The sequence below is a fragment of the Molossus molossus genome, unplaced genomic scaffold, assembly GCF_014108415.1.
Source record: "Molossus molossus isolate mMolMol1 unplaced genomic scaffold, mMolMol1.p scaffold_m16_p_4, whole genome shotgun sequence".
Lineage (NCBI taxonomy): Eukaryota > Metazoa > Chordata > Mammalia > Chiroptera > Molossidae > Molossus > Molossus molossus.
In genome coordinates, this window is record NW_023425377.1 from 96,415,892 (window position 1) to 96,676,131 (window position 260,240).

Genomic DNA, 260,240 nt, shown 5'->3' on the forward strand with positions numbered 1-260,240 from the left:
ACAGCTTTGCAGGATAGAGTAATCTTGGTTGTAGGTTCTTGCTTTTCATCACTCTGAATATTTCTTGCCACTCCCTTCTGGCCTGCAAAGTTTCTTTTGAGAAATCAGCTGACAGTCTAATGGGAACTCCCTTGTAGGTAACTAGCTGCCTTTCTCTTGCTGCTTTTAAGATTCTCTCTTTGTCTTGAACCTTTTGCATTTTGATGTGTCTTGGTGTGTGCCTCTTGGGGTTCATCTTGTTTAGGACTTTCTGTGCTTCCTGGATTAGTATGTCTGTTTCCTTCACCAAGTTAGGAAAGTTTTCTGCCATTATTGTTTCAAATAGGTTTTTGATTTCTTGTTCTCTCTCTTCACCTTCTGGTACCCCTAAGATGCAAATGTTGGCATGCTTGAAGTTGTCCCAGAGGCTCCTTACACTATCCTCATTTTTTAAATTCTTTTTTCTTTTTGCTGTTCTGATTAGGTGTTTTTTGCTTCCTTATATTCCAAATCGATGGTTTGCTTCTTGGCTTTACCTAATCTGTGTAAATTATTCTTTATTTTAGTTAGTGTCTCCTTCATTTCTACTGTACATCCTTCATTTCTGACTGGTCCTTTTTTATGCTCTTGAGGCCCTCACTAAGTTCATTGAGGTTCTCACTAAGTTCATTGACCATCCTTATAAGCAGTGTTTTGAACTCTGCATCTGTTGGGTTGCTTATCTCTATTTTGCTTATTCTTTTCCTGGAGTTTTCTTCTGTTCTTTCATTTGAGACCTGTTTCATTGTCTCCTCATTTTGGCTGCCTCCCTGTGTTTGTTTCTGTGTATTTATTACTTAATGAGAGGTATGGGGCTAGCTGAGACCAGACACTACTTATTTGAAAGAATTTAAGAAAACCTGAAGCAGGATCCAAGACAGGCCAATCCTATGGTAAAGCAACTAATAACAGCTTGGGTGGGCCTGAAAGTAGGGTGGGGCAGGGCCTCAGGGAATCACCAGGGTGCAGCAACCAGTGTGAGCCAGGTTGCTGGAGTCCCAGATATGGCTGCTGTTAACCACCCCAGGGAAAGGCTCACCAAAGGAACAAAGGCCTTTGACAGCACATCTGTCCAGGAGAAAGCTGCCTCTCTAGCCCTCACTCCAATGCCAAACAACTCAGTTCTTCCCCTGTATGTCTCTGGTGCCTTTCAAGTTGCCTCCCCCACGCTGGAGCCTGGAGGGTACAAGTCTGAGTAAGTTTGTGCGCAAGCCCTTTAAGAGGATCTGCCTGGGGCTCCAGCTGCCTCAGCCTCCCTCAGTCTCAATTCCTGCTGGTTTTTCCAGCCAGAATTTACAGGGACTTTTCTTCCTGGCACTGAAACCCTGGGGCTGGGTCCCTGGTGTGGGACAGGGACCCCTCAGTACTCAGGGAGGACCTTCCCAGCTTAGGTGCCCCTCCTGATTTTTATCCACCACACATGGTTGTGGGCCCAGTCAGTCGCACCTCCGCCCCTCCTACCAGTCTCAATGTGGCTGCTTCTTTAATTCCATAGTTGTAGGACTTCCATTCAGCTTGATTTCAGGCAGTTTTGAATGATGGTTGTTCTATAGTTTAGTTGTAACTTTGATGTGGTTGTGGGAGGACCTGATACCACATTTACCAACACTGCCATCTTGACCGGAAGTTGGCAAGAGATATTTAAAGTGATGAAAAGCAACAACCTACAACCAAGGTTACTCTATCATTTGGAATCGATGGACATATCAAGAGTTTTCCAGACAAGAAAAAGCTAAAGGAGTTCATCACCACCAAACCAGTATTATATGAAATGTTGAAGGGTCTCCTTGAAGGAGAAGAAGAACAAAAATATGAACAATAGAATGGTAATAAATACGTATCTATCAACAATTGAATCTACAAACAAAATGAGCAAGCAGAACAGAAAAAGACTTATAGATAGAGAACTTTTTGTTGCTTGCCGAATGGGAGGGGGCTGGGGGGATGGGTGACAAAGATGAAGGAATTAAGAAGTATAAATTGTTGTTAGGCTGATGAACCTCAAAGAGAAGGGGAGAGGGTGGGCAAGATAAAATAAACCAAAAAACTTATATGCATATATACATAACCAATGGACACAGACAATAGTATGAGGAAGGCAGGAGTGGGCGGGAGTGGAGAGGAGGGGGTCAATGGGGGAAAAAGGGGAGACATCTGTAATACATTCAACAATAAAGATATGTTTATAAGAATAAATAAATAAAGGTCAGAATACATGTAACAGGGAAAAAATAAAATAAAACAAATACACAAATCAGAGATACAAGAATTCAAAGAAGTCATGACCTAAAAAAAATAATAGAAAATGGGAAATAAGTTAGATAGGCTCAAGAAAGAAGTGGAAGAAAAAAAGATATCATAGAAAAGATAATCAAATTGGAAGTGGCACAAAAAAAAAGCAGACACACTAAAAGCAATATAAGAAACATTAAGCACAATTATACAAAATGGAGTAAAATAAAATGAGCCAAGAGTATAAAACATTAGATAGGGAATGGTGGTTTAGGAAGATAGATAAAAGAGATCCAACATTTCCACAATAAAATTGAACCATTATTAATACATTACGATAGTGATAACAGTTCACTTTAAACATATAATGCCTCGCCCTGGCTGGTTTGGCTCAGCGGTTGGAGTGTTGGCCCACGAACCAGAGTCCCAGGTTCGGTTCCCGCTAAGGACACGTACCTCGGTTGCAGTTTGTCCCCGGCCTTGGTTGGGGTCCTGTGGGTGGCAACCAGTCAATATGTCTCTCTCACATTGATGTTTCTCTTTCTCTCTCTTCCTCCCTCTTTCCCTCCCACTCTATCTGAAGATAAATGCAAAAATGTCCTCGAGTGAGGATAAAAAAATAAACATATAATGCCTCTCATTCTCACAGCCCTGAGATAGGCACTATAATTATCTGCATTTTATAGTTGTAATGAAACAGCGAGATGAAGGTATCTAAGCAACATTACCAAGTAACCTCTATTGTAAAAATTCTGACTAGCTCTGACTTCTCTAGGGAAAAAAAATTAATTGTTAGAAGACAATAAAATAACATACACAAGGTTCTCAAAGAAAGTACACCCAAGAATTTTATATATAGCCAAACTTTATTCATTTAAGCTAAAGGGCAACAAGAACAACAAAATGCTTTGAAATATTTTAAAACCCAGAGATCATAATTTACCTAAATCTTTGTTTAAGAAACTAGTAGAGCCCAGCCAGTGTGGCTAAGTGGTTGAGCATCAACCCATGCACCAAAAGGTCGCTGGTTCAATTCCTAGTCAGGTCACACGCCCAGGTTGTGGACCCGATCCCCAGTGGGGTGCATGCAGGAGGTGGCAAATTGATGTCCTCTCTCATCAGTGTTTCTATTTCTCTCTCCCTCTCCCTTCCTTTCTCTCTCTAAAATCAATGAAGAAGCAAAAAAAATTAAAAAAAAAAAAGAAACTAGTAGAAGATAAATTGCAGCCAAACAAGTAACGAATGGATAAATTACTGCAAAGGAATTGGTACTACATAAATAAAGAATCCTACTTCACGGAAATTCATTTATTGCGGTAGAGTCTGGAACTGATTAACTGCGATAAACAAGGGCTGACTATATTGAGTATTGATTCCACTTAATTAATTATAGGAGTAAGAGAAAAACTATAGTTTTAGTCTATATTGCCAAAACTTGGTCAAAAGATAAAATCTAGAAAAAATTTCAATTCAAAATACAAAGCAATTCTTTCTATAACATGGAGATTGCTCCTGTGTCATAACCTGAGTGTGATAAATTGAATTATTTTTCAGAATATTCAGTTCTCCTCCTATGGGATAATTATATATTCCTGCCCTGTTGAATGTTGAGTCACCTTAGTTTTGACCAATGGAATATAGGCAGAATTGGTGTGTGTCACTTTCAAGCAATATGTAATTTCTTTTATTTGGCTTCTTTTGCCTGGACACACGATTTTTGAGATTTGCTTATGTTGTTAACATATATCACTAGTTCGTTCCTGTTTGTTGCTAATTAGTGTTTCATTGTAGGAGTATACCACAATGTCTGTATCTGTTTTTCTGTTGATGAATATTTGGGTTGTTTCTAGTTTTAGGCTATTATGAATAATGCTGCTTTGGACCTTCTTATGCATTTTTTTGGGGGGGACATGTGTTTTGGGTAAATACTTAGGAGTAGAATTACCAGGTCACAAGATAAATTTATGCTTAATTTTATGAGACACAACCTAACTGTTAGAGGAGGTCATCGAGATGCCAGTTGACCTGTGACCTGGACTTGGGCAATCAAAGGCTCCTTATCTCCTCCCCTGTACTTGGAATGTACATTCCACTCACTATTTCCCACACTAGGAGCCACTTCAAGGACATAGCCTGGAGAGAATATGTGTTGTTGAAACCATCTGGAGTGAATACAGGACTTGGTAAGGCCTCTAGATACCCTTGAAGATCTGGCAGGCACCTGTGGAGACCTATTTATCTTGCAAAAGGAGAAGTTGCCTTGCTTATCAAACCTGCCACCTACCGACCTAACATGGTGGCCTCTGTCTTCTGTCTTTCCCTGACCTCTGTGTATGGGGGACCAGTTTCGAATTTTACCTGGGGAAACCTCAAGGTTGAGAACCAATACTAGCAGATCTCTAAAGTGAGAGTGAACTCCTGTTGTACTACCTCATCACTAATATTTGGTGTTACTGAACTTTTTAATTTTAGCCATTCTAATGGGAATAACATGGGTATTTATTATGCATTTAATTTGCATTTCCCTGATAACTAATGATGTTGAGCACCCCTTTTTGTTAGCCATTTGAATAGCCTCTTTAGTGAGGTGTCTCTTCAAGAACCTTGCTCATTTTCATTGGTCTGTTTAATTTTTTTACTATTGAAGTAAATGAAGTAAATTTCTAATTTTTTTATATTATAGTTATTGTCCTAAGAAATGTTTGCCTTCTTCAAAATCACAAAAATATTCTAGAAGCTTTCATTCTTGTGGAAGAAGCTTTTTTCTCTAGAAACTTTGTAATTTCAGTTTTATGTTAGGTTCATGCTTCATTCAAATTAATTTTGAGTGCAATGTGAGATGAGTGTTGAGGTTTACTTTCCCCCACGTATTCACCCGTTACTTTAGCCCCATTTGTTGAAAAGACTTGTTTTTACCTGTTGAATTGAATTTGACTGAATTAGCAACCTTTTCATAAATCAATTGATTTCTATGTGTCTATTTGTGAACTTTCTATTCTATTCCTTTAATCTATTTTATCTTTTCCCATGTCAGTACTACCCTGTCTTAATTACTGTAGCTGTATAGTAATTCTTGAAATCAGATAGTGAACATATTCTAACTTTGTTTTCTCTTGCAAGACTGTTTTCGCTATTCTAAATTATTTATCTTGCCCTGTCCAGTTTGGCTTAGCAGTTAGAGCAAACAGAAGGGTCACAGGTTCAATTTCTGGTCAAGGACACGTACCTGGGTTGCAGGTTCAATCCCCAGCCCCAGTTAATGTCATGCAGGAGGCAGCCAATCAATGTGTCTCTTTCACATTGATGTTTCTCTCTCCCTCCCTCTCTCCCTTCCAATCTCTCTAAAAATCAATGAGAAAATATCCTTGGATGAGGATTTTTTTTTAATTAAGTTAGACTGGCTGGTGTGGTTCAGTGGTTGAGCATTAACCCATACACCAAGAGGTCGCCAGTTCAATTCCCAGTCAGAGCCAATGCCCAGGTTGGGGGCCCGGTCCCCAGTTGGAGGACATGCCGGAGGCGGCTAATCGATGTTCTCTCTCACTGATGTTTCTATCTCTCTCTCCCTCTCTCTTCCTCTCTCTCTCTCTAATATCAGTAAAAAATAAAATGACATGATCTCTCTCTCTCTCTCTCTCTCTCTCTCTCATTCAAGAGAATTTGTGGTATTTATATGAGATTACCCACAATCACTGTATTGACTAGATTTTCTTATTTTCTGTATATTTGATGTCCTGGCTTCTAGGACCTTGCTGATATGGGAGGAATTGCCCCTCCCAGAGTTAGCCGTTTCTTGGAGATAGTAAGTGATTTTTCTGGAAGCATGTTTTTGATAAGCAAACCAACCAATCTGAGTCCATAGCCCCATCTGCCTCATTTTACCAGGCTCCTGCAGCCTGTGAACACTGTCCTCCTACCCTGTCCTGTTTGTTACTGGACAGCTGGGAACCACCTCCAACAGTCCAGAGATAGTTGCTATGAGATATAGGAAAAGGAATTGATTAGAATTATGTAAGGGTACTGTTGAAGATCCAAATAAAGCAGGAAATCATAGATGCGTAATGGAGTTGATCATTGTGGTTCCACAATATTCTCTACCAACATTCAGAATATCAGGAAAATAAGCCCCTAGTTAATGTACTGCATTCTCTGTTGTGATGTTTTCATCTTTTCTAACCAACCAGACCGTGAGTTCCTTGAGAGTGGAGATGTGAGCACATGTCGAATGCTTTCAGCAACTTGCTCAGTGTCATGTGCAAATGAGTGCTTACACTGTAAATATTAATCAATAGACATTGCTAGTTCTATCCTGTTTCTCTAAGTGCAGACTATAATGGTGTAAAAATATCTAATGTCATGGGAAGTTCATTGTTTCATTCCTATCATCTGAACTGAAATGCCTTTCCTAATTTATTTGTGTATTGTAATCAACACCTTCAGCTCCTAACAAAACAAAATTCATATAACATAAAACCTTAGGCAAATAAAGAGTCAAAAACTATTATTGGCCCTGGCCGGTTTGGCTCAGCAGTTAGAGCATCGGCCTGCAGTCCAGAGAGATCCGGGTTCAGTACCCACTAAGGGCACGTACCTCGGTTGCAGTTTGTCCCCAGCCCTGGTTGGTCGTGCGGGTGGCAACCACTCGATGTGTCCCTTTCACGTCGATGTCTCTCTCTCTCTCTCTCTCTCTCTCTCTCTCTCTCTCTCTCTCTCCCTCTCTTCCTCTCTCTCCCTCCCACTCTATCTGAACCAAGACTGGAAAAATGTCCTCGGGTGAGGAAAAAAAAAAAAACTATCGGAACTTTTTCTCAAATATATAATAACAGTTATCCAGCCTCCTAGTAAATATACCAGTTGAAATGGGGAGCATTCCTGGAGCCCATCACAAAATGAAGAAAGTAAGAGATCCAGACGGATGGATATAAAGACACAAAGACTGAACAAAAAAAACTTAGAAGAGAGCATCAGAGAAGAGTATTAATAAATTGAGGAAAGATAAGACAGGAAGTAGAAATCATCTCTGGTACCTGTTTATTGTGAAAGAGTGGTCTCCAGGCAAAGAGGGGCGGCTTTAGCATGGATTTTTTTTTTTTTTTTTTGTATATGCCCCTAGCAGGAACCGAACCCAGGACTCTCTGGACTGTAGGCCGACGCTCCAACCGCTGAGCCAAACCGGCCAGGGCTAGCATGAATTTTAAAGCCTGGGAATTGAGGACCTTCAGGAGGGTTTGGACCATGAACCATATGACCAAGACTTAAAGCCAACCCAATTAAATGGTAGTGTATCAAATTCATATCGCAAATAAGAATAAGATTTCTGTTCTAATTTAAACTAGACAATAATTTTGCTCATTTAAAATTTGGGAAGAATCACACTGACATATTGTGTGAAGCTTGGATATAAAAGAAGCACTAATAAAGTTCATGAAGAGCATAAACTGAAATTTAACTTCAGAAATGAGCTAGATGTCAAATTTTGAAAATGGTATTTCATTATCAATAATCTCTCTGTACCACTGAATCATCAGAGGTAGTTGTTGAAGGTAACATTGTGTACAGCCTTTGTGTCTCAGCATCCATCTGTTATCGATCATAGGTGCTACTGAAATAACACATAATGAACAGGAAACTTCCGAAAGTCATTTTGACTTAACTCAGACCCATGTCATCTCCAGTCCACATTGTTCTGGGCCTCTTGGGTAACCTGAGTACAAGAGGAAGGTGAAAAATGAAGATATATGAGATCGGGGTATGAAACAGAGGTAACCAGGGGTTACCTCTATTCCAGATCAAGTTATTACAGAAGTTTTAATATATTAAAAAGTCTTTTTAAATGAAATGTTTTACAGAAATAACTACTATTATAGTTTTTAAATGCCATGTTCTTTCTAAACAGTACATGAAGACATTTTGATGGAGAATTGGCTATATCTGAGGAAATTATAAAACACAGAAGTTGAGACCAGTCTTTTAAGGTAGTTGTTCGTAGATCCTCCTCCTCCTCACGTTATCTCTTTTATTTGGCAAGGTTATTTGGCAAACGTTAGAAACTAGTATTGCCGTGGTTTTCAACCCTTGATTTGTATCAAAATTACCTGCAAAACTTTTTTAAAATATTGATGCTAGACCTTTATCCCTAGATATCCTGATTCTGTGGAACACATGTGGAACCATACATGTTTCCATGGGAGATTCTGAGGCACTGGTAGGGATGAAAACTCTTCCTCATTATCACCCTGAACAATCTATAGATACTACACAAAAGCAATGGGCATCCCCATGGTTAATGCAGATATCATTTTATTCCAGGAATGACTCCAACTGCGATGTATATAACAGTAGTAGTGACATTATTTGAAAACTGTTGGGTTAACATGAATCTAACTTTTCAAAATCCTCAGACCTGGTTGATGATATGGTCTCAATGAGAAGATTTGATGGCATACTTTGTATTCACTGAGTCAGGATAGATTGACCACCAACCTTCCCAAAGGTCTCGACAAAAGTGGCACCTTCTAAAGATTTAAGGAATTTACTGACCAAAGAAGACATGAAGAATACGGTTAAGCTCTCCTCCCTCAGACAATGAAATTTGAATTGTACTTATCTCTCTTTTCTGAGTAGAATGTGAATCTTTCCCTGAGAATTGGTGTTTTCTCTTTATAGATGACATACGTAATCTTTTCTAGTTTCTCTTTTTTTTGAAATCCAGGAAACCTAAAACCAAATTTGCTGCTCAGCTTTAATAACTATATGAAGCACCATGACCTGCATGTTTGCAGTCTTTCTTCCCTGTCTTGCATTATTTTGTATTTTCCCTCTTTCAGATTTTATTTAAAGATTTTCCATTTGCCCTGGCTGGTTTGGCTCAGCAGTAGAGCATTGGCCTGAGGACCAAAGAGTCACGGGTTTGATTCCGGTCAAGGGCATGTACCTTGGTTTCGGTTTGTGTCCTGGCCCTGGTAGGGCTCATGCGGGAGGCAGCCAGTTGATGTGTCCCTCTCACATTGATGATGTTTCTCTCTCTCTCTCTCTTTCTTTCCCTCTCTCTCCCTCCCACTCTATCTGAAGATAAAAAGAAAAATATCCTCAGGTGAGGAAAATAAATAAATAAATAAATAAATAAAATTTTCCATTTTATTAAATGAATTAATTTAATTTTTCATTGAGTCAACTCAACATGGAAAGTGTTTGATGATATTGGAATCATTTCTAAATACTGTTACGTGGTTAGCAAAATATTTTAATTCTCAAAGAAATATTGAAAGCCTATCATAATGAGCCTTCCTGAGCCTCTTCAAAACTAAAGCAACATAGAAATAAATTCTACAATTAGAAGGTGTCCGCATCACCTCCAGAGGTAGCCTCAGTTGCGGTTCACACTAAACTCAAATTTCTCCCAATTGGGAACCAGTAGTGATTATCTTACCTGGTTATATGCAGGAAGTGACACTCAGTCACCTAGGTGAACCCAGGGTAAAGCACCAGATGACATTTGTAACTGTAGAAACACTGACTTATGCCAGCTTTCCTATTTTCATTTCCTAGAGTGGCAACTATTGTTTTTATTAAAGGATGTAATGTTTTGACAAATCATTGGCTAGGAAGGAACCTGGTGTACTTTCTAAATAATCATGCTTATATGAAAGCCAATCCAGCTTTCTCCAGAATTTTTTCAAAATCTGTCCAAAGATTTCTCAGACCCTTGTGAATGTTTAATATATATGCCAAAAAAGGCAAAGTTTTTTATTATACTTAAAAGAAAAAATTGTTCTCAAAGGTTTCTAAAAAGAACTCACACTGGAGTCTTTACAAAAAGCTTTTATTATCCTGTTATATCGTGATACTGTTGCCAAAAGATTGATTAGAAAAGGCCAAAGGTTTATTTCTGCTCATTATTACGATAATACAGAAAATGTACACGTAGAGAATTAGTCAGATAACCCCTCCAGAGGCCTAGAAGAGTTCATCACTGCCAATCCAAGACTATATTTTACAAGGTCAAATCCTCTAAATGAGAGGAGTAATATGACCCTGACTGGTTTGGCTCAGCGGTTAGAGCATCGACCCTCGGACCAGAGAGACCTGGGTTCGGTTCCTGCTAAGGGCACATGCCTCAGTTGCACATGCCCCGGCTCTGGTTGGGGTTGTGTGGGTGGCAACCAGTTGATGTGTCTCTCTCACATCAATGTTTCTGTCTCTCTCTCTTTCTCCTTCTCTCCCTCCTGCTCTATCTGAAGATAAATGCAAAAATGTCCTCTGGTAAGGATAAAAAAAAAAAAAGAGAGACCAGAGAGAGGAGTAAAATGTAATTTGCATATTGAAGCTTCATCCTCTCTGGAGGTAGTGTGGTAAATGCAATGTTTACCCTCCGTCTTGAACTTTGTCCTCAGGTACTATATCCTGTTTAGTAAAGGTTCTTGTTGGAACAGATATCTTTTTTTTTTTTAATTTTAAGAATTTATTCACGCAAACTATGATTCTAATTGGACAGTGCAAAACCACAAGTGCTTAGGAGAGTTCCACTGACAGGAGCCAGGGGAAGGGCTTTACAGAGAAAAGGTGGAAGCAAAAATTGGAAATTATTTTTACCCTCAAGCCCACATTCATTAGAACCTGGAAGCATACCCAGCAGCCCCCCTCCTACCCCAAAAGTTGTGGCCCCAGAGGGCCCAGTAACTGGCCTCTCCATAGCCAACAGTCAAGAGGCCCAAAAGCAAACAAAACACTCAGAAATGTTCCTTTTGACATGTAGATAGCTCCCATGGGAATTTAAATCGTGCCTCAGGCTTCAAGCTCACCAGCTCTACTCCAGCCTACCCCTGGCTTCAGCTCCAGGGCTTGCTTGAATCAGCCTGCCCCCAACCCCCACCCCAGCTGTGCGTGGCAGGGTCCTAGTGCCAGCAGCGGCTGTGAAACCAGAGGAGGGAGCTGGGCCTGAGTGCTTCTCCCACGCTGCCCTCCTGGGAGCCCAGCTGATGAAGTATCCCTGCCGGAAATTCTGCAAATCTTCCTCAATGAACACAGTGCCCTTGGCCTTCTTCTCTGCCACGCGCACAATCTGGGTGACAGACTCAGGCATGGTCCTTCTTGCAGAAGTCATCAGCTTTAGGTTCACGCCAAGGTAAGCTTGACACACTTGCTTCTGGACTCGGCCAACCTGGGTCACCTTCCAGTGGCCTTGGGGGGCCTCTGGTGACCCCAGCAGCTCCAGACCCCACCAGCAAGGCCACTGAAAACGTTGCACCTAGCCCCGCTCACGTGCCCCCCAAAAATGAAATCATTGATTGGCTACAGCTTAAAGCCCAGTTGGCTGCATGTGATTGGTTGCCCTTAGGTTTTGTGGGGGCTCTTCTGTTTTTGTTTTTGTTTTTCCCTTAGGTTTTAATTTCATAAACTCGAGGCACTTACAGACTTACATTTTGATTTGTTTATGTAAGGCCTCTCGGCATTAGATCCATATTAATCTAATGAGCCTCCTTGTTTTAATTAATTTAGCAACTAATACCAAAGCCAAATCGAGACCACTTGGATTACACTCTCTGCCGGAAAGACCTATGCATCAGATTTTAAGCTCCCCAAGTTATTTCATTAAGCAATCAAATTTGATGTCCAACTTCACACAAAACCAATTGATGAAATTATTTTTAAGTTATATAATTGGAATTAAGAATCTCATTACAGAATGAGTAAAATAACTCAATCAATAGATCGATGATTTCATTTAGAGATCACTTCCGGGAATGTGTCCTTTTTTTACTAATATCTCCTTGACCTGAAATTAACACAAAACCTTAATTAGTGTCTAAATGATAAAAGTTTAGGCAAATTTTATAAAATAGTTTATATTTATTATAGTCAGGATGTGTTATGAGAAATATTATACTCTCAGTTTTAGAGAGAGATTCAAAGACAAATCATTATTCTAAAATAAAGAAAGGACCACCAACTCAATCTGAAAGACAAACTTTGCTTATAAAATATTTAGGGGGAGGGCCTAAAACATATGATTTGTTCAAAATAAAAACACAGTGAGAAAATTCAAATGATTCTTGACAACTACTTGAATAAAAAAGCAATAATTATGTTTTGTTCAAGAAACCTGGCATTTTAGTGGGGAAAGCAGTGAATAACAAACTTTATCTTTGGGAGAAGTAAACTGGGTTTGCCATTTTCATGTCTGATTCTTCTGAAATCTGACTGATTTCTGAAATCACTTGGTAGATACAGTGTTATAAGTATATACAAAATACCTAAAGATCCAGGGATTAGAAATAACTCTTACTTATACTGTGTGTCAACTTCATTTAGATTTTCAAAAGGAAGAATTGAGGTACAAAAACACGAAGTGACTCATTTAAGGTAACCCGATCAATTTATTTATTTGGAGAGGGAGAAATAAAACCTAAGTTTACTAATTTTGTCTTATAATACTGACATTATGTCAATATGCCAGAATCCCAGTAGGTTACACAATAACCTATTTTTCCATGAATGCATCTCAATTTATACAAATTATAATTCAGGACCCCAGCCAGAATTTCAAATAGCTCCTAAAAGAAGAAAACACTTATACCTCTTTTATAGCTTTGCTCTTTGAGATTTCCAAAAATAATGATGTGATTTAGTCTTTTGACATTGGTGAATGGAAATATTCATCCCTGGTGGAGAAGACTACCACATCCAGTAAACTGAACAAATTTTTCATGTTAATGGCAAGATCAACATGTAGTGTTCCAAAGTCAGCCTTTTGAGCCATCTGCTATGTCTGTCATCAGACCAGTTGCATAAACCAGCACCTGGCCTTTCCAAAAATTGCCTGTTTCCCATCCATGAATCATATTGCTGAACTTAAGTGGTTGGTAACTCTAATCTCCCATCAAAATTGGAGTTTTCTGACACAACAAGGGTGATGAGTGCTGAATAGGAGTGGGTTGTGTAAGGAAAATGGACTACTTATTTTCTTTTGTTTTATTTTTCCTTACATGCCTTCCCCTGTCTATCTCCCTGTCTTTGCCCGTTCCCCTCTCTCCAGTTCCACACCTCTTCTATAGAGAGCCCTTTATCTCTCTCCCTTTGCCTCTGTCTGCTCCAGGTTGGGAATTGTTTTTCTTTTCTTATTAAATTTATTGGGGTGATGTTGGTTAATAAAACTGTATACATTTCACCCTGGCCATTTTGGCTCAGCGGTAGAGCATCGGCCTGCAGTCCAGAGAGACCGGGTTCAGTTCCCACTAAGGGCATGTACCTCGGTTGCAGTTTGTTCCCAGCCCTGGTTGGGTCGTGCGGGTGGCAACCATTCGATGTGTCCCTTTCACGTCGATGTTTTTCTCTCTCTCTCTCCCTCCCCACTCTATCTGAACAAAAAATGGAAAAATGTCCTTGGGTGAGGATAAAAAAAAAGACACTGTATACATTTCATGTGTACAATTCTATAATACATCATTTCTATATTGTATTGTGTGTTCCCCACCCCAAGTCAAGTCTCCTTCTTCACTATACTTCCCCCTTTACCCTCTTCTACTTCTCCTTTCCCTCTAATAATCACCATACCATTGTCTGTGTCTATGAGTTTTGGGTGGGTTTTTTTTTTTTTGCTTATTCTCTTCACCTTTTTCACCCAGTTCTTCAACCCCTCTCCTGTTTGACAGCTATCAGTCTGTTTTTTGTTTCTATGAGTTTGTTTCTATTTTGTTTGATTATTTTGTTCATTAAATTCCACAATCAGTAAAATCATATGGTATTTGTCTTTCTCTGACTGGCTTATTTCACTTATGATATTCTCCAGGTTCATCTATGCTGTAACAGTAGGTAAGATTTCCTTCTTTTTTGTAGCTGTGTAATTCCATTGAGTAAATGTACCACAGCTTTTTTTATTCAGTCATCTACTGATGGGCACTTGGGCGGCTTCCAAATCTTGGCTATTGCCAATAATGTTGCAGTGAACATAGGGTTGTGTATACTCTTTCAAATTAGTGTTTTGTGTTAATGTAGATCAATTCTCAGAAATGGAATCACTGGGTCATAATGCAGTTCCATTTTTTAGATTTTTTGAGGTGTCTCCATTCTGCCTTCCACAGTTGCCACACCAATTTGCATTCCCACCAACAACGCACAAGGGTTCCCTTTTCTCTACAGCCTCACCAACATTTGTTGTTCGTTGCTTTATTGATAGCCATTTTGACAGGTGTGAGATGATATCTTATTGTGGTTTTAATTTGCATTTCTCTAATGATTAGTTACATTGAGCACCTTTTCATATGTCGATTGGCTGTCTGTATGGCCTCTTTTTTTTTTTTTTTTATCCTCATCTGAGGACATTTTTCCATTTTTTGTACAGATAGAGTGGAAGGGAGAGAGAGGAAGAGAGAGAGACAGAGAAACATCGACGTGAAAGGGACACATCGCGTGGCTGCCACCCGCACAACCAACCAGGGCCAGGGACAAACTGCAACCAAGGTACATGCCCTTAGCGGTAACCGAACCCGGGTCTCTCCGGACCGCAGGCCGATGCTCTAACCGCTGAGCCAAACCGGCCAGGGCTGTATGGCCTCTTTTGAGAAGGGTCTCTTTAGGTCCTTTGCCCATTTTTAAAGTGGATTCTTCTTTTAATGTTGAGTTTTATAAATTCTTTATAAATTTTGGATATTAACACCTTATCTGATGTATCATTGGCAAATATGTTCTCCCATTCAGTGGGTTTCTTTTTTTTTTTTTTTTTCAAATTTATCTTTATTGTTGTATGTGTTACAGATGTTCCTCCTTCTTCCCCTGTTGACCCCCTCCTCCCCACTCCGGCCTTTCCCCACACTGTTGTCTGTGTCCATTGGTTATGCATATATGCATATAAGTTCTTTGGTTTATTTCTTCCCATCCCCGACCCCCCTTCCCTTTGAGGTTTGTCAGTCTAACAACCAATTGGTACTTCTTAATCCTTTCACCTTTTTCACCCATTCCCCCAACCCCATCCCATATGGCAACCAACAAAATGTTTTCTGTACCAATGAGAATGTTTCTTTTCTGTTTGTTCATTTTTGTAGATTCAATTGTTGATAGATAATGTATTTATTACCATTTTGTTTGCTCATATTTTTTATCTTCTTTTTCTTCAAGAAGACCCGTCAACATTTCATATAATACTGGTTTGGTGGTGATAAAATCCTTTAGCTTTTTCTTGTCTGGGAAACTCTTTATATGGCCATTGAGTCTAAATGATAGCTTTGCAGGATAGAGTCATCTTGGTTGTAGTTTATTGCTTCTCTTTCTTTTTTCTCTCTCTCTCTTTCTTTCTTTTCTTTCTTTCTTCTTTCTTTCTTCCTTCCTTCCTTTCTTTCTTTCTTTCTTTCTTTCTTTCTTTCTTTCTTTCTTTCTTTCTTTCTTTCCTTCTTTTTATTAATTTATTTTTGTTACAGATGTTTCTCCTTTTTTCCCCATTGATACCCAGTTGATGCTTTTCATCACTCTGAATAGTTCTTGCCACTCCCTTCTGGCCTGCAAAGCTTCTTTTGAAAAATCAGCTGACAGTCTTATGGGAACTCCCTTGTAGGTAACTAACTGCTTTTCTCTTGCTGCTTTTAAGATTCTCTCTCTGTCTTGAATCCTTTGCATTTTGATTATGATGTGTCTTGGTGTGGGCCTCTGGGGGTTCATCTTGTTTGGAACTCTGTGCTTCCTGGACTTGTATATCTGTTTCCTTCACCAAGTTAAGGAAATTTTTTGCCATTATTGTTTCAAATAGCTTTTCGATTTCTCGTTCTCTCTCTTCTCCTTCTGGCACCCCCAAGAAGTGAATGTTGGTATGCTTGAAATTGTCCCAGAGGCTCCTTACACTATTCTCTTTTTTTAAAATTATTATTCTTTTTTCTTTTTGCTGTTCTGATTTGGTGTGTTTTGCTTCCTTATATTCCAAATTGATGGTTTGCTGCTTGGCTTTACCTATTTTACTATAGGTAACTTATTCTTTATTTCAGTTAGTGCTTCCTTCATTTCTGGCTGGTCCTTTTTTTTTTTTTCTTATCTTCATCCGAGGACATCTTTCCATTTTTTGTTTAGATAGAGTGGGAAGGAAAGAGAGGAGGAGAGAGAAAGAGAGAAACATCAACATGAAAGGGACACATTGAGTGGCTGTCACCTGCACGACCCAACCAGGGCCAGGGACAAACTGCAACCAAGGTACATGCCCTTAGCGGGCACCGAACCCGGGTCTCTCAGGACCACAGGCCGATCCTCTAACCTCTGAGCCAAACCAGTCAGGGCCTAACTGGTCCTTTTTTACGCTCTTAAGGCCCTCACTAAGTACGCTGAAGTTCTCACTAAGTTCAGTGAGCATCCTTATAAGCAGTGTTTTGAACTCTGCATCTGTTAGATTGCTTATGTCCATTTTGTTTAGGTCTTTTCCTGGAGTTTTCTTTTGTTCTTTCTTTTGGGACATGTTTGTCTCCTCATTTTGGCTGCCTCCCTGTGTTTGTTTCTATGTATTAGGTAGAGTTGCTATGTCTCTTGGGCTTCCTAGGGTGGCCTATTGTAGTAGGTGTTTGCAGGGTCCAGTGGCACAGCCTCCCTGGTCTCCCAGCTGGGCCTTCCGGATATACCCCTTGTGTGAACTTTACACCCTTTTATTGTAATTGAGTCTTGATTGCTGTTGGCACATTAATGGGAGGGTTTTACTCAGGCTGATCAACTGCAAGGACTGGCTATGCCCACTATCCACTGACCTCTGACTAGCCTTGGATGATCAGTTGTGCAGGGGCCCATCACACAGAGCAAGACTTAGTTCAGCAGGGCTCTGGTACCTACTGAATTTATTCCTTGAGTGTTTCACTTGTGGAGGTGGTTGGGTGGTGGTGCTTCATAGTGTTCTAAAGCTGTCCACTGGGCGTGCTGTCTCTTGGGCAAGATCAGCCACTGCCTGTGTTCTATCCAGGGGCCATCAGGCATAAGCTACAAAATGGTTTTTGGATGGTTGCTCCTTGTGCTGGGCTTGGAGGTGCCCAGACAAAGCCAAAGTTGTGAACCAAGGCTGGTTGCTTCTAGTGCCAGGCCTGGGGCCACTTAACGAGAGGTATGAGGCTCACTGAGACCAGATGCTGCTTGTTTGAGAGAAGCAGAATCCATGACAGAACAATCCTATGGTAAACAGCTTGGGTGGGCCTGAAAGTTGGGTGGTGCAGGGCCTCAGGGCAGAAATAGTGTGAGCCAGGTTGTTGGAGTCCCAGATATGGCTGCTGTCTGCGGGCCTCAGGGGGGAAGGGCTCACCAAAGGAACAAAGAGAGCTGCCTCTCCAGCGCTTGCCCCAATGCCGAACAACTTAGTTCTTCCCCATATGTCTCTGGTGCCTTTCAGGCCGCCTTCCCCATGCTGAAGCTCAGAGGGAGCAAGTCCAAGTAAGTCTGTGCCAGGGTGTTTTAAGAGGAACTGCCTGGGGCTCCCACAGCCTCAGCCTCCCTCAGCCTCAGTTCCTGGTGGTTTTTACAGCCAGAATTAATGGGGACTTCTCTTCCTGGTACTGGAACCCCGAGCTGAGCACCTGTTGTGGGATGGGGACCCCTCACTCCTCAGGGAGGACTTTCCCAGCCAAGGTAGCCTCCTGATTTTTATCCACCACACGTGGGTGTGGGACCAGCCAGTCGCGCCTCTGCCCCTCCTACCAGTCTCCATGCAGCTGCTGCTTTAATTTCATAGTCGTAGGACTTCCATTCAGCTTGATTTCAGGTGGTTTTGAATGATGGTTGTTCTGTAGTTTAGTTGTAATTTTGATGTGGTTGTGGGAGGAGCCAATAATGTGTTTACCTATGCCGCCATCTTGACCGGAAGTCCGGGTTTCCTTTCATTTTAATGATGGTTTCCTTTGCTGTGCAAAAACTTTTTAATTTGATATAGTCTTATTTGTTTTGTTTTGTTTTTTTCTTCTGTTTCCCTTGCCCAAGATATAACAGAAAAAATACTACCACAAGGAATGTCCAAGATTTTACTGCCTATGTTTTCTTCCAGGATTTTTATGGTTTAAGTCTTTAATCCATTTTGAACTATTCTTATTTATTTATTTATTTTTTATCCTCACCTGAGGACATTTTTTCCATTTATCTTCAGATAGAGTGGGAGGGAGAGAGATAGAGAAACATCAATGTGAGCGAGACACATCGAGTGGTTGCCACCCACACGACCCCAACCCGGGCCGGGGACAAACTGTAACCGAGGTACGTGCCCTTAGCGGGAACCAACCAAGGACTCTCTGGTCCACAGGCCAACGCTCTAACCACTGAGCAAAAACAGCCAGGGTCATTTTTTTAACTATTCTTATGTGTGGTGTAAGGTGTTTCAGTTTATTTTTCTTTCTTTTCTTTTTCTGCACCAATTTTTTCAACACCAATTATTTAATAGACTATGTTTACCCCCATTGTATGTTCTTGCCTCTTTTGACAAATATTAATTAACCATAAAGGCATAGGTTTATTTCTGGGCTCTCTATTCTATTTCATTGATATATATGTGGTTTTTTTTTTTTCTAATACCATGCTGTTTTGATTACTATGGCCTTGTAGTATAGTTTAATATCAGGTCACATGATTCCTCCAACTTTGTTCTTCTTTCTCAAAATTGCTGTGGCTATTCAGGGTCTTTTGTGGTTCCATATAAATTTTTGGAATAGTTGTCCTAATTCTATGAAATACACCATTGATATGTTGATAGGAATTGCTTTGAATCTATGGATTTTTTTGGGTAGTATGGACATTTTAATGACATTAATTCTTCCTATGCGTGAACACAGTATATGCTTCCACTTATTTGTATCTTCTTCAATTTCTTTTTTCAGTGTCTTATAAGAGTATAGGTCTTTTACATCCTTGGTTAAATGTATTGCCAGGTGTTTTTTGTTTGTTTTTTGAATCAATTATAAATGGGATTGTTTTCTTAGTTTCCCTTTCTGATAGAGCGTTATTGCTATATAAATATGCAATTGATTTCTGGGTATTTATTTTGTATCCTGCTACTTCACTGAATTCATTTATTGGGAATGGGTTGTTTAGGGAAAATTGACTGTTTATTTTCATGAGAATACTAGCCTCAAACTGGAATTTCTGTAGTAATTTCATGGTTCCCTTTTTATTTACTGCAGAGATATATTTTAAGTCTATTGAAAAGCAAAACCCAATAATATATAAAAAATGGGCAATATATATATATAAAAGATGGGCAAATATGTGCAATTGAAACTCCTGATCATAGATAATTTAGCTGGTATCTGGCATCAAAAAGACTGACATTGCAAGCAAAAATATTTCTATAATTATTAAATGGACAACTCACTGATGGACAACTTTAAAAATGATAAATAAATAAAACCTAGAGAGAAAAACAATATGTCAAAAACAACAGATGGTCAAATAATATAACACATGTGAAATGTTTGGGTAAAAACCAATTTGCTGAGTGGAGTAGAAAAGGCCAAACAAAATACACTAGAGAGCTTTGTAAACAAAACAAGATGTGCATTTTTTTAGAGTGAATCATTTCATTTAATTAAAATGATACCTCACCTATCTTGATTTAAAATAGTTATATGACTGCTTCTGGAAATAATTTTTACAAAAATCAATTTTTCCCCTATGCTCAGTTTTTTAATGAATAATATAAACCCAAAGTATTTTAACTGGTGCAGTTCTCATTGTGACCTTCTGTGATTAGTTTCACATGGGACTCTTATGCAATTACTCAATAAAATGAAGAGATCTTAAACTTCACAATGATTTATGTTTTATCTTTGTTCTCAGATGTGTATGCACACATGTATACACACACACATGCACACATAAACTCTAAAATTCCCCTGGGAATAATAACCAGGTTCATGAGTAAGTTTATGTGTTCTGTGGGACAAAAGTCATGGCAGGTTATAGGATAATTGCACAAGGGAATTGCAGCTGTCCCTTTATTCTTATGCAGCAGAGGTGTTAAAGCAAAAATCACTTCTTCACATCAAACTGGTGTTATATCTTTGAAGTGAACATACTACAAGGACAGTCAACCTAAAACTGAAGTGTTTATAGGAAACATGCCTAAGAATGTGAGGCAGAGTTAAATAAATGTCTAAGAGCAAGCTGGAAAAGGGGATGGAGTTGTTAGAGGCAGCTACTGACAATCTCTGAGGAATGCTGCTGAGATACTTGCTCTCAGACATCAGCTGAGTCCATCATTTCTCAAACGTAACTTAATAGCAAAGGTTATCTTCCTGGTCATGACCATGTGCTGTAAATTTAAACAAACCTAGGTTCAAATTCTGATCAAAGGCCATGTAAGCTCTGTGACTTTGAGCAAGTTGCTTAATGCTCTAAGTCTTTATTTCCTTATCTGAAAAATTGAGATAATATGTTTCCTACAATTACTATTAAACATAAAGACCTTGACTTTGATGTTTGGCACATGGTAAGTGCTCAAGCTTAACCAAAATAATAAACATTAATAATAACCTGATTATTTTTTTTATCCTCACCCAAGGACATTTTTGCATTTATCTTTAGATAGAGTGGGAGGGAGGGGGGGGGAAGAGAGAGAGAGAGAAACATCGATGTGAGAGAGACACATCTACTGGTTGCCACCCTCACGACCCCAACCAGGGCTGGGGACAAACCGCAACCAACGTACGTGCCCTTAGCAGGAACCAAACCCAGGTCTCTCTGGTTTATGGGCTGAGGCTCTAACCGCTGAGCCAAACTGGCCAGGGCAACAGCCTGATATTTTAAAGCATTCTATTTGTTTCTCCCCTGGTTTCCTTTGGTTTTCAAATGACCTGACCACCCAGTTATTTGTAAGTAGGCTGGGAGAGACCCACTGAACTGCAAGCTCACTGGGTAACCTCAGTATGGTTTGAATGTAACCTGAGTTCAGGCAATTAATTATGCAAACATCTCTCTATATTTCTGCAGTGTCTGCAATGTCTCCTGTGTGTCTAGCAATTTGATAAAGTCCTTAGGGAATGACAAAAAGACCTTGCCTAAGAGATTGTTGGCTGATTTCATGGAACAGGCTAAAACAAATGCCATAATCCTACCTAGAAAGGGAGATATAGTGAAAAATAGACATAAATCTACTCCAGGACAAGAGACTACAAAGCAGGACATGATTCAGTTAGGAAAGCTATAAAAAGTTAACTATAGAGCATGATTTAGTGACTGGTTGAATAGCAAAATCGAACTGAAATCAACTTCTAGAGAGAAGTCAGCATCATGGAATGGGTAGCTGTGATGGTTGTGTGGGTCAACTTGACTGGGCCAAGAGATGCCCAGATAACTGGTTAAACATTTCTGGTGTGTCTGTGAGGGTATTTTCTGAAAAGACTAATGTTTGAATTGGTGAACTGAGTAAAGCAGATGGCTCTCCCCAATGTGGATGGGCATCGTCCAATTTTTTGAGGGCATGAAGAGAGCAAAAAGGTAGAGGAAGATTGAATTTACTCCCTGCCTGACTGATTGATTTGGAACATTGGCATGCCTGGTTCTCAGACTGAAATCTATATTATCAGCCTCCTGGGTCTGATGGCAAATCATGTGACTTCTCAGCTTCCAAAATCACTTGAGCCAATACCTTAAGATAGATAGATGAGAGAGAGAGAGAGAGAGAGAGAGAGAGAGAGAGAGAGAGAGAGAGAGATCTCCTGTTGGTTCTGTTTCTCTGAAGAACCCTAACACTGAAGTGTAGTGTATTTCCCTTATACTTTATGTTAAAAGAAGCTCTCTGATTTCTACAGAAGAAGAAATAGGTTTAAATGACTTCCAATCCAATGTAGGAAAGCCATTTAATTACCTGCACCAACATAAGAAAATAAAATATTAACTCTAAAATTTTCTTATAGTCTACCTACCTCCCAAACTAATGAGTCTACCTTGAAAGTGGCCACTAATACATATTTTCTCTTGATCCCTCTGGATATAGTCAGTTAAGTGACTTAAAGAGATTTTGTTTGTTAGCTCTATAACACTACAAGCATAACAATTGCAGTGGAAAAACATAAATGAGATATAGAAAGCCTTTCCAATAAGAAGGACCCAAGCCCAGTAAAGGGAGGTACCTGCAGATCATGAAGAATCTAGCCTGGGGTCTCTCCAAAGCTCAACAAGCCACGTGCTACAGGTCCATTGACCTCCCTGAGACTCTTAACCATGGCATCCACACTTCCATCATTCTAACTTCATCTTGTAAATATCTTCCTATAGAAACCAAAATGCAAACATAGCATAAACTACATTTATAACCTAGTGTCATTTCTTAATAGTCCGCTATTTTCAATAACTAAGTAGGCCGCTTGTTATCCTCTCTTATTCATCTTTATAGATGTTGCCTATAAAGCACATATTTGAAACTTAATGACTAAATTTTGAATTTATTACCTAGAAAGTGTTTGTGTTTTCCTCCTGGCTTCTACAGCATATCACCGTGTGTTCAAAGTACCTAAGGAAATGTGAGGAAGAACATCTCAAAACATCCACAATTTTATCAAGGTAGATAATAGGAAAATATACAAAAGACTTACTCAAAAAGAATGCCAAAATTATAAATTACCAAAGTAGGAAATTTTAGCATGTGCATACATCTTTGGGCACCTGGCTTGACACCCACATGCTAGTGGATGCTGATAGCATAAAAGAGATCTCTAAAGTACTTCAGTGACATATCAATGAATATAGTACAGCAAAGATAATGAGTATATTCTTTTTTTTAACTTATCTTTATTGTTGAATGTATTATAGATGTCTCCCTTTTTCCCCCCTTGACCCCCTCTTCCCCAGTTCCACCCCCTCCTGCCTTCTCCACACTGTTGTCTGTGTCCATTGGTTATGCATATATGCATATCAGTTCTTTGGTTTATCTCATCCTGCCCTCCTTCCCCCCTTCTCTTTGAGGTTCATCAGTCTAACAACAAATTTGTACTTCTTAATCCCTTCATCTTTTTCACTCAACCTCCCTCCCATCTGGCAACCAACAAAAAATGCTCTGTATCTATGAGTCTGTTTCTGTTCTGTTCGCTCATTTTGTTTAAAGATTCAGTTGTTGATAGATATGTATTTATTCCCATTTTATTGTTCATATTTTTGTACTTCTTCTCCTTCAAGAAGACCCTTCAACATTTCATATAATAATGATTTGGTGGTGATGAACTCCTTTAGCTTTTTCTTGTCTGGGAAAATCTTTATATGGCCATTGATTTTAAATGATAGGATAAAGTAATCTTGGCTGTAGGTTCTTGCTTTTCATCACTTTAAATATTTCTTGCCACTCTCTTCTGGCCTGCAAAGTTTCTTTTGAGAAATCAGTTGACAGTCTAATGGGAACTCCCTTGTAGGTAACTAACTCCTTTTCTCTTGCTGCTTTTAATATACTCTCTTTGTCTTGAACCTTTTGCATTTTGATGATGATGTGTCTTGGTGTGGACCTCTTTGGTTTCATCTTGTTTGGGACTCTGTGCTTCCAGGACTTGTATGTCTGTTTCCTTTACCAAGTTAGGGAAGTTTTCTGTCATTATTTTTTCAAATAGGTTTTCCATTTCTTGCCCTCTCTCTTCTCCTTATGGCACTCCCATGATGCAAATGTTGGTATGCTTGAAGTTGTCCCAGCGGTTCCTTATACTATCCTCGTTTTTTTGGATTCCTTTTTTTTTTTTTTTTGATGTTGTGATTGGGTGTTTTTCACTTCCTTATATTCCAATCTGATGGTTTGCTTCTGGGCTTCACCTGCTCTACCATTGATTCCTTGTAAATTATTCTTTATTTCAGTTAATGCATCCTTCATTTCTGACTGGTCCTTTTTTATGCTCTTAAGGCCCTCACTCAGTCCACTGAAGTTCTCACTAAGTTCATTGAGCATCCTTATAAGCAGTATTTTGAGCTCTGCATCTGTTAGATAACTTATCTCCATTTTGTTTAGTTCTTTTCCTGGAGTTTTGTTTTGTTCTTTCTTTTGGGACAGTTTTTTTTTCTCCTCATTTTGGCTGCCTCCCTGTGTTTGTTTCTATGTATTAGGTAGAGTTGCTATGTCTCCTAGGCTTCACAGGGTGGCCTATTATTGTAGGTGTCCTATAGGGGCCAGTGGCACAGCCTCCCTGGTCTCCCAGCTGGGCCTTCCAGATGCACCCCTTGTGTGGACTTTACACCCTTCTGTTGTAATTGAATCTTGATTGCTGTTGGAAAGTCAATGGGAGGGTTTTACTCAGGATGATCAGCTTCAAGGACTGGCTGTATCCACTATCCACTGACCTCTGACTACCTTGGATGATCAGCTGTGTAGGGGCCCACCACACAGAGTAAGACTTACTTCAGCAGGGCTCTGGTACCCACTGAGTCCATTCCTTGAATGTGTCACTTGTGGAGGTGGTTGGGTAATGGTGCTTGCATGTGGTCTGAAGCTGCCCACTGGGTATGCTGGTTCTGGGGCAAGGTCAGCCACTGCCTGTGTTCTACCCAGGGCCACCAGGCATAAGCTACAAAGTGATCTGCAGATGGATGCTTCTTGTTCTGGGCTTGGAGGGGCCCAGGCAAAGCCAAGTTGTGAACCAAGGCTGGCTACTGTTAGGGCCAGGCCTGGGGCCACTTAACGACAGGTATGGGGCTTGCTGTGGCCAGATGCTGCTTGTTTGAGAGAATTTAGGAAAATCTGAAGCAGGAGCCAAAACAAGCCAATCCTATGGTAAAGCCACTAGAAACTGCTTGGGTTGGCCTAAAAGTTGGGTAGGCAGGGCCTTAAGGAATCATCAGGTTGGGGCAAACAGTGTGAGCCAGGTTGCTGGAGGCCTAGATATGGGGGAAGAGCTTACCAAAGAAACAGTGACCTCCATCAACATGTCTGTCAGGAAAAAGCTGCCTCTCCAGACCTTGCCCCAATGTCAAACAACCCAGTTCTTCCCTGTGTGTCTCTAGCACCTTTCAAGCTGCCTCTCCTCTGAGCTGGAGCCCAGAGGGAGTGAGTCCGAGTAGTCTGTGCGCGGGCCCTTTAAGAGGAGCTGCCTGGGGCTCCGACAGCCTCAGCCTCCCTGAGCCTCAGTTCCCGCTAGTTTTACAGCCAGAAGTGATGGAGACTTTTCTTCCTGGCACTGGAACCCTGAGCAGGGCACCTGGTGTGGGACGGGGACCCCTCACTCCTCAGGGAGGACCTTCCCAGCCGAGGTGTCCTCCTGATTTTTATCCGCCACACGTGGGTGTGGGACCAGCCCATCCGCCTCCACCCCTCCTACCAGTCTTGGTGTGGCTTCTTACTTTAATTTCATAGTTGTAGGACTTCCATTCAGCTCAATTTCAGGGGGTTCTGAAGGATGTTTGTTCTGTAGTTTAGTTGCAATTTTGATGTGGTTGTGGGAGGAAGCAAGACCGCGGTTACCTACCTGCCATCTTGACCAGAAGTCAATAATGAGTATTTTCTATGCCTCATTCCTAGCCACTCATTATGTTAGTTTCACTTTTTTCCAATTCCACTGTAATTCAGTGGGATGAAAAGGGTTTATCTTTGCCTTACTCCGTCTCATTATTTATAAATCATTAATTTATCACCTTCCAGTTGCCTTCATTCGAATTTCAAATTAACCATTTTCTCCAAATCATCAGCTGAACTCCAAGAACTATTTTGACCCGCAGGATATCTAACAGCTAATTGAGATTTCTCTTGTTCTCAAAATAAGAGTCATCTCTCCTCTTATGCATTCATTTTTTTCATTCATGTACTCAATTTAGCATCTGTTGACTTCCTACTATCGTAGTCAGTATGTTTGCTTGCTAGTGTCACCATGATAATGTGCCACAGACTGAGCAGCTTAAAAACATAAATTTATGACATTTACTGTCTCATGGTTGTGAAGGCCAGAAGTCCAAAATCCAGGTATCAGCAGGGTTGATTCCTTCTGAGGGCTATGAAGGAAGGATCTGTTCTAGACAGTAAGGAAGGATCTAGTTAGCTTATAGATTACCATCTTTTCCCTAGTTGTCTTCAAGTTGTCTCCTTTCTATGTGTGTCTGTGTCCAAATTTCCCCTGTTTTATAAGTACACCAGTCATATTGGCTTAGGGGCTCACCCTGCTACGGTATGGCCTAATCTTAACTAACCACATCTACAGAGACCCTGTAAACAAACCAAGTTACATTCTGAGGTATTGGGGAACAGGACTTCAACTTATAGATTTGGGTAGGAGAAGAAGGAGACCATTTTACCCATACTATTCAGGTGCAGTTCAAACACATGAGTGAGGAGGAGGGCATCAATGGGGGAGAAAAGGAGGGACATCGGTATTACTTTCAACAATAAAGATACAAAATAAAAATAAAAAAGACTCGCCCTGGCCGGTTTGGCTCAGCGGTTGGAGCATTGGCCTGCGGACCAGAGAGTCCCAGGTTCGGTTCCCGCTAGGGGCACATACCAAAAACAAAACAAAAAACAAAAATAAAAAAGACTCCGTGTAACACTTCCCTCCCCCCAATCTAACCAGAGGCTTCTGCCTCCCACTTTATTGTAAAACCAAGGCTCATTCCATGGCAGTTCCATCAGTTGTCATCTTCTTCACCTCTTTATTATGTATAATTCCTCACATATTCTTTGTCCTTCTATTTTATCTAGAGTGAATCCCTCCCATGTTCTAGATTCCAAACTTCCCCAACTATTAAGGAGTCTGAAAAGTCACATCTTCTCTCTCTAGCATTTTTACCTTGGATCATTTCCCTGTGCTTGTATAAAAAGCAAAGATTTTTTCCACTGTGAAAAGTTCATTTTGCAGGCCCTCTGGATTCACCAGGAACTAGCCGCACTAAGTAGATGCTTCCAAACAGTTTTAATGGTTATCCCATCATTTGTTTCTCAAACAGGGTTAAAATTATTTTGTTTTATCCTCTACCCTCTTAGGTTTATTGCCTGGGGGCCTGTAGATTTAACTAAAAAAAAAGACAGATTAACAGGAGAAAAGGAATATATATTTTATTACTCTTTGACATGCATAGGAGTTCCTAGAAAATAAATGAAATTCAAAGAAGTACTTGGACTTGGGGATTTATATACCGTTTTATCCAAGGAAAGAGGTTCAGGGCTTTGAGTGACAATAAATTGTGGCAAAGTGACAAGGAAATATATGGGATAACTTGTGGAAGATGAGGGTTGTTTTAGTAAGGTTTGCTCATGCAGACGACCTTGTTGCCAGCTCTCCATCTCTGGTGATGAGAGTTGCCCTCCTCTTCCTGGAACAGGAGAAGGGGACACCTTCACAAGGGGAAATTTATGCCCTGCTTTTAGGCAGAAAGCGGGGAGAAAGAGATCTCTTCCCACATCTATTGATTCTTAATTGCCTTCAGCTCAAATAATCCTGATGCCAAAGTAGCATATTTTAGGGTGCCATATTCTGAGCCCCTTCAGTTTTCACGTATTTCATTTTGTAAAAAGTGACTTTATATACTGTGTTGGATTGCTCGTATTTCCCACTCTGAATGAAATACTTTTCACTGAGCACCAGGATATAACCTATATAAAGGGTTATTAGCCCTGGCCAGTTTGGCTCAGTGGTTAGAGTGTCAGCCCACAGACCAGAGAGGCCCGGGTTCGGTTCCCACTAAGGGCACATTACCTCAGTTGCAGTTTATCCCCAGCCCCAGTTGGGGTCATGTGGGTGGCAGCCAGTCAATGTATCTCTCTCACGTCGATGTTTCTCTCTCTCTTTTCCTCCCTTTCTCCCTCCCGCTCTTTCTGAAAATAAATGCAAAAATGTCCTCTGGTGAGGATTAAAAAAAAAATTGTTATTAAGTGACGTGGTCATTATGCTATCACACATTTGTCACACTGTGTATTAAATTTATAGCTGAGGCATTTTCTTTTTTAATCCTCACCCAAAGATATTTTTCCATTTATTCAGATAGAGTGGGAAGAGGAGAGAGAACATCGATTGGTTGCCTCCCGCAGGACCCCAACAAGGATCGGAGACAAACCACAACCGAGGTATGTGCTCTTGACTAGAATTGAATCCACGACTCTTTGGTCCACAGGCTGATGCTCTAACCACCAAGCCAAACTGGCCAGGGCTAGCTGAGGCATTTTCTAATTTTAGAATTCACATGGTGGGTATTTAGAATATGCCTAATTAAGATAATAATTCAAAAGTTTAAAGGTTTACTATAGTATATATCCTAATTTATCAGGCATATTTCCAAGGCTTTTATCTCTATTCAGTTATATTTTGCCTTTGTAGATAGAACCTTTACTATATTTCTACTTGAAGGCTTATTTTCATGAATTAAAAAAAAAATGACTTAATTACTACAAAAGAGTACTGAGAAACTTGGAGGGCCCAGAGAACAGCAAATGATACACATTTATTGCCCTGATAAGTAGATAGCAAAATAAACTTGCAAGTGAGAAATGCTTTTTCAGGCAATGAAAGAGAAAAAAATTCTATTCATGAGTGAAATTCAAGATAATGGGTATTTAATAACTAAGTGAGACATGTATTTTTAGTCAAGAGCTGTTTCTTGGTACATGATTAACCTAATTTGATATTCAGACACTAAAAAAATCAAAATGGGAAAAGAGCTTCCACAGGAATACTAAACACAGCATTCATTCACTGGTTCAACACTAAAAAATATGTATTAAGCCTCTGCTATGTTCCAGACATTGTGCTAAGCACCAGAAACATAATATTGTGTAAGATAGACACAATTATAATTATTCAATAGAACAGGCTAACAGGGAAATTTTAATACAAAGTGAGGTATTGTTACAGGTAGGAGAAGCTTGAGGTAATGTGGAAATACTGTTAGCAAGAGCATGTAACCTCATATATAGGGTTCTTTCCTATCTTTCTAAAGGAACGCTACCTAAAGGATAGAGATTTGTCAGAGCAAATGGAAAGGGAAATGTTTCAGGCAGAAGTAAAGAGAGTCAAACAGACTAGTTAGGAAACTGTTGGAATAATTCGAATGATGACCTCAGCTGAAATAGTGGCAGTAGGGATTATGAAATAGAATGGAAGGTTGGGTTGGTGGAGGGGATCAATGGGGGAAAAGGGGGTGGGGGATATCTGTAATACTTTCAACAGTAAAGATTAATTTTTAAAAATAGAATGAATTTGAGAAATGTTTATAAGATAGATTTGACAGCAATTAATGATTGGTGAGATCTGAGGGAGTGAAGAAATGAAAGGAGTCAGGAGTGACTCTCAAATTCCTAGAGTAAGCAAATAGATGATGGTTCTGCTCATTGAGGCTGGGACCACATGAGAATGAGCAGATTCAGGAGGAAACATGGTGATGTGACTGTCTGTGCTGGTGTTGGGATGTCTATGAGTCTGTCAAGGTGTATCTACTAGGCAAGAAAGGAGCTCAAAAGAGAGCTCAGCTGGAGATACTGATTTAGGATTTATCAGCAAATGAATGGTAATTAAAACTAAGATATATGATGACATTTCCCCAAGACTCTAAAAATAAGTGAATAAAGCCTAGGAGAGCACCTGGAGAATAAGAGAGTCTACCCTATTCAGAAACATTTGCACTTTAAAGAGGTGCAGGCTGGGATAGGGGTTGGATAGAAAATGAGTTCTGTTTCATACATATAAAGTTTGAGGAGACTGAACAATCCAGAAAAGAAACTTGTGGGCAGTCAGAACGGCACCATAGACCCCTGGGATCAGACTGGACCTGGGTACAGCAACCTCAGTACTTGAGTTCTGGCTAGGAAAGAATTCAGAGCTAAGACTTAAACTATAAGAGAATATTTATTTGGAAAATCACAGAGGTAGGAAAAGTAATTCATAGAAGAAACGGGCTTAGGAAACAAGTTATAAAGGTAAAGGAAGGGCTCTTGGAGCTTGAGAGTAGAGAAGGTAACGGTAACACGCCTGAGGGGAGGGGGGGGAGAGAAAGGGAAAGACGCTGGTGTGCTCCTGGGAGCAGAGGGCACACTGGGTCCTCTGTGCTAAGGGTTTTGAGGGTAGAGATTTTAGGGGAGGTCCCAGGGAAGGATCTCAATAGATTACTCAACAGTTTCCCAGGTATCCTTTCAGGGTCAGGGTGTCCACTGATTGATTGGTGGATGCCAGGGGAGGGGTCATTATCCAGTGTAGCTGATCCTGATGTCAGCAGTGGGGTCACTTGTCTGATTTTGCTGCTTTTCTGGGCCTGGAGCTGAAATACAAATGGGGCCTAGATGTTACCGCTGGGGAAGAAAGGTCAGGGGTCCAAACTGCATGACCTCCTATATGCTAGGAGAGGAAAGGTCACCCTGGGGGCAAGGTCCCACCCTACAAGTGTCCTTTGCTAGGCACCTGGGGCTTTCCACCCTGGTGACCTTCTATACCTGGCCCATTGTCCTTGCTCTGCTCATGTCTGTCCAACTGCCCACCACAGAGATAAGAGCTGCATTTTGTAGTTGCTACTGCTATAAAAACTTTGAGTTCTCTTTTACCTGTTTTAGTAACTGATTATTTTTCACTAGAACACAGTTCCTTATATTAAATTTTTTCTTAAAATCACCAATCTGGAGCCCTGGCCGGTTTTGGCTCAGCGGTTAGAGCATCGGCCTACGGTCCAGAGAGACCTGGGTTCGGTTCCCGCTAAGGGCACGTACCTTGGTTGCAGTTTGTCCCCAGCCCTGGTTGGGTCGTGCAGGTGGCAACCACTTGATGTGTCCCTTTCACGTCGATGTTGATCTCTCTCTCTCTCTCTCTCTCTCTCTCTCTCTCTCTCTTCCTCCCACTCTATCTCAACAACAACAACAACAAAAATCACCAATCTGGAAACTTTTCTAACTGAATCCTGACTTATACAAAACATATCAGTTATCTCTTAGTCCTGTCAGAAAATGCATACCTAAATATAATCATGAAGAAACATCAGGCAAGCCCCAGATAAGAGATTTTCTACAAAGTAAGTGACCTGTACTTTTCAAAATTTCAAGGTCAAATAAGGTTTTTTAAAATTACAACTCATTGTAATGTGTGACTCTGTGTTGGCTTCTGTGGTTGGAGAATGGGAAGTAATTGTAAAGAACATTTATGGGGACAATTGAGGAAATTTTGCATATGGACAATGGATTAGATAATATTTTATCAATATTATAGTTCCTAATTTTCATAATTATACTCTGATAATGTAAGAGAATGTCCTTATTTTTAGGAAATACACATGATGTACTTAGTGGTAACATAGAACTTACTCTCAAATAGTTAAAAATAATCGTGTGTGTGTGTGTGCCTACCACAAAATTAGGTTAGAATTAGGTTCTAACAATCATCTTCCTTCTTCAGTATACGTCAAGAAGTAACAAAGGTTAAAATGGAGAATTAACCATAAATATCTTTGCTCTTTATCAGATGCTTTCAAATTGTTATTTAAAAAAAAATAGGTGTAAACTCACTATAAATCTTGTGGCAGGAATAGACATGGTTCCAGGCAGAAACTAGCTGAGCAAAATATTTATAAACTTGATAATATTCTTGAGAAGTTACTAAGAACTTCAGAATGTAATAAAAGTAGTCAATGCAATAAATTAGAAACATTAGTAATATCTTCAGGAAAATAATAATAATCTGCCTAAGGAAGGAAATATAATCATGGTGTATTGTTAGCCAGAGCAAAAGCAGTTACATAGCTGTAACAAAGTAAACAGTATCTGCTGACTTTCAAATTTCCAAATCAATCACTGAATAAAACCTTTAAGAATTAATTATGATTACTAACTAGAATTTATTATATCTTATCAACCTTAACAATTTAAAGTGAAAGTGAAATACCAGAAAATTGATGAAAGGAAGAAAGAAAAGGTGAAGGAAAGTTATATTACTATGTGGGGAATCAAGATTTATTGCTAATAGTATGGAACAATAGTTAAAAATAACTGTATGATTTAAAGGTATCATGAGATTTGTCAGTCTGTTCCCAAAGGTGGGGGGTGAAGGATAAACCAAAGAATTTATATGCACGTATGCTTAACCAACAGACACAGACAACAGTACAGTGAAGGTAGGCGGGGGCGGGAGTAGGGAAGGTATTGTCAAGGGAGGGAAAAGGTAGGACATCTGTAATAAAAAATAATAACAAATTAGGTATCAAAAAAAATAAATGCGTCCAGCCGGTGTGGCTCAGTGGTTGAGCGTTGACTCATGCACCAAGAAGTCGCTGGTTTGATTCCCGGCCAGGACACATGCCCAGGTTGTGGGCCCGTTCCCCGGTTGGGGGCATGCAGGAGGCAGCCAATTGATGTTCTCTTATCTATCTTTCTATCTTACTCTCCCTTTCACTTCCTCTCTCTCTAAAAAATCAATAAAGGAAAAAAAATAATTAATTAAAAAATAAATGCAAGTTGTCAAAAATAAAATAAAAATAAATAAATGTATCATGAAGAACAAAAGTAGAATAATAACTATATTGGCATGAGGTAAAATAAAATGAGTATATTATGTAAGTAAGCTAAATTTTGTTTATTATAGCAGAAAGTCAATAAATCATTGCCTAAAATTAATAAATCAAATAATAATGACATGTCTATATTATATGCAATAAGCTGAAATTACAAGAAGAAACAGAAAAAAAGCAACTTCTTCTGGGGAGGAGGAAGTAGAAAATGCAAAGAGGTGTGACAGAGCTCTTCATCATAAACCCTTAACTACTCTAATTATCAACTCAACTCAACCGTGTACATGAGCAATTTTCAACCTTCTTCATCTCATGACACATGTAAACTAATTACAAAAATTCTGCAGCACGCCAAAAATATATTTTTTGCTGAACTAAACAAAAAATAGGTATATTTTTGATTCATTTCCACTGGATGGCTATTGCTGTTGTCATTTTTTTTTTATTTGACAGTCTAAGGGAAAAGAGGTCAATGTCCCTGACTAAATAGTCAAATATTGCATGTTTTAAAAAGTCTGGTAGCACACTGGTTGAAAATTGCTGATGTACATGTTTTACTTCTTGATAATAATATTTTTAATGTAATAAAGTCTATAAAATTCTACTTCTAACCTACTTTATTTCTAACTCTACTTTTCATCTCTCTCTCTCTCTCTCTCTCTCTCTCTTTCTCTCTCTCTCTCTCCCCTCCCCCAAAAACCTAGCTACAATAAAAATTGACTATCCAACAGAAACTCCTCAGACTCTCTTCCCTTAGATGTACTATGAGGAGCACTGTGTGATGCTGGAGACCATCAAATCCAACTGGAATACCATTTATGTTGCCAGCAGAATTTGTCTGGTTTTCTTACTTGTAACTGCAACCCCAATCCTCAGATTCTGCTAACTTCAGATACAAATTACCTTTTACTTTTTTCTTATCCATTTACTTTTTATTGAATTTGTTAATGCTACAGAGTTCTTGCACTGCCAAACCATGCCTGAGAATTCAAAGAAAGAAACAGTACAATGGACAACCTATCCACCAACATACAGTTCATTAAAACTTGATTCATGTGCATTTTGATACTTTCACAATTTTTTTTAAAAAGTTATAACACGAGTTGGTTTGAAATCTCCTGCAGGTCTGCAGATTTCTAGTGCAGTATGCCATTAAGTAAGCTCCCCATATCTATCTCAGTTCATTCCTCAGTAATATAACCCTCAACAAAAATCTTTTGGACAAATGGCATACTTTTCGAGGAAAATATGTGGCTCAGGGTCCAAGAGATTTGTTAAGATATTTGGTTCCTAAATGAAGTCTTCAGTTTATCCAAAATCCCTTGCTTCTTACTTAATCACTCGACCTCTCCTTGGCTCATCCAAACACATCAGAAGACGGGCATCCTGCCTGCCACCTCAAATAACACCAACATAATTGCTCAGAAATGGTTAGATGGTCCTATCAGGAGATCCTGTAACCCACCAGAAGTCCAATTGCTACACTGACACTTTTATCAAGACTCAACTCCCACAGAAATATACCCCCACATCAGGATCGTTTTACTCCCCCATCTACTTCACTCTTGCCTGTAGCAAGTCTGAAACTCCCATTTGGCAAAGGGATTTGTTGCAGAGAAACCCAGGCTCTGCATCAAGTGGTCACGTAGCACTTTGAAATATTTCTACTGAACCAAAGATGCAAAACTAGGAAATTGCCAGACTATCTCATTAGATGGAAAGAAACTTTTTAGTAATCCTGGATATATTCCTGATGCCCCTTTCAAGGACTAAAAATGACTGGATTGTTTAAGCTGTAATTATTAAAAACAGAAATGCTACATGGCCTGTCCTTCACCCGACTTTCCAAATGAACAACGTAAAGACACACCAGAAGGTTGATAACAGAACCACCGTGGGACAATCATTGCATCTATACAAAATTTAATTACTTGAAAACTTGTCAAAGATGACAAGTTTTAGGTTGGAGCTCTGCCCACATTGCTTTGAATTTGTAAGAACGGGTCAGTGAATCCCTTGTCCTGAGCAGAAACCATACTGTTTCCTCTGCAGTTAACTCTACAATGTAGACCTGATTCAAGGAGACTTTAGCAGCACCTGCAGTAGAGCCCCTTGCATCGACTGCCCTTTACATCAGAGGCTGTTTGGTTATCCTCTAGGGACTGGCAATTTCATGAGACATTTCACACTAATGCATATTTCAGGTCACTTAACCAAACAATATTCTCTGTCAAAAAAAAAAAAAAAAAGGCCTTAATGTGGAACATAGAAAAAGTACTATCCAAATAAATAATTACTAAAAGAAATAAGATCATTCCCTCACACACACCCTTCCCACTTGGTGGACCCAAGTTTTGTTGAGTTTGTGGTTTACCTCATAATACAACTCAAAGCTTAAATTAGAAAGCACAGCCCTGCCCAGAGTATCTGAACACATCAGTTCTTTTGAGAGCTGCATGTAACAGGAAGTCTAATACAGCCGCAATCTACGCAGACAGTATTCCTTAAGGGCACAGGACAGGTTAATTAAGATCACTTAAATCTTCATCTTTTACAGCAGATCGGAACCCAGATGGCTGACTTCCTGCAGATTTCTGATAGGGATACAGTAGAGCCGGTTTCAAGGTCGCATTGCCACTTACTAGCTGTAACCTTCTTATCCAGAAGTTGTGACCCACATGAGTCCACACGAGTGCAGCAAATCTGGGGTGGTCAACCTATGAAGGCTCAGTATCTGAACATAAAAAGATTTGGAAATGTCCCCCTGCTGCAGTTTTTGTGGTTTGTTTTCGGATTTGCAGAGCAATTATTATGATAGACACTGCTGAATCTAGTTCACACATTTATAGCCATGAAAATCCCCCTACATTCAATATACACAAAGAGCAGTTGGAACACTTGAAATTTCCATAATGCAGTAGGGCCAGTCACTTCCATAGAGGGATCTGCATGGGTTGCTGTAGCTTCAGCAGAGATCAGATGATGAATGGCTGTTTGTGGTGGTTAGCTGCGGAATAGTTCCTTTGGAAGGGTTTGCAAAGACCATTCCTTAATTGTAGTCTGTGCGGCTGCTTTTCTGATTTCCAAGCACAGCATGCTGGTTGTCTAGCTGAAGTTTAAGGGCCTGGTTTTTTGAAACCTCATCTCTGCCTCTAGTTTTGTGTCTTGCTACTTCAAAGCTCTTCTCTTTATCTTTTCTGCTTTCTACATGCGTGACTGTGGACTTCAGGGATGGGAACTGTGCATCACTGTATATTTCTGGGGGTCCTTGTGTTTTCCTTATTGTGGTAACCTGGCTCCGGGAGGCCTATACACACCCCTAGTCATTGCCAGTTCTGGGGTTTCTGTAACAATAACTGGGGCAGGAGGAGCTGGTACCATAGCTGTTTTATTCCAGTGACCTGAAGATTTTTCTACACAACTACCATCACCTGTACATTGTTCCCAGTTATCACCTAGATCTCTTCACTGTCATCTACTTCCTCTTCACATACATTTGCATTGCCTGAACTCTAAGGCCACTGTAATCAACCTCTTTTTGCTCACATTCCTTCCACTCAATGTCAGCCTTCATCATGAGTGCCATCAGCTGCTGGCGCCCCTCAGGCTCTGCTGACTTGTTGACTTCCTTCCCACAGAATCTTACACATTCTTTAAGACTCACATCAGATACCAAATCCTCACAATTTCTTCTCTGTGCTCCACAGACCTTTGCATTCTATCCATAATAACAAAGGTCACCATGACTTGTATTACAAATTTATTATGAAGTGATTATTTATGTATATTTTTACACTTCTCTCCATTTCAAATTCCTAGAAGACCAAGGATATATAGTGCTCACTTATTATGTAACATAATAAATGGAATAATTTAATGCAGATAATGCTCATTAGATGAATATTGAACTACATTTCTTTTGGTGAATCAATTTGTACAGATTTTATGCATAGGGCAATTACAGGTTATTTCATATAGGTTTTGCGGGGAGGTTCTTTCATTTTCTTCACAAGTATTTACTGTAGGTTAAATAGTTACTATACTGTGGCTCTTAAAAAATTAAAGATGGATTATAAAATAGTAACATTTAAGGAAGTTAATGAAATGGAACCTGAAAATTTAAGTCTACAAGGAAATGAAAAACATATTTTATGAGATTAAACCTTAACCTTTTGGGCTTTTCTTAGCTTTTTAATACCTAGAGAAAAAAGGGATATACTCATTAATATCAACCTGTACCTCTAGATGTGATCTAATTTTAAAGTATTTGGAAACTAGATAGATTTCCCAGATAACTTTCAAACAGACTGAGGGATATCAAAAGGTTTAATATATGGGTAATTGCAATCGCAGAAGTGGAAAATAGAACAGAAAAAATATTTGACAAAATAATAAACAAATAATTCTCAAATTTGATGGAAGACATAAATTAACAGATTCAAAAAACTCAGAATACCACCTGAGGATAAATTCAAAATAAACACATCTAAGAATACCACAGTTAAACTGCAGAACTCAAAAGTAAAGAGAAAATCTTAAAAGTATCCGGAAAAAAAAACAAAGTCCCACAAATTACATAATTTGACTAATGATTCAATTGACTGTTAACTTCTCATCAGTAATTATGGAAACCAGAATTAATAGGGGAAGGGCATGTAATAGGAATAGAACTGCAGTTGTTTAATGATTATTCACCTTACTAACTAGAGATAAGGAGTTTTTTTACAGACCCTGGGAAACTGGAGGATATGTTGCAAGAAGAAAAAGATAAGCTGTCTCAGAGCCTGGATGGGTCCATTACTCAGAAAAGAAGATACATTTTAAGAGCAGACCAAGGACAGGCAGGATATGCTTTGACTTGGTTGCTGCACTCGGACCCTGACACCCTCTGGGAGTTTGCCTAAGGAATGCTAACTGTTCTCTGGTCTCAGGAATAGGCTGAGTTATTTTTAACATCACAGAAGATTAACTACCTTGTTACTGGACTTCAAGTTCCTGGAGGCAGACACACTAAACTGCAGACCCTGCATTCCCCTTACTCTGCTACATTCCCAACTGCACGTAGCCCTTTCCCCCTCACCCATATTTAATCACCCATCTGACAGGAAGGGTAAGAGAAGAATTTTTAGGATGACCTGCTGGTCTCCCCATACTGCCTGTATTATTGGAATAAACACTCATATGATTCAACCCTGTTTCTGCTTAACTTGGCTCAAGTAGTGACAGACGACCTCGGACCTATTTAGTGTCTGGTATGAAAATGAGTGGGTTTATATCTCCAAATTAATGAAAGAAAGAAAAGAAAAGAAAAAACCCAAAACTCTAACTCCAGTGAAAATATCCTTTAATAAAGGCATGTCCAGATATTTTTTAAGTAGAAGTCATTACCAGCAACTCTACACTAAAACAGAAGTTGAAGGGAATTCTTTAGGCTGAAAAGAAATACCAGATGGAAAATCAAATCTTCAGGATTGAATAAAGAACATCAAAGATGGTAAACATATCTCAATATAATAGATAATTGTTTTATTTTAATGTATTTAAAATAGATATAATTTTAAAGCAAAAACTACAGCACACTTCTATGAGATTTATAGCGTAAGTAGATGTATAATACATAACAATTATAATATAATAGATGACAGGGTAGTAAATGAACTTATACAGTTGTAAAATGTCCCCATTTTACATAAAGTTATACCATATTAACTCTAAGTAGACTGTGAAAGTTAAGGATGTACAGTATAGTATTGTAATCACAAGAGCAACCACTAAAACTAATACAAAATAGTAGACCCACTATATAAATAAAATGGAGTTCCAAAAAAATATATATTCCATTAATCTAATAGGAAGCAAGAAAGGAGAAACAGAGGAACAAAGAAACAAACAAACAAAAACAGGGAGTAAACAAAAAACTAATAGTAAAATGGTAAACGTAAATCTAATCATACCAATAATTGCATTAAATATTATTGGACTAAACTACCTAATTATAAGACATTATCAGATAAATTTTTTTAAAAGATCTAAATTTATTCTACTTTAAGGACATACAGTTTAAATATAAATATGCAAATAGATTAAAATTAAATAATTGGGGAAAATATGCCATTTAAACTGTAAGCATGAGAAGGGTTAGAGTGTATATTAATAACAGATAAAGTAGATGTCAAGACAAAAAATATCAGAGAGAGTGGGACATTACATAATGATAGAAGGATCAGTATATTAGAAATATATAATAATTATAAATGTGTATATACCTAATAACTGAGCTTTTAAATATATGAAGAAGAAATGAAAGTTAATGGATCAATAAGTAATTCCAGAATCATAGTTGGAAATTTTAATACTCCTCTCTCAGCAATTGATAAAAGCGTAATTCAAAATTTTCCGTAAAGAAGACATTATTTGATTTGTTCAAAAGAGCTAACACCTGATTTAGACAATAAAAAGACAGTTATACCAGTGTCGTTGCTAATATCAATCTATAGAACAGTATTTACCAATGATCAATAAATTTGTATAATTGAGTTTGTTTACCCTTATAATATCAATGTATTGGTGTTTTATTACTCACTGATGTTTTATTCTTAAAACAATGAAGAACCATTAAATTTTTTTATTAAGACATAATTAACAAGTAACATTCATTTTAGGTATACAACATAATGTTGATATTTGTATATATTGCAAAATAATTACCACAATAAATTTGGTTCACATCCATCACCATATATAGTTACAAATTTTTTTCTTGTGATAAGAACTTTGAAGATTTACTCTCTTAGCAACTTGCAAATATGCAACACAATATTACTGACTATAGTCATCATACTGTACATAGCATCCCCATGAATTATTTTATATTTTTAATTTTATTTTTGTTACAGATGTTTCTCCTTTTTTACCCCATTGACACCCTCCTCCCCATTCCCCCCGTCCTGTCCCCAGCTTTGTTGTCCATGTCCATTGGTTATGCATATAAGTTCTGTGGTTTTTCTCTTCCCTCCCCCCTCCACTCCCTCTTCTGAGGGTTGTCAGTCTGAACCCTACTTCCATGTTTCTGGGTCTACCTATTCCTCAGATTGTTATGTTCATTATATTCTAGAAATAAGTGAGATCATGTGGTATTTGTCTTTTTCTGCTTGGCTTGTTTCACTTAGGATAATACTTTCCAGGTCCCTCCATGTCATCTCAAAGGCTAAGAGATCTTTCTTTCTTACAGCTGCATAGTACTCCATTGTGTATATGCACCACTGCTTTTTTATCCATTCCTCTACTGATGGACCCTTGGGCTGTTTCCAGATCTTAGCTATTGTAAATAGTGCTGCTACAAACATGGGGATACATATATTCTTTCTGTTTGGTGTTTCAGATTTCTTAGAGTATATTCCTAGAAGTGGGATCACTGGGTCAAATGGAAGTTCAATTTTTAATTTTTTGAGGTCACACCATATTGTTTTCCATAGTGGCTGCACCAGTCTGCATTCCCACCAGCAGTGTACTAGAGTCCCCTTTTCTCCACACTTGTTTGATGATTTGTTGATGGCAGTCATTCTGACAGGTGTGAGGTGGTGATACCTCATTGTTGTGTTAATTTGCATCTCTCTGATGATTAGTGATGTTGAGCATTTCTTCATATGTCTCTTGGCCATTTGTATGTCCTGTTTGGAGAGGTGTCTATTCAGCTCCTCTGCCCATTTTTTAATTGGGTTCTTTGTCTTCCTTTTGTTGAGTTGTATGAGTACTCTATATTAATTTTGGAAATTAGCCCCTTATCTGATGTATCATTGACAATGATGTTCTCCCATACAGTGGGTTGCCTTTCCATTTTGATGGTTGTTTCTTTTGCTGTGCAGACGCTTTTGAGTTTGATGTAGTCCCATGTGTTCATTTTCTCCTTTATTTCTGTTGCCTTAGGTGATGTATCAGTGAAAATTCTGCTGCGTATGAGGTCCGAAATTTTATTGCCTACATTTTCTTCTAGAATTTTTATGGATTCACAGGTCACATTTAAGTCTTTTATCTATTTTGAGTTTATTTTTGTGTATGGTGTAAGTTGATAGTCTAGTTTCTTTTTTTTTTTTTTTGCATGTAGCTGTCCAATTTTCCCAACACCATTTATTAAAAAGGCTTTCTTTACTCCACTGTATGCTCTTGTCACCTTTGTCAAATATTAATTGAGCATATTGCCTTGGGTCCATTTCTGGGTTCTCTATTCTGTTCCACTGGTCTGTATGCCTGATCTTGTGCCAGTACCAGGCTGTTTTGATTACAGTGGCTTTGTAGTATAACCTGATATCTGGTATTGTGATCCCTCCAGCTTTGTTCATCTTTTTCAAGATTGCTGTGGCTATTCGGGGTCTTTTTTGGTTCCATATGAACTTTTGAAGTATTTGTTCTAGTTCTGTGAAATATGTTGTTGGTATTTTGATGAGGAATGCATTGAATCTATAGATTGCTTTGGGTAATATGGACATTTTAATGATGTTAATTCTTCCAATTCATGAACAAGGTATGTGCTTCCACTTTTTTATATCTTCCTCTATTTCTTTCTTCAGTGTCCTGTAGTTTTCTGCAAATAGGTCCTTTACTTCTTTGGTTAAGTTTATTCCTAGGTATCTTAATTTTTTTGCCACGAAGGTAAATGGGATTGTTTTTTCAGTTTCCCTTTCTGTGACTTCATCATTGGTGCATAAGAATGCCATCGATGTTTTGATGTTAATTTTGAATCCTGCTGCTTTGCCCAATTCATTTATAAAGTCTAGTAGATTTTTGATGGAGTCTTTAGGGTTTTCTATATATAATATCATGTCATCTACAAATAATGACAGTTTCACTTCCTCTTTTCCAATTTGGATCCTTTTTATTTTTTCTTTATGTCTGATTGCTGTGGCTAAGACTTCTAGTACATTGTTAAATAAGAGTGGCAAAAGTGGGCATCCCTGTCTTGTTCCTGTTCTTTTTTTTTTTTTTTATCCTCACCTGAGGACATTTTTCTATTTTTTGTTCAGGTAGAGTGGGAGGGAGAGAGAGAGAGAGAAACATCGATATGAAAGGAACACATCGAGTGGCTGCCACCCACACGACCAACCAGGGCCGGGGACAAACTGCAACCGAGGTACATGCCCTTAGCGGGAACCGAACCCGGGTCTCTCCGGACCACAGGCCGACGCTCTAACCGCTGAGCCAAACCAACCAGGGCTTGTTCCTGTTCTTAAGGGAAATGCTTTTAGTTTTGGCCCATTGAGTATGATGTTGACTGTAGGTCTTTCATATATGGCCTTTATTATGTCGAGATATGATCCCTCTATTCCCACATTGCTGAGTGTTTTTATCAGAAATGGGTGCTGGATTTTGTTGAATGCTTTTTCAGCATCTATTGATATGATTATGTGGTTTTTCTTCTTCATTTGGTTTATGTGGTGTATCACATTTATTGATTTGTGGATATTGTATCAGCCTTGGACCCCTGGGATGAATCCCACTTGGTCATGGTGAATAATTTTTTTGATATATTGCTGGATCCGATTTGCTAGTATTTTGTTCAGGATTTTGGCGTCTATGTTCATCAGGGATATTGGCCTGTAGTTTTCTTTCTTTGTAATGTCTTTTTCTGGTTTTGGAGTTATAATTATGCTGGCCTCATAGAACGAGTTTGGAAGTCTTCCTTCTTCTTCAATTTTTTGAAATAGTTTGAGGAGAATGAGTGTTAGTGTTTTTTGAATGTTCGGTAAAACTCTGTGAAGCCATCCGGGCCTGGGCTTTGGTTGCTGGGACAGTCTTGATTACATCTTCAATTTTCTTAGTTGTTATTGGTCTGTTCAAGTTTTCTGTCTCTTCCTGGTCCAGTTTTGGGAGACTGTGTGTTTCTAGAAATTTGTCCATTTCGCTTAGATTGTTGAATTTGTTGCCATGTAATTGTTCATAGTAGCTGTTAACAATCTTTTGTATTTCTGTGGTGTCAGTTGTTACTTCTCCTCTTTCATTTCTGATTTTGTGTATTTGGGTTCTCTCTCTTTGTTTCTTGGTGACTCTAGCTAAGGGTCCATCAATCTTGTTTATCTTTTTGAAAAACCAGCTCTTTGTTTCATTGATCCTTTCAATTGTTTTTTTGGTCTCTATGCCCTTTATTTCTGCTCTGATCTTTACTATTTCCTTCCTTCTACTTGCTCTGGGGTTTTCTTTTTCTTTGCTTTCTAATTCTTTAAGTTGTGAGGTTAGACAGTCAATTAGAAATTTTTCTTGTTTCTTGAGGTAGGCCTGCAGTGCTGTGAACTTCCCTCTCAGAACTGCTTTTGCTGCATCCCATAGATTTTGTGTTGTTGTGTGTTCATTTTCGTTAGTTTTCAGGAAGTTTTTCATTTCTTTTTTGATCTCCATGGTAACCCATTCATTGTTTAATAACATACTATTTAGCCTCCATGTTTTCAAATGTCTTTGCATGTTTTTGTTGCAATTGATTTCTAGTTTCATGCCATTGTGATCTGAGAAGATGCTTGATATGATTTCAGTATTCTTGAACTTGTAGAGACTTCGTTTGTGTCCCATCGTGTGGTCTATCTTTGAGAATGTCCCATGTGCACTTGAGAAGAATGTGAATTCTGTAGTTTTGGGGTGTAATTCTCTGTAGATCTCTATTAAATCCATTTGGTCTAGTGCTTCATTTAGTGTCTCTGTTTCTTTGCTAATGTTTTGTCTAGAGGATCTGTCCAGTGGTGTCAACAGGGTGTTGAAGTCCCCTGCTATCAGTTTCTCCTTTGAAGTCTTCCAGAAGATTTTTAACATATTTTGGTGCTCCTATATTGGGTGCATATATGTTTATCAAGGTTATATCTTCCTGTTGGATAGATCCTTTCAATATTATGTAGTGGCCTTCTTTGTCTCTAGTTATGGCCTTCATTTTGAAATCTATTTTATCAGATATGAGTATTGCTACCCCATTTTTTTTTTTTTCCTTTCCATTTGCTTGGAAGATATTTTTCCATCCCTTCACTTTGAACCTATGTGAGTCTTTTGTTGTGAAGTGGGTCTCTTATAAACAACATATAGATGAGATATGCTTTCTTATCCAGTCAGCTACTCTGTGTCTTTTTATCGGAGCATTCAGTCCATTTACATTTAAGGTGATTATTGACATGTACTTATTTATTTCCATTTTTGTTTAATTTGGTTATATTTTTTTTCTAATTTCTGTTACTAATTACAGCAGTCCTTCTAACATTTTTTGTTGTGCTGGTTTGGTGCTAATGTGCTCCCTTAGCCTTTTTTTGTCTGGGAAGCTCTTTATTTTACCTTCTATTTTGAATGACAGCCTTGCTGGGTAGAGTAGTCTTGGATTCAGATCCTTGTTTTTCATGACTTTGATTACTTCATGCCATTCCCTTCTGGCCTGCAGTGTTTCTGTTGAGAAGTCAGCTGAGAGCCTTATGGGGGTTTCTCTGTAGGTAACCTGTTGCTTATTTCTTGCTGCTTTTAGGATTCTCTCTTTGTCTTTAATTTTTCGCATTTTAATTACTTTGTGTCTTGGTGTGGGCCTGTTTGGGTTCTTCTTACTTGGGACTATCTGTGCTTCTTGAACTTGAATGCCTTCTTCCTTTACCAAATTAGGGAAGTTTTCTGTCACTATTTCTTCAAATATATTCTCTAACCCTTGTTCATTTTCTTCTTCTTCGGCAACTCCTATTATGTGAATGTTATTACGTTTCCAGTTGTCCCACAGTTCTCTTAACCTGTCTTTCTGTTTTTTAATCATTTATTCCTTTTCGTTTTCTGATTGGTTGATTTTTTCTACCCTGTCTTCTAATTCACTGATCTGGTCCTCAGCTTCCTCTACTCTGCTGTTTAGATTTTTCAATGTGTTCTTTATTTCTGATATGTCATTCTTGATTTCTTTTTGGTGGTTTTTAATTTCCAATTTGTTTATTTTCAACATCTCCATGTCCTTACTCATGCTGTTGAGCTTTCTCAAGATCATGGCTCTGAATTCTAGTTCTGTTACCTTGCCTAACTGTTCCACATTTATCTCATCTTTGGTAGAGTTCGCTTGTTCTTTCATTTGGCTTTTGTTTCTGTGTTTCTCCATTTGCCTATCACAGTGGGCTTTGGAGCCTACAAAGTTTTCCCTGTGGGTGTTGGTGTTCTGGTGTTTGTGGCTCCCTCACCTGGGTTTGGATGAGCAAAGAAGGACCCACATTAAACACCAGTGTCAAGTCTTACTTTCCTGGTTAGAGTTGCTAGCCCAAGAAAAGTTCAGTTATCCTCTAGCTTTTTGCCTGAAGGTCATCAATAGAGGTTACTTGAAGAGTTTTGGGTTGTCGGTTGAATGAAAAACTCCCTCAGGTGCTCAGTATAAGGGAATTTCCCGAGGGTGGGGCAGATGCTAGTTGTTGAGACTCAATTTGCATTTCAATGGCCCATAGGGTGGGGTTGGATCTCCAAGGGAGGGGCTGCTGCCTCCCCCCAGAGCCCTGGGAAGGAGCAAGATGGCCACCATCCTGTGTGGCTGCAACTCATCAAAAGCTCTGAGCCCCCTCCAAATCCCCAGTGTCCCCACATAGTTCCAGTCCAGTCTGCCCTCCCTTTGCTAGAGCCCAAGGTGTGTGGCTATTTTAGCGTCTGTCTTGGCTCTGGGCTGTGGAGCCACTTGGGAGTTTAAACCCGAGGGCGCTGCTCAGAGCTGAAGCTGCTGCTGTCCGTGGGCTCTCAGCCCCCCTCTCGCATCTTCACAATCCTACCAGGATCAAGTCAGTGTCCCTGGCTATATGGTCCTCGCAAGATGCTTTTCCGTTGCTTTTTCCCGTCATTTTGTTTGGTTTTTAGTTGTAGTTCCAGTTTGGTCCTGGGAGACGGTCTGTGTAGCTTCCATTCACTCCACCGCCATTTTGGAATCCCGACTTGTTTATTTTATAACTGGAATTTTATACCTTTAGATTCTCTCCACTAATTTCACCCAACCCCTACCCCAACTCTGAAAATCAGCAATCCATTCTTTTTATCTGTGTGCTTGGTTTTAGCATGTGTGGTTGTTATTCTGTTTTCTTTTTAATTTACTATATTGTTGACAGTATTACAGATGTCTTCTATTTTCTCTCTTTTTACCCATTTCTACCCAACTGCCACCCCACCCCAGGCCTTTCCCATACTATTGTCTGTGTCCATGTGTTATGCATATATGCATACATAGTCTTTGGTTAATCTCTTTTTGTCCTCTTCCTCCCAACAACCCCTCCCCCACCCCAGTCCAAGATATGTTATTCTGTTTCATGCATCCTTACCTCTCGACCTATTTTGTTCATCAGTTTATTTTTTTCTTTAGATTCCACTTGTAAGTGAGATTATTTGATATTTGTCTTCCTCTAACTGGTTTATTTCGCTTAGCATAATACTCTCCATGTCCATCCATGCTGTCTCAAAGGGAAAGAGACTTCTTTTTTACAGCTGCATAGTATTCCATTGTGTACAACAGCTTTTTTATTCACTTGTCTACTGATGGACACTTGGGCTGTTTCCATTGTAAATAGCACTGCTATGTATATAGGGGTGCGTATATTCTTTCTTATTGGTGTTTCGGGATTCGCAGGATATATTCCCAGAAGTGGGATCACTGGGTCAGTTGGCTGATCCATTTTTAATTTTTTGAGGAAACTCCATACAGTTTTCCACAGTAGCTGCACCAGTATTCCTTCCCACCAGCAATGTATTGCGGTTCCTTTTTCTCCACATTCACACTAGCACTTGTTTGTTGATTTCTTTTCTTTTTTTTTTTTTTTATTCTCACCCGAGGACATTTTTCCATTTTTTGTTCAGGTAGAGTGGGAGGGAGAGAGAGAAACATCGATGTGAAAAGAACACATCGAGTGGCTGCCACCTGCACGACCAACCAGGGCCGGGGACAAACTGCAACCGAGGTACGTGCCCTTAGCGGGAACCGAACCCGGGTCTCTCCAGACCGCAGGCCGACGCTCTAACCGCTGAGCCAAACCGGCCAGGGCAATTTCTTTTTTTTTATCCTTACCCGAGGACATTTTTGCATTTATCTTCAGATTGAGTGGAAAGGAGAGGGGGGGGGAGAGAGAAAGAGAGAAACATCAGTGTGAGAGAGACACATCGACTGGTCGCCACCCACACGACCCCAAGTGGGGCCTGGGACAAACTGTAACCGAGGTACTTATCCTTAGCGGGAACCGAACCCGGGACTCTCTGGTCTGCAGTCTGACGCTCTAATAATTGAGCCAAACCAGCCAGGGCTGTTTGTTGATTTATTGATAGTAGCCATTCTGAAGGGTGTGAGGGATACCTCACTGTAGTTTTAATTTGCATCTCTGATGATTAGTGATGTGGAGCATTTTTTCATGTGTCTGTATGTCCGTATGTATGTCTTCTTTGGAGAATTGCCTATTCAGGTCCTCTGCCCATTTTTTAATTGGATTTTATTCCTTTTGTTGAGTTGTATGGATACTTTATATATTTTAGAAATTAACCCCTTATCTGATGTATCATTGGCAAATATGTTCTCCCATATAATGGGTTTCCTTTTCATTTTGATGCTGGTTTCTTTTGCTGTGCAGAAGCCTTTTAATTTGATGTAATCCCATTTGTTAATTTTTTCTTTTGTTTCCCTTGCCCTGGATGACGTATCTGTGAAAACACTGCTACTTTAGATGTTTGAGATTTTGTTGCATATGTTTTCTTCTAGGATTTTTATGGTTTGTGAGTTACATTTAAGTCTTTTATCCACTTTGAGTTTATTCTTGAGTATAGTGTAAGCTGGTCATCTAGTTTCATGTTACTTTTTGCAGTTTTCTCAACACTATTGATTGAATAGACTAGCTTCACTCCAATTTATGCTCTTACCTCCTTTGTCAAATACTAATTGGCCATATTGGTGTGGGTTGATTTCTGGGGTCTCTGTTCTGTTCCATTCGTCTATATGCCTATTCTTGTACCAGTACCAAGCTGTTTTGATTACAGTGGCTTTGTAGTATAGTTTGATATCTGGTATTGTGGTCCCAATAATGCTGTTCCTCTTAAGATTGCTGTGGTTGCCCTGGCAGGTTTGGCTCAGTAATTAAAGCATCAGCCCGCAGACCAAAGAGACCCAAGTTTGGTTCCACTAAGGGAACGTACCTCGGTTGCAGTTTGTCCCTGGCCTCAGTTTGGGTTGTGTGGGTGGTGACCAGTTGATATGTCTCTCTGACATCGATGTTTCTCTTTCTCTTCCTACCTCTCTTCCTCCCACTCTATCTGAAGATAAAAAAAATGCAAAGAAAATGTCCTCAGGTGAGGATAAAAAAAAAAAAAAAAAAAGATTTCTGTGGGTAGTTAAAGTCTTTTATGATTCCATATAAATTTTTGGAAAATTTGTTCTAGCTCTGTGAAATATGTCATTGGTATTTTAAAAGGGATTGCATTGAATCTGTAGATTGCTCTGGGTAGTATGGGCATTTTAATGATGTTGATATTTCCAGTTCGTGAACACAATACACACTTCCACTTTTTTGGGTCTTCCTATATTTCCTTTTCCAGTGTCCTATAGTTTTCTGAGTATAGGTCTTTTACCTCCTTGGTTCAGTTTATTCCCACATATCTTATTTTTTGTTGTTTTTGTTGCAATGATAAATGGGTTGTTGTTTTTTTAGTTTCTCTTTTCGAGGTGTTATTTTTGGTGTATAAAAATGCCATTGATTTCCAGGTGTTAATTTTGTATCCTGTTACTTTGTCAAATTTATTTATGTATCTAGCAAATTTTCGGTGGAGTCTTTATTAAGGTGTTCTATGTACAATATCATGTCATCTGCAAATAATGAGTTTCACTTCCTCCTTTCCAGTTTGGATGCCCTTTATTTCTTCTTCTTGTCTAATTGCTGAGGCTAAGACTTCCAGTACTATATTCTGGAAACTGTCCTCCTTTGGTACTTAGCAACCTGTTTGGAGCTTCAAGCTATCCACAGGTTATGTCTGTCTCTACAGAACTTGAATGCAGGAGGGAGAGGTCAAACTGCACTCTAAGGCCAGTTTGTCTGCAGCATGGGGGCCTTTGCCTGCTAGCCAGCTGTCAATCTTCATCATTGCAAAGTCTGTTTCTGCAAGGCCTTTAGGCAGAATAAGGATTATAAAACCTCTGGGTCTCCTGTGTGGGGGAGGTGCTGGTCAGATTTCAGGGAATGTGGTGGGTGAGTTTCTCTGCCCCAGAGCTATTCCTCTGAGAGTGATCTAGAATATATTCCTGCCCTCAACTGTGCAGAGAAATCCACATGCAATCCAGTAGGATCAGCTGGAAATTGGGATTTTCAATCAGCTCTTCTGTGAGGGGAAAGCATCAGTCAGGTTCCTGAGACAGTGGGGAGGATGGTCCTCCCCCCAAGCCAGTCCTTGACATACCCTGGGACTGTTCACACCCATAAGCTTGGCCCCTTACTGCTATCTCCTCTGCAAGGGTCAAGGTGTAGGGGGTGGCAGGTAGGTTTCCTGAGGGCAGGGTGAGCTGTATCCCCTAGGGGAGGACTTTTTTTCTTTACCTGAGCTGTGGCTTCTAGGCGGAGCCAGAATCTCTAAGGACACATGACCACTTCGGTTTGGGCACAACCAGATTCAGGTCACCTGGTGGCTGCTCTTCCATGTCCTTTTCCAGTGCTTCCACCCTAGCCTCTCCTCAGGCACCTCCAGTCCCACTGCCCTCCCTCCACTGAAGCCTAGGGTGAGTGCCTGTAAACAAAAATCCTGTGCTCTGGGTTGAAAAATAAATAGCCCTGGCCAGTTTGGCTCAGCAGTTAGAGCACTGACTCTGGACTAAAGAGTCCTAGGTTCGATTCCGGCCAAGGGCATGTACCTGGGTTGCGGTTCCTCCCTAGCCCTGGTTGGGGTCGTGTGGGAGGCAACCTATTGATGTGTCTCTCCGACATGGATTTTCCTCTCTCTCTCTCTTCCTTCCTTCCTCCCTCCCACTCTATCTGAAAAAAATTTTAAATAAAGAAATAAATATAAACAAACAAACAAACCTGTGGCTTTATCTCCATTTGGCTTGGTCTCCTGTGCAGCCAGAAACCCTACCGCCACGATGCTGGATGTACGTGGGCTGCTGTTTTCAGCTCTGGTGCTCCAGACTGGAGTGGCTAGTCTGGGGTCAGGGCCTCCATCCTCTCAGGGAAAAACTGAAGAGCTGATTGAACCCCCCCCCTCCCCAAGATTCCTTCTCTCTCTCTCTCTCTCTCTCTCTCTGCCCACTGCCCAAGGATGTGGGCCAGACCTCTCTTGATCTCATCCCTCCTACCAGATTCTAGGTGGTTTCTGTCCTTTTTTTTTTTAAATCCTCACCCCAGGATATTTTTTTCATTTATTTTCGGACAGAGTGGGAGGGAGAGAGAGAGAGAGAGAAACATTGATGTGATAGAGACACATGGATTGGTTGCCTCCCTCATGACCCTGATCAGGGCCAGGGACCAAACTGAAACCGAGGTACGTGCCCTTGACCGGAATCGAACCCACAACTTTTTGGTCCACAGGCCGACGCTCTAACTACTGAGCCAAACCAGCCAGGGCTGTCCTTCCTTTTCATGTCTCCTCTTCTGCTGGACCTCAGTTGGTAATTCTTAGTGAATGTTCCCCAATTTAGTTTTATTTCCAGTACCCTTCTTTTTTATGGCTAAATACTATCCCACTATGTAAATATACCATATTTTCTTTATCTGTTCACTCATCAATGGACACTTATGTTGCTTCCACATTTTGGCTATTGTAAATAATGCTTCATTAGACATGAGAGTGAGCACATATCTTTTCAAGTTAGTGTTTTCATTTTCTTCAGATAAATACCCAGAAGTGGAATTAAGGATCATATGGTAGTTGCATGCCTAATTTTTTTGAGAATCTCCATACTGTTTTCCATAGTGGATGCACCAATTTATGTTGCCATGAACAGTGCACAAGGGCTTCTTTGCCAACACTTACTCCTCTCTTCTTGATAGCCATTATAACAGGTGTGAGATAGTATTTCATTGTGGCTTTGATTTGAATTTCCTTGATGATTAGTGATGTTTAACACCTTTTAAGGTACCTGTTGGCCATGTGTATGTCTTCTTTGGAAAAAATGCCTATTCAGATCTTTTGCCCATTTTTTAGTTGGATTGTATGTGTGTGGGGGGGTGCTATTGAGTCATACGAATTCTTTTTTTTTATTTTTTTATCCTCAACCGAGGACATTTTTCCATTTTTTGTTCAGGTAGAGTGGGAGGGAGAGAGAGGAACAGAGAGAGAGAGAGAAACATCGACATGAAAGGGACACATCGAGTGGCTGCCACCCGCACAACCGACCAGGGCCAGGGACAAACTGCAACCAAAGTACGTGCCCTTAGCGGGAACCGAACCCGGGTCTCTCAGGACCGCAGGCCGACACTCTAACTGCTGAGCCAAACCGGCCAGGGCTCATATGAATTCTTTATATATATTTATATACCTTATCAGCTATATGATTTGCAAATATTTTCTCCCGTTTGGTAGGTTACCTTTTTATTTGGTTGATGGTTTTCTTTGCTGTGCAGAAGTTTTTTCATTTGATGTAGTCCCATTTGTTTATTTTGCTTCTGTTGCCTTTTCTTTTTTTGTCAAATCAAAAAAAGTATTACCAAGACCAATGCCAAAGAGCTTACTGTTTATTTTTTTCTTTTAGAAGTTTTATGGTTTCAGGTCTAAAGTTCAAGTCTTTAATTCATTTTGAAAACTCACTTTGTGTATGGTGGTCCTGTTTCATTCTTTTGCTATTTATTGAACAGACTGTCCTTTGTCCATTGCACATTCTTGGTTCCTTTGTAATAAATTAATTGACCACATATGCATGAGTTTATTTCTGGGCTTTCTATTCCGTTCCACTGATTTTTGTGTCTGTTTTAGTGCCAGTATCATACTGTTTTAATTACTATCGCTTTGTAACATAATTTGAAACCAGGAAGCATGATGACTCTAACTTTGTTCTTCTTTCTCAAGATGCCTTTGACTATTTGGGGTCATAACCCCTCAAAGACTTTTAAGCAAGAGAGTGATATGAAAAAATTAACATTTAAGAACAGCCACTTAGGCTGCAATGTAAAAATAGATTGAAGGAGTCAAGACTAAAGGAGGCTGTCATAATAATCCACGCAGTGGATGAGGGTTCTTCCAATAAGGAAGGGGCAACGGGGTAAAGAGAAGTCTATAGATTCAATATGTTGTTAGGACATAAAACGGAAAACTTGGACAAAAGAAGGAGGAATCAGATAACTAATTTCCAGCAATAGGTAGTAGGTGGGTGGTGGTGCTGTTTCCAATGTTTTGCAGAAGAAATGTCAGGTTGACACAAGAGATGATATTCTCATTTCAGGACGTGGTGACTTTTAGGTGCTGTGAGTATAGAAATGTAAATATTAAGCTGGCTGTTGGAAATAAGTCTCTGAAGCTTAGGAGGAAGACAGGGCTTGAAGATATAGTTTTGGAAGGCATCTGCATGTGGAACAAGCTTTTAGCCTTGGAAATAGATGAGGATTATATTACATAAAGAAGAGCCTTGTATAGAATCTTAAGGAGCACCAACCTTCAAAGAAGAGGTAGAGAAAGAGAACTCCTCAAAGGGACTTTGAATAAGCAGCTAGCAAAACAGAGAGATCAGAGTCACGGCTGTCACAGAATCTAAGAGCAAGGTGCAACAAGAGAGAGGGAGGGGTCAGCATAGCCAATGCTATTCAAGGGCTTAGGGGGTTATGGAGGTGAGTGAAAATTGGAGTGGGCTTGCCCTGGCCAGTTTACCTTAGTGGTTAGAGTGTCGGCCTGGGGACCAAAGTATCACGGTTTCTATTCCAGTCAAAGGCACATACCTTGGTTGCCGTTCGATCCCTGGCATTGGTCAGGGTGATGCGGGAGGCAATTAATCTATGTGTCTCTCTCACACTGATCTCTCTCTCTCCATCTTCCTCTCCCTCTCCCTCCTTCCCACTCTATCTGAAAATCAGTGGGAAAATATCCTGGATGAGGATTTTTAAAAAACCAAAAAAACTGCAGTAGGCTGAAGAATGACTTGAAGATGGATGTTTAAAATAACCAGTAAGGATACTCTGGTTTCTCTTCGGACTGCATAAGTCTTTTGCCTTTTTTAAAGTAACAAGTAAGGAGAATTTGAGAGCAGGTTGACTTGGGAAAATAAAAAAATAATTGAGGTACACCAGGTATCCATGTGAGGTTGGAGTCCAGCTCTACATAGTTATGTAATATTCTCCAGTGGCACAGAATAGCAGAGACATAAGCAAATGGTTCAGTTAGACTCTTCCAAGTTTGTGGCTTTTCCTAGAAGGAGGGCGATTAGGACAGATGTTCACCTGGTAAAGATTATCAAGACAGTGTTAACCAAAGAATCTAAATTAAATGAAGAAAAATTCAAGAAGGTTGGCAGGGGAATATCAAGGATATAGATACTTAGTAATTAATAGTCAGAGCAATACCAGCTGCTGTAACAAATACCAATGTTCCAGTGGCTTAATACAACTCACTTCAGTGTTTCTGATTAGGAGAGATAAGAGGTTCTGCCCCAATATTCAGGGACATGCGTTAACAGATGACCCGATATCTTCAACATATGCTTTCCTAGGTCACTTCTGGCCATGATATTCCAGCCAGCAAACTGGAGAAAATGTATTTGATTCCTAACTACCGAGACTTGGAATTACCACACATTACTTAACACACAGGTTCTTGGCAAGAATTAGTGACCCCCACCTAAATGCAGGATCAGCTAAGAAATATAGTACAGTAACTTGGTTGGGCAGCCACTTCCTAGCAAAAACTCTGCATTAAGGAAGAAGAAAGTGAATCTTTTGTACATAGCTAGCTGTCTCAGACACAAGTTTTCTACACACTGGGATTATGTCTGTAAGGTATGGAAGGATTGGTGGGTTGGTCCAAAGAGGGATGTTTGTTTTTAGTCAGAGGTGGAACAATTCTTGGTGATGTCCCCAGTATATCCACGAAGACTACTAAAATGAAGTGGAAAAGAAGGTCAGTGGAGGTGAAAAAGTCAAGAAATTTCTATAAAATGTTATGGGTTGTTCATGTGGACCTGGAAGTCACCCAGGATAATGGCAGTTTAGGGTAGAGAGGAAGACAATTAGCTAGTTGATTAGGCTTTTTTTATTTAATCCTCACCTGAGGATTTTTTTTTTTTTTTTTATTTATCTTCAGACAGAGTGGGAGAAAGGGAGAGAGAGTGAAACATCGATGTGAGAGAGACTCATCGACTGGTTGCCTCCTACACAACCCCTACCAGGGTCAGGGCCAAACCGCAACTGAGGTACATGTCCTTGACCAAAATTGAACCCGCAACTCTTTGGCTGACTCTCTAATGGCTGAGCCAAACCAGCCAGGGCTAGTTGGCTAGTCTTTTATGAAGGGGAGGAAGTAACTGGAAGAATAGTCAATGACAGCAGCATAGAGGGGCAGAAAGAGGGGTGGCTGATAGGATAAGAGAAGGGCAAAGATAAGATTTAATCGGGATGTATTATGATCAGCAAGTGGAACTGAAAAACAAAAAAAAGGTAATATTGCCAATATAGCTTCCAATATCTCCCTGATGTAAATATCTTTCCGGTTGCTGCAAGGGAGCCAGTTTCCATTACCAAGAAGAGAAAGAAAATATTCGTTAAAGAAATAAAAAATTATGACAGCTAGCAATTAGTAATATATTACCCCCATGTTGAAATTGTGGAAATTTAATCCACGGATTTGTTTATTTTTCCTGGATCCTAATCAGCGAAATGTTCAAGATGTGGACACTCAGGCATATTTAATACAAAATTGATACAAATTTACATGAAAAATCTAATTTTCATTGGCACTCATTGTCATAACACATCTTAGACAAGTCACTTTTTTGAGCCTTGGATATGGCATCTATAAAATGTAAATAATTATAACTTACCCACCAAAGTCAGAAAGGTGGCCCAGACATTGCCTTGGGTTTTCTTTCATGACTAAAGTCTATAATTGTACACAATTGCAACTAGGAAAAATGAAAGAAATTTTTCACTTGAGACCCAAACAGTAAAATCTTTAAACCTTAGAACTCTCAACACAGGCTCATCATATATCCATATAGTAAACATAAATAATGCTATTTAAAATAAAATTTTAACTTTATGACTTTCTTGTTAATCCTCAACTGAGGATATTTTTTCATTGCTTTTGTTTTAGAGAGTAGAAAAGAGGGGTGGGGTGGAGAGAGAGGGAGAGAGAGAGAAAAACATTGATATGAGAGAGACACATTGATTGGTTGCCTCCCACATGTGCTCGGACAAGGGCTGGGGATCGAACCTGCAACCCAGATATGTGCCTTTGACCGGGAATCGAATCCATGACCCGATGCTCTAACCACTGATCCACACTGGCCAGGGCAACATTCTGACTTTTGATGGGAAATCCAAACAATCAAAAGGAATATTTTATGTAGAGAGTAACTTTATTCATTATTCATAACAATGATTTTCCTTTTTTTTTCTTTCCTGGAACTCTGTATTCAAATGTAATCTTACAGAGTAAACAAATGAGACCAGAACTGTTCCCTGTGGAAGTGAGAGGTAGAAGCCCAGATTTCATTCCACTTGGGAGGGAAATCAGAGCTCAGCTCCTTCCTCAAGGGGGCTTCTCAGCACAGCTGAAGATGAAATCACAGGTGGAAGGATCACAGGAAAGGATTCTCCCCGGGCAGCCTTTCTTTCAACTGTGCAGTAATTTCCCATTAAGACTTCCCTGAAACCAAAAATCGCTGGTCTGAGTATAGTGAACCCTTAATCAATAGTTCATGAGTGGTCTCACTTTTTTCTACTCATCTCAATGCCAGGCATGTTGATGCTTGATCATATTTTTTCTCAGCATTTTTATTACATTCTGTATTGTATGGCCTTCAATTGCTTTGCCTAATTATATCATGTATAAATCTAATCAGCATTCCTTCACCACCTTCAACCATAAGATATCTAATTTAAGACAAAGACTATATAATTGTTGAATTGATCAGCGTCCAACATCGAGTTCTGAATCAAACATTAATATTTTTGAGGAAGGTATTCAAAACATGAATATGTATATTGAAGGTATTCAAAAATAGAAACACAGATTAAAATATATAGAAATTAAAGGATATGAACATATTTAACTAATCAATGTAAAAGCAATGAGAAAATTAATAACTGTCTTCAGGTAAGGCAAAAATATTATTCACTAATAATGTTTTAAGCCCTGCATTTCCATGAGGGATTTAAGTCAGGAAAGGAGGAGGAAATTTCTTCTTAATGAGAGCTGACTGGACCCCAGTGCTACTCAGTAGTCCAAAATCAGCAAACTCACCCATTTTTCTGAATGGCTTTTCCAAGCATTTTGCACATTTTTCCAAGACTTTCATGCCATTCCACTCTGAAAATATCCACGAAAAAAGTGGAAAGGCATAAATATAGACAATAGGAGTAATATTCAGAGCAGATGTGGCATTGGGAATGAGGAAATAATGATCAATGTGGCAGCTCCTAAGGAAAGGGAAGGATGGTTGATGCTTTGCTTGGTGAATGGTGGAGGCAGAAGTTGGAAAGGTAAGGAAGAAACGGTGATGAATGGAGGATGTGTTACTTCCCTATTGAACAGACTGGATCAAGATGACTTTGGGACATGCAGTAGAAATATCCAGAAGGCAGTCAGATACCCAGAGCTGAAGCTAAGCCAAGGACACAGATTTCAGAGTTCTTAATGTTGCTAACGCCGTAGGTGCATATGTTTGGTTAAAGTTGTCCAGAAACAGCAGGTAAAGGAGGATTCCTCAACTTGGGGTCCATACACCTCTATAAATTCCATGAGTGGTCTTCAGCAGGTTCTTTTAATCCCCTAAAAATATAAGATTTTGTGAGCATGTTCATCTTATCTGGGATCAAGCTCTGTATCTTTCTTTAGATTCTCAAAAAGTCATTACCCAAAAAGGTATTGAACCAGAGGTCTAGACTGAGAAATGACAGTGTCTAGGAAGCATGCTCTGAAAAATATAAGGTTCCTGCACATAAAGAGAATCAGGAGCCAGGATGGAGCTGAGAAGGAGCTGGCAGCAAGAGAGGAGGAGAAACGGAAAGAGGCAGGGCTGGTTCCAAGACAAGGTGGGCTTCAAGCATGAGAGCACCGTCCTGTCATTCAGGGTAAAGCTCTACTGTCAACTCTCAGCTCTCTGACCACCTCGTCAGTGCATGTGCATTGTGTGTCTTCACCACTAACAAGGAAGTTCCCTGTGGACCGGAACCCTGAGCCTGCAGTGCCTGGAATATAAGAAACATAATGTAAATTATTGAGTGATTATTTGACCAAGTAGTACTGGAGACCATGTGCAATGTTTTCAATTTAATTCTTACCTGTCCTTGTTCTAAAACCAGATTAGGTTCAGGTGGTTCATAAACCTTTTTGATTGACTGAATAATGAAACACACAAACAAATATCTTTCCATTTACTTTCTGACAATTCAAATAACGACACAAGCGGAGTGACAACATAGGATCCAGATAAAAAGGAAGAGGAGAAAAATAAAGCAGTTAACTAAATAATCAAGCAACCAAAAGGATTAGCCGCTACAATTTATATTCCTTAGTCAGTTTTCTTTTTAACTAATACAAATAATTTGTATTTATATGATATGTACACCTTTTATTTTATTCTGTAATATGTACTGCAGGATAGGAATAGATGCAGCAGTTGTCAAAAACTGCTGAAAGTCAACCAGATGGGACAATTCTAAAGGTGTTTTATTAACGGAGAGGGAGAGGGAAGGGGGAATCAATGGGGGGAAAAGGAGAAACATCTGTAACAAAAATGAATTAATTTAAAAATAAAATAAAAAGGAAGATTAAAAATAAATAAATAAAGGTGTTTATTATAAGTCAGATGTTGTGGCTACATAATGTCATAGGCATTTAGGCTATAAATGTTTGCTGAGGAAAAATAAAGTCCACTTTCTAGTCAATTTGAGTTACAACAACAAAAAAAGGTCATTAATGTCATTAAGCAACATAAAAAGTAATTTCAACAACTTTAACATGATGCTACACACTCACTGCCAATAAAATATATTAATTCTGAGAATTGTAGAAAGTCACGTTATTGAATTATAGACATGTTTCTGTAGTTTTAATATGTAAGTCATCTTAATATTTTCTGTAAATAAATTATAAAAGACAAGAAGAATCCCATCTTAGACCAATTATTTTACATCCTTTCTCAGATATGCATAATGACACGTGAGCTGCAGGTGTAGCAAGTCCTACATCAATGTGACTGTAAGGAAGGGAATTTGGATGTATTAAACAGTGTAGCTAGAAGATGGTTTCTGCAATCAAATGGCTTGTAAAGAGATGCATTTTTAAAAGATTCATCTTAAATGTACACTGTGGGGAACAGCAGTACTTTCAAAGTGGCTTCGTGGCTTCCATGCCCTCATTCATGTACAGACACATAAGAGAGAAGAAATGAAAAAGAAAATTTGACATTTATGCATAGTCTAATGCTGGTACAGGCATGGGGCCAGCTACATTATCTACAAGGCTTGGTGCAAAATGAAAGTGTGGGGCTCCTTTTTCAAAAAGCAAGGGAAAGGTGCCGTTAAAGGTATGAAAATATAAAGGCTTTTCCTTTCTTCCGTGCTGTCTCTCTCCCTCTCTCCCTCTCCCTCATCTCTCCTTCTCCAGTGTTTTTCATTTGCTATTTATTATTGTTCTAACTAAAGAAAAAATAAAGTTTTAAGTTATAACATGAATTTTGGCATCCATCTTTATATTACACAATGCTGGTTTTAAATGCAAATATAGGTATAGAAACATTTAACTCACATACAAAAATCACCAAAATTACATGATTCATATTTCGTAGCTCAGACATTAATACTTAGCAAAACAGTGAAAATACTGCACAAAGCTAAGTTAACTATTTTTTATTTTACTTATTGTCACAGCACATTCTACCAATACTCTCTACCTTAGTCTTACTGGAAAATAAGGAAGGGTTGAAAAGAAAAGGAATGTGAGTCACCCTATTTTTCACTTTCCTGCTGTGTCATGATTTTCAGGCATGATGGTTAGCTAGTATATGAAAGTAGCAGGAGTAAGAAAGGATGTGCTAGGGCCCCAAGGTCCTTGGTGTTTCTTAGAAGCCTTGGCCACTTTAGAAGCAAGTTTGGTTCAAAAGGTAAGAGGGCCTCTCAGGTTGTCAGGGCCACTCGTCCTCAATCATAGATGTGACACACTTACTTTGTCTTTGTCTTTGTCTATTTATTCTTACCTTTTCAAATTAGACAATTTCAACTTGAATCCAAGTCATACAATTTTTTATAACTGCAAAATTCTGAAACCTTTTTAAACAAGGGTTCATATTCAGATGACAAACACGCCAATAGCAAAATGATTAGAACATTTAAACTGGCTCTTCAACCAAGAATACTTTATTTCCTGTTCTGGTGTTGGTTACACTGGTGTGTTAACTTTGTAAAAATTAATGGAGCTATATGCTTATTATGATTTGTGTGTGTATATAATGTAGGTCATACTATAATACGAATATACTTAAAATTACAGTATCCAAATATTTAAGTTTATATTTCATTTAAAATCTTTATAAGCAACTTCTCAATTTGTACTAGCATATGCAACTCTTAAAAGGGGCAGGATCTTTTGAAAGTACCAGTGGAAATTTCCTCAAGAAGTTTTCTGGTGCACAACATACTCCGACCACTACATACTGTTAGAAATTTTTGTAAAACTTCCTACTGGCAACATAATCTTGGTTGTCAGAAATCTTGACATCTTACCCAGATGATTTTAATGAATGTAATTTTTGGATCTATATCAAGCTTTAAAATCTTTTTTTTTTTTTAATCCTCACCCGAGGACATTTTTTTCCATGTTTTGTTCAGATACAGTTGGAGGGAGAGAGAGAGAGAAACATAGACGTGAAAGAGACAAATCGAGTGGCCACCACCCGCATGACCAACCAGGGCCAGGGACAAACTGCAACCGAGGTAGGCACCCCCAGCGGGAACCGAATCCAGTCTCTCTGGACCGCAGGCCGACGCTCTAACCGCTGAGCCAAACCAGCCAGGGCTCAAGTTTTAAAAGCTTATTATGACAAAGACTAAACTAGCACAGTTCTCCGGTCAGATATTAACAAATATGAAAGATAAAATTCCTTCTCATTTGCCTTATTCTTCCATTAAGTACCATAGAAATCATATTTCAATCAATACATCTGATCTTTTCAAATTAAATTATCTTCTTTTATTTTTTTAATTAATTTATTTATTTTTGTTACAGATGTTTCTCCTTTTCCCCCTACTGATTCCCCCTTCCCCACCCCGTCCCCAGCTTTGTTGTCCATGTCCATTGAAATTATCTTTTAGAGAGCCAAATAAAAGATGTTTTGAAAACATAAACAATTTGGTTTATTTTACATTTTATAATAAATTCTACTTAAATGCAATTCCTTTACCAATTAAATTATGTTACTAGTTGTTCATTTAAAAAAAATCAAAACTAAAATTCCAAGCATTATTCCAATATTTTATGACTTAACATATTAAAAATAAATTTTTTTCATAAAATAAAAAATATATTTGACATACAGAAAATAATAATAAATCAATAAATAGCACAGGTAGATATATTTAAAGTTCAGAATTCAACAAGGAGGAACCTTATACACTAGATATTTAGTAAGTAGTGCTTATGTCATTTACTTCTAACCAAAGATCTGTTCATCTGGTAAATATAGCCTATTTACGCAATCAAAATCAATTTCTGTAGTTCAGTGGTAGAAGCCATACATTAAGTTGGAGGTTCTTTTTTGTTTCTTTCTAAAATATGTTTTTATTGATATTTTAGAAAGAGAGGAAAGAAGAGAGAGTGATAGAAACACTGGTGTGAGAAACATTGATCAGCTGCCTTCTGCACACCCCCTGACCCCACAACCGGGGCATGTGCCCTGACCAGGAATCGAACCAGGACCTCTTAGTCCATGGGATGATGCTCAACCCACTGAGCTACACTGGCCTGGCAACTTGGAGGTTCTTTAAGAACTGTGTGGCCTGGCTGATGTGGCTCAGTGGTTGAGCGTTGACACATGTACCAAGAGGTCACCAGTTCAATTCACAGTCAGGGCACATGCCCAGGTTGTGGACTCGATCCCTGGTGGGGGGCATGTAGGCGGTGGCCATTCAATGTTCTCTCTCACTGAGATTTCTATCTCTCCCTCTTTCTCTAAACTCAATAAAGAATATACATATATATAGAAAAAAGGAACTGTATTTTTTTGAATAGTGTAAATTAATTTATGTAAATTAGTTCAGTAAATATTTCATCAGGATACAATATGACATCTGGCAATATTCCTTACTGCTAACTACTCAATATTCCTAACTATGAAAATTCTACAAGAGACCTTTCCAATTTCATTTGCTTCACCGCACTAAAATGGCAATGTGATCTAAGAACAGATGTTTAACTTAGAACTAAAGATACAACAGGCCCAAGTTTGGCTCCAACAATACAACTTGGCTTTGTGTCTTCCTGGCAAAACTTTCTAAAATCAACGGGCTTTAAATATTCCATTTAAAATACAAGATTTTTTTATTCACACATACACACGCAAAAAAGTAAAACCAGTCTCTTGTATACATGCATATTCTCTCCATTGTTCCCTATGTGACAAATTTAAGAGAACATTTAACATTCTTAAATTTCTTTAAAGGCTCCTAAGACATGTTTCCCCAAAATAAAAAGTTAAATAGTTTTTATTTTAGATCTCTGACTGATCTTCTTTTGGATCACCTTGATTTCTTTTAAGCACCTGGCACAAGGTCCAGTGACAATTTTTAAGTACTTCCAAAAAATCATTTTTTTAGAAATTAAATAATCCTACCTTTTTTTGCAGTCTTCTGCATTAGTCCTGTGATTTGTTTTCTAAACTACCAACTTGAAAAGTCACTGTAAGAGGAAGTCTCGTCGTTTCTGTCTAATGATCAGTACTGCTGGGTATTCTTTAGCAACTTGGCTTTACTCACTCAAAGAAAGAGCAGCACCTATACCTGAGGACAAAAATGCTTCATTATTTCTTCATATGTCCAATGGCACAAGGAAAATCTCACTTATTCTAGACCAGTCGTTCCCAAACTGGAGTGTGTATCACAACCTGGAAGGCTTGTTAACAGTAAATTTCTGAGCTCCGCACCCAGGTTTCTGCTTCAGTAGATGGGGCTGGAGCTTGAGAATTTGTTTTTCTAACCAGTTCCCAGATCCACGCTATGAGAGCCACTGTTAGAGATTGTCCTATAGGTCCAGTAAGAAACAAAAGTTGTTAACAAAAGTTAACTTTTAAATTCCTACTAAAGAAAATTAAAACACTCATACTTCTGACTCTAAAAGTATCTTATCATGACCTCACAGTATTTCTTAAAAGTTAGTAAGTAATAATATTATAATATTCATTTTTCAAATCATCGAAAATATATTTAGCCCGGCTGGTGTGATTCAGTGGTTGAGCATTGATCCATGCACCAAGAGGTCACTGGTTCTATTCCCGGTCAGGACGCATGCCCAGGTTGTGGGCTGATCCCCAGTTGGGGGCATGCAGGAGGCGGCCAATTGATGTTCTCTCTCATCAGTGTTTCTATCTCTCGCTCCCTCTCGCATCCTTTCCCTCTCTAAATTCAATAAAGGGAAAAAAAATCTTAAAAAAAATGTTTAGCATTATTACACTGCATCTATTTTTGCCTCCATATTTGGAAGTTTAAGCACAGCTATTTATTTTATTTTATTTGCTTGTAGATGGTTTTTCAAAAATATACGTCTTTTTTTTCAGAATAGCACAAAACTGAAGACAGTGTATTACCTTTAAAAAAATTACAACTAAATTAAAATTGACTTTATGTATATTTATAGATTTTCTAAAAATTGCAAATCAAACTCTTACTACATATAAAGTTAAATATTTCTAAATCATACATTATGAGTGTTGTTTGCTACCAATTATTTGTATCTCTCATTAAAACTAAGCCATATTTTTTAAAGCTTTCAATTCACTATTATATTATCATTTATGTGATAATGTAAGAAATAGCATTTAATCAATTTACCTTAGCATTCTAAATATATATACTATATTAGAGAATATATAAGGTTAGTCTTCTAATGAACTAGTGTCCACATTAGTTTTCTAAATCTGATCATGTAAATTAATGTCCAAAGGAAATATTTTTCATTCATTAAAGATGTGAAACTTCCAATTATTAAATATGTGTGCTTAAAAATGTATTTATAATTAACTTCAGACCCTATATATTTTTATGTTTATTTGAAGCACTTTAAAAAATTAACAGCATACATTTATTTACTGTTTAGTTCTCTGCTGCACACTGACCAGGGCAGATAAAGAGAATTTTGTGATGACAGGGATAACTTCAGACAAGATTACTTTTCAGGACTTGGGATTGCTTTTCATATTGTGTTATTTAATAATCATGGTCTTGACAACTCTGCTCAGAAACTCATTGTAATGACACTGAGAACACCAATTCTCCCAGCCTTTCAAAAAGATATAAATTACATCATGGTGTGGAGACTTATAAAAGCTAAATTTTAAGTTAACTTATAAAGTTAATTTGGGCAAAATTAACAGAGATAAGTAAATCACTGGAGTTAACTCTACATATCCTAGAGAAAAAGAGAAGTTGAATCCAATAATGACTATTAAGAATATACAAGTAGATAAAGTTTGCTATTAAATGACTAATTTGATGTAATGCCCCCAAATTAATTCTCTCTCTAACCCGACTCTTCATAATCCTTTAATGCATCCCTGTTTCCAGACTTCCTTTTTCCAGAAAATCACTAGGTATCAGGTACCTGAGTCTAAGATATTCCATCACCTGGGCAATAGTCTCAGAGACAAGAGGTCCAGCCCACTAGGTTGGCTCATTTAGGATCCATTTCCAGAGCCTCATCCTCCTCCCACCTGCTCTTTTTTCTCTTTATTGTTAGTGTCCTATAATCTGCTGAGCTTTTGTCACATGCGTGTTTGATAATTGGTGCTTCAGATTTGAATGTTCATGATTTCATTTGGCTTCATTTCATTATTTGCCCGTTTGTGCCATGATTGAAGCTGCACTTTTGCTAGAAGCAACTCTCCACCTCCCCTTGGTTCTGACACTTAAACATGGCCCACAATACTCCACACAGAAAATTTCTACCCCCAATAGCAAATCTGGTAAGATTTTGACCCTTTAAAATATATGACTATTTGATATGTTTCAGATTGACAAGTTGTGGAGAAAACCCAACTTCACATTTCAAAAGGGGAATAGCAACCAATAAACATGACAGGAATGAGAAGTAGCCTAAATCAGTCTTCATTAAGTTTTTTACCCCCAGACCTAATTATGTTTGATTAGTCTCTGGAAGGTATAAGGGCTGAGAAATTCCCTATACCTGTTTCACAAAACGCTGACATGAGCAATAACTAGTAACGTGGGACACAGTTTAGAAATCCCAGAAACTCAGGTTTGGACTCTAAAAGGAGATTGAATGAGAAACGGGAAACACATTTTTGTTTTCACAGCTAGGATTTCTTATTTCAACACCTTTTCATTTCAGTAACACAGCTTGAGCAGTGTTATCTCACCAGAAGGAAAGAAATATGACCAACTTGATCTGTCTTCACATAGCAAAATAACTGCATAATTATATATTGCTTTTTAATATTTGCATTGATTTATGACTATTGCGATGATAGCAGTTACTTTTCATATTCTTCACAAGTTCCCTATACACCAATTTATAAAGCCTGACAATGTTCTCATTTAACTTACATTAGTTAATGATCCATTATTCACCGTCTGTCTTTTCCTTTGCCAGTCTTTCTTTTCCTCAGTCTTCATCCCTGTCCTCTGCCCCATTCTCCTCACCTGGTCTCACTAATTCTGAACATTGCCTAAGCATTTTCAGCCTCAGTCCTATTCCTTTTACGTACACTGGCACAGTAAACTTCCAGGTTGTGATAAACTGTGGACCTGCCCACCGATCCCACCCATTCTCATCTTCTGATAATATATCCTATATGAGCTTCTATTCATAAAGCTAAACACATGATCTAGTCTCAGATCATTATTAGACCCTGTTCCCCAAGCACAATGCTTAGTTCGGGGCCAAGTGTGTTAACTAAAATCAGAGACCTGACCAATAGATCTTTAATTAGACTAGGAGATGTTCTTTTGTTTTGAGGATCATGGACCTGGAAAGAAAAAAAACAGATTTAATAACAGCCGTATGTCAACCATATAGAGAAAGTCTATCTAAACTAATAAAGCAGAGAAGAGAAACAGAAGAGAATGACAGAGAGAGTGAGAGCAAGAGCGAGGGGGAGGGATGGAAAGAGAGAGAGAGAGAGAGAGAGACTTGACCTCATTTAAGTTGGAATTCTGTCATCTGCATCCCAATGGGACGTGGATTGTCATAAGTACGAGATGTAACTTCTGGAATTTCTCCCTTGGAAAAGAGAGCAGTATATTATACCTACCAAGTGATCAGAAAGGGAGATTGAAGTTGTCATTAGAGCTGTTCATCAAAATATTTCTGCTCTTCTCCTTCCAGCCACAAGGCTGGACTGCCCTTTTCTCACCACTTTGAAGTCGAGCCAGTGCGGTGTGAGCAGACGTGATGGGTATCACTCTCAGTAGAATCTTTAAGAACCAGTGTGCAATTTGCCATGTTACCTTTTTCCTGCCTTAATGGTTTTTCAAACTTGACAAAATTAAGTTTGGTAATCTTTAGTTGGCCCCACTGCTGTTAATTAAAATTTAACTTAATTATGAAACAGTTATTTTTGTTTGATCATCAGATCTAAAAACTGCTGAAGGACTAACTTGATATGTTTAATATCCTATTATTGATTTTAAGATAACAAAATGCAACCTGATGGAATCTGAAAGTCACCTGGCTGCACTGATCAATGTTGTGGCTGCTCAGTACTTGGAACGTGGCTTGTCCAAGTTGAGATGCATTACATGTGTACAATACATACCAGATTTCAAAGACAGTGAAGAAAAAAATTAAATCTCTCATTAATAATTTTTTGATTTGGGATATAAGTTAAATAAGATGTAGTATTAAAATTAATTTTACCTGTCTCTTTTTACTTTTTTAATGTGGCCCCTAGAAAACTTTAAATTGTATGTGTGGCTGACATTGTGTTCCTTTTGGACATCCCTATTCTGAAGGCACAGTGTGTTCATGATTAACCATGGTTAAGATTGTGTTCCTTCTGGGAATGGCTTGTGTTTGCAAGCCTTTATAGTTGTACCAGGCCATGATGGCCGACTTAACATCTGTTACACAACAGCCTCACCTCCCTAAGTGTCGGCTCTTTCTCAGCTTCTGTAGCTCATGATCATGAGACGGGTCTTTTTTATTAGTCTTCTCTTGATCGTATCAACTCTTTGCTCAGAAAGGAATATCAACTTTTACATATAAAGTAATCAACCTAATGTCTGACACGCTCCACCAACTGATTACCCATTGCTCTTCACTACCATTTATTTTTCTTTTCTGGCCTAGACTCATCCAGAACTGCTATTTGCACATGCTTATCTTTGGCACTCACTTGTTTTTAAAGTACAGTGTTGTTTCTATTACTTTCCATCAATCCCTGATCTTCTCTACATAGATTTTCTCCCCTAAAATATTCTTCTATAGTTGACCCCTCCCAGTATTCTGTACCAATCTCCTTGAGAGCCTCTCCTGTTTCCTTTACTACATTTTGTTCATGGCATGAATTTGCACTCATTGAGAGATGTCATTAAAATCTATTCTAGCCCTGGCCGGTTTGGCTCAGCGGTTAGAGTGTCGGCCTGTGGTCCAGAGAGATCCAGGTTCGGTTCCCGCTAAGGGCATGTACCTCGGTTGCAGTTTGTCCCCGGCCCTGGTCGGTTGTGTGGGTGGCAGCCACTCGATGTGTCCCTTTCACGTCGATGTTTCTCTCTCTCTCTCTCTTCCTCTCTCTCCCTCCCCCGCTCTACCGGAACAAAAAATGGAAAAATGTCCTCTGGTGAGGAGGATAAAAAAAAAAATCTATTCTAATTACAATGGCTTTGTAATATAATTTCATATCCGATATTGTGATCCCTCCTACTTTGTTCATTTTTTCTCAAGATTGCTGCAGCTATTTGGGATCTTTTTTGCTTCCATATAAATTTTTGGAGTATTTGTTCTAGATCTGTGAAATATGTCATTGTGTTGAATCTATAGATTGCTTTGTGTTAATGTTAATTCTTCTAGTGTCTAGTTGTTTTCTGAGTACAGGTCTTTTACCTCCTTGGTTAAGTTTATCCCTAGGTATCTTAATTTTTTTGTTGCAATGGTAAATTGAATTTTTTTTTTTATCCTCACCCGAGGACACTTTTCCATTTTTTTGTTCAGATAGAGTGGGAGGGAGAGAGAGTGAGAAACATCGACGTGAAAGGGACACATGGATTGGCTGCCACCCGCACAACCCAACCAGGGCTGGGGACAAACTGCAACCAAGGTACACTCCCCCAGCGGGAACTGAACCCCGGTCTCTCCGGACCATAGGCCGACACTCTAACCACTGAGCCAAACCAGCCAGGGCGAATTTTTTTTTTTTTTTAGTTTCTCTTTCTGCAAGTTTATTTTAAGTAATTCATATGCATGCATTCTGTCTCCATACTAATTTATAGATTACTTTGAGGCAGAGTATTATGTTTCATAAAATGACAGAGCTATCATGCATGTGGAAGATCCAGAGCCTGTAAGTGACTAATCAGAGGTGTGTGTGTAATCAGTGGCAGCGCTGAGACAGGAACTCCCCATCATCTACTGGTACTACTAGAAAAAGCCGCTTTTACTTTTCTGACTTATTCTTCCTTCCAGTATGTAGATGTCCCTTGCATAAATCGGGTAATCTCAAGTGAGCCACACAGAGGCGCCAGCAGCAGACTGATAGTGCCCAAAAGGGAGAACACTGGGATTATTAGGCTAGGGCTAAGAGCACTAAATCCCCTACAGAGTTGACCCCATGGAGTGCAGGCGAGTGGGCTGGGTCAGAAGCAAGGCTCCCGGCGCAGCAGGAGAGCTGAAGTGCAGTCCAGACATCTGAGGGAGCTGAAGCCTATGACTGAGCGTGCACTGTGGGTTGTGGGGAAAGAAGGGAGGAAGATGGTTCCTCAGGTAGCACACAGGTTGACAGACATGAAATAGCAAGTTTAGTTCCAGATCCGATTATTGCCTCAATCAACTGACTGTATTACTCCTTTTACAGTAACAGCCTTGATCTAGACAGGTTCTGTTTAGATAGAATGAGCCTGAAACATGAATGTCTTTACTTACAGTAGTTTGAGTAAACTAAGTAAAGCAATGTTAATAATACTAAGCTCTGCACAGTTTGCACTTAACAAATGCAATAAACTGGTTTTATTGTGTAGCATGATTAGATAGGTAGATGATTGATAGATAAATAGATAGATAGATAGATAGATAGATAGATAGATAGATAGATGATAGATAGATGATGATAGATAGATAGATGATAGATAGATGATAGATAGATGATAGATAGATAGATAGATAGATAGATAGATAGATATACAGATGAAGATAGATAGAAGTGAGCTTGTTAACCGTGTCCTTAATTTCACACTGAATTTTCTGTTATGTGTCTATTATATCCCTCAAAGGAACACATGAATTCCCATGGGACTTGGTTGACCATTTTCTGCTAAAATGATATAATAGCTTCTGATAATTTCCACCAAGGGCAAAATTGTTTAGTTTTTGTATATATCTTTTGAAAAATCTGTACTTATTTATTACTGTGTTCCAGTTGCACATTTTGCTTGATATCATCCCCAAGAAGTCATTTCATTTCAGAATTGTTTAATTAATGCTAAACTGAGACAACATCAACTTTTTGTGTGTCTTAGAGATGATGAGTATCTCCAGGGTGCTATCTGACTGACAGCTGTCAATTAGAAATGGATACATAAGATGAATAATTTCACAGCATGCATTTTATCTCTTAATTGCACTGATTCTTAATTAATGAATTGGTTTATTTTATGAATTTCTTTATATCATGAGACTCTCAGGGAGATTTTACCAACTTCTTTCACTGAGATTTTCCCAGGTCTACAATCAAAAACCATTTAATGAAATGTCTATTTTTACTGTTGAAAATGTTGGTGGCAAATAGGTTCAGAAGCATGAACAAAAGCCATTAAGTGTCATTATCTAATTTTAAAATATGATACTGAAGAACGTAGTCATGTTTTTCAGTGGTGGTGGGATGGAAAAACCACAAGATTAGAAACTTTAATCTAGAGAGTGCAATTAGGTTCATAGTACTTGTCTGGCTTGACTCACTAGATAGTTCTGAGAAGTCATTTTCAAATAGAAGGTTTTGTTATTTTTCGGAGAGCTTCAACAAGTTTTAGAAGAGGTTCCAAGATAAGAAAGGGTGTTAATGCCTATTACCCTGAGTCAGCACCGAATCTAGGGTAGGAAGCACCAAGGTGCTCAGCCAAGCAGAGGAGATGCTCTCACAGGTTATCAGATCCAGAGTGCAAGTTTATCACTGAACAGTGTGGGCAGCAAGAAAAGGCTAGGAACATGCACCATCTGTGTGTTTTTAAAACTCTTTCATGCATGTCTTCAAACTGCAGAACAGGAAAATGAGAAAATACTTTTTCATTCAAAGTTCAGGGGAGAAGAGTTCTATTTTAATTTTCTGCTAAAAATCAATACTTCAACATTGTTCAGAGAAGTCTTTCTCGTTACAATGCAGTTGTTCTCAGCAAGGAACAAGTTTGCCCCCCAGGGGACATTTACCAAAATCTGGAGACAATTTTTTTAGTTACAAGTAGGGAGTGCTATTGACATCTAGTGGGTAGAGGCCAGCGATGCTGCTAAATATCCTTCGCTGTAAGGGACGGCGCCTCACACTAAAAACATCCTCTTGCAACTATTTTTGAGTAGGGTGGGTACTAGATTTATTGGGTGATCACTTCACAAGTTATGTAAATGTCTAATAACTATATCGTACATCTGAAATTAATATATGTCATCTGGAATTGAAAAATAAAATTATGTTTTAAGAACCTTCTTGTCCAAAATACTAATGTACCTATTGTGATATGTGGTAGGGATATTCTGTATTCACTCCTGGGTTTTTTCCACCAATACACCTACATAAAACTAATATTCTAGGCTTATTTTATTTGCTAAAAATAAGGAAGAAGTTGTATCCTAAAGAAAACAAATGTTTAAAATTGTTCCTTTAAAGAAATATCTATTTTAGCGTGGCCGGTATGGTTCAGTGGTTGAGCATCAACCCATGCACCAAGAGGTCGCCGGTTCAATTCCTGGTCAGGGCTCATGAACAGGTTGTGGGCCTGATCCCCAAGGGCGCACGCAGGAGGCAGCCAATCAATGTTCTTTCTCATCAATGTTTCTCTCTCTTTCTTCCTCTCTCTCTAAAATCAATAAAGAAAAAAAAATTTTCTTTTAAGAAATATCTATTTAAGCAAAATCTAATATAGTCTTAGTGAAATGAGAAATGATTTTGAAGTTTTGCACTGATAATTTGAGCTAAAAAATACATACATTGCATGTATATATTATTAAAGAGCACTTCCTGGCTACTCGTCCACTAATTATACACACACACAACACACACACACATCTGTGATACAAGCTCAGGCAAAATGTTAAAAACTAACAAAATATCATCAGTATTACTCTGAAAACTCTGTATCAACAGCTTCCTTTATGCCAGACAATTCCCAAAGCTAGTTCCTCAGCTTTACTGCTGAGAAGTTTTCTTAAGCGTCTCCCTTCAGATACTGCCCTTGACACCTCCCAAGTATCCTTCTAGGAAACCATATTTCTAAAATAAACAAAAAGTAACTAACCACTTAAAACAGTTTAAGTATTACTATAAATAAGACACACTTAATGAACACTTGTTATAAACATCAAATGATCATTCAAATCCAGCTGACCCTAAACACTTCTGCCAGAAGAACAGTCATCATGACATAAATCTACTGATAAATGAATAAGAACTTGTGAAGATTCCTATATATCATTTCACTTTTCATGCTATGAATTACTTCCACGTGGGTGGGGGAGGGGGGAACAGAGTTAATATAACCTGTAAGCCACCATTTAGAAAGAGGCTTCTGTTTTAGTCAATGATATAAGGACATGTATTTAAATAGATGCTACATGTCTAGGGGCTAGGAGACATTAAGCTCACAAACAAATTTCTCACAATAAGAATGATGCCATGGCTGGGTTTGCTCAGTGGTTAGAGCATCAGCCCTCGAATCAATGAGTCACAGGTTTGATTCCTGTCAAAGGCACGTGCCTTGGTTGTGGTTTGTCCCTGGCATGGTTGGGATCGTGCAGGAGACAACCGGTTGATGTGTTTCTCTCACATCAATGTTTTTCTCTCTCTCCCCCTCTCCGTCTCTCTCCCTCCCTTCCTTCCACTCTATTTGATGATAAATGGAGAAATATCCTCGGGTAAGGATTAGAAAATAAAAAAAGTACAATGTACCCTAGCCAGGCCGGTGTAGCTTAGTGGTTGAGCATCAACCTATGCATCAAGAGGTCGCCAGTTCAATTCCCGGTCAGGGCACATACCCAGGTTGTGGGTCCGATCCCCAGTGGGGGGGGGGGGGGCATGCAGGAGGCAGCCAATCCATGTTCTCTCTCATCAATGTTTCTATCTCTCTTTCCCTCTCCCTTCCTCTCTATAAAGTCAATAAAGAAAAAAAAGAAAGAAAATACATTCCATTGAAATGCCGTTTGCCTTCTCGTACTCTTTTACCCACTGATAAAAATAAAAATCATCACCCTATGAATGGCTGCCCTTTAGTAATCAATCACCTATTATATGCTAGGGCCTATGCCAGACATTCAGTATGCACCACGCTGATGATCACAGCTGGACAGAGATTTTCCTCCCTAAAGCCAAAGCTCAGCCTAGAGGAAGCAGCGACACACCTCTAAAGTAACAGACTGTGATTCAGACCCAGGAAGGCTTTCCTCACAACCAGCAACAGGTCATGGTCTCCACTGTAGTAAACGTCAAGAGCTCAAGAAAATTTAAGATCTGTTTTTCATTCCTCTGTATTTTATTCAAACCATATCTTATCATTCAAATGCCTAAACTCAGACCATAAAAGATTGATGCAGTTACACTTTCATGCTTGCCTGACAGTTGATTCCACAAAGGCACTTTGCCCTGTTTTCTGTTGTTGTTGTTCTGCTCTCTTCCTAGTCTCAAGTCGTAGAGGCGGAAAAAATCTGTCTTGCAGTTGTGATACATCTCTAGCTCAGTTTCTTTCCAGGAGTGTGACTTTGATCCGCTCCGACATTTGTCCGTGTCCATACACACCCTCGTTTGCAGACGTCGCAGGACATAGAAACAAGATGTTTAGCTTCAAGAAGAGCCTGTGTGTTTCGTCTGAAACTTTTCCTCACTGCTCAGCTTGGTCTGTGTCGGTGTGGGTGTGTGCGGGGTGTGGGTGTCAGAAGGATACTAAGGCTTTTAGAGAAGAAGTGTGGGAAGAAGAGATTCTAAGAGACAGGAGAGGGAGAGAGAAGAGATAAAAAGAAAAGAAGAGGGATGGAAAGCGAGGGAGAGGAGATGAGAGAGAAGGGTGAGAAGACTGTTTTATAGCTGCTAAGACTGCAGACAGAAATAGCACACAACCACCGTGAGCTGTGTGCGACTCAGAAACCCGGACTAAATTGTATTCACTTTTCTTCATCAGTTGCTCAGGAAGAAAGAGATGACATCTGGTCCCGTCTTCTTCTACATCCTGATTTTTGGACAATATTGTAAGTATGCTCAGTATTTAATTTCGTATGCCTTCGTATTTTATGAAAGGATCACAAGTACAGATGTTTATTACTCACATTAATGCTTTTAAGATAAAAATGCTTTTTTTTCTGACAAAACTGTAATCTCACTTCATAATTACTGTCCTTAATACATTTCTGGTATTTCTATTAAAAACTGAAATATATTGTCAGGGTCAGTAGTTAGGCAAGACTAGCATGCTATGTAAACCTATGCTTCATAAAACCAAGTTGTCTAAGTGGTATTAACAATTATTTTATAAGTAATTTTATAATATTTCAAGGAGAGTCGTCCTTAAAGAGATTGGGTTCAAGGAGTGTGCCCATTGCAATGTCCTGCGAAGTCTTTACATTTGTGCCAGTTTTGTGTAGTTGTACTGTTTCCTGTCCCGGTCCCTCGTGATTGGACATCATAGGTGTGCCTCCTCCAGGGAAATGCATTCAGGAAGGAAACTCCTTTTTTAATTTGTAAGGTTTCTCACTGTTCCTTAAATTAATAATGATAATAATAATAATAATAATAAGAGAAAGCTCAAAGCCATGAAAAAACAGATACACAAGGAGTCCCAGGGGACATTTGACTTTTGATATGACGATTTTTGCTTTCTCTGTGTGTGCCATAGTTTATTTTTCAGAATATTTTTTAATCAAGGGAAAGAATCATTCTGCATTCGAGCCTAGTTAAATTACATTATGTAAATAGAAATAAAATGTTTTTGTTTCTTGGGCAGTAAATGATGACAAAGTAAAAGTGAATCAAGAAAGAAAACTTTCTGGGTACATTTAATACCTTATGGTGCTGAAAATGATTAAACTTTAACAAATTGAGAATTCACGAGCTTGTTTACATTCCTCTATCTCTTAAGTTTGTTTACACAAAGATATTCTATTGAGGAACGGCTCAGAGTACGTTTCAGCCCGAACTCTCCCAATTCTGATGGCATGTGACCTCTAGTACATCTCACTTTAATAGTCAAAGGTGGGAGCATAAAAAAAAAGTATTCCGAATCCTGGAGAAGCATTCCAGTTCTTAGCTTTCTCCGTCTGTAATCTTGATTATGGACCTTCCCGTTTTGAACTGAGGGAAGGGGATCAAGTCCCACGCCCCCACACCAGAAATTGAATGTTTCTAATTATAATCCAAGTGTTTAAGCTAGCAGAGTTTTTGAGGTTTGCCACAAACATCCTCATTTATCAATAACCTATTCTGCCATCACCTATTCCCTTTGAATAAAAGGAATAGATCACATAAGTTAAAGGAATACTCCCCAAATAAGATATACAAGCATGAGATATTCAAGGGTATGGGGGTAAAAGATATTCAGGGCAGGTTGAGAAGCAACTTTGGCCAGTGTGCAACCTTCATTTCAGGTTAGTAAAAAAGTTCCATGCCTACATGTTGTCTTTTGTAAATAAAAAAGTATTTTTATAACCAGAAATAGAAAATAGTTAATAGGGGGATGGGGGGGTGGAGGTGGGTAAGGGGTGCTGAATGGGATGGAAGGAGACGCTGCTTGGGGTGATAGACTCATGATGCAGTGTGCAGATGACGTTTTGTTGCGTACACTTGGAACATGTATGGTTTGTGAACCAATGTCACCCTAATAAATTCAATTAATTATTTAAAAAAGGATATAGTAAGGAACACACATAATCAAAGAATTAAATATATCATCTTAGATTAGATCCTGGATCAGGAAAAAAATAAAAGGATTTTTGTTCTTTTGCTACAAAAAAAAAAAAAAAAGAGAAAGAAAACAGTTAATGATGATGATGATGATGTCAAAACCCTCCAACTTTTTTACTCTTTTTTCTTTATTGATTTTAGAGAGAGAGGAAGGGAGAGGGAGAGAGATAAAAAAAGCCATGAGAGAGAACATTGATTGGCCGCCTCCTGCATGCCCCCTACTGGGGATTTGGCCCACAACCTGAGCATGTGCTCCGGACCGGGAATTGAACTGGTGACCTCTTAGTGCATGGGTCAATGCTCAACTACTGAGCCACACCGGCTAGGCAAAACCCTCCAACTTTTTAAATGTAAGTTATTTTGATTTTAAAACGTTTTTGTAATGCACTGTGAGTGCCTGGAACTCCAAATGCGTCTACACCTTCCACAGAGGATGCGAGCAGAAACATCTGATGCCCAGCTTGGCAAGCAAGATTCCTGGCCATATCGGTGTCAACTGGGTGGATGTTGTGGAGGAGCATTTGACAGGGACCCCAAAATAGCAACCCACACCTACCGCTCACCTTTTAATTTTTCTCATCACCCAACCCCACCTAAGAGAGGATTTCTTATACATATAGCAAAAGAAGTCAACAGTGACATAAGAACAAAGTCTTAAATCTCTGTAATCCCATGGTTGTTGTTGTTGTTGTAATTATTTGTTTGTTTGTTTTTAATCCACTTTCCTGTTGTCATGGAAGACAGCTGACCTGAAGTGCTTAGCAGCATTATCATGTACTAGCTCTGTGACTTTTGAGAATGACTTACCCACTCTGAGCCTTATTTTGTAAAACGGCAGTAAAATCTTTCACCCTATCTACCTCCCAGATAGGGTAAAAGATTTTACTTCCATTTGGTTTTTTCATTACATAAATTACCTCCCTGAATCTTCAAAACAACTCAATTACATAGATACAATTAAGCACAGAAGGAAAGCAAGCCCAAGGACATTCAGTACCTTGTCAGAAGATTTGAACTAATAAATGCCAAGAGTTGAATGCTTTCAAAGTCTATGCTTTTACCCTTAGACTATGAACATTCTCAGTAGACATACTGTGTATATAAGGGCTTTAAAAACGTAAAGCCCTTATAGACTCAAGCAATTATTAGTTGCCCTTTTGACTAAAAATACCTATTGAATGCCAGATACTCTAACAAGCAGTGTGACTCCAGGGTGACTGTGGCATAATCCGTGCTCTGCAGGGTAGAGTGGAGCAGACAGAAAGGTTATCTAGGATTACCAAACAGTGAGACAAGTGCACACAGAGAGTGGCAACATGAAGATTCAGACTAGATTTTTTTTAACCTTGAGAACTTTTCATTCTTAAAAAATTCCTCTATAGCCTAGTTCACTGTAGTGTGACAATGTTAATTTCTTGGTTTGAAAATGTGCTCTCGTTGTATACAATTTTACCATTAGGAGAAGCTGAGTGAGGGGTTGGGGAACCTATGTGAACGACTTTTGCAACTTTTTAGGAGCCTAGAATGTCTGCAGAGTTAAAAACTAAAAAACAAACCGCAGGAAGAGTTATATCACAGGTCCTTATCAGCAGTTGCTTTACTCATTACTAAATAGTATCATTAAGCAAAAGCAATCATTTTAATGAATACTTTTGATAGGAAAGGAACGAGTGAGGAAACAGGAGATAGAAGGGCCTCAAATATTAACTTATGCCACTTTAGTATTTTGTTAAGTCCTCATTTTTAAATTCCAAGTGGATACTTACTAGACCGCCTGGTCTTTGCCTTGGGTCCTGGCACTGATATATCGTCTCAAAATTTTCTTCCCTAACCATGAAGACAGGGAAGGGAAGAGGCTTTAGTACACAACAGTCATTAATACATGAAAAACAGACCATTAGTACATGAAAAAGGAGACTATTGATATCTTTACCCACCTCCAAAAGACAGAAGAATAAACTTTCCAGTATGCAGACAACAGAAGTATCTAATATTCCCTCTTACATTTTTGAAGGTTGCTGAAATTTTTGCATTGTTCTTACTATGAATATAGAGTCGTATTATTTTAAGTTTCAAATAGAAAGTTAAGTCTGTGCATCATTATTCATACAAAGGAAATTATTACATTTGTGAACTAAGAGGTTCACAAGCATAATTTCACACATTGGGATAAAGTTGTTAAACTGAAATGCCTGGAGTTGGGCATTCTAATTAGATATCCTTTTTGTCTGAAAAAAACTGTAAGCATGTATTGATTTCAAGCCCTATGTTTGTGGTTGTGGGGGTGGTTGTTTTTATATCTGCCTTATATTGAGAACTTTCCACAGACTATGAAACGTGCTAAAACATTATCTGATTGTATGCCTATAACAACCCTAGGAGATAGTCTCACTTTACAAAATGGGACACAGAAAATAAAAATATTAAGTAGCATACCTGGCATCACCCACTTATAAGTGTTGCAAAAGAGATTCAATCCAAATTGGTGTCTTTGAAAGGCCTCTGCTAGTAAAACATGACTCAGTTCTAATACTTTCTAAAGCTTTAATATCTTAGAATTAAAAGGACCTAAACAGTTCCCCTGATCTCTAGCCCACTGATCTTTGGACAAGTTAGATATTTCTCTATTTTACTGATTAAGCAATAAAGAAATATTGACCAGCCCAAGGTCACAAAATTGGTAAATCCGAACAGAAAGTTTCTACAGCCTAAGGTAAGGCCCTTCCCATACCAAGGAAGTTTGAGAAATCCATCTTGGTATTTATGAACCTCCTCCTATGAGCTGGTACCACCTGCTTTACATAGATTACTCAGTGCACAGCCATAAGTGATGGATTAAGTTGCACATGTAAATCATTTAAATGTATAGAAAATTAGACTCAGTATGTATTGACCCCAGGATTTTGCTTGGAAAGCGTGTTCGTGTGCAGCACATGGCATAGAGCTATGTCCGTAGGAAGCAGCAATACATATGGACTGAATTCCTGTGCCAGCTTACCTCTCCTTCCTCTTGGATGTCTTCTCTCACGATCTCCACAACCCCAGGAACTGTATTTCCTGTTTTATGCATAGTGATCCAACACTCTCTCATCTTCAATTCTGCACCCGGGTCGGAATGACAAGAGTCCATCACTGAAACCACAAACCCTTTCCTCCTTTGGAGATAAGCAGGAGCAAGTTGTGAATATTTCAAATTTATGTTTTGTTCTCGGTCACAACAAAGATAAAAGTTAAGTAGAAAAAGGACAGTATAAAGTGAGGTCTCTCCTGCTACTTGGATTAGAAACTGATACTATCCTATTAAGTAGTTGTATTATATAGTAATTTAGATGTTTTATTTTTTTTTTTTTGTTACATAGATTCATTGTATAATTATTTAAATACTTGCTAAATTAACTAGGGTCACTTTATGTCTTAAACCTTCCATAATAATGAACATGTCTTTTTAAAATAGCCAGTGATTTCAAAAATTTTCTAAGAATTATTCTTTGGGAGGGGGGACCTTTGGGGCTCTTTCACGGGCTGCGTTAGGCCACATAGAGCCCTTGTCTCTAGTCATTGTCCGAGCTCCTCTCTCCCCATGATTCTCCCTCAGCTTCCCCTCCCATATTACCCCAGGAAGTCAAGTTCTCATTCCCTAATGAAGAACAACACAGCTTCCTCTGCTTAGCCCCTGTCTGCAAACTCAGTTCCAGGTCCACCTTCATAGTGCAAGTGCACAGTTGAAGCAAATATCAGCCACACGATTAGCTACAAAAAAAGGACAGCAGGTAATCTTTATATAATCTTTAATGTAAGGGTCACCCTTTTTTAAAAGGTAATTGAGATTTGAAATGCTTTTTTGTTTTTGTGAGGGTGCTGAGTGTGCACTTGAGCACAGAGACCTGTGTCACTGACGGAAACATCTAGTTGTGCAAGTGTCTCCCAATAATCTTTTCTCTTGACCCTTATCTAATTCATTTAAAGAAAAATAATACAAAGATTTTTTTTCTGCCTCCAGCACTCTTAAGTCTCAAATGAATTGCTGTCTAGTTAGATGTTTCCTCTTTTGTCTCTCAATTACTCTTTTAAGTTTCATTAAATTAGACATTTTTGAGTGCAAAGGAAACAGAAAGCTTGTAGAGTACAATGCCTTCATTTTTACATAAGAAGAAACAGGTTATACAGCTGTGTTTCTTTTTGTTTTCAGCTCTGTTTTCCCCACTCACTTTGAAAAGTGATTCTCCAAAGTTCATATGTAGAATAAGAAGGGCAGGTAATATCAAAAGGGTAAAGCATCACCTTAAAATAGAAAGGACCTAGACTGAGGTTTAAAAATAAATTTATTTCGCTGGTCAGCGTGGCTCAGTTGGTTGGGCATCATCCTGTGCTCCAAAGGGTTTGGGTTGGATTCCCGGTCAGGGCACATGCCCAGGTTGCGGGCCTGCTCCCTGGTAGGGGGCGTGCAGGTGGCTGCCGATATTTGTTCCACTCTTACATCGATGATTCACTTTCTCCCTATTTTTACTTCTCTCTCTTAAAAAAAAACAAAAAAAATCAATAAAAACACTTTAAATAAATAAATTGATTATCCACCAAAATCTTTGCTCCAAAGATGAAAACTTTGCCAACACACTCAACTATTACAATCATTTTTCACATTCCTGCCATGTTAAATCATTCTCACAACCAAGGAGAGAATGATCAGAGGAGAGAAGGGTTCGGATTATACCCTCCCAAATCCATGCTTATAGTCTGGCTCAAAGGAGCTTTAAGGAAAGGGGCCTATAAAATTCTCAAAGTGGCCCTGGCCAGTTTGGCTCAGCACTTAGACCATCGGCCCACAGACCAAAGAGTCACAAGTTCGATTCCGGTCAAGGGTACATACCTCGGTTGCGGTTCGTCCCCGGCTTTGATCAGGGTTGTGCGAGAGGCAGCCAATCAATGTGTCTCTCACATCGATGTTTCTCTCCCCCCGCCCCCAATCTGAAGATAAATGGAATAATATCCTGGGGTAAAGATTAAAAATAAAAGTTCTCTTAAGATCAGTGGATGTTTTCACTCCCTCCCTTCCCTCTCCCGTGCTCCTATGCGATTCCCCAGACAACTAAACTGTCTTTTTTTTTTTTTTTTAATCCTCACTCGAGGACATTTTTTTTTTTTGCATTCATCTTCAGATAGAGCAGGAGGGAGAGAGGGAGGAAGAGAGAGAAACATTGATGAGAGAGAGATACATTGACTGGCTGCCTCCCGCACGACCCCAACTGGGGCCGGGGACAAACTGCAACCCAGGTACGTGCCCTTAGTGGGAACTGAACCCAGGTCTCTCTGGACCACAGGCTGACTCTCTAACCGCTGAGCCAAACCAGCCAGGGCACTAAACTGTCTTTATGAGACTGAAATGCTGCCCACTGCACCAAGAGGGCCACCCAGTTAAACTGTCTTTAAAGATACAGCCCTTTCCCTCACACACCATGCAGACCATGAGCCTGGCTAGTAGGGCCATCTGTCTAAGGTGAGAGGTCTTTGTGCTGCAGGTTGAAAAATGAGACTGAGCATCACTATCCAGGTGTCCAGTGAAGCCATAGTGGAAGAAACTTCAAATTTTTCAGGAGTCATTTGTAGACTATCAGAAACTCTCAGCTTCTAATGTCAAGACAGATGCTTTCTCTTTTCTAGATGCCTCCCCCCCAAAGTAGCTTGGGCACCAAACCCCAAGGTGCTTAACCTCACCCCTAACCCATTCCTCCACCGCCCGCCAAAATGAATAGCATATCTTTTGTCTTTCTGTCTATGCTGAGGCTGGTGCCAGAGAGACGAGACACAGCTGAGACTGTTCCCATTGAATAGCATCACCCTAAACTTGCCCTTTACCCCCCTCTCCCCACCTCAGCACACACATAACTTCCCGAGAGGGAGTGGCGTGTTTTCCAGCTTCATGGGGATGGAGAGCACACTTAGAGAAGCGATGCAGTGCATCCTTGCGGTCGGGTAAAGCTACCGAAAGGTGTTAGCAATTCATGATTTCATAGCAAAACAATCCCAGTTCTCCGGTACCATACCAGTCTGATTGCCTGTTTATTGTGTGGGATGAGACTGTCTTTGCATTTTTGTTCTGGGCACTAAGGTAAAGTGAGTATGTGAACATTAGAAAGTCTCCCTGGCCACCGCCCCACCTCCTTCATGTTTTAATCCTGCTATGTGCTCAGTTTCTCCTCCTTTTCATCTCTCCCACGTATAGACAGTTTCGTGCTGAGTAAAATCTCCTTTCCTTTTCCCAGGAAGATTTCCTTTCTTCACTTCCAGGAGCCCAGGTATTGATTTCCAATTCTAATCCACCAGTTCCTCTTCCTCCCCAGAACTTAACTTCTCCTTTTTCAATCTTCACCATTCTCTCTATTCCTTGGTCTTGCCGTACCTCCTGACAAAATACACACACAGAGAAACTCGCCTCTCCTAGTCCCAAAACTTGCAACCAGAATTCTGACTTCTGCCCACCTCTTCTTGTCCCTAATATTTTCTCCACATGAATTATAATTTTCGTAGGGATAGTTGCCTATTAGATATACTATATGCAGATGCCCGCCTATTGTGTGGGTACCTGGATCCGAGGACATTTTGGCTAGTTTATGCAGTATTTTTAGTAAGATGGTTTCAACATCTCACAGGGTAAGGAAACTATGACCCTGCGTGTTTCTGTGTTTGTGGCCATTTAAACAGGTAAATCATACCTTGCAGATTTGAAATTGAAATGTTATAGGTTTAGACACGCAAATGAACATGAATTGATTCATTTTTTAAATTGATTTGAGAGAGAGAGAGATATTGACATGAGAGAGAAACATGGTTCCGCTTCCTCTCACCGCACCTGACCAGGAACTGAACCCAAAACCTAGGTGTGTAACCTGACCAGGAATTGAACATGCCGCCACACCTGAAGAAAGTTAATAAATGTATGTGCCTGGATCTACTGAGAGAAATCAGATAAGCTGCCTCATAAAGCTTTTTTGGAAGCTCTGATCCAGGCCCCATATTGCCAGAATAAAATAGTGAAAAGTAACTGATTAAGTTCCCAGATACATCAGGCACAGGCTCCTGAGAAAGAACACAATTCAGGCTGCCATTGTGTTCGCCCACAAAACCCCTGGTTCTTATCTAGTTTTTCATCCTGTCGCTCATCCCAGCCTTTTGATATTTTAATAGGTTTTTCCCAGAGCGGGTTAGAAATGTTTGACTCATTTTCAGTAGTCCAGAAGATTTGCCATTTTTGCTCGCCTAGTGGAATCTGATTTGTTGGAAACTGTAAAACTGCTTCATGGTTTATAAATGTTCCTACTTTCTCACACATCTCAAACTTAGACAAGAAGACATCATCGGTCAAGCTTTCTGTTGGGTTTTCTTAACCTCCATTTAACCTCCTTCTTTGTGTTAAGATCAAGAGAGATGGCTGGTTTGGCTAAATTTAGGTTTTTATCTGCTCTTCTGATTGCAGTCCCTACTCCTGATCTTTTAGCTCACGGAACAATCTAGGCTCCCTGGAAAGAAGGATTAGATTTGTTTGTTAAAAATTCAATAACTTTTCTCAGCAACTGATCATTTACTTCAGTGTTGACCTGAAATAATACGGCTGATCATTTGTTCATCAAATCCATTTTAATGCCAAAAGAAAAAATCTATACAAATATTTGTGTAGTGCTGCTGAGTCTTAGGCATCTTTTTTCAAAGTTTCTATGCAAGTATGTATAGCAGGATGTATAGCAGGTTTAGTATTTTCCTCACGGTCTGTTATAGTCATTAACTAGGAGGAGCGGCACAAAAAAATTAGATAGATTTATTCCCTTCTTTCTAGGTGTTCACAATCTAAGACGAATATATATGAATAGACACTGGCTATAATTATTCAATTAAAATGTGAACAGATAATTCAAAGCCAAACATTTCATCATTATTGTATCCTCTCAACATTTTGCCTATGGTATAGTTATAATAGATGTCTAAATAGATAAATGAAGAAGGAAGAGTGAATGATCAAGAATAATGGGTTGCAAGTTTCATCCCAGGCCCAGTCTGGGTACATGCAGGAGGCAGCCAATCCATGTGTCTCTGTCATACTGGTGTTTCTCTCCTTGTCTCTCTCTCTCTCTCTCTCTTTTTCCCCCCTCCCTTCTCTCTCTAAAAAATATCCTCAGGTGTGTGTGTGTATGTGTGTGTGTGTGTGTGTACATAGTGTTTGCAGAGAACATGCCGTCAGTGATTAAAGAAGAATTCAGTGAGATCAGCAGCAGCCCACAATATAAAGGCAAAATAAGGGACAAGCTAAGGCATGGTGTGGTGGTGGTGGTAGTGAAATGCTTAGAAAGCCATCATATGTGATCCAGTCCCAGAGTGGATTCACATTTAAAGAAACTCACCTAGAAAAAGAATATTCACCTTTACTCACGCTTCTGAGAAGATTAAAGAATAGTCCATGATAAATGATCTTCACAAGTCTTATTAAAGTTCCACACCCTCCCCTTCTCTGTCACTGTCCCATCCCCAGCAGCGAGCCCTCGACTCCTCGCACGCAAGCTCTCCCTCTGAGCCAAGGCGGTGTGGATGCCCTGTCCGCCTCTTGTTTCCTGCCACTCAGCCCTCACCCCTAATGCACGTCTCACCCCACGCGCCCCTCTGCCACACAGTCTTCTTGGGCACGACGTTTGTATCTATTCTGACTAATATCTTAAATGTATCTTTATTGTTTAAAATATTACAGATGTCTCCCCTTTTTCCCCCATTGGCCCCCTCCTCCCTGCTCCGGCCACCCCTGCCTTCAGGACACTTGTCTGTTTCCACGGGTTATGCATATAGCATATAAGTTCTTTGCTTTATCCCTTCCTGCCTCCCAACCCCCCTTCCCTCTGAGGTTCCTCAGTCTGTTCCCTGCTTCCATGTCTCTGGGTCCGTTTTGTCAGGAGAATTCACCTCTCAGTTTTTTTGTTTGTTTGTTTGTTTTTGGTACGTGCCCCTAGTGGGAACCAACCCCGGGACTCTCTGGTCCACAGGCCGTTGCTCTAACCGCTGAGCAAAACCAGCCAGGGCACACCTCTCAGTTTTTGCCTTTTTTTTCATCAGAAAGCACAGAGTGGGAAGGACTTCGGGGAACAATTATGGCAGCACTCTCTGTCATGAAATCTGAGGGTGTGGGGAAATGTTATAAACTATCGCGCGCGCGCACACACACACACACACACACACTAATAGGTTTGTCCCATCATTAATATTAAGTAAATCAAAGCCAATAGACTATGTGGTAAAATTTTTTTTTCATATTTTTAGGAAATAAATTTTAGATGTGCAGAAATGAAGTTTTATGTTTCTGTGACTTAACTCAAAGTTCATGATTCCTACATAAAATAATACATTTAAATTTGCTAATTCACACTAGCTTGGCTTAAAAATCAGACACATTTTTTAAAAATGCATTCTAAATAATTTAAGAATTATTCTTTTTAAATCATCTAAGAATTCTTGCCCAGCTGGTGTGGCTCAGTGCATCGACCCATGCACCAACAGGTCCCCAGTTCGATTCCCAGTCAGGACACATGCCCAGGTTGTGGGCCCAATCCCCAGTGTGGGGCATGCAGGAGGGGGCCAATCCATGTTCTCTCTCATTGATGTTTCTATCTCTCTCTCCCTCTGCCTTCCTCTCTCTCTCTAAAAAAAAAAAAGAAAAATTAAAAAAAAAAAAATGTTACCCACTTCACCCTTTTCCCGTTCTGCCTAATAGACTCTAGGTTCAGGGGCAGCTTCTGAACTGTCCAAGTGGAGCGCAGGTGGGAAGATGAGCATCTGCGTCATGTTGTTAGCTTCTCGTGAGATGTAACTCACTGGGCCAGGCGGTGGCTCAGCACCAGCCCAAGCCTGCCTACGCTTCCGTTCCCCAGTGACCAGGGCCTGAGATCCAGATGCCTCGCACCCAAGCCTCAGCGCTTCATGTTGACGGCCAGAGCCAGCCTTCTCAGGGAAGCGTGGGGCACCCGCACGTGTCTTTCCTTGTCTGTTGAGAGTCAAGGGAGATTTGGGACTGACTCAGACGCTCTCTCCAGCTTACCCTTCCACCATAGCTACCCGGCCCCCCTCATCAAACAGGGCATGTGACTTCCGCTGGAGATGCGCCCTTTCCATGGGCTGCATGTTAGGATTTGAGATCAGAATCACCTCTGCTTGGGCAATGCCCCAAACTTTCTCAATGATTTTTACCTCCTCCCTTCCCCTATGGGTTTTAGATTCCCAAGGGACACAGTGTTCATTCTTTCATTTAGCTCTTACCAAGGTCAGCAAAATGGCTTTGAGGGCATCACACATGCTTCAGCCTCTCTCTCTACAGGTTGTGGAAAGACTCAGTGCTCTGTGTTCTTTGGTATTTGGTCTTGATATTTAAAGCCAAGATGGTAGACTTTAAAGATATATACATATAAACATATTCTCTCTCAGGTACCTGTTTTTTTGCAGTTGAAAGCCATGACTTTTAAGCTTTGGAACTCAAGCAAGAATTTGACTATTCTAGACAGGTTCTTTTATGCTCTCCCTTCCCTGGGCAATGAAGTACAATCTAACTGCCTAGTTTTAGTGGTGGAAGGACAAAAGAGGAATAACCAAGAAGGAAGTATATTTGGATATATAAAAGCATGACACTGTAGGGGCAGAAAACTTTTCCTGTCTTCCCTTCTAGGTTCCTTGGCTGGTCTAATAATTAAATTGACGGGAGACAGGTTAACAGGAAAAAACAAATTTCATATGTACAGAAGCCCCAAAGACACGAGACGCCCCCTCACTCTCCCACCCCCAGCCCCGCAGCCAGCAGGTAATTGAGGCCTATAGATCATCCTGAGCTAAGGAGAAGTAGATGGGGGTCTGGAGCTTCAAAGAGGGGAGGGGGAGGCAATTCACAGGAAGATGAGAAGAGCAAATGCTTGTTAAACAGATGTTTACCCTGCTCTGCAGGTAAGTCTTTCTGATATGAAAGGTGCTCTCTGAAAATAGCTCTCTTCCTGGTTCAGGCCTCTGTTTACATTCTTTCAGGCAGTTAAAGGAGAGATGAAAAGCTTTTCCTGAGTCTGCTGGGCTTTACTGCTCAGAGCCATCCACATGCCTCGGGGCACATTTTGGGGTGGCGTCTGCTGCTCCCCCTCAGGGCACTCGGTAAGCAAGATTTATACACATGAAGCCACAGTAATGGGAAAGGATCATTATAACGAAATACCTTAGTAAAATGTGAGCTTGAGAAATTGCAGAATGTTTAATAGCAAATATTTAGCTGTATTTCCCAATTATGTTAAGTGGACATAAGTGAATATACCTGTTTACCCTCACTTTCAAATAACTTCTAAGTGAAAATCAGAATTTTCAAAACTTACATAAAGTGAGTGGGGTTGTTCACTTTATCAAGGGGACATCTTAATTTGGCGTATTTTTTAAGTGACACAAAAATGTACCCATTCTATTTGGATTCTAACTTAAATATCTTGATTCAAAATCCTATGCTGTTTCTGGTACTATTTCCTGCCACTCTTCCAATTTGATTCCTCTTATTTCACTTACACTTACTTTTTGTGTTGTTTTTACTCTTAATTCCCACCCCTACCTTTTCCTGTTGTTCTAACCAACACTGATCACAATACTGTAGACAAAAAGATCCCAACATAAAAATGTTTTTCAAATTGTGCAAAGCCCAGATCCTTGTGCTTCCCTGTGAACTTTCTTCCACAAATCCTTTCTGATGGAAGGTTAAAGAAAGCAATGGAGTTTGTGATGAGTAGTCTGACATGAGGTGCTCAATTCTCCCTGGAAACTGCACTGTCACAGGCTCCTCTAGTTAGTCCCCAAGGACCTACACTACTCTTAAATTTATTCTGTATTATATCTATATTATAATGTGTTTTATTCTATAGACTTAGATACATAAAATGTGATACACCACAGTTACCATATTTTGATTATTAACATGGATTATTTAAATTGCTGTAGTTAGAGTCAGTTATATTACTGAAGGTCTGGTAAATGATAAACACTTATGTGTTGTTTAATTAAATTCTGAACACCAAAGAGTAAAGAATTTAATTCAACCCTCATTTGTCTAGATGAGGAACTCAGGCTCAGATTTGGGAATTTGCCAAGATCACAGGCTTGTACAGGCTGAACGCAGAACTAGAACTCGGTTTTTATCGGACACCCAAGTCTGACTTCTTTCTATTCACTATACAAACACCAAATCATGATCCATAATTATGTATCTTCTCTCCCATTTTACGGGACAAGTATTCTTATTCCCATTTATAGACGAGCAAACTCACCAAACAAGTTGAATTCCATTCAGATCTACCGCTTACTGCTGCCCAGGGAAAGAGGAGACTGCACTGTGGGAACAGGTCCAGGTGGGAACAGAGACTCAGAGGGGCCTGGCAAGTTAAGGAAACAGTAAGTCCGAGGATTAGGGCTGGAGCAAATGATTGGAGATCAAGTCAGAGAGAATCGCCAGAACTAGATCATGATGTCTTTGTAAGCCACACCAGAGAATGTACTTTGGACTATAGAAAATAAGTGATTGGGATGGAGGTTTTGCATGGAATTCTATAAAGAGATGTACTCTTTAGGAAGTAACTCTGGCAACTTACCAAAAGTGGACTAGAATGTGAGAAACTAAAAGCAGTCCCTAAAGGAGGTGTCGCCATTGCACTCCAGTCACTAGACGGGTAGAGGCTAAAACCAAGTCAAGTCAGCTGCTGGTTTGTACATTTTTTTCCTAAGTCCTTAATGCATTTCCAATATATTTTCTCCCTGACCAGTACATATAAAATACACAAAATATGGATGGAATATAATACAAAGGTTTTATTTAATACCCTGAATATAAGACTGACTTTTTTTTTTTTTTTTATGAATTTTTATTTATTTTTTGTTACAGATATTTTACCTTTTTACCCCATTGGCACCCCCCACCCCATTTCCCCTCCACCCTGTCCCCGGCTTAGTTGTCCATGTCCATTGGTCATGCATATATGCATATAAGTTCTGTGGTTTATCTAAGACTGACTTTTTATTTATTTATTTGTTTTGCAATTTTTATTAATTTATTTTTGTTATTTCTTCTTTTCCACCCCTAGACACCCTCCTCACGATCCCCCCCCAGCATTGTTGTCCATGTCTGTTGGTTACACATACATGCATGTAAATTCTGTGGTTTATTTTATCCATCCCTCCTGCCCCCCCTTCTGACATTTGTCACTCTGAACTGTACTCCTTTCTATCTTTTATGTCTCTGGGTCTATTTAGTTCATCAGTTTATTTTGTTCATTATATTCCACAAATTAGTGAGATCATGTGGTACTTGTCTTTCTCTGATTGGCTTATTTCTCTTAGCATAATGCTCTCCAGGTCCCTCCATGTCGTCTCAAAGGGTAAGAGATCTCTCTTTCTTACAGCTGCACAGTGTTCCATTGCGTATATGTACTGCAGCTTTTTTACCCACTCGTCTGGTCTTTCTGATTGATGTTTCAGGTTTCTTAAGACATATTCCTAGAAGTGGGATCACTGGGTGAAAAAGCAGATCAATTTTTAATTTTTTGAGGAAACACCATATTGTTTTCCCTAGTGGCTGCACCAGTCTGCATTCCCACCAGCAGTGCACTAGAGTCCCCTTTTCTCCACACCCTCACCAGCACTCGTTGTTTGATGATTTGTTGATGGCAGCCATTCTGGCAGGTGTGAGGTGATACCTCATAGTTGTTTTAATTTGCATCTCTATGGTGATTAGTGACTTTGCGCATTTTTTCATATGATAATACTGACTTTTTAAACATTACATTCCACAAGCATCCAACTTTACCTCTACTTCTTATTCCCAAAAGAGTCCTTTGATCTACTCTGTGCCTATATTTACCACCTCCTATTTCTCTTGTGTTATTTTCTCTGTTTTCTTTAACCGCATAGAGCTTTTTATTCTAATTTGCAATACAGCAATTGATCAAACATACCAGAAAACATTGTTAACAAAGGTACATATAATAATAGACCAGCCCTGGCCAGTTTGGCTCAGCGGTTAGAGCGTTGGCCTGCGGTCCAGAGAGGCCCGGGTTCGGTTCCCGCTAAGGGCACGTACTTCGGTTGCAGTTTGTCCCCGGCCCTGGTTGGTTGTGCGGGTGGCAGCCACTCGATGTGTCCCTTCACGTCGATGTTTCTCTCTCTCTCTCCCTTCCTCTCTCTCCCTCCCACTCTATCTGTACAAAAAATGGAAAAATATCCTCGGGTGAGGATAAAAAAAAAAAAAATAAAAAAAATAATAGACCATAGGTGAGCAAAGTGTTTATACAAGTCATCTGAATCAAACGAAAGGTACTATCTAAAAGTACAATCTATACTCTTTAATCAATAAGTAACTTTGAAACACAAGACTGTTACTAAGAAAGTAACAGCCAACATTTAAGAGATTTTATTCAGCAACTGTCACTTCCCAACAGTGGAAAAGCATATATATATAAATAATTTAAAATATTATTTTTACAGAGCTAAGGCCTAATATCTATAGAAATATAATTTTACTTCCTCTGTTTTAATACATTTACATTTTAATCGATACCACTATATATTATCAGTTTTATGCACAGTTGTACATTAATTAATTTTTGGACTTTTCTTTAAAAAGAGCACAATGAGAATAAGATGAAATGGTGCTGAAAGTTTAAGGCACATCATTTAAAATGCATCAGAGATAACTTCAACCCTCAGCACATCCTTAATCTCCCTAAAAATTATGGAACCGTGGTCATGCTATCTAGAGAAATAGGTTACCCAGAATATCTTTAAAATAAGAATACATTATATCATTCTTGCAGGTAATTAACTCAAGTATTGAACTGAAAGAGATACATGACCAAAAATGGGTTCTTTTTGCAAATATTGTATATATAATATAAAAAAACAAAAAAACAAACAAAAAAAAAGCTAATGACTTCTAATAGGACTAGAAATACTATGTCACAGAAAACTGAAAAATAGTTTTAATACATTTATGAAAAGAAAAGTGATTCACCTTAATCTGGACTTAGTGATGTGTGTATATGATTTCCTGAAAATCATATACAGTTAGAAAATCGTATACATTCTGGAGTTGCAATATTGAGTGTACTAAATAGGATTTACGCTGGAAAATGAATTCCATACATATGAAATGTACAAAGTTTTGTTTATTGTTTTTCAAAATGTAAATCTTATGTCAATTTGTCCATTCATAGAATCTAGGCTAATGTAGGAAAATGTATTTTCATTCACTTGATTAATGCAGATGTATATTCTATCTAAAACTAAAATCTAACCTCTCTTTAGGATTTTTACCATCATTTGGTACTACAACTGTGGTAATACAATATTATTTCACAAGCAGCTTTTCTGAGGAGCTAGTCCTAATTTCAGCTATTTTTCTTTTTATCTCTTTCTTCCCATACCAAAAAAATTTTTTCTTTATTAATTTTAGAGCAGAAGGAAGAGGGAGAGAGAGATGGAAACATCAATGAGAGAGAACATCGATTGGCTGCTTCCTGCACGCCCCCCACTGGGGATTGGGCCCACAACCTGGGCTTGTGCCCTGTCCAGGAATCGAACTGGCAACCTCTTGGTGCATGGGTTGATGCTCAACCACTGAGCCACACCGGCCAGGCATCTTCCCATATTTTTCTCTTCCTCTCATCCTTTCCTCCCCTCGCCCTAAAAAATCAGCTAAGCCACCTTAGTGTATCTGTTCCATAGACAAACCTGTGGTCTCTAGAGCTGCTATGAAGCTAGTAAAGGGCTCATGTCACTTGAGGAAATGAATACTTGATGGCTGACTAAACTAGGATCAGGCCCGAGATGCCTTTTGGTGATTTTTATAGAAATTGGGCCCTAACTAGATAAAGAGAAGTATAGCAGACCATAGCCATTAAAGAGACTTTCCCAGCATCATCATGTAGAAATATTATTCTACATGTTTCAAATAGACAGACAATTATTCATTCTCCTTTGCTTCAATTAATTTTCTTTTAGTTCCTAAAATATGCGTAGCACCAACACAGGCATCAGAAATCAATGGTAGACAAAACAACAAAGATCAATACCCTATGGGAGTTTACATTTTAGTAGCAATAGTCAAATAACAAACATGCAAACTAATAAATAAAATATCTCAGATAGTAAAAATAAGTGTTGTGAAGAAGAGGACAAAAGAATGGTGTAATAGGATAATAACTAGCAAGGAATGTGGAAGGCCTTTAGGTAGAGTGATCCCAAACAGCCTAAGGGGGAGATATTTATGCTGAGACCTATATAATGAAGAATAGCCAGCTATGACCCCAGGAAAAGAACAATCCAGCCATCCAGGTCGATGGAACAGCAACTCAAAGACTCTGACATAAGACCAAACTTAGCCCACTGAGAGGACAGCCAATGTGGCTCAAACTAAGTGAGGCAGGAAAAGTGAAAAGGAGCCAAGACGAAGAATAGGAAGGAGTGGTTCATTCGGTTGAAAGGTGAGGGTAAACAGTTTGTATTTTATTCTAAGAGCAATGGGATAACAGTAGAAGGGTTGAAAGAGGACATTTTCATGAATTAATTTTTGAAAGCTCTCTCTGGATGCTATATGGAGAACAGGTTGTAAAGAGGCAGAGAAAGTCCAAGTGAGAGACAGTTGCAGCTAAGAAATGACAGTGGCTGACACTTTGGGGGAAAGAAGTCGAGATGAGAAGTTGACACATTCAGGATAGTCGTGGAGATAAAATCCCCAGCCCTCGCTGAAGGATTGAAGGAGAGAGATGAAAGGCAAACAGAAAGAGACTCCTTTATCCCTAAATGAGAGCATGCAAAAGGAATTGTAAGTGTCAGAGAGCAGCTAAAGGAATTTTATTTTATTTTATTTTATTTTATTTTATTTTTTTCCAAATCTTTATTGTTGGATGTAAAATGTATTACAGATGTTCCACATTTTTCCCCCATTGACCCCCTCCTCCCCACTCCCGCCCCCCTCCCACCTTTTCCCACACTATTGTCTCTGTCCATTGGTTATGCATATAAGTTCTTTGGTTTATTTCTTCCCACCCCCCCAACCCCTTTCCCTTTGAGGTTTGTCAGTCTAGCAATGAGTTTGTGCTTCTTAATCCCTTCACCTTTTTCACCCATTCCCCCAACTCCCTTCCCAACTGGCAACCAATAAAATGTTCTCTGTATCTATGAGAATGTTTCTGTTCTTCCTGTTCATTTTGTTTGTAGATTCCATTGTTGATAGATATGTATTCATTGCCATTTTGTTTGTTCATACATTTTATCTTTTTCTTCATAAAGACCCTTCATCATTTCATATAATAACGGTTTGGTGGTGATGAACGCCTTTAACTTTTTCTTGTCTGGGAAAGTTTTTGTGTGTCCATCGATTCTAAATGACAGCTTTGCAGGATAGAGTAATTTTGGTTGTAGGTTCTTGGTTTTCATCACTCTGAATATTTCTTGCCACTCCCTTCTGGCCTGCAAAGTTTCTTTTGAGAAATCAGCTGACAGCCTTATGGGTACTCCCTTGTAGGTAACTAGCTGCCTTTCTCTTGCTGCTTTTAATATTCTCTCTTTGTCTTGAACCTTTTGCATTTTGATGATGATGTGTCTTGGTGTGGGCCTCTTGGGGTTCATCTTGTTTGGGACTCTCTGTGCTTCCTGGACTTGTATGTCTGTTTCCTTCACCAAGTTAGGAAAGTTTTCTGCCATTATTGTTTCAAACAGGTTTTCGATTTCTTGTTCTCTCTCTTCTCCTTCGGGCACCCCCAAGATGCGAATGTTGGCACGCTTGAAGTTATCCCAGAGGCTCCTTACTCTATCCTCATTTTTTTGGATTCTTTTTTCTTTTTGCTCTTCTGATTGGGGATTTTTTGCTTCCTTATATTCCAAATCGATGGTTTGCTCCTTGGATCTACATACTCTATTATTGAAGCTGTGTAAATTATTCTTTATTTCAGTTAATGCCTCCTTTAATTCTAACTGTGTATCCATGATTTCTAACGTACTTTTTTATGCTCTTGATGCCCTCCCTAAGTTCACTGAGGTTCTCACTAAGTTCATTGAGCATCCTTATAAGCAGTATTTTGAACTCAGTATCTGTTAGGTTGCTTATCTCCCTTTCGCTTAGTTCTTTTATTGGGGTTTTGTTCTGTTCTTTCATTTGGGACCTGTTTCTTTGTATCCTCATTTTGGCTGCCTCCCTGTGTTTGTTTCTGTGTATTACTTAATGAGAGGTAAGGGGCTCGATGAGACCCAGTGCTGCTCGTTTGAAAGAATTTAGGAAAACCCTGAAGCAGGATCCAAGACCGGCCAATCCTATGGTTAAGCAAGTGGCAACAGCTTGAAAGTTGTGTGGGGTGGAGCGGGGCCTCAGGGAGTCAGCAGGGCGGGGCTACGAGTGTGAGCCAGGTTGCTGGAGTCCCAGATATGGCTTCTGTCTGCCGCCCCCGGGAAGGGCTCACAAAAGGAACAAAGGCCTCTGACAGCACGTTTGTCCCCGAGGAAGGCCCCTCTCCAGCTCACGCTCCAGTGCCAAACAGCTCAGTTCTTCCCTGTGTGTCTCTGGTGCCCCTCGAGCTGCCTCCCCTCCAAGCTTAGAGGGAGAGAGTCCGATAAGTCCGTGCGCGGGCCCTTTAAGGAGCTGCCTGGGGCTCCAGCCACTTCAGCTTCCCTGAGCCTCAGTTTCCGCTGGTTTTTCCAGCCAGAAGTTATGGGGATTCTCTTCCTGGCACTGGAACCCTGAACGGGACACCTGGTGTGGGACGGGGACCCCTCAGTCCTCAGGAAGGACCTTCCCAGCCGCGGGATCCTCCTGATTTTTATCCACCACGCTTGGGTGTGGGACCAGCCCGTCTCGCCGCTGTGCGCTGCGCCGCCGCTGCGCCGCAGCCCCCCCTCGCGCCGCCGCCCCTCCTACCGTTCTGGATGTAGCTGTTTTTTTTTTTTTCCTTAGTTCCGTAGTTGTACGACTTCCATTCAGCTTGATTTCAGATGGTTTTGAATGATGGTTGTTCTGTAGTTTAGTTGTAACTTTGATGTGGTTGTGGGAGGACGCAATACCGCGTTTACCTACACCACCATCTTGACCGGAAGTCAGGAATTTTATTTTAAAAGAGAAAAGAATACATAGAAAAATGGTCATAGAATCTATGGCTTCTCTGCCTAATAACTCGATTCTAGAGAAATGACACTGCCACAGATGAGCTTCCAACCCATGTATTGGCCTATTGAGCTAGGTACAGATGGGGAGACAGCCACACAAAGACAGCCCAAGTGGCATCCACAGTAACAGAGTATGACCAAAGAAGAGAAAATGAATTCTTCCTCACTGCTTTACCTGGTGACCTAAATTAGCAACCAGTGCCCATCACAGGTTTCACTCTTAATTTGAGTTGGCAGCGTGGACAGAAATGGGAAGCCAGGGAATCAACAACACAAACCAAGTACCCACAGGTGTCTCTGTTCATTAAAACTCAATCATGAAAGATTTATGGAGATCAAGAAGAGTATTGTGCCTGATAGACATTATTAAGAAAAGAAATGCATAAGCCGTATCCCCTTGGTATCAGAGAAGATCCTAATATCAAAGTGGACCACATGTGACACTTGGCATTTCAGTCGATATTATTCCCGTGGTGCTTATAATGTCATGGATTGGTAACTGATTGAATAGTATAAATTCTATGACGTATATTTTTAGCCTAGTTATTGGTTATAATAGAAATAACCTGGAAATTAAGACCAATGGACTTAGAAAGAAGAGAAATTCCTGTTTAGTACATGTGACTTCTGTGAAAGGCAGTGAGGGACCTCACAGCCAACAGCTTCATCTAATCATACTAAAAAACCCAGGAGGAATATTTATTAATCCCCATGCTCCAGAAGAGGAAACTGAGAAGTTACAAAACCAACACAGAGGCCACAATGGCACTTCTAAAGGTAACTCTTCCTGCCGGATGGCAGCCACACTTAGCTGGTGCTGTGAGTGTGCAGTACAGGTGTGGGGAGCAGACCTTGGGGACTTCCATCTTCTGAGGCGGTGGCAGTTCCAAGAAAAGGCAACAGTGGGAAAACGGCATTCAGATTTAAATAAGCTGCTCTGATTTTGCTGAATAATATGTAGTTGTGTGGAAAAGCATTAAAATTAGGGGACGTCTGTAATACTCTCAACAATAAAGATACATTAAAAAAAATTTTTTTTAAATAAAAGTAAGCCCATGGTAGATGTTTTAACAAAATGATAGCCACTGGCCCTGGCCAGTTTGGCTCAGGGGTTGAGCGTCGGCCTACGGACCAGAGAGTCCCGGGTTCGGTTTCCGCTAGGGGCACGTACCACAAATAAATAAATAAATAGATAGATAGCAAATAAATAAATAAATAAATGAATAAATGCCACCCATCACAGGACTTCTAAAAAGGAAGCAGTGGCCACTTAACCTGTAGGTTACAGACCTGTCCTGAGCTGCCCCTTAGTGACATTCAGAATCCTGTTTATTGTATTTTCCCCCAAAAAGGTAATCTCCTCACTATGCATCATAAGTATCTGTGTCAATAAAACCTATCTAACTCTCATAGCCTGCCTTTGAAGTTTTCCTGTGTTAAAAACAGGGTAGAGCCCTGGCCTGTTTGGCTCAGCGGTTGGAGCGTTGGCCTGCAGTCCAGAGAGACCCAGGTTCGGTTCCCACTAAGGGCACGTACCTCGGTTGCAGTTTGTCCCCGGCCCAGGTTGGTCGTGCGGGTGGCAGCCACTCTATGTGCCCCTTTCACGTCGATGTTTCTCTTTCTCTCTCTCTCTTCCTCTCTCTCCCTCCCACTCTATCTGAACAAAAAATGTCCTCTGGTGAGGATTAAAAAAAAAGAACGGGGTAGAAAAATCATAGACTCCAAGTCAGAAGCACACAGATAATATGGAATAACATCTTACAAATAACATGCCTGGCATTAAAATTAAAATTACTTGTGTAAGTTAAATATGTTTCAAATAATAAAAATTTTAAAACCTAGAAACTTGACAAATTCAGCTGTAAGTTAAAAATATCAAAATATTTACCAAATTTTTAAAAATTACTTTGAAAATTTTTAAACCTGCAAAAATATTACAAAAGTAGTAAAATGAATACCCATGTTACAGTTCACCTGCAGTCACCCATTGTTAACATTTTCCTGCCTTTGCTTTCTGTCTCTCACCAAACATATACACACAGATATTTTTCTTTTTAACTGATTTAAGAGTAAGTTACAAACATTATGACCCTTCAGTCCTAAATACTTCAGCCTTTATATCCTAAGAATTGCATTCTCTAAGCCCCCATACAATTAGTAAATTCAGGAAATTTAACATTGATTAAACAAGCCTATCTAATACAAAGTCCATATTCATATTTCATCTGTTTGTCCTAAGAGTGACCTTTATAGGAAAAAAATATTTCTTCTCTAATCCATGCTCCAATCCAGGATCACACCTTGCATTCAGCAGCCACAGCTACTTAGTCTCCTTTAATCTGAACACAGTGACATGAGGTTTTCAGAATATGAGCCAGTTGTTCTGTGGAACATTCCTCAATTTGCGTTTGTCTGATCTAAGCTCTTTTTTATATACCTAAAAGTACAGCTACTGCAAACACAAGACTGTTAAAAATGTTGTCACAGAAATATACCAATATATTACGTGCTGTTTGGGAGGCTGATCTATTAATGTTCTTCGTCACACTTGCATCAATTTTTCTTTAAAATTATGACTCATAGGACTTCCTGTTTTTACATCTCACTTATTCTTTTCATTGTTCTTGGCCAGTTTTCAAAGACATCACATATATCTTTCAACTTTCAGTAATTTCTTAAGTCGAAACCCACACCTTGCCTCAACCTGTTGGCAGTCATTTTTAGGGTTCCTTCACCTAGATACACTCATAGTTCTCATGCTCCCCTCCAGGGTAGAGACTGTATTGCTGTTTTCATCAGTCCTCTCTGGATCAGAAACACATTCTAAATGCAACAAAGAGAAAGACCTAAACAAGTGGCCTAAACAAACAATTCATTTTTCGTGAGAAAAATGCAGTCCAGAGTAAGTGCTTGCTGGCCTCGGAGCAGTGGTTCAGCCATACATGAGGGTCCTAGGCTCTTTCTGTCTTTCTGCTGCACCATCCTCTGCGCATTGGTTGTATGTTAAGCATTTATTTCCTAGGGTATGGAAAGATGGCTACTGTAGCGCCAAACATAGTCCATGGTCAAAGCAGAAAGAAAGGGGAAAGTGGTATGAAGCTTCATCTTTCCTCTGTCATCAGGAGAGCAATTGCTTTGTCAGAAATTCCCCCAAGAAGACTTCTACTTCTTAGCTCTCATTGGTCAGGATTTGCCTAACTGCCAAGGCAGCAGGGAATAGTGGGAAACAGGAAAACCATTAATGTTGAGGTCAGTCATCTCTTCTTGTGCTGAGCACATTGTCAGCACAAGCAGAACAGAGATTCCATTATCGGGAGGTAGGGGAATATGGGTAATGGGTCGGCAACTAAGCATTTCTCTGACTCTTCACAATCACTCTTAAATCTATGCATTCCCGGCTTCTCAATTCCATTGTATATTTCTTCTCAATTTTTTTCATTGATCTTCTCTTCCTACACTTCCCCTTAAAAATGAACTTTCAGCCATTTTTATTAACACATCATCTTCCACCTAGAATCAAATAATATTTTAACAGCTGATATTATCTCCTCCTGGGACATGTGAAAAAACCTGAAATCCAGAAGATGAAGTGCCTTGTTCAAATTTGCCCCTCCATTTAGAGGCTAGACTAAACATAACTCAACTGAGTCAGTATCGCAGCATCTGCCACTCGGAATACATAGTACATATTTTTTCATTCTGTTCTGATTGGTCCTTCTTGCCCATACTTTGGGCATTTAAATATAAAGTTCTCCATGAGGCCTCATCTATTCAGTTGTTTACTTCTGGAAACTTCTCTAAAGAGAAAAAATAATGAGAGAATTGTATCTTCCTCTTTTTAATTTTTTTTTTAATTTACTCTCTAAACATGAAGTAAGGGCAACACAAATATAGACTGCCCTGATGAAGTAGCATCTTATCCTTGTACTATTAAGATTTCGAAAGAGGGCCAGATTACCCAGAACGAAAGAGGAAGTCAGTTTAAAGGTATAATTGAGCTTGAGTATGAAGGGGACGACTTAGGTGAAAAGGAAAATATGCTGGGACACTGTCATAGGCCAAAAAAAGGAGAGAAACAAAAGTACAAATGATTTTTCAGGGACTCATAAACAGGTCAATATGGGGAGACTTGTAGACACACAGTAGTTAAGAACACTCGGTTTAACATCAGATAGACCTGAGTCTGAATCTCGGTTCTGCTGCTTACTCGTTCGGCAATCCCCATGCAGTTTACTCCTCTAGGCCTTACCTTCTAACTGTAAAACCATGATATTATTATTAATTATTTAATCAAGTTTTGAAGATGAAATAAAATAAGGCATAGGAAGTACTTAGCCTTGTACCTAAAAATATAGAAAATGTCAAAAACCTGAAAGAAAGAAAAAAAAACTAATTGGAGCGAAAGGTTAATGCAGTGGATTCTTAGGTTTAAAAAAGTAGGTTGTGGCCAGTGGGGGACACTTTGACTATAAGTCTAAAGTGTAATCAAAAAGAAACCTTTAAAAATTTATTGCCCAGACGTGAGATAATACAGATTGGAATCACAGTTGAGACAGTAGGAATGTAAATGAGACACTGAATGGAAGAGCTATTAAAAAGAAATATAACTGCCCTTGATTTTGGATCTTTATTTCTTGGCGGCACAACTAGCGTAATCAATAAAACTGACTGCTCTCACATCAGGAATAAAATGTGATCATCGGAGAGTCAAGAAAAGACTTTGTCATGGTTTGATATATATGTTAGAAATGTATAAGTAGAAAATTTAGAAATTGTGACTACTCTGTGTGTTGGAAAATATATGCACTTATTAAACAAATGCTTACTAAATGCTTATTGTGGCAGAATACTAAGCTAAACGAAATATTTATAACATCTCACCCAACTGACTGTTACTTATCCTAGATCCTCAAAACTTGGATTCTTGAAAACCCAGTTATTTAAGAAAAAAAAATTATGTCATTTTCCAAGCCCTCATTCATAGCTTATTTGCTCACTCTTTACACAGACGTCTAACATGTCTGAGTATCTGCATTTTTAACCACAGCTGATTCAAATAATAAATTAGAAATAGTAATTAGAGTACTGAGACCACAGAGGAAAACCAACTAATGATGGTTGAAGGGACAGTTAATGAAGAATTGTGGAGAAAAACTATAAAGAATTCCAAAGCACAGGAGTCTGTGATCAAATGTATAGGACACTAATCCCTCAAAAGACCATAAAAGTATTATCAACATGATAACCCACATTCACAAGGAAATGTTAATATTGTATTTAATACATTTCCAACATTTTATTTATTTATTTATTTTTGATGGGTGATTTTATTTTATTTTAAATCTTTATTGTTGATGTAGAATGTATTACAGAACATTCTCGACCCCCCCCCCCCCCCCGCCTTTTCCCACATTATTGTCTGTGTCCATTGGTTATGCATATAAGTTCTTTGGTTTATTCCTTCCCACCTTCCAACCCTTTTCCCTTTGAGGTTTGTCTAGTCTTAATCCCTTCACCTTTTTCACCCATTCCCATCTCACAACCAACAAAATATTCTCTGTATCTATGAGAATGTTTCTGTTCTGCCTGTTCATTTTGTTTGTAGATTCCATTGTTAATAGATATGTATTCATTGCCATTTTGTTTGTTCATATATTTTATCTTTTTCTTCAAAAAGACCCTTCATCATTTCATATAATAACGGTTTGGTGGTGATGAACTCCTTTAACTTTTTCTTGTCTGGGAAAGTCTTTATATGGCCATCGATTCTAAATGACAGCTTTGCAGTATAGAGTAATCTTGGTTGTAGGTTCTTGCTTTTCATCACTCTAAATATTTCTTGCCACTCCCTGCTGGCCTGCAAAGTTTCTTTTGAGAAATCAGCTGACAGCCTTATGGGAACTCCCTTGTAGGTAACTAGCTGCCTTTCTCTTGCTGCTTTTAAGATTCTCTCTTTGCCTTGAACCTTTTGCATTTTGATGATGATGTGTCTTGGTGTGGGCCTCTTGGGGTTCATCTTATTTGGGACTCTCTGTGCTTCTTGGACTTGTATGTCTATTTCCTTTACCAAGTTAGGAGAGTTTTCAGCCTTTATTGTTTCAAACAGGTTTTCAATTTCTTGTTCTCACTCTACTCCTTCTGGCACCCCCAAGATGCGAATGTTGGCACGCTTGAAGTTGTCCCAGAGGCTCCTTACACTATCCTCATTTTTTAAATTCATTTTTCTTTTTGCTGTTCTGATTGGGCGTTTTTTTGCTTCCTCAGATTCCAAATCGATGGTTTGCTTCTTGGATTTACGTATTCTACTATTGAATCTGTGTAAATTATTATTTATTTCATTTAATGCCTCCTTCATTTCTGACTGTGTATTCATCATTTCTGACTGGTCCTTTTTTATGCTCTTGAGGCCCTCACTAAGTTCACTGAGGTTCTCACTAAGTTCATTGAGCAACCTTATAAGCAGTGTTTTGAACTCAGCATCTGTTAGGTTGCTTATCTCCATTTCGCTTAGTTCTTTTCTTGGGGTTTTGTTCTGTTCTTTCATTTGGAACCTGTTTCTCTGTCTCCTCATTTTGGCTGCCTCCCTGTGTTTGTTTCTGTGTATTACTTAACGAGCGGTATGGGGCTAGCTGAGACCAGATGCTGTTTGTTTGAAAGAATTTAGGAAAAACCTGAAGCAGGATCCAAGACAGGCCAATCTTATGGTTAAGCAACTGGCAACAGCAGGGTGGGCCTGAAAGTTGGGTGGGGCAGGGCCTCAGGGAGTCAGCAGGGCGGGGCTACCAGTGTGAGCCAGGTTGCTGGAGTCCCAGATATGGAGACTGTCTGCCGCCCCAGGGAAGGGCTCACCAAAGGAACAAAGGCCTCTGACAGCACGTCTGTCCTGGAGAAAGCCCCTTCTCCAGCCCTCGCTCCAGTGTCTAACAGCTCAGTTCCTCCCTGTGTGTCTCTGGTGCCCCTCGAGCTGCCTCCCCTCCAAGCTTAGAGGGAGAGAGTCCGATAAGTCCGTGTGCAGGCCCTTTAAGGAGCTGCCTGGGGCTCCAGCCGCTTCAGCCTCCCTGAGCCTCAGTTCCTGCTGGTTTTTCCACCCAGAAGTTATGGGGACTCTCTTCCTGGCACTGGAACCCTGAGGGGGGCACCTGGTGTGGGATGGGGACCCCTCAGTCCTCAGGGAGGACCTTCCCAGCGGCGGGAGCCTCCTGATTTTTATCCGCCACACGTGGGTGTGGGACCAGCCCGTCTGCCTCCTCCCCTCCTACCAGTCTGGATGCGGCTGGTGCTTTAATTCGTAGTCATAGGACTTCCATTCAGCTTGATTTCAGGGGGTTTTGAATGATGGTTGTTCTGTAGTTTAGTTGTAACTTTGGTGTGGTTGTGGGAGGACGTGATGCCGCGTTTACCTACTCTGCCATCTTGACCAGAAGTCTTCCATTTCCAACATTTTAGAAGTAAAACTGAATACAAGAATTAAATCAGGGATACCAGTATAGAAACTTCTGACAAGTTTTGCTAAAAAAGGAGAGATAAGAAATGGGCTGTGCCCTGGCTGGTTTGGCTCAGTGGTTAGAGTGTTGGCCCTCAAAAGGAAGTGTCACAGGTTCGATTCCAGTAAAGGCCATGTACCTGAATTACAGGTTTGATCCCCAGCCCCGTTCTTAACACACACACACACACACACACACACACACACACACACAGGAGGTAACTGATATGAGAAATGATGGTTTGTTTTCTTGTGTTTTATTTTGTTTTTAAGAAGGGAGACATAACAGCATGTTTTCAGGCTGTTGAGAATGACCCAGGAAAGAGGAAAAAATAGATGATGCTAAGACAGAAAAGAGACACATTGGAATGTGTCCTGAGTAGGAGAGAGGGAGCAGAACCTGGGAGCCCAGCTGAAGGCCTGACTAGTCGGCAGCAAAGACAGTTCTTCCATAATAAGGGTGAGGTGCAGAGCACATGGAGGTGGTCCAAGACACAGGGGGGGCATTTGTGAGGCTCCTCTGGTGGCCTTGGGGTTATCACTGAGGTAGGTACATGGGAGAGGAGGTGCTAAAGGTTTGAGGAGAGAAGGAATGAAATAATCATCTGGAAAACTGAGAGAATATAGGGAAGCGGGAACAATGGAAGAGGAAACAGCTGCTGGTCAGTGTTAAGGACCCCCTTGGGATTGGGTCCTGGATCTGAAAAGGATCATGTGATTTTTGTCCTGCCAAGTTCAGCATACAAGTGCAGGTCTGGGAGAAATAGAGTTAGATGTAACTGAGGTTGTGGCTTTGCCACAAAAGTAAGTCTAAAAGGAGCAAGTTTTAAATGCTGCAAAGCAAAGGAAGCCAGATTTATAAATCTCAACTACTCTGTTTAAAGAACTACTTATTCACGCAATAAATAATTACTGACTGCTACCCAGATATAGGTCATTACTGAGCATGAGAATAAACCAAGCAGCTGTTTCCTAGCGATGCCAGATGCTCTAATCCTGCACACTTTGCTTAAAGTGTGTTACCTTCCTCCAAAGGCTTTGCATGGTAGCAGCTTAGTAGCCTTTGAGTGGATAAGGGTGGAATTCATCTCAGCAAACTGTCATGGGAAGAACCCATTTAAAATACATTTGGATCCCCACCATGTTTGAATTTAAATATGTTTTTAAACATATGCACCCACAATCGAATGTGCCATTTTAAAAATCTGACTACAGCTATTCATATTGAAAAATATACAATTCAGATACAAGTACAACAGAAATAGTAAAACTCTTTCTAGGAACTGAGAGGCAAAAAAATGGAACTGTATTTCTCTCTAATTAAACTTGAATGCTCATTTCTTCATATAAACTTAATCTGCTTCCAGGTAATCCAATCACTTCTGCTTTCTTCCTGCCTTTTTCCCTTCATTATGTTTTGGGGTAACCTTTTGCCAATCCAAGGCTCTCCACCTCCTGCATCTCCTCTTCTCTCCAAGAGTGCTCTAAGTTGGGCCATGCTTTTTGTGTCATCCAGGCTTTGGTGGGAGGGTGTCTGCTTTTGGTCCTTTGTATCCACTGCTGGGTCGTTCGCACAGGAAACCACACCACACAGCTTTAGTTCCTGGTCCTCTGTCCCTGTCTTACCTGAAGCCCCCCCCCCCTCCCCTTCTTCTGCTGCCTGCATGATGGAGGTCAGTCTGCATCTTCCTCCTCCCTGAGACCTCTCCTGGTCGGCTAACTCATTCCGAGCTACTTCTGTCCCCTCTGGGGAGCCTGGGAAACTTCTGGATATTCTTCCGTTCCAGTCCAGGGTTTCATAACATCAGAGAGGGTAAAAAGGAGCCCTCGGTTTCTGTCCTTATAGACACCACATCTCCTTTTACGTTCTGCTGTGGCTACACCGTGTTTTGGGGGTGGAGAAGATCCAGTTGAGGTTTGTGACCCCCTCCCCTTTTTGTCACCCAGGGCATAATTTCCTACTACTTTTTCGTCCTCCCTCCAGATTATCTGTTTGATCTCAGCCCAGGGGAATGGATTTCAGTCTAATCCATTGTCTTCTGCCTTCTAGAGAATTCTTATATCTTTAGGGAGGGCGGGCACAAAAACTTTCTTATCTGCTGAATCAGTCAAGGTTCTATGACAGAAGCAGAACCAGTAGGAAATATATATATATTGTAATACACACACACACACACGGAATAAATCACCATATATAAGAAGTGATTTTATATTTATATTATTTACGTATATTTACATGCGTGTGTGTGTGTGTGTGTGTGTGTGTGCATATACAGATAGATGTAGATATATATAGCGAGAGTGATTTATTTCAAGGAATTGGCTTAGTCGGTTATGAGGTGTGGCTGGGCAAGTGTGAAATTCATAAGGCTAGAAACTCCTGGGAAGGGGCTGACACTGTGGTCCACTAGTAGAATGTGTTCTTCCTCAGGGAATCTTCAATTACTCTTGAGGCATTCAACTGAGCCACCCAGCCAGGACAAGGGTAATCTCCTTTACTTAAAGTGAATTGATTGTAGATACCAACAACATTTACAAAATGCCTTCACCATAACACCTACATGGTACTATATAGCCTACCCAACTTAACACATAAAATTAACCATCATGTATGCATTCTTCTCACTTTGTGATTTATATATAAACTCCATTCTCTAAGTCCTCCAGAGAAGTCAACTTTTTTGAGCTTAAAGAGAAAGAAACATCTCCCAAAAAGCTTCATTCTCATGATGGAAATCAGGGCTTTCAATATTGTTTCAGCTAAGAGTTTATAAATTAATTCAAGCAGTAATATATTTCTTGGTTCTCAGCTATAATTGCCTTTCCTATGAAGCAATGACTATCTCTGAATAACTGAGTGAAAGGTCTTGGCAACAGAGTAATTTAGGGATAAAGGAACTTCAGTCGTATCTTCAAATATTATCCCACTAACTTATCAGACGCCTATAAACGAGCCAAGATTTTTTAAAAGTCAGATCAAATTTAATGGAAAGCTACAAACTTACTAAAATTTCAACATGTCCTGCCCAGTTTTTCTAGGTTTTTTGGCTTGGTTTCCATGGGAAGTTATTTCTAACAGGCACGTCTTTATGTTCTCCCAGGCTAATGATATAGGGGGAATATGAGTGGAATATGACATGGACTATTAAGCTAATAACAATGAGTAGATAGCACCAATAATAAATCAGTCCATTTCTATTCAATTCAGTTCAGCACATGTCTTTACTTCTCATTCATTATTCATAAATATGTATTGCCATCTTAAACTACCATGGTAAGCAGAAGCAATGCAGCCATGATTTGAGGCATGGTCTCTGCCCTCAGAAAGCTGACCGAAGAGACCTGTGGGACAGAGTTACAGTGCAACAAGGGGCTGAAGTGGGGTTAGCATGGGAGGCTGAGAAATCAGAAAAGAGGCATATAATTCAGCCAGAGGAGGAAATAGAAGCTTTCAGGAGAAGGTGATAGCTAATCCTGAAAAAAGCATAGGATATTGGCAGGTAAAGACCACCACACTGTCCGCCCCCTGCATTTGGTTGGTAGGGGACAGCGATGTGCGTGGCACCTGTGGGGGTGGCTAACAGTTCTGTTCTGTGTGAGGTCTTCACTCAGACTGGATTCTGGGTACACAATATATCTGATTGATCGGGAGCTAATAATATAAGTTATGGGAAAAAACATAATAGAAGATTGAAAATGAGAAACTGGACTGAGGAGACATTAAGAGATATTGGATATCTGCATTTTGTCAGGACAATTGAATTTTTTTTATTCTCTTTTCAACTTTATTGAGGTATAGATGATTGAATTTTTTCAAGGTTTTTTGTGTGTACAGAGCACACACATGCCAAAATCTCAAATTGAAGGTCTAAAATGTTCCTTTAAATGATAGCTCCTTTAAACATCTGCTTATGTTATTCATAGATTCAGCAAACTAGTTCACGCGTCCTGAAAATATTCTGTCTGATTACTTTTGGCAAAATATACTTAAATTATCTCTAATTTTTGTGAAAGCTCTAGAGATTATCTTAGCAACCAATTGTTTAATAATCCTGTGGTTAAAAAAATATTCCTTATAAAGAACACAAATATCCTCCCTGGCATTAGTGGACATAACAAGCTAGAACCTCTTTCCCAAGTGATTTGTCAAAAACAACAATCACAGCCTTTCAAGAGACACAGCAGCTGCACTGGTCCCTCTGGTGAGGTTCGTCTGGTTTTGAAATCTATTAGAACATCTCCTCTAGAAGATAAACAGCCACTGAAGCAGTTAATTACCTATTCCGCAAGCCTGCCAGCATGGAATGTTTTCCCTTTAATTCTTCACCGATGCCTGAGTCCTGGGTTTCTCGACCTGAGCACTGCTGACATTGTAGGACAGATAAATCTTTGTTTTGAGGAGCTGTCCTTTGCATCATGGGATGTTTAGCAGCATCCCTGGACTCGACCTCTTAGATGCCAATAGCATCCCCCAAGCTGTGCTGATAAAAAATGCTTCTAGACTTTGCCAAATGTCCCCTGAGGTGCAAAGTCATCCCTAATGGAGAACCACTGGCGACATCCTACCTTGTTTCAACAGGTCTAAAGAAAAGCAACCCATATTACTCATCAGGGTTTCTTTTAAATCTATAGCTAAGAAATCAAATTTTCACACATTTGAATCATCTACCTATAAATAGCTTCAGATTTTTTTATTATTATTAAAGAAATACTTAAAAAAAAAAAAAGCCCAAATTTCCCTAAGGATATAAACTGCAGAGTAATATCTCTCCTTTCTCTTGACGTTATCGATTCCACTTTCCCGAGATGACAGCTGTTAACAGTTTCTTGTCAATATATCAGACCCTTATAAAAACAGGTAGTATATAATCTTTTATTTTATATAAATAAGATATGCCTTGAATATCTTATATCAGTAGATGTATATCTACCTCACTTTTCAAATTATTGAAATATATGTGTAAGTATATAATTCTTTAATCACACCATATAATTTAATAATCCTCTACTACAACTGATAATTTTTTTGTTTTGTTTCCAGCTATCTGAAATAGTTATTGATAGTCATCTCTTCAGATACAAATTATCTTTAATGCCCTGGCCGGTTTTGCTCAGTGGTTAGAGCGTCAGCCTGCGGACCAGAAAGTCCCGGGTTCATTTCCCACTAAGGGCACGTACCTCGATTGCAGTTTGTCCCCAGCCCCGGTTGGGGTTGTGTGGCTGGCAACCAGTTGATGTGTCTCTTTTTTTCTTTTATCCTCACCTGAGGACACTTTTCCATTTTTTGTTCAGATAGAGTGGGAAGGAGGGAGAGGGAGAGAGAGAAACATCGACGTGAAGGGACACATCGAGTGGTTGCCACCTGCACAACCCAACCAGGGCCGGGGACAAACTACAACCGAGGTACGTGCCCTTAACAGGGACCGAACCCGGGTCTCTCTGGACCGAGGGCCGACGCTCTAACCGCTGAGCCAAACTGGCCAGGGCGATGTGTCTCTTTCACATCGATGTTTCTCTCTCTCTCTCTCCCTCCGACTGTAGCTGAAGATAAGTGCAAAAATGTCCTCAAATGAGGATAAAAAAAAAAGATAGAAATTATCTTTAAAAGTAAATGATTGAATGTAGGGAAAGTGTGTCTTCCTGTCTACCTGTTTTGTTTTTCTATTTGGGTGGTTTTTGATTTTTCCTAACAAGGTATTTAATGATGTGAGTAATTATCTAAGAAAATGGGAATATTACCTATTTACTACCGGTTGTAAAAATGCTGGAAACAAGTTATAGAATCCAATGAAACAGTTTAACAGTTTAGTGCTTACACAAGTCCTGGTTATGCAAAAATACTATAAGCTGTGCTCACCTACTTCATTTTGCACTGAAGTGAGCAGAACTGCCTTTAATGCAGTGACTCAGCGCTTTGGGGGCGATCACGTGGAGATTCTCCATTGTTGTAATAGTTAGTGTTGTTATAGAATAAGGGTTATCTTCCACGGAGCCGGTGTTTCCAGGAGTTCCCAAGACACAACTGTCAGTGCTTGTGCATTTCTGTCACGATCTGGCAACAATAAAAGCTAAGTTTTATTTCATTCATGATAAATTACTAGGAACTTAGCTTCTAAGAAATGTTTATTAAAACACATTAGGTTTTATTTCTTAGAGAAGGATTCAAGATTTGGACATAACCCAGGTCAAATGATGGCTCCCCCCAAAATGATGGCCAGTCACAAAACAGTCCCCTTTCTATACGGAAACTGGTGTAATTTCCTCAAAACCACACTATAAAAACACTTCACAGTATTTGCTCTCTGGCTTTGGTCCTTGAATTATATTGGTTCCCCATTAAATCAAAGAGAAAGCTACAATAGCTGCCTAAAGTCTAGACCATGTTTTCCTTCTCTGTGTACTACAATTCACACAGAACCCCAACCTCCCACCCCCAAAACGCATACAAAGTATATACACATTGTTTTAGTCATGGTAAAATGACAATAATTCATCCTCTTGCAATATTTTTTTCTGGCAGAAAAAAATTCACTGATACTCACTTAGTACTTATGTTTCACTTGGCAATCAGCATATGTGAGTGTTCCTCTCCTTTTCTATCTTCTTAATCTCACAGGATTTTCGGGAGAAGGAAGAGGTATAAGTGCTTCATCAAAAATGTTTCTGCTGTTGCTATTAAAATTATTAAGCATTCTTTCCAAGTTGCTTCAAATATGACTATAATAGTTATTTGAGTTTTTATGCAGTGGAGTAATTTTTCAGTTAAGGCTCTTTAAAAAATATAATTGATAAATTTCTTAAATTATGAGTGATGTTTGTATGAGATGAGAATATTCAATTTAAAAATTGTAATTACAAAAATTTAAGTTCAAGTACCACTAAAAGCAAGATGCATTTATATCAACATTGAGTATTAACTTATAGCATGCCAATAGAGCCAAATACCTCATCATTGTCATGTTGTCACCATCATGAACTGTCTGCAGCATCTCTAGAGCTCTGCTTAGAGTTTTAATTCAGTTCTGGGTCTGTTTTGCTTCCGAGTCTTAGTTGAAGTTATTATTTTTAGTTTTCTTTTTCAATTACAGCCCATATTCAATATAGTTTTGTGTTAGTTTTATGTGTATAACATAGTGGTTAGACAATCAATCATATACTTTACAAAATGTTCCCCTCTAATATTTTCTTTAAAAATTTTTTTTTCTTTATTGATTTTTAGAGCGAGAGGAAGGGAAAGGGAGTGGAAGAGAGCATAACATCGATGAGAGAGAACATCAACTGGCCACCTCCTGCATGGCCCCCACTGGGGACTTGGCCCGTAACTTGGGCATGTGCCCTGACTAGGAATCGAACCAGCAACCTCTTGGTGCATGGGTCGATGCTCAACCACTGAGCCACACTGGCTGGGCTCCTCCAATATTTTCAGTACCTTCTTGATACCATGCATAGTTATTACAATATTATTGACTATATTTTCCATGTTCTACTTTACATCCCCATGACTATTTTGTAACTACTGTTTTTCACTTCTTAATCTATTCTCCTTTTTTCACCCAGCCCCCTTGAATCCCTCTCTCAAATTATCAGTCTGTTCTCTGTATCTATGAGTCTCATTACCATTTTGTTTGTTCATTTATTCTCTTCTTTAGATTCCACATACAAGTGAAATCCTATGGTATTTGTCTTTCTCTGACTGACTTAGAATAATACCTTCCCTTCTAGATCGATCCATGCTGTTGCATATGGGAAGATTTCATTTTTTTATGGCTGAGTAATATTCCATTGTATATATATGTACCACAGCTTTTTTTCCCCACTCGTCTACTGATGGGCACTTGGGTTGCTAACATATCTTAGCTATTGTAAATAATGCTGCAGTGAACATAGGGGTGCATATATTTTTTTGGATTAGGATTTTGGGTTTCTTAAAATAAGTGCTCAGAAGTGGAAACTCTGGGTCACAAGGCAGTTCCATTTTTACTTTTTGAAGTAACTCCATACTGCTTTCCACAGTGACTGCACCAATATGCATTCCCACTAACAGTACACAAGGGTTCCCTTATCTCCACATGTTCACCAGCACTTATAGTTTGTTGATTTATTGATGATAGCCATTCTGACAGTTGTGAGGTGATATCTCGTTGTGGTTTTAATTTTCATTTCTCTAATGATTAGTAACACTGAGCATTTTTTCATGTCTATTGGTCATCTATATGTCCTCTTTGGAGAAGTGCGTATTCAGGCCCTCTTCCCATTTTTTAATTGGATTGTTTGTTTGTTTGTTGAAGTTATTAATTTCCTGATCTTGGTGCCTTTTTAATTCCTAGTGCATAATATATTCAGATATATTTAATATTTCATTTATTGTGGTCATAAAGCCTTCAAAAATGTATTTAGAAATACATCTACTTCTAAGCTACACATTTTCCCTGTGAAATAAGCTTAGCAACATTTGCACTAAATCCCATTTTCATAAACTTTTCTATCTCATCTATTCAATCCTATCTAAAAAAAAAAACTTGCTACTACCTTTAGGACAAAATAAATATAATTTAAATATAAGCAAAAGGTTATTCAAATGAAGCCATTTTCTTCCTGCTGCTATCCTTATCTTTTTCTTTAATGCTTTGTGTTTGTGTTTGCAAATAATATTTTTCCAAGACTTCCTCAGCAGGCTGCAACCCATGTGTCTTAGCCAGAACTGTGCCTCTTAGCCACTAGAAGCTAGGAAAAAATGATTGCTCTGTCAACCTCTAGAATGACAGGTTAGCAAGAGAGCAGGGATACAAATTCAAACACCTTGTTTTCATAAGCCTTAAGCTTCAATTTACAAACATTGTTCAATTTATGAATCTTATAAAATAAAAACAACTACCTTCACTTTTTACTTTATTAATATTTAACTCAAGTTGAATGAACTGAACTCCCTTTTAACAATGAGTCCCATTTTTAAAATACGTTAAATATATTGAACTAATTTAAACAGCATTTTATTTTTTTTAACTTATCTTTATTGTTGAATGTATTACAGATCCCCACCCCTTTTTCCCTATTGAACCCCTCCTCTCCAATCCCGCCCCCCTCCTACTTTCCCCACACTATTATAAATGTCCATTGGTTATGCATATGTGCATAGAAGTTCTTTGGTTTATCTCATCCCGCCCTCCCTCCCCTATTCCCTTTGAGGTTCATCAGTCTAACAACCAATTTGTACTTCTTAATCCCTTCATCTTTTCCACCCAACCTCCCTCCCATCTGGCAAGCAACAAAAAGTTCTCTATATCTATGAGTCTGTTCTGCTTGCTCATTTTGTTTGTACATTCAATTGTTGATAGATATGTATTTATTGCCATTTTATTGTTCATATTTTTTATCTTCTTCTTCTTCAAGAAGACCCATCAACATTTCTTATAATATTGGTTTGGTGGTAATAAACTCCTTTAGCTTTTTTTTTGTCTGGGAAACTCTTTATATGGCCATTGATTTTACATGACAGTTTTGCAGGATAGAATAATCTTGGTTGTAGGTCCTTGCATTTCATCACTTAAAATATTTCTTGCCACGCCCTTCTGGCCTGCAAAGTTTCTTTTGAGAAATCGGCTGACAGACTTACAAGAGCTCCTTTGTAGATAACAAACTGCTTTTCTCTTGCTGCTTTTAATATTCTCTCTTTGTCTTTAATCTTTTGCGTTTTGACGATGATGTCTCTTGGTATGGACCTCTTTGGGTTCATCTTGTTTGGGACTCTCTCTGCTACCTGTACTTGTATGTCTGCTTCCTTCACCAAGTTAGGGAATTTTTCTGTCATTATTGTTTCAAATAGGTTTTCAATTTCTTGCCCTCTCTCTTCTCCTACTGGCACTTACATGATGCAAATGTTGGTATGCTTGAAGTTGTCCTTATACTATCTTCATTTTTTTTTTTTTTTTAATCCTCACCCGAGGATATTTTTTCCATTTTTTTGTACAGATAGAGTGGGAGGGAGGGAGAGGAAGGGAGAGAGAGAGAGAAACATCGACGTGAAGGGACACATCGAGTGGCTGCCACCCGCATGACCAACCAAGGCCGGGGACAAACTGCAACCAAAGTACGTGCCCTTAGCGGGAACCGAACCCGGGTCTCTCCGGACCGCAGGCTGACGCTCTAACCGCTGAGCCAAACTGGCCAGGGCCATATTTTTTATTCTTTTTTTTTTTTTTGCTGTTTTGATTGGGTGTTTTTTGCTTCCTTATATTCCAAATCGATGGTTTGATTCTCAAAGTAAACAGCATTTTAAATGTAGTGATTGATTATATTTTAAATACATAAATACTTGCTTAAAAATTCTAGAAAATCAATAAAATATTTTTAAATATAATAAATGTTAAATGCTCTCAAATATTTTAATGCTGCTTATTAATTTTTATAACAAAATCACATTTAAATTCAATCACATATTAAACTAAAATTAGTAAGTTTATCTTATTCTTTAATTATGTAATTTGCTTAAACGCTTAAACACTCTTAAAACACTTAAAAACACTTTTTTAAAAGTGTGTTTTTATTGATTTCAGAGAGAGGAAGGGAGAGAGAGAGAGAGAGAGAGAGAGAGGTAAAAAACATCAATGAAAGGGAAACATCGACTGGCTGCCTCCTGCATGACCCCCTGGGGATTAAGCTTCCAACCCAGGCAGGTGCCCTGACTGGAATCGAACCTGTGACCTCCTAGTACATGGGATGATATTCAACCAACTGAGCCACACCAGCTGGGCTTAGAAACACTTTAAATTGCCATTAAGCACAAATTATTCCTATATTAAAATAAAGTACAATACTATATGTTTTATTCATTTCATTATCTCTACATTTAATTCCAAAATTTATCATGGTTGAAAATACACATATCAATGAAGGGGAGAATTTTACCATACCAGATGGACAGAAATTTTGTCTCAAACAAGTTGAGGTTACTTTTGAGCCAACAATTTTTTACCAGGAGTTTCTTATATCCAGGATGATCCTACCTGAAGCTCTGACAGTAGGGAACACATCTCCCGTGTTTAAGTTAGACCTGTGTAGGAGAAGAAAAACTCTTCTTTTGCCCTCTTAAGTTTAGCACCTGGGGCCTACGAATTAAACAGACAAGGAGCAGACTGACAACAGAAAACATTTATCTGTATGCATCCCAACAGGAGCTAACAAAAGAAGCTAGCTTACTATGGTTAAACTTCGAAGTTTATATACCTGACTTAGGGAAAAGAAAAGACTTCTAGGGAAAAACAAATACAGTTTTTTAGGAGAGACAAATATGTTTTCAGGAGAGCAAAGCTGAGCTTAGATTTTGTGATAATGTCTCTTTATGCAGATGCAACTAGTCTTCCCCTCTTCTTCTTGGCCATGACACTTAGGGTAGGTTCACTCTTGGTCTCTTTCCTGAGAGTAGATTCCTCCCTAAAAAGAGAGTTTTTGGCCACCTCATTTCCCAGAAGTTTGTGCTTTTTATAGGATAAGGAAAGATCCCAGAAGGCTTCTTTCTGTATCTATTGATTCTCAAATGTCTTCAGCTTAAAATAACCTTCAAACCAACTCTGGGGTTCCAAGTGGGTTCCCAAACCGGTTAAATGACATTTTAAAAAAGAAGTAAAAGAAGGAGGAAGAACAGTGGGAGGAGGGAATAAAATTATGACTCTCATACAGATATAAAAATTAAATGTCTCAAAAACTTTATTGAACTTATTTGCTACTGAGGAAACCAGTAAGATGTTACAACCAACTCATAGGAGAATTCGACACACACATACACATACACACACACGCCAATAGGAATGCTGAAATAAATTTTCTTAACACATGTAAAAATGATCATGATTCAATAGTCAGTGTATCTCACAATTTGTTTCTGTCCCACACAATCTACATTTCTATGGACAAAAATAAGTTGCATTACTCTACATTTTCTACAACTTACAGAGTTGTAAAATAATTTAAAGACAGTGTAAGGTGGAGATAACCTGGCCCGATGAGCCTTATCTTTTTCGCTAATTTCAGTGTCTTTCACCATTTTTCCTGTCATATCTTTACCTTTTACCTATAACTTTTTCATTTTCTGACCTAATTCGAGCAGGCAGAATCCTGTGACTAGATAAAATTGTAGCTAACTTCCTTCACTAATCTTTTTGCAGTCACATTAAATTTTTATTCTTTTCTTATCCCTTCCATCTGACAGGGCCACAATCCTAAAAAAGTATTGTAATGGATTTTGAGTATATCCCACCTTTTTTCTGGTTCTGCCCGCACTCACAACACTGGAGACATACCAAGGACACGTGCAAAGAACAACACAGAAACATCAAGGGCTTAGCTTCTTCCTCTTTCATCTTGTGACTCTTGGTTATATATTTTTAAAAAAATCGACTCCATATATAAATAGTATTTTGCACCAGAATAGTATTCTCCCAAGGGTTAAGTATTATATACTGGCTGGTCAGTAAACAATGACATAGTCTCACCACTGCACACTCTATGCAAACCTTACTTACCAAATGCAGTTACTCAGTGTTCGAGGTTCAATGCTCTGCATAAGTCTGGGTCTGTACTTACCAATTTTATTATTGGTCTATCCAATTTGCAGCCTTTACAAGCCCATAAGTATGTCAATTCAAATATAAAAGTATTTAAAAGCTGACCTTTCAACAACACTTAAAGGATCCTAACTAATACAACCAGTGATCTCTCACATTCAAATACCAATACCCTTTTGCAAAAGAAATTCTGCCTTACGTGAGAACAAGGATGAGACTTGACGACATTAAGCTAATCACAGAAGGAAATACTTCATGATTCTCTACTTATATGAGGTGTTTAAAATAGTCAAACTCATAAAAGCAGAGAGTAGAACGGCGGGTCCCCAGGGCTGGGAGCTGGAGGAAATGGGAAGTTGCCAACCAGCAGACACACAAGGTCAGTTCTGGGAGATGGGCGAGCTCTAGAGAGCTGCTGTGCAACCTGTGCCTGTAGCGAGCAGTGCTCTACTGGACACTTACAAATGTGTAAAGAGAGTAGATCTCATATTCAGTGTTCTTACCACAATAAAATATAATTTTTTTTTTTCCATCCTCACCCGAGGACATTTTTCCATTTTTTACTCAGAGCGGGAAGGAGAGAGAGGAAGAGAGAGAAACATCGATGTGAAAGGGACACATCAAGTGGCCGCCACCCACACGACCCAACCAGGGCCGGGGACAAGCTGCAGCCAAGGTACATGCCCTTAGCGGGAACCGAACCCGGGTCTCTGTGGACCACAGGCTGACGCTGTAACCGCTGAGCCAAACCGGCCAGGGCTAAAATATAATTTTTATAAAGTGGAAGGACTATAAAGACTCAACAAAATATAATTTGCACAGTAAGGTAGTCACCTGAGAACAGCTGTATAAACACATCTTCTAAGTAAAGTAGTAATAACCATGGCAGCTTTGAAGCCAAGGGATTATGTCACCCAAGAAGTTTTACTAGCATATGAAAGGGGAGCAGCTTAGCACCCCCCTTGGCGAGGGTGGAGAGGCCCTCGGGTTGACACAACATGTACATGGTTAAGGCATTGCCACACATTTCGTGTCATGCAGCCATTTTCTTTTTCAGTTTCAGATGATGGAAAGCTCTGTGAATGGACAGTCGTGATGGTTGCACAAAAATGTGAATGTACTTAATGCCACTAAAGTGTGCACTCAGAATGTGTTAAAATTTTGTTGTGTACATTTTGCCGCTATAAAATATTAATTTCTGTTACAGTATGTTTTTGTATTCCATCCCATATCCTAATAGTGCCGCACATAATCATCCTTTGGATAAGCTTATGGGGAGGTTTTTTTAGTTTTTTTTTTATCATTTCTGATACCTTATAAAGAGATTGTGAGCCCCCAGGTATGGCTATACGTATGTTTGGAAGAGAGCTAATTTACTCTGCATGAGAAAGATTTAAGATATGCAGAGGTAGCTGGAAGTCCAAACCCAGAGAAAGAGGCAGCCAAGGAGTCTGGAAGCTACTTGGAGGTAGAAAAAGATAAACTCTCATTAGCACCTAAGCCACAGAGATTTGATAAGTGTCAGTGTAAATAGGATAGTTAAGATAATCCACATTGAAATATAAACTCTCTTTTCTCTCCCTGCTTTAAAACCATCACCCACAGAAATATTTAGGGTTAGAACAGCATTTGGGTAGCAAGTTAGCTGGGTTACACGCCTATAGCATGTTTTCTTGCTCCACTATGAACTATATCTTGTGTAACTCTGTGGGCAACTCTGCCAGGGATACTCAATATCATTTTTCCTACTTATTAGTGCTATAATAATATGACACTGCTATTCTTAATTATAGAGCTTCATGACATATCACAGTGTAAAGGAAAACAAATTTTTTTCTACTTTTTTAGATTTTGCTTATGACTTTATAAGGGAAGAAACATTTTCCTCTATCTCCTTATATTCTGTAACTAGGGTCTGCAAACTGAACTAAGAAAGACAGATTAACAGGTGGAAAGTTTATAAATTTGATTGATGTTAATATTTAAATTTTTGCATCCGTAGAGGTTCCACAGAAAAGAAATGAATATTCAAGAGAAGGTTAGACTTCAGGGCTTATATACCATTTTAACAAAGGGTGACAAATTGTGAAGTGACTGGACAAAAGAAATGGGGGAGGGGAGTTGGGCTTCTTGTAGGAAGGTAAATATACAGGAAACCAATTGAATAAAAATGTTATTTAAGTAAGGTTTGCTTGCTCACACTTGTCAATGCCAGCTTTCCATCTCCAGTGCTAAGGGTTGATCTCCTGGTACAGGAAAGACGAGAATACCTTAAAGGGAAATGTACGCCCTACTTTTAGGCAGATAGAGGGAAGGCACAGAGCTCTTCCAATGTTTGCTTTCTCTCAGTTTCCTTAGGTTCAAAATAATGTTTATGCCAAAGTGGCAAATTTTGAGGTGGCATGTTCCGATCCCCTTCAACTTCTCCCAGTTTTTTCTATAAACATCACTTACTAGCCCTTTACTCCACCACTTCTCTTACCAAACAGTTGAGTCATAAAGCTATTTGGCAAGTCAGAAGAAGGTGTTCATCTAGCTGGGAGGATAAATGAGCTGTGGTAGCCCAGAGAGGAAGCTTGGAGTCCCACTGGGGCAAGGAGGGTGTCCACAGAGGGAGCCTGGCATTGTGTATCAGATCCGAAACAGGGCAAGGGGAGTGTTCACATAGGAAAGATGCCCATTATAGGGAGTCAGAGCTGAATGGGGTTGAGGAGGGCATCCATGCCAGAAAAGGTTAGTCAACATAGTAACTATAAGAATAATTAAGAGTTCGTTTCTCATTGTTAGGGAAAGGAGTTACCGACATATAAAGGGTGAAAACTAGACTGAACCTTATAGAGTTGGCTGGGAATTGGATTTGAAATCATAAATTTTCTGTCTAGAGATATATAGAGAGATAAAAATAGATGTAACTGTGTATAAGTATGAATAACTATGCATGTATTTTCTAGACTGTCCACTGAGATGACCTGCGAGCAGGGATACCCCAATATCAATGAACATACCTAGAGGCCACACCTTGGCTTCTAAGTATCATTCTACCATAAAAGGAACCAGAGCTCCTCAGAGAAATGGCTGACCCCAGGGCCATGGCAGAGGAAGTAAAGATGATCCCGAAACATCTTATTATGCCAGAAATCAAGGAAGTACTCAAAAAACAATGGAAAATGTCAAAAGGACACCAAAGTGAGATTGAATGAGCTCCCATTGGCCAAATCTTGGACAATTTGAATATCAAAATTAATCATGACTGTTAGTGAATTATAATCCATTGAATAAAGTAGAAAACTGTCAATCCACCTGATAGAAATAAATTGATGAATAAATTGAGATTTCAATGAATGGATTTTGATAGAGTTTTAAAATGCCCCTCTACAAAATGCTTACTAATTACAAAGGCCAACTTTATAGTGGAGAGTTTGAGGGACATCACCTGAATCAAGTGGCCAAAGTGATCATCATCAGTAATGGGACAAAACGAACCTGATAGGCTAAAATGAGCATCACTTCTGTGAATTTCCTGCCAGAGGTACATAACCTAAATCTGATTATGATGCAACATCAGACAACCAAAATTCAGAAATATTCTACCAAATAATGAACCTGCAATTTTCAAAAGTGTCAAGGTCATGAAAGGTATGGATAGACTGAGAAACTATTCCAGAGCAAAGGAAATTGAAGAAACATGACAACAAGTGCAAGGAATGATTGTGAACTAGATCTTTTTACTGAGAAGGGTATTTTGGAGGCAATGCATGAAACTTAAATGGTTCTGAGGCTTAAATGATAATAAGGTATCAGTGTTAATTCTCTGATATTGATGGTTATGTGGGAAAATGTTCTTACTTATAAGAAATACACACTAAAGATTTTAGTGGTGATGAGCATCTGGAACTTACTCTCAAATCATTTAGGGGGGAAAATTCTTTATACTGTATTTGCAATGTCTCTAAGTTTGAGATCATCAGAAAACAAAAAGATTATTTAAAAGATATCACTTACTATGTAAATTTTCAAATATGTCTATTGACTCATAACATTATGAAAATAGGACTAATTTCTCTTGGGTTCAATTCCCAGTCAAGGGCACCTACCTGGATTGCAAGTTTGATCTCCAGCCAAGGTCCGGGCGCGTGTTGGAGGCATCTCTCACGTTGATGTTTCTCTCTCTCCCTCCCTCCCTCTCTCCCTTCCATTCTCTCTACGAATCAATGAAAAAATATCCTCAGTCAAGGATTAATAACAACCACAAAATCTTTAAAAAGTAAATGTAGCTGGAGGTTGACAATTCATCAAATAATTTTTCTGATAGTTTATATGTTTATATCTTAATAATAATATAAAAAGTCTGTCTCAACACAGAACAACTTATTTATATGTTTGTGCACTTGAGGTCTCTGAAATATGTGATGTTCTACCAGTGACATCCTGTGGTATAGAAATCCTGTGTTTTGACTATGCTTTGGTCAATTTGTTGAAAAAATATTGATAAATAATTTTAAAATAATTTCACATGTGAGAAAACTTTTTACAACACAGCTCATTATTACATAGATTTCACTGTTTCCTTTATCACACTATGTACTCTAAAACTGCTGATTGGTAAAAACCTGACAAATTCTTCTCTATAAGAAGGCCATTTGCCCTACTATTAAAATGTCCCACTGTGCCTTACAAAGCAAAAGGCACTTTTATTTTTTTATGAGTTAATGATAGACCACAAATACGTTTTTACATAATAAGCTTTATTGACTGTTCAAACTATTCTGCTTTTATTTCTTCTTTTTTTTTTTAATCCTCACCTGAGGTTAGTTTTTTCTATTTATCTTCAGATAGAGTGGGAGGATGGGAGACAGAGGGAGGGAGGGAGAGAGGGAGGAAGAAGGAAGGAAGGAAGGAAGGAAGGAAGGAAGGAAGGAAGGAAGGAAGGAAGGAAGGAAGGAAGGAAGGGGAAAAGGAAGGAAGGGGAAAAGAAAGGAAGGAGAGAAGGAAGGAAGGAGAGAAGGAAGGAAACACAATGTGGGAGAGACACATTGACTGGTTGCCTCCTACATGACCCTGACCAGAGCCAGGGACCGAACCACAACCAAGGTATGTGCCCTTGATTGGAATTGAACCTGTGACTTTTGGCCTGCGAGTCAATGCTCTAACTGCTGAGCCAAACCAGCCAGGGCCTGCTTTTATTTCTTTATAATTGACAATCATTCTAGAAAATGGCAAAGATTTGCGAACTTGCTAATGGTAATAAGCAACAGAATTATATTGGCATCTACAATAACCTTTGAAATCATATAAATCTTTTAAAATGGCATCGTTAACTTACGTCCACATGAAAACCTGCACAGTGATGTTGACAACAGCTTTATTCATAAATACCAAAACCTGGAAGCAAGCAAGATGTCCTTCAGTAGGTAAATGTGTAAGTAAACCATGGTATATTCAGACAATAGAATATTATTCAGCACTAAAAACAAATGAGGTACAAAGCCATGAAAGAAATGTAGGAACTTTAAATGTATGTTGCTAAGTAAAAGAATCCAAGCTAAAAAGAACAGGAACTCTTTTTGTTTCAGTCAAGGCTGTGTGCACAGGACCATGTTGAATGAGCACGTGGCATGTGCATTCGGTGTATCCTCTGTCTTCCCCCTTCTCCAGTACTAGGCCAGCCTCTGAGCTAACAATAAGAAGGCAATACATTCCTGATTTCTTTTTTCTTTCTTTTTTTTTTTTATCCTCACCCGAGGACATTTTTCCATTTTTTGTACAGATAGAGTGGGAGGGAGAGAGAGGAAGAGATAGAGAGAGAGAAACATCGATGTGAAAGGGACACATCGAGTGGCTGCCACCCGCACGACCAACCAGGGCCGGGGACAAACTGCAACCAAGGTACATGCCCTTAGCGGGAACCGAACCCGGGTCTCTCCGGACCGCAGGCCGACGCTCTAACTGCTGAGCCAAACCGGCCAGGGCAAATTCCTGATTTCTAAAGTGGTTGGCTAAACAGTTTTGAAAGGGAAGAGGGGAACTGGGCAAAACTGTAAAATATCGGCAGGCATTTCATAGAAAAAAGAGGGCTAGGAAGGGCATTCCACGTGGAAAACAGTATGAAAAAGGCAAAGAGGAAAAATCTGGCATCCTCTGAGGACGTGAAAAAGAATATTCTATGGGAGTGGAGGTTCTTAGAAAATAGTTGCGCCCTGGCCGGTTTGGCTCAGCGGTTAGAGCATCAGCCTGGGGATCAGAGAGTCCTGGGTTCAGTTCCCACTAGGGGCATGTACCACGAAGGAAGGAATGAAGGAAGGAAGGGAGGGAGGGAGGGAGGGAGGGAGGGAGGGAGGGAGGGAGGGAGGGAGGGAGGGAGGGAGGGAGGGAGGAGTTGGGCCGGTGAGCAAGGTGAAGATGCAATGTGGAGGGTACACGCTAGGATGAGAAGACTGCATGGTTATAAAATATTTGGAGGACCACTTTTGTGCAGTGCCTTTATTAACCTTTCTCCCCTTTCTTCATCACAGTTTCTCATGGGAGTGGACAGGATGTCAATTGCTCCCTGGGCTATTTCCCCTGTGGGAATATCACCAAGTGCTTACCTCAGTCTCTTCATTGCAACGGAGTGGACGACTGTGGGAACCAGGCGGATGAGCAGAACTGTGGTGAGTGAAGCACCTATAGTCACAGCAAGAATCTGAGGCTCAAGGACCGACTGACAGTGAAGTCTCTGAGACCTCTTGAAACAAATATAGGCATGGGAACAGAGAAAACTACGTTGAAATACAAAAATGTATGTCACTTCAGGAAATCTTACACTTTCATTAGCTTAAAATATCCATTCTTTTCTGTGTATTGGTATCATAGCCAGTATTTCAGGAAAGTAGTCAATTTCTTAAGGCACAAACCTGCCCCAGTTAATGTCTTAGAGGCAGAATGGAAGGGACATTGAGAATCTGGGTGCTGGAGCCACACTGCCTGGTTAGAACCCAAATGCAACCATAATCAATTCTGTATACTTGAGAATGTCTCTTACCCTCTCTTTGCCTCAGTTTCCTCGTGTTGTAAAAGGGTTTGAACATTGTACCTACGCTAAAAGAATTGGAGAAGATGAAATGTAAAGGGTTGGAAGAGTGCAGGCATATCATGGGTGTTTCTGTTCTTCCTTATATTTTGCTTACTGCAGTTATGAAGGAAAAATGAGACCCCTAAAAATGAAAACTAAAAAAACCACTAAGTCCAGCTTACCTACTATTTAACGAACAACCATATTTATAGCCCAATAAAGCTCCCGGCCAATTAGTAGATCTGGGAAAACTAGGCTGTCAGGCAGGATTTTTTTCAAATGTCTGAAGCCTCAGAAAACACAGATTTGAAAAAGAACTCGAATTGGTTAGATCTGACATTGGGAAAATGAGCTTTGGTTAATAATGTAAAATAATGCGGTTTCTCACTCATGGGAGAATAAGGTGCTTTCTTTGGGAAGATGAAGACATGCAGCTCAGACAACTGCAAGTACTGCATAAAGAACTGTTACACTGACGAGGCCTTGCTGTTATCACTCCCTCAAGTATCACAGACTTTTAATGCACCACCGTGAAGAAGTTAAACTTCTCAGAACAGTGTCTCTAGGTGGCGGCGGTAAGGCAAGAGTATGCAACTAAACTGCTGAGCTAAGCTACAATTACCTTTGATTTAAATGCCTATGTATGTGTTCTCGTCTTGAAATATATATATATACAGAGGGAGATACATCTTGTTAAACGAACTGAATGCTACACAAAAACTTTTCTAAGATAACTGTGTTCTACTCGCTGCCAACCACTCCCCCGTCAGCTGCTGGCAGTTCTGATAGGGAGTGTGACCTGCCAGCTCCCCGCCATTGAAATGGTGGCAGGAAGCAGGAAAGGGAATCTGGTAGGGGCAGCAAATTCACCTCCAAAAGTAGTTTCTCCGTGAAAAAGATGTGACAACTTCTCCCTTAGTGCTAAGTTTGAAGAGACCAAGTAACAGTCTGTAAACTAATAATCCTTAAAATCATGTAAATTTCTCAGGATTCACCAACCAGCATATTCTGACGGAGGCAATATGGTATTGGAGAGGAATGATCAGGCTCAGGAGGCCTGGGCATAAATTCTGCCTATAAAGGGTAAAAATGACTGTTTTCTTTATGCAAAGTGGGAATCATAAGAGTATCTGTATTCATGGGTTGCTAAGAGGATTCAATAAGATAATCTATCCAAGATGCTTCGCAGAGTATCTAACATATAATTAGCACTCAATACATGTTAGCTGGTGTATGAGTCAACTATAACTGTATTACAAGCTCATTGACTTAAGAAGTAGTAACCACTTATTTAACTAGCAATTCTGTGGGTCAGCAACTCAGGCTGGGTTTGTCCAAGATCAGCCATGTAGTTTTCTGTGAATCACCTTTGTCATCATGCCTGTGATCTTGCCTGAGACAACCAAGTGATGCAGCCCTGGTCCTCCAGCAGGCTAAGTAAGCCAGGCTTGTTCTCATGGTAGACGCGTGGCACCCAGGAGTGAAGTGGGAGTCTGCAAGGCCTTCTGAAGCCTCAGCTCAGAAATGGCACGTGGCATTTTGAGCAAAATCCTTACTGAGGCAAGTCACCAGCTCAGACCTGTTTCAAGAAGAGAGATTGACCTCTCCTCCTGCTTGAGAGGAGCTGCAAAGTCACCTGCAAGGGGCTTGGGTTGAGGGAGGGCAACAATTGCAGCTACTTTTGCAAATTGGACCACAGTTGATACTAGAATTGCTTTTCCCTCAAACATTAATGCTAACTCACAGTGACTCAGTCTTCACCTGCAGGACTTTTTTCTGATCTGTTAAACAATTTAAGTACTTCTAGGAATAACTATTGTTTCTGTATTTACTATCTTATTGAAACAGTAGCTGATATCTGAAGGAATAATATTTTTCTACACTCTTGATTTTGTAGTTAAGTGTAAATGCGGGGTGTGTGTGTGTGTGTGTATCCTGTTGATTCTGGGATAGTCAGGAGATGGGTAAGCTTTCCCATATCTGAAAATGTAACTATAGTTTATTTTGAGGGAAGATAAATTATGTAGATTTGTAAATTTGATCTTTTATTATATTCATTACTCTGAATTCTGGTGAATATTATTTATTTATTTTAAATCCCTATTTATTGATTTTAGGGAGAGAGAGAGACAGAGAGACAGAGATATTGTTTTGCTGTTCCATTTCTTTATGCATTCATTGATTGAGTCCTGACCTTGTATCAAACCCACAAACTTGGCCTATCAGGATTATACTCAAACCAACTGAGCTACCTGACCAGGGCCTGGTGAATTTTAATAGAGAGAATATAACACTAGAAAGAAACATTAAGGCCTATTTCTTTATACTTAGAATTAAATTCTGATGACAAGCATGAGCTTAACTTTTGTAAAAATGAAACCTAATCAGAACAAAAATCAGATTAGAGATGTACCTATCCATGATAGCCCCCGCCCCCTTTGACTTTCTCTTTCCCTTTTTATGATCTCTATAGGTTTGTGGGCCATTCTCTCTCTTTCTGTCTCATTGTTTTCCATGTCTCTCCACTTCCATTTTGTCTCTCTGATTGTCCCTCATTCCTTTTTTTATACTCTCTCAACTTCCTTTATATTTTATACTTGTCTTTTTCTCTATTATTTTCTCCTTCGAACCAAGTCAACCACTCTTACAAAGACATGTCTATGTAACAAATACTATGTTAAACTGTTCCTGGTCTTCTTATGTCATAATCATATAGCTCTCTTGAAAAGCAATCAAACCAGCAGATCTCCAAATGTAGTTCTGGACCAAACCCATCAGCATCCTCCACAAATTTGTTACAAATGAAGATTCTCAGGCCCCATCCCAGACCTACTGAATAAGAAACTCTGCCAGTGGCTCAGCAATGTTTCACTAAGCTCTTCATGTCATGCTGGTGGACAAGAGATTCTGAGAAAAACTGACCTAAACCCAAGTGAGCAGAAAATCAGAAATGTATGCAAAATGCTACCAACAACAGAAATAAACTAGAATCGAGTTTTCAATATGGTATGTGAATATTTTAACTTGCAAACAAACTAAATTATTATCAATTACCTAAATTTTTTAGTCTCTATTGGAAAAACTGACTCTCTGCTAGTGTCAGTCACCTGAAAATACAAAAAAAAAAATTAAACTCTGTTCAATAACTCAAAGATGGCCAGTTGGCATGCTGCTGCTATCTATGCAAGAGTAGGCGGGACCTTGCCAGGAAGAATGGCAGAATGTCACACTGTCATTAGAATCCAAGTGATTAAAAATTATGAGATATAGTCATTTCTTCTTGCTTTAATTTTCTCCATTAGTTGTGAGGTTTTCTTCTTCATTTTATAGTATTTGTATAATTTATGCTCCCCAGGCTGTTAATTTTTAAGACATCCGTATTTAAATTCTGCTTAATGCTAATTAAATAGTCAAAAGTTGGTTCTTTTTAGAATATTAAAACCTTGGACTTATTTAAATAAGCAGCATATAAAGTGCAATATCTTAACATATAAATTAAAAACACACAGCTAAGAATCACTTTGAGAGTGATCATTTATAACTTAATAGTATGTTGTCAAATAAAAAATCTTTTTCTAATGGACAGTAGGGCTTTTTTCTTAATTAGAGCTTTTAAAATAGCTTCAAAGCCCTGGCCGGTTTGGCTCAGCGGTTGGAGTGTCCGCCTGCGGTCCGGAGAGACCCGGGTTCGGTTCCCGCTAAGGGCATGTACCTCGGTTGCAGTTTGTCCCCGGCCCTGGTTGGTCGTGCGGGTGGCAGCCACTCGATGTGTCCCTTTCACATCGATGTTTCCCTCTCTCTCTCTTCTTCTCTCTCCCTCCCACTCTATCTGTACAAAAAAAGGAAAAATGGCCCTGGCCTATTTGGTTCAGCGGTTAGAGCGTCGGCCTGCGGTCTGGAGAGACCCGGGTTCGGTTCCCGCTAAGGGCGCGTACTTCGGTTGCAGTTTGTCCCCGGCCCTGGTTGGTCGTGCGGGTGGCAGCCACTCGATGTGTCCCTTTCACGTCGATGTTTCTCTCTCTCTGTTCCCCTCTCTCCCTCCCACTCTTCCTGAACAAAAATGGAAAAATGTCCTCGGGTGAGGATAAAAAAAAAAAAAAAAAAAAAGGAAAAATGTCCTCACGTGAGGATAAAAAATAAAAAAATAAATAAATAAAATAAAATAGCTTCAAAAACTTTTCCCTTATTCCCCCAAACTATTTAAACATTGACAACAATAATAATTATTAAAATGGAAATAATGGTAGTAAAATTTAAGGAAGTCACTAAAAAAGTGAGACACCATCAAAAAATTAATTGCCTCCCCATATGTTGAACTATGATATGAACTAATTATATTTAGAAAGAACTGTTAATTTTGTATTGTCACAGACACCTAAACAAGTACTCTTAATATTAAGTTTCAAGTTTGCTTAGAAAACCTATAATTTCTCTATAATGAAACACTACTGAATATAAAAAAATTCTCAGTTTAAAAAGCATAAGACACCAAATCACTGAACATTTTTTGATGCACACAATGTAAGCAAAATTAATAGATTTAAAGTTTTCAGTTGAAATCACAGGAATCCCTTTCTTTCTAAAATAAGTGGGAAATTCTCAGATCACAGTGGCATGAAACTAGAAATTAGTTACAATAAAAATGCTCAGAAACATTCAAACACATGGAGGCCAAATAGCATGTTATTAAACAATTAATGGGTTGCCAAGGAGATCAAGGAAAAAATAATATCTTCCTGAAAATTAATGAAAATGAACACACAACAACACAAAATCTATGGGATGCAGTGAAAGCAGTCCTGAGAGGGAAGTTCATGGCACTACAGGCCTAGCTCAAGAAACAAGAAAAAATTTTAATAGACTATTTAACCCTACAACTTACAGATTTATAAAGTAAACAACAACAATAGCAAAAAACCCAGAGCAAGAAGGAATGAAATAGTAAAAGTCAGAGTAGAAATAAATGACATAGAAACTAAAAAAACAATTCAAAAGATCAATGAAACAAAGAGCTGCTTCTTTGAAAAGGTAAGCAAGATTGATGAACCTTTAGCCAGACTCACCAAGAAACAGAGAGGACCCAAATAAACAAAGTCAGAAACAAAAGAGAATAAGTAGCAACTGACACCACAGAAATACAAAGGATCATTAACAAATACTATGAAAATATATGCCAAAAAATTGGACAATCTAGGTGAAATGATCAAATTTCTAGAATCACACAGTCTCCCAAAACTGAAATGGGAACAGTCAGAAAACCTGAACAGACCAATAACAACTAAGAAAATTGATGATATAATCAAGAAACTCCCAGCAAATAAAAGCCCAGGCCTGGACAGCTTCACCGGGGAGTTTTATCAGACATTCAAAGAATTTTCCTCAAATTATTACAAAAAATTCAAGAAGGAAGACTTCCAAACTCATTTTACTAGGCCAGCATAATTTTAATTCCAAAACCAGAAAAAGACACTACAAAGAAATAAAACTACAGGCCAATATTCCTGATGAACATAGATACCAAAATCCTCAACAAAATATTAGCAAATTGGATCTAGTAATATCTTTAAAAAACTATTCACCAGCCTGACTGATGTGGCTCAGTGGTTGAGCATCAACCCATGCACCAAGAGGTCACCAGTATGATTCCCAGTCAGGGCACATGCCCAGGTTGTGGGCCAAATCCCCAGTTGGGGGAATGCAGGAGGTGGCCAATCAGTGTTCTCTCTCATCAATGTTTCTATCTCTCTCTCCCTTCCTCTCTCTCTAAAATCAATAAAGAAAAAAAATTTTTTTTTTAAGTATTCACCATAACCAAGTGGGATTCATCCCAGGAATGCAAGGCTGGCATAATATTTGTGATCAATAAATGTGATATACCACATAAACAAAATGAAAGATAAAAATCATATGATCATATCAATAGATGCTGATAAAGCATTTGACAAAATCCAGCACCCATTTCTGATATATGGCCATATATGAAAAACCTACAGCCAACATCATACTCAATGGGCAAAAACTAAAAGCATTTCTCTTAAAAACAGGAACAAGACTGGGATGCCCACTTTCACCACTCTTATTTAACCTAGTACTGGAAGTTTTAGTCATAGCAATTAGGCAAAAGAAAAAATGAAAGGGATCCAAATTGGAAAGGAGGAAGTGAAACTGTCATTATTCACAGATAACATGATATTATACATCGAAAACCTTAAAGATTCCATCAAAAATCTACTAGATTTAATAAATGAATTTGGCAAAGTTGCAGGATATAAAATTAATATCCAGAAATCAATGGCATTCTTATACACCAATAATGAACACTCAGAAAGGGAAACTAAAAAACAATCCCATTTACCATTGCAACAAAAATGAATAAAATCCTAGGAATAAACTTAACCAAGAAGGTAAAAGAAATAGAGGAAAGTTTTCTATTCTCAGAAAACTTCATGACATTGAAAAAAGAAATAGAGGAAGATATAAAAAGATGGAAACATATACCATGTTCATGGATTGGAAAAATCGACATCATTAAGATGTCCATGCTACCCAAAACAATCTACAGATTCAGTGCAATCCCAATTAAGTGCCAATAGCATATTTCACAGATCTAGAACAAATACTCCAAAAGTTTATATGGAACCGAAAAAGACCCCAAATAGCCACAGCAATTAAAAAAAAAAAAAAAGAACCAAGTGAGAGAGATCACAATACCAGATATCAAGTTATACTACAAAGCTATTGTAATCAAAACAGGCTGGTACTGGCATAAGAACAGGCATATAGATCAATGGAACAGAACAGAGAACCCAGAAATCAACCCAAGATATTATGCTTAATTAATATTCGACAAAGGAGGTAAGAGCATACAATGGAGAAAAGACAGTCTCTTTAATAAGTGCAAAAAACTGAAACTGGACCACCAACTTACACCATAGACAAGAATAAACTCAAAATGGATAAAAGACTTAAATGTAACTCGTGAAACCGTAAAAATCCTAGAAGAAAATGCAGGCAGAAAAATCTCAGACATCATATGTAGCAGCATTTTTACTGACACATTGCCTAGGGCAAAAGAAACAAAGGGAAAAATTAGTAAATGGGACTACATCAAACTAAAAAGCTTCTGCACAGCAAAAGAAACCAGCATCAAAATGAAAAGGGAACCCACTCTCTGGGAGCACATATTTGCCAATGATACATTGAATAAGGAGTTAATATCCAAAATATTTAGAATACTCATACAACTCAACAAAAGGAAGACAAACAATCCAATTAAAAAATGGGCAGAGGACCTGAATAGACATTTCTCCAAACAGTACATACATATGGCCAAGAGACATATGAGAAAATGGTCAATATCTCTAATTATCAGAGAGATACAAAATCAAAATGACTATGAGATATTACCTCACACCTGCCAGAATGGCGGCCATCAACAAATTCTCAAACAACAGGTGCTGGCAAGGATGTGGAGAAAAGAGTATTCTAGTACACTGCTGGTGGGAATACAGACTGGTGCAGTCACTATGGAAAACAATTTGGTGTCTCCTCAAAAAATTAAAAATGGAATTGTTATTTGACCCAGTGATTCTACTTCTAGGAATATATCCTAAGAAGCCTGAAACACCAATCAGAAAGAACATATGTACCCTTATGTTCATAGCAGCACTATTTATAATTGCCAAGATCTGGAAACAACCCAAGTGTTCATCAGTAGATGAGTAGGTAAAAAAAGCCATGGTACATTTACACAGTGGAATACTATGCAGCTGTAAGAAAGAAAGATCTTTTACCTCTTGAGATGACACAAAGGGACCTGGAGAGTATTATGCTCAATGAAATAAGCCAGTCAGAGAAAGACAAGTACCACATGATCTCTCTCATTTATGGAACATCATGAACAAAATAAGCTGTCAACCAAAATAAATCCAAAGTCATGGAAGTACGGAGCAGACTAACAAACCTTAGAGGGATAGGGGGGTGGGAGGAGTGGGAAGAAATAAACCAAAGAACTTATATACATATATGCACAAACAATGAACACAGACATTAGGTTGGGGAAATCAGGAAGGGGGTGGGTGTGGGGAGGAGGTGGTCAATGGAGAAAAAAGAGGGACATCTGTAATACTTCCAACAGTAAAAAAATAATAATTTACATAAAAAATAAATAAAATATGTGGCAATACAAATTTTATATACATATAGAGACATACATATGACAAAGTGGATTGCACCATTTTTAGAATCACTTTGATCATTACTGATAAACTTCAATAAGAAATTGTACAATATTTCTCCAAAGTTACACCATTTGATATAATTCCCATATAATTTTCATGTGTTCTTGTCATGTATCACTAATTGGCTTTTTTGTTTCTACTGTCACAGATGCAGAGTAAAGGCCAAAAAAGTCTTAGAGTCATCAGAGCAGTGTTAGGTGCGACAATGACAAATCAAAAAAGAGTGACCTTTTACGTTTTTTCCATTAATTTATTATTTTTACAGATGTTTCTCCCCCCCCCCTTGACACCCTTCTCCCAATCCTGCCCCCCCCCCAACAGTATTGTAGTCTGTGTCCATTGGTTATGCGTATATGCATATAAGTTTTTTTGGTTTATCTCTTCCCTCCCCACCACCCCCAAAGATTTGTCAGTCCGATCCCTACTTCTTTCTATGTCTCTGGGTCTATTTCGTTCATCGAGAAGGACCTTTTACTTTACAGCTGATATTCTCAGCTACTTCGGAAAATACATCTGGGTAAATACCGGAAGAATCCAATTACAAAGAGGTGAGGACTCTCGTTTAGGAAATCATTTATGTCTATTTTACACTGAGTCCTAACCTAATAGTAAAAATAAATTATTAACCTGTTAACCAGGGAATTCCCTGGGAATTCCCTTTTTACTGTATGCAACGTTTGACGTATTTATACGTCCCGCTCGGTTAACAGGTTAACGTAGCATCAAATGTTCAGATGCTGTGGAATTTATTCACTATACCTGAATTTTTATTTAAAAGGAATTCTTTGCATTTCCAGATTAAAATTTGCTAGCATTTCTTCTACATTATAAGCAGATGGCTTGTACACAGAGGGTCCCTGTTGCGGTTAGTACACCCCAACTTCATTCCCCACACCCCAACCTCATTCCCCTGCAGGTGGCAGATTGTATTACTTATTCTACTAGAATGACCCCAGTTGTGATGCCTCCCCTCTGCAGACTCTCTTTGAACATCCCTGATCCACTCTGCACTTTAGCAGCCTTGTCTACAGGAAAAGGATGGATACATTGGTCACTCTGTTTTCATGTTAGTATTTCTATAACCCATGGAGGAAACAAAAACCTCTTCTAATACATTTTGGGTGGTGTAGTAGGTTAGTATCCACTAAATATTAATGTTCACCCAGAGCATCGGAATGTGACCTTATATGGAAATAGGGCCTTACAGGTGTAATGAGGTGAGGAGTTTCTGATTTCCCGCAGATTCAGCCCAGGGAGAAGGAAGGGAAAGAAGACCCTGGCTCTCTCCCTCTCTGGCCCACCCGTCTTGTCTAGCCTAGGAACAGCCAAGCCTACTTTTCTCCTTTGTGTTTCCAAATCTATCATCAGTGCCCAAACCTAGGCCTTTGAAAATCACATACTAAGAATTTGACTCCTTTGTGGTTTTTTTTTGTTTTTTTTTTATCCTCACCCGAGGACATTTTTCCATTTTTCACTCAGAGCGGGAAGGAGAAAGAGGAAGAGAGAGAAACATCGATGTGAAAGGAACACATCCAGTGGCCGCCACCCACACGACCCAACCAGGGCCGGGGACAAACTGCAGCCAAGGTACATGCCCTTAGCGGGAACCGAACCCGGGTCTCTGTGGACCGCAGGCTGACGCTCTAACCGCTGAGCCAAACCGGCCAGGGCTTGACTCCTTTGTTATCTGCAAACTTCTGTGTCATTCATTTCCCAAGGCGATGAAAGTGGAAAGCTTTAGCTGCCCACGGTAGGAAAAAGGGCAAAGGGTGCAAGGAATTCCAGGGAAGTAAAACTCTGTTAGTGCCCCAGAGTATTTTCCTGTCCCTGGTCTGACACTTACTAAGCTATAAGAATTAGATAAGCAGTATTTATTGATCAATGTGATGGTGATGATATATATATGTATTTTTAAGTGGGATTATAAGAATGTTTTAAATGTATTCAAGGACTCTTAATTTTTAATTGGGCCTGCATTTAAAATTCTGGAGCATTAAATATAGCTTTTTATACAGCTTTCAGAATGATGGGAGTGTGATGCAGAACTTAGCCGTTCTTATTTTAGCATATTGCATTAAAGTTGGTGGTTTGTCTTTTTTAAGGTTAGAAACACAGGAGGAAAAGTGACATGGATCATAAATATGTCTGTTAATACAAAACCATGCATTCTGTGTTCAGAAATGATTGGTTTTCTATTTATTATTCTCAAAATAGCATTGGAAATGCCTCAGTGGCTGAAGCCTTTACTTTTCTATAAATACAAGCCATATTTTGACCTCAGATATATTTATCTGTTTATCCAACAATGCTTAAATGATATTTGGGTTAACGCCACAACTATTTTTCATTTCAGGACACTTTCTACCAGATAGGACACAAAATACAGTTGTCTCAGTGGCCTCAATTTTCTTTAAAATAGGCTCAGGATAATGTCACACCCCTCAATTTCTTCAAAGAGTTGTCTTCAAAGGTACTAAGAGCCCAAAAAGAGGCAAATGCGGTCTGTCCAGTAAACTAGTTATCATTCCAATTCAAGGACATTTCACACAACTAGCCTGATGAATTATTCTGCCTGGTCAGGCTGCATCCAGAGGTGTATTCTAATGGCCCAGGGCACCACATCCCCCCCTGTGATTGTTACTTTCTGATGCCCCACTGTGTCTCAAGAATGGGTGTTGATGATGCCATTGTAATTAATCTAGTTATGAATAACAGGAAAGAAGCAAAAGAAAGGTCAAATAATGCAGACAGGCCATTTGTGCAGCTTCGCCAGGAAGCTGCAGTTTAACACTCCCCAGGAAGCCACCAGTCTGTTCCCTGCAGATCACTGGGGGAAGGGACTGGACAGGAGGAGAACCTGCCTGTCAGTCACACCTGGGAACGGGCCATTGGCCAACACAGACATGAAGATTTGAGATATGTAATCCCCTAAACAAAGGAATTGGCTCTTGCTCTTGCTCTTGCTCTCTTGGCTTTTGCCCTCTTGGCTCCTGGGGTTCTCATGCTCCTGCATTTGCCCACATGGCCCACAGCCATGTGGACCCCACCCAATAGACTGATGGACTGCAACTAGCCTGATGCTGTGCCGTACCCAATTCCAACATGGAACAGAAGCTCTGGACACTGTCTTTGTTTTTAGCTCCATTGAATCCCCAGCTGCACTTCTTCCAGGGCAGGATTAAGGGAAATGGGGCTTTGCAAACCCAGAGTTATAATTCCACACAAATAAAAATCACTCATCCTCCCATGCGAGTCTCAGAAAATTCTTTTTCTCAAGATATTTTAAAGACCAACCCCCAGCACTCAGTGAGGGGAAGGGATATCCCACTTTCTCAGATAACACTGAGACTAGAGTAAATATCTTAGAATCAGGAATGCTCTGTTCTGCATAAATCTGAACTTTGTAGATTGACCACCTGTTTATTCATTCATCAGTAAGCATGTATACTTTGTAACAAATAGGATTTATGTCTTTATTTAAATAAGAGCCCATTTAGCACACAGTATCATCCTGCCCTCCTCTATTCTGGCCTCCACTCTGACGGACAAGTTTCTCAACTTTTAATTATTCACAATCCGAACACCCAGGGAACCTGGGAGTGGCTTCTGCATACCTATGCACATTTGGGAAGCTTACTCTGAGGATGTGTTGCAGCAACTCCCCTGGGGGCTGGAGAAAAGTGCTGAGTCCTGAGCCTCATCCTCAGAAACGCTGATCTAGTAGGTAGGAGTGGAGCCCGGAAATCTGCATTTAACAAACACTGCAGGTGAATATTACACCTGTTAAATTTTTGAAGCGATTCACTTCCCACTGCAAACAATTTTGTCACCCACTTCAGAACACCTAGAGAGTTGATGAATTAGTCCAGAGCGGTGGTTTTTCAAACTTTAGCAGGAATCAGATCAGCTGAAGGACTTGTTAACATTCAGGTTGCTGAGCCCCATGTACAGAGTTTCTGATTCATTGCCTCTTGAAGGGAGTCCAGGATTTGTTTTTCTTTGAAGTTCACAAGAAGTGCTGATGCTGCTGGTCCTGGATCTACACTTTGAAAACCACTGATCTAGACATACTCTTTTGTGAAGATGCAAAAGCAAACACTTTCCAAACAGTATGGTATTTATTAAAAGGGTTAAACAAAATTAAAGATATTTCTTTGCTGCCCGAGTTCTCCTTTCATCATACTAGCACATTATTAATTCCAAGTGGGGAGATAACATGCAGTATTTCTCAAACATATTTTACTGCAGAACTCTCTTCTCAAAGAGAATCCTGGGAAACTATTTGAGAAAAGCCTAATATAGCACTATGACAAATAAGTGCATTCAGGAAACTGGGACTGTTTAATTTAATTTAATTTTATAAGAGCAAGTTTATTTAAAAAGTTACAGAAGTAATAGAAGGGCCCTTAGGAGAATGGGAGAGATACGTACTTTTGTTATTGGGTAAGTTGAGGTATCCCTTTCCTCCACTGAGTGCTGGGGGTGGTGTCTTCACAATATCTTGAGAAAAAGAATTTTCTGAAACTTGCACAGAAGGATAAGTGATATTTATTTATGTGGAATTACATCCCTGGATTTCCAGAGTCCCATTTCCCTTAATCCAGTCCTGGAAGAAGTGTAGCTGGGGATTAAGTAGAGCTAGAAGCAAAGCGGTGTCCAGGGTTTCATTTCCATGTTGCAGCTGTGTTTGATTTGGCATCAGGCTAGTTACAGTCCATTGTATGTGGGGTCACGTGGTTGTGGGCCATATGAGCAAATGCAGGAATGTGTAATACACCAAGAGCACAAGAGAGCAAACTTCTTTGTTCAGGAGATTAAATATCTCAAATTGTATGCCCTTTCAGTGCCCAATGACTTGTTCCCAGGTGTGACGGACAGGCAGATACCTTCCCGATATCACCCCAACTTTACTGAGTATGCATCTGTTCTTCCCCTGTCCATTCCCTTCCCCCAGTGATCTGTGGGGAATAGACCAGTGGCTCCCTGGGGAATATAAAGCTTTAGCATCCTGGTGAAGCTGTCTAAATGACATGCCTATAATATTTGACATTCCCTTGCCCTGGCCAGTTTGGCTCAGTGATTAGAGCATCGGCCCATGGACCAAAGGGTCATGGGTTCGATTCCCAGTCAAGGGCACATACTGGGTTGCAGGTTCGATCCCCCTGCCCCTGTTGGGGTCATGCAGGAGGCAGCCGATCGATGTGTCTCTCTCACATCAATGTTTCTCTCTCTCTCTTTTCCCCTCCCTTCCACTCTCTCTAAAAATCAATGGGAAAATATCCTCGGGTGAGGATTAATAAAAAAAATTAATATTTGGTTTTCCTTTGCTCCTTTCCTGTTATTAATAACTAGCTTAATTATAATGGTATCATTTTAAGGGACAAAAGAGAGAGGAGAGGTGAAGGCGTGCTCCAGAAAAGAGAGAGAATGCACTGGACTTTTCTGTTTCCATCCAGAACTTGTCCCTGGAAACACTGTCCAGCATTCAAACTGTGGAGTCTAACCCACTTTTTTCCATAAAACTACATTAAAACTAATACTTGGTATAAATAATATTTTAGTGTTTTATATACTTTATACACTTCATGAGAGCCAGTAAGAGCCACATTTTAATAAATTAAAAGTACCTTAGTAGTCACTGAGGTATACAAAAAATACATAGGTTCAAAAGGTTATTTCCTACCATGCTTTCATAAAGAGATAAAATACATTCATAGATAAGCATAGTGCGAAACAATTACAATAAGTGTAATAAGGGGAGCTATAAGCAAAGTGCCCTTAAATTAGGGGCCACTTGCACTAATCTTATTTGAGTGGTTTGGACCCCCTGATTGTTAATAATCAGCAACTCTGCTAACGAAAAGAAAGATGCTCCTTCTGGTTGACAGAATTTCCCATTACTGCAGTGTGAGAACACTGACGGGGATGAACTTCATAATGCAGTTCTTCTAAAACTTATTCTAAGGCTCACCTAGGGCACTTAACAAATAAATCAGAATCTCCAGTAGACGAGCCCGAAAACCTGTGTTTTTTATAAGTACCCCAGATTCTCAAATTTTATTGTGTTGTAAGAGAAGCTGTTTTTCTCAAAATATATTTGAGGTCAGAGCCTCATCATTTATCCATTCATACATTCATTCACTTAGCAAATATCTATTGAGTTCATATAGCACGTAAGACCAGATTTGTCTTGATCTATGACTATGTCATTAATTTTTATTTACACAGCACCATTACATTCATTTTTAGCTAAAAAAAAATTCTTGTTTAGTAAATGTATATATTTTTAACAATACTGTTCATACAGTACTACCAATACATACTGGAAAGCAATTTCCCTAACAATATTCTTTTAGTACAGTGCTCTTAATACTAACCTACAGGTCTCAAAAAAAAAAAAAAAAATCAAAGGATCAAATTCCAGTGGGATTATTACTAGTGTGAAAAACCATTCTGCTCATTGCCCCATACAATCTTTAAAAAAAAAAAAAAAAACTATGTTTTTATTGATTTTTTTAGGGAGAGAGAGATGGAAACATCAATGTAAGAGGAAAACATCGATGGGCTGCCTCCTGCACGCTCCCTACTGGGGATCAAGCCCACAACCCAGGCATGTGCCCTGACTGGGAATTGAACAGAGACCTCTCAATCCATGGGGTGATGCTCAAGCCACTGGGCCACACTAGCGGGGCACCCCATACATTCTTAAAATATAAAGGATACAGGATTTAAAATACAGAAACACATATACCAAAAGCTGTTTTCTTAAAAAATGCTAACTTTCCAACTTTGTGATTTCGGCTACATTTCCTGTGTTTTATAGTCCTGCCTTGTTGTGGGAGGAAGAAAATGCTTTGGGAAGGCAGAGAAGAAGGTAAAAACAAATTACTGAAAAGCTTGTTTGTTTGAAGATGGTGTTTAAAAAGAGATCTGCACACTATGATATATGCTGTGGCTTAGGGTAATACAAGTAGGTTTGTCCTGTTTCTTTCTGCATTCTAAAATCCCCACTTCCTTTTTGACATCACCTCTGTCCTCTCCTCTCCCTCTTTTTTTCAACTGTGTGTGTGAGGGGGAGGGGTAAATACATCAAGGTGAAAAAGGAGAACAAAGGAGGAGGATTAAGAAAGAGAGAAGAAAAGTAATGTCAATAACTACCTCATTTGGATTTGTTGAACTAAAATATTTCAACTAAGGCCACATAGTGAGCCTCTTAAAACAGAAGAAGGGCAAGAGAGTTGATGGAAGGGGACAGAGGATTAGGAAAAAGCCCAAAGCCCGTGATTTTAATCACTACACTATCTATTAATGGTCAAAATGCAGCAAATTGAAAAGTTCAATTAAATACAGGGTTTGCTAAAAAGCCAGAGTGAGAGCCCTGGCCAGTGGGCCCAGTGGTTAGAGTGCCGGCCCGTGCACCGAAGGGTCATGGGTTTGATTCTCAGTCAAGGGCACAAGCCTGGGTTGCAGGTTCAGGGCACATGCAGTAGGCAACCAATCAATGTCTCCTTCTCTCATGGATATTTCTCTCCTTCTCTCTCTCTCTCCCCCTCCCTTCTTCCCTTCCTCTCTCTCTAAAAACCAATGGAATCCTCAGTTGAGGATTAACAATAACAACAAAACAGAGAAAAATCATCATCTGGCAGTCACCCAGCTCCTCATCTCATGAATTCACGACAGTGGTGAAGCCCTACCCACAGCAATAGCCTTGTCTGGAGTGCGGCTACTTCCCCCATTTCCACTGCTGTTTCCGCAGTCTAGGTGGATGTCAGAACATGAACGCGAATGTGAACATGAACGTGAACGTGTGTGCACCTCCTCCTGCAAAATGCCACAGGCACTGGTGGTCTGCAAGGGTGAGGCCTTCAGACACCTGCAAGCCCGCTATTCAGCCTTACTCTGCAGACACACACACAGATTACTTAGAAAAATCATCAATGCCTCATATATGTGTGTGTGTCAAAATGTGGCACAAATACATATTACTTTTGTCATACCCAAGTTACCTGTAATTATTTTAGTGCTAAAACTTATTAAAATTTTTTAGTTTGGTAGTCTGAACTCTAAACTAAACACAGCCAAACAGGACATAAACATAGAATCAGTCACTAATTAATCTACATGTAACTGCACCTTTCATGCATGCATTTTTTATATATTTCTAAGAATATGTGCAGTCCGTTCCTCAGCACTTCACAAAGGAGATAGCCCATCCTCTCTAATGATGGTTCATACCACCCTCCAAAAATGCTGAGCTACCAGATCATTCCCTCTGATAAATCTGGACTCTTTTTCAGAGTAAGAGAAGCGTCAATTCAATAATGTCAGCATCTCTGAAAAATTTTAAGCCTATCTAGTCCAAGCATAAAAAAGGAGGCCTGGGATGTAGTTTCTATGCATATAATCCAAACCCAGGCATGTAGGAAGGTCTGCAAGAACATTATGTCCTCTTACACATGTGACCTGATAGCCATAATCTTTCTGTTCTTCAACCCGCCACAAATGCAAATATTCATATATATATATATATGTATATTTCATCCCTCTTCTTTACATAAGACTTTAAAAAATAACCAAGCCAGTGTGGCTCAGTTGGTTGGAGTGTTGGAATGTCGTTCCATGCCCTGAAATGTGGCAGGTTCAATTCAATTCCCAGTCAGGGCACATACTTAGGTTTTGGGTTTGGTCCCCACTTGGGGCTTGTGCCATGTGCTACTCTCTCATATTGATATTTCTTTCTCTCTCTCTCTCTCCCTCCTTCTCTCTTCCTCTCTCTCAAATCAATTTTTAAAAAGCATATCCTCAGGTGAGAAGTTTAAAAAATTATTTTTAAAAAAGTTCTTATTTGTAGAGATGTCATTTATAGTAGTACATAGCTAGAATTATTGGAATGATATGATCAAAATATGCCTGCTGTATAGCAGGGTCAGATTTCTCTCACATTATATTAACAATTGTGAATAAAATGCATCTTTATCTGTAAATAATCATATTTTTCTTATAAAACCTTAATTAGCAGGGCATCACAATTAAATGTTTGCCCAATCCAGTAAACTTAATCCACTATGGTAATATTGTCAGGCTTCTTTTGGATGACTCAGTTTCTCAGATTTCTGCTACATCTCCCTCTCCCTACTCCACTCACAAACGGGAGTCAGTCCTAAGTGGCTTTATGTTCATGAAGATTGAAGTGGTCCCTTGCCCTTTCCTGACACCTGTATTCAGGTGAGACACCTGTATATCAGCTGCACTGGCTGGTATCTGTGCAGGTGAGATGGTTATGGTCACATTCCTGGAATTTGTTATGTAATGAACATCATGCCTAGTGTAATGCATGTTCTGTTTTCTCTAGCAACCCAGGGAAATTGCTCTTGTGTGTTTGGCATTCCCCTCAACCCCTCCAGATGCATTCCCCTCCAGAATTTGGCTTAGAGAGAGAAGGTGAAGGCACACGAGTCTCACCACTTTCTTCTCCGACCTTACTTCTTTTTTCATGCCTATAATTTACTTGCCCAGAATCACTGTATCACTTCTTCCATAGGGAAGTTTGCATGTTAAAATTCTATAAATTTGACCTTCAGCCCTGGCGGGTTTGGCTCAGCGGTTAGAGCATCGGCCTGCAGACCAGAGTCCTGGGTTCGGATCTCGCTAAGGGCATGTACCTTGGTTGCAGTTTGTCTCCGGCCCCAGTTGGGGTCATGTGGGTGGCAGCCAGTTGATGTGTCTCTCTCACATCGATGTTTCTCCGCCCCCCCCCCTTCCTCCTACTCTATCTGATGATAAATGCAAAAATGTCCTCAGGTGAGGATTAAAAAAATTTGTCCTTCAAGTATGACTCTAATTTGTTAAAGGGGAAGGTATGAAATTTAGAAATTCTATTGTTATTCATAACATCCAGCCTTTAAGACATCATCTAGCTAACATAGTCAAAAATGCCAACTTTGAAACATAATCTATATACTGATCACTTTGTCCCAGAAAGAAGCCACCTTCATTTTCCTTAGGGTGTTAAGACTCGTGCAAGACTACACTAGATCAGAATTTAAGAGAGAAAGTATTTTATTTTTATTTATTTATTTATTTTTGGTATGTGCCCCTAGCGGGAACTGAATCTGGGACCTTCTGGTCCGCAGGACGATACTCCAATCGCTGAGCCAAACCGGCCAGGGCGAGAGAAAGTATTTTAACCTAATTTTTTCTGACTGTGATTTTATTCTTTACATAGAACTCTATGGAATTTCATGTATATTGGGAGTGGCAAATTATGACCCTCAGCCTTTTTTTGTTGTTGTCTAATCCCCACCCGAGGACACTTTTCCATCAATTTTTCAGATAGAGTGGGAGAGAGGGGGAGAGAGCGCGAAACATTGATGTGAGAGAGACACACCAGTTGGTTGCCTCCCACATGACCCCAGCCAGGACCGGGGATCAAACTGCAACCAAGGTAACATGCTCTTGATGGGAATCAAACCGGTGACCCCTTGGTCCACAGGCCAATGCTCTAACCGCTGAGCCAGGCCAGCCAGGGCAACCCTTGGCCTATTTTTGTGTTGGCCTTCCTTCTTGCTAAGACTGGCTTTGCCATTTTTTTTAATTGAATTTATTGAGGTGACATTGGTTAATAAGATTATATACATTTCAAGTGTACATTTCTATGATACATCGTCTGTATGTTGCATTGTGTGCCCACTGCCTAAAATTAAATCTTCTTCAGTCACCACATATTTCACCCCTTTTACCCTTTACTACCCCTCACCCCCCTGCCCTCTGGTAACCACCATATTCTTATCTGCATCTATGAATTTTTGTTTCTTTGTTTTTCTTGTTTATTTGTTGCATTAACCGTAACAAATGTATCATACTAATACATGGGGTTAATCATAGGGGAAATGGGATGAGGGGTATATGGGAATTCTTTGTACTATCTTTGCAATTTTCCTGTAAGTCTAAAACTGTTCTAAAAATTAAAGTTTGTTTAAAAATTTTAAAAAAGCCCTGGCCAGTTTGGCTCAGCAGTTGAGCGTCGGCCTGCGGACCAGAGTCCTAGGTTCAGTTCCCACTAGGGGCATATACCACAAAAAAAATTTTAAAAATTAAAAAATAATGTCTCAACATAGCCAGAACCAAATGATTTATCTTGCTCATGTAGTTTATTTATAACATTTATCAATGTATAAAAGTTTATAACATTAATATGAAAATTAATTTATTTTTTAAATTGGTTTTTTAGTAGTACCTTAATGATTTGCAATACTTTCACTGATTTATCAATAACAATAATTATAAATTAAATTCCAGTTGATAACTACTTGTTTGTTATTTAAATGAACGTTTGTATAATTTATATAATTCTGATATAAGAGCCTCAATAATGGAAATGAACTACTGAAAAATAGAAAACAAGTAGTAGGAATTAAATATTTAGCCCTGGCCATGGTAGCTCAGTTGGGTAAAGCATCGTCCGGATACACCAAGGGTTTTGAGTTCAATTTCTGGTCAGAACACATATAAGAATCAACCAATGAATGCATATGTTAGTGGAACAACAAATCAATCTCTCTCTCTCTTCCCTTTCTTTCTCTAAATTTAATAAATTTAAAAACATGTTTTATATTATTTAAATCTGATGTCACACAAAAGTTGGACTTCTACAGGTAGAATATCAACTGATTAATATCTTTGGCTAAGGAAAAAATTAAAATAATACAATCTTATTAATTCTTCAGTTATTTTTAAATAATTCTGTTTCTAGTTAAATCACTTAAACTTCTCAGAATTGATTTTTTTATCTGTAAGTGGAGAAAACAATAATGACCAAATAGAATAATTATGAGGATAAAATAAAGTACCCAGTACAGTGTGGTACATACTTCCAAATTATTAGTTCTCTCAGTGCTATGTGTTAATATTCAATTTCTCTGTTAAAATGAGAGAATTAAAATCTCTCACAGATGCCCTGCCCAGTTTGGCTTGGTGGATAGAGCATCAGCCCACAGACCAATGAGTTGCGGGTTCAGTTCTGGTCAAGGGCATGTACCGCAGTTGTGGTTCGTCCCCAGCCCTAGTTAGGGTCGTGCGGGAGGCAGCCAGTCTATGTGTCTCTCTCACATTGATGTTTCTCTCTCTCTCCCTCTCTTTCTCTCTTCCTCCCACTCTGTCTAAAGAGAAATAGAAAAATATCCTCGGGTAAGGATTAAAAAAAAAATCACAGAATTTTTTTTATATCTAAAGATATGAACCAAATTTTTGTTTTTTTATCCTCACCCGAGGACATTTTTTTTTTTATATTTTGTTCAGATAGAGTGGGAGGGAGAGAGAGAGAGAGAAACATCGACGTGAAAGGGACACATCAATTGGTTGCCACCCATGGTCGCCACCCACAGGACCCAACCGGGGCGGGGGACAAACTGCAACCGAGGTACGTGCCCTTAGCGGGAACCGAACCCGGGTCTCTCCGGACCGCAGGCTGACACTCTAACCGCTGAGCCAAACCAGCCAGGGCATGAACCAAATTTTTAAAAGTAAAAACTTGCGCCCTGGCCGGTTTGGCTCAATGGTTAGAGCGTCAGCCTGTGGTCCAGAGAGACCCGGGTTCGGTTCCCACTAAGGGCGCGGACCTCGGTTGCAGTTTGTCCCCAGCCCTGGTTGGTCGTGCGGGTGGCAGCCACTCAATGTGTCCCTTTCACGTCAATGTTTCTCTCTCTCTCTTCCTCTCTCTCCCTCCCACTCTGAATAAAAAATGGAAAAATGTCCTCAGGTGAGGATAAAAAAAAACTTGCTAAAAACTCAGCAAACTCAGCCAAACCAGGAAAAGGACACAATATCATGCCATAAACTTCCAAACCTGACAGCCAAGGAAACAAACAGATGATTCTGGATCCCAATAGAGCAGAACGCTTTGTAAGGCTCTTGACTCTATCCCCAGAACCCATGTGGGAGAAACAGAAAATTCCTGTAGTGTGGCCACAAAACTAAACTACACGGAAACTCTTGGGTTCAGAAAAAAATGCACTACTTTGTTCTCACGCGTGGGGTTCCACTTGCGTTCCCCAAGTTAACCAAATGTCCAATCATATTTAAACCGCCTTTTAATCCAATAATTGAATCATTCTCTGTATCTACCAGGGTTTAATGTAAAAAACAGAACCCACGCTAGGTAGGTCAAACAGAAATTAGATAATTACAACATGTCCTGAAGTGCATGAAGAGTGGGAGTCAGCAAGGCCCTCACTGGTGCCATTAAACCCAGGAGCACACCACCAGAGCTGCGATCCAGAACCTGAGACAGCCCCTCATCCTGCCGCCCGCCCACCACACAACGCCTCTACACCCACAAAGCCGGAATACCCTGCCTCACTAAGACTGCCTCTTATCTGATGTCTCTGTCTTAGACATAGCTGTAGGAAAATGACTTCTACCTCCTTTCCCCCAACCAAAATACATGTGAGTGCACCCCAAACCCTGGCTGTAAAGGTGATGTGAAATGTTGTAAGCTTTTGTCTCTGCTCTACAGGAACACATCAGGGAAGGGGGTGTTGAATGATGGTTGAGTGGATCAATCTATACTACCCACTACAGGTTTATTGCAGCTAATACAATGGCCATGTCTCTCATAATCTGTATCTTTGGTGACTCAACATCCATGCATTTGCCTTTCAACAACTCATGTTGTTTTCTTTCTTTTTCATTTTAACTGTCATCAGCATCTATCCATGTTAATATATTTCCAACATCACTTTTCATATTGAAGAAGATAGAGGGAATCATAATTAATGTACCAAGAACAGTGTATCATGTTTCAGTACATCTAAAGTACTGTTTCTCCAAGTGTGGGCCAAACACTACTTGCCAAACAATAGTTGAGAGTGCTTGTTAAAAATACTCCAGCTGGTGTGGCTCAGTGGTTGAGTGTCAACCTATGCACCAAGAGGTTGCTGGTTCGATTCCCAGTCAGGACACCTGCCCAGGCTGTGGGCCAGATCCTCAGTGTGGGCATGCAGGAGGTGACCAATCAATGTTCTCTCTCATCCATGTTTCTATTTCTCTCTCTCCCTCTCCCTTCCTCTTTCTCTAAAATCGATAAAAGGAAAAAAAAATAGAGACTAGGAGGTCCATCTCAGACATAGAACATCAGGCTCTATAGACTGGGGGCTCAGAAATTCACATTTGTAACAAGCTCCCAGAAAATGTTTATCTCACTAAGTTTGAGAACCACTCATTCATTTTCAAGTGAGAACCTATTTTCCTCAATACACCAGAGTATTTATGTTTTCTTGAACTTTTCTGCTCTCTGTTTTTTATTTTAGGAGACATCAATGGATGGCTTTTGCAATTGGAGAAATTACATTTTAGCAATTACAACAGAACGACCTCCCCATATCTCTTTAAGCCAAAAACACCGAAATGCTGTAAGTAATCAGAGGGGTTGAGACTCCTTTTCCATGAGTTCATAAGACACCATGTCTTTAAAAGTTGGATCCAACATTTAAAAAAAAAAAGGTTAGTTACAGTTTTCCTGTTGCAAGCTCTATTAGATATGCAATCTTAACTTGAGAATTTTATATAAAAATGACTTAGGAAGTATAAAAGTAATCAATCATGCTAGGTATTGTTGTAAACCAAATTATTGTCAGTCAAGGTTGCCATTTTATATGTCCCCATTTTACACACTATAAACTCTGATATAAAGGAAACTGGATATAGAAGAGCATACAAGCTGCTTGTAAATGAAAAATCTTCTGAAGTCTAAACTATGCTTTAGAACTACAAAAAAAAAAAAAATCCTTATTAATTATAACCTGCCACATTTAGTGGTATATCAAAAACTTAACAGAAACACTGGAGGGAGTGAGGGAAGGTATAACCTTGAGGATTAAATCTTTACTATTTTAGATCAGGAAGATTTTTGTGAATAATTCCTTTGAAATAAGTTTAGTCTATTCTAATAAATTGTGCAAATATAAATTTGTGCCTTGGAATTGTAATGTTGATACTAGCTTTTCAAAATTTCAGTTAAAAAGCAGAGAGGGAGTACTCCTTTACTATTTTTGTTTCCTTTATGTTCTACCACAAATTACAAATTGTAGCTTTTTTTTTAATTAGAAAGACAGTATTTTTAATAGAGTATAGCTTTTGTTTTCATTTTTAACATTTATATCTTTACTACTCAAATGAGATTAATAAAAACTGCTAACAATCTCCAGTTTAAGGGAGTCTACAGTCTTCCTATAAATCTCACAGGTTACTCAGCAATCTGCCTCAGCCTCATATTGTCTCCCAGAATATGAAGACCAAATTACTTGATCATTGAAAAGCTAAAAGCCTTGGGAAAAGAAAAAAGTTAGCTCGTATAATTTAACTGCTAATATAATGAGGAAAAAAAATTAATGGATTAAGCCACACTTTCTCAAAACATAGTTTTTCTTTTCCTTTTGTTTTATTGCATATACTTTTCATCTCTTAAATTTTAATGGGATCTTTTTATGTCTCACCTTATTCCCAAAAAGCTTTTAAGCAGTTCGCAATAAACATATGGTAATAATTCAATATCTTTTTGAAACTTAAAAGCAATATAAAATGGAATAGAAAGTATAGTGTAAAATTTAGGAGTGATACTTGAATTAAGTTTCCTATTGTGCCACTTTATCTGAATCAGATTATTATAAGGATTTGTTGGAAATGAAACCGAGGATGGCCTATAATTACTGTTAGCTGAATTCACATTTGGAAGAATTTGTATTTTTAACGTCACCTCTCAAGAACAATGTCACAGAAAAGATATCTAGCATTAACTAATATATTAATAAAGTTTAAATTTGAGGAACTTGAAGAGTACAGAGATTTGGAAAGACTTCTTGACTCAAGCATAATTTTATTAACCAGCTGGTGCATTACTCATCCTTTTTTATTTTAACATGGTTGAAATGTCCTGTACAAGCCATTTTTATCATTTTCAGTTAGCATTTTAGCATAATATAAAAGCATAACACTATGCTTATATTATTACAAGTATATAATATGGTATTATATAGTATAAACTTTTAAAAAATATACTGTAACATTTTAAGTGACACAATTTACTAATCATCCTTTTGTTGGATATTTAGGTGTCCCCCCACCCCCATTAGGTAACCCTGTAATCAACATATATGGATTTTTTTTTTTTTTTTTTACATTTTTTAGAGAAAGAAGGGAGGAGAGAGATAGAAACATTGCTTGGCTGCCTCTTGCACACCCCCCTACTGGGGATCAAGCCCCCAACCTGGGCATGTGCCCTGACCAAGAATCGAACCTATGACCTCTTGGGGCATGGGACGACGCTCAATCCATTGAGCTACACTGGCCAGGCATGTATGGACTATCTTAATTCAGCTTCCATAAATAGGAAAAAAGTGCTCTGGAATTAAAGCTAATCTCACTGCCCTTCTACCTCTCACCTCAGGACCTTCATCTTCCTGCAAAACCCTCAACATTCCTTCCCCACAACATAAACACACTCACGTTAGAATGGCTTTTATGTAAAGAGACAAAATCCGTGTTCAGAGGCCCACAACCAAAACGGTTACTTACCACTATAAAACTGTTTAAAAGTTCTTGGCAGATGTTTACAAAAAACAAAACACACACACAAAACTTAAGTTATTATCCTGATCTCTTGTGGTCTTGTAAAAGTGTCTGCAGAGTTATTTGGGAGGAGAGGAAGAACACCTGTCACCCTGGATCTGAGCAAAGGAGAAACGTTCCTGTTTCAAAGGCTGTAGCCAAATGTGCTGGTGAGCAGCCATCCACCAGCTTCGTCACAGGAATCTCCGCTTTGCCTTTAACGTACATTTCTGTGCCCTGGAAGCTTTACTGTAAATGTCAAAAATGAAGCCTGCAAGCAGGAAATTCTCATAGAAAATTTATTTGTCCTCCGATCTTTTAAAATGTTGTTAGCTGTTATCATTTTTAAAATAGGTAATTATATAGTAAACATTGTATATCTGGCATCTTGAAAGAGGTTGGTGGAGTTAGCTACAGGTGTTCTATCCTAATATGGCAACAGTTAGGAGAAGCTGTTGCACTGGGACATCTGGACACAGTCTACACCTACTTTGCCTGTTCGGTGTAGACATTTGAGTCGGTAACCTCTGCTCTGCAATTCAGGGCTTCAGTGTAAATGTAGAGGGGAGCACTCCTCACTGCTCTCAGTAATCGTCTACTCCTCCTGGAAGCAGGAACCAGGCTACTGTATATTTCTTATATCTAATAATAATCCCACTTTACTGTTTAGCTATATGAACACATTATTGCCAGTCTCTCATAGATGTTACAAATATTGGGTCACATCTTTAAGACTATCACTCTAGCCCCACACAGCAGCCAAAGGCATATATCCCATTCTCCCTTTTCCCAACACCCATTAATAAATAGAATAGGTGTAAAAAAATGTTCATTCCCATAAATGTTTTAGACATTCTTCCATCCCTACAAAAGCCAAAAGATCACCCTGGCCAGTTTGGCTCAGCGGTTAGAATGTCGGTCTGCAGACCAAAGAGTCCTGGGTTCGTTTCCCGTCAAGGGCATTTACCTGAGTTGCGGTTCCACCCCAGCCCTGGTTGGGATCGTGCGGGAGGCAACCAACTGATGTGTCCCTCTCACATCGATATTTGTCTCTCTCTCTCTCCCTCCCTCCCACTCTATCTGAAAATCAATGGAAAAATATCCTTGGGTGAAGATTAAAAAAAAAAGTTCAAAAGATTACTTAAAAATCTTTTAAAAAACTCCTGAATTTTTCAGAAAAAAATCTACCAACATTATAGCTCAGTGTTTAGTTCTCTGCTTTCATGATACTTAAAAATGATTTAGTCCTTCATTAAAGGTTTGATTATGCTATCAGTAAATACTTTATTCTTATTATTATTTTTATCCTCACCCGAGGACATTTTTCCATTTTTTGTTAAGGTAGAGTGGGAGGGAGAGAGAGGAACAGAGAAAGAGAGAGAAACATCGATGTGAAAGGAACACATCGAGTGGCTGCCACCCGCACAATCGACCAGGGCCGGGGACAAACTGCAACCGAGGTACGCGCCCTTAGCAGGAACCGAACCCGGGTCTCTCAGGACCGCAGGCCGACGCTCTAACCGCTGAGCCAAAACAGCCAGGGCAGTAAATACTTTATTTATTTAAAAAAAATTTTTATTGATTTTAGAGAGAGAGGAAGGGAGAGAGAGATAGAAACATCAATGAGCGAGGACATCGATTGGCCGCCTTCTGTATTCCCCCCACTGGGGATCAGGCCCACAACCTGGGCATGTGCCCTGACCGGGAATCCAACCAGTGTCCTCTTGGTGCATGGGTCAGTGCTCAACCACTGAGCCACACTGGCCAGGCTAAATACTTTATTTTTAAGTAGCAACTTTAATATGGACATTAAAGCCCATCACACACTATCATATCACCCTCAGACATAGCTTCTCTCCCAAGGTAAGAACAGATGACTTTGTTCATTTGCAAAAAATGGAGAATTTCAGTCTGCTATTTAAATCTGTATATTTTCATATCCTAATTATCTGGCACCATTTTAACGTTAAATTAAAAGCAAATTCTGGAAACTTAATTTAAAGCATTGCCCAAATTGCTTAGGTAAGACATGATATACTTGGTATTAAATAATTTTCATAACTTTCCATTTCTTTCTTTTCATTACCTTCCTTTTCCTGGTCCCTCAATGTTCTCCTGCCTAACTACCTCTTCTTTATTCAGCCCTCGGTTCTATACCCAGGCTATGTGTTTGCCGAGGTTTACAGCTTAACTGTGATATGGCCAAATTACAAGATGTTCCATCAGTATCTTCAAATGTGACTTCAATGTAAGTAGAAAAGAATGGCTTCATCCTGACAGCCAGAATAGCACTTGTAAAGCTGTGTCATAATTAAGGCTTTGCCGTTATTAATAATGCATTTTTATTCGAAGATGATGTCATTGTTCCATGGTCAATTATGATTACTGATACTTATTTTGCATTTATTAAATGCTCCCCTTATTCTAAATTATTCCATATATTAGCTTATTTAGTCTCTAATAACATTACTGTAAAGTAGTGTTCCATATTTCATCTAAACATGTGATACCATCAATTGTAAATACCACTAAAGAAAAAAATCTCCCAAACTATTATATAGAGCTTTCTTATTTTATCAAGGTTTTACTTGATATATTATTGAAAGAGCTCTTTTAGACTTTATTAAACATAAATTTTATTAAACATAAAGTCTAAAAGAGCTCTTTTAGACTTTATTAAACATAAACACTCTTATGTATAAATAAAACAAGTAAATAAATTGGATTAAGTACTCCTAGAAATTCACATTTAAAATCTAACTTTTCTGGGGGGCTAGGGGGATGTATGAAAAAGATGAAAGAATTAAGAAGTACAAATTGGTTGTTAGACTGATGAACTTCAAAGGAAGCGGGGAGGGAGGGTAGATCAAAGAATTTCTATACATATATGCACAACCAATGGAAACCGACAATAGTGTGGGGAAGGCAGGAGGGGGTGGGAATGGGGAGGAGGGGGTCATTGGGGAAGAAAGGGAGAAACATCTGTAATACATTCAACAATAAAGATGAGTTAAAAAATAGTAAAATAAAAAAATAAAATAAAAATCTAACTCTTCTAAATCACATTTGACTTGGAGATGTTGATGTTGGGGTTTTTTCTTAAGTAGTTAAAACTTATATATGTAGAAGGAAATCCTCATAAAAAGCAGTTGGTCCAGTATGAATTTGAATTCAACAAACTTCAGCAACATAAATACACACATTTGGCTGAAACTTTCAAAAGAAATCAGTAAAAAACAAATTTTTTTTTATCCTCACCCGAGGACTTTTTTTTTTTTCTTTTTTGCATTTATCTTCAGATAGAGAGGGAGGGAGGGAGAGAGAGAGAGAGAGAAACATTGATGCGAGAGAGACACATCAAGTGGCTGCCACCCACACAACCCCAACCAGGGCCGGGGACAAACTGCAACTGAGGTACGTCGTGCCCTTAGTGGGAACTGAACCCTGGACTCTCTGGTCTGTGGGCCACCGCTGAGCCAAACCGGCCAGGGCAGAAAATAGATATTTTAATCCAGTATTTTTGCTACAGTTTTTTTTCATCCAGATGTTCTAGTGACTTATAGCTCTGACTTTTGGGTATATGGGGACAAAATAGTAGTTCTTAAATTTATAAATGTTGGCAAGTCCTGCCTTTTTTATTATTTTTTAAAATATGTTTTTATTAATTTTTTTTTTTTTTAAAGAGAGCATGGGAGAGATAGAAACATCTATGTGAAAGAGATATATCGATCAACTGCTTCCAGTATGTCCTAGACTAGGGATTGAGCCCACAACCTGGGCATGTGCCCTGACCGGGAATTGAGCCAGGACTTTCATGGGATGACACTTAATCCGCTGAGCTCCATAGGCTGGGCCAGGTTTGGCCTTTTTCAACCCAAACCACATCACCAAGCAAATCATATGCTTGGTGTATATAAGAGGTGGGGAATAACTATGAGGACAGTAGTACCATCAAATTAATAGAATCTGGAGAGTTTACCCAAGTGATAGTCACCTGGGGAGTTTACCCAAATTAATATTGAGCTGAGAACATCAGGTGGGTTAAGCCACAGAGACTTCCAAAGGAGGCAACATTCCCACCTAAACTAAGAATAACCTTCTATCTTACCCTCAATTCACCCAAGCTCTTTTTTATAGTAATTAGTCTTACTAGAAAAAAGATAATAATCCACTCCCAAAAAAGTCTGAGGTCCTATGGAGAGTTTCCATGATTTAAATTTTGCCTATAACTGCTGGGTATAAAAATATATGATGATTTCATTCTAGTTTCCAAGAAAAGAGTTATTACCCCCACTGCTTATATCAAATTACTAGTTACATCCAAACCAAAGAACCACCTTGATGCTAACAATCTCATTTTTTATTTTTCCACAAATAAAATTTTATGTCATTCTTAAACAATTCAGCTAACCTTTGTAAAACAGGAACAGAAGGAGAGAACTGGATAAGGCAGTGACCAACTAGAAAGTGCATGTCCCACCTAAAGGTATTCTGATTCAATTTAAAAGTAGTTCTTCTGGCTCAATACATACATATGTACATATACACATTTATTCGTACATATGTACATACATATGTACATACATAAAGAGATGTGTACAGACATGTGAGCCACCAGTTTTCAACCCTTGGTATAAGGAAAAACTGGGATCACAAATGATTGGCTATAGAAAGGTGATGGTGAAGGAGGTGTCCAAGATGACTTCAGGGTTTCTGTTCTGAGTAGTAGAGCGATCCAAGCATGACAAGACTGGTGACAGTAAGTAGGGAAGATTAGAGGGGGCTAATGGGGGAAAAGGGGGGGATGTCTATAATACTTTCAACAACAACAAAAAAAAGTAGAGAAGATTAGGACTCCAATTTTAGATGTTTCTTTCAATTTGAGGTTAACAGGTCACTCAGTGGAAATTTCCAATGGGAATTTGGAGATGTGGGACTGAAGCCCAGGAGTGTATGTCTGTACCACTATTTTAGTGTGTGCGTGTGTGCATGTGTGTGTGTGTGTGTGTTTAATAGCATTTTCTTGCACTTTGGGTTGAGCAGCTTGATTCAGGTTGTCCATGTTACTTTTCTCTGCAGAATGCTGACTCAGCATCACATTTCATCACAGTGTTTGTTCCATTCCACAGAGGAAAGGGACTCTAGGCTTCAGAGCAAATACATTAGAAGAGTAAATCTCAAATTTTATTACTGAGTTCATTCTATATTTTGAGTTGGAACTATCATAGGGATATGTCAGAAGTGGACTAAATCATATATAAGTAAAGTACTAAAGAAGCCAATAATCCAAGTAATACGTGTTGAAGTTGGGATTTTTTAAAGATGTTTCACATAAATGTTAATGAACAAAAGAGACAAACAGATAAATATGGTTATTTATGCATTGTTCTAACTTGCTAAACATTAATGTTGTGTGAAAGCTGGCCTTAAGGTCCTGGAATTTAATCATTAAAACTATATAATCCAACTAGAACGAGCTTTGACAACAATAAAATCAGCAGTTGCTCTTTTACACTCACACACACTGCACTTTGTGAAGAGTAAAACTTGGAGTATTAAATTTTAAAATGCAAGAATCTATTAAAAGTATTTTGGTTGCTTCTATTAAGTGTAAATAGTACCACCTACCTCTTTCTATTTCAATGGAGCACTATGAAAATATAGAGAATGCTATTTGTGAAAATATTTGGCATTACTTAGAAAAAAAAAAGGAGCCTATAAATCCTAGGCACTAATATAAACCCAAATTCTAAGAAACATTATTTAAGATAACTTAAATGACCCTCCCTTCCCTCCTACTCAGGTGCAGGGAACCTCCTGCTCTTGAGTTCTCTCACAGGACCTCACTTATGTCTCTTTTAAATGTATCGAACATTCTTCTTGTAATATAGTGATTAGGGTCTAATCTTCTTGACCAGAAAAAAAAGGAAATGCCACCTGGCTGGTGTGGCTCAGTGGCTGAGCATGGACCCATGCACCAAGAAGTTACCAGTTTGATTCCCGGTCAGAGCACATGCCCAGGTTATGGGCCCATCCCCAGTGGGAGGCATGCAGGAGGCGGCCAGTCGATGTTCTCTCTCATCGATGTTTCTCTCTCTCTCCCTTCCTTTCTCTCTAAAATCAATAGAGAAAAAATTATTTAAAAAAAATTATTAAGTGACTTGTATGTATAGTTTGGAACAGTGTGTAACCTCTTTTTATCAAATATTGCCTCTCCCAAAGCCTTTTTAATCATTTTTATCTATTTTTTCCCACCTGTGACATTTTATTATTACATATATACTATATTTCTTTTGATGTATTTCTGTCTTTTATCCATTAAAAAAGTGAGATGTTTTTCACTCTTTAATAACCAATTTCTACTCCCTTTGAATTTTAGTACCCCTGTTGAGAATGCATGGTCTTCCACACTCTAGAACAGTGGTTCTCAAGTTAGAGTCCCAAAATGTGTTCTGGGGGGTCTGAGAAAATGTTTTTCTTTAAGAAGGATTCTTTACCAAGTTTAAGCAACACTGGTCCAAAACGACATAACAATGTTTGTGCCTATTGTATTATACTGTCTTAACCTGAGTCCTTTATCTCCATCAAGTATTTCCAAGTGTTCATCCCACAGTTGTCAACCTCCAGACAATTATCAATGAGTATTTGTCCCATCATCTTATATAATGTTGGTAATAATAATAGCATCATATTATGAGAGTTGATCTCATCTAAATCCATTCTTCACAATTAAAGAAAAAGACTGACATGGAAAGATTATGTGTGATTCATGCAAGGGATCCTAGTTGCAATAGTTTGGGAATTTTTTTTTTTTTTTGCTTGTTTTATTTTGTTACTACTACATTATATTGCTTTTCTTCCAAAAAATTAAAGATTTGAGTCCTTTTCAATACAACCACAATTCAGTAGACCTGGTCTATGTCAAGCTGCTTTTCAAATTGTGATACAAGGGAAAATATTTCTATATAATTTATTAGAAATTAAAATGGATCACTTATTGAATAAAGATGGTTTAATTGTATGTACCAATTGACAGTTTCCTTCATAACTACTTTTTTTTTTTTTAATTCCTCATGTGAGGATATTTTTCCATTTATCATCAGACAGAGTGGGAGGGAGGGAGAGACAGAGAGACAGAGAGAAACATCGATGTGATAGAGCCACATTGACTGGTTGCCTCCTGAATGACCTGACCAGGGCCAAGGACAAACTGCTATCGAGGTATGTGCCCTTGACCAGAATCGAACCCGTGACTCATTGGTCCCAGGCTAACTGCTGAGCCAAACCAGTCAGGGTCATAACTACTTTTGTTTTTTACCTTTTTTTCTTTATTAATTTTTAGAGAGAAAAGGAGAAGGATAGAGAGATAGAAACATCAGTGAGAGAGAACATTGATTGCCATAACTACTTTTAAAAGGAAGTAAAGGTAGTGAAATTTGTGCAATGAAATATTGAAGAAAATAAAGTTATTTAAGTTTTTAAATGTATTTTTAAAAGAAACACTATTTTTATTATCATTATGAAACTGAGATGCTTTCTAATGTTTTTTAAATAAAAATAAAAAAGGAGACTATAACTAAAAGTTATTTTCTGTTTTATTATTTTTTAAGTTTTTGTCAGAATTATAGCTATAACCTAATTTAAGACAAGAGAATATCTTTAATTAATATAAAATCAACAGTTAGACCTAGTTTAAATGATACAATGCATGTGAGCATAATAGCATGAAACAAAATGTTTCCTGAAAGTTGCTGCTAATGTAAATAAAGTTTAAAATTATCCATATTGTTGTGGTTTAAAAATAAAGAAAAAATACTTCAAGTAAGAATCAAAAGGTACCTTTATTTCAGGTCACTTCAGAAGAACTTAATAACAAAACTTCCTCCTGATGCCTTCAAGAACTACCGTGATCTTCGGCAACTGTAAGAAAAATAACTTATTTCTGGTATTAAAATTAATTAATGTTTTTGGCATATCTGTTTCTTTCTGTGGACACCAGCACTGTACCACTACTTAAATCTGTTCCCTCTATAGGGACTTATTTAGCTGGTAGCTGGAGACTACAGATCGCTTTTTCTTCAGTAGTTCTAGAAGCCATTATAGAAAAATCTTAGGTACCTATCCCCAAAGAATCTAGAGAATGTGTGCTGGAAATCCTTTTTTTATCCTCACCCGAGGACATTTTTCAATATTTTGTTCAGACAGAGTGGGAGGGGGGAGGGGGAGAGAGAGAGAGAGACATTGACGTGAAAGGGACACATTGAGTGGCTGCCACCCGCATGACCCAACCAGGGCGGGGGACAAACTGCAACCAAGGTACGTGCCCTTAGCGGGAACTGAACCCGGGTCTCTCCGGACCGCAGGCCGACACTCTAACCGCTGAGCCAAACCGGCCAGGTCTGGAAATCCTTTTGCCATACTCTGCCAAAATGAGGGTCAATAGGAGGTGTCACTCTCTGTATAGTTTTACAAGGGATTGCCTCAACACACACCTTAACGAAAGATGTGAAGAACTTTTTACCAGATCTGCAGTCAAGATTAGATAGTGAAGCGTTTTCTCCCATAAGTTAGCAAACTCAGTCTCCACCTAAGATGAGCAAGTCCTTATTGTTTGAAACCACTAAGCATGTTATTTTGGGGACTTAATTCCATTTTTGCATCTGTCTTGCAGGTTGAGTTTTATTTTGGCCTCAAATAGTAACTGATATGCTAGCTTGCTTTTAGTTTAGGTGGACTTTAGGGTGATGTATGTACTCTCAAAATCCCAAATGGCCCAGGCGATGTTAACCTAGTATTTAGGTCAACATATAAGTAAATCATATTGTCATATGCTTGTGTTTAAATATTTTGTGCCTGAATCATACTATCTAGAAATTGTCTCAGAATTTCTAGTTTCATTTTTCTAGCTTTATTTTTAAAAAATATTTGTCATTGATTTTTAGAGGGAGAGAGAGAAACATTGATGTTATTGAAACATCGATCTGCTGCATCCTGTGCTCTCCACACCCCCCACTGCAGCCCCCAGCACCCACTGGGGATCAAGCCCCAAACCTAGGCATGTGCCCTAACCAGGAATCAAACTGGCAATCTTTTGGTGCATGGGACAATACCCAACCAACTAAGTCACACAGGACAGAGGTAGCTGTATTGGTTTTAGTTTCTGTTTTACACTAGAGAAACCTGGTACATAGATATATATCTGTACATTTTTCTTTAAGATAACAGATAGAAATCAAGCAAAATCAGGAGAAGCAAAATTAATTCACTTCAATGAAATGTTCTTAAAACCCTGCAAAAGTATATTTCATATTTGAAAATAAAAATTCCAATAAAAATGACTGTTTAGAACTTTATTCTAGACATTTATCAATCAATAGAAAATAGCTTTTCAAAATTACACCTGGTACAAAATCTTCAAGATGATACTTTCTTATGCTATTTTCTGATTTCCGTAAGAAGGAGAGTTTTTCTGATCTGTAGCACCATCTTATGTTCACATGTTTAAAAGAAGTTAGGACTTCAAAATTTAAATATCAAAATTCAGGTTTATGTAACAGAGTAGCTTAAGATTTTTAAACAATGAACATTAAATTAATTCATGAACAGCCAATTTGTTCCAAATAATAACAGATCAAAATAGCCTAATTTTAAAAAATTCTAATTGGTTATTAGATGTGTAGCTTGGTTCAGCCTCCAGGAAATATACTCTATTGCTTGCTCATTACAATAGTTAGAAACAAATAAGTAAATACATGTTAAAGTCTTTCTGTGTATTAGTGAGAAAGACGCATTACCTACAATGTTATTGAGCCACAACTTGCTCTGTGAAACTGCTAAATGGATAATAAATTTAATAATAACATTTTACAATCAAAACTAGGGTTTCTTGCACGTTGGAGAAATAGGGAATCTTTTTTAGTCAGAATTTCTAATTAACTGAGGGTTTATTCATATTGGTTTCTCCTTTATTGTTCCTAAAATTTATAAAATGTAGATATATAAACTCAGAATACCCTAAAGGACAATGGTGACCAGCACTCAGAGCAAGAAAGCAGGCTTACTTGGTCACTCCCCATCACCTGGGACCATAGATGTACAAAGCTTCCCTGAGTGAATATGATGCAGTTGTTTGTGTTCTGGGACCTGCTCCTTTGACCTCCTGACTCAGGGCCAGACTTCCAGTGTGACTTTGATTAACTATGTAAGCCTGCGTTCTTGTCCTGATATTCCTGTCTAATTTATATTCTTCTAGTCCTGATTCTCTTCATTTTTGTTTTTCTCTTGGTCATGTATATTCCTCATAAGTTTCCTCAAACATTTTGAGGGGGGCAAGACTTTGGGTGTCAAATTAATAAAATTAAAGTCAACTCGCTTAGCAGATTTGTGATTAACATGGAATATGTTTGGGGCCTTAAAGATGTAACAGGCTTGTACTTTGCGAGCACTGTGTCAAATATTAACAAGTTTGAAGAATTATAGCAGAAAATGCTAAAAAGTTTGACTTCTGGGCCTGTTTTATTAGTGAGTGCATTCAAGTTTCATTCCCAGAAAACTCAAATATTACATTTTAACTCTTTTTACCTTTATAACTAGTATTTCTAAATAACAACCTAGTCATGCATGGATTTAATAGCAAAACAAAGTTACATGATACCCAACTTCACTAAATTATTTTATTATGTTTACCTTTTTTAAATTTAAAAATATTTCAATTGTGGTAAAATACATGTGACATAAAATACATGTGACATCTTAACCGTTTCTAAGTTCAGAGGCAGTAAGTACATTCACATCGTTGTGTTAACTTCACCACCATCCAGCCACAGAACTCTTTTCATCTGGCAAAACTGAAAGTGTGTTTCATGATGTTTTCTTTTTAATAATCATTTTCACAGGTTCCTGCAAAACAATAAGATCAGATCCATATCCGTCCATTCTTTCAGAGGACTGTACAATCTTACTAAACTGTAAGTACCAATTAATTTGCCCATTCCACAGCTGTCAGCCCACACCGTGCCTGGGAGATACGCAAAGAGGTGAAGGGCACATAGCATTGCCTGAGAGCCTGGGATTCTGAATCACACAGGCTTTTGAGTCCTGACTTCACCACTCATTTAGGTGTGCAAACTTGAGCCATTTATTTTCCTTTTTAAGTATCAATTGCCTCTGTTGTAGAATACAAATTATAACAGTACCTACCTTAAGGTTGTTATAAGAAACAAATGAGAAAATTTAAGGGAAGAACTAGGCACACCATGACTGGCACATAATAAGAATTATTATTACACAATGTATTAGTCATGGTTACAGGAATAATGATTGAATGAACTTAAAATAAAAGTCTGATCATTAAAATTTTTGAAGGAGAAAACCCAAACACTTCCCTAGTTTCCTTTTTCTTCTGTTAATTCTGCTTTTATGAGTATATAAAGCACTATAAGGTTGAAAGAGTAAAATCTTTTAAATTTGTGGTAAATATACTAACATAAAATTTACATTTTTAACCATTTTAAGTGTGCAGTTCAGTGGCATTCAGTACATTCATGTTGTGCACCAACATCCGTCTCCAGAACTTTTCCATCTTCTTCAACTAAAACTCTATACCCATCAAACACTAACTCACCACTCCTCCACCCATCCCTGACAACCACCATTCTACTTTTTGTCTCTACGCATTTTATACTCTAAATACCCCACATAGGTGGAATCATATTCTATTTGTCCTTCTGTGTCAGCTTATTCCACGTAGCACAGTGCCTTCAAGGTTCATCTATGTTGCAGCATGTGTCAGAATTCCCTTCCTTTCTATCGCTAAGTAATATCGTACGTATGTACCACATTTTGTTCATCCATTCATCCATCAGTAAACATGTGGGTTGTTTCTACCTTTTGTCTATAGTGAGTAGTGCTGCTGTGAACATGGGTACACAATATCTGTTTGAGTCCTTGCTTTCAATTCTTTTGGATCTATACCTAGAAGTGGAATTGCTGGGTCATAAGGTAATTCTATGTTTGATTTTTTGAGGAACCGCCATACTGTTTTCCACAACATCTTCACCGTTTGACATCCCCGCCAGCAAAACACAAGGGTTTCAGTTCCTCCAAATCTTCACCAACTTGTAATTTTCTGGGTTTTTGTTGTTGTCGTTGGTGGTGGTGGTGGTGTTTGGGTTGTTTTTTTATCCTTACCTGAGGACATTTTCCCATTTTTTGTTCAGATAGAGTGGGAGAGAGAGAGAGAGAGAGAGAGAAACATCCACGTGAGAGAGACACATCGAGTGGTTGCCACCCACACAACCCAACCAGGGCCGGGGACAAACTGCAATCAGAGGGAACCGAACCCGGGTCTCTCTGGACCACAGGCCGACGCTCTAACCACTGAGAAAAACTGGACAGTGCTTGGGTTGTTTTTTTATAACCACTGTCCTAATGGGTGTGAGCTGGCATGTCATGGCTAAGAGCAAAGATTTTTTAAATTGGTTTTCTCCGAGTTCTGTTTCATTGAGTTTTACCAAGCAGCTGAACCTAACTCTCGAAGAAGTGACTGAATAGAAACATAACAACAACAAAAAACTCACATGAATAAACAACTCCCTGTATTTTCATTTCTGCCCCCCTTGATTCCTAGCTTGTGGTCTCAGAGTTTGGGGTTGAAGGTCACCTCATTCTACAAGCAAAATGAAAGAAGCCATTGGAGACTCAAAGCCTTCACAGCAATCACTCCTGCCGTGTTGTCTTCCCTCCTGTCCCGTCCCTGCTCATCCGTGTCTTAGCAAATTAGCCAGAGTCAACATTGAACGGGTTCTCATCAGGCTCCTCACTGTCTTTCTGTCCAACCTATGACTGTTCAAAACTTACTAACCAGCATCTTCTTGCTTTCATGTTCCATGGATGTGGAAGGTGGTACAGACTGGAGAGTAAATGTAAAAGTGCCCTCCATCTCTTTCCATGGTTGTTTTTCATAGAACTGGAACATTGTTTATGTGCTAAAGAGGTCACAGACTTCTAGTTTTTCATAGATAATCGTTAGATACCTGTTCATCATGCATCCATAAATATTCATCAGCCCTTAGTGTGCAAGTTCTTCATCTAGGTACCATGGAGGCAAAGAAAGATAAGTCAGACAAGCTTCCTTCCCGGAGCATATACATCAGTGTTTCAGGTAGAACATGTACTGCCACTGGGGAGAGGCAGGCCTCTCGCTCTCCAGAAGCTTACAGTCTTGGGTGGAGAAACAATACCAGCGTACACTCAATAAGAGAGAATGAGAAAAGAGATTACTTTATAAGTCCTAAACCTGTGTCATTCAGACGACCAAAACTGCTATTATGATTCAGTGAAAAGACTGACCATTTTGGGTCCAGAGCAGTGAAGAGTGACTCTGAAGAGGACTGAGCTAAACAGATGAACAGTGTACAGTGGGTGGATCAAATGTCTTTACCTGGGGGAATTCCATTGGATTTTGAGGGAGCCCCCTGAGGTGTTCAGGGGAAGTGTCGAAGCTATTGTGTAGAGCCTCCTCTTGTGCCCACCTGAGGCTCCAGGTTTGCAAGGGAGGGATGGAAGTGGTTCTAATATGGGGCATCATCTCTTTCTACCCCTAAATAAAAGTCATACTTGGTGGGGGGAGGGAAGATTCCTGACAGGAGAAATGTTTCAGGATGTCAACTTAAGATCTGTCAGAATGGAGAAAAGAGAGAAATCAATGTGGTCCTTGTATAAGTGGAAATGAAATTTGAACTAATACTTGTATATGAATCATAGGCAGAGAGGGAAAAGAAGAGGAAATAAATTGAGTGGGAGGCATGGATGGAAACACTGTTACAATAAATCACATGTACTGAGTCCTGTGACTTGCCAGTACTGATGACATACATTGCCTCAAACGTTACAACAACCCAAAGAAGTAGGTACTAATATCTCCATTTTACAGTTGGAGAAATGGAGGCTTTCAGAAGTTAATTGCTTGCTTAAGGTCACACTATAAATTAGTCACGAAGCTAGGAATCAAACTGTCTGGCAGCAGACTCAGAGCAGTGAATTTCTGCACTAAAGAGGTTGAACGAGAAATAAACATGGCAGGAGGAGATCATCATAGAAGAGAGGGGATTTACTCTGTAAAAGAGTGAGACGTTGGGTAGCTAAGCTGGGGTCAAACTCTTCAGCAAGGCATGTCCTTTTATCCAGAACAGAGGCCCCTGCCTGCCTCCAGGTTCATCTCTTGTCTCTCCACAGAGCCCCATGGTGAGGCCACACTGAATCACCTGGTGATCCCTTAACTTGTCCCTCTCCACCTCTTGCTTTTGCATAAACATCTCCTCTTCCCAGAATAACTGTTGCCCATTATTTGCTTTGTGAATGACATGTCTTCGTCAAAGATTCTTCTCAGCTGTGCTTCCTTTAGTAAAGCCTCTCTGTTTCCTCACCCCTTCACGCTCTGCAGCCCCACCCCAGCAAAGCCAGGTGCTTTCTCTGCATTGTCAAAGCAACATACGTTGTACATGTCTCTCTCTTCCCTGCGTGGCTGCAGTAACCTGTTCACATGTGGTCTTCCTTCTAGACTCAGGGCCCCTCAAAGAAATAAATGGCAAACCTAGCATAGAGGAGGTGCTCAAAACAATTTGACGTATGAATGAATACGTGACTGATTGGTTTATTGGTTGATTATGAGAGAATAAAAAATTCAACATAAAAACATAAATGATAAAGAACTTTTAGAGATCCAGAGGCAGGGAAATGGCATGATGAGAAGAATATATAAGAAACTTAAGATGCATGATTATTGTTTTTCATTTTTCTTATTGTAAGATATCAGGAAAAACAAATATACTGTATTCCTGTTTCCTTTTTCAGGTATCTTAGTCGTAACAGAATAACCTTCCTGAAGCCTGGTGTTTTTGAAGATCTCCACAAACTAGAATGGCTGTATGTTTAATTTATATGGCATTTTATAGTATTCGTTTTTATGTTCTAAAAATATATAAGTGGATTAATTTTTTTTCTTTCTGGCTGGCAGGGTAATTGACGATAATCACCTCAGTCAAATTTCCTCACAAACATTTTATGGACTAAATTCTCTTATGCTCTTGTAAGTACTAAAATTAAAGCAAATACTTTAATTGAAAGAAAAGACATGAATAAAAATTACTGGTGAAGGCTTGGAGTGGGATGGGAACCAGGAGGAGGGGAGCAATGGGGGGAAAAGAGAGGGGAGAATCTGTAATACTCTCCACAATAAAGAGAAGAGAAAAACGTACTGCTGTAAGTTTAACAGCATTAAATTTAAATTGTTAAAACCCAAAAAAGGCTTTCCAACTAAAAACCACTTCTTAATTATAGTTATAGGCTATTTTGTAGTTCTGACCATTTTTATAAGATCTTCTGTCTTCTACAATGTCAGCCCATCAAAATTGAATACAGCCTCACGGTGATATTTTATTAAAATATTAATCGGCACACCATTATTACCCTATGTTAATCTTGGTTAAGAAAAATAACATTCATTTACAATCACTTCCTTTTCACTGCCTACTATTGAAAGGCGCAGACTTTTTTCTTTTTTTTTTTAGTTACTAGCATTACTGCTTCTTCCATATGACATATCATTTGTCAAACTTTATCACTAACAAGCACTTAAATATAAAACACTTATAGGAAAAAAATAGAGAAGACAACTAACTTAATAGATGTTCATGGTCGCATAAGAATAATGATAATACCATGTTTGATTTAAGTTTTAAAAACAACTAGAAAGTGTGACTTTTTAAATTCTGTTTCTTTTCCAGGGAGCTGATGAATAATGTCCTCACCCATTTGCCTGACAAATCTCTCTGTCAGCACATGCCAAGACTGAATTGGCTGTAAGTTGCTGTGTCTTTTCTTAAAGACGTCAACTAATTTTTCTAGTTTTGCCTAGTTCATTTGGATATTGGGTTTTGTAAAATGGTAAGTTGTTAATATCATGTCACATTTTCTCAAATTCTTTAGCATGATTTTGTTATTAAACATCCCCATTATCTAAACTAACTCCTCTAAACGCTCATCAAAATAAAACATCTCAAAAACCAAACAAACAAAAAACTAGGAGACAGAAAGAAGGCAGAAGGGATGTTATTAATATCTATGTAACATCTCCCCCTTCCCCTCATTGACCTATTCACCTATTAATTTGGCACAAAAAGACTAAAATTTCTAAATTCTGCATAATAAGAATATGATATGAGAATTTATTTTTGAAGTCTAATCACAGTACAGTATGTTCCATGGAATTTGTTACAGAATAGCTTGCTCATGGTAATAAGTATCACTCCATTATTCAGAACTCAATTACCCCATAAAGTTGCCTATTTAAAATACAGGTAAAATGGAGTGTTAATGGGGGGGTAGGGGAGAAGGAGGGACATCTGTAATACTTTCAACAATAAAGATAAATTTTTTAAAAATAATAAAATACAGGTAAAATGAAGAAATAAATAACCAAAATAACTATTTTAAAAATTTGATTAATAAATGACATATTCAGGATCTGTTTCTTATTGTACAGGAAATTCTTAAAACTTTTGTTGTTTAATTTCTAAGCCCACAGTAGATTAAAAATGCCAAATTAAAAGTAGGGGGGGAAGTAAGAGTAAGAAGCATTGATTTTTGTAAGAGTGAGAACTATCAGCCTGATAGTGAAGCAAGAGTGAGAAATGTTATAAAAAGCGGACTTAGTTTGGAACCATTTAGGGGAAAGCAAACATCTCAGAAATCATAACTTAGTCCAGAGGGCAACTTTGTATTGTCATTAAGGAAAGGGCAAATTAAGTTTAATATCCTTTGTTGTAATTAAATTTTGGTTCAGATGAATATATTAATAGTTATTCATGCTCAGTAATCCAAACTTAGTCATAAAGCAAATTGATCAATATTTACATAAGTAAATTAGCAATTAAAAATTTATGCATTGAGATCAGAAGCAACTGTGGGAGATATTATGCACATACAATAATAAACCTTCCCTTTGCTTTCAAAATATATACATTTCAGATTTAAAAAATGATTAGGATTTATTACTAAAGAAGAGGACTTTTCAAAATTTTATTACTAAAATTACCATCTTTAAATTTTAGCTCTCCAAAACAACTCATTCCATATTCATTCCTAAGAGTGACTATTATCCCAATTTTAATGTTAGTAATAATAATTTTTGCTTTATAAGTATTTATTTCTTTTAAAACTAATTACAGTATCTTTACCTTGCCCGTGAACTTTTATGTAGCAAGTATAAAATAGAAAATCTGATAGATGTGTTGGGCAAAAAAAAATTTTTTAACTGATTTATTGAAAAAATACACATAAAATAAAAAGAAACATGCTAGCCCAGGATAATATGACAGACAACAGGTTAAAACCTTTAATATAGCTTTTTCAAAGCAATTAAAAAACTGTAAACACTACAATAAAAGTAGGGAAATTTAAAAAGGAAGAAATATAAGTAATAAACATATGAGCAGATGAGCAATAGCAGAAGGTATGCTAAAAATCAAGAAAGTAAAGCAAACTTTTAATTTGAGATAAGACTGAGCAAGTTTATTTATGGGTAGAAGAAGCTAATATAAAGAATTTGAAAATATAGAAAATAATGAGGATATATTACAGAACAAGGTACTGGAAGGCTTGGAAAAGATAGAAAAATAAAATGTGATACACACAGAGCAATGAAAATGAATGAACTAAACTTACTTCAATCACGTAGCTCAATTTCAAGAACATAATATGAAGTATAAAGAAAATATAAAGGTTGGGCAAAAGTTGTAACACAAGTAAATAATAAAATAATAAATTAGAAAAGAAGAATAAACTCTGTTTCACGTACTCACAACTGTAAACCTTCCTTTGCCTACCTCTGGATATATCTTCTATATGTGTAATATATATATTGCAATTCTTTTCCAACAATATTGTGCTTAAGCTACAGAAAGCCACAAGACAATTTTGCTTCCTCTCTGCCAGTGAGAAAGAACTCTATAATCTACAGAATCATAATTTTCTCAAGCCCATCAGAATTCTAAGGAGTGACCAGGAGAGATGGTGTATATACAATATCTCACCTTTGGCAGAGCACAGAGCGAAGGGTCGGCTGTCATAGAGAATGTACAAGGAAAACTGCTCACATTTTAATAAACTCATAAAGGTTAAGTGTGGGCTAGTATAACATTTTAGAATAACGGGAAACCCCATATTCAGGGGAGTCAGCTGTTCCCAGTTAGCTGTTTTCCACTGGCCTCCACCAGCTCACAAGAAAAACTGGGAGCAGGTAAGGAAACCAAAGAGTCCTCCTTGGTGGCACACAGGCACAAAACCCCACCTTCTTCTCTAGACTTTTCTTTAATGAAGCTTGAAGTCACTGGGAGAGGGAGAGAAAGTCGTCTTGCTGCCAGGGACCAGGCATAGATCCACTGCTTCTAAAGGAGAGGTGGGAGCGAAAGCACTCGGCTCCAGGGAGGAGCAGGAAAACCTCTCCAGCCCCAGGTCTGTGCTGGCACAGAGCAGTGGGTAGTGTTCACTTGTCTTGGGGCCTCTGGGTCAGTGGGGACAGCAATGCTGAGACAGCCCTATCCCTAAAAGAACAAGAAAACAACCCATTATCAAATTATGGGGCAATTAACAGAACCAGACCCAGAGATAACTCAGATGTTCCAACCACCAAACAGGGAAATTAAAATACTTATAACTAATAGTTAAATGGTGTTGTGAAAACAGTAGACAATATGTATGAACAACTGGGGCATGTCTACAAAGAGACAAAAGCTACTAAAAAGAGTCAAATACGTACTTCAGCAGGCTTAGCAGCAGACAACACAACTGAGGAAAGTGTCAAGGACCTTGAAGATAGGTCAATAGAAAGCCTTAAATTTGAGTCAAAAAGAGGAAAGAGTAAAATAAAGACAGAGTAGAGAATCTAAAAGTGACAGGATGATGTAAAATTACCTAATAAATATGTAGAGTCACAGAAAAAGAAGAGAAGGAGAACAGAAGAAATATCTGAAGAGATAATGGCCAAGAACTTTCCAAAATTAATATAACACAACAAACTAGAAATCTAAGAACCTCAGCAGCACCCAAGCAGAAATAAGAAGAAAGTCAGATGAATTACAGTCAAAATGCTGAAAGCCAAAGATAAAGAAAAAAACCTTAAGACATCCAGAGAAAACAGAGATATTGTATACTGTAAAACAAAGATAAGTGCAACACTAATTTTATAGAAAGCTGAAGGGTCTGGGTTAATATTTTAAAAAATAGACTTCAGGAATAAAGAGGGATATCACATAATGATAAGAGGGTCAGCTCAGTAGGAAGGTATAAGCAGTTTCAACATGAAAAAGTAAAAACTATAGAACTACTGTATAAAGAAAAATCCCTAGGAGTTAAGAGATGTCATTTAAAACCAACAAATCCACCAATATGTGGATAGTTGACATTTCTAAGATGATAATAAAAAGCATATAATTGATCAAAATCATATGATGGAAGAGAGACAGAACAGGAAAGAAATTAGTATATACTAATTTCATCATTTTTATAATAGAAAATTAATAAGTATTTTTATTTTCTAAGAATGAGACAATACTGGATATTGGGTAAGGTTTTAATTATGGCAACCAATAGAGTACACAAATCTTTCTAAATATTAGAAGAAAAACTTTTTAAAAAAAGTTTGTTGAGGCCGGCCAGTATGGCTCTGTGGCTGAGCACCGACCCATGCACCAAGAGGTCACTGGTTGGAGTCCTTGTCAGGGCACATGCCGACGTTGTGGGCCCGATCCCAGTCGGGGGCATGCAAGAAGTGGCCAATCAATGTTCTCTGTCATCCATGTTTCTGTCTCTCCATCTCATTTCCTCTCTCTCTCTAAAATCAATAAAGAAAAAAATTAAAAAAAAATAAAACCATAAGTGGGCTAAAATTAACTATTAAAAAAAAGATTTTCAAATTAACTCACAAAACAAAACCTACTCAGTACTATTTACAAAAAATAATAATACAACTGTAGCTGAGTGATTAAGAAATATTAAAAACAAAAGCCTGGTCAAAAGCATGAGTATAAGTGCAACCAAAAAAAAAAATTAGGGATCATATGTTTTTCTAGGTAGAATTTTGGTCAAGTTGCATTAAACAATACTAAGAAGGATACTTATATGTCATAGTGTGCAATTTTCAATATTACAGTGTAATAAAAGATATTACATTTTGAGTATATATGCCCCAAACAGATTCCTATAACAACCAAAACAAAAGGGAAAATATATCTGCATAAGCAGTAAGAGATAATAATCCACCTTTCTCAGTACATGAAAGATAAAAGGATATGGAGAACAAAATAACATACTTAATAAGTTAACTCTAATTGATGTATATCAAACTGCAGTGTCCCTTCTCAATAACAAAACTGTTTTATTTGGGACAGCAATGTGCCCAGCTAAAACACTACCTTCAGAAACTTCCCTACAGCTACATCTTGCCACGTGACTAAGCTCTAATTAATGAGGTTGAAGAAGAAGCATAGTGTGGCACTTCTAGGAAATCTCCTTAACAAGAAAAAGGCAGACCCTTCTTTTCCTTCCTTATCCATAACAAATGGATGTTATGGCTGAGTATTAGCATTGTCTTAGACCATGAGGACTAGGACATATGAACGGTGAATGTGAAAATCTGGGTTTCTAACAACTTTGTAAAATTACCATATTAGCTCTGGACTGCCTAATTCTAGACACTTTCCTTGAAAAAACAAAATCCTTATGTAGTTATACTGTTATAGTTGGGTCTCTGTTATGTGGATCTACACCTAATCCTAATAGATATAAAATTGCAAACAAAGAATGACCAGGGAACATTCACGGAAATTGGCCCTATATTTTAGGACATACGCATACACAAACCAAACTCAAGAAAACAGATGGAAGGATTAGTCTAAAGCAGGTGAAGGGTCATCTGTTCCTCTGAGACTAGAAGGAGACCAGGTGCATTTACAGGTAAGTCTATAGGGCTTTTACAGAAAGTCAAGAGCTTTTCCCTCCTTCATCACCTCAATTTTTTCTGTGAAAAGGAGCCAGAAATGTTTAAAAGGTTAGGAGAAGTAAGGAGGCTTGCATGATTAGAATGCCACTAGGGGATAAGAGAGACAGTGAAGAAGGAACTGGCAAGATTATTGGTATTTTTGTTTTGTTACTGTTTTTCTACAGGTTAAAGAACCAAATTTTTATTTTTAGCATTCTGCCATGTATAAAGAGAAGAATAAAATTGTTAGGTTCAGAGGCTCATCAGGTTGGAAAAGTGGCCTAGACATGAAGTAAAGCAAACAAACAAAACCAAAAAAACCTCACCCTTTTCATCTCCCTGAGAGCTAGTTGCTGGGCAACAAGAAGCAGATTGGATGCTTCAGCTAATGTGTGTGCTGCAAACCAGATCCAGCGTATCAAGGACGAAAGCCTCTAATTTTAGGAAGAAAACCAAAGCAAATTTAGAACTCAAGGTTAAAATAAACTTAAATAAAACGAACAATGTAATCAAACGTCCCCAATATAGCCCTGGCCAGTTTTGCTCAGTGGTTAGAGCGTGGGCCTGCGGTCCAGATAGACCCGGGTTCGGTTCCCGCTAAGGGCACGTACCTCGGTTGCAGTTTGTCCCCGCCCCGGTAGGGGTTGTGTGGGTGGCAACCAGTCAACGTGTTTCTCTTGCATTGATATTTCTCTCTCTTCCTCCCTTTCTCCCTCCTGCTCTATCTGAAATGCAAAAATGTCCCCAGGTGAGGATTAAAAAAAAAGTCCCCAATGTATGCATTGATGTGTACCTCCCACCAATTTTTCAAATGAATAAATAATACTAACTTAAATATAAATACCAGCTTAATAGAAAAAAAAAAGTTTCATATGTAACTAACAAGGAAAGATCACCGTGGGATATTTTGTGAGGCTTAAGAGAGCATCACCACCTGGTGGTAGATTTATGGTAACAGCAGGAAAATAGGAAACAGAAATGGACAGTCTCTGACATTAACATACATTATGAGAGGTCAACAGCCTCGGCCAAACCTAATGACCAAAAACTGTAGTACTATAAATGCTTAGTTTCCAACTTATTAGAATAATGGAAATTTTTCTTTAAAAGGACATTCAGGATTCAAGATTTAAGATTTAAATACAATATTCTATGTAGTACAGAAACCCTTTCTACGAAATTCTTGAGTTATAGTATACTGCCTCTCTTAAATATCTATAGTGACAAGAAGCTGCTTTTCTGAACACCATAGATTGTGAGCTTAAATTTAAAATGTTTTGTGTCCTTCAACCAATAAATCTCATTTTGCAACCTGATGCAACATAGAAAAACCCTGCATCTTCTACAGCCTCACTTCAAATACATCTCTCTTGTTCTATTCTCTATTATAAATGCACCCTTTTCTCCAACTGACTTGATTTCTAGACCCAGATCTTCTGGATATACTTTGATTTGTCAGCATCTATTTTTTATTGCTGTGCCCAAAATAAAACAGACTGTCCCAGATGTAGCTTAGGCAGCAGAATACTGGCACTTCTATTAACGATACTCATGTTTTTCTTACAGATTTCAGTAGCTGCGTCACACTTCAGCTCATATATTTGAGTCATGATTATTCCTATAGCTCTGTGTTCTGTGGTGACCAGTAAACTAAGTGTTGGTATAGACTGGGTAGATTTAAGGACCAGCATTTACTTTTGAAAGTATATCCCTAACCTCAGCTAATTCTGTTCTACCAACTTTCACCATAAACCAAACAATAAAAGAAGGGCAATAAAAGAATACCTTCATGATAGCCAGAAGAGAATGTTAAAGCATAAACTTTCTGACAAATCTGGCTGCTCAGACCAGACCCCTGACGGTGACAGAGTCACATAGCAAGAGAGTTAAAGTAGAGTCTAAAGTAGGAGTGGATAGCCAAGGACAGCATGTGGGGCTCCCTCTGCACTGGCCTGTGTGGCAACATAATAAAGCAAGCTGGTTATTTACAGTGGTAAAGGCTAGTGAAAAATTTTTCTGGGGAGTGTTTAGACAAGGGAGGTGGATGCTAAATGTTGTTTTGGCAGGTTGGAGCAAAATAGGGTCACACCACTGAGAGAAATGCCATTGATAACTCCAGACAGGTGCTTAATGTAGTCCACTATTAGATCTCTGTTCAAAGTCAGTGTCTAGCCCAGCCATTGTGACTCAGTGGTTGAGCATTGTCCCATGCACCATGAGGTTGCTGGTTTGGTTCCTGCTCAGGGTACGTGGCTGGGTTGTGGGCTTGATCTCCCGTGGGAGGGGGGGGTGATGTTTCTTTCTCATTGATGTTTCTCTCTCATTGATGTTTCTATCTCTCTCTCCCTCTCCCTTCCTCTCTAAAATTAGTAAAAGCATATTTTAAAAAACAACAACAACCAATACCAAGACATGTTTTTTTTTAAAAAAAAGTCAGTGTCTACCATAACAAAACATTTTTTCTTTTTAATTTTCACCTGAGGATATATTTTCATTTATCTTCAGGTAGAGTGGGAGGGAGGGGGAGAGAGAAACATCGATGTGAAAGAGCACATCAACTGGTTGCCTCCCGCACGACCCCAGGGTCAGGGACTGAACCGCAACCAAAGCACGTGCCCTTGACCAGAATTGAACCTGCAACTCTTTGGTCTACAGTCCAACACTCCAACCACTGAGCCAAACCAGCCAGGGCCATAACAAAAATCTTCAATTTGACTTCTCTTTTTTTTTTTTTTACATTTCTCAGCATAACATATGTGTCCATATGAATATATGATATAAATATGGTGACTCAAACCATTTTTACTATTAACACCAAAAGGGAAGTATTAAATATATATAAATATTATTTCAGCTATTATGTAAGTGGCTACAAGTAAGAATCTGTATAAAATAAACAGCATGTCAAAAAGATTTTATTAGAAAGCAAATAATTCTTAACCAATTTATTTCTGTCTGTGATTAAAATTTAGCTTTATCGTCTTTTATTTTTATGTTTCAGGGACTTGGAGGGCAACCATATCCATAATTTAAGAAATTTGACTTTTGTCTCCTGCATTAGTTTAACTGTTTTGTAAGTAAAGTTTTACCTTCTTTAAATAATGTTATATCTCTCCAAAAAAAAAAAAAAATCGAATCACTTGTGTGAACAGTAGCTGGCATAACCATGTATATAATTATGGCAAATGATCACTCTCGACTTGAAGTTTATTTAAACTGAAGCACATGGGCAAAATTACTCAAGGTCAAATTAAAGGTAACCACAGAGTCACAATATACCTAAATCATCGCAATGGTGCTATATTATCCAAGGCCTGTTTTTCCCAAACTGAAATAAAACCTATTTTAATGGAAAGAAATTCTAAGAGACCACCTAGAATCTTTCCTTCGACCTTAGTTTGCGAAACACTTAAGTTAAAGTCTTAATCTTTAATAATGTTTGCTTTTATAAATTATTACTGCAAAGATTGTGGGGGGAGGATTAATTATAATAAAAAAAAAATTTTTAATATTTTTTTTCTTTATTGATTTTAGAGAGAGAGGAAGTGAGAGGGAGAGAGAGATAGAAACATCAATGAGAAAGTACATCGACCGACCGCCTCCTGCATGCTTCCCGCTGGGGATTTGGCCCTCTACCTGGGCATATGCCCTGACCAGAAACTGAACCCACGACCTCTTGGTACATGGGTTGATGATCAACCACTGAGCTACACCGGCCGGGCTATAATTAAATTTTTTTTTAAGTACTGCAGAATGCTCACATACCTGAGTATATAATTGTGGATACCAAGATAAAGCTTAGAATGTTACTGAGTATAATCTATCCTTATGCCTCGCTGGCCTATTTTAAATTCACATTGCCTCTTCTATGAAAGTGAGAGATTCTGGGGCTTCTTTTAATACAAAAATATAGCTGCCTATTACATAGTTTATTTTCTCAGGACAGTGTTTTTCAAACTGTGGATAGCATCTCACAAGTGATTGATGACAGCAAGGTAGTATACCCTGACCATAATTTTTTTAAATAAAATGGAATTGAATAAAAATATTAGAGTGCAATTCAGATAATTAAATATATTGTTTCAAGAATCTTGGATTGTATGGTTGCATGTTATGTCCCAATGTAAATGCATTTTTTTTTTATTATAGGTTACCATAGAAAAGTTCGAAACCATCATGTTAGAATACACAGGAACCCTGTGTATAAGCAGTGCAATAGCTACCACCGAAACAGCCATAATTTTCTCCAGTTATACATCCCATTGCAATGGATTCAGACCACTGAAATAGTTGAACTCATCTACAGTGAGTTCGGCAGTCTTCAGATGCAGGATGCTCTATATCAGTCATGCAAAATAATTCATATTAATTTCCCAAAGGAAACCAGATTGCACCTAAAGAATATACACCAAATACATATCCAAAAAAAAAAAAAAATAGAACTTCTTTTTTGTTCCACCTGTATTTGTTTTTTAAAGAAACCTTTGCATGAAGAAGTTATTTATGTTTCCTCTGGGCAAGTGCTTGTGTTTTTCTGATCCAGAGATATTGGCAGGAGGTGGTACTGGTTTGGAGTACTGGGAAGAATTAAATACTTAAGGATAGGACAAGGCCAATTTCCAAGCATGTCACACAATGTTTAAAGAATTGATTTTTCTATGAGTTAGTCCTTTATGCCAACTCATACACATGAGATCTGTGCAGAAATGAACTGTCGAGTTACAGTCATTCCACATCCCAAACTAGAGATCTAATTTGGTCCAGTTTAGATTAGACGGCCTTAGGCAACTCCACCTTAAGTGATATACACTACCAAATGTGTCTGGGTAATATCATTTGGGAGGTATTTTGTTAGACACACCTGCTATGTTGTCTGAAGAAGTGACTAGAACAGCTCCCTAAATTCCCATTTGTATTATATTAAGTCTGTTCTCATGAGTTGAGATTTTCACTGTTTCCCTTGCAAAGTTCTTCCTTATTTCACTTTAAAATTTGAATGTTTTCTTTTTATCATTACTAAAAGATTTGGAAATTTAAGACTAAAATTAGATTGAGTAATTTATCATACTACTTCAAAATATCTTGGTATGAAAAGTGTGCTATATATAATTACCTTTGTTTTTGCAGGCTGTTAATCTCCTCTCTAACAACTCATTTATCAGTCACTTCAAGAAGCTACAATGTATGTTTCTTTTTACTTCCAGGGTAATGGGGAAAAACAAAATTAATGACCTAAAAGAAAATACTTTTGCACCTCTCCAGAACCTAGATGAATTGTAAGTTTGATTAAACATATATTGATAAAAATTTTCTTTCTACTGTTTTAGTTCATACTTGTTACACATATATGCTTTTGTACATTAAGAAATATTTACTATCTCTTTTCCAATTTCTATACACCTCGAGCCACAAAGGAATTCTAATAGCATATAAAAATGTGTGTTAAAGAAAAATATAATATAGATATTTGAGGAAAGTAAGGTAAAGGAAACATAGATGCAGAGAAAAGAATAAAGTTAGGGTAAATGTAATAAATAAAATACATCCTACACCACTCTGTTCCACTGCTAGAAGGACAGCAAATTTATCTTTAAGTTTCCTAAAGAGTTGGGATTCAGAGACCATTAAAATAAAAACACTTCGCCTGGCTTGTGTGGCTCAGTGGCTGAGCGTCAACTTATGCACCAAGAGGTTGCCGATTCAATTCCCAATCAGAGTACATGCCCAGGTTGTGGGCCCGATCCCCAGTGGGGGAGCTGCAGGAGGCAGCCAATTGCTGTTCTCTCTCATCAATGTTTCTATCTCTCTCTCTCTCTCACTTTCTCCTCTAAAATCAATAAAGGAAAAAAAAATTTTTTTAAGTTGAAGAACATAACGAGAGTGCCTTTCTGGACACCTTACCTGCGAACCAAGACCGATGCAGGAAACATTCCTCAGGAAACAGTCCAGCATTCTGCTCTAACACATCAATAAACAAGCCATCGAGATCCCAACATTTCTCCATAACTATTAGCCTGAAACATTTTTTGGTAGACAATACCAATCATTCACAAAACGTGCAAGAAAATCTCAATACATAGATATTAGAGCCAAGCATCTGTTGTAACAACTCCTGGTGTCTGGGGATTGAACCACATCTTCCAAAAATAAGAAACGATTTTATTCCCAGTAGTAAGAAGATGTATGTGTGGTGATATAGAAGCATTATCGAGCTATTAATATGCAAGTTAGTCAAGGAATTCTTTCTTTTCCTTGTTTTATGTTACATGCCGCCACTATCTGAATATGAGAAGGCAATTTCTTTCCATCCTAATCTTCAGGGTGGCAGTAAGGGGAAGGTGTATGTGAGTATCAGTAACCAGCAATGAACATGGAAGACACACAGTTTAGCCCACAGCAGTGCCAGTTCAGGTTCAGAGGTAAAGGAAAGCAACAATTGCTGTAGAGAGGGCAACCAAGACCAGTAATTAGTCTGTCTAATCCCATTTTCTTTCCCTTTTTTTGTTTCTTTATTGATTTGAGCGAGAGAGGAAGTGAGAGGGAGAGAGAGAGAGAAACATCAACGACAAAGAACATTGATTGGCCACCTCCTGCATGCCCCCAACTGGGGATCTTTCTTGACCTGGAATCGAACTGGCAACCTCTTGGTGCATGGGTCAACGCTCAACCACTCAGCCACCAGTCTTACCTGCCTAATCCCATTTTAAAAACTGGCCTGAAAAGTCAGTTTTACAAGGATGAAGATGGCAATGGTTTTAAATGAATGGGTCTTGATTTAAAATAAGAAGATGAACCTAAATTAAACTTCTTTTTTTATATTCTAAATAAATAAGAAGATGACTCTCCTTTTCAGAGAGTGTTGGACTACACTCGGTGTCCCTCCAGTCTTGATCACACCAATAGAGTTAATGAGGGCAAATAAATTAGTAACAGTCAGGATTCACTTGTCACAGTAGACTTTACGTAGTTCTGATGGCAGAAAATATTTGCCATGTGCTTGATTTAACTTGTGCAAGCTAACTACTCTAGGTCAGCAATTTTCAGCCTTTTTCATCTCATGGTACACAAACTAATTACTAAAATTCTGCCACACACCAAAAACTACATTGTACTTTTTTGCCCATCTAACAAAAAAATGAGTATAATTCTGATTTATTTGCACCAGACAGCTATTATTGTGTTGGCTCTTGTCATTTTTTTTTATCTGACAATCTAAGGGAAAAGAGGTCAGTACCCCTGACTAAATAGTCAGGTATCACACAGTTTAAAAATTCTTACAATGCACCAGTGTGCCATGGCACACCAGTTGAATATCGCTATTTTAGGTGACAGTGTGTTTCCTGAGCCTATTTAGAAATGGTTCCCAAGTCCCATTAAGTTAAGACCAACTTTCCTAAGCTGAAACCGAAAAAAAAAAAAAAAAAGTCCTTTTACATGTCTCTTAGGATCAAGTCCAACAGTATTACATTACATGATATGTGATGTAAGAGCTCTATGTCAGAAATTACTCTAATAGCCAGCACTCCCTCGTGAAACTGTTAAATATGATATGTGGAGTTTTAGTATGCTAGTGGGCTACACTAAGTCTGTTTCTCGCATTGCATCACTAATAGGATCTGTATTTTACTTGGCTTCCCATACAAGGAACTGATAATGTGCGACTACCTTTACTTAAATACAAAGCAGACAGATTCAGTCGATTAATAATCTTCTCATTGGGGATAGAAAGAAGAGCTAGTGTAACTTTGTCATACACCTGAACCTAATATAATATCGTATGCCAAGTATACATTAACAAAAATGTTTTTTTAAAAAGAGCTAGTTGGAAATTAAGCTAGATACTTGATAACCCAGATGAAAAAGTATAATTATATTCAAAGAGCTCACATCTTTCAGAAGAGGAGCACATTAGTTCAGCAATAGTTTTAAAATAATGTTATATATGCTGTCTGTGTTATATGTTCTGTATGTGCTATGAAAGAAGTGTGCACAGGGGGTATATGGGAGAACAGAGGAGAGATCGCCTAACCGCTCTGATCATGAAGGAGTGACTTTCGAGCAGAATTTGATGACTAGGAGCTCAGCAGGACAAGAAGGACAGCTTATTACAGGCAGAAGGAAGCACACAGGCAAAAACATGGAGGTTAGGACACCGAGGTGCATGCAGGCCACAGTGCAAGTCATTTCAACTAAGTACAAAGCTTTACAAAACTAAGCTGGGATGATGAACCATGGCGAGGTATTTAGAATTTAAAGAATTTTTATGTCACACTAAGCAGTTTTAATTTTATCTTTTAGGCAACCATAGTTAGTGAAGGATTTTAAGAAAGGAGATTTTTTTTTAGAAAGATTCCTTTAGTTGTCAAATCTTAGACAATTCACCCAAATATATGTAAATAACAGAAATAGTCTCAAGGTTCAGTTTACAGCAAAGATACTTATAATATTCACTAGATTATAACCGCTGTTTATTTTTAGTTTAAAAAACTTAATCTAAAACTATCCTGCCCTTCAAAATTCAATAATCTAATTTTTGACTCATAAGAACTCGATTTACATAACAAAGAATATCAATTCTCCTAGTCTCCCTGTGGCTACTAACAGTGTATGGAGTTGCATAGGGAAAGTGAATAGGCTTTCTCTTAGTATCTCTTGATCACATTGGAGAACTAATTGAAGCCGATTGAAACATTGTCTTGTTTAAAAGAATCTGAGGACTTTCTCTTGAGAGCTACCACTGTCAAAAATCTTTCACCTAAGCTACAAAGTCACACCATGTTAGGCAATCCAACCTCTACACTTACGTGAGGTAGCACACAAAATATCCTGCCCAAGGAGTATACATGATCCAGTGTGTGTATGTGTATCAGCTGTGAAAGAAACTTGCTCCTGCAAATTCACTTCAATTTCAAAATCATGATAAACCCAAGCAAAAAAAAAACAACAAAAAACATTAAATCTCCAAATTATATTACTACTCTAACATGGAAGAAAGGAAGAAAGGAGGGGAGGAAGGGAGGAAAAAGAGGGTGGGGACACAACACATATATTAATTGAATTAGAAACTTGTACCTATTAAAACCAGATTTAATAGCATCAGTATTTATCTCTGAGGGGGTGATGAAATAGGATAAAATATTTTTATCTTTTCCCATTTCACTCCCTTTTTTTAAAACTTTTAGACTTCTGGTAATTAATATAACTCATTAAAAGTATCATTAAAAGTGGTGTAATGGTTTTCTAATCAATTTTAGAACGATAAATAAAGTATTGAGAAAATAATATGACTTTTGCAATTATTTCCCTAGGGATTTAGGAAGTAATAAGATTGAAAATCTTTCATCACATGTATTTAAGGATCTGAAGGAGCTCTCAAAATTGTAAGACTGACATTAATTTTGTCACTTTATTTCTTTATTTGTTTTTATTTCTCTCAAGCTTTAAATTGTGATAAAATATGCACAAAATAAGGTTTACCATTTTAACTATTTTAAAGTGTATCGTTCAGTGGCATTAACTACTTTTACATTATTGTGGAAACAGCACCACCATCTATCTCTAGAACTTTTTTATCTTCCCAAACTGAAACCCCATACCTGTTAAACAGTGATTTCCCATCACCCCTACGTACCAACATCCACCATTCTGTGTTCTGTCTCTATTCATTTGCCTACCCTAGGTGCCCCATATAGATGGAATAATACAATATTTGTCCTTTTGTGACTGCCTTATTTCACTTAGCATAATGTCTTCAAGGTCCATTCACGTTGTCATGTGTGTTAGAATTTCTGAATATTATTATTCTAAATAATATTAATTCATTAATTGTATTTATTTAATTTTATAATTAAGGAATTAATATTATTTTTCACAATAATAATCCACTGTGTGTGTATCATCCACTGATGGACCTTTGGGTTGTTTCCCCCTTTTAGCTATTGTGAGTAATGCTGCTATGAACATGGGTGTACAAATATCAAGACGTCACTTTGAATTTTTTTGTTTTGTTTTGGTATATAACCTCAGAAATAGAGTTGTTGGATCATATGGTAATTCTATTTTTAATTTTTCAAGGAAACACCATACTGTTTTCCATAGCGGCTATACCATTTTACATTCTCATTAGCAGTGTACCATGGTTCCAGTTTCTCAACTTCAACAACACTTTATCTTCTATTTTGTTGATAATAACAATCTAATGAATATGAAATGGTACCTCACTGTGTTTTTGATTTGCATTTCTCTAATGATTAATGATGTTGAGTATATTTTAATTTGCTTATTCATTTATATATCTTTTTTGGAGAAGGTTTATTCAAGTCTTTTACCCATTTTTAATTGTGTATGTGTGTCTGTGTGTGCACGCACATGCACTTGAGTTGTGGGAGTTCTTTACATATTTTAGATATTAAATTATTTTCAGATATAACTTGTAAACACTTTCTCCCATTCTGTGGTTGCCTTTTCATTCTGTTGATAGCATCCTTTGATGCACAAACGTTTTTAATTCAGATGTACCCTAATTTTTCTAACTTTTCTTTGGTTGCCTATGCTTTTGGTGTCATATGCAAGAAAGCACTGCCTAATCCAATGTCATGAATCTTTTCCCCTATATTTTCTTCTAATAGTTTATAATTTTAGCTTTCATATTTAAATCTTTAATCTATTTTGAGTTAATTTTGTAAACAGTGCAAGCCAGTAATTTTCAACTTTTTTCATCTCATGGCACAATAAACTAATTACAGAAATTCTGTGACACACCAAAAATATAGTTTTTGCCAATATGACAAAAAATAGGTATAATTTTGATTCATTCACACCGGATTGCTATTATTGTGTTGGCTGTTTAAATTTTTTTGTTTGATAATCTGAGGAAAAAGAGGTCAGTGCCCCTAACTAGTCAAGTATTGCGTGTTTTAAAAATTCTTGTGGCATACCAGTTGATAATTATCAGACTAAACTAAGGGTCTATGCTCTTTTTTTTTTTTTTTTTGCATGTGGATAGCTATCTAGTTTTCCCAGCACCTTTGCTAAAAAAGACTACCGTTTCCCCTTAAACCGTCTTGGCACTCTTGTTGAAAATCATTTGACCCTATATGAAAGAGTTTATTTCTGGGCTCTCTAGTCTCTTCCATTGGGCTACACAAGGGTGGCAAAAGTAGGTTTACAGTTGTGAGTATGTGGAAAAAGTTTATTCTTGTATTATTATTTATTAATTATTGTATTTATTTGCGTTATAACTTTATTTATTTTTTTTATTTTTTTGTGGTATGTGCCCCTAGCGGGAACCGAACCTGGGACTCTCTGGTCCGCAGGCTGAAGCTAAACCGCTGAGCCAAACTGGCCAGGGCTTGTGTTATAACTTTAAACCTACCTTTGCCCACCCCTGTATCTCTGTCTTTATGCCAGTACTGCATGGTTTCGTTACTGTCCCTTTGTAGTACGTTTTGAAATCAGGAAGTATGAGACCTCCAATTTTTTTGTTCTTTTTCAAGGTTATTTTGGTTATTCAGGCTCCCTTGAAATTCCATGTGAATTTTAGTATACTTTTTTTTAAATTTCTGCAATATATATTGATATTTTGATGGAAATTGCACTAAATCTGTAGATTACTTTGGGTAGTAATGACATCTTTTTTTGGGGGGGTGGGGGGTTCTCACCTGAGGACATTTTTGCATTCATCTTTTAGATAGAGCAAGAGGGAGAGAGGGAGGAAGAGAGAGAGAGAGAAACATTGATGTGAGAGAGATGTATTGACTGGCTGCCACCCACATGACCCCAACTGGGGCCGGGGACAAACTGCAACTGAGGTATGTGCCCTCAGCGGGAACCGAACCCAGGTCTCTCTGGACCTCAGGTGGATGCTCTAACCACTGACCCAAACTGGCCAGGGCAATGACATCTTAACAATATTAAGTCTTCTAATTCATAAGCATAGATTTTATTAATGTCCTCTTTAATTTCTTTTAGCAACATTTGTTTTTCAAATTGTAAGTCTTTCACTTATATTGAGTTTTTCCTAAATATTTTATCCTTTTGATGGTGTTATAAATGAAATTTTTTTCTTAATTTTATTTTTTGGATTATTTATTGGCAGTATATAGAAATGCATTTGATTTTTGTTTATTGGTTTAGTATTTGGGAACTTTGTTGAATTTTTTTCTTAGTTATAACAGTTTGTGTGTGTGAGATCTTTCTGATCATGTGAGATTCTACATGATCTTTCATAAGATCATGTCATCTGTAAACAGAGATCATTTTACTTCTTCCTTTCTAATTTAAATCCCTTTTCTTTCTTTTTTTTTTTTTTTTTATCCTCACCCGAGGATATTTTTCCATTTTTTGTACAGATAGAGTGGGAGGGAGAGAGAGGAAGGGAGAGAGAGAGAGAGAAACATTGACGCGAAGGGACACATCGAGTGGCTGCCACCCACACGACCAACCAGGGCTGGGGACAAACCGCAACCGAAGTATGTGCCCTTAGCGGGAACCGAACCCGGGTCTCTCCGGACCCCAGGCCAACGCTCTAACCGCTGAGCCAAACCGGCCAGGGCCCTTTTATTTCTTTTTATTGCCTAGTCGCTCTGGCTAGGCCTTCCAGTACTATGTTGAATAGATGTGGGGAGAGCAGACATCCTTGTCTTGTTATTGATTTTAGAGAAAAAGCATCCAGCCTTTCACCACTGAGTGCGATGTTGGCTGTGAACTTTCATATGTGGCCTTTGTTATGTTCAGATAGTTTCCTTCTATTCCTAAATTGTTGAGTCCACTTTTGTTTCTTTCATACAACTCATTTTTCATTGTCATCCTTCCTCTCTTTCCTTCTTTCTGTAATCACAGCCCCCTCCCCCACCCCGAGCATCCCCCTCTCCCACCTAACTAATGGTCTAATCTAGAATACATCTCTTAAAAAGAGAACTTGCCCCAGGAAGCTCCCTTTAATCAATGATTCTTGTTTCAAAGTGTTATTTTACAAAGATTTTGAAATTTTCTATAATTCTGCTATACTATCATTCTGATCTACCGCTTTTTTCCAACTACAGCCTTTTACTTTTAATTTTATGCCTCACAAATTGCTAGTACAACATACCACTCTTTGACATATAATTTATGTCAAAAATGTAAAAAATATTCAATGTGATTTTATTCATTCAAAATTAGGCCAAATAAGATGATTTTTCTATTATTTAAATCACACCTGATCCTAGGCAAAATATGAAGTAGGTGTGGTTTCTCCCTGGGTTCCCTACCATGTCTGTGGTGGGAGCTATTTCTTGACAACTCCACCTCCACGCTCATGTCGTAGTGTGTGCTCTCTCTCTCTCTCTCTCTCTCTCTAAATATATACCACTTACACAATCATACAGTAATTACTAAGAGCCAGAAACTGCTATAAGTGTTTTATCCCCGTTAAACATTTAAATGATTAATGTATCCTATGAAACATGTGCTATTACTGTACTTTTTTTGTTAGTATTTATAAGTAACCCAAAGTCAGCAGATACACTTTCTCTCTATTCAAGCATTTTCTAGAACTGACTTATAGCTGCCTTTCTTTAAAAACAGGAATCTTTCCTATAACCCAATCCAGAAAATTCAAGCAGACCAATTTGATTCTCTTGTCAATCTCAAGTCTCTGTAAGTATATGCTTATGGGGGATGTTTTATGATGAAATTGTTATTTGTATACTAATAACAAATAAAAATCTATGAAATAAGATTTATAAAATCTTTCAAATCAGGAGCTTTATTACCAGGATATTAGTTAAGCTCCACAAAAACATATACGATGAGTGCTCACTGGACTATCACTAATAACTATTAGTTTTATATTATGTATTTGTAAACTGAAAATTAAATAATGATGAATCACTTCATATTTTTCTATAATCACCAGAAGCTTATATTGGATTGATTGCTTCGGTCCTCTGAAGGCATCTATATATATATTCATTCCTCCATTAGTACTGGATTTCTGGGAACTTATATACTCATCTTTATCCCAAGATAAAATATTCTAGATTATATAAATCATTACTTGCACCATAACAAATTATTCTGATAGAATCTAAGAATTGCCTTACAAGATAAGCTTTTGTTCACTTCATTTAAGTGTTCCCTCAGTAATATGGCATTTTATTAGAAAAAAATTATTAGAAAAAATTAAAACTCCTCTGCTATTTTAATATTGTCTTAATAATGCTTGTTCATTTATTCTGCAAATATTTATTGAGTAGTTACTATGCACAAAACATTGTGCCATGATCTATGAGCATCTAAAAAATTCAAATAAGGGAGATATATAGAGATATATGTGTATGTCACAGGATTGAAAAGGAGTTGGGGAAGTGCCTAGGGCAGGCTGAATATGAATGTTTGGTTCAGAGTATGTGTTAACTAACAGCATTTTATTAAATTATTCTTCACAAACACTCGTTTTATTATACCCTGTATAACGTGTTATTTTGATAATTAATTTGATATTTTAGCAGCCTAGAAGGAATTGAAATTTCAAATATCCAACAAAGGATGTTCAAACCACTTATGAATCTCTCTCACATGTAAGCAGATGTTTTTCTTGTTCGTCGCCTTGATTTTAATCGTTTATGTTTCCACATATATTGTGCTAATACATCCATACCCAATGAGTCCGATCTGTTAACATTTTCCAGTGACTAATTTGCCTAAACAATAATTAACTCTTAAATGTCAATAATGAGCAGGGTGATATTTAGTTTTCCATGGTGTAACAGAACCACAGGAGATTTTTAATGTCAGAAAACATGAGTATGGCAGGAACCCACTGGGTCCTGTAAGTTCTCCTCAACTTTGATACTATTCATAAATGAGCTAATAATTTGTGCACATAGTATAAGTGCTACCAGATGAAGAAATGGGAATTTATATAAGCAACATAAAGTAGTGCTAAAGAAATCATTGCTATAAATGGAGGAAGCTAACATTGCCCGCAGTGTCAGGGCATGACTGAAGTAAGTGTGTGTGGATACAATCGTAAACGTTGAACAATCTTTTATTCAAACAGTGTGTCTCATTGTACCATTGATTACATGCTTTGGAAACATGTTCTTTAGTTGAATTCAATCTTATAATGGGTATTAAAATGATCTCCATGCCAGGAGAATTAATTCTCAATAATTTAGAACGTGTCACGTCAGCCACCACCACTCTGGAGTCTTGCTTACATTTTGGTTTTTTTGGTTTTTGTTTTTTTATCCTCACCTGAGGATATTTTTCCATTTTTTTGTACAGATAGAGTGGGAGGGAGAGAGAGAGAGAAACATCAACGTGAAGGGACACATCGAGTGGCTGCCACCCGCACGACCAACCAGGGCTGGGGACAAACTGCAACCGAAGTACGTGCCCTTAGCGGGAACTGAACCCGGGTCTCTCCGGACCGCAGGCCGACGCTCTAACCACTAAGCCAAACTGGCCAGGGCTCTTGCTTACATTTTGAAATCCTACATAGTACAGTCTGTTCTTGTTTCCCATAGTTCCTCATAGGTAATGCTTATAACAGTTTCCTTGGTTCCACACAACATAAAACACTTCGACTAAATTAAGCAAATCAGACTTTATTAGAAGAAAATAGTGTGGCTCACAAAACCCAAGAAGCAACTCAAGGAACAAAGATGAATTGGGCAGAAACCATGGCAAATCTAGGAATGCAGACAACAAGAGTTAAACAAGACAATTTACTGTAACTTCAAGCTTTTATCTTGTGTTACTACTAACTCTTTGTACTGTAAAGATCATTTATATATTTTTTTGCCAGAGTACCTAGCTTTAGAGGCAAAAAGATCTCATTATATCCCAATCTCTGCATTTAATAGAAAGTTTCCTAGCAAATAATGTGCTTCCATTGAAGAGTCTTCTCCTCGTGTTGGTACTAATACCTGCCTCATGGAGTTAATTTGAGAATTTGTTCCTGAAACCTAGAAGATGCTCAATAAATAGTGTTGGTGTTGGTGGTGACACAATAATAATTTTTGACTATCCAGGCAATGTATTTATCAACAAGGGAGGTCTCTCTGTTGCTGAAAGAATTCACTCAACACATATGCACCCTAATGGGGTGTGAGAGATGGGCATGCTAGCAAGTAGTTATAGAAGATGTAACTTCAGTAACAGGGAAGCCATGGACGCAGAGAAGAAAGCACTTAACTCTCCCTTCCCCTGAAGGTTCAAAATCAAGATCAGTTGCAGCAACAGTCGGAGCCATGTAACAATGTTTTTACACATACCAAACACGAAAAACCCAGTAAAACTTTTCTTAATGGATTCTCTTGCTCACATGCTAACAGCTTATCCGTATTCTAAGACATGTCTAACACTTGGATGTTCATTATGCCTATTTGCGGCTCACATCCACATGTTCTTTTACAGTAACATCAAATTAATGAGAAGTAAACTTGGGTTTAACGATTCAGTATTCCTCCTTTTTACATTCCTCTGAGTCTTATATTAAGATATTTTCTTTCTACTGAGAAAATGTAGAGAATGAATATTAATGGATAGTGCGACTGAATTAAATTTAAAATCTCATTTTACCTTCTCTTTGCACATCAGCTATTTTAAGAAATTCCAGTACTGTGGCTATGCACCACATGTTCGCAGCTGTAAACCAAACACAGATGGAATCTCGTCCCTAGAGAATCTCTTGGCAAACATCATTCAGAGAGTGTTCGTCTGGGTTGTGTCCACAGTCACGTGCTTGGGAAACATCTTTGTCATTTGTATGCGACCTTATATCAGGTCTGAGAACAAGCTGCATGCCATGTCAATCATCTCTCTCTGCTGTGAGTATTTCCGGATTGAAGAGGAATTATAGTTTCAAAATATGAAAAGGACTTGCTATTTGAAAATAAATAAACAGGGGTAGAATTATGAGATTTAAAATTTTTCTCCTTTTTGCTTAGATATTCACATTCACTACAATGAAAATAAAATTAGTTTAGTGATGAGAAAGTTTTATTTTTTTTTCCAGTCCCCCATCCCTCTTCCCTCTGACAGCTGTTAGTCTGTTCCATGTATCGATACCTCTGGTTCTATTTTGTTCACCAGTTTATTTTGTTCATTAGATCGTGTGGTATTTGTCTTTCTCTGACAGGCCTATTTCACTTAGCATAATAATCTCCAGGTCCATTCATGCTGTCACAAAAGGGAAGATGTCCTTCTTTTTATGGCTGTGTAGTATTCCATTGTGTAATGTACCACAGCTTTTTTTATCCACTCATCACTGATGGGCCCTTGGGCTGTTTCCAGATCTAGGCTATTATAAATAACGTTGCTATGAACATAGGGGTGCATATATTCTTTCAACTTGGTGTTTCCAGATTTTTAGGATATATTCCCAGAAGTGGGATCACTGTGTCAAAAGACAGTTCCATTTTTAATTTTTTTAGAAAACTCCATGTTGTTTTTCACAGTGGCTGCATTCTCACCAACAGTGCACAAGTGTTCCCTTTTCTCCACATCCTCACCAGCACTTGTTGTTTATTGATTTATTGATGGTAGCCATTCTGGCAGGTGTGAGGTGACATCTCATTATAGTATTAATTTGCATCTCTCTGATGATTAGTGATGTTGAGCATATTTTCATGTCTGTTGGCCATCTGTATGTCCGCTTTGGAGAAGTGACTATTCAGGACCTTTGCTCATTTTTTAATTGGATTGTTTGTCTTCCTGGTGTTGAGTTGTGTAAGTTCTTTATTTTAGAGATTAACCTCTTATTTGATGTACCATTGGTGAATATGAAAATAAGTTTTAAAACAAGAAAAACTCAGTTACCTCATATAGATTAATGAAGTTCTCATCCATTACTTTTGTCTCATAAGCAAGCTCTTATTCATTAGTTTTCTTTTCTGGAAGCATAAAATATTATTAAAGCCTGTAAAATCTTTTACTATGAATAAAACCTTTCATGGTCACATTTTTATATACAGAGTTGTATTTACTTTTTTGTTTGAATGTCCAGTTCATAAATATTGACATAACAGATAGTTGTTTTTCTGGTCTCTGAGCTCCTAGAGTCCTTTGCACTCATGATTTGAAATATCTAAAGAGAATTTTTTTAGTTCATACAACATTTCTTAAAATTTTTGAGATGTGATTGCAAGGTATTATGTTAAATAAGGGCTACAAAGAAAAATAAGCAAAAAACTAGTTGTCAAGGTGTTTATAGTGTAAGTAAAATGCCCTATAATTTATCTATATACCATCAAGCAAGCATCAATCTATGATATTTTGCTTTTTTTTTTTGCTTTGCTTTTTTTTTTATCCTCACCCGAGGACATTTTCTCCATTTTTTGTTCAGGTAGAGTGGGAGGGAGAGAGGAAGAGAGAGAAAGAGAGAAACATCGATGTGAAAGGGACACATCGAGTGGCTGCCACCCGCACAGCCAACCAGGGCCGGGGACAAACTGCAACCGAGGTACATGCCCTTAGCGGGAATCGAACCCGGGTCTCTCTGGACCGCAGGCCGATGCTCTAACCGCTGAGCCAAACCGGCCAGGGCGATATTTTGCTTTTTTATGTGTGCTATCCCATGTCTTAACCCTACCCTCCTTCAAAGTCTGATGCCTAATTGTGTGTTGTTGTTTTTATTCATTGCAAGCTACCTAAGAAACAGGACTCAGAAGTTATTTACTACTTTGTTGTTAGTATTCTTAGTTACAAAATTTTCAATTTCCCTGGTGAAGGCTAGAATGGAATTTTCGTATTTAAGGATTAGGGTCAGCCTTATGATTTATACAGTGATGTGATTTTAGGAACTTGGTGTAGACTGCGTGTGCAAGCAAAAAAAATCTCATCTATTTTAAGATGCATAATGTTTGCTTAAAAAGCAAATATACCAAGTATGGCATCACATTGACAGCCGATTTGGGGAATGGGAGAGCCTAAAATGAGACAGACAAAGATGTAAAAATGGGAACTGAGAATCGGAGAGAACAGGCTTGCTTAGGTTAGCTCTGAGTAAATAATTTAAGCCCCCTAAAACTGTACTGACTGCAAAGCATGTCATAATTATTCGTCTTCTGAATTATGGACCTCAAAATTCAGAGTCGTTACTCTATCACAGCAACTTCTGAATTATTCTCTCTGGAATTCTGGATGATGTCTTTAGCTTGTTAAGCTGAATTTCAGTGGAAGAGGTGAACCAAAGAACAACATCCCCATCTTGGTCCCTAATGTAACTGCATTTCATTCATTTGTTTCACACTTCTAGATGATGGGACTAGAACCAAAAACAAAACAGACAAGATTCCTGCTCTCACAGACTTGCATGTAGCTGTAAAGGGTGCTAGAAGCATGATTATCAAGGAGAGTTGATAAAAGGATCTTACCCATAAATGAATTCTTAGAATGAAAATTAGCTCCCCCCAAGATAGAAGAAACTTGGCTGTTTTTTGCTAAAATATTATATTTTATATATAACATATTACATATACTAAAATATTAATGTTTATTGATAATTTCATTATACCGATTTATTTTTCTAAATTTGTGAAATTTATTGATCCCTGTAGGTGCTGATTGCCTAATGGGAATATATTTATTTGTGATTGGAGCCTTTGACCTAAAGTTTCGTGGAGAATACAATAAACATGCACAGCTGTGGATAGAGAGTTTTCATTGTCAGCTTGCGGGATCTTTGGCCATTCTGTCTACGGAAGTATCAGTATTACTTTTAACATTTCTGACATTGGAAAAATATATCTGTATCGTGTATCCTTTTAGATTTTTAAGACCTAGAAAATGCAGAACAATTACAATGCTGATTCTCATTTGGATTTTTGGGATTATAGTGGCATTCGTTCCATTGAGCAATAAGGAATTTTTCAAAAATTACTATGGCAACAATGGAGTGTGTTTCCCTCTTCATTCAGAAGATATAGAAAGTACTGGAGCCCAGATTTATTCAGTTACAATTTTTCTTGGTAAGAAATTCCGTATTCCGAGCCCTTCCATGTAAATGTTACAATAAATCACATGAACTTCATTATACCTTCTAATGTTTACAGATTTCTTATTTAGATCTTCTAACCAGTTTTTCTCATTGACATAGGTAGTGGATTCTATCACAATCCCCTAAAGGGTTGTTTTTGTTTTTTTTTAATTTTTCTTTTCAATATAAATTCCAACATGATACACCTTAATAAAAGACAAGATACTAAACACTTGCATGTCATGCATTCACCCTAATAATACTAAGCAAAATATATTTTAACTCTTTGCCTTTATAATATAAACAAATTCAAAGTAACAAGACAAGTCTTTGGCTTGAGTAGACATACAAATGTTTTCTCTTGGAATTTTTTTCAAAATATAACAAAATTTAATTATTAAAAAATGATACTAGAAAGATGAATAGGCCCAAGATATTCGTTGAATCACTATAACTTTATTTTAATATGCCATTTCAAAATTAAACATTCCATTATTCCTCATTGAAGTATTCTTCAACAATACTTCAAATTTTTAAAAGTTCATGAGCAATTCTTCTGAAAAACAAAAATCATGTCATGGTCTTTGTATCTTAATAATAACAGCTAAGGGTGTGTTTTGTTTGTTTTGAAAGAATGTCTATGTATTAATAATGACCTTTGTGTTCTAACTAGGTGTTAACTTGGTGGCATTCATCATCATCGTTTTCTCCTATGGAAGCATGTTTTACAGCGTTCATCAGAGTGCCGTGACTGCAACTGAAATACAGAATCACATTAAAAAAGAGATGATCCTTGCCAAACGGTTTTTCTTTATTGTATTTACTGATGCATTATGCTGGATACCCATTTTTGTACTGAAATTTCTTTCATTGCTTCAGGTAGAAATACCAGGTACTACTTTTTTCCTCTTTCTGTAAAGAAATAATATATCTGTTTCTGCAGTGTATCTCTAAGAAAGAAAATTAAGATCCTTAACACTAACTCGTTTCAAGAATTGCAAGTCAGTTATATGTACTTCAGTTTCTCTACATCAGTAAAATGTTTACTGGGAGGAAGCTGTTCAATTCTTTCCATAAATGCCTAATACCACAATTACTATTAGAGAAAGGAACAATGACTCAGATAAATTACACTCGACGTGTTGAAATTTTGGTAATCCCATGCTTAAGATGACCAGAAAGGAACATAGGTCAAAACGATGATCAAATAATTATTTATTTTGGAAAGGTAAGAATTGTTCTTCCCAGAACACATAGCAATTCAAAGAACATTACCCTGGAGTACGAGAGGTGATGGAAGGAAATACTCTTAATATTTAAAAATAATGTGCACCACGCTCATTAAGATGACTCTTATCAGCCCTGGCCAGTTTGGCTCAGCAGTTAAGAGTATCAGCCAGAGGACTAGAGAGTCCCGGGTTTGGTTGCCACTAAGGGCACGTACCTCAGTTGTAGTTTGTCCCCTGCCCCGGTTGGGGTCGTGTGGGTGGCAACCAGTGGATGTGTCCCTCTCACATTGATGTTTCTCTCTCTTCCTCCCTCTCTCCCTCCTGCTCTATCTGAAGATGAATGCAAAAATGTCCTCGGGTGAGGATTAAAAAAAAAAAAAATGACTTATCAAAAACACAGAAAATTTCAAGTATTGGTGAGGATGTGGAGATAGTGGCACTGTTGTGCTTTGCTGGTAGGAATGTAAAATGGCTCAGTATGGTGGTTTTTCAAAAAAAATTAAACATAAAATTACCATATTACTGACCCAGCAATTCTACTAATGGGTATATATCCAAGAGTTGAAAGCAGTAACTCAGACATTCATACACCCGTGTTCATAGCAGCAGTATTCACAATAGCCAATAGGTGGAAACAACCCAGGGTCCATCAATGGATGAATGGGTGAACAAAATGTGTTATATACGCAAAATGGAGTATTATTCAGACTTATAGAGGAAGAAAATTCTGATGCATGCTACAACATGGATGGACCTTGAAAACATTATTCCAAGTGAAATAAGCCAGTCACAAAAGGACAAATATTATATTTGTAACTGTAGTCAAACTTACAGAAACAGAAAGGTTGTAAATGGTGTTAAGGGGAAGTGGAGTTATTTATGGGAGTTTCATTTTGGCAAGATGAAAAAGTTTTGGACATGCATGGTGGTGATGGTTGCACGATAATGTGAAATATACTTAATACACTTAAAATAATTAAAATTGTAAATTTTAGATTATGTGTATTTTACCATAATTTCAGAAATGTGCAAAATCTTGTTAACTGTATGTATAGCACAGTATGTATTCACATTTTAAAAAATCTATAAACATACATTTTTTATTTGATTATATCCCATGGTTTGTGGTGATAATAGCTTACATTTTATAAACAACAGTCTTGGCTGATTTGGCTCAGCGGTTAGAGCATCGGCCTGCGGTTCAGAGAGACTCGGGTTCGGTTCCCGCTAGGGGAGCGTACCTCGGTTGCAGTTTGTCCCCGGCCCTGGTTGGCTGTGCAGGTGGCAGCCACTCGATGTGTCCCTTTCACGTCGATGTTTCTCTCTCTCTCTCTCTTCCTCTCTCTCTCTCCCACTCTGTCTGAACAAAAAATGGAAAAATGTCCTCCGGTGAGGGGGAAAAAAAAAAAAACAACAAAGCAGAAAGATAGCATTAATTAAATTTTAATAAAAATTTGAGTATTTGGTGGTTGCATAGATACTACAGTGATTTTCTAAAATAAGGTTAATCAAAACTGTTTTTACTGAAATAGCTAGTGAAAAGTCCAAAAAATGCATATCTATCAACAAATAGTTGAAAAGAAATGTCTTAAAGATAAGTACATATTCTGAGCAATACTATATGTACTATCTAATATTTTAAATATTTCAAAAGGTATGATTTAATACTAAACAATAGTTTTTCCTAAAATGGAATCATATTATAATAATATGTAATCACTCGATGGAAAATATTTCTACCTTATAGAATAATTCTCTGATGTTTTTGAGAAAAGCTGTTTAGCAATGAATCCTGTTTTCTTTTGCAGCACCACCATTCCCCTCAAACAATGGCACCCAGGAAAGACATCCTGGAAATACATATAGACTTAACATTTAATTACGTGTCGTCAAATGGAAACAATAAAGACTCTAAGAGGGGGCTGGGAAAGAAACAAGGAAAAGGGGTCTCTATAACTTGCAAACATCCATAAATATTAAAACTATTTCATTTTTCTTTTCCAGGCACCATAACCTCTTGGGTAGTGATTTTTATTCTGCCTATCAATAGTGCTTTGAACCCAATTCTCTATACTCTGACTACAAGACCATTCAAAGAAATGATCCATCAGTTTTGGAATAACTACAAACAAAGAAGATCTACTGGCAGCAAAAGAAATAGGAAAACTTCCCCATCATTCGTCTGGGTAGAAATGTGGCCGCTGCAGGAGATGCCACCTAACTTAACGAAGCCAGGTCTTTTCACAGACCCCAATGAATTGTCACTAACGTCTCAATCAACTAGACTCAATTCCTGTTCATAACTGACTGAAGCCCACTAGGGTGCTTCACAAGTGATTTATTAGTATAAAATGCATTTCACAAAATTAATGATTTACATTAATGGCTAAAATAAATTAGGGAAATAAGTTATATTGATAATGTGTATATACTAGCACATTTTTTGCATAGGAAATTTAAGAGAACTCTACTTAAGAGTCACTGATTCTTTTTGCATTTCTTAAGTATCCACTATATGCACAACACTGCAGTCAGTTCCTAAAAGTAGACAGTATAGAACCTTTTCGATGTTCAATGTTAAACTGTCTACAGCAGAACATATAAAGTACATCTGCAGCTCCTAGGTTAAGGTAGGGTTTTGTCTGTTATGCATATCAGCAAACATAAGAATCATGGACACTTTCAAATAAGGGTTTAAGGTTTTGTAACACACTAGCATCAGAGAAGATGTCTGATTGTTTGCAAAATACAGAGACTCTGTTTTAAGAATTCATCTTAACTCTCTTCAAGTCTTCATACACTTGAGAGCCAATATATTTATTGCTATGAAAAAAATGTTCTGATATCAACTCAAAACAGAACTTCTCTGTCATTTCCTGCCTAGTTGTGTTTTTGCTTTGAGAACCATCATGTGGGATTGGAAAAGGAGTGTGAAATTATTGCTAAGGAGTGAAAAGCTGGGATAAGGACAGACATTTAGATCAATGGAATAGAATTTGAGACTCCAGAAATAAAAACCTCACATTTATAGTCAAATGATTTCCAACAAAAATGCCAAGACAATCAAATGAAGAAAGACGTCTTTTCAACACATTATGCTGGGAGAATTCACATGCAATAGAATGAAGTTGGACCCCTTCTTTACACCATATACAAAAATTAACTCAACATGAATCAACAAACTAAATATAAGATATAAAGCTCTAGAAGAAAACATATGGGTAAATCTTCAGCACCTTTGATTTGGCAACTGATTCTTAGATATGACAACAAAAGCATAAGCAACAGAAGGAAAACAAATTGGATTTCATCTAAATTAAAAACTTTTGTGTATCAAAGGACATCAAAAAAGTGAAAAGACAACCTACAGAATTAAAGAAAACATTTAGAAATCATATATCTGAGGGGAGTTAATATCCAAAATATTTAAAGAACTCCTACAACTCAACAAAAAAGACAAGCAGCCCAATTAAAAAATGGGTAAAGGACTTGAACAGACATTTCTCCGAAGAAGATATACTAATGGCCAATAAACACATGAAAAGATGCTCAGTATCACTAATCATTAGGAAAGTGCAAATCAAAACTGTAATGAGCTAACATGTGACACCTACTAAGAGGGCTATAATTTTAAAAATAACACGTTGGCAAGAATAAGAAGATTGAAACTCCTTCCAATTTGCTGGTTTGAATGTAAAATGCTGCAGCCACTATAGAAAACAAATTAGTGGTTCCTCAAACGCTTATCATACAGTTACCATACAATCCAGCAATTTCAGTTCTGGGTATGAACCCAAGAGTTGAAAGCCGGATTGAAGTCTGGCCGGTGTTGCTCAATGGTTGAGTGTTGACCCATGCACCAAGAGGTCACTGGTTCGACTTGCAGTCAAGACACATGCCCAGGTTGTGGGCCAAATCCCCAGTGGGAGGCATGCAGGAGGCAGCCAGTCGATGTTCTCTCTCATCAGTGTTTTTCTCACTCTCCTTTCTCTCTAAAATCAATAAAGGGAAAAAATTGTTTTATAAAAACAAAGAAAGAAAGCAGGACTCAAACAGATACACATATACAAATGCTCATTGTGACACTTTTCACAGTAGCCAAAAGACGGAAGCAACCCAAGTGCCTATCAACTGATGAACAGATAAACAAAATGTAGTATATACATGCAGTGGAATATTATTCAGCCATAAAAAATGAATGTGCTGCCCTGGCCAGTTTGGCTGAGCAGTTAGAGCGTCAGCCTGTGGTCCAGAGAGACCCAGGTTCAGTTCCTGCTAAGGGCTCATACCTCAGTTGCAATTTGTCCCCGGCCCTGGTTGGGTCATGTGGGTTGTAACCACTCGATGTGTCCCTTTCACGTCGATGTTTCTCTCTCTCTTACTCCCACTCTATCTGAACAAAAAATGGAAAAATGTCCTCGGGTGAGGATAAATATATATATATATATACATATGAATGTGACATAAGCCAGACAAAAAAGGACAAATACTGTATGATTGATTCCACTTGCATGAATATCTAGAATAAGCAAATTCATAGATACAGAAAGATTAGAGTTTACTGGGGGTGGGAAGGTTGGAAGGGTGATGCCTAAGAAGCGGAGAGTATCTTTTAGGGCAAAAGAAAAAGTTATAAAATTGATTATGGTGATGTATAAACAACTCTGTGAATACACTAAAAGCCACTGAAGTATACAGTTTAGATTGATGAATTTTATGGTACATGAGTTATAGCTCAATAAAGCAGTAAAAGGAAAAAGAAAGAAGAGCTAGAATGCACACATTCAGAAACTTAACTTCAGGAAGGAAAAGTCTGTATGTACATGTTTTGCTCTGACGAAGCAGTTGTCATCAAGAGATAGATTTACCTTCTGTTTGCACAGCCATCCAGATCATAAGATACTTTTTTTGCTAGTTAATTCTTCTGATGTCTAAGCAATAGGAATTTTATGCTTTCAGAATCTGAAACCTTTAAGAAGGAATACAATGTTTTCAAATACTTTTCAATATACCAAAAATGTTTGAAACATGAAAATACTGGAATCAAAACATATTTATTGAGTATATAATTGTATAGATTTCTTTTGAAAATAAATTACCTGAAATTTAATTCTACTAAAAATATGGAGTGCTTTGAGTCCTTTCTGTTCTTACTTGGAATGGTTCCAATAAGTTTTCAGCATGAGAAATGTGGTATACTTCCAATAAAAAGCAGAATAGAAAGCTGTAATTCTTATAATATTCAATTCTCTACTTAGACTATAATTTTTTAAAATCTTTTTAAAAAGTAAAAATACATTTAAATTATTTTAGAAGATTGTTAGAATTATTAAAGTATTATTGCCCTGGCCAGTTTTTCTGTGGGTAGAGCATTGGCCCACGGATCAAAGGGTCATGGGTTTGATTCCCTGTCAAGGGCATGTACCTGGATTGCAGGTTCAATTTCTGGCCCCAGTCAAGGTTGTACAGGAAGCAACTAATCAACGTCTCTCTCTTACATCGCTGTTTCCCCCCTTCCCCTCCCTTTTTCCCTTGCACTCTCTCTAAAAATCAATGGAAAAATATCCTCAGGTGAGGATTAACAAAATAAATAAATAAAGTTTTACTATTTTTTTATTTTCTTAACTCCTCCTGATCATTTTATTTATTCTTTAAGTTGATTTTTAGAGAGAGAGGAAGAAAGAGAAACATTGTTTTGTTATTCCACTTATTTATGTATTCATTGGTTGGTTCTTGTATGTGCCCTGACCAGGGATTAAACCCGCAACCTCGGTATATAGGGATGACATTCTAACTAGCTAAGCGATTCAGCCAGGACTAGAGTATTACTACTATTATTAAATAATGGAATGGAAAATTATTTTTCTTAAAAAGAGTATCTAGAAAAGAATAAAAAAGCAGTAATCCTGAAGACAGAATAAAATGTATTCCCACAATAAGATTGTGACCAATGTTTAAGGGTCTTAGAAATGCTGTGAATTTACAAAATACACATCTGAAACTGCTTTTAACATCTAAAATATTTTCATATATTTTCCTGGAAGTCATTTGGTTTCCTGTCTATTTAATTCTCTCACTCTTCCATCCTTCCAATTCTCCAAATAGTTACCTCTACATATACATAGATCTGAAGAAAATATAGCTAAATGCTAACATTTATTAAATCTATATAATGGAGATGCATTGGTGCCTGTTAAATCATTCACCTTTCCTGTTATGTTTGAAATATTTCAAAAAAAACATTTACAACAATGAAACCAAAGAGATAGAAATAAAATTTGCTTTTAACAAGTTTATTTTTGTACATTTTAAAATTTCAATTTTCATGACACATAAGAAAAATATTTTCTAATATCAAAATACGCATATTTGTGTGTCTTTAACTTAAAAAAATCAAGACCTATGACCAGCCAGTGTGACTCAGTGAACTGAGCATGGCACCAATTCCATTCTGGGTCAGGGCACATGCCAGGGTTGTGGGCTTGATCCCCAGTAGGGGGCATGCAGAAGGCAGCTGATCATGTTTCTCTCTCTCTCTCCCTTTCTCTGTAAAAAAAAAAAAAAAAAAAAAAATCAATAAAAAATAAAACTATGACCTAATATGCTAAACAAAACTATTCTTTTCCATCCATTTGTCCCCTTTCATAACCCCATTGTGGAGCGTTAGAATACAGTTCTATATACATCTCCATATCTACAAGGAATTAAGATGTTATATCAAAAATGTCCAAAGTTATATAGTACAGAACTAGTTGGCTTAATCATTGACATATGACACAAACCACCAAAGAGAGGGGGGGAGAGCCCTGCCGGTGTGGCTCAGTGGTTGAGCATTGACCCATGCAACAAGTTCGATTTCCAGTCAGGGCACATGCCCAGGTTGTGGGCCCAATCCCCAGTGGAGGGCATGCAGGAGATGGCCAGTCGATGTTCTCTCTCTCACTGATATTTCTATCTCTCTCCCTCTCCCTTCCTCTCTTAAAAAAAAAAAAAAATAAAGAAAAAAAAGAGGGAGAGACAAGCAACATAAGATAAAAGACAAGTAAAACAGAACATTATCAATAAAGTCATAATATGAAAATAATCATATTAAAAAACAGTTACTTCTTTAAAATTATTATATTTAGCATTTAGAATTACTGTTTAAAGCTCCAAAAGTAATAGTACAGAGCCATAATTGTGATAAGGCACTTTAGATAACAATCAAAGGCCTAACAACATGGAATGCAAAAAATATTTGTAGAAGCAGTTAATCTTAGAAATAAATAGGGGGAAAATTCTTTCTATATATGCTTTCATTTTCTGAAGTACAAGCCTTTTTTAAAAAGCATCATAGAAGGGCAAAAAATACATTTTAAAAAGCTGTTATCAGTTAAAGTTCAAATCCCCATTAAAAAAAATTTTTTTTTTTCCTTCAAGTCAATGAGGTTGACTCTTTTACGTGACACTGTTCTAGGTGCTGGAGATATGGAAGTAAATAAGATATAGTGGTTGGTTATAGAGAACTTAGACTAATAGAGCTAGATCTAATATTACTAACCTTAAAGTTACCTTCCTTGGACCATAAAAATGAAGCTCAACTTCAAATGCTGCCATTCTTGGCATCTTCTTGTAAATTGAATAATGTTCTACCTAGGTTGCTCCTGGTAACACTGTGGTATTATCTACTGATGAAATCAACTTTCATAAACTTTATGAAAGTTTAGACAAAGTACTTAAGGTAAACAAATACTAGCCAGCATCAAAAATAACAGTATTCTGCTTTCACAAAAGTGAAGAAAACCAAGAAAAATTTCATTTTTAGTATATAGAACTACTGGAGATTATCCTATACATATAGTACATGTGAAAATATCATAAAAGAGGAAGCATAAGTTTTTCTACAGTCAAATCAGTTGTCAGGCTTCAAAGAATCGTAGCCTTCTTTCAAGAGGTCCCGCCATGTTTTAAGGAAACGTGCGTTTTCCGTACATTTCAAGGCAAGCTCTTCCACTTGAGCTGATACTGCAGATGTGGCTTCAAGAAGTTTGGTTAATGAAAATGCTGCCTGAAATTAAAGAAAAAAAATAACAATAGAAGGTTATTCTTTACACTCATGTCATTTATAAATGGTCTAAAAATAGCTTAAAACCTTAAAATCCAATGCCTAAATTATTTTCTTTAAAAGTAAAAAACTTCAAATTAAAACACCAGCTCTTTCAGGGAACCTAAAAAATTCTTTAATATGAATTAAGCTTTGAGGAAATATGTCTGCTAGAAAGATACCCAATATGTTTGAGACATAGCAAGCCGGTAGTCTCATTTAGCTCAACAAGGTGACTTGGATCCCTTGACATTAAGTACCAGAAGAAGCTGAAGGACTTCATCACAATTCTTACTGATATTTGGGTAACAGGGGCATTGTTCCCTCTTTTTTACCTGTGAACACTTTAGACTATGAAAATGTATACACCAAAGAAAAGATACTGTGAGCTGACAAAATCAACATAATCAAAATACATGCAAAAAATATCCAACTCTTGGTGTAAATCTCATTTCCTAAATGTTTTCTTCACTTACGATATAAATCAAAACTGTTCCTAGATAACACATCTGCACTTGACTGTACGTGTTCACTTGAAACCCATCTTGTTCAACAAAAATAGACGCTGTATCAGACTTGTTCATTTTTGGAAGGAAAAAAAAAAAACCAACAACAACAAATACTTGAGCCATGATATAATCGAGTTCACTCCCCAGTTTCCAATCTGCACAGGAGGGTCTATTTCATAACGTTCTCTCAGGAAGATTACACTCTAAATGCTTCATTCACTTGATCCACTCAAGAGTCTTTAAATACTGAAACTGTGACCCCTCTCCGATGGTGTCTGTGTGTTAGGGTTGCGGGGGTGGGGGGTGCAGTGTGTGTGCGTACGCGCGCGCGCATTAGTTTCTGGAAATTCGAGACTCAACTGAAACCAACCAGACCACATATTCTAGCAATCATAGGGAGGGATCTTTGACTATAACCGTTAACGAAACCCATCTGGGCTACAGGGGCGGGGGCTCACTCCTCCAAACCGGGACCAGCGCAAAGCAAGCCCGGGATAGACAAAAGCATTGTCAGTCGGCTCTGGGCAGGTGGCCAAATAGAACAGCGGGCTCGTCAGTCCCGCGGAGAGAGAAATCACAGCCTGATCCCAAGCGCCCAGAGCCAGCCAGGGGAGAGGGTGCGAGGGCAGACAGCCCGCACACGTCCTGGCAGCAGAGCTGCGCGGTTTCGGGTTACAGGGATGATAGAAACCAGAAGGCGAGGCTAAAAGAAAAGACTGAGGGATAGGGAAGGTGGAGGTATACCCCTACCTCCTCGACACTGTATCTCAAGGCGGAACCATCAGGAGGCAGGAGGACCGGACGCGCCGGGCTGGGTGTGCGGGTTCCCAGGCCCTCCCTCCCCGCCCCGCCGCGGGCCGTCCTCCAACGGGCGCCGAATGGGGGCGCGGCCCGGGACCTGCCCGACGACACTCACGTCTCCGATCTGCAGCTCCACTTCCTCCAGCCGGTCCACCGTTCGGCCGCTGCTCCTGCTTGGAACTGGCCAGTCCAAACTCACTGGGCCGCCGCGGGGAGATGGTGAAGAGGCGTCAGAAGACGAGGGAGAGAAGGAAGGCGGCGGGGGCTGCGAAGAAACCCGCATCTCCTCGGGGTCTGCCATGAAGTGCTGGGGCTGCCGAATCCGAGCCGAGCGGAACCGACACCAACTACCTTTCAACTGCTCGCGCCCTAACCCCAGGAGCCCCGCCTCCTCTCTCCGAAGTCCCGCCCAGTCTCCTTGTGGGTGTCTGCCCGCGAAGACGGTACATTTTTCCGACCGCCAATCAGATTCCAGTCGATCCACTCCGGGCAACTCACCGCCCCAGCACAAAGCTCCACACAGGCTTAGAAGGTTCTTCAGCAGAAGACTACAACTCCCAGCATGCCTTACGCGTGGCTGCGGGCGCGTTGCACTATGGAACTCGTGAGACCGCAGCCCAGGCTCAACCCACAACCTGAGGTCTCAGGCCGCGCTGGGATTTGGAGTCCCTTTCCTTCTCCTTCTCGGGTACAAGACCCGGAAACCGCTGCTGGCCTGTGCGTCACGCGTGGCGCCGGCGCAGAACGAGAGAGAGGCGGGAACGCCGTGAAGCCAAAGCGGTCGACTGAGCCGAGAGGCAAACTTCAGCTTTGTGCCTCGGGGCAGGTCATGGCACCCCACGAGGCCTAGAGGTCCAGCACCCGCGGCGAGCCACTGGCAGTCCTCCTTCCGCTGTGTCCGACGAGTGTCCTGATTACAGTGAACATGTTGGTGCCGCTGGCCAAGCTGTCCTGCCCCGGTGAGAGGGAATGTCGGGAGGCGAACAAGTGGGAAAGGTCGAGTGGTTAGGGAAAAACTGACAGGGTCACACCTGGAGTCTGTAGGCACCTCGCTCCTCCCATTTCCCCTTCGTTGGCTTTCTCCAGCTAAACTAGGACAAAGGTCGCGCTGTCTGCGCCTTGTGGTGGGCCCTGGGATCCTCCCACTCCGAAGAATTGACAACTAGGCTAAAGGTCATGAGCGGAGGGAATTTATCAGCACGGCCCCCTGTGGACTCCTGAGCTCAATGGTCCCAAATCCTGGCCCTGACCCTTATCCCAAAGCTCAGGTGTTACCAGTTACATTGTTGGAAATGGATAAAATAATATTTGCATAGTTTTTCTCCTTGGTCTTGACCTAAGTTGCGTCTTGGGCGCCATCCTCGCCCATTTTTAATAATTGGAAGTCTGATCTGTCACATCATGATTAATATTCATATGCTGCCTAATTATATGGGGAGCCAGGAATTTTCCTACATTGTCTAAAATTAACCCTAGGGGCTTATCGTGTTAGGGGGTGCCCCTGGAACCCTCACGATGGCTCGTGAAAAATACTACATTACCTTTCCTTTCACTTAAAAAAAAAAAAGGTAGAATGATGTAGTTGGATGGTGTTTTGTCATGTTTTACTTTAAAAAAAGTTTGAAAATTCCAAAAAAGTTCACTACAGGATCTTAAATTCTCTCACAACTGGCTTAATTTTTATTTTATTATTTAGGTTAATTTTTGGTTATGGAATAAACAAGTATACATACAGCAAATTAAAGGATATTCTTATGTAAATTTCATTAAAGTTGAATTCTGTCAAATTTGACCATTATATATTAACTAAGTAGAATTTTGTTTAAAGTTCCTTTTACTCATGCATGTATTACTACACCTAATGTGTAGATATGTTTTGGGGATTTTTTCCAGGGGAATAGCAAAGTAGTCAGATGCTGTCTGCCCTATTGCCTAATTTAGTTGAAGTTAGAAGTCCTTCTTGGCCTAAATGCTAACAAAATTACCATTTCCATTTTCCTTGGATGCTTAAATCATTGCCGTTTTCACAGCCTAGTGTTAGTGACTTTAATAGGGTGATGTTATGAGTTCAGTGGACTTTTGAGCTCACTTCTCTACCAAAATTCAGCCAAGGTGCCTAAGTGTACACATTTTTAAAGTGAAATATCAGATTTGTTTTCAGAAAAGGAGTGAAGGTCATGACTTTTTTTTTTTTTACCCCCAGGAGAAAATTAGACTACCCAGTTCCAAATATTCTCAAGAAAATCACTAGCTGTATAAACAATAGAATTACAGTTTTGATACCAAATCATCAATTTGCAGAAGCAAATGATAACTTCTTAACAGTAAACTACTGTAATGCTACACTAAACTAAAACTTTAAATATTTTTAATAAAAATATAGATAATTTAGTAAATGTTGTTTTGAATGATATTACTGTATGTATCTATTTGAACTCTGGAACTGAGTTCTATCTTTTTCTATCTTATATACGTTTTTTAAAGATTTAGGATATGTGAAGGATTATCTAAGGTTTAAATAAGTATTCCTGATAAAACAGTTTTTACTATGCATTTGGAAATAGAGAAAATTGGTTTACTTGCCAACTTAAGAATGATTATAAAAAACAGACTTTAAAAAAAATTTTTTTTTTTCTTTATTGATTTTTTAGAGAGAGAGGAAGTGAGAGGGAGAGAGAGAGAGAAACATCGATGAAAGAGAATATTGATTGGCCGCCTCCTGCATGCCCCCGACAGGGGATTTGGCCCACAACCTGGGCATGTGTCTTGACCGGGAATCGAACCAGCGACCTCTTGGTGCATGGGTCCACAGTCAACCACTGAATCACACCAGCTGCACGTTTAGTGTTTAAAAGGCCTTAGCGCTGTCATTCCAAATCTCTTCCCCTTCTGCAGTCATCATAATCTTTTATTATTGATTGTCTGGTGCCAGGTTTTTACTTTAGTAAAAAAAAAAAAATCATTTAATTGGAGAACCCTGGTTGGGTGACCAAGTTGGTTGGGGCATTGTCCCTTGCACCAAGAGGTTGCAGGTTCAATCCCTGGTCAGGGCGCTTATAGAAGGCAACTGATCATTGTTTTTCTGTCTCTCTCACTCCCCTCCTCTCTCTCTAAAATCAATAAACACATCTTGCATGAAGATTTTTTTTTAAATCATTTTATTGGAAAGAATAAAACATAAAAATATATTAATTCTGCAATTGGGTTTAATGAATAAAAATAATTATCCTATGCCAGAAAGAAAATAATTTATTTCACCACAGCTCAGGTTCCATCACTTCAGATATCATTTCAGACCCACTGTAGTCTCAGAATTTGACTGATGATGGAAGGACTGAGACTCAGCTTGGCTGGAATTTTCTTAATTTCTTTCACTCTATTCTAAATGGGAATTGTAGCTGCCCCAAATATGTCATAAGGTCATGAAGGATAAGATGTGGTATTAAAATAGAAAATTCTTAACTGTTCTTGTTTATGAAAATGTAAATTTTATTATATATAGTGTGGGACAAAAGTAGATTTACAATTGTGGGTATGCAAAACAGACTTTATCCTTGTATTATTGTTTACTAATTATTGTATTATTTTTCATATGAACTGTAAAACTACTTTTGTCCCACCCTATATTCCAAATCCATGCAAAAGTCTTTGTTGATCTTTACTGTTTATTTGTTGTAGGCCATATTTAGAAAAGTGATCATTTGCAGATAGATGCTTCATTATAAGAGACAAGTTAAGAATTAGAAAAGTCCTCATTATTATTATTGCCCTAGAATTAAAGAATTAGTTTTAGGAAATTAAACCATAGATTTGCATGTTTTTGGATGACAGTTGAAATTTTAACTAGGAAGGTTTCTGTCCATTTAACAAATACATTAGCTACTTGCTTTGTGTAAGACACATAATAGATCCTATGCCATCGTATTTTCAAGGCAAAGATTTACCATAAACTTGAGAGCTAATGCAATAGGGAAGAGTTAAATAACTTGCTGAAAGTTTCATTGCTATTAAAAGAATTCAAACACAAAGTAGACAGACTCCAAATCCTGTGCACTTAACCACTGACTTTTTTACGTTGCCCCTTTTGTCTTTGTTTTTAAATAATAAATTTTATTTTTTGTTAGCAGTTCTAGGTTTAGAGAAAAATGGAGCAGAATTTACATAGAGTTTCCATAACTCCTTCATTCCCTATTAATATCTTGCATTGGTGTGGTAAATTTGGTACAAGTGGCGAACCAATGTTGATACATTATTATTAATAATAGTTTACAATAGTTGTACATTCTGTGGGTTTTGACATATGTATAATGACATGTATCTGTCATTAGTTACATTATCATACAGAATAGTTTCAGTCCCCCACTCCCCGCCCCCAAATTCCCTGAGTTTGACTTATTCATCCCTTCTTCTCTCTTTCTGAACCCCTGGCAATCACCTTCTTAATGTCTCTATAGTTTTGCCTTTTCCAGAATGTTATATTGATTTCTTTCAATACGCAGTTAAGTTTTCTCCATGTATTTTCATGGCTATTGCTCATTTCTTTTGAGTAATAAATAATATTCCATTGTATGGATGCACCACAGTCTGTTTATCCATTCACCCATTGAAGGACGTCTTCCAAGTTTTGACAGTTATGAATAAAGCTGCTGTAAAAATTCATGGGAAGTGTTTTTTTAATCCTGAATATTTTCTGTCTTTTATTATCATATGAACACTTAACATGAGATACACCCTCTTGAAAAAAATTTAAATGTATAAAACATTATTGTTGACCATGGGTACAGTGTTATACAGCAGATTCCCAGAGCTTATTCATCTTGCTTGACTGCAGGTTTTTGTGTAGATTAATTTTCAACTCATTTGGGTAAATACCAAGTATCTCAATGGTTGGGTCATATGTTAAAAGCATATTTAGCTTTGTAAGAAACTGCCCAACTGTCTTCCAAAATGACTGTATCATTTTGCATTCCTGCCAGCAATGAATGAGACTTTCTATTACTTCACATCCTCATCAGCATTTGGTGTTGTCTTGTTTTAGATTTCAGCCATTCTAATAGATGTGTAGTAGTATCTAATTTGCAGTTCCCTAATAACATAAGATGTTCAGCATCTTTTCATATGCTTATTTTCTATCTGTATATCTTCATTTCTTTGGTGAGTTGTCAGTTCAGATCTTTTGCTCATTTTTTAATTGAGGTGTTTGTTTTTCTTAAGTTTTATGAGTTCTTTTTATATTTTGCATAACAGCCCTTTATCAGCTGTTTTGCAGATATTTTCTTCTACTCTATGAATTATCTTTTCATTCCCTCATGTTGGTCTTTTAATGCTTCTGATTTATAACTCTAGTTGCCTTTACAGAAAGAATGACACTTAAAGAAAGCATTAATGTATTTTATGTTTATATCATTTTTTGAGTCATATAGATGTTTTAAATTTTTAGTCAAATGATTTAATGATTTTTGAGATTTTTACATATTTTAAAAAACCTTTTCAAATCCAAGATTCTAAAAAGACAGTTACCAGTGTTTTCCCCATAATCTTTTGTATGTGACTGTAAATATTCTTTTTTAATAAGTTTTATTGAGCTATGTTACATACCATACAGTTCACACCATCTAAAGTGTACAAGTCAAAGGATTTTAGTATATTTGCAGAGTTGTGCAACCACTACGACAAGTCTGTTTTAGAACATTTTCATCACCCCAAATAGAAACCCATTAGCAATCACTCCCCAACCCCTCCAGCACCAACAACAACTAATCTACTTTCTGTCTTTATAAATTAGTCTATTCTGGATATTTCATGTACATGGACTCATAATCTGTAGGTTTTTTGTTGCTGGCTTCTTTCATTTAGCATAATGTTTTCAAGATTCATCCATGTTGTAGCATATATCACTAAACTTATTTTCATTGCTGAATGATATTCCATTGTGTGGATATTATCACTTTTTATTTACCAATTCACTAATGAACATTTGAGTTGTTTTCATTTTTTGGCTGTTATGAATAATGTAACCATGAACATCTATATACAGTTTTTATGTAGACATATGTTTTTATTTATCTCACGTATATAGTTAGGCGTGAGTCACATGGAAACTCTATATTTAACATTTTGAGGAACAGCCAAATTTTTTTCCCAAAGTGACTGTACCATTTAACATTCCTACTAGCAGTATATGAGTGTTCTAATATCTCCACATGCTTGTTATCAATTGTTGTTATTTGCCTTTGATTATAGCCATCCTAGTGTATATAAAGTGGTAATTTATTATGATTTTTATTTGTATTTCCCTGATGGTTAGTGATGTGGAGTATCTTTTCATCTGCTTATTGGCCATTTTTTATATCTCCTTTAGGGAAATATCTATTTAGATTCTTTGTCTGGTTTTAATTGAGTTTTTATTATTATTATTATTAGAAATGAGTTCTTTATATATGCTAGATACAAGTCCCTTATCAGATGTATGATTTGCAAATATTTTCTCCCATTTCATGGATTATTTTTTTTACTTTCTTTATAGTATCCTTTAAAGCATAAAAGGTTTTAATTTTGATGAAGTACAGTTTATCTATTTTCTCTTTGGTTGATTCTGCTTTTGGTATCATTGCTAAGAAACCATTGTTCCAAGGTCACAAAAGTTTACACCCGTGTGTGTGTATTTTTTTTAATTTTTATAGTTTTAGCTCTTATATTTAGGTCTTTGATCCTTTTTGTGTTACCTTTGTATCATCATAATCTTAATTTTTTAATTTTGAAATAATTTAGATTTACAGAAGAGTTAAAAAGCAGAGTTCCTTGCCCTGGCCGGTTTGGCTCAGCAGTTAGAGTGTCAGTCCATGGACCAAAGAGTTGCAGGTTCGATTCCGTCAAGGGCATGTACCTCAGTGCGGTTCCATCCTGGCCCTGATCTGGGTTGTTCGTGCCGGAGGCAACCAATTGATGTGTCTCTCTCACATTGATGTTCCTCTCCCCCTCCCCATTTTTTCTCCCTCCCTCTCTCTCACTCTATCTGAAGATAAATGGAAAAGTAGCCCCAGGTGGGGATTTTTTTTTTTAAAGCAGAGTTCCCAAGTTCCCATATACCCTTTGCCCAGATTAATTTGTTACATAACTATAGTATAATTATCAAAACTAAGAAATTAACATTGATACAATACGGTTAACTAAACTACAGACTTCATTTAGATTTCCCTTTTCTGTTCCAGGATCTAATCCAGGGCACCACAGTTGCTTTTAGTTGTCATATCTGCTTAGTCTACTTCAGTGTGACAGTTTGTCTTTTCTTATTTCTCATGACCTTGACACTTTCAGTATAGACTAGCCAGACATTTTGTGGAATGTTCCTCAATCTGAGTTTGATGATTTCTTGTGATTAGACTAAGGTTATAGATTTGGTGGAAGCATACCATACAGATGAAGAGCCCTTCTCATCATATCAGGAGTATGTGACACAAGTATGTCTTACTGCTGGTAGTGTTCAACTTGATCACTTGTTTAAAGTGTCTGCCATATTTCTCCACTGTAAAGTTAATATTGTTTCCATAAGTGAGTCACCAAGTCTAGCCCACACTCAGAAGCAGGAGAAATCACATAATTTGTGGATATATTGCCATTATCTTTTATACTTGAACTTTTTCTGTTAAAATCATTGACCAAGTGGAATTCATTTTAATATAAGGAGGAGAGAAATGCTATTTTCGAAATGACGTTCTACCTTTGTCTGCACCATTTAATGAGTAACCATCTCTTCTCCCTGATTTGAAATGGCATTGTTATCATATACTGAATCCTTATGTTACTGTCGGTTTCTGAATTCTTTGTTCTGTTCCTTTGATTATTCTATTCCTTCTCCCATAACCAACTTTTAATTATAATAGCTCCAAATAGAAGTTTTTATTTGTCAGGGTTAGTCCCAAAGGAGGAATTTTGTGTGTGTGTGTGTGTGTGTGATGGGAAGGATTTATCAAAGAGAATACCACAGAAGGGAGTCAGAAATTGGAGCTATGAAGGAGGAAAGGCTATCAGATGGAGGAATGTCCCTAGGAAGATGGGAGGGATTAGCTTCCTCATCCAGGTGGAAGGATTAATCTAAGTGAAGAGAAAAGACATGTATTGTGAATAAGCTGAGAGAATGAGCAAAGGATGCACACAAATACAAATTACGTTAGAGGTTGTTGCCAAGGGATTGAGAAAGTTCCTATCTAATTGCTTCTGTCTTTCTGAGGTTTGATTTTCGAGGTTATCTCCTCCAGTTAAGGGAGGAAGGAGACAGAGTTGAAGGTTTAAGGACAACAGAGGTTTAATGAACTTTCTTAAATAAAAGATAAATCTTTTTACACTTCTGTTTGTTTCCATAAAATTCTGTTTGTTGACTCAGATTATAAATACATTTTTTTAGGCTCTTAGAAAATATTGCTATATACAAGAGTCAACCTAATTTAAAAAGAAGCTGATTATAAAACCCGTGTTTGCCCATATTGTTTCAATATAATCATCAATACTGCCCTTATTACCCTCAAAAGATCTTGTTTGGATTATAAATTCTGTGATCATCCTATTTATAGGTTAAACATGAGTTAAATTGAATATATTCATCTATTAGATACTTTGAAAATATTATACTTTGAAAACATTGCTTTATGAGAAAAAGCTAACTGAGTTGCTCATGTAGGAGAGAGTACAGTCTATTTCAGGTTATGTCTCAACCAACAACTCTACAGCATAGATCTGACTATTCACTGAATGTTTTCTGTTTTGATGGGGTCAGAATATAAACAAGTTTCTAAATATAAGGTATCATGTGTAATCATGCAATTTTAGGTCATGAAGGTACCTTACAGATCATCTTTGACCCTTTACTTTTTTGGATGAGGAAACAAATCAAATGATTGTTTAAGGTCTTAGGTCTAATTGATAGAAAACTCATTAGAAACCAGCTCTGATCACCAATCCTAGATTTTTTTAAAAATATTTTTTCAGTCTACTTCTGAGGAAAACTAATTGAAAAAATAATAATGATGTTAATGATTTTTGTGCAGCATATCAGTGCTTTCATGCCTTAAAACTTAAGAAAAATTATCTACCTCTGTGTGCTACAAGATGGGCTTCAACTTCCGTTGTACCTCGAATTACTACCCACTATACTATTTATCCCCGGGATAAGGACAAACGATGGGAAGGTAAGTGATAATTTGTGTGAAATTGTTGAAACTTATAGATATTTTGTATCATTTTTGTAGAGGGAAATATTTTTCATTGTAGTGGAAAATCATCTCATATTACATAGATTGATAAAATATGTATTAATATGCAGAAAAACAAATATTTGCTAAATTTGTAATAATCTCAAAGCCAAAGTTGGTTTATGGAAACTAAAATAAAACATGCACTGGAACAGAAGTAAGGGACCATCTAATTAATACAATAATATACTTAGTATAATTCTCATACAAAGCAGAGGAGCAGTTTCTATAAATAATAATGTTCTAGAGTATAGTGGGTATTTTTAAGCCGGTATGTGATTTTATCAGGTCATATTCATCCCAGACTTTTATATATTTTTAAAACTTGTTTTCCTCCTAGGAGTGAATATGGAGAGGTTTGCAGAAGAAGCAGATGTAGTAATAGTTGGTGCCGGCCCTGCAGGGCTCTCTGCCGCTATTCGGCTAAAGCAGTTGGCTGCTAAACATGAAAAGGATATCCGTGTGTGTCTTGTGGAGAAAGCTGCTCAAATAGGAGCTCATACTCTTTCAGGGGCTTGCCTTGATCCACGGGCTTTTGAAGAACTGTTCCCAGACTGGAAGGAGAAGGGAGTATGGAAAATTGCTTCTTATGAAACGTCTAATCGTTGTATCTCTATTTCCAAATTATTGGAATATGGGAAACCCTTTTCATGTAATTTTATCTTTTAAAGGATAATTATTGACTTTTTTATTTAAAAGGACAAAAATAGCCCTGGCCAGTTCGGCTCAGCTATTAGAGCGTCGGACCTTGGACCAAAGAGTCGAGGGTTCAATTCCAGCCAAGGGCACGTACCTCGGTTGCGGTTTGTCCCTGGCCCTCCAGGATTGAGGGGGGCAACCAATCAATGTGTCTCTCTCACATAAATCTTTCTCTCTCTCTCTCTCCCTCTCTCTCCCTCTCTCTCTCCCTCCCTCCCACTCTATCTGAAGATAAATGGAACAATATCCTTGGGTGAGGACTAAAACAAAATAAAAAAGACAAAAATAGTTTAAATCATATCAAATATAGTTATAATTGTAAAATATTAACTCATTTTTATATAATGTCTTCTACATGTTGTATTATTATGCTGGATTTATGAGAAGGCATTATCTTGAGAAGATCTTTGAATATTTGTACCAAATAAAATACAGCACTTTGATTTTGAGGGTATTTCTTAACTTTCTCCATAGGTGTTTATATCATTGTTTTTTTTGTGGGGTTTTTTTTTTCCTCACCCGAGGACACTCTTCCATCTTGTTGTTCAGGTAGAATGGTGGGGGGAGAGAGGAACAGAGAGAGAAAGAGAGAAACATCGACGTGAAGGGACACATCGAGTGGCTGCCACCCACACAACCGACCAGGGCTGGGGACAAACTGCAACCGAGGTACGTGCCCTTAGCGGGAACCGAACCCTGGTCTCTCCAGACCGCAGGTCGACGCTCTAACCGCTGAGCCAAACTGGCCAGGGCTATATCATTGTTTTTAATAAAGTGTTATCTTTCCCCGGCTGGCTTGGCTCAGCAGTTAGAGTGTCGGCCTGCTGACCAAAGGGTCACGGGTTCGATTCCTGGTCAAGGGCACATACCTGGGTTGCAGGTTTGAACCTTGGCCCCAGTCGAGGTCTTGCGGGAGGCAGCCAGTCAATGTGTCTTCCTCACAAAGATGTTTCTCTCTCCCCTCCCTCCCTCCTTTCCACTCCATCTAGAAAATCAATGGAAAAATATCCCTGGGTGAGGATTAAAAATAACAATAATAATAATAAAAATAAATAAAGTGTTATCTAAATTTCCTAGGACATTGCAATATCTAAAGCCAAAGAGGATAATCTAATCTAATCTAATTTTCCAAAGTAGTGAATCATGGTCACCCACACCTAAGCAGAAAAGGCGCTGGCATGATACACAGAGAACCAAGTGCTGGTTTTACTGCTCTCATAAGTGTACGACCTTGTCAAAATTTTACGCTCTATATATTTCAGTTTTTTCTTATGTAAGATGGATCATATTATATCTACCCTTCCTTTAAGGTTAGAGTATTTAGTATCTGTGAATATACTTTGTAAAGTTAAAACATATAAGTATTTCTGTAGTCTTTCTGTGTGGAGTAAATTAAATTCCAAAAATCTAATCTCTGCTGTTCTTTCTAAAATATCAAACTCCTTTAAAGTATAAATACTTTAATTATGCCTAATTAACTTTCTCTTTTCAATATTGTATTTTTAAAAATAGCCTTGAATGATTATTAACATGATAACAATTCTAATAGACAGAAAAAGTTTTTCACATCAAAGCCCTGTATAACTTAGGCAGAAACAATCCATTACATACATGTTAACTATCTTTATCCAAAGGAAAAATTAAACTTGTCTTATGTTTTCATCAAACAGGAAGCTCGTAGGCTAAACTCCCGTAGACAGGGAGACAGGAAGCCATCCTCCTTGATGTTCACATTTCAAAGACATCTACAAGGTCCCCAAGAAAGACATTCCTGGGATGCAAAGCTGGTTTATTTAAGTTTTAAAAAGATTTTCATACATGTCAAAGAGACAAAAAAAGGATTTACAGTCCAAGTTTTCTAAAGAAAATGATGAAAGAAAATTGAGGAGGGTAGTTCCCTTTACATTTTTATGTAGTTTTTTTTTTGTTGTTGTTACCTGTACAAATGTGACTAAAAGCTTCCTTTTCTTTCCATATTGTGTTTTTAGGCCCCACTTAACACTCCTGTAACAGAAGACAGGTTTGGAATTTTAACAGAGAAATACAGAATTCCTGTGCCAATTCTTCCAGGTAAGATATGATAAATACTCATAGAATCATAACACTCCACAGTTGGAAGGAACTACATTCATCTGGTAAAATTCTATCGTTTTACAGATGAGGAAGCTGAGTCCTTACCCAGAGTTATATAGCTAGCTTATGGGAAAGCAGGACTGGAACCCAGTTCTTTTGTCTTCCAGTCTAGAAAAATTTAGATTTTAAGCCAACTAGGAATTTTTAATTTAATGCTGTAATGTTTTAAATTTAATAATTAGAACTCTAGACCAAAATTATAGAAAATAAATTGAAATTGTGACCATAAGATAATGTGTATATTTATGCAGAAATTATACGTTGATTAGAATTTTTAAGTTAAGTATTTGTTTTTGAGATGTCTTATCAATAAAAAGTCAGATTTATAAATTAAGCATTTATTTGTAGGTCTTCCAATGAATAATCATGGCAATTACATTGTACGCTTGGGACATTTAGTAAGCTGGATGGGAGAGCAAGCAGAAACCCTTGGTGTTGAAGTATACCCTGGTTATGCTGCTGCTGAGGTTTGTATAGTTTTATTTTGTTTTTAATAATTATAGAAAGTAATTTTTTTAAAAATATAAACCAACACTGGTACAGAGGTAAAGAAATATTTTAGAAGAGTCATAGGATTTTATTGTTGCATGATTAGAAGGAATCTTAGAAAAATCTAATCCAAAGACTACTTGAATTCTTTATATTTTATCCAGATCAGGTGGTGGTCCAACTTATGACTGAACCACATTAGGAATGAAAAGATCTCTTTTCATTTGGTAATGGATTGTTGGTAATGCTCTCTTCCTTATATTGGATAGAAATTTATTTAATATATTTATAATATAATTAATAATTTATAAGTAAATATATATTTTATATATTTATTTATATATTTATTTATATAGAACAAATCTCTGCCCTCTTCCAACTGGAAAGAAACCTTTAATTTATAATTATACCCTGCTCTCTCTTCTTCCTTACCTTTACTCTTGTGTTTTTTTCTTTCCCAGGTTAAAAATTCTCAGTTCTTTTAGTCATCGTGCTACATACTTTGAGTTCCTTCAGTATTCTCCTTGCTGTTCTCTGAATACCTTTCTCTTTTAACCCTTGTAAGGTTGCACCCAGAATAAATACACTACTTCAAGCCTAGTGTAGAGTAGAGCTATTGCCTTCTTCGTTCTAGAAAATGTTCTTCACTCTAATTCTTTTGGCAATACTGTTGATATTCACTAAGCATTATTGGGGAAATTTAAAATAAAATATCCTGCCAACTCAGAAAAATCACCTCTACAAACCACCAAAAGAATAAAAAGTTTTATTATTGAATGAGCATTAAACCAAGACTGCAGTGCTTGTCACTGGGAGCCTTCCAGGGAGATCGCCAAGACATACAAAATCTCGTCCTTTTTTATATACCCAGGCAAATCCAACCCATTACAAACATGTTGTCTGTATCCAAAGGAAAAATAAACTTCTTGTGATAAGCAGAAAGTTACAACTTGTAGCTACGCACCTATCCCAGGCTCCCACCGAGACAGGAAGACAGAACACCATCCTCTTTCGTGTTCACATTTCAAATGTCTCCCAGGTCCCCAAGAAACACATTTCTGAGATGCATATCTGGCAGGTTCTTATTTAGCTTTTAAAAAGATTCACATATATCTCAGAAAATAAGTTTACAGTTAAGTTTTCTAAAGGATTAGCTGAAAAAATCTTGATGGGAAGGGGAGTTTTGGGGCCAGGGAAAATTCAAAGTAATTTTGTATTTGTTTTTACCCTTACAGTATGTAAGTCAAATAAAAACTCTTGGGTCCCTGTATTATTATACTTGCTGCTACTAATTTGTTTTTCTAGCTCATACATTTGCATTTGGTGATTTGGGCCCAAGGTTGGACCTTCACGGTTCTCCTGGTTAAAATATTTTTGGGATCAGTGTCAAAATTACAAAGAAGTAGTTTGTAGAATCCATGATTTTCACTTTTTGAGTACACACATACTTCTTACAGACTCTAGTACCTCCTCGTTTCCTCACTTCCTTAAAGACCATTATCAATAATGATGTCAATTTATATCTACATTCTACTGTTAACTCTTTTTCAAGGTATCAAAATATATATATCCTTTTTTTCCACATCCATTACTGCCAATTCTTGTTTTACTTTTCCATTCCTGTTCTTCCCATTGTGTGATTCTAGTGCACATTTTGTATTTTCCTAGCCAAAGAGCATTTTCCCCCAGAGAGGAAGGAAACAGAAACAGAGTAACCTGTTTCTCATCCTGAGAAGTATACTTTTGACCAGTTTTTCCCCATTGTTCTTGCTCCAGAAATAACTTTAATCAGCTTTGGGCTGTTGTCAACCTCTGTTTTGTTTTCCTGTTACATTTTCTTTGTTTAAGGGTTCTTTTGTTGTGGGGGAGGGAGTGTTAGTGTCTTTGGGACAGAGGCTTTCCTGACATTACTCTCTTTCTATCCATGCTGATGGTCTTCATTTGTTATAGGCCTTGATTTCGGATTCTGTACATGGTTTTGATATCTGAACTCTTCAAATAGCTTTTGGCTATTCATCTTACTGCTTGCTGTCTTAGTGACCTATCTAGTAGCTTCCTCATTTTCCTCCTAATCAAGATGGTGGCATTACTTTCATTCCCAACTGTCTGAGCTGTGTTCTTTTACACTCTAAAAGGCATGTATTTCTGAGAAGAAACATGTTTCTTTTTGCGTGAACATTTTAAAGCCTGCATTTCTATAATATAGAGAACATGTTCACTTTCTAAAAATACCCAAGACTGTTTGTTGTTTCTTTTCAAGGTCATTATGAATCCTAAGGTGATAATGAAGTATGTTTTCATTTTAGGTCCTTTTTCATGAAGATGGTAGTATAAAAGGAATTGCCACTAATGATGTAGGCATACAAAAGGATGGTGCACCAAAGGTAAACATTTTAATAATTATGTGCTTAGCAAACTGACAAATAAAAAAAGAGTCGATTTAAATCTACTACTTTAGTCTTGCTACAAAATGCACAGTAAGTGTATGGTAGAATATACTTATTAATTTGACATCAAAATTACAACTAAAGTACAGAACAACCATCATTCAGATCCACCTGAAATCAAGATGAATGGAAGTCTTACCACTATGAAATTAAAGAAGCCACAATGAGAATAGTACAAGGGGTGGAGACAAGGAATGGCTAGTCCCACAACCATGTGTAGCAGATAAAAAATTAGGTGCTCCCGAAGGAGCAAAGGGTTCCAGTCCCACATCAGGCCCCCCAGCTTAGGGTTTCAGTGCTAAGAAGAGAAGTCCCCGTTAATTCTGGCTGTAAAAACCAGAGGGAAGTGCCCTGGCCGGTTTGGTTCAGCGGTTAGAGTGTCGGCCTGCGGTCCTGAGAGACCCGGGTTCGGTTCCCGCTAAGGGCACGTACCTCGGTTGCAGTTTGTCCCCGGCCCTGGTCGGTTGTGCGGGTGGCAGCCACTCGATGTGTTCCTTTCACATCGATGTTTCTCTCTCTCTCTCTGTTCCTCTCTCCTCCTCCCACTCTACCTGAACAAAAAAAGAATGGAAAAATGTCCTCAGGTGAGGATAAAAAAAAAAACAAAAAAACAGAGGGAACTGAGGCTAAGGGAGGCTGAGGCTTCTGGAGTCCCAGGCAGTTCCTCTTAAAGGGCCTGCACACAGATTTACTCGGACTCACTCCCTCCAGGCTCCAGCATTGGTCAGGAAGCTTGAAAGACACTAGAGACATATGGAGAAGAACTGAGTTGTTTGGCATCAGGGTAAAACCTGGAGAGGCAGCTTTCTCCCAGACAGACATGCTGGTAGAGGCCATAGTTCCTTTGGTGAGCCCTTCCACACAGGGCCGGCTGATGGGCGCCATATCTGGGACTCCAGCAACCTGGCTCATACTGTTTGCCCCTTCCTGGTGATTCCCTGAGGCCCTGCCCCACCCAACTTTCAGGCCCACCCAAGCTGTTAACAAAGGCTTTACCATAGGATTGGCCTGTCTTGGCTCCCGCTTCAGGTTTTCCTAAATTCTCTCAAACAAGCAGCATCTGGCCTTAGCGAGTCCCATACTTCTCACTAAGTGGCCCTAGGCCTGGCACCAGAAGCAGCCAGCCTTGGTTCACAACTTGACTTTGCCTGGGCACCTCCAAGGCTAGCACAAGAAGCAGCCATCTGCAGATCACTTTTTAGGTTATGCCTGGTGGCCCTGGGTAGAACACAGGCAGTGGCTGACCTTGCCCCAGAGCCAGCACACCCAGTGGACAGCCTCAGACCTCACGATGAAGCACCACCACCCAACCACCTTCACAAGTGACACACTTAATGAGTGGACTGCTAGAGTAAGTCTTGCTCTGTGTGGTGGGCCCCTGCACAGCTGATCCTCCAAGGTAGTCAGAGGTCAGTAGTCAGTGGGTAAGCCAATCCTTGCAGCTGATCAGCCTGAGTAAAACCCTCCCATTTATATGCCAACAGAAATTAAGATTCAATTACAACAGAAGGGTTTACAATCCACACAAGGGGTATAGCTTGAGGGCCCAGCTGGGGTGATCAGGGAGGCTGTGCCACTGAACCCTACAGGACACCTACTACAGTAGGCCACCCTACGAAGCCTAGGAGACATAGCAACTCTACCTAATATATAGAAACAAGGAGGCAGCCAAAATGAGGAGACAAAAAAAAACGTGTCCCAAATGAAAGAGCAAAACAAAACTCCAGGAAAAGAACTAAATGAAATGGAGATAATTAATCTAACAGATGCAGAGTTTCAAACACTGGTTATAAGGATGCTCAAGGAACTTAGTGAGGACCTCAAGAGCATAAAAAGGACCAGTCAGAAATGAAGGATGCACTAACTGAAATACAGAATAATTTACAGGGAATCAATAGTACAGTAGGAAAAGCTAAGAAGCAAACCATTGATTTGGAATATAAGGAAGCAAAAAACACCCAATCAGAACAGCAAAAAGAAAAAAGAATCCAAAAAAATGAGGATAGTGTAAGAAGCCTCTGGGACAACTTCAAGTATACCAACATTCACATCATGGGGGTGCCAGAAGGAGAGGAGAGAGGGCAAGAAATGGAAAACTTGTTTGAAACAGTAATGACAGAAAACTTCCCTAACTTGGTGAAGGAAACAGGCATACAAGTCCAGGAAGCACAGAGAGTCCCAAACAAGATGAACCCAAAGAGGCCTACCCCAAGACACATCATTATCAAAATGCAGAAGGTTCAAGACAAAGAATCTTAAAAGCGGCAAGAAAAAAGCAGTTAGTTACACCTTGGTTGGGGTTCATCCCCAGCCCTGGTTGGGTTGTACAGAAGGCAACCAGTAGATGTGGCTGTACTACATTGATGTTTCTCTCTGTCTCTCTCTCCCTTCCCCCCACTCTATCTGATGAAAAATAGAAAAAGTATCTTCGGGTGAGGAATTTAAAAAAAAAAAAAAGCAGTTAGTTACTGACAAGGGAGTTTCCATAAGACTGTCAGCTGATTTCTCAAAAGAAACTTACAACCAAGATTACTTTATCCTGCACAGTTATTATTTCTTATAATAGCTATCATTTAGAATTGATGGACATATAAAGAGTTTCTCAGACAAGAAAAAGCTAAAGGAATTCACCACCACCAAACCAGTATTATATGAAATGTTGAAGGGTTTTCTTTTCTTTTTAATCCTCATCCAAGGATATTTTTTTTTTCCCATTTATCTTCAGATAGAGGGAGGGGAAGAGAGAGAGAAACATCGATGTGAGAGAGACACATTGACTGGTTGCCTCCCACATGACCCCAACCAGTGCCGGGGACCAAACCGCAACTGAGGTACATGGGTGCCCTTGACTGGAATTGTACCCGAGACACTTTGGTCCTCGGACCGACGCTCTAACCACTGAGCAAAACCAGCCAGGGCTGAAGGATCTTCTTGAAGAAGAAGAAGATGAAAAATATAAACAATAACGCCCTGGCCGGTTTGGCTCAGTGGTTAGAGCGTTGACCTGCAGGTCCAGAGAGACCTGGGTTTGGTTCCCGCTAAGGGCACGTACCTCTGTTGTAGTTTGTCCCCGGCCTTGGTTGGGTTGTGCAGGTGGCAGCCACTCGATGTGTCCCTTTCACATCGATGTTTCTCTCTCTCTCTCTCTCTCCCCCTCCTACTCTATCTGAACAAAAAAATGGAAAAATGTCCTCAGGTGAGGATAAAAAAAATATATGAACAATAAAATGGCAATAAATACATATCTATTAACAACTGAATCTACAAACAAAATGAACAAGTAGAACAGAAGCAGACTCCTAGATACAGAGAACTTTCTGTTGGTTGCCAGAGTGGAGAGGAGTTGGGGGGATGGGCAAAAAAGGTGAAAGGATTGTGAAGTACCGATTGGTTGTTAGACTGATGAACCTCAAAGGGAAAGGGGGAGGGTGGGAATAACTAAACCAAAGGATTTATATACATATATGTATAACCAATGGACACAGTAGTGTGGGGAAGGCAGAAGGGGGGTGAGAGTGGGGAGGAGGGGTCAGTGGGGGAAAGGGGGGGGCACATCTGTAATACTTTCAACAGTAAAGATAAGTGTTTTAAAAAAGTAATTATTTGGAATTTTCTCATTAAAAAAGTATAGAAGCATCTTTGAACTAAACATCATTTAGGCAAGTAGGTATAACATGTTTAAAAGATTAAAACATGACTCATACAAATATAAAACAAATGTGACATAGAATTTTTTTCACTCATTAATTAATTATGGAATCAATAAGATATTATTATAACCAAGTCAAAGAGCATTAAAAAAACATACACGTACGTAAGTTATCAATCAACTGCATAGCCACTTGTACAATTTTCATTTCTATAGACAAGACTCATTTGCATTGCTGTCTAATAGTCTTTGGCTTGATTTTAATATCTTTTGGTAGTTATAAAACTGATGGTCTTCCTCTCATTCAAATATTAGCTTAGATGGTTTTCAGGTTTTCCCAACTTGTATTTTTTAATTTGCAAAACAAAAACTCTTAGGACATGGGTCTCACACTCTATAATATAAATTCCTTGGAAAGGACAAGGAAAATACATCTTGCTTTCGTATAATAACTACAAAATGTAAATTAACATTTCAATAAATTAATTTATCCATGTTTACTTGTTAAGTGTCTTAATTTCTCAACTAGTTTATAAGCTCAATGATGGCAGAGATCATGGAGGGTTACTCCAATACCTAGCATGGTCACAGGCAATGTTAGGTCTTCAGTTAATATTTTTTAACTCATAATTGATCCTTCTCTCTGCCATTCTTGAATGGAATTGGGAATCTATTGTAGAGTTTCCTATAACAGATCTTTCTGCTGCTCACTATTTTTTGTTTAGACAGCACGTAACAAAGCTCACAGGCTTCTTCTAGTGGTTTGACTGGCTAAATCAGTATCAAAGGAGATCTAGAGACTCAGCATGTCCCATAGTTAGGGCCCAGAAAGCTGTTTTTTTAACAAGTCCCCAGGGATTCTGGTGCATAGCCAGGTTTGCAAACAAACTATTATCTCATAACTGCTTCTCATTATGATAAAAAAATATATATATTATTTTTCTTACATTTATTCTTTTTTTTTATATCCTCACCTGAGGATATGTTTATTGATTTTAGAGAGAGAGGAAGGGAGAGAGAGAAACATTGATCAGTTACCTTCTATATGTGCCCCAACTGGGGATTACACCCAAAACCTTTTTGGTATACAAGATGACACTCCAACCAACTGAGCACCTGACCGGGGCTAGTCTTTTTTTGTTATGGTTATTCTTTTTATACTGTGATAATTATAAATTTTAATTTTAATGTTTATGTTTACTATTTCAATAAAATGGAAGCACACAAATTCTGTCATTCTGATACTCCAGTTTTTGTGTTTTCATATTTGTTCAAATATATATTTTTGTGTTCTGTGCTTTGTGTTTGTAAAAAAAATATCTATTTTACATATTATATTTATAAAGATATAAAAGCATAGACAAATGCAGAAAAAATATTTTTAAAAAAAAGTTTAAGTGTATATGTATCTCCATATGCGTATGTGTGTATTTATTTGGGTAAAACGTCCTAGGTTGTTAATGTGGTTTATGGATGAGTGAGGTGTAATGGGAGGAAGGAGACAAAAAGTAAAAGAGGCTGAGTACTTATAGGATGTATGTGCGTATGCAACATGCATATATATATATATATATATATACACACACACACATATATATATATATATCACAGGAATAAGCACTGTACAAGAAAAAGAAGTTACCAATAAACATATGAAAGATACACAAACTCTAATAACCAAAGATACTAAATTAATAATGAAATAATTCTCACCATTTAGACTGAAAATATTAAGCAAGGATATCCATCTGAGCAGTGCTTGTAATAGTGAAATGCTGGAACAACCTACATGTCCAACTATTGAGAATTGGTTGAAAAGTTAAGGGAATCTATTGAAGCATTAAAAATAAATGCTTTATTTAGTATGCATTGCCTTAGGCAAATCACTTTATGATATAATATGAAAACAGTTATAAAACAGTTTGTAAGTGTAAACAAGTTTTTTGTGTGAATGCAAATATATGAGTAGAGAAATATCAGGAAAGATATATTTCATGAGACTTTCCTGATTCTCTACTTCTTTTTCAGTAACTTAATATTGAGTACCTACCATATGCTAGACATAAGTACAAATTGTAGAGAGCAAAAGAGAAATAAGACTTTAATTGTAGCCTTTTTTTCTCCTTGGAAAAAAATTTTCAGTTTTACAATATATATTCAGCAATAGAGAACAAGTAAAATTAAAGTGAAAAATGCAAGTAGCTGAAGAATATGTTTAGTATGATCCTATTTGTGTTAGGATAGAAATAGGCCCTTGTTTTTTATTCATGGAAATGTTCTGGCATGAGAATTTCACAAGAAAGCTATTATTGTTTTTTGCTTCAAATGATGGGACTGTAAAGTCAGGAACAGTGGGGAAATGGCCTTTTCTTTTTCACTTTATAATTATTTGTAGAAAACTTGTTTGGCATAAGCATGCTTTATTTGCTGTTTTAAATCTTACATACTTCACTGTTCAATCAAGTACTTTTGAAGTAAAACAAAAGTATAACAAAGACACAAGATATATTATTAAATTTAAATTAGATTCCACTTATAACTACTTAGTTTTATTTCTAAGATATTTACACTTTCTCTTCTATAGCTGAATCATATTTCAATTCAAAACTGACCAGAATGTGAATATTTTTAAAATCGCCAAATGTTGCAATTTAACATGTTTTTATTTTTTAGACAACATTTGAGAGAGGACTAGAACTACATGCCAAAGTTACAATTTTTGCAGAGGGTTGCCACGGACATCTAGCCAAGCAACTATATAAGAAGTTTGATTTGAGGGCCAATTGTGAACCCCAAACCTATGGAATTGGACTGAAGGAGGTATCCTGGTTTGTTTTTGTATTTTTTATGTTGAAAGACGAAGCTTTAAATTCATTTGTGTCATAATGTAATTTTAATGTTGATTTAATTTTACAGTTATGTTTTTTATTGACGAAATATGACAAAATATATTTTTCAAAGGGCTAGAAAATATTACTAATCAAAATTTATTATTATCTAAATTGTATCTACATGGTATAATTGGTTTATCAAATATTGCTGAAAGATGTCTTGAATTTGCCCTGGCCAGTTTGGCTTAGCAGTAGTGCATTGGCCTGTGGACCAAAGAGTCGCAAGTTCAATTCTGGTCAAGGGCACATACCTCATTTGAGGTTTGGTCTGCGGCCCTGGTCGGGGTCGTGCGGGACGCAGCCAGTTGATGTGTCTCTCTCATGTCAGTGTTTCTCTCTCTCCCTCCCTCCCACTCTACCTGAAGATAAAAATGGAACAAAGTATTCTTGGGTGAGGATTTTTTTTAAAAAAGATGTCTTGAATTTGAAGATATTTGTAACATTAATTTTTTTTTTCATTCTAATGCCATCTCCCATAATAGTATTGGACCTGTTATTCATGTGCTAGTTGTAAGATGACCACATCCTACAAGAATTGTTTATTCACCATTGTAATGTGAAGATAATTTAGTTTATGAAGCATACACTCAGTCATGGTATATTAACACAAAACCTAAAATTTAGTTAGATTAAGTGTTGTATGTGTTCTCAGTTTATCCAAATGCTAGACTATTCTTTCAAACTTTAGGCATATTAGAATGTAAACATTTCATTACATCCTTTTGTTTACATTTATTTTAAGGGTAAAGTTCAGAAAGGTTTAAATTCTGTGTAAAACTAGATTCATTATATTGTGACTAAGGGCTTAACTGTTTTTGCCAGATTGCACATAATATTACTTGAATTTTAGACAATATCTCAGATAGAAACTGTTTAAAATTTAAAACTTAGAATTCTAAAAATAGGATGAATAATTTGCTTCATTTGAGGATGGGACTGTGCAAGAAAGGGTAAAATATTTTATTAAAGAATAACAGTGTAAAGTACCAGATTTTAAGTGGACAGTTCAATTAATTTTTATGAGATTCACACACTCATGTAACCACCCCCCAGATTAAGACAGAATAGTACTGTCCAGTTGGTGTGGCTCAGTGGTTGAACATCGACCCATGCACCAAAAGGTCGCCAGTTTGATTTCCAGTCAGGACACATGCTCAGGTTGTGGGCCAAATCCCCAGTGAGGGGTATGCAGGAGGCAGCCAATCGATGTTCTCTCTCATCGATGTTTCTATCTCTCTTCCTCTCCCTTCCTCTCTCTCTAAAGTCAGTAAAGGGAGAAAAAAAATATTTTTTTAAGGACAGAATAGTACCAACACCCCAGAAGTTACCCCTCATCTCTTCTGTGATATTTCTGAGAATCATATAAAAGTCTTATTGATTTGAACATCTAACTAATGTCTTAAAATGTTCATAACATTTCTGACCCTTTCTTTACTCTGATTCATCATGCTGCAGTTTGGTATTTTCTTTGACTTATTTTGAAGTACTTTTTGTATGTTGCTCTTGTTACAGTTTTTACTTGTAATTTTCATAAATAAGACAAAGTTGGCAAGTTTTATACATTGTAGTGACATAAAAATTTTAAATAATACTCTAGGACTTTTTTTTTTAAGCTATGGATTATTGATGAAAAGAAGTGGAAACCTGGGAGAGTAGATCACACTGTTGGCTGGCCCTTGGACAGACACACTTATGGAGGCTCTTTCCTCTATCATTTAAATGAAGGGGAACCCCTGGTAGCTCTTGGTTTTGTGGTAAGTTCTATGCTCACTATGGAAAGTTCTGTAAGAGTCACTGGCTCATCAGTGTTATAAAACAAGGTTTTGGATCTGGAGAATGTAAAATGGTTTTTGCTTAAAGCTTATGTTCTAATTTAAACAATATATAAAGTGCTTATGATTATTGTAGATGTTATCTACTTAAACACACATAGCTTTAGTAATAGTAGCTACTATGTGCTAGATATTTCACCGAGAACGCTAAAGTTTCATAAAATCCTATGAAGTAGGGCCCAGCTGGTGTGGGTCAGTGGTTAGCATCGACCCACACATCAGGAGGTGGCCAGTTCAATTCCTGGTCAGGGCACAAATCCAGATTGTGGGCCCGATCCTCAGTGGGGGCATGCACGAGGCAGCCAATCGATGTTCTCTCTCATCAGTGTTTCTCTCTCTCCCTCTCCCTTTCTCTCTCTAAAATCAATAAAATATATATATATATTTTTTTTAATCCTATGAAGTAGGTATATCCTTATTTACTGATGGGAAAACTGAAGTCCAAGCAAGTTGAACAACTTTCCCAAATACACCCATTAAATGACAGGCAGTTTCACACTTGAACCTGTCTGACTTCAAAGCCCATTTCCACTATGCCATGCTGTTCCTGAAAATTTAGTCAACTCTGGGTTTGAACCTATCTTTTAAAAACATGAGCATTTTATCCCTTTTTGACCACTCATACCTTTAGTAAATTACATCTTGAACATCACAGTAAACGGAAAAATAGTATGAATTTCTGCACCTTGGAATTGGTGGCAGATTTATTGTTTAATGACAAGAACCACCATTAAATTTATGTGTTTTTGAAACCCAGACAGGTGTTCAGTACATCACCCTTGTGTAGTTATTCTAGTGACTTAATCTTTTCAAAGCAAAAAAGGCATGGTTATTAATTTCAGCACTATGGTAATGCCTTTAAAATGTAACTTCTAATACCTCTTGTCCTCTTTTTTTCTAAGTGTGGTTACAACCTGTTTCTTCATTTTCGCCTCAGTAGTACCGCATATAGCTTATTTATTTGTAGAGTTGGTATTGATAAATGAATGATAAATAATTACAGCTTTTATAGAAACACAATGTGAGAGACACCTACAAATATTTTTCTAATATGGACTATGATATAAAGAGCACAGTGATTTATTACTATGTTCCAAAGTTTTTTAAGTTTTTTTTCTGATTATGAACACAAGGTATCCTTTTGCTTACCCTTTCTTTTCCAAAATGATTTTATTTAGGTATTTATTTAAATTTAGGTTACTGTATATATTTCTCTTACCTTGAGTATAAAAAATTTAATGTACATGTCATTTTAGCTTGATATAATTTGAAATATAAGTGACTGCATAAGTACATTAAATTTAAATGTAAATATTTTAAGGTTGGTCTGGACTATCAAAATCCGTACCTGAGTCCATTTAGAGAGTTCCAGAGGTGGAAACACCATCCCAGCATTCAGCCAACATTGGAAGGTGGGAAAAGGATAGCTTATGGAGCCAGAGCTCTCAATGAAGGTGGCTTTCAGGTAACTCTCCCAACTTTTTTATTCCTTATTTATGTATTATAAATTCAACATTGAAAATATGATGTTGACTTATTTGTGGAATATAATGAACATAACAGTCTGAGGAATGGGATAGTCCCAGAGTTGTGGAAGTGGGGTACAGACTGACATTCCCCAGAAGAGGGGATGGTGGGGGAGAGATAAACCACAGAACTTATATGCATGAATGCATGAACAATGGACATGGACAACAAAGCTGGGGACAGGGCGGGGAGGGAGGGGGAGGGGGGAATCAGTGGGGGGGGGGGTGGAGAAACATCTGTAACAAAAATAAATAAATTAAATTTTAAAAAAAGAAAATATGATGTTGCAAATTTAAATAAAGAATATAAAATCATTTCATAGGGAAAAGTTTAGGTAATTAAGCAAATCACCTAGTGTTTATAAGACTGTATCACACTAGTTAAATAAATGACACCATGAATTTAGTTTTAAAAATATATTGATTTCTAGAGATAAATTTATAGGCTTTATTTTTAACCAGAAAGTTAAAACTATGTGATCCAAGATATTTCCCTTTATTCTTTAGCTGCCAGGAAATTCAAAGGCAAATTTTATTTTCAGCAAAGGTAATTAAATCATTCCAACTACTCAGTAACAGCCATGTTTTTTCAGTGGCCTCTGTTAAGTTTTTACCCTTACTTGTCTGATTTTAGTATATGTTCAAAATAAATCTTATCAAATACAGTTAATGTATTAAATATATACTAATTAAACAATGAAATAAGACCTAGATAACTAACTATGATAAAAGCCGTTAGTACTGTTGTAGAAATAGTATTAGACAGGTAGAATAATCTTTTTAAAAAATCTGTTTCAAAACTCATACCAAATGATTTGGAGCAAGTTACTTAACTTCTTGGGCCTTAAAGGGTCATCTGTAAAATAAAGATAATCCCTTCTGTCTCTAGTATTTTAGGAATCTAGGACTAAATTAGAAATTGGGTATCTTTTTTTTTTTAAGTAACAAAAAGTAGAAAATGGAGGGGAGAGGAGTTTGCAACAAATATTTATTAAATTGCATAACTATGTTCAATCCCATTGAACTCTTGAATGATATCCATAATACTTAGTATCAGCCTAACTCTGCTCTTTTTAATTTATAGTATAAAGGTTTTGGTATATTCAATAGTACATACAGATTCTTATTTTAAAACATCTGCCTTGTATGCTTCAACATCTCAGATGGTTTTTAGATTGGCTAGAAGAGATGACCACATCTACCCACACTTTTTACTTAAATTTTCTGTTCTGTCAAAGATTCAGAAACTTTTTTTCAATAAGTTTTGAAGACCTATAGGAAGCATTTGGAACATTCAGTTTTATTATTTTTATCTAACAGATATTACATGACTTTTTTTTTTTTTTCTTCTGTCTGTACCCAGAACTCACCTTTTCCTGGTAGGTTTCTAATGATTTGTAGCCCTAGTTTAATGAATGTCCCAGAATACAACATTTCTGAGTGTAACTCTTCTTGGGTCCCTAGTTCCTTAACGAAATGCCCAGTGCCAGTAACACTACGCACACAGGGTAGGATCCTTTCAGAACTTAAAAACACACATTTTCATTGGGCGATAAGATCTTATTCTTAGGACTTAAGCACCAGTTTGGAAGAACTTGCACTAACCACCCATATCCTGTCATCTGGTTCTTAAATCAAACTTAGTGTTAGCAAGGCCACAGCCTTATTTGAGAAAAGTATCATCATTATTCAAGTTTTTAGCCATTGTCTCTGTTTTCAACTAATGGCATCTTGGAAAGTCCTTTACCCATACTGTGTCCTCTGTGATCCTGATGTAATGCTCTTTTATCTAGGTGGTTCTGATCTTGACTTTGGCCTGAGAACCATAGTTAAAAATTCATCCCCACATGTACTGTAAAAGGACAGGGACCCTGATCTTTTTCAAGCATTGTTATGCCCCGTTTTGCTTCCCCCCACAGATTCCTCACCATGTCTTCTTGTAGCTGATGGCAGTGGTTTCCCCATGAATCCCGACTTTAGTCGCTTTCAGCACCATCAGCCAAACTGTTACTACCCACCACTTTCTCAACAAAGACCATGGCTTACTTTAGGAAGCCCTTAGAGAACAAAAACTGCAGGAGGAATGAACAACTCTGCCTTGGCTCTTTTTTCTTTCCTTTTCAAACTAAAGAGTACATTTTGCCATGCAAACAACCTATAATTTAGATGCCACATTGTGGGGTCTGTATAGACCCAAATATATCACCAGCCTTTATTACATTTTTTTGAACAGAAATGTATATGGAGGCCCAAACAACTATCTTAACATTTATTAAGGAAATTTAACTTATTCTCAAGTTAATTGAAATGTTATTTAAGGTAGTAGCTAATTGTAGTGCTGCCATACTTAGAACCTAAGTTTCTATCCCTAGATATGAAAGTAAAATAAAAAGCATATATAGAGGTAAGATACTACCCTTTGTGTATCATGTGTTACCCAGAATGCATGGAAAAGCAGATCACAATTTAGATAATAGTCATTCAGGCTTAGAGAATATTTTTCATTGTGACATGATAAATATACATAAAAACATTTTATTGAAATATGTTGACCCTCTACTCTTAAATCTGTCTCATGTAGGTTAGTCATGGGGAGGGAGAAGGAAACGTTCTTAATAAGTAGTAATAGTTCTGATCCTCATTCATAAGGGAGAGGGGAAAACTGCCCATGCTGATTTTTTTTTCCTTGAGTATATTCATTTTCTTGTATTTTTTTTAAAAAGTTTCCCTGAATCTTTAGAAGACTTATTTAAGAGGCTATAATTTGGATTGGCCAGTTTTGCATGTTTAATTTGAGCTAACAATACACTTTAAATGTTTCTCTCCTCAGTCTATACCAAAACTCACCTTTCCTGGTGGTTTACTAATTGGTTGTAGCCCTGGTTTCATGAATGTTCCCAAGATCAAAGGCACCCACACAGCAATGAAAAGTGGAATTTTGGCAGCAGAATCTATTTTTAATCAACTAACTAGTGAAAATCTCCAATCAAAGACGATAGGTAAGAACTTCCTATTTATTTAAAATATAGAAAATTGTCAGGTTTTTCACTGAAACATTAAAAAGAAGTTATTTAAACAAAGAGCCAGTATATAGAAGGAACATGAAAATAAAAACAATTAAAAATCTTGAGGTGTTGCCCTGGCCAGTTTGGCTCAGCGGTTAGAGCGTCAGCCTGCGGTCCGGAGAGACCCGGGTTCGGTTCCCGCTAAGGGCACGTACTTCGGTTGCAGTTTGTCCCCGGCCCTGGTTGGTCGTGCGGGTGGCAGCCACTTGATGTGTCCCTTCACATCGATGTTTCTCTCCCTCCCACTCTATCTGTACAAAAAATGGAAAAATGTCCTCGGGTGAGGATAAAAAAAAAAAAAAAAAAAATCTTGAGGTGTTTTTAATGTATATTTCAATTGACATTAAAAATATATACATATAGTATCTGTCCCTTTGCACAAAGCATTAAGATCTATGCAGTGCAAAGAAAACTACATGATGTACTCCTAGTAATAAGCCAGATTTTTAAAGCAACATTTTGTTTTATTCAATCAAAGGTAGACTACTACTAGTGGTATCTCACCTACTTAGAAGTGATTTCAAGTTGGACAGTACTGCATTACACTACACACATGTACTATACGCACTAAGCTATCTCACAAATACTGAAGTGTCTTGTCTGGAAACAGGAGAGCTGCGCAAACTGCAGAATCCGCAGCACCGTTCCTCGGCAGGCTTGGCAAGCACTGGCATGTGACCTTTCTGCTCCAGTGGAGGGGAACCGCTAGCACCTCGCAGTAAACCCTTAGTCTAAAAAGATCCTCTAAGGATGCTCCACTTTTCTCAGAGTAAAAGCCAAAGCTCCCTCCCCTCTCTGATTTCACCTTTTAACTCATCCCAGTCACACGGGCTTCCTCGCTGACTGGAACATGCCAAGCGTGCTTCCTTCTCATGGTCCTTGCTCATGGCCAGCTCCCTTGCTCCTTTGCTCCCTTCCCCTTTGCTCAAATACCACTTTCACAGTGGGTCCGATTGATTTGCCACACACACAGAGCACTTTCAACATCCCCACCACACACACACACACACAGTTTTTTCCTCTAATTTTTTTCAACCTTTGACACACTATATAATTTATCAACTTTTCTTTGCTTCCTGCCTCTTGAATGGAAAACCCAATTATGCCTTAAAATATCTTTGTAGGGAGAGAGGCCTAGGCTGTGGCAGAGAAAGGAAATGAGGTAGAACACAAACAGGAAGATGGAGTGTGATGGCTGAGTAGTGGGACATTTTTCTAATTTTCTTGCCAACTATCTTTCCTTTTTGGACTACCTTATCACCACCTTATCATGTACACATAGTACCACACATAGAAAGTACTGGAGCGGCTGGCCAGTTTGGCTCAGCGGTTGGAGCGTCAGCCTGCAGACCAGAGAGTCCCAGGTTCAGTTCCTGCTAGGGACATGTACCAAAAAAAAAAAAAAAAAAGTACTGGAGCAAGTAGATCACCAAAAAATAGATTAGGGACTGAGGACTGGAGGAAAGGGCAGTGGAGCCAGAACAGGAAGCAATGCCTGGAAAGAGTAATAGTCACTATGTAGTTCACAAAAGTTTCTAAGAAGCAGTTTGTCCCATTAACTATTAAATGCACATGCCAAGTCTCAGGTACTGTTACAGTTTCCTAGGGCTGCCACAACACAGTATCACACACTGGGAGGCTTTAAAACAAGAGAAAATTGAGTTCTGCAGACCAGCAGTTTGAAATTAAGGTGTTGGCAGGACCACCTCTGTAGTCTGTGACTGAATCCAGTCTTGTCTCTCTCCAGCTTCTGAAAACCCCAGGCCTTCACTTGGTTTGTGATAGAATTAACTCGTCTCTGCTTCCATCTTTACCTGTCTTCTGCTTGTCTTGTGCCTTAAGGACACCAGTCATTGGATTAAGGGCCCACTCTACTCCAATATGACCTTATCTTAACTATTATTTCTGCAACCACCCTATTTTGACCTATTCTTAAATACTGGGGGTTTGGACTTCAAAATATCTTTTTTGAGGGGACACAATTTAAGCCATAACAGAAGTGCTTCATTGATCAATTATAAAATTTTTTAGTTTTATAGGTTGCACAAATTCTTTATCTTAAGCTTTTTTTTCAGGTTTACTAAATTTTGGAACTTAACTTTCCATGCTGCCAGTGTAAGAAATCAAATGCTTTACTGTCAGTTAACAAAATATATCAAAAGTGATTTTTGGAAGATGCCAACATTTATACATAAAACATTCTTTGTGTGGTCTTATATGATCACCTATTTTTTAAATTTACTTTTTCACTCACCAGATATTTCAATGGCAAAATACCTTGATAAAGTATTTTATCCTCCTTGAGGCAATTTCACACTTAACCTTCATTGTCTTTAATAAAAGGACTCCATGTAACTGAGTATGAGGACAATTTGAAGAAATCATGGGTGTGGAAAGAGCTATATTCTGTTAGAAATATAAGACCCTCCTGCCATGGATTCCTGGGTTTATATGGAGGGATGATTTACACTGGAATCTTTTACTGGATACTCAGAGGAATGGAGCCATGGACTCTGAAACATAAAGGTAATTCCAACGTATTTGAAAGTGTGATTATGATCCTTAGAAATTCATGAATGGGATCCATTAAGTAGTGGAGAAAGAGAACTTTTTTATTTTAATGTTTGAAATTTGCTTTATTAATAACAAGTTCAGTACCTTTAAGAGAACAGTGTATCATTATTATGAGTCAAGTCTTATTTCTTTGGTATATTTTCAAGTGTTTATAAAATGTTTTTTCAAGTACTTTAAAATTAGTGTTGTATTTTTATTTAAAATCGTCCTCAAAACTTTTATTAAAGGTTCTGACTCTAGTCAGCTCAAGCCAGCCAAGGATTGCACACCTATTGAGTATCCAAAACCTGATGGACAGATTAGTTTTGACCTTTTGTCATCTGTGGCTTTGAGTGGTACTAACCATGAACATGACCAGCCAGCTCATTTAACCTTAAAGGATGACAGTGTACCTGTAAATAGAAATCTGTCAATATATGATGGGCCCGAGCAGCGATTCTGCCCTGCAGGTCAGTGCTGATTTCTGTTCCTTCCTAAAGTACAAGTATTTGCTTTAAACATGTAAGAAATATGCTTTCATTGCTTGGAAATTATAAATGACTGCTACATCCAGCTTCCTTTAGAAAACATTATTTTATGGTTCTTACTCTAGCAATGTCAAAAAATAAAAAATAAATAGGGAATTTTGGGGAAGCCTAACTCTGATGACATGTCTCAACGAAAGCCTTTCTGTGTCTGCCCTTGGACCAAGATAAGGCTTATGGAACACCAAAGAATACCTCTTTCCACGTTCATGTGACTTTTTAAAAAAATCAGTTATGGCTGTTGCTCATACCCACATGTGTACAGATACTAAAATACCAGGCTATAGCTACGTTCAGCTCAAGAAAATGGTCCCAGACTTGAAATTCATCATGAATACTATACCTTTTAGTGCTGAGTTTTCAACTAGAATTATAAAATAGTAAATGATATAGTAAAATAGTGTTCAGATACGTAAAAATTAGGACACTGTGGAGAGGGACTAGAATCTCTTTGAGGGCGGGGACTTGGCTGTCTCGACTTTAATTTCTGTCATACCGGGTTACAAACTGAGGGTTAGGACTGGATCTGTTTTGTCTTTTCAGCCGAAGCATCATGTAGCATGATATATATATATAATTAAAACTCAAAAGCAACCAAGATCTTTGTAATAGGCTCTATGGGTTTCTGTAGCTGTTTCCAGGACTTCAATTTCTAATTTTGAATTTTGGAAATTAAAAAAGTTAGGTGCTTCACGATATTATTTCTCCTTACAGGAGTTTATGAATTTGTACCTTTGGAGCAAGGTGATGGATATCGGTTACAGATAAATGCTCAGAACTGTGTGCATTGTAAAACATGTGATATTAAAGATCCAAGTCAGAATATTAACTGGGTGGTACCCGAAGGTGGTGGAGGACCTGCTTACAATGGAATGTAAACTGCAACTGATTTCATTTGCAGGCAAGTTTGATAACGACTTTCTTTAAAATATATGGTAAGCTAACTTTAAAATGTTGAGAAGTTAGCAGGTGTCAAAATATCTTACAGCGTATTATTGACCAGAATGTTCATAAAATATCAGGGAAATACAAATTTTATACTATACCTAAAATTGTCCCACAAAAAAATTATATTTATCCTAAATAAAACTTTATAACTGATGTAGCGTCTACTTACCTACCTCTTCAGTTCTTCAAAGAATTCATTACCAACAGCAGAATAAACTATTGGCCTTTATTGTACATTTGACTTGTCAAATTCAAGACTTCAAGTATAAAAATAAATGTCTATCTACACCAGAGGTTGACATCCTGCCCACCACTTTTCTTAGTTTGCTTGTAACACAGCCATGCCATTGGTTTACATATAGTCTGTGGCTACAGCTGCAGAAATGAGCAGCTGTGACAGACTACAATGGTCCTAAAAACTCACTGTCTGGCCCATGAATGTAAGTTTACTGACCCTTGCACATATATGTCTGTATTATCTGTAAGTATAAAACACCAGCACAAACCAACTAGTTTACAGAAAGCTACATCAAGGAATTGAGGGAAATAATATACAATCTTAAGCTTTCATCTGTTTATTCAACAAGATACATCTTTAATTTAAAAATAGGTTGAACGTCATTAGTCTTTGTGAATGCAGATAGCCACACAAAAAAAATCAACTTCACTATACTTTGTAATACTTTTATTAAGAGTGAACCCAGTATCAGTATTCCTACACTGTAAACAATGGGAAACTGAAGCAGCAAAGGAGAAACATTAGGGATCACATATTAATAGACAACATCCCTTAAGTTTTCTTATTGCCTTTATACATCAATGTGTAATATTAAGCATAACTGAATTAATTCCTTATTAGGCGAACATTTTTGCATACGCTGCCTTCTCTTTATCTTTCTGCGCCTTTATTTTTTGTTTGACTTTCAGCAGTTCTGCCTGGATAGCTGCAAAATAAATACGTAGTATGAGTTATTTTTCAAACATCCAAAAAATCAGGTTGACCAACAAACTGATGTTTTAGTATGAGAGTTAACTCCCCCCTTGTAAAACTCTTCTTGCCCTATTAACAGAACAAGCTACACTTGAGAAAGCAATCACACAAATACAAAAACCACGAAGCATAATTTTAGAAGACTGTCAATTGAGTGTACAGATTTGCCTTCTCCATTAGAGTGGGCAGTTAACTGCCTCCTCTGTTTTACGTTAGTATTCAAGAAACCAAAGATATATTTTAATATCTAGATCTAGTATCACTATTAATTGGTGTATTTGAAAGACAAGTTCATTTATGTCACAGCATCCCAAAGCTTTTTTAAGACATAACTCTATTAGCTAGAATACTTAGGTGTTATGGCCACATTCAGCTTAAGGAATGGTCCTAAACATTTAATTCACCCGTAATAGTCTTTTAGTACTGCACTTTCAACCAGAATTAAACAGGAACTGGATCGCAAATGATACAGGAGAACAAATAGTGTTCAGGTATGTGAAAACTAGTATTCTGGAGCAGGACTAGCATGGAAGCTCTGAGGGCAGGGACCCTGACTTGTTCAATGCAGTATGATCTGTGCCTGACCCGATGACAGGCATTCTGTAACATCTGTTGAACAAATAAATATCTAAGTGGCAAAGGGTACAAGGTTTCATAAGGATAAATTATTAAAGGGCAAGGTGAACTTTCACTACAAAAACTGCCAACTTACCTTTGTCTTCTGGTGCTATCTCCTGAGCTTTCTTAAGATCAGCCTTTATTTGGGAAAAAAAAAAACAAATTAAGACATTTTAGGTGTGTGATTTATGAAGGTGGTCTATTTTTAAAGATTGAAATTTAAAGCAAAGTTTTACCAATGCTTGGTCATATTCTTTCAATCCTTGCCATCCTTGAGCTCTACGGTACAGTGCTTTGGTATTTGATGGATCTATTTCAAGAGCCTACAAAAAACATCAAATTAATATTTTTATATAAATATTAAGTATTAAATATATGTGCTAGATTTAAATGTATTGCCTGTCAGTTCAAATCAACCCTTCACTGCTCTGTGATAATGGAGATGGACCCTATAAATCTCTCCTCTACCAGCTGGCACAATGTTAAGTTTTGTCAGTAGAGGGAGCTAAATGGACACGGAAGAGAAAGCTCATTTTCCAGGTTCCAGTGTGCTCCTCTTACGAGATTCCTGCAGAGCTTGATTCCCCACAGGCAAATTTCCCAGGCATTCCAGTGAGTTCCACAAGTATGGTGCCCAGTGACCAACTCTGCCACTCAGTGAGCTACAGCTATACCCTCTCCAGTGAGATCTGGATCTTAGCCAGGGGTCTAGAGAGGTGCCTCTTCCCAGGGGACTCCATCCCAGACTAGGGAAACAGTTGCTCCTATTTTACATATATAATATATATACATACCTGTTGTTCCCATAACTTTAGAATTCTCTTTACTAGCCAATCCCTTATTATTCCAATCCCCTCTTATGTTTTCTTTTAAACTTTGTTCAAATTACTGTGTGGTTTCTATTTCCTGATTCGGCCCCAACTGGTCAAAGAAAGTCATTTTGATAACAACCTGTATACATGTGGGGTTTTTTTTAGGAGCATGAATAACTTTTAATAGGTCTCTCTGAAACAAATGTTTTAAAAAAATTTTTTTTTCAAAAATAATATATTTTTTTACTTAACATCTTTTAAAGGTCAATACTTAAATTTTACTGGAAAGAGTGTATTATCTGTTTCACAAAAGTAAAAAGAGATCCAGGAGATTGGTGAAGACCAATCTTTCCCTTTGATAACATTTTTCCTCTGTTGATGCTCCCTTCTAAGTATGTTCTTACTCTATTCCACCTACCCTACCAAATTAGAGTCTCATTTTATTTCTATTTGCTCTAGGCATAACTAGTCTATGTGCATAGGCCAATGTGCAATATACATTAAAATTGCTGGAGGTGGTCTTTCTAAAATACATGGCTTGGTTTGGAAAATATTTCAACTGTACAACAGGAGTGTCATAATCGTTCTATTTAAGGAATATATGCTGTCACCTTTCTAGCTTTTACAGTTAGTATTCCTGGATGTCTCCAAAAAGAGAGCCAAATGCCAAATAGGAAGTTCCTTGAGGGTATGGTTTTGTCTTTTCATTAAAATCCCTGGGCTCTGTTAGGTGCTTAACATGTGCCCAACATTGTGCTAAATGCTTTACATATGTTATATGATCTTTATAACAATCCCATGAGGCAGGTATTATTTCCATTTAACATAGGAAATTAAGATTCTCTAAATTTAAGAACTTACCCAAGATCACAAAATTAATGACAGTGGTCTAATAAAAATACCATATCTAACTGACTCCACAACCCACATTCTTAATCATTATTGGTTTTGTCTTCCAGTGCCCAGCACATTAATGGGTGTTCAATATGTTAAATGAATGAGCGAGCTGATACATGTGCATTGAGGAAAAAAGGGAAAGTATCTTCATAGATACTAAGAGGAAAACTGAAGGTCCAAAATATTTACAGATAAAATTACATGTTTTAGTGAGTCTCATTAGGTCCTATGCGATGCTATATTAATGAATATAAAATTGCTTTCCTTCAAGTTCATAAATCATAATCCAACCCCGTTAAAAAGTTCAACAGCAAACAGACTTACCTCCAAACAACTGTCAATTGCTCCCTGCCAATTTGACATCTTCAGTTTACAAGCACCAATATTCAGCATGCAGCTTAAAGCTACAGGTTGCAGCTTCGATCTGTCTGCTTTCTCAATAACAGCTTTTGAACCTTCCACATATCTGGAGAACACATTAATAAAAGATACGTAAGACTAACTCTGCTTCTTCAACTATGGCAAAAAATGTTATGGCATTTCTAATATAAAAAGTTCATCAAATGCTAATATTAATATTCTTAATATTCACAATCTTTTCATTAAATTTTTTTTCTTTATAATTTTTTATTTTTAAAAACTAAGTCTCTAATATGTTCTTTGAGAAGGAAGGTTCTCATTGTGTAACAGGGAATGGAATGGGAATAGTGAAGAAACCTGTAGTGTTGGGTTTTGAATTGTTATTTAATACAGTTCCTAACTCTGTCTACTGGAAAGGGGTCAGAAACAATGAGCATCCCTGGTCCCCAGAATTTGTTTTCTAAAGTCTATCCCCCACTGAAAAGAAGCAGGGCTCCTTGGAGAAACTGCTGATACCAGATCTGGAAACAGGTAAAGTATAAGATGAGCCTGAAACAGCTTGTGCCAGAAAGTAAGCCAAGTGATCACAGACTAAGAGGAAAATGTCAAAAGGATATAGAAAAGGGGCTTCCACTGGAAAAATGTGGAACTCTCTGAGCTTCTACAAGAATGAGAGTAACAGTATAAGAGGTTAAACAGAAAAGAATCTACAGGTCTATAGTAATACTAAAAAGCGGGGGAGAGGGAAGGCTCCTTCAAACAGAAGAATGCCAGCTAATAATTGATAAAATTAGAAAATCACAGTTCTGTAATCCTCAAGGTAATAACTGATTTAGGAAAGGATCTTCAATGATGTAAAACCACTGAATGAAAGGTCAGAAACTGAATATGCACACAATCTCACAGTATGACCTCAAAATACTTAACTATTTACAGAGGAAAAGGCATTTTTGTAACAGACCACTTTGATCAAGTGCCAAAACTCAGAATAGGCCAAACTGACATGTACCTTCAATATGTGATACCACAGAAATTAAACAACATCACCTACTAAGTCCTCTTGTCAAGATTTGCATCCTCAACCTAATCTTGAGGAAGCAATCAGATGGTTTTCTATCTATAAGACATCCTACTTAAGACTCTACAAAATACAAATGACTAAAAAATTTGTAGAATAGGGACTATTAAAGATTAGAGGAAAGTAGAGACATAAAACCAAATAGACTTGGGAGTAAAAAAATAATTGAAACACTTGGGGAAATTTGAATATGGATTACATAGTAGATAATATTGTATCAATGCTATTTTGGGGTGTTTCAATGGTAGCAAGGTTATAAAGAATGTCCTTGTTTCTTAGGAAATAGCTAAAATATTTAGGTGAAGTGTCAGGATATCTACAACTTCCTTTCAAAAATGATTCTGCTAAAACAAATATAGCATAAGTTAACTAGTGTATGTAGGTTAAGGTACATGAACCTTGATTCATATACTATTTCAACTGTTCTGTATTTTGAAATTTTTCAAAATAAGCTGGAGGCAACCAAAAAAATGCAACTATTTTAACATATTTGGTAACTTGTGCTATTTGTAAGTAATTTGCCAAAATACAATAAACTCCTGAATTTCAGTTTATGATTCAATTTACACCTCCTTAAAAGTAATTTATTAAAAATATTTTATTACCTTAAAACCTTAGTATATTTTTTAATGGCCATCTCCCAGTTCTGGGATTTGAAAAAAGTATTTCCAATGTTTTTTAAGTCTTCTGTTATTAATAATATTTTATCTACCTGTATAAAAGAAGACAAATATGTTGGATTTTAGCAAATAATATGGCTTAACACTAGGTTCTATCATTAAGACAGACTGACACAAATATCTAAAAAATTTAGTACTAAATATTTTTAGTAATTTAAGTAATTAAAGCTGGACAAATATGAAAGTACTCACATCTTTTAAATCTATATCTGCATCTTCAGGGAAATCTGGATGACTGTCACCAGAACCATCTTTTGGGAATATTCCCCAATCATCCCCTTCTTTCAATTCTCCACATTCTGCAATAACGCACAACTGTAAAAATAATCCTAAATTGTAGAAGTGCACTACCATATCAATGATATTTTTAATAAAAAGATCTGGGTTTAAAAGCTATAAAGCTGCAAGTTACGTGCAACATGGTCCAAATAGACTCACCTATCTGCTCTAATTACAAGAATGCCCTTTATAAACATTCCAAGTAATAGAATAATGTCACTATTTTACAAAAGTATTTTACTGCTATTCAGCATCTCAGTGTACATAACTTGAAAACTTTATCATCCTCTATGTAATTTTCTTTAGGTGAGGTATTGCTATCAACTCACTGTTTCCTTCATACACTGAGTGACAGCCTACCTCCTGCAAGTATCTGAGTTTCTAATTCTCACTCATACCCCTACCAATTGGGTTTGGTAGTAGTATAGCCATTTTGAGTCACAGACTTAGAATACAAGGATCTTTAGTTATATAATCTAGTCTAAATTCTTAAGTAATTCATGTAGGATGAAGAATCAGGCCAAGAAAAGTTGAATAAGATCACGGCCAAATCACCAATTAAATGGCAATGCGTAGACAGGATTCTTTATTTCCTGTCCTCTTTCTACAATGAACTAGTATATAGAATGACTCAAAGTTTCACAGGTATAGGAAGACTTAAATCACCAAAAATCAAGTTGAAATAATAAACTGCTCTAATTTTTTCCTTGATTTTAAGTGGCAGATTCAAGCTTCTATACCAAAAGTCATCCTAACCTTTTCCAGCTAATCATCACCAGATCCTTTTACTTACATTTCTTTAAGATAGCAACTAAGATAAACTTTTATCTTACTTACTTTGGCAGGTTTTTCACCTTTCACTTCTACATTTTCCAGAATTCTTGCCACACCCATTCCTTTAATTACTTGGCCAAATACCACATGTTTCCCATCCAAATGAGGAGTTGGAACTGTTGTGATAAAGAACTGAGAACCATTTGTATTGCAGCCCGCATTTGCCATGCTCAATAAACCCTCTTGGTCGTGCTGTGGAAACAAAAATCATTAAAAGAAAATCAAGGTTAGAGTTACTAGTCTGAATTTCCTTTTACTGACCAATTCACATAAAACTGTAGTAGATTGTAATACCATTTAGATCAAACAATATAGTATAATTTTTACTTTGTATAAATAGCAACCTTGAATTCACAGAATGTAGGGTTAATTACTTTCTAAACTTTAAGAAAAGCTTATGAAATCAAAGTAACAGAAACAACAGTGAGAAGTGTATTTCTATATTGGCCATATTAAGAAAATGCATATATCGCATCTTTAAGATGAAGATTCTACCTTAAGGAAATCTAATGATTATACTTTGCCCTTTTTTATGATAGATGCTCTTTTTTTTTCTAAGCAGCACTAAATAGTCTTCAGACTTTTATGGGACTACATTATGTTTTTCCTTTACATGTCAATAAACTGGGAACAGTGATAGGTTATTCAATTTAGACAGGGCATTCAATTAGGTACTTCCCTAATCTCAAAGAATCCAAAATGTATGGCTTTCATCCCAGGTGAATCACTTCTTCAGAGAATGCCCAAATCAAACTACTGCATAGTACATATTGAAATCAAATTTCTTCCTTGGCACCAACCTGTTCAAAGGTTCTGTGAAACCCAATTTCATCTTCGTACTTTATCCTCAGGCTTTCTAAATTTATTCTATGTTGGGCCAGGCATTGTAACTATAATGTTAGTCTTCCCACCTGAAATGCCCTTTACCCCTCCAATCTAAATATAATTCAGCTTCCAAGGTTATCAAGTTTGCAGAAGGCAAGAATTATGCATCCTTTCAATAGGTCTCCTTTCTTTAGATCAACACAATCATCACATATTCTTAGTTTTCATCCTTCTGTTAGTTTCCCTTTTTTCTTTTCAAAACTTTGGTGCTTTTTCCATGAAATTAAATGGAATATTAACCTTATTTCCACAGCCTCATACTGCCTTTGTTTTCCCCTCACATCCCTCCTTCAAACTGGCATCCTATTTTAGTTTTTATCTAACCAAATCTCAGCCACCCTGTAAGGCCCAGTTTGCCCAACTTATGTACCTATTTCCTCCTCAGTGTTTTCCCTAATAATTTCAACCATACAAATCATACCCTTCTCCTCTAGTATATAAAGAAAGTTTTAATCAATTTAGCATTTATTTGCATATTGTTATTCTCCAGTTGTCCCATGTGTTTTCATCTTGTCTTCCCAGTAAGATTATAAATTCCTTGTCATCAAGGCCTTTCATTTTGGTGCCAGTGACAGTATTAAACACACATAGTTGCAGTCAATAAATACTGCTTAAAAGATTGATGAGATTTTCAAGTTATACTGATTACCTGTTCATATTCCTCATTTCCAAAGATATCACTTTACTTTTGTACTTACATGTCCATTCTTATAACTTGAATGATGCAAATATAACCCGATTACATCTTGGGACAATGAAGATAAGAAGGCACAGGCACCACTAATGTCCTTTAGGAGCTTGGACATTAACCATATCCTCTAGTTTGCAAATCCCCTGACATCCTGGATATTAGCGATGGTTTTGTTGCTCTTCAAATTCAAGCATAAAGATGTACAAGTTACCATCTTTCTGATAATGAGAACATTTTTTTTGGAAACAATTTTGCTATATGGTGGCCACACTTAAAAATTCATAAGCTTTACTGAAGTTATGTAAACCTGGGTCACATTGAAATAACTAGTATTTTTGCCAAATCATTACTGGATGAAAATTTTCCACATCAAAGACGACACTGCCAAATATGATACCTTTTAAAAAGAGGAGAATCTAAGCCCACTTGAGACATTTATCAGTGTGTTAACAGGTGTCCATACGTAACACCCTTTATTATTGTAACATGCATCTTGTCCACTTTACCTTATAATAGAAATTTTCATCTTCAAACTTTTCACCATAAATACTTTCTCCACCTGTCCCATTCTGATTTGAGAAGTCTCCACCCTGAATCATAAATTTCTTAATAACTACAAAAAAGGAAAATAGCTATTAGAAACTATGATAAGACTTCAGAAATATTAACTAATGAATAGATAATAAAGACAACTTCCTAAAACATGACTCTAGTCACGTCCCTCTCCTGTCTTTCCCCACCATTTTACTCTTAAAGACTTTTCACAATCCGAGTCCAAACTTTTACTGCCTGATCCCCCATTAACACTCAGAAAATTAGTTCAAATGGCACCTCTGCAATAAAATTGCGACTACCACCCCAAAGTTGGATCTTCTAACTTTTCTCCCCCAATAGCTTGACTCTACCTCCATTTTATTTTTTTATTTTATTTTATTTTTTTATCCTCACCCGAGGACATTTTTCCATTTTTTGTTCAGGTAGAGTGGGAGGGAGAGAGAGGAACAGAGAGAGAGAGAGAAACATCGACATGAAAGGAACACATCGAGTGGCTGCCACCCGCACGACCAACCAGGGCTGGGGACAAACTGCAACTGAGGTACGTGCCCTTAGCGGGAACCGAACCTGGGTCTCTCAGGACCGCAGGCCGATGCTCTAACTGCTGAGCCAAACCGGCCAGGGCTCTACCTCCATTTTATAACATAAATCATAATGATCTGTCTCTTCTGACAAACGATAAACTCCTTAAGTATAGCAACTCTTGTTTTGTTTTTTTAATCCTCACCTGAGAATATGTTTATTGATTTCCAGAAAGAGAGGGAGAGAGTGGGAGAGAGATAGAGACAGACATTGATGTGGGAGAAAAACATTCATCAGTTGCTTCCCCTATGCACCCGACCTGGGATCAAACCTTCAACCTAGGTATGTGCCCCAACCAGGAACTGAACAGGGCAATGCTCCAACCAACTGAGCCACCTGGCCAGGGTAGCAACTCTGTTTTTCATCACAGTAACTATGTGAATGGCTGGGCACATCTTAGTCACTCAATAATGTCTACTGAATAAAGACCAATTATTCCCAGATTTGTTATACTGTAATGGAAGTATTTCAGCAAAAATCATCTCTTGGTGTCAGGGGTACCCAAGACCACCTCCATTTTCAGAGATGCCCTATGACTCATGGGACTCAGCATTTGATTGCATTTCAGAAACATAGTAAGGATACACAGCTAGATGATAATGGTGAAAGATACAGGCAGAGTCTAGAGAAACCCATGTGCTTCCTTGTGCTCTCACCCTCCTAGAACTGGTCATAGAGCACAATTGACCCCCACCTCCAAGAAAAGTGCAATAACATACATACAATATTTCTGCCCAGGAAAGCCCACTAGAGACTCAACATGAAGGTTTTCATTGGGGATGATCATGCAGGTACCGTCTGCCTAGCACGTACCAAAATTCCAGACTCCCAAAAGGAAATCAATTTGTATGAGAGTCTAGGCATAGTAAACCACTTTTATGATTTCGGGAATAGTTCAAGTTTTGAATTCCCAGACTCTAGTCAATGGCCAACCTTGCGAGCAGACCTTTCTAAGGATAGCAGTCCCAGGCCTGCTATGTTAACTCTTTTCCACATATACTTTATTAGCATACTTTGGTATTTTATTAAACATGAAATTAAGCCAACAGTTTAAATATTTTAAAATCAATGTTAATTTCTTCTTAATCAAGTTTTTAAAATGTAAATATTCTTATGATTATAGTTTAACTTATACATTACTCAATAACTATTCAGATTCTGAGTACAAAAATGATAAGATAGAGTTCCTGAACTCATATAACCTTCAGTCTATTGGGGGAACCATCAAATAATCGCTAAACAAAACTATGATTAGAAAGTGTGATAAGCTGTGTGAAATGTTATTTTTTAATCACATATCACATCACATGTCCAAGACACTGACTCTTTAAATCAGCTGCAGTCTCCCTAAGCAATCCTGCCCAAGAAGTAGTCATAACTTTTTTATTACCCAGTAGCTATCCAAGGTCTGCTTATTTATCACAGCCATTCCCTTTTTTCTCATTCTAATCACACTGAAGAGTGAGAGGACTGGTGAACCTAGGGTAGTCCATTTCTCTATAAATAAACCTTAGTACACTCATAATTCATACTACCTTTCACAGCCCAACTTTTATGAAATTAAGCTACTGCCTTGGGTGTCAAATAATCCTACTGGAAACTAGTAGTAATTTTTAACCTTTGCCCATCCCACAGTGTTTTCTTCCCTAACTCCTATAGGACAGGATTTGATTATGTATAAGAAAAATCAGTTTCAGAAAGTTTACATACTTCGATGAAACGGGCATCCTTTGAAATGGAGAGGTTTCCCAGTGGTTGGCCCAATGCCTTTTTCTCCTGTACACAGTGCACGAAAATTTTCTGCAGTTTTGGGTACAATATCTGCAAACAATTCTAAGACAATTCGACCAACTTTAAAAAAAAAAAAAAAAAAGTTAGTGTCAGTATGCAAAACAAACCACCAAATAAGCAAATGATAAAAGGACAGTTGGTAAAAATTATAGCGACTAAGATTCCAACTTCTCTCTTTTTGTCATTTTTCTAGTATTTAAATTTAGACTACCTAATGTTAAGTGCCAAGCATCTAGATAAATGTGAAACAATTATTTTTCTACATCTTACAATGCATCATGAATATAGTAATTAGAAGATTAGCTCATATAAAGGACACCCTGAATACAAATGGTTTTAAATTCTGAGTAATTTCTTCAACATGTACTCAGAATTTTCAATCACTAAGTAACCAATAAGAAAAAAAATTAAGAATTCTTTGTGTGGTCAGATTGGTTGAGGTTTCAGCATAGCTGTAGCCTTTGTGCTCTGTGGAACCTGCCTGCTGCAGTTTCTAAAGCAAAAGCTGGAAAAGTTCCCACTCTAGAGAATTCCTAAGGCAGGTAAAAGTAAACCTGGCACTAGTTTCAAAACAAACTGAATGTACATATACGTAGGTGGATGTATCCATACAATCTACGGGGTCCCTGAATCCTGATATGTCCTTTTGTACAACATTCAAACACACTGCCTGGTCAGCAGTTTCTAACACGTCCCGGAACAAGGGCAGTTCGGTTACAAAGCACTAGGCTAATCCACACGAGTTTAGGCAGCGCCTGAGCAACGTAGCCTAGGCAACCACATCGCTACACCGAACTCATTTTTCCCCAATGCCAAACAGAGAAAATGGTCACCAATCTGGACCACTAAGTTAAGAATCAGTAACAAGGAAAAAACAACAAGCAAAAGTCGCTTTGATTTATAAATGACACAATTGTTAAAGCTTGCGTGGCAAAACACAGGGCGAGACTGGAGCCCCACTGACGCACATCCATGGGTTTCCTGAATGTCCCAATGCAAACGTAAAATAATCTCATTTTATGCCAACTTAACGGTGCCAGGTGGCGGGAGAGGCAAACAAATAGGAGAAACAAACCTAAAGGCCGCTACAATCCCCGAACCAGAAATTTCCAGAAACTTCCGCACGATCGGCGGCATTCTACAAGGGCGCTGGCTCGACCCAACCCGGAGTGCCTGGGTTTGTTCCGGCGGTCGTCTGGGTGCTCCCGCTCCGCTCCACAGAGCAGCCCCCGGCCCCACCCGCACCCCGCCCTCGGAGACCCCAGAATCCTGGGAAGCCCAGCCGCCTCGGGGCCATTCTTCGTCTATCAGTCTCCGCTCACCTCGCTCGCCTCCGATGTCCACGTCAAAGAAGACTCGGGGGTTACTGGGGTTGGAGGGTTTAGCCTGGGGGGACGGGTGCGACATTTTCACTTGCAGACGCCTTGGGAAGGGGATTCGGAGCACCTCGTGGCTGCAGAAACCTGAGAGCGGTTCTCTCAGTGAAGACCTGGCGGCGGCGCTGACAAGCCACTTCCGGCGTGAGGTCGGAAGCCGCCGCCGGACTTCCGGCACCGCCTTCCCGCCCCACCCCCCGCGTTTCCACGTGGTTGAGCTGGCGCGCCTGGGTCTGTGTCCTTTACCCTCCGGCTCTCCCCCTGTTCTCAGTCGCTAAAGTAGCAGCTTCCATTCTTTTTACTCCTTTCGCTTGTGTTTCATCGTTTTTCCTACCATCGTGGTGTAAAAGAACTGTGGAGGTGCTCATCTCATTCCAGCCTCAGGTCTGCCACTAAGTGCTGTTTGCTTCTGTGAAACTCAGTTTGCTTGTCTGGAAAATGAAAACGCTCACCTCAGAGTGTGGTTGAAGGACTGAAGTAAATCACTTAGCAGAGTGCTTGACACAGTCTGGCGGTAGCTAATTGATAGTTGCACAATATTGTTGCAACTTGATCTTCACGTTAACAGTATAAGTGATAGAAGTTAGGCTAAAGGCCCCGGATAGCTGAAGCTGAGTACAAAAGAGAGCAGTTTCCGTCCCTGGTAAAACTGCGTTATTGTACTCCACTTTTCCCTTATTTAAAGCCTAAGTCCGGAGAAAAGTGGTATGTTCCTTAGCACTTTGTAATGTTCTGATTGTTTATTCATTTACTTATTTCATCTTTCTCCTCCCATGAGGACAAACATTTTGTTCTTTTCAGTGCTCTATCCCAGCACTGCTAACAGTGTCTGGCACATAACATGTGCTCAATAAATATCATTGAATGAGTAAATGAGTTACAGAATACTACTGGCCTTGAGAATGTTTATAAGAGAATGTTAACACGAATTTTCCTTTCTGCCCTGTTTGGGCGGCTCATTTGCTTAGAGCCTCTCCTGTACACCATTCCAGATCTGGCACATAACCTAGGTTGTTGGCCCCCCAGAGGCACCCATGGATGTTTCTTCTCTCTCACATCAGTGTTTCTCTCTGTCGCTCTCCCTTCCTGTCTCTCAAAACCAAAAAACAAAACATATCCTTAGGTAAGGATAAAAAAAAAAAAATTTCCTTTTATGTACAATTTGAGAAAATTCTCTATCAGCTCTTCATGCTGATCCTTTCAAAGTCCAGCACATTAAAATTAATATAAAATTTTAATTTCTTATGATCTGATGTTTATTCATTGTGCTTTCCTGAAGATCAAGGACAACTGAGCACATAACCTCTGTGTCTCTTGATAAATAATAATCAAAATAAATTGTTCTCTAACTCAGTCTCATTTCTAGGCTGCAGACTCACAAATATTAAATGATAAGTTCACACTAAAATTTTTATTTTTATTTATGAGCTTAAAATCAGCCCTTAGATTTTATATATATAAATTTTTTTTAATCTTCACCTGAGGACATTTTTGCATTCATCTTCAGATAGAGCGGGAGGGAGAGAGGAAAGAAGAGAGTGAGAGAAACAACGATGTGAGAGAGACACATCGACTGGTTGCCACCCACACAAGTCCAACCAGGGCCGGGGACAAACTGCAACCAAGGTATGTGCCCTTAGTGGGAACTGAACCCAGGTCTCTCTGGTCCATGGGCCAATGCTCTAACTGCTGAGCCAGACGGGCCAAGGCCAGACCTTAGATTATTATTCAAAGAATTGTTGCTTTTATGCCATAATCTCCTAACCATTATTATGATGAATATCATTATGATCAACTAGGCAGCATAGTTAAACACTTCTACTCCACCATCAGACTTCTGGGTTTCAAATTCAATCTCTAACAGATTGTGACTTTGAACTTAACCTTCTGTGGCTCAGTTTCTGCATCTGTAAATTAAGATATAATATGTATATTAAGATTTTTATAAAGATTAAATGAATTACAGTGATACCTCGGTTCTTGAACGCCTCGGTTTTCGACCAAATGGAGATTTGAGAAACTTTTGTCTCGGAATCCGAACAAATATTTGGAACTCGAACTTCCGAGATGAGCCGAGTTGAGCCGAATGGCGTTCATTCGGTCCAGCGCGCCTTGCTTGCGTCATCAGTGTGAGTGCAGATAGAGAGTCACGCTTTCCTATCTTCGGTTCTCGAACAATTCGGTTCTCGACCGTCCTCCTGGAACGAATTATGTTCGAGAACCGAGGTATTTTAGTATCTGACACATAGTAAATACTAGATAAGTATAAGCAAAAATTATAAATAGTACTTTATTATGATAATTACTGATATCAACATGTTTTATTTATTTTTTTAATCCTCACCCAAGGATATTTTTACATTTATCTTCAGACAGAGTGGGAGGGGGAGAGAGAGAGAAACATTGATTGGCTGCCGCCCACACAACACCAACCGGGGCCGGGGATGAACAGCAACCAAGGTACATGCCCTTGGCTGGAATCAAACCTGGGACTCTGTCCACGGGCCAGTGCTCTAACCGCTGAGCCAAGCCGGCCAGGGCTAATAGTAACATATTTTAAAATGAAAGTAAAAACTGGAAAGGTGCTTTGAGAATGCCTCTGCATTCTCAGAAAATATACCGTGATTCTTCCTGCTATAAAGGTTTCTGGGTGTAAAAGACTAAATGTTATTCTCACTGTGTCTAGATTTTTCACAGTGCAGTAACAGCTTTACATAAACTGTCTTATTCCTAGAACTAACCTGAATAACAGAATCATACCTTACAAAACCATTTCAAAACTGATCTCTAGTGAAAAGATAAATCCTCCTAGAAGAATTTTCCCCATTGTTAGTCTGCTTACCTAAAGGCTTCTGATTTCTGAAGTCGGCTTGCCCATATGTAGCAAGAAACAGAGCCAAGCCCAGCTGGTGTGGCTCAGTGGTTGAGCGTCGACCCAAGAGGTCTCCAGTTCGATTCCCGGTCAGGGCACATGCCCAGGTTATGGGCCTGATCTCCCGCAGGAGGCGGCCAATCAATGTTCTCTCTCATCAATGTTTCCATCTTTCTCTCCCTCTCCCTTCCTCTCTCTCTAATCAATAAAGGAAAAAAATAAATTAAAAAAAGAAACAGCCAAGACCATGCACTATTCCTTAGGACTAAGAACACAGTTTATCTGGATAGAGGAAAGAATATTTGCTCTAAGAGGTCTATTGTTGTTGTTATTTCTGTCTGTTCCTCATAAGTGTGGTGGGATAATATTAACAGATTGCCTTCCCCACCAATATTCTCTCGATCTCTTTGCCCATTACTCCACCCCAACAAGCAGCTAGACATTCTGTACTTACTGCTTTAAGAAAAAAAAAATGTGACAGCAAAGAAAGAGAGGAATAAAAGGAGTCTCTTCCTGTTTTTGGTGTTGCAAAAGGCTTGGCTTTATAGGAACAAAAAAGACTCCTGGCAGAGCAAGAGATTGAGACAAAACATTTTTTGTAAGAACATAGTTTTTCAGTGGCAGAAAAAAAACTAAAGCAAACCCATCTCCTGTGCTGGAGAACCAAAGGCTGTGGATAGTTAAGAGAAAAGTAGGAGGGTTAGCAATGGCCAGGCAGATTTCTACTGTTCCAGAGGTAAGGAGTCTGAACCATGTTCCCCGGTTGCATTCCTGAGAAGCCAGCAAACCTACTAGATGGGTTTGTGAGATCTGAGAGCAGAGGGGAAGTGTGCGGGAATTCCTAAATGCAACAACAGCCCAGGGGGGCAGCCGGCCCCAGAGACAGGTTATGGATTCATGGTGAGAGTAGATAGATGGGAACTACCCAGACTTCCAAACATTTACTATGCCCTAACTTGGAGTGGGAGCAAAACAATATCCTTATATACCCAAGTGTGCCCTGGAAGAGAAAAGACAGCCTCCACCCTGAAAGGGAGCTTGCAGAAAGGAACTCAACTCAGAAGTCTGAGAGAACTAATGACTAAGTTAGGATGTTGAGATTCTCATCGGATGCCTGTGTAGACAGATGACATTAAGAACCAGAGGCTCCCAACCCAAAAACTTGCCACAATACTAGACATTCTCCAATTTAGATCCAACCCCAGGGGGAAAAAAGGTGGGATACCAGAAATTGACAAATATTATGGTATCACCAACCCTTTGAAATAGGCAATTGAAAATTGAACTTAAGATGAGTTATGGAGCCCTGGCTGGTTTGGCTCAGCGGTTAGAGCATCGGCCTGCGGTCCAGTGAGACCGGGTTCGGTTCCCATTAAGGGCATGTACTTCGGTTGCAGTTTGTCCCCGGCCCTGGTTGGGTCAGCCACTCAATGTGTACCTTTCATGTCTATGTTTCTTTTTTTTTTTTTTTAGAGAGAGAGGAAGGAGAAGGAGAGAGAGATAGAAACATCAATGGGAGAGAACATTGATTGGCTGCCTCCTACATGCTCCCCACTGGGGATCGGGCCCACAACCTGGGCATATGCCCTGACCAGGAATCGAACTGGTGACCTCTTGGTTCATGGGTCAACGCTCAACCACTGAGCCACACCGGCTGGGTGATGTTGATGTTTCTTTCTCTTTCTCTCTCTCTCTTCCTCTTTCCTTCCCGCTCTATCTGAACAAAAAATGAAAAAAAAGAAAAGATGAGTTATGGAAAAATAAATTTGTGTTTTATGCACATCCTGAGTTTATCTTATTTTTTTTCAGACCTAGGTATGGATTTTACTGTACATGGAATGAAGAATCCATACTGTAGAGCTCAAAATGGAAGTAAATGTAAACCAAAGGCACACTGGGTCAGACCATTATTTTATTGGAATATTTAAATACAAGTTGTATCTTATTTATTTTTTTAATCTTTATTGTTGAAAGTATTACAGATGCCCCCCCCTTTCCCCCATTGACCCCCTTCTGCTTTCCCCAAACTATTGTCTGTGTCCATATATGCATATAAATTCTTTGGTTTATCTCTTCCCAACCTCCCCACCCCCCATCCCTCTGAGGTGTGATAATCTGTTCCTACTTCCATGTCTCTGGATTTCTTTTGATGGAAAGTTTATTTTGTTCATGATGTTCCATATATAAGTGAGATTATGTGGTACTAACTGGCTTAGTTCACTCATCATAATATACCTTCATATGGGCATAGGTTGTAGATCATTGAGATCCTCACTAGGACCCAGATAATATATACTTTTATATTTACTAAAATACTCAAGTATAATAAACATAATATTTGCTGAAGAGGTTCTATTAATAGTATAAAATCTGCTGGGAAAAACTGATCTGTATTCAGCAGACATTATTGAGTACCTAAGACATACCAGGCACAATAAAATTACTGGGGTTTTTTTGTTTGTTTTTTGTTGTATTTTTTTTTGTTAATTCTCACCTAAGAATATATTTTCCATTGATTTTCTTAGAGAGAGTGGAAAGGAAGGGGTGGGGGGAGAGAGAGAAACATGGATGCGAGAGAGACACTTCAATTAGTTGCCTCCAGCATATGCCCCAACTGGGGGCCAGGGATTAAACCCACAACCAAGGTACATGCCCTTGACTGGAAATCGAACCCATGACCCTTTGGTGCACAGGCCAACACTTCAACCACTGAGCCACACAGGCCAGGGCTAAAGTTGCTGTTTTTAGGGAATTCATTGTTTACTAAAAGAAACAGATCATTATAACAAATGTATAATATGGAGGTGGACTCAAGACTGTGGGAGAAAAGGTTGGGAGATCCAACTTTGGAGATCTCTTAACAATTTCACAGGGAGATGCCATTTGATCTGTCTTAAACTCTGGAAAATACTTCAATAGCCTGAGATTAGAGTCTAGAAGTATAGATGTTGATATTATAGATAGCATGGCCTAAAGCTTTGTCTAAGAAATTAAGAACCAGAGAAGGAAGAGAAGCTATTATTACCAAACTACAGGGGAGAAAAAGATGGAAGATTAATTGTAGAGTGTCTGATAAGAGTGAGGAACCTAGATGAACAGTTTATTGAGAAAAAAGCTAGTGCTGCCTCATAGTCTTAATGCATATGTCAAACAGAAAAAGAAGTCTGTATTTGTTCTCAAGTCATCCAAATTTGCACGGAACTCAGAACTATAAGCCAAACTCAACTATAAATAAGTAATTCTAAAGCACGTTCAGTATTGTCATGCCTTCTTCAAAATCTAGTAATGTATGAGAGAGGCTTAAATAACACCTGTAATCTACCAAAAACTTCAACAGCTGAAAGACTAACTCATGAGAAATTTTCATTTGTATATGGAAAACTTTCCTTCTAGTCATGTTCTTTGTGTAAATAGGTTTTTTAAATTACCAAATATTTTAATGCCTTTATTAGAAACATAAATTAAAACGGACCCCAATCTTAGGACTTCATAGGCTAAAAAAAAAAAATGCCTTCATAATTTATATTAAGATCAATTCTGTTGTTTAAAATTCTTATATATTATAAAATTTGTTATATTTAAATTTTAAAAAATTCTCTTGATATCTTTATTTTAGTGAAAAATAATTATCATTAAGTTGAAATTTGAAATAAGCACTAATGTGTATTTCATGCTTATTATGTGTCATGAGTGCCCTAGAAACTTTATATTGATTTTTTTTTTTTTAATAAGTTACACATTCACAGTATTATAGAAAAGATGAAAAGGCTATATAGTAAAACACTTCCTGGCCACTTAGGAAATTCTTAGAAAATGTTCACTGGGAAATACCAGCTTTAAAGGAAATGAATGCTTCCATTTTCTTAAGTGTTTTTCTTGAGCACTTCTGTAATTATACAAGCATATATACGTATGTGTGTTAGGTACTTTCCATTCCGTTTTTACACATTGTTCTGATTAACACTATGCCTTGGCAATCTCCCCTTTGAGAACATAAATGTGTCCTTGTTCTTTGTTACAGCATGATATTTGATTGCATGCCCCTTAGAGATGGTAATTTAGGTTGTTTCCATTCTTTTCTTACCATGACAGTACTGCTGTAAATATCCCCATACAATTATCATTTTGTTCATTTACAAGTACAGTTGTTCAGTAATTTCCAGCTAGAGAAATGTTTGATCAAAGGTATGTATTTGCATTTGTAATTTTGGTAGAGAATGCCAAACTTTTCTGTGGTGGTTGTACCAATTTACAAACAATGTATGCGAGTACCTGTCTCCACCATACTCACCGCCCAATGTAATATTAAACTTTTGGATCTTTGCCATATCAGATGGAGGGAAGGGGTACCTTACATATACTTGAAATGGATTTTCTTATTAATCCATGTAACAGTAAGTGCTATTATTATCATCATTTATATATGAGCAAATTAAGGTTTGTAGAAGTTAGATTACTTGCTCAAAGTCACTCAGAAAAAAGGTGGAAGAGTCAAGATTAAATCCACCCTGTGTGTATCTTGAATAGGGGTGTCCCTATTATGTGATGCAGTATTAAGGAACACAGCCAAATAGCCTTAAAACTTAACTTGTATTTCTCATAAATATTTTTGACAACTCAAAACTTAATTTAGCCCTGGCCGGTTTGGCTCAGCGGTTAGAGGGTCAGCCTGCGGTCCAGAGAGGCCCGAGTTCAGTTCCCGCTAAGGGCGTGTACCTCAGTTGCAGTTTGTCCCTGGCCCTGGTTGGGTCATGCGGGTGGCAGCCACCCAATGGGTCCCTTTCATGTCAATGTTTCTCTCTCTCTCTCTCTCTCCCTCCCACTCTATCTGAACAACAAAAAACTTAATTTATAAGGTATAGCCAGATTTTGTAGTATGTTAGTAGCAGCATTATCAGTATGGTTATCACTGTAGCCTAGTTTAAAAAAACATCCTAGTCAATAGTGCCAGCAGCTTTCACATGACTAGTTCTGAAAAGTTTCATCCCATCGCCAAAACTTTGGCCCTCATGGTCCACACTCAGTGGCCTATTTCCCAGCTAGTAGAAGACAGAGGGATGATTGTATACTAATTGAAATAAAACTTCAGTAAGCCTAGAATGCTCATGTAACAATAACATGCTAGAAATCTGAAAGATGACATGAGAATTACAATGGAACTTTTCTTCTCCATAGTTCAAAATAATTAGCAAATATTAAATTCTGGTCTTCCCCACATGTTGATGGAGTAAACTTGTAAAACAAACAGCCAAAAACCATGTGACTATTCCCTGCCACCTTTGACATTGGAGAGAATGTGCATGAGTGAAGGAACTATCTGAGAATCACATGCTCACAACATTTCAGGCTACAATTTGGCAACATTATATATGCATTTACTGGGTGTGGGCTTTCAGCATGTTACAGGTTTGACTTGTTTGCAGCTCTCAGTGGCATGTTTGAGGTCTCTGCCAGCCAGGAGAGGTTTCACAAGAGAAAACACTGTTACGCCAACCTAAGCTCACAACCATTAAAGTCAGCCTAAGAATCTCCGGGACGGCACTTCACATCAATGCGGAAAGCGTGAAGCATTTAATAAATGGTGCTGGGGCAAATGTGTGTCCATCTGGAAAAACAATAAATTGGGAGTATGTCTTATATCTTGTATTAAAATGAATTTCAGATGGGCAAAAGATTTAAATGGTCAAGGCAAAAAAAAGTCTGATAAAAAGTATCTCAGGTGAGAGAGGCTTTTTATAGTATGACATAATAGTCAGAACCCATAAAAGAAAATATTAATGAATTAGACTTCCAACTTTTAAAAATTCTGCATAGAAAAAAACCCATCATAAAGTCAAAGACAAATGGAAAAATTTATTCCAACTCATATCACAGACCAAGTATTCATTTTCATAATATATAAAGCTTCTACAAATAAATAAGAAAACATACTTAGAAAAGTGGACAAGGAATATGAATTTACAGTTTTCCAAAATGAAAATACAATGGCTCTTAAACTGATGTTCAAAACTCCCTCATAAGAAAAGAAGTGCAAATTAAAAATGCATTGTGAATCTGGCCGGTGTGGCTGAGTGATTGAGTGTCAACCCATGCACCAGGAAGTCGCCGGTTCGATTCCCGGTCGGGACACATGCCCAGGTTGTGGGCCCGATCCCCAATGGGGGGCATGCAGGAGGCGGCCAGTCGATGTTCTCTCTCATTGATGTTTCTGTCTCTCCCTCTCATTCCTCTCTCTCTAAAAAGTCAATAAAGGGAAAAATATATATACTGTGATTGTCAAAAATTCAAAAGTTAATAGCCTGAATTGGCCAGGCTACGGGGAAACATATAGTCATACATTATTGGTGAAAGAAATTTGGTAATCTTTATTAAAAACAAATGCTTATACGCTTCGACCTATCAATTCTACTTCTAGGAGAATGTAATTTTAAAGAGGGTGCTCAGGAAAGGACTCACTGAGAAGGAGGAGAGGGAGTGAGCCATTTTGATAGAACACCAAATGCTAAGGCGGGTTTAAAGACCTCAAGTCATGTGATAGAAACAGCAAAATGGCCAGAGTGGAATAAGCGAGGGGAGATACTATTGGAAGATATGTCAGAAAAGTATTGATGGGGCAAGACATGTGGGGTCTCATAGGTCATGTTAAGGACTTCAGCTTTTCTCTAAGAAAATGGAGAAATCACTGGAATATTTTGAGCAGAGGAGCAACCTGATGTGACCTACATTTTTAAAAGAGCACTCTAGCTGCTGTGATAAGAACGAAGGAGTGGGTCAGGCAGCAGTGAGGCAGCAATGGCATGAGGCAAGAGATGACAATAGATAGAATTGTGATTATAGTAGAGGTGGTGATAAGTGACCAGGTTGTGGTATATTTTGAAGGTAGAGTCACCTGGATTTGCTGACAGATTCTGTTTGGGGTAGAGAGAAAGAAAGAGTCTAGAATAAGTCTCAGATTTTGTACCTGAAAAACCGAAAAGACTGAGTTGCCATCAACCTAGTTAAAGAAATCTAAGAGAGGAGCAGATTTGGAAGGAGGTCAGGTGTCAAATTATGGACATGATCATGTTGAGATGCTTGTTAGACATTCAAATGCATATATCAAATAAACAGTTTGCTATATGAATTTGTATTTCTTGAGAGAAATCTAGGCTGAAGTTATAAATTAGGAAGATAGCATGTAAAAAGTGATAATTAAAGTCTGAAGAGGATGAGGTCACCAGTGGAGTTAGTGCAGATGGAGAAAAGAACTAAGAAATTATCCTACAGCGCTGCAACATTTAGAGGCGGGAATGATAAAGAGGAGCCAGCAAAAGGGACTCGGGAGAAGCAACCAATGAGGTAAAGGAAAACCACAAGTGTAGTGCCTGGAAGCCAAATAAAGCAAATACACCAAGAAGAGATCAAGTGAACTACTGCTGATGGATCAGGACAGAAGTGGGCTGAGAATGGGGCATTAGATCTATTGATGTGGGTCATCAATGAACTTGACAACACACACATGTTTTGAGCACTAGTAGGATGAATTCATGACAGGAACAGATTCAAGAAAGTAGAGAATCCCCCTGGCCAGGTGGCTTGGTTGGGTTGGAGTATTGTATTGTACACCAAAAGGTTGCAGGTTTGATTCCTGGTCAGGGCACATAGCTGGGTTGTGAGTTTGATCCCTGGTTGGGACACGTATCAGAGACAACCAATCGATGTTTCTCTCACATTGATGTTTCTCTCATTCCCTTCCTCTTTCTCTAAAAAGAAAAAAACAAAAACAAAAAACAGAAACATATCCTCAGGTGAGGATTAAAAAAAGAGAGAATCTAGTCTCAAAATGTAACTACCAGTTTATAGGAACTCTAAGAGAGAGAGGAACATACTAGTCAAAACCATGAGGATGCAAGCAGCCAAACCCTGAATGTGGGAACTTCTACAGAAAAAAATCACCTACGAAACAAAACAAAACCCCACAATTGGTATGAAAAAAGCAGGGAGGGAAACTATTAGGGATGAAAAAAAACTTAAAGGACATGTGTTGAGAGCCTGATTTGAACAAATCTATTATAAAAGATGATTTTGAGACAATCTAGGAAATTTAACCCCTGATTAGGTATTTAGATTTGTTGGATGTGACATCAGTGGTGTTGGCATTTTTTTAGTCATTATCTGTCAGAGGTGTATACTAGAATATTTACAGGTGAAATGATATGATGTCTGGGATTTGCTTTAAAATACTCCATGGCCGGTTTTGCTCAGTGGTTAGAGCATTGGCTTGTGAACTGTAGAGTCCCGGGTTCAGTTTCTGCTGAGGGCACGTACCTCGGTTGCAGTTTGTCCCCAGCCCGGTTGGGGTTGTGTGGGTGGCAACCACTCGATGTGTCTCTCTCACATCAATGTTTCTCTCTCTCTCTCTTCCCCCCTTTCTCCTTCCTGCTCTATCTGAAGATAAATGCAAAAATGTCCTCGGGTGAGGATAAAAAAAATAAGTAAATAAAATACTCCAGAAGATTTAGGGAAGGAGGGTCAATGAACTAAGATTGACAAAATGTTTTATAATGGTTACCTGACAAAGTAGTCACCCAACTTAAAAAAAAATGTTTATAATTATTGAAATTGGGTAATGATATATGGAGGTTCATTATCCTTTCTCTACCTTTGTGTATGCTTGAAATTTTTTCAAAATACTTTTTAAAAATAAGACAAGAGCTAGTTTCAAGAAATACAGATATCTCTTTCAGGCTTTTTGCTATAAACGGTAACAGAGATGAAAGGATGGCCAGAAGGGAAGGGAGCTTGAAGTCGTTTATTTATTTATTTTTTTAAGGTGGGAGACGTAAAGGCATATTTGTATGCTCTGGGAGAGATGAGGCAGAGAGAGAAAATTTGATAATGCAGAGAAGGGAGAATTGTTGGGGCAAAGTTTTTGAATTAGCAGAGATAAGATCTGGTACAAGTGTGGGAGTACTGGTTTGAAATAGGAGTGTGGACAGTTTACCCACAGTAATTAGGAGGCGAGACAAGACAGAGAAGGTGGGCACAGATGGGAGAGGAGAAGGGAGGAGCTTGTTGAAATTTTCTTTTAAAGCCTTTAGTTCCCTCAGTGAAATCGAATGCAGGGTTATAAGGTAAGAGGTAGGATGTGGGCAGTGTTGGAGGTTTGAGTAAGAAAGGAGTAGACTAGTTTGTCAAGGAGGGCGGAAGAGAGCACGTACCGGGTACATATGGTATCTCCATCATGCCAACTGCCAGGCAGCATTAACAGCCTAATGGAATTCAGTGGCCAGTAATTTACAGTGAGCCTGATGGACAGGGGTTTTTCTCTGGCCAGATTCCATGAATGAGTGCAGGTGAGAAAGAGGTGGAGTTTTGCCAGGATTGAGGTTTTGCCAAGTAAGAATTTGGAAGTGTGAGAACACCCAGGAGCTGAGAGTGCTGTCATTTAGAATAGAGCTATATTGCTGTAACAAAGCAACCCAACATTAATTCTGTGACTTAAAGCAGATTTTATTTCTATTTTAAAGCAACAGGCAGAAGTGACCATTCCAGTTCACTAGGTCTCAGCTTCAAATGATCATTTAAGAAACTAAGGGGCCTTCTGTCTTGTTTCTCTTTCATGACCTAGGGCTTTTTTTTCTCTTCTAAATCACAGATACTGAGTAGCAGGCACATCTTTTACCAGTTATCAGGAGGGGAACATAAAGTGTGCGGAGGAAGCATCACCCATGTTTTAAGGGCCTAGCCTCCAAGTGCCACACATTAGGCTTATATCCCATTAGAAAAAACTGTTAGCGCTGTGGCTACAGTAAAATGTGAGGAAGTCCAGGAAATGCAGTGTGTATGGTCAGCTATGTGCTTAGCTACAATTCTGTAATTATGAAGAAAAGAGTGGCTCTTGCATCTCAGCCACCGACATGCCATCCAGACTGAGGAAGACCCGGAAACTTCGGGGCCACGTGAGCCACGGCCACAGCCACATTGGCAAGCACGGGAAGCACCCGCGAGGCCGAGGTAATGCTGGTGGCTTGCATCATCGCAGGATCAACTTTGACAAATATCACCCAGGTTACTTCGGAAAAGTTGGTATGAGGCATTACCACTTAAAGAGGAACCAGAGCTTCCGCGCAACTGTCAGCCTTGATAAATTGTGGACCTTGGTCAGTGAACAGACACGGGTAAACGCTGCCAGAAACAAGACTGGAGCTGCTCTGTCACTGATGTGGTGCGATCGGGCCACTACTCAGTTCCGGGGAAGGGAGAGCTCCCAAAGCAGCCTGTCATTGTGAAGGCCAAGTTCTTCAGCAGGAGAGCTGAAGAGGAGAGTAAGGGTGTTGGCGGGGCCTGTGTCCTGGTAGCTTGAAGCCACCTGGAAGGAAGTTCCCAAAAGCAGCCTAGAAATTCTTCAGCAGAAATGCTGAGGAGAATATGAAGGGCATTGGCAAGGCTGAAGAGCTGAGAAGGTGATGCTGTCAGTGGAGTCACATGGAGGGGAGTTCACTAAAATGTTCACAAGTGCTTTTGTCTTCTGGTCTGAGTGTAGCTTTTTTGGCACCTCTTCTTCCCTACCTGTGCTTCAAGTTCTAGGAATTAAGGGTATCAGGGCCTGGGTTCTTCTGCCAACCACTCTGAGAAAGTGTGCAAGAGATAACACCAACACTTAGAGGCCTTGGTCTGTGGCCCGACTTGAACTTTTCATTTATAAAGTGAGAATGATACCTGTTAAAAAAAAAAAAAAGAAAACGAGTAGATTTTAGTAGACCGTTAAAACTCTGTGCAAGGCAGTGATTATAATAACTGACCAAAGGGTTTATGCTAAGTAACGAGTAATGAGGGAACCTGAGGAGTCTAAGGCATAGCTGAAAGGCGGTAGTCAAGGGACTGTAGAGCTCAGTGGAATGAAAGAACTTTTGGGGATGGGGTACTAGAGGGGATAGTGGTGGTACCAGAGGGATGCTTGACATTGAGAATCTGAAGGAGTTATTGATAAAGATAATGTCAAGATCTAGGGTATGATTTCAGAGTAAGTGACTGATACAGGGCCAAAGGCAACATCATAGGGGAGAAAATAGGTCGAGGAAGCAAGGTCCGGATATTGGAAGGCTGACCCAGAATCATGATAGAAGCACTCTTGGAGAAAGGGACCATGAGCCAATTGCTAAGATCTTTGCGAAATGAAGGCAAATGACAATAAGGGATAGTAGGTGGTAAATCTGATGAAGAGAGATTCACAGCTGGGGGTTGGGGGGATGGGAGTAGTTTGAAAGTGGCATTGAGGAGCAAGAAGAACCCTTCTCCATCCCCAGGCCTGAATGCCATACAGGATGTGAGAGAGAGAACGGCCACCATAGAGAGAGCTATAGGGGCAGTGATACTCATGGGGAGATTCAGGTTTCAACTCAAGCAAGACAGTGAAGGGGGCCTTCGCACAGCAGGCTGAGAGTGTGTCGGGATTTTGTTGCTAACTGGCTGGGCATTACAGTGAGCACAGGGGAAAGTTTTGAGAGTAAGAGGAGGGTACGAGGAAATGGGATTGCAGTCATAGGGGGATTGGAGTAAATGACATGGAGATGACCTGGGAGTCCACTGGCTTCTTGTGGTGTTGATGTAACCAGAGATAAAGGGCTAATGTGATTATTCTAATGGTTTCAGGGCAGATCATTGGCAAGGCTGTAAGTGTGTGTATGGGACATCTCTTTGCTCTTGCTGGTGCACACAAAGGGAGGGGAAGGGCTGTCCGAATTCCAGCACAGAGTAAGAAAAACAGCTGTCCTTTGTAAAGGACTTCCCACCTGGAGGGGAAGGTCAGGGCTGTCTTCAGGCTTCTCGGTTGTTAAAGCTTCTGACGGGTATAGTGGCTTCTCCCGGGCCTCACTTTGGGACCACGCGACTAGGAAGCCTGTAGGACAAGCAGCAACAAGATCACTTCTTTCCCCACACTCCCCAGGCTCGGTTCATCAAGTTGTCACATGAGTCTCACTTCAGGGGAAATTCCTGTCAAAATGAATTCCTGCTCGAGAAGTCTTTCTGCCACTTTCAGCCTCTGACTTCAGAGCACAGTGGTCTGTCCCCTGCCGGTGCAACCTCTCCAGTGCCCGAGAAACACGCCCCTCCCTGCCACACCGCACAATGCAGGGACTCCACAGCAATGTCTGCTGACCTTGTGCTGTCAGCGGGTGGTAGGTAGGGAGAGAGGATGGGGCAGTCCGCAGTGATGATATTCTTCTAGGCCACTCAGTGTGAGGGGATGAAGTGCTCGGCAAAATGTACAGACGGCTCCACTCAAAAATCCCTTCACCACCCCAATACCCGTTCAACTTGTTCCTTATTTAAAAGGCCAATTAAATCTGTGACATTTAGGCAGCAGACAACCTTTTTAAAAGAAAAGTTTATCCCTGGCCAGTTTGGCTCAGCGGTTAGAGCGTTGGCCCGTGGAACAGGGAGTCACAGGTTTGATTCTGGCCAAGGGCGCATACCTCTGTTGCTCTTTGTCCCCAGCCCTGGTTGGGATCGTGTGCGTGGCAGTCACTGTGTCCCTCTCACATTGATGTTTCTCGCACACGTGCTCTCTTCCTTCCTCCCGCTCTAAATGGAAAAATATCCTTGGGTGAGGATTAAAAAAAAAAGAAAAGTTTAAATTTATCCTTGATATTCAATGAAAATAGTGTTTCAGGAACCCTCACAAGTAGGAAAAACTTGTGCATTTGTCACAATGTCTAAGAAAATCGAAGCATATATTGATCTCAGGGTGACCTGCACTGGGAGAATTAGTCTAATATCCAGGTTATGTGTCTCTTTGGTTAAAACAAATCAAACAGCTTGTCAAATCTGTCCTATGGTATAACCAAGCCATAATTTATCATCCATTTTTAAGGAATTATAATTCCTTTGGGTCCTTTCCTGGCATATCCCCCAGAGTCTTCCTGTTGCATTTCTAGTTTATGAATCAAGCCTTTCATTGATTTATTTATTAAAAAAGTATTTCTTTCCTTAGCAACTACTCTAGCATAGATTTATTCTAGGCACTTAGGAGGTTATAAGGGCAATTCATTCTCAGACCTGCAGGAGTTTACAATCTTTTTGGGATGTCAAGAGAAAAAGAAAGAAAGGAGAGAGGAAGTAAGAGGGGGAGGAGGAAGAAGGAAGAAAGGATGCATTTAAAGTGGTCAAAATATAACTCGGCCAGTGTGACTCAGTGTATTGAGCGGACTGAGAGGTCCCGGTTCAATTCCTGGTCAGGGCCCAGGTTGTGGGCTTGATCCCGTTGGACAGAGCTGATCAATGTTTCTCTCTCACATCAATGTTCTCTCTCTCTCCCTTCCTCTCTCTCTAAAAAAGTCAATAAAAACATATTTTTAAGTACATATATATATGTTTTATCTTAAATTCAAAAAGAAATATGTGAAACCCATGAAAAGAAAACTATAAAATGTTATTATGAGCCATAAAACAAGACTTATATAAATGGAGAGACCTGCCAGGTTCCCAGATGAGAAAACTTGGTGCTGGAACAATATCAAATATACCAAATTAATCCAAAGTTCAGTGCACCTCCATAAATATTCCAACACCAAATTTTAAAACTTCCCAAGTTGATCATAAAAACAATTGGGAAAGGTAAATATGCACCAAAAAAGATTTTTAAAAGAATAAAATAGAGCCCTGGCCAGTTTGGCTCAGCGGTTAGAGCATCAGCCCACGGACCAGAGAGTCCCCGGTTCGGTTCCTGCTAAGGGCATGTACCTTGGTTTCGGTTCCTCCCTGGCTCCAGTTGGGGTTGTGTGGGTGGCAACCAGTTGATGTGTCTCTTTCACATCGATGTTTCTCTCTCTCTCTTTATCCCTCTCTCCCTCCTGTACTATCTGAAGATGAATGCAAAAATGTCCTTGGGTGATGATAAGAAAAAAAAAAAAGAATAAAATTGAGCCTTGCCCTCTAACATATTAAAATCCAAATCTGCCCTGGCCAGTTTGGCTCAGCAGTTAGAGCGTCAGCCCGCAGACCAAAGAGTCCCGGGTTCGGTTTCCGCTAAGGATATGTACCTCGGTTGAGGTTCGTCCCTGGCCCCAGTTGGGGTTGTGTGAGTGGCAGCCAGTCGATGTATCTCTCTCACAGCGATGTTTCTCTCTTTCTTCCTCCCTCGCTCCCTCCCGCTCTATCTGAAAATAAATGCAAAAATCTCCTCGGGTGAGGATAAAAAAAAAATCCAAATCTGTAATGATTAAAATGTGAGAATTGACTGGAAAAAAACAAATGGAAGAGAATAGGAAGTCCATTAAAAACAGTTGGAAGTTAACACTAACATCTTATAGAATTGTTGTTTTTTTTATATGCTGGACACCATTTTAATATTTGATGATAGAACAAAGTGATTTTGAAAATATAATTTGGAAGGGAAAAATTATGATGCTGTAATAAAATTTATTTCATTTTTATCTACTTGTGTGTGTAAATAAGGTTTCTCAGTATTTACAACTATAAAAACAGTATAAATTAATGTTGAATCTGTTTCATTTTTTAATGAGTAGTCTTCATCTAGTTCCATTGTCATTGAAAAATTCATTTATAACACAATTTTATTTTTTATGGTTAAGAATTATATATTATGTTCTATTGATAATTTTTGTACTACTAATGATTAAAATGATAAAACTATTTTAATATTTAGAGCTTTATTTTTTTTATCCTCACTCGAGGACACTTCTTTTTTTCCCATTTTTTGTTCAGATAGAGCAGGAGGGAGAGAGAGGGAGAGAGAGAGAGGGAAACATCGACGTGAAAGGGACACATTGAGTGGCTGCCACCCACACGACCTAACCAGGGCCGGGGACAAACTGCAACCGAGGTACATGTCCTTAGCGGGAACTGAACCCAGGGTCTCTCTGGACCGCAGGCCAACGCTCTAACCGCTGAGCCAAACTGGCCAGGGCTAGAACTTTATTAACCCAGGAAAATTTTAATTTAATTCATATACATATTTCATTACAGAGTATAGTAATTGAATAATCAAAGATTTTCAAGTATTAAACATGTTTTATATTAAGATAAAATTATGTGGGAGATGTGGAATAAAAATAGTTCAAGGATATCAAAGAATGATGAAAAATCTCTGGGACAGTTGGATTGCATTATATATACATGTGTATATATTTACAGTGATATAACAGGGTTTACAAGAAAGAAAAAATGTACATTAACAATATTTAAATCCCACTTATACTTTGAGTAGAAATACTAAATGAAAACTGTAGCTCTGCCCTGGCTGGTGTGCCTCAGTTGGTTGAGTGTCGTCCCATGCACTGAAAGGTCACTGGTTCGATTCCCAGTCAGGGCATATGCCCGGGTTGCAGACTTGAACCCCAGTAGGGGGTGTGCAGGAGGCAGCTGATTGATGTTTCTCTCTCTCCCTCTCCCTTCCTCTCTCTAAAAAAAAGTCAATAAAAACATAAAGCAGCCCTGGCTGGTTTGGCTCAGTGGTTAGAGCCTGTGGTCCAGAGATACCCGGGTTCAGTCCCCGCTAGGGACATGTACCTCTGTTGCAGTTTGTCCCCGGTCCTTGTTGGGTCGTGCAGGAGGCAGCCATTCCATGTGTCCCTTTCACGTTGATGTTTCTCTCTCTCTCTCTCTCCCTCCCACTCTATCTGAATAAAAAAAATGGAAAAATGTCCTCGGGTGAGGATAACAAATAAAAAAATAAAGCAAACAAAAAAAATCCTGTGGCTCAAAGAATAAGCATTGATTAGGGCCTGGAGAAAGAGGAAGTGCAGGCTTTGTTAAGCAAGTACTTTGGTAGCTAGAGGTGTCTTGACTAAGTCTTAAAAGCCAAGATACTCAGGGAGGCAAGTAAATTTGGAAGGGGCTGATATTTAGTGTTATTTTTCTTTTAAAATGCATCTTAAAAAAGTCTG

At 38.3% G+C, this 260,240-nt stretch overlaps 4 protein-coding genes, 1 non-coding gene and 2 pseudogenes across 11 annotated transcripts; 4 read left to right on the forward strand and 3 right to left on the reverse strand.

Moving 5' to 3' along the window:
- Positions 1-35,665: 35,665 nt before the first annotated feature.
- On the reverse strand, positions 35,666-36,190 carry LOC118643961 (annotated as a pseudogene).
- A 36,083-nt stretch (positions 36,191-72,273) lies between these two features.
- RXFP1 (relaxin family peptide receptor 1) lies at positions 72,274-190,028 on the forward strand. 6 transcript variants are annotated; one of them, XM_036240284.1, is made up of 18 exons: positions 72,274-72,564; positions 120,019-120,156; positions 143,104-143,205; positions 147,542-147,647; positions 153,250-153,321; positions 156,295-156,366; positions 160,253-160,324; positions 160,416-160,487; positions 161,185-161,259; positions 169,438-169,509; positions 171,641-171,712; positions 175,745-175,816; positions 180,003-180,074; positions 180,926-180,997; positions 183,024-183,253; positions 185,984-186,394; positions 187,076-187,294; positions 189,636-190,028. In XM_036240284.1, the coding sequence occupies exons 1-18, from the start codon at positions 72,516-72,518 to the stop codon at positions 189,932-189,934; spliced, it is 2,277 nt and encodes a 758-aa protein (XP_036096177.1). In that variant the 5' UTR covers positions 72,274-72,515; the 3' UTR covers positions 189,935-190,028. The 6 variants fall into 6 exon arrangements, with proteins under 6 accessions (XP_036096177.1, XP_036096178.1, XP_036096180.1 ...); XM_036240286.1 differs by having other exon boundaries at positions 72,435-72,564; positions 120,019-120,180; positions 189,636-189,940; XM_036240285.1 differs by lacking the exon at positions 143,104-143,205 and having other exon boundaries at positions 72,366-72,564.
- LOC118616709 lies at positions 114,434-114,559 on the forward strand. Its single transcript, XR_004956683.1, has one exon. It is a non-coding gene; the product is annotated as a U6atac minor spliceosomal RNA (small nuclear RNA).
- Positions 190,029-194,858: 4,830 nt separating the features above from the next.
- CUNH4orf46 (chromosome unknown C4orf46 homolog) lies at positions 194,859-197,549 on the reverse strand. Its single transcript, XM_036241315.1, has 2 exons — positions 197,140-197,549; positions 194,859-195,678 (listed from the first exon to the last, which is right to left on the reverse strand). Exons 1-2 carry the CDS (start codon positions 197,323-197,325, stop codon positions 195,523-195,525), a joined length of 342 nt encoding a protein of 113 aa, XP_036097208.1. The 5' UTR covers positions 197,326-197,549; the 3' UTR covers positions 194,859-195,522.
- Positions 197,550-197,676: 127 nt separating this feature from the next.
- ETFDH (electron transfer flavoprotein dehydrogenase) lies at positions 197,677-229,193 on the forward strand. 2 transcript variants are annotated; one of them, XM_036241087.1, is made up of 13 exons: positions 197,677-197,983; positions 206,069-206,209; positions 206,613-206,842; positions 208,960-209,041; positions 209,453-209,571; positions 211,900-211,977; positions 218,363-218,509; positions 220,194-220,334; positions 221,734-221,877; positions 224,769-224,937; positions 227,347-227,529; positions 227,805-228,026; positions 228,816-229,165. In XM_036241087.1, exons 1-13 carry the CDS (start codon positions 197,950-197,952, stop codon positions 228,977-228,979), a joined length of 1,854 nt encoding a protein of 617 aa, XP_036096980.1. In that variant the 5' UTR covers positions 197,677-197,949; the 3' UTR covers positions 228,980-229,165. The 2 variants fall into 2 exon arrangements, with proteins under 2 accessions (XP_036096980.1, XP_036096981.1); XM_036241088.1 differs by lacking the exons at positions 197,677-197,983; positions 206,069-206,209 and adding an exon at positions 208,642-208,861 and having other exon boundaries at positions 206,732-206,842; positions 228,816-229,193.
- A 524-nt stretch (positions 229,194-229,717) lies between these two features.
- On the reverse strand, positions 229,718-241,607 carry PPID (peptidylprolyl isomerase D). The gene is made up of 10 exons (XM_036240258.1): positions 241,425-241,607; positions 240,022-240,162; positions 237,681-237,787; positions 235,602-235,790; positions 234,678-234,800; positions 234,411-234,517; positions 232,692-232,833; positions 230,895-230,981; positions 230,753-230,795; positions 229,718-229,993 (listed from the first exon to the last, which is right to left on the reverse strand). Exons 1-10 carry the CDS (start codon positions 241,507-241,509, stop codon positions 229,905-229,907), a joined length of 1,113 nt encoding a protein of 370 aa, XP_036096151.1. The 5' UTR covers positions 241,510-241,607; the 3' UTR covers positions 229,718-229,904.
- A 12,639-nt stretch (positions 241,608-254,246) lies between these two features.
- On the forward strand, positions 254,247-254,695 carry LOC118616220 (annotated as a pseudogene).
- The last annotated feature ends 5,545 nt before the right edge of the window (positions 254,696-260,240 follow it).

Coding starts and splice junctions, on each gene's coding strand:
- RXFP1 (XM_036240284.1), top strand. CDS start 72,516: ATGACATCTGGTCCCGTCTTCTTCTACATCCTGATTTTTGGACAATAT. Junction 161,260..169,437: donor ATGCCAAGACTGAATTGGCT/GTAAGTTGCTGT, acceptor TTTATGTTTCAG/GGACTTGGAGGGCAACCATA. Junction 169,510..171,640: donor TGCATTAGTTTAACTGTTTT/GTAAGTAAAGTT, acceptor TTTTACTTCCAG/GGTAATGGGGAAAAACAAAA.
- CUNH4orf46 (XM_036241315.1), bottom strand. CDS start 197,325: ATGGCAGACCCCGAGGAGATGCGGGTTTCTTCGCAGCCCCCGCCGCCT. Junction 195,679..197,139: donor TGGAGCTGCAGATCGGAGAC/GTGAGTGTCGTC, acceptor CTTTAATTTCAG/GCAGCATTTTCATTAACCAA.
- ETFDH (XM_036241087.1), top strand. CDS start 197,950: ATGTTGGTGCCGCTGGCCAAGCTGTCCTGCCCCG. Junction 209,572..211,899: donor CTGGTTATGCTGCTGCTGAG/GTTTGTATAGTT, acceptor TTTTCATTTTAG/GTCCTTTTTCATGAAGATGG. Junction 218,510..220,193: donor ATGGAATTGGACTGAAGGAG/GTATCCTGGTTT, acceptor TTTTTTTTTAAG/CTATGGATTATTGATGAAAA.
- PPID (XM_036240258.1), bottom strand. CDS start 241,509: ATGTCGCACCCGTCCCCCCAGGCTAAACCCTCCAACCCCAGTAACCCC. Junction 235,791..237,680: donor ATGAAAATTTCTATTATAAG/GTAAAGTGGACA, acceptor TTGTTTCCACAG/CACGACCAAGAGGGTTTATT. Junction 232,834..234,410: donor AAATATACTAAGGTTTTAAG/GTAATAAAATAT, acceptor TGTGTTCTCCAG/ATATGTGGAAGGTTCAAAAG.